Source organism: Rhamphochromis longiceps, linkage group LG22, assembly GCF_057381845.1.
Source record: "Rhamphochromis longiceps isolate RC_006_pf linkage group LG22, R_longiceps_female_GT1.1, whole genome shotgun sequence".
In the NCBI taxonomy this organism is placed as follows: domain Eukaryota; kingdom Metazoa; phylum Chordata; class Actinopteri; order Cichliformes; family Cichlidae; genus Rhamphochromis; species Rhamphochromis longiceps.
In genome coordinates, this window is record NC_140577.1 from 1,669,389 (window position 1) to 1,941,470 (window position 272,082).

At 44.6% G+C, this 272,082-nt stretch overlaps 5 protein-coding genes and 1 long non-coding RNA gene across 8 annotated transcripts; 4 read left to right on the forward strand and 2 right to left on the reverse strand.

Moving 5' to 3' along the window:
* Positions 1-1,328: 1,328 nt before the first annotated feature.
* On the reverse strand, positions 1,329-130,628 carry LOC146643049 (zinc fingers and homeoboxes protein 2-like). Of its 2 annotated transcripts, none has more exons than XM_085395675.1 (5): positions 130,265-130,628; positions 92,482-92,640; positions 19,413-22,692; positions 15,975-16,152; positions 1,329-5,569 (listed from the first exon to the last, which is right to left on the reverse strand). In XM_085395675.1, exons 3-4 carry the CDS (start codon positions 22,352-22,354, stop codon positions 15,978-15,980), a joined length of 3,117 nt encoding a protein of 1,038 aa, XP_085251801.1. In that variant the 5' UTR covers positions 22,355-22,692; positions 92,482-92,640; positions 130,265-130,628; the 3' UTR covers positions 1,329-5,569; positions 15,975-15,977. The 2 variants fall into 2 exon arrangements, with proteins under 2 accessions (XP_085251801.1, XP_085251802.1); XM_085395676.1 differs by lacking the exon at positions 130,265-130,628 and adding an exon at positions 129,994-130,226.
* A 37,183-nt stretch (positions 130,629-167,811) lies between these two features.
* LOC146643050 (uncharacterized) lies at positions 167,812-172,876 on the forward strand. Its single transcript, XM_085395276.1, has 7 exons — positions 167,812-168,021; positions 169,087-169,203; positions 169,768-169,899; positions 169,979-170,082; positions 170,335-170,472; positions 170,949-171,055; positions 171,784-172,876. Exons 1-7 carry the CDS (start codon positions 167,898-167,900, stop codon positions 171,902-171,904), a joined length of 843 nt encoding a protein of 280 aa, XP_085251402.1. The 5' UTR covers positions 167,812-167,897; the 3' UTR covers positions 171,905-172,876.
* A 40,058-nt stretch (positions 172,877-212,934) lies between these two features.
* On the reverse strand, positions 212,935-214,666 carry LOC146643051 (uncharacterized). The gene is made up of 3 exons (XR_014909219.1): positions 213,369-214,666; positions 213,125-213,295; positions 212,935-213,045 (listed from the first exon to the last, which is right to left on the reverse strand). It is a non-coding gene; the product is annotated as an uncharacterized LOC146643051 (long non-coding RNA).
* On the forward strand, positions 213,184-228,881 carry LOC146643052 (CD209 antigen-like protein C). 2 transcript variants are annotated; one of them, XM_085395268.1, is made up of 7 exons: positions 217,275-221,403; positions 221,729-221,845; positions 224,788-224,826; positions 224,907-225,008; positions 225,940-226,079; positions 227,755-227,861; positions 228,590-228,881. In XM_085395268.1, the coding sequence occupies exons 1-7, from the start codon at positions 221,247-221,249 to the stop codon at positions 228,708-228,710; spliced, it is 783 nt and encodes a 260-aa protein (XP_085251394.1). In that variant the 5' UTR covers positions 217,275-221,246; the 3' UTR covers positions 228,711-228,881. The 2 variants fall into 2 exon arrangements, 1 of the variants encoding a protein (XP_085251394.1); XR_014909218.1 differs by lacking the exons at positions 217,275-221,403; positions 221,729-221,845; positions 225,940-226,079; positions 227,755-227,861; positions 228,590-228,881 and adding an exon at positions 213,184-213,315 and having other exon boundaries at positions 224,907-225,001.
* Positions 228,882-232,050: 3,169 nt separating this feature from the next.
* Positions 232,051-240,896, forward strand: LOC146643053 (uncharacterized). The gene is made up of 5 exons (XM_085395275.1): positions 232,051-232,232; positions 232,812-232,922; positions 240,219-240,266; positions 240,389-240,442; positions 240,536-240,896. The coding sequence occupies exons 1-5, from the start codon at positions 232,088-232,090 to the stop codon at positions 240,784-240,786; spliced, it is 609 nt and encodes a 202-aa protein (XP_085251401.1). The 5' UTR covers positions 232,051-232,087; the 3' UTR covers positions 240,787-240,896.
* A 7,247-nt stretch (positions 240,897-248,143) lies between these two features.
* Positions 248,144-266,376, forward strand: LOC146643054 (C-type lectin domain family 10 member A-like). Its single transcript, XM_085396922.1, has 3 exons — positions 248,144-248,505; positions 262,430-262,572; positions 266,323-266,376. The coding sequence occupies exons 1-3, from the start codon at positions 248,346-248,348 to the stop codon at positions 266,374-266,376; spliced, it is 357 nt and encodes a 118-aa protein (XP_085253048.1). The 5' UTR covers positions 248,144-248,345.
* The last annotated feature ends 5,706 nt before the right edge of the window (positions 266,377-272,082 follow it).

Genomic DNA, 272,082 nt, shown 5'->3' on the forward strand with positions numbered 1-272,082 from the left:
TCAGTTATGAAGCAGGGCTGGCCTCAACTCCCCTTAAAAACACAATCAGAGCACCTGGTTTTCCCAAAAGTGATGCTTGGCTTTGTAAAGTCTTTTTTTCTCGGTTGATTACAATTTTTTTGTGCATTTTTTTGCAGGAGCGTTGGAGCACTTATCCCTTCATTTGACTTCTTTTCACACGTGAACCAAGATTTAAAAACACAGCTTGAAAGAATGCAGTGAGTTTGATGATTTGCATACGCAAAACTTCCAGAAACTGGATCTGATTCAACTTGTCGAACAGCGGAAGGTTTCTCTGAAACTAAAGTACTTTTGCAGAAGTCACGTCTTGATTGTCTCACGTCTTAAAATTCCTTCGCTGAGCTTCTGAAGTGAGCTGAAAAAGCAGTCAAATGAAGAAGATATCAGCTCTCTACAGCCTATTTTCTACTTTTTCATTCTTGGTTCACATGTGACAGCGACTTGAATTTCAAAACTGAGGACAGCTGGAGACTGAGGACGGATAAACACCCTTGAAGTTTGCTCGACAACAGAGTCTGGATCAGAGCGCAGATTTGCTCTGATAGCAGGAATGACGTGCTCAAAGTCCAGAGTCTAGTTCAGAAAATCTAGTTCTGCAACTCTGATGCAATATCAATATTTCAGAGGTGGAAATATATCAAAGAAAACCAGAAGACTGCATTGCTCTTTAACTTTTGTGCTTGAAACCGGTAAACAGAAAACAACAGAGCCATCATCAGAGCGAACTTCAGGGAAGGTAAAGGAGTTCAGCCTCGACGTCGTCCCCCCACCCCGCCAACATCTGAACCTCACTGCTCTTCAAAACTTGACTGTCGCTGCATAAAAAGCTTTTTTGAGGAAACCAGGCGCTCGCCACGATACAACGGAGCAAGTTTAAACGAAGGAAGGACGGAGCACACCGGTCGCACTGCGCGCCGCTTTGTGTGGTTTGTTCGTCCCCTCGTTGTGACCAGGGCAGTTTTCCCCAAGTTTACGCTCACAGGAAATGACGATTGCAACATTTAATCGCGATTGTCGATTACGTACATTTACAAGCCACCTGGGTGCTGCACACCGCCACTCGTCAGTGTGCGCTAAAAATAAACTAGCATAAATTTGAGACAAACCTCTTTAAGACCGCTAACCTACAAGCCGTCAGTTAGCTTCAAAGGCTTTTTAAGGCTTATTTTAGAGGTGCTTTAATTTTTTATCTGGATTTTTTATGAATCAAACTGCAAAAGTGAACCATGATTGTTGTGCTAGCTGCAGCAAAATTAAAGTTGCTGCTATTAGCAAGCCAGAATGACATCACCAGTATCGCTGATGTAGCCTTCTCTTATTGGCTAAAAATCAACTGGTGGTCCTGATTTCCATTACAAGCGACTCCATCCTGGTACTTTGGTACTCGTAGTGAACTACATTTAGATTTTTAAATTAACAATTGTAATTAGCACAAGTTCGTGATTTAGCTAACAGCTATTTTGATCCTTGGTTTTAGCATCTTACACATTCACATAAAAACGGGACAAGATCGCTCTTCGTCCCTTTGAAGGTAAAAAGTGCAAATTTATGTGGAAAAGTTGGCCAAAAATATTTTAATCAACAAAATAAAAAAGCTTAATAGAGTTGAAAGTAGACTACAGTAGAACTTGTGGCGTGTCAAACGTCACTGAGGCCAAAGGTTTGCTCGAGGCACCGGTCTGGGATAGCGGAAGCGTTCGAGCAAATTTAGTTCCCACACGATCATGTTTAACTTCTGCAGGACCGCCTTTGCTTTGGTGCCAGTGTGCTCGGTTCCCTCCTCTTTCAACATTCAGACAGTAAACCCACTTTCCTCCCCAAAGCAATTACATTCAATCATTCATCAGAAAAATATTCAATTAAAACTATACACTTGCAAAAATAAAACTCTCTTGGAAGCGTGCTAAGGCTGAGCGTCCACCAGGAGGCGCTCTCCGCCGCGCTGCCAGCACTCCTGTTAGGCCCTGCAGCTGTGCGGCGAGAGCTTCAGTGCTGCTGAACGCTACAAGTTTAAAGAACTGCGAAGACTTCGAGCAAACAAAGAAGCATTTTAACCACCTCGGACGAGCGGTCGGAGCTACCGCCAAACCCCCGACAGCTCGACCGGCCGCCCCGCGGACGGAGTTGGAAACCTCCCCCTGCCGTCGTGTCGTTGAGGCCAGCCCTGGTATGCATTTGTAAATACAGTATTTCAGATATATGTAGTCTTATCATCTTTAAATCTGACCAGGACACTACAGCGGCAGAAGCAATACATAAAGAAGCTCATATTTTGTTTTTTACTATTATTCTTTTTTGTAGGAATGGAACTAGTTTCAACTAATCCTACCAAGCCAACATGTAGTAATGTATCGAATAAAAGGCTATTTATCTTTTTTTTGTCTGTTTTTGTTTATTACAGGTGTGTATGATGGTGTGCAGGACGACAAAGAGAGAGAGGGAGAGAAAAACGAAGGGAAACGGTGAAAAATGAAAGAAAGCGAGGAGAGACGAGAGAGACGGCGAAAAGGAGGAGGGATAGAAACAGAGAGAAAGATCAAAGTATGATTCAGGCAGCGTGAGTCTTGATTGCAGGTTTTTACTGTCGAGTTTGTAAGTTGCGTGATCGTTACCGTTGAATCCTTCTGCGTTTGCCACCGTTTCAAGTCTCTCGACTGTTTTTTTTGTTTTTATACTCAGTTTGTTCCTTATCGGGTTTGAAAACAAAGATCCACGACAGTCACTTGGTCATACAAGCATGTTCGTCGGAACGAGAAGTGCAGATTGGCTTAAGTTTCTTTTTGTTTTTTTCCTTTGCTTTTCTTCAAAAAAAGGGTTCCAGACAGTGGCTACAATAATAATAATATAATAATATAATAATAATAGCACTTGACTTCACTTCAGCACAGTAAAAAAAAGGAAAAAGGTCCAAAGGTGCTTTTTTTTGTCTCCGTTTTGTTTTTTAAATCTGATTTGATGTGAAGCGAAGTCCCCCCTCTTCCTCCCTCCTCTCCCTCCCACCTCTCCTCTCCTCTCAGCGGGGAAGTGGCGGGCGGAAGTCCAGTGCCGGTGAGATGAACAAATGACTGAAGTATTGCCAACTGGTCCGTCTTTTTTTTTCTTCTTTTCCTTGTTTTTCCTTTTTTTGTAGTGGTTCCACTCCGGTTCAGTACAAAACGAGGAGAGAGAGATGGGAAAGAGCAAAAAACCCCACCAAGAACAAAAAAAGGAAAAGTGTTCACGCACACACTGCTGGCACTAGATTTTTTTTTTAAAAGTCCAACAAAAATAAACCAAAAAAAAAAGCCGAGAGAGGTTTTTTTTTTTTAAAGGAAAAAGAAAACCAGGAGGATTTTGGGGGGACGAGTTGCTCCCATTTTACAAAATGTAACAAAATTTTTCCCGCAAAATTTTACAAATCTGTAGCAATACAGGAAAAACAAACAAACAAACAAACAAACATATATATCCTATTTACAACGACACGAAGAAGAACCCTTATGTTATGTGTAGTGAGAATGCAGCAGATCCCAGCTTTGGCACTCGGCGTTTTTGTTCGTTTTTTTTCTTGTTTGTTTGTTTGTTTTAAATCCACCCTGTCGGTCTGTACTGCTGCTGCAGGCACACATTCAGTGCTCCGGTTCGTCTCCACGGCAACACGGGTCACACACAACACCGCCTCGGCCACGTCCGTCAGTCCCGCCTTTAACTCTGTAAAATACGGCGTTTGTGACGCTACAGATGGCCCCGCCCCTCCCTGAGCCTGGTTCTGCTGGAGGTTTCTTCCTGTTAAAAGGAAGTTTTTCCTTCCCGCTGTTGCCAGAGTGCTGCTCACAGGGGTCGTCTGATTGTTGGGGTTCTCTGTAGTATTGTAGGTCTTTACTTTGCAAGGGGACGGTTGGTGCTATATGAATAACACTGAACAGCTTTTTCTACCCTTGGGTCTGTGTGATGTCATAGAAAGGAGACAATCCTGCCCACCTTACTAATTTCCCGCTATAAGGAGCAGCCAATCAGGAGAACTTTCCCTTAAAGGGGAGGAGCTGTAGAGTCCAACAATGAAAACTAAAGTCTTTATAGTTTGTAACAGAGGTGATTCCCCTAAAGCCGTGAGGAAGTGAAGTAACAGGCCATTTGATTGGATAAAAAAAGTTCCTCAAGGTTAAACTCAGGAACATATTTCAGAGGTGTTGTTAATGAAAACGTGAAATGAGAAGGATCCACTGAAGTCTAACAGTTATAAATTTAACATGTATGTTGGAGCTCGATTAACAGAAATGTTTTCTTTTAATTTCTAACATTGGATAAAAAAATTTCCTCGGCACTCAGACTGAGTCACGCAGCGTTCCTTTAGCCGGCGAATCGTTTCTCACGCACCAACCAATCTGAGGAAAATTGAAAACATGAATAAACTCGTCCGCTTGCGCGTGAACAAAGCCTCGTGCGCCGTCACGCCGACCAAAGCAGCTTTTAATACGGTGCTGCTGACAACTCCACACTCCAGTGGAAAAACAACAAAAGGAAGTAAATATAGAAAGTTTCTGTGGCGCTGAAGGACTCGCTCGTCTCACAATGCAGCGCTGAGCCAACGTAAAGGCTGAAAACTGGCAGTTAAAGGCTCCAGCTGCAGCTCGGCAATTCAATAAATACGTTTAACAATCATTTAAAAGAAGAGAAAACACTCTGAATAAAACATTCTGGTGACTTCCTCCGACTTAGGTGGAAAAATAAAGAGTTGCATAATGATGCAGGCGGACGGCTGTGACAAGGACGAAGAACGACTGGAATAAATCCTGATATGCTGCACGAGCGAAATACTAATTGTTCGTTTAATTCACCCAAAGCGTGCGCTGAGGAATTAATAAACGAATCCTACTGAGGTTTGGTTTGAAGGGACACGAGTTGTTTTTTTCAGGCATGTTTGTTGTTGCGGTTCACTTAAACTTGCTTTGTTTTCCAGCTCGTTTGTGGATTTATTCTCGGGGGGAGTGGAAGTGATCCACTTCACTTCTTTGAGGGAATGTTTGAATTTTGTCCCCCTGAAGACAAAACACATTTAAAGGGTCCGACTCTGTTTACGGCACTCTGCAGGACGCCTGTGCGACGGTGTTGTGTTATAATACTACTGTAAAACTGAAAGCAGCAGTTTGAAATCCACTGTAAAGGTGGGGGTGTGGGGTGGGGGGGTTTCAATTATCTTCACAGATCGTGACCCTGAATTTCTCCTCGCGCTCTTCAGATTTCAATTTGGGTGCAGCCCACAGCAAAGCGCAGCAGCGGCTCTGTCGTGTTCAAACTCGTGCTTTTGTGTGCGAGCGTCACATCTACACCGCGGTCGCTCCAGGTTGCTGACGGCGTGACGGAGGAGGATGTTGTGCGTGAGCCGGGATGCGACAATCAAGAGATTAAAAACAAAAACCAAAAAAATCTGAAAACACAAGAACAGGGAAAAAAAAATTAGATAATTGAGAAACTCTTCTTTTGTTGCTCCATTCTTCATGTTTTCTCCTCTTCTGTTTCCAGCAGCAGCGGCGGTGGCGGAGGCGATGGAGGCGAATCTTATTCACACCTGAAATGGACAGAGGAGAGGAGGGGGGAGGAGGGTAAAAAACACATTAAAATCTGTCAAATGTTCGGCGGCACAAATGTCAGTGTCACAAGAACTCGGATGATTCTCGGCAAAAAATGAAAACAAAGCCAAACAAAAAGAGGCAGAGAGCAGCGAGCGCGGGGGATTAAAAAGCAGTCGTTGATCCCGAGTTGGCGTTCCAGGCCGCCCGGTGCCGCCGGGAACTGGGACACGCTGTGAGAGAACAGCGGCAGACCTGAGCGGCCGCGGCGCGCTCGCTTAATCTGTGTAAGAGGAAAACTGTGCCGAAGATTAAACGAGGCCGGCGGTCGCTGTGATTACAAACACAGTTTTGTATCGTGGGACAGAGAGCGGCTCGTCAGCAGCAGGTGACCTGTGGCTAAACTCCCGCCGTCAGGCGGAGCCAGCTGCTGCTCGTCAAACAGTATCGAGTAACTGATCGTCAGCAGGTCTGAGCTGCTCTGTGCAAACGGTTTCAGTCTGCAGGACATTCAGGTGTCGCAGTTTTCACCTGGGTGGACATCCCAGCAAATTCACCCTGCGGTCACTCTACGGGCCTCGGTTAGCAGCTTAAAGGTTAAAGTTCATGACCTTACAGATATGAAAGGACTGAGTAGCTGTGGCTCGTTGCCAGGAGAAAGCCTCTTCACCAGCTGTCAGCACTGATCAGCTGATGATTTGAGCACCTCACAGTCACCGAGTGGACCGTGAGGTGCTCTCCAAAGTCCTCTAGAGTCAAACCCACAGATAAAGCCTGGGCTGACCTGGATCACACAAAAGGTGCTGCAAAGTGCAGCCTGACCGAGAGGCTGGACCTTCACGGAGCTGTGCAAACACGAAACCTCAATAACCTGAAGCAACGCTGTGAAGAAGAGTCCCCGCCGTGCTGTGAGAGACTGAGCCACCGCTTCAGGTCGAGCTACGAGCTGCTGCATCACAGGACCGTACGCAACCAGAGTTCCCACAGTGTCTGATCAGTGTGCTCGCTGTGTTTGTGGAGACTTTAAATAAAGACTGAAAGAACGCGAACATCACTGCGGCTTCCGTTTAAGCTCCTCTGAGCTCGACACAGATTCATCCATCAGGTCTCGAGTCAAAGAGGACAAACTGCTGAATGTCTTCTTCAGCTGCAAACAGCTGCTCAATCAGCTGTTTAATCACAACACCAGCTGACAAGCCACAACAAAACTGTATTACCCTCACATACGCAAACAGCGTGTTACTGAGTCAGGCCCAGAGTCAGGGCCCTCTGAGCTTCACCTAAAAGTTCCTTAAAAAGACACAAACTGACTACAAAAAGATGAAAAACAACCACAAAACACAGGTTAGAGCAGGCTCACAGATGCAGCGACAAAGAGAAAACAAACAACTGCAAAGACACAAAAAAGAGTCAGGCGCTAAGACGAGTACTGCACAGCTGCTACAGAGACACAAGAAACAGCTACAAAGAAACAAACGCGACACAAACGAGACAAAAACATCTGCAGAGACAGACGCTCCACATGTTCTGCACAGAGAACATAACTGAGTGCAGGTTGAACCAGGTTGAACTGTGACTCGAACTCGTCTCCTGTTGCTGGTTGAAGCCGAGGAGCTTTGTTGAGTCCAGGGACAGAAGAAATGACTACAGTGAATTTTACACCCATGACTGTTGAATAAAGACGCGTGTCTGTTTTAATAACTAGCTTGAGAAATAATTGGTGAGTGTCAGTGGTTTAGCTGTAGGAAGCTGCCTCTTTCAAAGACCGCTCAGAACCTTCAGCAGGAAAACGACAGCCTGATGTTCCTCTGAGCGCTCACAGATCCCCAACGTTCAGTGAAACTGGGGAAACTTATCCGCGTGTTCGCGTGTTGCTGCCAGTCCAGAAAACTGCTTTTGTTCAGCACGTCCCTGCAAACACCGCAGCTTACACCGTCTCTAGTGAGCGTCTTCTCCAGATGGAAGATGGCTGTGTTTTGTTAGACACCTGGTATGTTATTAAGCCAGGTAATACCAAGGAGGAGATTGCCTTCTCACAAAACTCTGTGGATGTCATAGCGAAGTCTGAACCCTGAGCTGGTGTTTGAGGCTCGTACTGTTAAACCCACAATGGTGGCAGAAATCACAGTGAAGGTCAGAATCCCCGACAAACACGCTCCTGGTCCGGCTCCTCACCTGACGCTCTGCCGTCAGGCTGACAAACCGCGGACGTGTTAACCAAGAACTGCTGGAGACTAAAACTCATCGATCCCGCCCACCACCTGTTTGACCTGCTGCCCTCTGGACTCCGCCTCAGGTCAATCAGGTCTCACTCCCACAGACTCACAAACAGCTTCTTCCCCTCAGACTGGAAGCTAGCACAGACCCCACCCACACTCGCACTCACTCTTAGCCATGGTCCTGAGTCAGCCTCATCCTTCAGGCCAATCACAGCCTGCAAACGCCACGTCTGACCCGAGCTCCCGTCAGCCTCACAGCAGACACACCTGTGGAATCGCCTTTAACACCCTGCGTCGCCTCGCTCTCAAACTGAGGCTTCGATGCCGCCCGGCGGGGTGACGACAGAGCCCCATCAGCCCGTTACAGGTGACGGGTAAAACTGATTATCCTATTCAAATGGACCAATCAGATGGGACCACAATAGAAAATAACACAGATGTGGTGCAGCATCAGGAGCGCTGTGTAATTAGGAAACTTCAAATCAAGAAATTTTAACTGGAAAAGAAAAAAAACCCTTTTTTTATTAAAAATGACAAAATGGAAATAAATGAATGTTCTTTAAGATTAAGGCGACCCGGGAGTGACTGTGATCGTCTCGCCGCTCGGTGTTTCGCATCATGATGATGACAGCGAGGGAGCAGCTCTGCAGCATGTCAGCAATTAAGGCTTCATCTATAAGGTACGACTGTTGATAAGTTATTACAGGACGCCGCGCTCCACTGATTAAATGAAGCCCGGAGCTGCTGTGATTAGTGAGACAGGACAATGGATGGTGGGCGCACACACACTCCTGCACACACACACGCACACACACACACACACACACACACACACACACACACACACACACACACACACACACACACACACAGATGAGCCGGGGACATCAATTAACGCTGCTGCAGAAATTTGTTTTTGTTCCGTCGGTCGTTACGACTCCCTAATATAATCTGGTTGATGCCATCACTCTTTAGCTCTCTTTATTAGTATCATCCTGCTGATGTGACCTTTGACCCCTAACCTCATGTGTAAAATGGAAAAGGAGGGAGCGCGAGAGCGAAAGCAGCTTTAAACGAGCCGATGTTTGGAGCCCTCGCTCCTCTCCACGTTTGAGACCTGTGAACGCGCCTCGCTTCATTTCATCCTCCCATTCTTCATTTTCTCAGCAGGCATTTGTCCCTTTCATCCCCCGTTTACCTTGGCCTCCTGTCCAACAGACCGGCCTTACGGTTACAGCAGAATGAGAAAGGGAACATATGTTTAATTTCTAGTATGTTTTGCTTAACGCCTGAATGACTTTTTTATTTTGACGAGCGGCGGCTTTGATTAAGCCGAACGATCGCTCTCAGACCAGCACCGGGGGAAAACGGTCGAGTTTATTTCTGCTGCTGTTTCTCCTCTCAAGGTCTCAAATTTGGATTTTATTGACTGGTGTGTGTTAAATTGTGCTTTTCTGTCTGTATTTCTGCTTTTAGATTAATTACAGAATGCAATTTTTTCCTTGTTGCTGTGATATCGACCGTTTTTCACTGGCTGTGATTTGTGGTCTGTTGTCAGAGTATAAACATGCTTCTAATAGTTTATTCAGAGCAGCACCAAATCAATATTTTCATCTGAACAAAGGATTAAATGACTGTGTTTAATCCGAAAGCTGTCATTCGGAGTGGTTTAGCAGCCCACTCTTGTTTTCTATTAACTCTGGAGAGCAGTTTAGTGTCTTTCAGCCTGAAGTTTTGGTTTTCCGTCCACACGCTGAGCTGTTTTTATGTTACTCACGTTACGGCCTGCTCGGCATCAAAGAGGTAAAAATTAGACACAAGCTGGTGGAGAAAAACCAACCAGCAGTGAAAAGGTGGAGAAACTCCCTCCAGGAGTTTGTGGAGAACCCAGAGTCCCGAGTGTCTGACTATAGAGCTTCTACATATGATGTCATCGTTTGTCGTTGTTTAGGTTTGGCCCACGCTCTCTGATGGAAAAGGGTGGAGTGCCCACTCTGGGTGGAGGGGAGTGGAGCAGGCGACTGGCAGACTGATGGAGGCTGTGGTGAAGGTGAAGCTGTCTTTGCTGGTTGAGCTGCCCTCGCACATGGCCACGAGCTCTGGGTCCTGACCACAGGAGTGAGAACGAGGAGGGAAGCGGCCAAAACGAGCTTCACCTGAAGGGAGGCTGGGCTCAGAGCGGAGCCGCCACTCCTCCACGTGGAGGCGAGCCAGTGGAGGCGAGGATGCCTCATGGATGTCTCCCAGGGGAGGAGGTTCAAGCGTGTCCAACCTGGAGGAGACTCCGGACACGCTGGGGAGATGATATCTCGCGGCTGGCTTTGAAGAGGGAGGTGTGTCTGTGCTTAGACACCAGCGGGTACGAAAACAGATGGATGTGATGGATGGGGGTGGGGGTGAGGGGAGCAGTGTTATGGTTAGCTACGGCCCTGAGAACGGGGGAGGGGGGGTGTTGCGCAGCCCTCTCTTTAACGTGGCCTCGGCGATGAAGCTGTTACAGTCGCTGCACGCCGATCGACTCCTGTTGGAGGTTTAATGAGAAAATTCAGTTTCCTGTTGCCATGTTTTAGTCGGCGCCGCATATTTCCCAAAGTTCGAGTGTGACTTCTATCTGGAGCAGGTTTTCCATCAGCTGCGTTTGGTGGATTCCAGCGTTCACCTGCCACGCTCACTCGTCGGAGCGCCAAACTGATTTGGAGAGCAGAACTCGGCCTCCAGCAATAACTGGCGCCAGAGCCGAGCGTCTGGCAGAGCGGGCGAGTCTGCGGCCGCCACCACAAAGTGCCAGGGTTTAGATAGCTGCTCGTGTTAATTTATCATCCCGCGCAGGGTCCAAATCACCAACCCCCCTACCCCCACCCCCCAGCGCCGCTGATGAAGCCACACTCTTCCTGTTTCACTGTTCTGCAGCGGCTGCTGGTGAATGAACTGAGGGAAAAGGACAGTTTGATTTGGGTTTTATCATGTTGGACATCTCATTTCTGTAACCGGCGACCTGTTCTGATGTGAGGGTTGGAGCAGAGGGGTGGAGAGTAGAGATGGCACGATACCACTTTTTTGTCCGATACCGATATCATAAATTTGGATATCTGCTGATACCGATATGAATCCGATATAGTGTTTTTTAATCAACAAAACTGTTTTTTTAAATATCTTGCTGCATTTTGTATAAGTTCATACTCAAGTTTAAAACAACAACTACACTAAAGCTATTCTGTTATACCTGTATGCAAAAAAAAAATGTTTCATAGTTCAGCAATACTGATCAATCTAATAAACTTAGACCTACACCATCCTCCCTATTCTGGTATTTTAAAGAGTACTTAGAATAAATATTAAGCAACCTAACTAATAGGGTTCCAACTCCCAGCAACAACAAAAATAAATAAATAAAAAATAGGGAACCACCCCTCACGCGCCACCTCATGATGCTTAATCGACGTAATCAACCTTAATTTGATGCAGTGTGGAAAAAAAATGCACAGAAATCAATTATTTTTCAAGAAATATTAAATAGATTCAACATCTTTCTTCAACAAAATTGCAGACTGCACAGATGCTACCTTCCCAAAGGAAAAAGTACTATAGCTTACTAGGGTATATATATTAGACTTAATAGTCACTATATACAGTAATTGACTTCTATTCATTTTACATCAAATTAAAACTTTGGGTGTAAGATTTGGATAATTATTTATTAAAAGCTCGACATTTTAAATGAGAATAAGAAAGAAAAGTATGTCTTTGTGCCCCCTTTTCCCTGTTAACGCCCTATCGGCCCCCCTGGCTAAACTTTGCTAGATCCGCCCCTGCACAGTTACCAGCGTCAGCTACGTAGAAAAAGATCCTGGTGTAGAAAGTAATATTAAATAAATTCTAACAACAGCTTATCAAGCTTAAACGTGCTGCTGTTGTTCAGCCGCTGGTTTCCTCTTTCTGGCGCAAAGTGGACCAAAAACAAACGAGAGACACGGACTCCCGACAGAAAAGCTGATCAGCTGATCATCAAGCAGTTTCATGATTGAAGTAGCAGCAAGAAGATGCAGTCGCTTGTTAAGCTTAACACAGGCATGCTTTACAAACATTCAGAGATGGACTTACACACTTGCTTTACTTCTCTCGGGATAACTTTGTCGGAGATGAAATGCCGGGTTGGTAGCGAAGCTCCAAATGCTATCCAGACCACCGACAGGTCCCGCATGCCACAGCCGCTCTATCACGTGATGCATACTGCTCCGACGTGCTAACGTTCTGAGGCGAGTTACGGCGTGTTGCAAGTTTTGTGAGGTGCTTTCGTGATATTTAATGGATCGGATTACATTTTTTATTTTTCTCCGATATCCGATCCAGTAATTTAGGTCAGTATCGGACCGATACCGATACGTAATATCGGATCGGTCCATCTCTAGTGGAGAGAGCAGCTGCAGCAGACTGATGGAGCAAACATCTCCAGCAAACACCTCCAGCAAACACATGCGAGCAGAATCTGTGTCGAGTTTTCAGGTAACCAATCAGAGTGCACCTCGAATCCTGGCGAAGTCTGAACCCTGAGCTGATGTAAACGTCATGTCTATACAGAAGACCCGCTGTAACCGTATGATGTTGGTGGAAAGATGAAAATATTACTGTAGTTAATGTTTTTCTGAGTTATTTGTTTTTTATGTGGTTTTTCATCTTCTTTGACTGCTTTAGTCTCTTCATCATCAACTTCTTTTGGTCTTCTTCTTCTTTGCGTCTTCATTACATCCAGACTTTGAGTAACATGAATGTTATGAAGTTTATACTTTGGAACAGAAGCTTTTAACAGAATGCTGAAGTGTGTGAAAAGCCTTATAACTTCTTCCATCTGAATTTCGGTCACTGGGTCTGAATCATGAAGCCAATAGGCTTTGAACCTGCTTTACTTGTATAGCACGACTTAACCGGCTCAGATCTGTGACCTCAGCAAACACTTTCCGATGAGTTTGCAGTCTCAGTTTCTAGTTTCAAGTCTGTTTGCAGTCAGAAGAAGACTAAAGAGAGGTAGGTGTTAGTGTGTGATTGATAAGTCCATTGGGCCCCTTCATTTGTCGTGGTGGATTCCAGAACATCGAGATGGTAAGACCCAAAGCACTCCACGCTCTGCTGCAGGGTTTTGTGCTAATTAGCACGCTAAACCCATGCATTTTAACCTCTGAGCATGTTAGCATGCCGTTAGCCTGCAAACTCTATAGTAACCATGTGCAGAGAAACTGACTCGTCTTGAGATGCAGTGATAGTGACAGAAGCCTAAAGGTTGATGGTAGCGCTATAACTTCAACTGTGACTGTTTCCAAGCCAAACACCAGAGACCAAACTCACTCCACTGTCTACGGTGCGTGAAGCATCATCTTCTTTAGAAATGTTTAATAATTAATAAGCGAACACGCCGCCTCATATTTGTTACCCAAACACCAGGCAGTGCCCGTGCCTCAGCGCCACATCGTCGGGCACCGACCACAAAGTCGAGCAGGAAGCGTGACGTTTAAGCGTTTGTCAGAACTTCCTGTCTGACGCAGTAGAGGTCAGCAGGTTTTCCTCTGTCACGGTTTATTTTATTGTGTTTTCACCGGAATCCGTCTTTATTAGTGCTGAGCAGAGCGCTGCGACCCGTTTCTCATTCATCTGAGACCAGAGTTTCAGTTTCTGGGCGTCTGATTCAAATACAGCATAAAGCAGAGAGTACGCTGCGTTTCTGAAAGGAAGAATAAGTTTTTACGCTGCTCTGGATCTTTGTGGCTTCTGTAGCGCAGTTGGTCTTCAAAGCTGTGGTGTAATTTATCCCCGGCGCCTCACGTGAACAGTGTTCCTCTGTTATTTTTATGTGGGAAGGAACTACTTTTTCAGATGTCGTATTATTATGTGCACGAGTCACTTAACCTCAGCTTTTTTCCCCTGTGGGATAAATAACGCCTTTTTTTGGACTGAAGCGAGGCAGGTAAAAGGAGCAGAAACCTTTTTCAAATTTCACTGACAGCATTTTATTTCCCACTCCCACACTTATTGTTGGTTTTTTAAAATGCTGCATATTGATTATTGATTCCAGCTGTCAGGAGCTGATTTTGAAGGCACCCGAAAGTGGCGACAGTCTTTCAAAAGTGACACCGTAAGAAGTGGAGTGTCTGCCTCGTTTACAGCCGTTTGTCTTGAGGAAATCATTTGAACCGATTCTATTTTGATAAGCAGAAAGCCGTGTAGAAACATTAAGACTTTCAATCTTCTGTCAGAACAGACAGAGGAGGGAACAACCGGCTCACTCTGTCATCACACTTTGCCCCAGGCGGAGCCTTTTATCTATCAAACTTTACCGCACCGGGGGGTCTGTTGCTATTTTTGGGCCTCCAATAATGTTTTTTTCCCTAAATTTTCCTGAAGTTGGTGTTTGTTGCTGAGCGGTTGTAGCCAAAACTCACACAGCTACACACACAGACGGTGATTGGCTCGAGTGGGTTTGTTTGTAGCCTGGGATCGAGGTGTTGGCTTCAACACTGACAGGCTGGGAGAGGAGGGGAGGGGGGACACGGGGGACCAATGAGGGCCTCGCTGAGTTAAATCAGTTCAGTCTGTAGGTGGTAAAACCTGCAGCCACACATTCAATTCACTTCAATCCATCCATCCATTTTCCTCGCCGCGCGGCCAGCTCCGGTCACCGCGAGGCTGGAGCCAATCCCAGCAGGACACCGAGAGGCGAGGACAGTTTATTCAAATGTGCCAGTTCACAACAATAAACACCTCAAGGGGATTTAAATGGTAAAATAAAGGCGTTATAATATTTATTTATTTATTTTTCCAATGTGAAAAAAATGTGATGGTGCCCTTTGAGTAGCATTTGGTGATGGTGGGGAGGAAGAACTCCCCTTAACAGGAACAAAGACTGAGATGTAAGAGTGAGAGGTGGAACAGATAAGACTCAATGATGTTTCAAAATAAAACAGGAAGTGAGTAGATGCAGGTGAGGGAATAAAGCTCAATAGTGTTTCAAAATAAAACAGGAAGTGAGTAGATGCAGGTGAGGGAATAAAGCTCAATAGTGTTTCAAAATAAAACAGGAAGTGAGTAGATGCAGGTGAAGGAATAAAGCTCAATAGTGTTTCAAAATAAAACAGGAAGTGAGTAGATGCAGGTGAGGGGATAAAGCTCAATAGTGTTTCAAAATAAAACAGGAAGCGAGTAGATGCAGGTGAGGGAATAAAGCTCAATAGTGTTTCAAAATAAAACAGGAAGTGACTAAACAGAGACCCAGAATGACTGTGCTAAGACTAAAGCAAATCTGGCCTCTGATTGTAAAACTTTGATCCAGATGAATTTAAGGTCTCCGTCGAGTTTCATGTAATGAGGTCGACTCTGTAGATTAGAGTGAAGCAGCAGACAGCCTCGGCCAAAAAGCTGAACGTGAGACCTGAAGTGTGTTTTAAAGACAGCCGCAGGAAGGCTTCAGCGAGCACAAACAACAGAAACACACAAGACACAAAAAAAGCACATGTTTTGTAGCTATTTGCGAGGGATGTTCGTGTCCGTGCGGGTTTGTTTGTTGTGGTGGAGATCCTGCCGCTGGACTGCACTGACCTCGAGGCAGCAGCGACGTACAGGGAAAAACATGAAGAAGAAAACTGCCGGAGAGCAAAGACGCAAACATTGCAGAAGTGGAAAAACATTCCACGTTTGTCAACGAAAGTTTGGTTTCTGGAGAAATTCCACCTTTTACACTCACACAGGAGGTAATTTGTGCTTCTCTCGCTATAGAAGAATGGCCAAAATCAGAGATGCACCACTGAAAGATGTGATTCATGCTTCATTTAATTGCTTGAAAGGAGGTCATTTGTCATTTCTGGCATTTTCTAAAATAAGTGATTAATCATTTAACTAAGAAATAGCACTTTTATTGCCAGTGAATGCAATTCAGTTACAGGTTTAATTAAAAAACGCTGCCCTTATAACACGCGCTAAATACTTTCTGCCGTGAATGCACCGTTCAGCGGCCGTCTGCTGTCGCTGAACTCAAACATTTCAGAAATGACTCTGGAGCATTTCAGCAGCATCCTCTGATCGGCGAGCAGGAGCACAAATAAAACACGAAGCATCGATGAAACGAACCTCACAGGCTCAGCGAGGCCCGCGGATCCAAGGACAGCTGCTGACACCGAAACACGCTGAAACTCAAACTCACCGTTTATCCGGTCAGCCTCCCAGACGCGTCCTCCGCCATCTTCTTCTCTCTGTCCACGAGCAGCTCCCGCCCTCGCCTCGAGTCCTCCAGCCAGGTCCCGAACACCTCCCGCACTCCTCCGAGGACGCCCCCGTTCTGTCCCCCGTTCTTCAGCTCCGCCACGCTCTGCTGCCTCAGTCTGTCGGACCGAGAGCGTCACGTTAGATGGAACACATAGCAGGAAATACATTTTAACATTTTAAACAGCGAGAGAGTCGACTGATGTGGGATCACGGACGCTTTAGGAGTTTAACGAGTGCCCACAGAGCTCTGCTGGGGACGCTTTGGTGCAGCCAGCAGTTAAAACCTGTGTTCAGTGTTACTCTTAGTTATCATCTGCACTTCACATCTGAGAAAAACCAACGCAGACATTTTTCAGAATAATTTTCTCTGTAGCCCTGAAGACAGGGCTCCTGTCGCTGTTTTCACCCGTCTCGTTAGAGTCACGTAGTGACGACCAGTCCTATAATGATGCTGTCTGTTCAAGATAAATAAAACAATAAAAAAAGATTAAAAAATAATTAACGGTGAGGTAAAAATGTGAAATTAATGGGAGGGGAAGCATAAATGCCGTCCTGGGCCTAAGATTGTTGAAGGTTTAGATTTTCTCGTCATTAAAAACAGCCTGAAGCTGTTAAAGGAAACTAAGTGTTTTAGTTCCAGTGTCTCAGTGACGAGCAGCCACACGTGAAGCAAACATGAAAGAAAGGTGAAAGTGCGAGCAGCCCACACAAAGAAACTGGACTAAAAATCAGTCGTTTGTCCTTCAGCACCAACAAGAACTGTCAATCAGGTTTTTTGAGATGCCACTGAGGTGATTGTGCACAATCGTATTTAACGCGAGTGGGTCATAAGTGGAGCGTTTTTAATTATAACGAGGAGAAACTAATCACCGCAATAATTTAAAACTGAAGGAGGAAATTCTGTGGAAACAGAGCGAACCCACACATGACGAGCCTCTGTCACAGCCACGGAAACACTGAGACGAGCTGCGCGTTCGTGCTTTAAATCAGGCTTTACATCGGCAAATAAAAGAACGCGATTAACCCCGAACTCCCATCTGAGCGCCGCTGACAGTTTCCTTTATCGCTCTGCATTGTTCGGCTGTACGTCGCACGTCACTCGGCGCGCTTTGTTGCAGAGTTTATGAAATAAACAGCAGCCAGAAGGATTCGAGTGTGCTGTCAGTGCAGGTTCACGCCGTGGTGTTTTCAAAGGCTGAGCCAGAAACCCGGAGCAGGCTCACGGGAAGAATAAAAGGCTTGCCCAAATTATAGTGGAGATATTGGTTTCCAACGTAATGGCTGTGTTATTTGGCCAAACATGTCCCAAGCTCCTTGAAGGAGAGGCAGACTAAATAGAGTCATGTAGATTTGTAGGTTAATGTCCTGAAAACAATGTTAATGTGGCAACTAGAAAACAGCAGCACAAGCCCGCCGAGGGGAAGCGCAAATTTACTTTGGCTGCACAGGTCACCACAAAAGGTGCCAGTGGGTAGAAAACGGTGCTGAAAGTACCAGGGGTGCAGTTCGGTAAACACTGACTGCACGAATTATCGAGGAGAAGCGAAGGAGCGAGGTGGAATTTGGTGACTGGGATATAGGAATAAGATTGACTCGACTCTTTATGAAAAATTATTTTCATTTCCATCATTTCATCTACATAATAAAGGAGGTGGTCACACTGAGAAACGGGGGAATTATAGAGGGCTGTCAGCAGCTGTCAGTGTAGGACTACGTATCCGTGATTTCAGGGCTTAATTTGCTGTTTCTCTGCCAATTGTGGCAAATTATTCAGTCACTTTACATATACTTACGCAGCATTGTAAGAGTCCTTCACTACACGACCTGCTTTTAAAAACATTTCAGTAAAAAAGCAAAAGCAGAAAAACTTCCACATTATATCTTCATCCTGTTCTCACCGAATCAAAGCGCTTCTCAAATGTAAGACTGAAACCTTAAATCACATCTCTGATCGACACACCGGGCTGAGACTGAGCGTCTCCTTCTTTGTGTTTTCACAGACTCGTATTGATGTCTTGATTAACTTGTTGATGCTGAATCATGATAGCCATCACTCCGCTTTAAAACCTTTAAAACCTTCTTGTAGATCAAACGAGGGCAGATAAATGGAGAACGACATGCAGCTTAAATTCCATTAACAGTTTAGTTTTCTTTATTCTGATTGTTTGCTTTATGTAAAAATGTAATCGTAAACATTTCACAGTAATTTTATCTGCCTGCATGACTGGTTAAACAAAGGGTTTCAACATTCATTACACAGGCCTGCAGGCCGGTCTGTAGGGAAGCCACCAACTGGTAAATGTTTACAGACAAGTCTGTGGCTTCCATGCAAATTACAGACAACTGCAGCAACCTGTTAGAGACCAAAACAATTCTAAGGAGGTTTTCAGTGCAGCACTGTGGACCTCTTTGTGACCAATTTGATGCTAGCATATTCCATCAAAGCCTCGCGAATGCTTGCAAAATACACACCTTTCCACTTACGACCAGTGGCTACCAGTGGATTGAAACGTACTATCCGGCAAAACGTGAACCGAAAGTCGTCAAGGGGAAATAAACCATGGACTCTTAGCTGGTAAAGTTTCAACTTTCAAAATTAGTGGTACTTAGACGATACCTCATAAGGTTGACATCCACAGCAAATGAAAATGCTTTTCATAAAAAAATCCTTCCAAAATTTTTAACTTAGGTTTCTGAAAATTTGCCTATTCAGCATGAGGTTAAAATAAAACCCTACCCTAACCATGGATGGGTCTGAATGAAAGGGTGACCGTGGTTCAGGGGGTTGGGAATCGCATCTGTAACCGGAAGGTCGCCGGTTTGATCCCTGGGCTCTCTGTCCTGGTCGTTGTGTCCCTGTTTACCCTACTTGCCTACTGGTGATGGCCAGAGGGGCCGATGGCGCGATATGGCAGCCTGGCTTCTGTCAGTCTGCCCCAGGGCAGCTGTGGCTACAACTGTAGCTGCCTCCACCAGTGTGTGAATGTGAGAGTGAATGAATAGTGGCATTGTAAAGCGCTTTGGGTGCCTTGAAAAGCGCTATAGAAATCCACTCCATTATTATTAATCCATTGTCTGTAGTGGTCCAGGTCTGGAGGTGACTAAGAGGCTAACCGCTAACAACAGATTGCCTTTCAATTATTTATTTGACCTATTTGGCAAACCCAAATGGAACTCTTAAAATATAATTTAAAATAACTTTTAAAAGCAAACATCTTCTCATTTCTGAATCTATGATTGTTTAGCATGTGGCTAAAACCTAGTTAACCCTACCCATAAGGCCATCTCTTGGACTGTATGAGGAAAACCACTTTATATTCTGTGTATTTCTTCTAAACAGAAAACATGTCAAAGTAAAGAACTGTGAATTAAGTACCTGCCAGCAAACTGGTCTTGGAGCTCATCGTGCTGTTGATTGTTGAGGCTGTTGGTGCGCTGGTCCATCAGCCAGCCCATCTCAACCTCCAGCACCTTACTGTTGTTGTTTGTTACGGCTCCTTCCTGACAGCGCTGGATGATGCTGGGTGGAATGTTTTCAGGGGAACACATAGGCAGCCCCTGTCCTCCATTCACGCCATTGTTGTGAAAAAGTTCTGCCAAGTCCATGCTGCCGCTCTGCAGCCGACTATCGGTGAACCAGCGGGCCAGTTCTCCGCGAGCCAGTCCTGTCCGACCCTCCAGCTGGCTGAACTCCTCAGGGGAAGGCCACCGCGTTTGAGCAAAATCGTCCTTGAGGAGCGCCAGGGATCGGCCGTCTGGAGGCACTGAGCAGGAATTCAGATTGGGGACGGAAGGTGCAATGGTGCCAGGAGCAATCATGGACAGGGGGTGTGAAGTTGGTGGAGGGCTTTTAAGGAGGCCTACACCGGTGCTTGGTTTGTGAATCCCATTCAGTTGCAGTGCTTGGTGCTGATGTAGCTGTTTCTCAGTGATGGCACCAATGCCATTGCCGCCCATCCTTTTAGTGCCCATGGAGTTCAGAAGGGCTTGCTCCAGGTTGTCACGAAGCGCGCGGCGCTCTGCAAACCAGCTGTCGATTTCCTGATGAGACAGGCGGGTTATGGCCGACAGATTATCCACGTCGCTGTGTGTAGGAAAGCTGTTCCGCAAGAAGTTCTCCTCCAAGATCTTCAGTTGTTTTGCCGTTTTTCCTTTCATCCTCTCCAGCAAGGGGAACTGGGTCAGCACCGAGGACTTATGTTGAAAATCTGGTTTTGGTACTGCTGGGATGTCCCCACCGTCCAAATGTAAGATTCCATTATTGTGACCAGGAGAGGTCTGATCAAAGGGCCATTTCCCGTCCATTCGAGACGTTCCATTGGCCTCTGGCAGAGGACTGACTACCTTGTCTCCTCTGGGGTAGCTGGCTTTCAGCTCCACTCCTTGCTGCTCTTTTAATTTCTTGCCATCCAAGGAGAACGCTGAAATCTGGGATGGAGCTTTAGCCGGAGCACGGATGGACTGGATAATTGTCGGCCTCCTTACCTGTGAAGTAATGAGCGGAGGGGAGTTCGGCAAATTTAAATCAGAAGCTGGCAAATTGTGAGAACTGGGGTGTTTTTCTTTGGAAGGGACGGGCACGGTACGGGGAATAAGTAAACTGTTTCTGAACGGAGAGACAGAGATCGGTGGGGGGGCAATCATTGGCCTTGTTAACGACTCTGGAAAGACTATGGAGGGCAGAGACACCACCGGCTTTGTTTTGGGATTTCCTGACGCCGAGAGAATCTTCCCTTTGGAAGACAAAGATGATGATGACAACGATGGAGGCGGTGGCATTAAAGGCACAGCAGCGGATGACCTCTTCATCTCTGTGGTAACCAGAGGAACTGCTACAGGTCTTTTCATCTCCACGGGAACAAGAGGTGGAGCCATTGGGAGGCGGCCTTTTGGGGGAGGAGGTGGTGGGGGAGGAGCCATTAGGACCTTGTCTTTAGGGTCACCAGAGTGGGGCGCCACTGCCATGATGGGTCGCTTGGACTCAAACACTGTTGACAGCTGTGTCGGCAGGGGTCGCTTAAGGGAGTGGCTAGAGCCTGCCGGGGAGTTTGTGGTGACTACAGTTAGCCCATTGGGCGCAGTCGTCCGGACGTGACCGAGATGCTCGACTGTCGTGTGGACGATGGGCTGCTGTGAGGCTTTGGCAGACGGCCGAGAGATGGGGCTTGTAGGCAAGACGGTGAACGTGTGATGAGCAGGAGGGATGGAGCCATTAAACATTTTCTTCCTGGCTTCCTCCACCTCTTCTGGGGACCAAGTGATACCTTGCTTCAGCCGCTGGGTAGTGAACCAGACTTTGATCTGTTCCTCCGGGTGCTTGGAGGCAGCTGTAAGCCATGACAGCTCAGCATGCGTTGGGTATGGGAATTTATTAAAGGAGGCGATCAGCGTCAGGTTGTTGTCTAAAGAAGGGTTATATTTGGTGGTGTTCAAGGGAACGGCTATTTTTGGTACAGAGTTAAAGTTGGGTGGACGCTGGAGCATTGGGGTGACATGGGAGAGCCCTTGGACGATGGTGGGTTCAGGGATGATGACTGTTCCGTTGATGTTCACTGCTGTGATTTGGTCCTTCTGGATCAAACCGTCCAGCTGGCTTTTCAGTTCGCTCCCTCCAAAGAGCGTGTGCACACTACCCGGAGATTTCACTGTGGTAGATATGCAAGGTGGAAACACAGAGCTACTGTGGCTTTCACCTTTTTCATTTGTCACGTCGCATTCAGCTGAATTGTCCTTGCCTTCGATTGTCTGCTCTAAGATAGTCTGATTGTTCATTTTTATCCTCTTGAACTTGAAGTTCGTCTCACCTGGGTGCCGGCTCTCGTTGTGCTCTGTGAGCGAGTCAAACTTCTTGGTGTTGAAGTTGCAGACAGCACAGAGGTACAGTGGATTTAGAATGACGTTAGGATGGCTCGAGTCCACGTGTTCTTTGAAGTCATTCAGGTTCTGCGTCGAAAACGGGCAGTATTTGCACTCGTAACCTCTTCCCTGCTTCTTCTGGGACACCGGGTCTGATTCTGGCGCTTCTTTGTCCTTCCCCCCTCTGGCTTCTACATCTTCGATGACAGGGGGGTGATCTTCACATCCAGACTGCTGCTCTTTGTCTAAGTGTTTTGGAAATGCCTTCCGGTCTGGATTATCTCCATTATCCTTCATGAGGTTTTGACTCTTTTTCGCAGATTCAGGTGGTTCATTTTCTCTCACATCTTTGCTTGCCAATATTTCCATGTCCATCACCTCCTCCGGGTCATCTTGTTCATCAGGCAGGTCGCTGATGACCCGGACCATGCAGGGGGTGGAGGACTTTCTACGACTGGACATGATTGCGGCTGCTGCTGCTGCTGGTGATGATGGTGGTGCTGGTGTTGCTGATTGTGTTGACGATATTGTTTTTGGCTGCTGCTGCTGCTGCTGGTGCTGGTCGAGGACGTCAGCGTGTCTGCGTTGGGGGGTCTTTACTGGGGCGGAACGGAGCAGGTGGTTGTGGAAAGTGGTAGGCGGTTGGATGTGGAGTCTCCAGTGTGTGAGAGGGAGGGCGAGAACCGGCTGACGGCGCTGGCCCAGGACCGGTTGTGCAGTGGCGTCTCCCGCTCACTGGCAGTGTCAGCTACCGACCTCGGCGTCATGGGAGGGCATCACAGACAGCAGCGGCGTTCAAGCTGCACGGGGACGAAGACAAAGAGAGAAAACGACACATTAATACTGTTTGTGTTCAGTGAGCTGTGAGGAAGCCACTTAGAAAGGGCTAAAAATCTGAGAAAAACATGTCGGAGAGAGAAAGACGTCACTATAATAATGTTTGTGTCTGATGTTCACTCCAAACAGGATAAACAACAGGGAAAGTGCATGATGGGCAATGAAAGAAAGAGGGGAAAACTAGATAATCTGCACTTTGGTAAACAAGCCTTTTTGATGAAACATCCTTTGTTTGAGGTGAAATCAGCACAGGAACAGGAAAAAAGAGTGGAGAGAATCACTTATAGGGATACAGTTTTAATCAAAAGTTTATCATCTTGGACATGAATGTTTTAGTAATGCTTTCATATTTCACAATTTCTGAGAACTTTTTCTGGAGCTGAATTATTTCACAACCTCTAAGATTATGAGAAAAAGAAACAAACTCAATAATTTAGTGAACAAGTTTTAATTTATTTTAGATTTCCTGAAATAAACACAGGGTGAAAATAATATATACGAGGTCAAGAACATTTATACACCCACTTAGATGTCCTAACCAGCCACGGTCGAGTCTCTGTGCCAACACATAAAGGGAAATCGTTCGACTGACTGATGCACGGCGACATGTGAAAATCTGGGGAGCTTAGATAAGTCAGGGATATCTTGGAGTCGTTTCTAAAGGACTGCATGTTCCAAGATCATCCGTTCAATCCACTGTTTCTTCTCAGGAAGTGCAGCTACTGTGCCAAGGTCTGAAAAACTATCCAAACTTTCACCCTGAGCTGAGAGGGTGAAAGCTGCTCTGGTTGGTCCGAACAGACCTGCCATGAACTGGAAACGGCTCAAACATCAGCGTTACCGCCTGCTGTCCAGATCCCCAGTGGCTAAAATACGGACACCTCGACTAAAGTTTGAAACTGACCGAGTGCACAGTGAAAAATGTCCTCTGAACCAAAGTTTTATGATTGCATGAGGAAAAAAAACGAGTTGTAGGACACACTTGCTCGTTGGTTGAATCATCTTATATTAACTATATAATTGTTGCAGCCAGACCGAGCTAAACCCACAAAGTCAGCACTGCAAACCAGAGACGCTGCCTACCAGCGTCAAACAGCTGTTTATGCTGATGACGGGTGGTTTAAACACACAACAGGTTTCTGGATTTGTCGACCGTAAACAGACTCTATCTAGAACTGTGTAGTCCATAGACTGGACACTAAAGGCCTGACCCTTTTCTAAAGTCAAGTTTTCATCAATAGTTATCCGGAGAGCTGGGAAAGCTGTCACTGTGAATCTGCCAGGGCTAAACTTAAAAACTACCACCACAAAGTCCCAAAGCATGCAGACTGATGAAAGCTTACACAAAGAAAATTAAGTCCAGCCATGGGAAGGACGGGAAAACTTTTATTTTGCTTTTTTGCACATGGAGAACTTGGAACGGTCCATGCTAGTGTTTTCTCTAACATGCATGGATGTAGTCACCTATCGGTTATTAAAGTCCGGTCTTAATGTTTGCCGTGGCCACACACCTGACAGTCAGACGGTAGGCCCGTTAAGTTTTTACTGGAATGGGACAAAAACTTTACGAGGTTAATGTTTGTTCAGCGAGACATGAAACTAGCGCCGGAGACCACAAACTCATCAGGAAAGTGTTACTGAGGCCGCAGATCAAGTGAGCCGAGGGCCACAGGCTAGAGGAGTCGCCCCCTGCGGGCCAAAAGAAAGAACGCAGGTTTATGGCACTATCAGGCCTAGATGTTGATTTTTCCCATACATCTGTAATTCAAACAGGGACTTATTACTTGCTCCTATGGTTACTAGAGAGCGTAATTACTACTCTACTGACCTCTAGATGCTTCTCGCAGGCTCTGCAAGGCTAATAATTTCAAGCATTCCCGTATGAAGAGTACCTATAACCATGTTAGGGAAACAAAGTCAGCCATTTTTACTGCCCACAAGTCATGGCGAAACCCTCTGGAGCAGATCTGATCATTTTGTAACTCCCCATCCAAAGATGGGAGGTTCCAAGCTTAATTAGCGACGTGATATTTTGCGTCTCCTTTCCTGTAATGTCCGAGCCAGGTCTGTCAGGCCTGTTGGCGCTCATCTTAGCATCGCACTGGCTCCGTCGGGTCCGGTCTAATCAGGCCCTGGCAGGCGACAGCGTTTGCTGACAACACCAGAAGGCCAGAAGTTAAAAATAAAGGAAGTCCGGCTGACAACTCGAGACGCCACGCTCGAAAATTATGATGAATCAGAGTGCCACTTAATCAGGACACGCCGTTCCAGGCCAATCACATGTAAATGCGATAAATTGAAGACGTCCACGGCAACTACAAAAGACAAAAAAAAGTCTCCAAACTCCAAACCCCATTAAAAAGACATTAAGCGCCTTTCATAGATTCGGGCAAAGACAACTTCACAGGATAATTACCCTGTAATCATGTAATAAGAGAGACTCAGTGATGAGATCTCCTGACAGCTATCATCCACACAATGGAACGGAGAAAGTGAGGTAAAAACAGACGGGGAGAGAGAGGAAGATAGGTGTGAATAAATACAGAAGAGTGCAATAATAAAAGGAGGACAAAAGGAAAAAAGCAGGTAAATGGGAGGAGAGAGAGGAGAGAGAATGGCGAAGGCGCGCAGAGATAAGGGGAAAAAGAAAGAAGGGAGAGTCTGAAAACTTCCAAGCTAATGAAAGAGAACAGGCACAAAGCAGAAGACGTTTTAACTAGGCCATGGCCTGGCAGACAGAAAGAGAGAGACGGCGGCGAAAGAATGGAGGAGAAGAAGAGCGAGAAAAGAAGGCAGATAAACATAAAGGAGGAGGAGGAGGAGGAGAGGAAAGGGACAACAGAGTGTTTCAGGAGGAAGAAAAAGGGAGACGGGGAAAGATAAGCAGAGAGCAGAGGAACAGAGAGTAAGAGGCACAATCGAAAGCAGATGAAGAGAACGAGAGAGATGAGAGGACGACGAAAACATTTCCATTTGACAGTAAAATTTTAACGGATAATAAAATGAGGTTTTGGTGCACTTTCTATCAGGAAAGTTGAAGCTTTGAAAAGGTGCCCCAATCAGTTGGGGGAAAAACACATTTGCCAGGGAAAAAAATGGGTACTTCAACACTTAATTAGTATTGGGCAAGCTGTTATTTGTCCCATGTGTCACTTAATGCTGGACATATTTCATGCTCTCGCAGCCTTGATCAGCTTCTCATCGCCTGCACGGGAGACACATTTTATAGCTGCAGAGTATCCAGAGCCCGTCTGAATTGTTGCACTGTGCAATGAGACTGAACTAATCCTATGTTATTATAAATCTCATGCATTTACATTGCTGCTTATTGCACGCTTCGGCTAATGGCGTTTCCTCAAACAACGAGCATAAAAACACCGACAATCAATTCATAAAAAAACGACTCGAACCCAAACGTGTCCGACGCGCTCGCCTCGAGGAGTTCAAAATTTCAGTCCCAAACCTCGTTGGAAAGAACCGAACGCACCGCGGGGCGAATAGATGCAATCCAGAGTCCACCTCCTCCCTCCGTCTGCCTCTAAAACCTGCTGCAGCACAGCATGACCCGACCCCGCGCAACCTGATTAGACTGAATATGGTTTTGGACCCAGCCCAACTCAAGTCCCTGGGTCAGGTCTCGGTTACTGGGTAACCACAGGGGCCTGTGAGGACCTGTAGCCTGTAGCGCCCGAGTACCGCAGAGTTCACGAGTTTAAAAAGTTTCACTTGGAAATGATTTAAAAATGACTGATAGGAGTAAAGGGCAGGCCCGTTCTGCTTCTCCCGATTTAAATCTGTGTTGGTGCTCAATTATCAGTGAAGTCTGTGTGAGGACTTCTACTATGGTCATCTCAGCCACAGAAGCCCCACCCACCGTTTAAGAGGGGCGACCAATCAGAAGAATATTAGCTTAATGGACCAAAGCGCTGTACCAGGTCCCAGCGTAAGAGACGTGGCTCAGTCTGAGACTGAAAACACGGAGCTGGAAACGAGCCGAACGCCACATCACCGTTTACTTCCTGCTTCGCCGCGACGCTTCTCTACCAGCCATCTCCGCCCACACATCCACAGTGTTTCCTCTGTGAAAAGAAACCCACACAGGCACGAGGAGAGAGCCTCAGCCGGGACTCAAACCCAGGACCTTCACGCCGTGCGGCACCAATGATGACTGAACCACCGACCCTGCATCTGAAGGGAAGATGCAGTGAAGGATGTAAAAACATAACCATACAAAAGTCTGGCGTGGGGCACGGGAGAGACTCTAAAACAGGGGGTCGAACACGCTGAAGTGTCCGGTTCAGGCCTCGCGGACGTATCTGAGCGTTTCACAGGATCCCAAACTGTAACGTGAGTTTAATGAGGCTGGAGAAACGTTTTTCTACAGACATCTCGTGCCGTTCGTCATCTGTTTGCTAATGAAATACTCATTAAATGAGAAAAATAATCCAACAACCTGTCGTCTGGCTAATTTTAAACCGAGCGTGGCAGCGGTTGTTTTTCACCTGCTTCCAGCTTTTATAAAATCTTGGCTCCGCTTCAGGAGACACATTTATTTACGCTCAACGGGAAAAAATTTGGAATATTTGCATCGTGCATCGTTTTACTGACCCAGCCAGCTCACCCCTGCTTTAAAGGCGAGTTGCACTTACATGTTATTTAATGAGGCTTGATTAAACACTTTGTGTCCATTAAATTAGGATTTTATAGTTTAACGCAGAAATACATCCAGTAACCTTCAAAGAGAGGCTGCAGAAACGCTCTGTTGCTCTTTACACCCACACAAACTGCAACGCTCCAATCTGAGCCACACCCACATTTCCAGACACGGAGGATAACCTGCTGCAGCATCGGTCCGCCCTAACCTGTGAGAGCAAGCAGCTGATCACAGCTTTTAGAGATGCCCAGGTGCGCGTTTACGCTAAAATGGGAGTTAAGCTGCTCTTAAAAGGCACTCCAGGAAACGGTGCACTAATAACCCAATAAAGCAATCAATACGCAGCCCTAATACGGGCCAAATTCTAGCAAATACTTCAATCTCCTTTCAGATCCTCTCTCCTTGTGCGTTTGCTTAAAATACTTGGCCAGAGACCCAGCTGCTGCCAGAGGTGAAGTGGGAAAAGAGGGAGGGAGACGGTAAAGGAGATAAAACAAAAAGAAGAGTGTGGGAGGAGTTGGAGAGAACAGAGCAGGGAGTGCATGTATAGGAAGACGAGTGTGTAGGAGCCAAAAAAACAAAAGAAGGGAAGAAAGCGCGAGTGCTTAGCAGTAAAGAGGTTGAGAGAAAGGACACGAGAGTGTGGGAGGAGAGAGAAATGAGACGGATGGAAGGAGAGAAAAGGGGCGACAGAGAGGGAAAACAGAGCTGGAGAAAACAGATTGGACGAGGGAAAGTAAGAAGTGTAGAGGCAGACGGAGCTGCAGGCCCGAGCTTTTCATCCGAGCAGCGATGGCAGCCTCGCTTCCCGTCGACGAGGAAGAGCGCTGCGGCTGCCAGCTCGCAAAAAAGAAAAAAGAAAAGTAAAAAAAACAGAGCTCAGCAGTGTCATGTTTTGCTGCATCACTGGGTCGGCCTCGAGGACTCCGGGCCAACTTCTGACGAGGGGAGTCATATGCCGCTTGGCTGCGTCCCATTTTATTGGGCTGAGCTCGCCTCCGTGCATGCTTGTAATTACTCGTACAGTATTTGTGTGCAGGGGATTGTTTGGAGCACGGCAGTGCTTCGTAATTATTGAGGAAATAATAAAACTGCAGCAGTGACAACAGTGATTTGCAAATTGCAGGAAGCGGCAAATTGTCCTTTTGAGAGGCAGGTGAGTTTTTCCTCAATCAAAAACAAGCAAACCTTTGTTCCCTCCTTTAATTGGTGCACATTAGAGTATCAATTTTAGACGGAGGCAACAAAGTCTCCCAGGATTCCCTGCGTTTAAACACCACGACACAGAACTCTCCTCTGAAAGTGACACCAAGTAACTCGATCGGTGGGGTGAAGCAGGGTTCGGGGGAAAAAAGATCTGATTTTCACCTCCGCCAAGGGCAAACCGTCAGTCTAACTGCAAACTGTATCCATCCATCTAACTGACTGCATCGCAGCTCGCACGTCGAGGCGGCGAAGGGCGTGCTGGAGAGAAAAGGGTGTCGAGGAAGCCATAAAACAAGTCGGCGAGGAAAGAGAAGATAATGAGGAGATATCTTGGGAAATGAAATGACAAATTAGGAGGACGAAAGGCAGATTGGAAGGAGCCCAGTGTGCTAATAGGAGGGGTTAAAGACGTTTTACTGGAACAAGGGCAAACTGGAGGGGGCGAGGGCTCGTGGGGAGGGAGGCGATGTACATTTTGGCACAGAGGAAGCTCAGCTGCAAACAAACTGAACCGGCAGGCGTCTTGTCATCAGCGGGGATCTAAACTACTGTAGGGCTGGCCTGGCAGCTTGTAATTCATAATGAGACCAAAACAGACTTCGGGGACTCGCTCAGATGACTTTTTCTTCCCCCAAAGCAGCTCTGAAGCCGTTTTTAACACGTGAGCCGACATGAGGATGAGGCACAGAGACGTCTCCAAGTACAGCTCCACTTCACAAACCAAAGATCAACCTCTAATATTTTCAGTTTAGTTGATAAAATCTCTGAGTTTTTAGACAAAAATATATAAAACTTTTCAAAACGACCTCCAGAAACAAAAAGGCTCATTTCTAATGAGATGACAGCATAAAAACACCCAAAAGTTCAGGAGGTGCAACCTGCTGCAGTACATTAAAAACTATAATCTGCTACAGTAATCACGATGCAGTGTGATTGATGAACGAGGAGGCCGGGGTGGATGGATGGTCTCCAAAACATCAAAGTGTGACTCGTGTGCTTCAAAACGAAGCAAAGTGGGAAATGTAAATAACACAGAGTACAGTCTGTGCGGTCATACTTCCTGTTCCACAGCTCCCACAGCTGGAGCACGTGCAGAAAAGCACAACGTTCATGTTTCCTGCAAACTGCGTCTATCGTTCAGCATTACTGAGGCCCTCACAGATGTGACCCTCACACTAACATGAACGGTTACAGGCCGAATCAGGTCACGATGCTTCTGTTTTATTTGCAATAAGAATCTATGAGTCATTTTCTTTTGGACCCTTTGAGAGTTTTCAGGGTTTTATGCTGTAAAGTTACTGTTAGATTCTCTTTACTGGTTTTATTTTGTTTGGAAAGCTGTTGATGGGATAAAACCATCATCAGGAGGTGGAAACGAATCAGAGGAAACACCTCATGTCCTGCTGTGACTGCAGGCCTGAAGTTGTCTGATACCGGTTTCTACGTTTGATCCTGCGCGTAGGTTTCTCCCTCTGATTGTTGATTAATGCGACCATGTGCAGGTCAGCGGGACGGCGGTAGGACAAGCACAACACTTCCAGTTGTTGGTTAAGTGCGATTGTTAGAATGAGGAAAAGGACAGCTCTGATGTGTAATGTAACAACAACAACAACAATCTTTATTTATAGAGCACATTTAAAAGCCTTGGGCATACCAAAGTGCTTTACATAAAACAATAAAAGGTTCAAACATTGATAACGGATAAATAAAAATAACGAGTTATGTTCATAGATAAAAGCTACCAATAAGAATGACTACAGCACATGGGTAATGTAAGAGCTGGTTGCACAGTGGTCAGAGCAATCAGCTTAATTAGGCCACTATTAGCACTGATGCCGACTGATCAGGACATGCCTAACAGATCTGAAACACCTGGCATGCTAATGGTCCCTTTGGGAAGACGCTGCTGCCGGCGCGCTCGCTGTGTTCCCAGGTACGGTGACTAACAGGCAGGCGAGGAACATGCAAATGAGGCGGCTGAAAGAACCACCGGGGACTGAAAGTTTGGAGCTTTAAAGGCGGCGGCGGCGCTCAGAAACTAAAAGCGTCCTGGTTTCAGAGTCCCCGTGACCCTCCTCCCTCAGGCACACAGTCATCATGCAGCACAAAAACCGCCAGCTCTGTGTGTGTGTTTTAACATAAGTGTGTGGACGCTAAATGATTGATCAAAGGATGGCTTTGTGTGGGCACCTCGTGGTGCTAATGCATCATTAACACAGCTGGTAGTATGACCCAGCTCTTCTGAGAGCTGCCAGGCTATTTCCAGCAGCTTTCTCTTAAGCTTATAGAGATCCAAATCTCACTCGTGTTATATAAGAGTTCTGCGAAACATACTGAAAGGACGTCACGACTAGTTTTACCTCAGGTTATTTTAGCTGGCCCCTTTACAGGAGAGGCAATAAAAGATGTTTCACCGCTACTGCAGTCTGCAGGAATTACTGACATGATGAAATTACAGACGGAAAACAGCACTCCCGCCCGAAGGATAATCTGTCCTAACAGGGCTGCGAGTACGTCTGGGTGACACTAACAAAATCAAACACAGGTACCGCCATACTGACAACGGACGGGCGGGCGGCGGGATGGCGGTAAAGCTCAACTGTAATGGCCTGTTTGCACAGGATCTGTCAGCATGCAATGCATTCTGGTACTGTGGCGTTTGGAGAGACAGCACATCCTTATTTGCTTCATTTGAAATCCACTTCGTGTAAATGCGGGCGTGCGGTGCAACGTTACGGGTAAAAACGTATGCCGCGGACGTTCTACCTCTAAAATACAAAGACAACTCCTGTGACTCACCCATCAAGCGTCCAGTGCTGGAAGCGAACATGAACAGGTCACTTTGTTAAATCCTGAACTGTAAAGCTCAGAATTCAAATTTACTAATTTTGTGTTTTCAGACCATGAAAACGTGTAAAGCTGCTGAAACACTGTTAGCCCACAGGTTTCGTCACATCAAGCCTATTAACCAGTGTCCTCGATCCAAACCCAGTTCACTGCGGGGCACTCTGGTTTGCTTTGTATTGTGTAACGTACAGAAAGGCTTAGTTAGGAGTTGGTGATAAAACCAACAATCCCCGGCTCAAAGTGGGCCAGAGCGGCGCCGGAGTCAACCCGCCGAGCTCGCAGCGCCTCTCCCGTTATTCTTCTCAAATGAGCGTTTATTTTTGCTTTGTTACTTTCAGGCCAAAGGTCAAAGTGCGTTATTTATAAAGGTTAGTTTCACGAGCGCACAGAGTACATGTCTGTGCTTTAATGTCGTTTCCCCAACAATAAGCTGAAAGTTCAGAACATCAGCTGCTCGACTCAAAGTGCTGACAAGTTGATAAACCTCTGTCCTTACATCAATATGCATGCCTTTGATTATTCAGAAGAGCCACGCCCACGCACAGCTCCGGATCTGGAATCAATTCTTTTTTAAACTTAGTCTGCAGATGTATATGAACTTTTATCCTGTCAAATCCATTTAACGTTTGTCCAGCTTGTTAAAAGGTTAAAAGGTACAAACGGACCAATCGCATGACCTCATAAAACTGAATAAAGTAAAATTAAGTGAAAATGGCAGCTCTGATTCGAGCGTTTGTGCCGTGTGCCTCAGACTCAAAAGGAGCAGAAAAGCAGCGCTGAGCGCGAGCGCATTTTATTTTGAAAAGAAAGGTCCACGCTTAGAAACACGGCCCAAGGCCAAAAGGCCCGTTAAGCATTAGACAACTTGGAAGCGTTAAATGGAAGCGGAGACTTAATGACCGATGGATCTTATGAGGCAATTTGATGCACTGATGAGAACAGAGCTGTCTTTTCATTGGCAGAGAACCTTGAGTGCAGTTTGGGTTTCGGGTGATTGGCTGGGCGATTGGAACGGCGCTCTCGGTCACGTGACCGCGATGTGCGTGGAGCCGGCCAAACTCTCGTATCGTTGAGCGTCTCAAGGTCGACCTCGAGAGCTCAACACGAATGACATCGATCCATCTATTCATCCCTCCGTCACTGATCTAACGTCTCTTCAGCTGCCAACTCTCTGCCTGACCTGACGTCAGCGGGGCCTCCGCGGTAATTTAATACAACAGAGACGCAATCCACGAGTTTTACTTTCATTTCTGATTCCCGGTGGGAATTCTGGGAAGCATAAGGAGCAGCGTGGGGGACTGTCAACAAATCTAAAACAATCACTGAAGAATAAATGAATTTATTTAAAGGAACAAAAGAAGAACCAGAAGAAGAATCGGCTCGTTAGACCCAGAAAAATATTTAGAAACTTCTTTCTGTAAAAACGTGGAACTGTCGTCATAAACGTTTCCAATCACGGCTCGTTTGTGCTTCAATATTTAAGTTGTTATTTCTACTGGAAGGTTTGACATCATCCATCACATTCGGTCTACCAGGCTTTTTTCCCTCTGCCACGGCGAGGTAATTATCCCCGTGGCGCATGAAAAACAATAAAGAGGTTAATTAACGTCTGTCTATTTCTATTATGATTCATCTGGATAGAAACCAAATCAATTTGGTTCTAGTGGAATTTATTTTCCAGATAGGCAGGTCCAGAAGTTTCTTTAGTGCTTCTGCCTCCGCACGCCATCGCAGCTGATTTTACCCTGACCCATCCAGATGTGACGTTCAGCTTGAACTCGCAGCTGTTTCTACGCGCAGACAGAAAAACCAGCAGAAACCGAACAGGCCGACCGAAGATGTGCGGACCTGAGGCCGTGCGTCTGTGCACGCAGCTCACGCCGCTGAGCTCACGCCTACAGTGCGTGAGCTCCCACGGCTCGCTGATACAGCCGATCTGAACAAAAATCTGATTCCAGCTCAATGAAACCAAATCTGTGGATCCTGTTTGACGTCAGTCTGTCGGAAACCTGCTGTTAGCTGGAGTTCGTTACAAAAAAGTTATTTTTTCACTCAAATTTCCATTAAATATGATTTAAGTGCAGGAGCAGAGAATCCCTTCCAATAAAAAATAAAACCAAAAACAATATTTCTTATGATTTTTTTATACAGAAGGAAAAAAATTGTAATATTTGATTTAAATGATCAGTTTTACTGACGTCTGTTTGCCCCCCCCCCCCTTATATATAACCTTCATGTTTTTCTTCATTTCTAATATTGGCAGTTTTTCTGTGCATTTACATCAATATTATAATAATAGTTCATAATAACATAGTATTATTATAATATCTAATAGACAGATCGATCCACACACACACACACACACACACACACACACACACACACACACACACACACACACACACACACACACACACACAGAAATATTGCACCTTGTCCTGCATGTCTGAGTTATTGTAGTTTCATACGTAGTTCCAGGGTTGGTCATTCTCCAGGTTTTTATTTTGAGGTAACTGGAATAAACTCGCTCCACACTGCAGATTATAAGACTATTACTCAGGCTTGCATATATAAATCTAACAGCAGGTCCTGTATGAATAACAATCATCTGTATCAACAGAATTATTGTCAGTGTCTACACTGATAAATCAATAATTATGACCAAAAAACTACGAAACACAGACTTCTGTATGATGAGTACTTTTACTGTTGGTACTTGAAGTATACTTTGATGTACTACTCCTTCATCTAAGAGTACTTGTTTGTAAAACACTCGACTCTCTGTTGACCTTTCACCTCATTCAAAACGAGACTTCTGAAAATAACTTATTGATTCAGCATGTGGAGTTACAGCCTAGCCCCCAAATGCTGATGGACCTTATGAAAGTGTTGCATTATTAATGCGAGCAGGAAAAGCTGCTGTCAGGAGCTGTTGACACCACAGAGGCTCGTGTGCGAGTGACGCTTCTCCCCCCGACCACAGCCGGGCTTCCTCGCGCTGCATCGGCCGAACTTACGGAATCACTGCTAATTAGGGACGGCTGATGTGCTGCTCTGTGCTCGTCTTAAAAAGCAAAGAAAAGAAGGTGGAGGCGACGATCGGCAGCTACTGAACGAGCGGGAGAAGCAGAGGAAGACAATCGGTTCTGTGGTGAGAAATTTAGAGGCTGTTGCCATTAATTAAGCGTCATTTTCCCCGTTAGCCGCAGAGCCGCAAAGGAAGGATCACCCGGATCGACCCGCACAGCGCCCCTGGGGATTGGACGCCTCTAATATAAATATAAACACCAGTAAATCTGACATTATAAATCTGTTGCCCCGTAATTCCACTCTCACATTAGCTTCATTTCAGCTGCGACTGCCTGACATTTAAATAAATAAAGGCAGACGCCCGACTTATCGCTCCACGCTGACAATATTATACAGGAAAACACACGCCTGTATTCCTGCCACACACACACACACACACACACACACACTGAAACAGAGTTTACAGAGGTCAGAGGTCAAGATCAGCGACAAGCGTGACACCGCTCGGCTGAAGGGAAACGTCGGAAAACTTGAGTTTTAATGAGCGTTGTTTTTGGTGAAATGGCAGATAGTGTACACACACACACACACACACACACACACACACACACACACACACACACACACACACAGCATGAATATCTATGAAGAGCCACACAAATATGCTGATTCACACACATGAAATCCTCGTGACCTCCAGCTGTCAGACTGGACACGCACACACACACAAAGTCACACAAATACCCACCGGCTTCACACGGCCATGGTTTAGTAATGCAGCACACACACACACACACACACACCTGACATTCTATCAATTCTCCCACAGCAAACTGTCGGCCCCCCCGCGACCATGAAATATAAATGAAATACAATTAGCAGCTTTAAAGAACTTCATGAAGGCCAAGGCCTCGGTCCAAACACCCCCCGAAACCCCCAGCAAACACACACACACACACACACACACACACACACACACACACACACACACACACACACACACACACAGTTCAGTGAACTCTGTCAGGAGCTAAATAAATAAATAAATCAACAACAAAATAACTCCGTCCTTGGTTGCAGAGACTCATCGCAAACATCCATCTGAGCCTCCGATAAATAATTAAAGCTCACAATGACTATACGTTTTACACACACACACACACACACACACACACACACTTTTTTCTTTTATTTTGAGGAAAAATAAAAAAGTTTTTTTAACGCCTCAAATTTGAGTTTTCTGCCTCGGAGCACGCCGCTTTGCCCTCGCGAGCGCCCCGCTGTCCTTCCATCCTAAAATTTAATGGATGCAGTGACTCATTACAAAGTGAAGGGGGAGGAAGAGGGGAGGCAGGTAGGGGTGGAGAGGGGGGCAAAAAAAAAAATTAGGAGAGAGATAGAGAGCGCTGTGCTTCATTTCCATGGCGTTACCATAGCAACAGCAGCGCAGGAGAGAGAGGGAGGGAGAGCGAGAGAGAGACGGCGAGGTGCCCTTCTGCCGTCGCAGCGCCTCGCCGCCGAATATTAACCAGGCCTGTACGCTCAGGTGCTAATTAGGAGGAGAGGAGGAAGGGTGGAGGAGGGGTGGGGTGGCGAAGAGGAGGGAGGTCAGGAGGGTGGAGGAGAGCGAGAAAAACAGGAGTGAGAGGAGAGGTCAGGAGGAGGCGACAAGGAGGAGGAGGAGGTGTAGAGAGGAGGTCAAGAGGGGCCAGCGGATGGAGAGGAAGAGGAGGAAAAGAAGGGAGGAGATGAGGAGATAAGGGGGCGAGGAAGTGAATTCTCTTCTTCCGCTTCTCCTTCGGCCGGCCTGTCAGGTTGATCTGTTCTGCTCCGGGAGGTCAGAGGAGGACAAAAGGAGGTGAAACAGGAAAAAACAAGAGAGGAAGAGGAAGATTAAAGGAAGAGAGGGAGCGAGAGAGCGGGAGATGAAAAGGGAGGTTTGCAGAGGTATAGAGAGAGGAAGCGAGTGATGAGAGGAGGCGAGACGGAGGAGGTGTAGAAAGGGAGCGAGCCGGGTCAATAAAACATGCATGAGACAGTCGCTCTGTGTACATCTGTGTGTGTTTAATTAGCATCCGTGTGTGTTCAAGTTGATCCTTTTTAAGATCTGGCCTCATCACGTGTGTCTGTGTGTGCGTCTATACGTTGTGATCTAGTGTGTCTGTGTCGTATTTAACGTCTGGTTTCTCCCCCCATGTCCTCCTGTCACGTGTACATATTTCTGAGCGTACGCGTGCATGAATGTCTCCATATGTGGGCGTGTGTCTTCACGTGCGCGTGTCCTCAGCTAACACGGCGCCGTCTCCATCCAGTCATGAGCTGCTATAAGCCTGAGAGACTCTGAACTCCGACACAGACTTACATTCACTCGTATATAGGTCACTGCAGCCCGTCCATGCCAACAGCGCCGCCGCCGCCTTGCGGCTTCGACTCATTTAACCGCAGATGCCGGCGACAGGAAAAACAAGAAGGAGTGCGCTAAAGGAGGAGGAAAGTCTTAAGGTGTCACAGAGCTGCCTTCACCCTGCGTGTGATGATGGGAGAGATGCAGTGTTTATGCTTCGCGACGGCTCGCACCATAACCCAGAAAACATGGGCAAGTATCACTGAGCCACAAAGTCACAGGTCACGCTGTCACGGCCGCCACATCCCGATGTCATAAACCCGGGAGGTCACGACTTTCGAAACGCACAATCAAGCATTCATTTTGTTCTTTTGTTACTTTTAAAGTCCCAGAAAAAAGACGGAGAGATGACTGTTTGCTGAGTTGGCGGCCGGATCCATGGAGGAAGCATCGCCAACAGCATCATTTTTTTAACCTGTATACGCCCACCAGGGCGACAGCCGTGTCCTCACTGACCAAAGTGGCCAAAACGCCGTCAAAGACTGTACACGTAACACCTTCATGCTTTTAAAACTCGGCCACGTGTCTGAAACCCTGACCCTTGAACTCACAGTTCATGGTCTACCCGTAGCAGCAGGATCCATATGAGCGTCCCCAAAGACTAACCAGTAAACCCTTACAGACACTGAGGCAGGACCACCTTTGTCCACCTCAGACAGGTGAGCTGTACACAAACTTTTTTTGCTATAACATCATCTGGAGTCAATGGGCGTGGCCACTTTGACGGACAAGTGTGTGCCAGCCCGGCGGCGCGTGCTAGCCTTCATCCCACTGATGGGAGTTTTTCTGGTGTTTTTTGTTCAGCAGGTATCAGTGTGTGTGCGTTGCATTTTTACAGTTTTTAGATGCTGATAATTTAGCACGCCACCCTCTCAACCAAGCGAGGTCACCTCCAGCTCCAAAAACCCAACATGGCTTCTGCTGGAACCCCATCGCTGAGGCGTCTCAGAGACACAAACGGGTTGTATATCTAACCGGTTAGACCGTAAAGCATGAATAAGGCCACCCTGTGTGGATGCGACACAGTCGGGCCGGCATCATTACAAACGTATGCACTCGTTCTCCTGTAAGGCGCTTTGGATAAAAGGTTCCACCAAATGGCTGATTTGGCAAGTTAAATCCTTTATGGGGATTTAGTGAAAGGGCTTTCTATTTAAAAAAAAGTAATTTTATTTTTGGACTGCCTTTAATAGGATAAGCTTAGCCATAGGCAGCCCCCGGTTTGTTCTGATGAATAGGAATATTCTTGAGGCGTTTAACCTCCTTTTATTATATAACAGTCATGGGAGCGAGCAGTGAATCTACACAGGGCTGCACAATCGGGTCCATTTATACTTGTAAAACACTGGCATGTGTTGTTTTAAATGCTGTCGGTGTGGAGTTCACACTGTCACAATATTGAGTTCTCGTGACATTTGAAACCAATAATCATGACTGTTAACTGTCACCTCCACGTCTTATTGCACAAACAGAATTTCCTCATTATTCACGCTGCACATTTCTAAACCGCACCAAGCAAACTCGAGAAATATAAAGCCAGAGGCGAGGAGCGCCCTGTTCCCCGAGTCCTGCCTGTAAGGTACACAAACGCTTCCTGCGCCTTCTTATTTATTCTCCTTTAAGGTTAAAGCTTCTTGTTTGAGGTAGCGAGCCGGGCTCTTTCTTTTCCCAATGTTCACACTGATTCCTGATACCGAAGACAACTTTGAAGAACTTTCAAAGGGCACAAAGAAATCTCAGTTTTAATGACACTGGCAAAGTTTTTATTTTAATTGCAAACTGTCTCTTGTGTGGTTGGTACTTTCTTGAAAATTGTGCCAATGTCAAAAACTGTGCCAGCCTCTTCAGAGAGCGGCATGTTGGGAAATCTGCGGGGAGAACAAAGAGAAAAGGTTCTGCCCGTCGCACAAACTGCACTCGGATATTTTCTTAAAATTATGACCAATAATAATTCGTTCTGTTGAAAATGGTTAACGGGCTCTGCAGGGAATCAGAAATCGACAGCCTTTGCAACACCTGTCCACACACTTTTGGCACGAGTGGCTGATCAAAGTTTAGGTTCAAAGTCATCAGCAGGTTAAACGAGGTCAGAGGTCAGCCCTTTTTAGACCTGCAACACGGACCTCCTCCGTGTTGCTTCTGGACACACACGGGGCTCATTTGTGGTGACACCATGATAACTCTATGAAAGAAGGTGTTTATTGTGAGTCTAAGTAAAAAAGGAGTTTATTTCCCAACATGCACTGATGGCTACAGCGGGTGTGAGGAGGTTCGGTGATGTCGATCAGGCTCCACTCCTGTGGGTTCAGACTCGACACTTTCAAGATTAGACTTCAAACTTTGCGATAAAGCTCAGCGTCAGTGCGAGATCAGACCCGGGCTGAGGGACCTCCTCTTTCTTCCCTTTCCCCTCACCTTCCAGCGGGTCACGGCAGATGGCCGGCCCTCCCTGCGCCCACCTCTGCTGGATGTCTCTACCTACTGAGAGGGTGAAGACCTCCATCATACGAACATCTCCAAGGGCTGCTTGTATGTGACGGCCGGACTGTTTCCCCTCTAATTGATAGCCAGTGCCGCCCCCAGCCTCAAATGCCACGAGCCCCACCTGACGCACTGACCAGTCCAACAGTGTTCAGATGTCCACAAACATATGGCCACGGGAGAGGAACCCCCCTCCCCCACCACAGCTGCCCCCCAGGAGGCTTAATTCAGGGGCACAAAGTGGCTTTTTTTGTGGAGTGGAAAGGATTTATAATTACTGAGCGTTTAGGGGCTCCTCTGTGTTCGTCAGTGTGGTTTCCCATCAGCGTCTAACACCATCCATCTGCCTCTCTTTCACGCAGGACTTCCCTCTGCCTCGCTCGCTCAGAGATTACCGTGATATCGCTCGCTGCTTCCTTCCCGCTGTGCACTTGTTCTGCTGCTATTCGAGGAATTCAGTCTTCATCTGCCACCTCTCTCATGGCGCCTCGCCTCGCCTCGCCTCAAATACAAATGTAAATGAAAATAACCGTCCGGCGATGGTACTTCTGAGCATAAAGGCGCTGTTGGGGGTGTGCTGCATTCTTTAGCGCTGGGTTGGGGGATGGAGGGGCTTCCTCCTCTTCCTCTGAATGGGCAGTATGGGACACCTCGCTGAAGAGAATTCCATTAGTGTTGGTTTCTGTGGAGGGTTTTACTGTCACACGGCGCTGACGCCGCCTCAGAGGGCCTTTACGCTCTGCCAAGACAGATTTCTGGAGCCAGGCGTGGAGAGAGCCCGCTCAGGACTCCAGACTCCACAAAAGCACTTCTAATAAACTTTTATCAGTCACAGTGCTTTGAGCAGATTTATTCCTGCACATTTCTCCATTTCCTTTTACGGCTGCTTTTACAGCGGTCTGGACCTCGGGCGGGTCGCTGCTGCCGTGCTCACGGATGAAGAAGAGGAACGAGACGTGAATCGTGTGAATAACTCGGGAACTTTTTATGTTTTGGTTCAAATATTTAGCCCGACAACAGCGCTGATTAATCCTGGACGATTTTAAGAACACACACACACACACACAAACGTATAAAAAGAATCGGACACAGCTGTGAGAGGCCAACAACTCGGGGCTAGAATCAGATTTTCGGGGATAAAATGACGACTTGTGCAGCCCTTTACTTGACGGCTGACCTCCATCTAAGACTTCAGAAGCCTGAATCGAGCGCTGAGGTGGTCGTACTTCTCCCTGCAGTTTCACCGGTTTCAGTTTTAGATGCATTTTCTCATCAGTGCCTCAAAGAGTTTATTTTTAGAGAGAAGGTGATATTTCACGATTTTAAAAGTTATCTTTTCGTCCTTTTGACCTTTCCGCAGTCACAAAAAGCTCCGAATTATTTTGCTAATCAGAGAGATTTGCTGTTTAATTTTCACCTCATCGTTAAGAGCTTGTTTGCCAACTAATCAGCCGCTGCTGTGAGCGGTTATCACTCGTCTGTCATATTTAAGAAGTCTTACAGCTTACAGCAGAGCGCACGGCTGATCCAGACTTCCTGTTCCTATTTTTCCTGACCTGAAACCAGGACGTGGTCAAAGGTCAGAGCTCTGAACATTTATGTCCTCCACGTTAAACAGCAAAGACAAAAAATACTGAATATTTCTGTGATACAGGAAAAAAAAAATCACTTTAACGTTTTAATTATTTATTTTTTTGTACCAAGAAGAAAAAACTGATCGAGTTTGTTTAACTGGAACAACATGTTGATTTATTTCAGGGTTTATCATTTTGTATTTTTCATTAGTTTCACTTGAATTGTTTTGTTTATTTTCTGGATTAAATTTGCTTTTTTAAGATGAAACTAAAACGATTTAATTTCAGTTTGAGCCTTTGTGACTTTCAGTGTTGCTGTTGTTCTGTTTTAAACATTAAAATTAAAAACAACTAAAAACTTATACTTGATACTCAGGTAAGTCCCAAAAGGTCGATTCTGTTCATTGTGGTGTTTTAGTCGAGGAGGCCGTTTACGTGAAAAGGGAAAGACCATCTCTGAATCGAGGAGGGGGGGGGGTCACCATCTGACAATGCTGTGATTGCAGCCGTTCACCAACTCTCTGTGAATGGGACTCATGGTTATTGATCAGTGGTCACGAGAATTTGCATATTAATGATCAAGGAACTGACCTCCCAGCCTATTGTCAGTCAGTGGTGCTGGTGGGAAACCAGCTGAGACTGAAGGAGTCACCTGATGATGACGAAACGTTTCTCCCACTGAAAACGTCCAGAAGGACAGAATCAAACTTTTGGGATTTATTTCATTTATTTATTTCTTTTTACTTTTATTTAAAGTATAATTTGTATTTTTAATTTAGTCACCTAAGACTTCGAGTTTTTAGCAACATGTCTGATATTACCAGAGCAGTTTTAGGACTGAGGCACTGAACTGAAGGTGTGAACGCTCCAGTTAAAACGGAGTCAGGACTGAACCAGGATCAGCACCGAGGACAAGCACGAGTCATGACTGAGCTCCGACTCACGATGAACCCGCCGGTCCTGTGAATTTGTTTGAGCAGGGTTTGCTTGAAGTCCCGCTTTTTGGTCTCCACACAGACATGTTTTCCAAACTCTGCCTGGCCTCAGCCTGCAGACTGCAACACGGCCGAAGGCTCCGAAAACCAACGCCAGGATTTTCTTTTGGTTGGACATCCGGACGGTTTTAACCAGAGCCAAATGAAAGGATAAAACACACAGACTCTTTGCTGGACCACACTTATTTTGGATTATTACAGATTATTTTGGACTAAGACTCATACAAAGCTCCTCTGATAGAGTCTCAGATTAAAACACGGAGCTGGAAAAAAGAGCAGGAGAGGTCATATTTCAGGAAAAAGCCCGATCTTCCTCGCAGCCGAGTTTGCGGATGCGATTGGAAAACCTCTCCACCTGTATTTGCCCAGAAGGATGTAAACGACCTGCAGCCAGGCAGCGGCGGGCAGCACGGGCAGCGACCTGAACTGCAGATAAAAACCTCATTAAAAACAGAAACAGAGGAAAACCCGGAGCCTCGTTGTCAAACTTGTTTCTCAACAGGTTGCAGACGGTGAGTCACCATCTCCCATATTAACTCGCTCGTCGATATCCAATTATTACCTGCGACATTCAGGTATTTCACATTCGATTGGCCGCATGTAAACATATTATCTGGTTGGCAATAACTTGGACAAGCTCTTATCTCACTTATGAGAAACCCGAGAGTGATGCGTGCCTGAGATTAGCCGGGATGCCGAGGCACGCACACACCTTATCTTGTTTACTGTTCGGCTTCTGCAGCCTGCCTAAGCTCTGTTTCCATGGTAATATTAGGATTTTTCCATGCTGAAATATTCTGAATATTGTTTATTCGTGTATGAATCAATCGGATATTGCCGATGCTCTGATTGCATTGATTTCTGGAAAAGCTCTATCCGCCCGTCTCCCTCATTCTATTCTTCCTCCCTGATATTATTTTTACTTTGGAGTCTTATTATTATTAAAAACATGTTCAGCTTGTAGCCAGAATATGCTGCTGCCTCTAATCCTGCTCTCAAAAACATCCAAAGACCGGAGAAAATTCTCCTTCTGCAAGCCCTCATGTTGCACCGGGAGGTCAGAGGTCAGGGTAGGTATTCGGTGCCTTACTGAAGGACTCTTAGGCAAGAAAGGATGCCCGTGTACTCGAGCGCTCCCCTGGAAGAGCCTCTTTCTGCTCCCCACTCAATCCCCAACAACTAACCAGGGGAAATCAAAGTTAAATACAGAAAATGAAAGGCAAATAAATAATCACCGGTGCACTGAGCTGCACCTCCGTGGATCCTATTTTGATTTTAAGGTGGGAGTTGGGAGCGCACAAATAAGATAAAAGAAATGATGGGAGGAGGAGGAAATAACTGCAGAGAGGAGGGAGCGATTAGGAGACAAAGATGGGGGGGCAGGAGGAGGAGGGCCGGGGGAAACGGGGAGGAGCAGGCGAATGAGAAGACAAATTGAGAAACACGAGGTCGGTGACACGGCGCACAGACGTTTGCTCTTTTCCTCTCCGTTTTATCCCCATTACACTTTAATGCACGAGGCGCTCCTCCTGCTCATACCAAACACCTGCCAAGAGGAGGAAACACTCGGGAGCAACGGCACCACGAGGAACTTCCGCCAACCGCTCGTAAACCAGGACGTCGGTGCAGGAAGAGCCGGGTCGGGGCCACGATGGGTGAAATCACCTTTGAACTCCAGGCTCGGAAGCTCGACTCCTTAAATCACATTAAAGACTTCGCTGCACAGAATGTATTCAGTCCACAGACACACAGTGTCACGATCCTGGGTCTTAGGACCCAGTGTTTTGAGTTTTAGTTCATCTTAATGTGTATAGTATGTTAAGCTCATTAGGCCTCCTATGTTCATTTGCTTATTAGTTCCCCCTTGTGTTTCCAACCCATGTTAAGTCTCCCCTGCTCTTCATGTGTTTCATGTCTGTGTCTTACCTTGTCAAGTTCTGGTTGTCATGTCTGCGTCTCATTATGTTTCCTATTTTATTTGGAAGAGATCCTGCGCTTTTATATCATGGTTTATGTTTTGAGTCCTTTGATGTACTGTTTCTTGTTTCCCTGGATCTCAGTTATGGTTATCTTAGGTTTAGCTCTTTGGCTTTGTTATATGGCTTCCCTGTGTTCCATGTTATGTCCACTGTGATGTTTTGTACCACGTCTCCCCAGTTGCTGTTAAGTTTGCGTGTTTTAGAATTCAGTCAGTGTGTTTCCTGTTTTACTTTGAAGGTCCATGCCTCATGTGAGTGTTTCTAGCTTTGCTTGTCTCGTCAGTCCTGATTTCTCCCAGCTGTGCCCTCCTTCTGTGTCATTCCCTCGTTATCCCTCTGTGTATTTAAGCCCTGTGTTTCTCTTTGTCAGTGTCGTAGTCTCCCTCATAGCTGTGTGATTTTTCCCTGTGGCTCCTCGTGCTTTAGTCTCCCCAGTTTAAGTTTAGTACTGTTTTTTGTGTTTCACTTTATGCCAGCATTAAAGCTGTGTTTTTGAGTTTACGTTTCGTCTCCGTGAGTTTGCGTTTGGGTCCTTCTCCTGCCTGCCACACAGCCGAATCATGACACACAGTTAACAACCCCTGTAAGAAACAGCCGGTCTACAGACCAGCGTCTCCTCTGGAAGACCCGACTTTAATAAAAAGGCCGAGGTCAAAGTCGAGTTCCTGCCCCGAGTGGAGGAACGTGGGGTGAGGATTAGGGCGAGCAGGAGCAGGGCGGCGGCTGTACCGGTACAAGTGTCAAAGCAAAGCACCAGATTTATCGGTCTGCCTTCGTCCTTACACTCAGCGACATTCTCGAGCTCTGGGTAATGAGCGAAAGAACGAGATTACGGATACAAGCTGGAGAAATGGGCTTCCTGCAAGGGGGGGCTGGGCTCTCCCTGACAGACCGGCTGAGAGTCCAAATCAGCCAGTTGGGGTGGTCTGTGCATCTGACACGGACGCCTCCTGGGCCAGGTGTTCCAGACACGTCCTACTGGGAGGTCCCAGGGTAAAACCAGGACATCGGATCCAGCAGAGCCACAAAGTTCTCGCAAAAGAGCCGGAGGAGGTCTGGATATCTCTGCTGGAAAATCCGATGTTTCAGGAAATGTAGGAAATAAATGGAAAGTCTGCTACAGTTACATGTCCCTATGTGTCCTTGCTATGAATGTCGCCTCTCTGAGCTGAGTTGACTCACAAAGACGAGGGCCACGCTTCACAGAGTTTCAGAAAAACAACAAGTTTGAGCTTTTGTTTGGAAGACTTTGACAGAGGTGTAAACTTTGTGTGCGTCTTCCATATTTACCTTTTAAATCTGTAATGTGATTGGATTTTATGCCCAGTCTTATTTCTTTACTGCATGCTGTCTGCTTCATTTCCTTTGCTCTCTTCTGTGAATATTGTTGTTTTATTCTTGTTTTAATGGCTAATTTAACATCTGGGCAATGAACAACCATTCCAGACAAGCCATTTGGTTAACACTGGCACATTTACAGTAATGCTGATGGATAGTCAGCATCCCAGACCTTCAACGCGAGCTCATTTTCAGCCAGAAGTAATCATTGCTTTACATGATAAGAAACAAGGAAACAAAATAAGAAGCTGCAAATCGAGTTTTATGCAACAAACTGAAGATTTTTTCTTCTTCTCGAGCATGACTTCAGCTTCGGTACATCGTGTTCTGAGCTCTCGAACACACTGTTTTCGTTTTAGCTGTTCTTCAGAAACATCTTCAGATCACAGCTGGACCTCTGCTCTCAATGTTTCCAAACACGTCATTATAACCAAACCCGGCTCCACCAAATTAGAACCAGAGTCCACAGCCGGTGTGACGGCGATCGCCTAAAAAGTTATATGTAAGTATATAAAACCTGAGTGGGCCCAGCAGGGAGACCTACAGGGTCATTAAAGGGCCAATCTGAGGGGTTTTTACTCCTAACACATGTGCAGAGAGGGCAGGTGAACACATATCAATACACATGACCTCATTTCCTAAGCAGGTGGTGTTAAAAACTCACCTTCTGGCCCGTTCTGCAGTAAAACAAACATGTCTGCGGTCGTATTTTTAACGGCTCCATGAAAAAGGACAAACCTGCGTTAACACATCTTCTAGCGGACTCGGCGGTTTGATGGACACTCTCCGGAAAGACGGTTTCCCACGATTCCCACACCGCGGGCGAACCAGGCTTCGTGGTGGTCCAGCACCTCATTTGACAAACACAAAGTTGTTGTTTTCTCTGTCATTTGTCACCCCCGTGTGCGTTACGTCCTCGCTCGTGGTTTCTGATTAGCGTCTTTGTGCTGATTACAGGCCCCTTTAATGTGCACGCGAACGCAAACGTTGCTCTGCAGCTTTTAATCGCTGATAAGAGTTTGATAACGATCACGCGACTGTGACTCGGCGCTTTGGAACATTTATTTAACGGATGTTTAAGTGACGAAGACGCTTTGAACAGAAACAAAAAGTTGTTTTTTAAAAATCAAACTCCGAGCAGAGTTCACAGCAGATGTGGCGATGAGTCACGGAGGAGATCACGGGTTTCACAGGGAGACAAACAGACTGGCGAGAACGCGTTTAAAACTTTAAATTACACTTTGAGGGGATTTGAAGATCCTTTGCCAGTTTGGAGATTGGACCCCTGCTGCAGAGACGACTCCGTTTCCACTCATTTCAACCTGCAGGGCTGAAAAGTGAAGCTGAACCGCCTCTAATGGCCGCTTGAGGGTGGCTCCAGCGGTGAGTCACTCCTCAGAGTCCCACGTTGAAATGTCCGACTTTACAGCAGAAATGAACCCGTTTACAGCAGAACAGCATGTGTGGAGAAGTTCTGTAGAACTCATCCACTTGGTTACGGGTTGAGCGGCGATTACACGCGAGTCTGCTCAGGTGACATACGCTTTATCATCAGACCGCGAGCGCCACGGTGCGTGCAGCCGTCAGACTTTCCAGTGCGCTAAATACCATCATGGTGCCACTTATTACTCGTTGATTCTTCAAAGTAATGCAGCACGTTCTTTAGTTACTCCCAGGAGGAAAATTATTGTTCTTATGCTGCAGGCTTCAGTCCCACACACCAACACAAATCCCTGTCCTAACCAGGACAGACATGATCTTTCTCTGCATATTTAGCTACGAACGCAAAGCCGAAAAAACAAAAACAAAGATAAGAACCGCCCCGAAGAGACTTCAAAGTGATCGCCACGGTGATTCTACTGTAGAAGCATGGGCAGGTAAAAACGGAGGCTGCAGCCTGGCTGCTCTGGCTGCAGTGCCGGGGTCTGCATACACTCGGCTCCACTCCGAGTTCTTAGCTAGCTTAGCGTTAGCATGATGGCTGTGCTAGCAGTATAAACGCAGCTGTTTCAGTCCTGTTTGCACTTTAGCTTTGTGTTTTCATCCTTTAGTGCAGGGGTCACCAACACGGTGCCCGCGGGCACCAGGTCGCCCGCAAGGACCACATGAGCCGCCCGCGGGCCTGTTCTAAAAATAGCTCACCATAACAACTTACCAGTAAGCTGCATCTATTTTTATTTTTTCTTGCTATTTTTTTTTTAATCATAATTGCATTGGCGTTAATTTGTTAGAGATAATATATAAAAAAAATGTTTATTATTAAATATTAGATCATGATCTAATATTTAGTGCTAGCTGGTCTCCACGGAAACAGTTGCCGTGAAGACCAGCAAAGGCAAAGGTGAGGAGATGAGGAAAACATGGCGGAAAAAAGGAAGAAAACATATAATTTTCACAGTGAATGGGAGGAAGAGTTTTTTTTTTACCACTGTGAAAGATTCATGCGCGTGTCTCATTTGCGGGGCAACTGTGGCAACGGCAAAGCGGCACAACGTGGAGAGACATTTCCGAACGTGTCACACAAGCTACCATGCTAACTACCCAAAGGGCAGCACACTGCGAGCGGAAAAGGCCCGCGAATTAAAGGCAGGTTTGAGCAAACAGCAGTCTTTTTTCACGAGACCGGTGAAAAACTCTCAAAAAGCAACCGAAGCCTCATTTAGAGCTACACATTTCATGATTAAGAAAAAGAAGGCATTTTTAGACGGGGAGTATTTCAAAGAAGCAATGATGATAATTGCAAAAACTGTGCTTAAAGACGAGAAATATGGAAACGATGTAATCTCCACTCTCTCTGATGTCCAGCTGGGGGCAACTACAATTGTTAGAAGAGTGTCGGCTATGTCCGGGAACTTGGCCGATCAGTTGGATCAGGATCTGGCAAAGTGCAGTTGGTTTAGCATCCAGTGTGACGAGTCCGTGGACAGCAGCAGTACAGCACAGCTGATGGTCTTTATCCGGATGGTATTTGATGGTTTCTCCACAAAAGAAGAACTTCTGACACTACTGCCGCTAAAGACAACAACGAAGGGAGTTGACATCTATAACGCGGTGAAGGAGTTTTTCGCGAAGAAAAAGGTACCGTTGGAAAAGCTGGTATCAGTGACTACCGACGGGGCTCCTGCTATGATCGGCCGACATACGGGATTCATCGCTCACTGTAAAGGTGACACAGAGTTCCCAAACTTCATGCATTACCACTGCATCATTCACCAGCAGGCGTTATGCGCAAAGGTGATCGGCTTCGAGCACGTCATGACTCCCGTCGTGAAGATCATAAACAGCATCCGCTCCAGAGCTAAACAGCACAGAACATTCAAGGTGCTATTGGAGGAGCTGTCAGCTGAATATGGTGACCTGCTACTACATACGGAAATCCGATGGCTCAGCAGGGGACGGATTTTGCTTCGTTTTTTGTCACTTTTGGGTGAAATCAAGGAGTTCATGCAATCCAAAGGGGAAGACACATCTCTGCTGGAGGACACTGAGTGGACACTTGACCTTGCGTTTTTAACAGACATTACTGGGAAACTGAACCATTTGAACTGTGAGCTGCAAGGCAAAGGTAAGACTGTTGCTGACATGATAAGTGCTTTAAATGGATTTAAAGCCCAGATGAACATTTTCTCTGTGCATTTACAGAGAAAAAAGGTGCTGCACTTTCCCTCTGTGCAGATGGTGCTGAAAGACAATGCTTCTGCATCTGAGACTTTTGACAAAGTTGCAGAAAAGTACACTCAAGTCATAAACCGACTTGGTCAAGAGTTTGAGAACAGGTTTTGTGACCTTGATCAGCTTGAGCCATGTGTCTCATTTGTTTCCAATCCTTTCATGAATGTGGACACAACATGCATTGCTGAGCAACTAAGTTCAATGTTCAGCTTGGATGCTGGACAGGTGGAAATCGAAACTGGAACATTGCAAAATGACGTCCACCTCAAAGCCTGTCAGGGTGCACCAAACGTTTGGTGCCTTGTTGACACAGAAAAGTACAGTGGTGTGTGCACAGCAGCTATGAAGGTTGCCAGCCTGTTTGGTTCAACCTATCTTTGTGAATCAGCCTTTTCTGACATGAACTTCATCAAGAACAAACACAGAACACGCCTCTCCGATGCACATCTGCAAGACTCACTCAGAGCTGCAGTGTCAAGTTATACCCCAGATTACAACACACTGGTGAACAGCATGCAATGCCAGGTTTCCCACTAACAGACAAAGAAAGCCATATTAGATGTTCTCAGTGGCAACATTACAGTTTCATGTCAAAGTTTAATTTAATTATTGAAAAACAAATGTGTTTGTTAAGTGTAACATGTGACAATTTGCTTTAAAATGCTGCCAATTTGGTGAAAAGTTCTGTAAAATTTGAAAGTTGATTTTTTGTATGTTACATACATACAAAAATCATGTATGTAACAGTGCATGATTGTTAAAATTTGTTAGTGGTAAGTGAAAATGTTGTAGAAGTGATCACTTCAAAATGTAAATACTTGCAGAGATATATAGAAATAAAGCGTTGCATATTGATATTTATGTTTCCTACCTTGTTTCCTAATTGCATTCTTTATAATTATGGTGAAAAAGAATTAACATAATTAGTGTCCGTACATAGATGAATATCATTAATTATTAATGATAACACATAATTAAGTTAAACTGAGGAAATTTGTTATTTGAGAAGTGTGTGTCAAACTGGTAGCCCTTCACATTAATCGGTACCCAAGAAGTAGCTCTCACTTTCAAAAAGGTTGGTGACCCCTGCTTTAGTGCAATAAAAATCAAAGTAATGTCCATGTAGACTGCTCCATGATTTTCCACCTCCACACAAACTGAAATCAGCTGACTGTAGTGAAATGAGGAGGACTCAGGACGACTGAAGAACATTTGTAACGCAAGTAACTGTAACTGTGATTACTGAAGTTAGCGACGTGTTACTATGTCGCACCCAACCACACATACTTCCTAGGCGGATGTCAAAGAAGTTCAACAGGAATGACTCTGCTGGCGTCGAGGATTTAGGCTTAATGTTTGCAGTGTTATAGGTGTGGCCTCTTTGATCGACAGGTGGATACCGATACAAGCCCTGCAACTCAGCTAACTGAAGATGGAACTGCCAGGAAACGATGAAGAGCTTAGAAAAGGCGACCCCCGAAAAAGAAGGAGATCTGACGAACCGCGAGGCTCGCTGTGAGGTTACTGCACCAACAGACCGTCCACCGTACCTGAGAGACGCACCTGCACAGTCTGCTCTTCTGTTTCCAGCAAGCTAACATGGCGGCCGTGACATCCACTCACACTCAGACTGAGAGATAAAATAAACAGCTGTCAGAGACGAGGGAGGAAGGGGAGGAGGGGGGTCTTCAGTTTGCATGATGGCGCATAAACACTTGACTTACATGAAGACAATAACAGCAGCTGATATTTATGCCTTCACATGATGACTGATGATGGTTCCATTTTGTTTTTAACTGATGCTCCAACTTTTCTCCCTCCAAAAAAGTAATATTTTCAGTTTCCACTCGTTCCTCTTGAATTTTTTATGAGCAAATTGACAATGCCTAAAAAATAAAATTGCTGGTAAACAGCACACTTAAAGTCACTCGTTATTATCCGTCTGCTTTCTAAACATCCTGAATCTAAATGAAGTGAAATATTTAAACAGAGAACACCGTGTTTCTCCTCTTTTTGAACGTCGGCACTAAATGGAAAATTCTTTCAGAGCCGTCCATCACGTCTGCAGATTTCTCTGACATCCTGACAAAAAGCGAAACATAATTAAAGTGCATTTGTGGAGTCTCCTGGCGACAGGTCGGCGGGGTTCAGGTTAATGAGGTTAATATTCACTGAGAGTACAGTTTGTTTTCGTGTGTGAGGAAGAGCAGCGAGTACCCGGTGTTCTTCTGCTCCATAATGAGAGCGTTAACCTGCTCTGGAAATGTTTGACTTCCAGGTGTTTGTGCTGATGAGCTCATTCAGGTTCCCGCCGCACGGATGCCGGCGCTCCAGCCGCTCGGGGTTGGAGGTTTGAGAGGGTTTCCTCGCGCGAGCTCTGCAGCTATTTTAATCAAAATAAAGTGATTAGGAATATGCAAATCGAGCCATTTGCTAATTGTCGCAGCCAATCCCTCCCCGTCTGCGGCTCTGAATAAAGCTGAAATTGGGGGGAAAAAATCTCATTGTGGGAGCAGAATAAGCGCCGCCGGTCACGCCGATGCTGGAGGGTCAAAGGTGTCGCGGCGGCCGCGCTCACGCCGAGCGTCCTTGAGCGAGAAGCTGAACTCCGTCTCCGTCCTCCCCGCGGCCCCATCACCTCTGACCGCGGAAAAAAACCCAGGAAACAAAAGGTGGATCATCACGAGTCACATTTCAGATGAAACGGTTTGAAATTTTCTCTGAAGCGCCACAAAAATCTCCCGTACAACGACCCGCTGAGCGTCTTCTAACGCTCGGGCCGCCGCTGAGACGCGGCGACCGACTTTATTTACCGTTTGTGTAATTTTGGCCGAGAGCGGCGGGGAGCACACAGCAGAGGACGGCCCTGAACGGTGGCTGGGTTTAATCACACACACACACTGAGAAACACACACGTGTACACATTAATATGCATGCACAAGCAATGGGAAGCACGCAGGGATGCTCACACACACACACACACACACACACACACACACACACACACACACACACACACACACACACACACACACACACACACACACACACACACGTTAAGCCGCTCACTCTAATAGGCTAAGCTTTACTCCATTTGGTTAAATGTTTTGTTTAAGAAGAGCTACACCAGTGGAAGGAGGGAAGGAGTGAGGAGGAAGAGGAGGGTGGGTGGGTGGGTTGGTGGGGGGTTAATGGTGAGGGACTCTGGGTGGAGGAGAGGAGGAGGAGTAAGGAATTAGGTGAGAGGAGAGAAATAAAAGGAGGGACGGTGTGAAGAGGATTTTGAGAGGGAAATGAAGAAGGGAGGGAGGATGAAGGAATGAAATAAGGACTGAATGGAGAAATTAGGAAAGGGGAAATAAAATAAGCATGGAGGAAAGGTTGGAAAAAAGAGAGGAAGGTGGGAAGCAAGGAAAGGTAGGAAAGGAAAGAAAGGTTTAATGAGAAGCACAAGGAGAAATGAAATAAGGATAAATGGAAGGAAGGAAGAAAGGGTGGGAGGTAGGAAAGAGGATATGATATAGTAATGTGAAAAAGAACGAAGGAAAAGGGGTTAGGGAGGGAATTAGGAATGAAGGAGGAAGGCAAATTAAATAATGTTGGAGGAAGAAAAGAAGGGAAAAAGGTGGGGAAAAGGATTTAGTTGCAAAGGTGTGAAGGAATAAAGGAAAACAGGTTTAATGAGCAAGGTGGGAAGGTGAGGAAGCGACGAGGGCAAAGGGGAATGAAATGGGCATGAAGGAAGCGAAAAAAAGGAAAGAAGGAGGTAATAAACAGGAAGAGAATAAAATGAGTAACAGCTGAGGAAAAGGTAGGTAAGTAAGGATGAAGAGCAGGAAGAGACGATCCAAACGGACGTGAGAAATGGAAAGGAAGACAAGGAAGAAGGAAGTGTGGGATGAAAGGAAGGATGGAAGAAAGGGAGGAAGATGATTTTGTCTAAAGTGAGGAAAGGACGAAAACGGGGTTTATGGAAGAAGGGACACAGCTGCAAAGAAGGAAATAAGGAAGAAGGAGGCGACTGAGGAGACTGAGAGAAAGGAAGGAATCACTTTCAAATGAGGAAAAGAAACGGGATGCAGGGAAAATAAATGAAGAGCAAAGAAAGAGAGAAAAGTGAGGAGGGATGAAGTTGGATATAAATATGACTGAAAGGAGGAAGAAGGCAGGAAGAATCCAAATGAACATAATATATGGAAAAGAGGAGGAAAAGAGAGGGAGACAATGGGATGGAAAAGAGCAAAGGAAAGGAGGCAACAAGGAAGAAAAAAGTAGCGAGGGGAGGAAGAAGAAACAAAGGAAGGAACGAGAGAAAAGAGGGGAAGAAGTTAGAGACGAAGGAGAGAGATGGAGGAATGTAGGGAGGCGAAAGGAAAGGAAGTAAGGAAAGAAGGAAGGAGGTGTGTCACAAGAGAAAAGAGGAGCGAGGGAGGAGACGAGGGATGAGGACGAAGGGATGGAAGGAGGAGAAGTGTTGGGCTGGAAGGCCAAATAATGGAGCAGCTCATCTCATGGTGAATTTGAATGGAGGCTGAATTAATTTAAATCTCATCACGGCCCGCCCTCTAATACCTTATCAGTTCTGCACGGAGACAAGGGACGTAATCGCATTAGACCCGCCACTCTGCTCTACTGCGCTGTGCTGCGCGCGCACACACACACACACACACACACACACGCTACCTGTGCTGGTATGAGCCGCTCTGACACAAACACACATTGCTGTTGTCACGGCGCTGGTGGGTGTGCACGCGACTTCACGCTGTGTGTGCACGTGCATTAAATCCAATACACACACACGGTGTGAAGACATGCCCCGTAAGTACCAACCAGCAGGAAACCATGCATGTAACACACACACACACACACACACACACACACACACACACACACACACACACACACACACACACACACACAAGCAGCTCTATCTTTGCCAGAAGATCCAACAACATCCCCCAAACCTAAACGTTATTCCAGGCTGAATCCTGAAGCCACGTCTGGATCCTCAAACCGCTGCTTTGAGACCAAAATGTCTTCAGTCCACAGATGTCCTCACTGTAAACATGTAAGTCTCCGTCTTTACAGCTACAAACACACACGTTCAATTTTACCTTCACGAGGATCTTTGACTCGCAGAGCTCCTTCACCCTGAGGCAGAGTCTGCACCTGCAAACGGCCCTTTGAGGACAAAATGTCCTGACGCAAAGGTTTAAACTGCTGCTTAGTCCTCAGAAGGACAACTGCTGCAGTTCTGTCTGCGTAAGGACCCCCTGTGGCTCAGAGGCCTAAAAGTCAGGAAGACAGAGATCCAACACAGAAACACACATCATCATGTCATCATGTCTATCTTTCTGAGCACCTCTGACCATCAGACCCCCCGCAGACCTAAACCTGAACTCTGAACCCTCAAACGCACCACAGTGTCCTCACGTTACACAGATGTCCTCACTGCACAGGTTTAAAATTCCATGCAGTTTTCAGAAAGACAGACAAGTACACACACACACACACACAGAAACAAATGTCTCAGACACACACAGCATGCAAATGCACACCCATGGGTGCTACAACACACATTCACCATGGAGACCCACTGACAAATGGGTGTAAAAACAAACACACACACACACACACACACACACACACACACACACACACACACACAGCCCTATGGAGCCGGACTAACAGAGCAGCCTTCCAGTTACCTTCTAGGGGAAAAGGCTCATGGGAAGTTATGCACTCGGCTGTTGACATTGGCTGCGGTGAGACGAGCAGCTTTACAGCGCTGACTCCTCATACTCACGCTGAAATGTACACACACACACACACACACACACACACACACACACACACACACCTCGGCCGTGGCCAAAACCTCACAGTCACATGCACACACCACGTGCGCGCGCGCACACACACACTCCAAACAAGATGGCGGGTGAGTTATAGGGTCCTCACACGAACTCACACTCCAGACAAGATGGCTGGGAAAGTGTGCAAAGGTTTTCCATCATCGTGGATTTCAGGGGCGACTGATAAGAAGAGGACAACTCCACCCAGAGACGCAGATAGCGCTGATTTAAGAGGCGTTTCTTGGCCGCATCGTTTGGCAGATGTGAAACTCCTGCAGCGAGCGTAGAGGACGTGACGCATAGAAGCACGCGGTCACATTTCAGAGTCAGGACGTCCCTTTTAACAACGGTAGCTTCATGTATTTGACAAAAGAGGCACAAAACTGATCAAATATTCAGACACCAGACTGCTCATTAACATAAACAGGAAGTAGGAAACACCCACAAAACGACCTCTGAAGGAGGTTACCCGAATTCGTTTTTGGTCTGGAGGTCCTGCTGGCCTCTCGGTTTCATTTGTAGATATTCTTAATCGATTTGCAGCCTGACTGTATCCACACAGGTATTGGTTTATTACTGCATACAGCCGGATGAATCCCTTAAAGCCGTCTTCTAGGCCTCCAATTCGACCAGGTTGCCCAAAAACTGCCAAAGATATGCGATTCATGCTTTTCTTCCTGCCATTAACGGCTGACTCATTACAGGACAGCCCCCGTCTTATTTTGAAAGTCCGATGGCTGCTAACAACCTCTCAAGCAGGACTAGGTCTAGGCCTCTCCATGGTTGGATGAGCTCCAGCTCCACCCTTTTCCACAGTAATCCTTCCTCCTGCTCTGGAGCTGGAGGGTCATTGTTCCGAACTGACCGAGGCTGCAGAGCAAAGACCTCCATCCGCAGTCCAAGTCGGTGGAGTTGGGGTTGGTGAATGAGTGCGATTATGAAAACCAGCTGATTATAATACTCCGTCTTTCATTCATCATGAAGTACTTCGTAGCTGAAACAGCTGTGGAGACCTTCGTTATTAAAGAAAGCCTCTCATGAAAAGCTCGTTTCTGTTTTCTCATGTGTTCAGGACTTTGAGAGTTTTTCTCGTCTTCTCAGAGATCTGTTGGTCGGTTTGTTTTTCATTCCTGTAGGTAACCAGACAAACATACAGCGATGCTGAAAGCCGACATTGTTTGTGCGATTCCAGCTCCAAACATTTTCGGGTTTTTGGTGTCGGACTCTCAGGATCAACAAACAAAGGCTGGACTTGTATCAATACCGGGCCTTGTATGTTCAAACTCGATGGCCCTCGGTATGTCATACCTGTGTAATCCTATTCTACTCGTGTGCCTGAGGGGAATTTTTGTGGTCTTCTCACAGATCTTGAGTTGCATTTTTGGACCACAGTGGTCGGTTTTGGCGTGTTTGTTTTTCATTCCTGTGGGCGATTGGACAAACATGAAGGGTCGTGACTTCCTCTTGAAGTTTGAAGGCTGAAATTCTTTCAGTGTAATAGATGGTGAGATCAGGTTTTGGTGTTGGACCCGCAGAATGAACAAACAGAGTTTACGTAATATCCATCAGTCAGAGCAGAAGTGTGACGTTTCTTTGTTCTTTGAATCAAACCGAGGGACGGCGTTTTGCCAAAGGTAGAAACACTCGTGCTCCGGTAAAGACCGGCCGGGTTACCACACTTCCTAAACCGTCTTTCAAAGACACAACACGTGGTGACAAATGCACTCTTCACATGAAGCCTTCTCCTGGGTTCATTGATTCTTATACTGAGAAGCAACAGTATGAGGCTTTTGAGTTGGCAGCAACTTAAAACAGCTTCATGGTTCTACTGGAGGTCTCTTCCTGTTAAAGGGAGTTCTTCTTCCCACTATCACCAAGTGGTGTTCACAGGAGAGATTTTCCTTCAATATCACAGTGCCTTGAGACAACTGTAGCTGTGCTATTTGGAAAAAACAAAAACTGACTTCTTCCATTGAAAACAGCCATTTGGTCTCTGAGTTGTAAACAGAGACCCAGACCTCACCACGGGGACGATCCTCAACACGAATGCCGGGTCAGTCAGGAATCGATGTTTGCTTTCTGTTCAGGTTTGGTGGTGCAAGTGGTCAAAACGGGACTTTCACCCAGTAAACATAATATAGAAGTGCAGAGGTGCACGAGGAGACGACCTATAAGCAGAGATAAGCCAAAGTTAGAGCACTTTGCTCTCGCTCTGCAGGCCTACTTGTTGTTCCTAGAGTATTTAAAAGTAGAATGGGAGGCAGAGCCTTCAGTTTTCAGGCCCCTCTTCTGTGGAACCAGCTTCCAGTTTGGATTCAGGAGACAGACACTATCTCTACTTTCAAGATTAGGCTTCAAACTTTCCTTTTTGCTAAAGCATATAGTTAGGGCTGGACCAGGTGACCCTGAATCCTCCCTCAGTTATGCTGCAATAGACGTAGGCTGCCGGGGATTCCCATGATGCACCGGGGGTTTCTTCTTCACTATGTGTTAACAGACCTCTCTGCATTGAATCATATCTGTTATTAACCTCTGTCTCTCTTCCACAGCATGTCTTTATCCTGTCTTCCTTCTCTCACCCCAACCAATCACAGCAGATGGCCCCGCCCCTCCCTGAGCCTGGTTCTGCCGGAGGTTTCTTCCTCAGTTCAGTGGTTGCTAAAAACCCCACCAGCCGGACTAGGTGACGTTGTGGCAGTTCACATTATATTTCCGCTGCCTCTCCACAGAGTCCATCGTCCAAAGGTTGGATGAGCTCCAGCTCCACCCTTTTCCAAAGGAGGTGGAGTTGGGGTTGGTGAATGAGTGTGATTATGAAAACCAGCTGATTATAATACTCCGTCTTTCATTCATCATGAAGTACTTCATAGCTGAAACATGATTATTTTTATCATTATTATTACTTTGATGGATGAATACACAGAACGTTGTGATTGCTAAATAATAAAATCAATGGACGGGGGGACTACAGCACTGTACATACTGTAAATAAACTATAATGCTGAAGCTCAATCACAGATGGTGTCAGAATGGCAAAGTAAAAAAGTAAAACTTTTATCGGACCGATAAGGAATATTCCAAATACTTTTTGCAAATATCAATACGACTGAGAGCAGAGACGGTGACTCTAAGCACTTTAACTAGATTAGCTCCAAAACAACTCTAACAACATGTTTGCAGCACCAAAAGATGCCTAACAGGGGGGTGTACGTCTAAGAGTGGACAGGGAGAAAAGGGAAGGTCACCACAGTTTTTTAACCTTTTTCACAAACTAAATTGTACGGCACAGCTAATTATAATTTGTGAAGAAATGTCACATCAAGCCACGAGGCAGGGTTAGCAAAAAAATTAATGACTGTTAGCCTTGAAGCAAATTATTCTAATGCTGAGGGGAGAAAACAGTGATTTCATTTCTTTATATTGGAGCAAAATCCAAAAGCGAGTCGAGGTCAATCCAGAAATCACCAATTTACCTCTGAAGTTCTTTTTCTGAGCAACTAAATGTGACACGAGTGCAACAGGCAGAGTAAACCTCTCAAACTACCAACTCGAAAAACAACTAACGAGGAAGAAGTCAAAGTTCAGGGAACAAGCTCTGCTCAGACTCTCCGGTAAAGAGGAAACAGCAAACAGGAAGTGATGAGTTTAAGCTCCTGTATTTATTCCCCCTCTCACAGCACATCGTTCCATGCCGGGAACGCGACGCTGGACCTTTAATAACCGATGAAAGATGGGCTACAATGCCAAAGAGCAGCTGAGCCGGAGAATTCCTTCAGATTCCTCGAAGAAGGCAAAGTGTTGGAGGGAAAAAAAGTCCGTCTTCATCAAGAGCAGATGTTCCAGCTTTCTTTTCATTCATGTATTTATTTCCATCGTTTTCTCCAAATAAGAGAGAAACTTTCTGAACAACACACCCTCACATGAAACATGTGGTAATAATACGATTAATGTGCAAATTTACTTTTTGTTATGTTTGAAAATGAAATATGGAAAGGCGGTCCCTTTGTGAACTATGCAGCTCCAAAAAGCCTTTAAGCCTGTTTTAGAGCCTAGTTTTGACTTGGCAGCACAGTTTCTGCTTCTTTTCTTCCTGATTTTGTGTAACGCAGCGGATCAGGTAACACAAGACCTGCGTCCACATATGTGGACATCACATTTTTGGTTATTTAGGCCCAAATACTCAATTTTGCTGTACAAGGGCCTGATATCCACTTACGAGGACATTAACCTGCTGTCGAAATTTTAAACTAATATCCTCATTTTTGGCTCTCACTTTTCTTAGAAACAAAAGTCAGCTAAAACAAAAAAATCTGGTAATTGTTTGTTTTTACATTGATCGGGCAGCAATCAGCCCAAACATCAAAGGGAAATCTAAAATGCTGCTGTGGAAGAGTTCGAGTCTCAGGAGGTTAAAGAGGAGAAACTGTGCTGCCTCTAAAACAAAAGGTGTAGCAACGACAGATAAACAGAAATAAGGAGACCAAAGTCCACAAGCACCTTATCAGATACACGATCCAAAAATACAACCCCCTTTGCGGCAGGCCGAGTGCATGCCCGATTACCATCATTAGCATGAGCCAGCTTCTCCACTCAGGAGGGTTGGAGAGTTTTGGTCCAGCTGAAGGGAGACGAGGAGCTCTTCTTTCTGTCAGTGGTGGGTCACCTGTAGCACTTGTTGGTTTTAGTTCGCAAAACACAGAGATCAATTTTCACACTTTTTAAATCCCTTCCTGTCAGTCAGATCGCCCCCTGCAGACCTGACTTAGACACCAACCACATAAAGCCTGCAGCTCGAGACCTCCACCCATCTGTACCAGCACAGTCCTCTTTCCGGGTGGATTCTCTCATGATATTCTCAGTACGTTTCCAGCCATCTTAAGCACAGATGTTCTACTGCACAATTACATATCTGCAGGGTTGGCCAAGCCGCCCGTCGAGGAAGACTGTCTAATCATGGCGCACAGGTCAAAGCTGAGAAGGGGGCGGGGCTAACAGAAACTACAGCACCCAAACAATCTACTTGGAGACCTTGAAGGAAACTTAAACGACGTGTTGCACAAGAGAGAAAGAAAGTGTTTGGATTAGACGGCCGCCAGTCAGAGCCTTTGATGTGTCATGCTCTCATAATCCCCACCGGCAGCTGCAACAATAAAGTACAGGTGCTGCCAACTTTCCTGGCATACCTGGTGTTGTCTTGCTTTAGGGGAAGACTTTATATACACTAGAGCACGCAGTTATACTGGACCTGACATCAGTGCCACAGAGTTCTCCTCGGCCCTCTGCTCTGACCCAACATCACAGAGGAAAAAAAGATGCTCTCAAAATACTGTTTCACTTGGAATTTGAGTAGTAAATTCCTGTGGCGGCATCATTTAAAACGCATTAGACGGCACATATTTTAAGGATTACCGCACTGGCTCAAGTGTAAATACAAGCTTCCAAGAAAGAGCGGAGAAGAAGGAGGAGGAGGGAAAGCTCACATCTCCAAGCTGGCAGGTGAGGATATTCTGAGGTTGGAAAATTTTCATCAAAACCAGATGAACCTTCGAAGGTGTCGTAGAGCGAGGCCGGCTGCTTGTTTACTGGGCGGAGGGGCGTAAAAACCACCGATTCTTCCTCGAGTCCGCCGAATCCTGTCGAACGGCTCACACGCAGCGAAAACACATGTGCATGACCTAATGAACCAGCCAATAACGAGCGCGTACAAGCTCGTCAAACTGTGGGTTTGCACTGCGGTTTACTCTCCATCCAGAAAAGCTGCTGGCAGCGCTCTGCGCGTTTAAACAGCGGACGCACGTCAGCGCGCCCGATGCGCTCGGATTACAAAACTGTTTCTAGGAAAGCAGCAGTTCGAAACTCACATTTTTCAGGAATAACTACAAGTCACTGACAGTTACTTTACTGTATTTTATTACCAGCGTCCACTCGATGTAATCTGCAGATCAGCCACAAACAAGCGGTTAAAGTTGATGAAAAAAATTTGGCTCTGATGTATCGTTGTATGACCGTTTGGTTCCTTTTAGTTGCCAGAAAATTAAATTCATTTTTGATTTCTTTCCATCCCTGTACCAGCTGATAATAATCCAACATGGAGGAAGTATATTGTAATGAAATCTAAAACGCATAGCTGAAACGATCCAGTTTCCTTAATTAACCATTATCTTCTGCTAATGTGGTTAAATTACTTGTAAAACCTGACTGACATCAAAGACGCCGAACACGCCGAGGCATCCACAGCCCCAAACGTCTGCGTCAGACTGCAGCGTGTGGCTGTGCAGTCTCTATGAACATGGATGCAGCCGTTAGGGCCCGATCGGCTGCTTTGTTTGTTTGGAGATTAGAGGTTTAACTGCCTTCTTTCTGCTGCTGATGTTTACAATTGTATGTTCTGAATGCTGAGAATATTGTCTGACTTTTCCTAATTCTCATCATCTGTTGGTACACACTTCATTCTACATGTAATCGTATTAAATGGTTTTCCACAGCAGATGGGGTTTGAGTGGGAGGTTCTTTTTTTAGTTTGAATGCATTTTTGACATTTTACTATCTGTGCGGTTTGAAAATAAAGCCTCCGTTCGCCGCGGTATGGTTCGCCTCCAACGGAGCTGGACTGATTGATTGGCAAACGAAGAAAACAATCGCACATATTTGATGCCATTTAGTTATTGTGATTCACATTTTGTGAAGGGGACAATGTGCTTTGGTAGGAAAATAACTCCAAGGATGCAGCAGCTCTGTGTGTGAGCGATCAGACGTCACAGCGGAGATCTGAATGAAAAACCGAAGAACCCCGGGTCACACCCTGCTCTGAACTGGACCGTGACTGGATGAACTTCATGTTCAGTGAATCAGACTTAAAACTAACGATGTTAGACTGAGATCCAAGCTATCGCCAGTGATGATCCCACGGATGAGGACCTGCAATCGAGGGATCAAAGACAATAATCACACTAAACGACCCACATTTTTATCACTACTTTATTTTCCTGTTATTTTACTGCACGCCTGGACTCGGGACGTTCCCAGCGACTAATTTCTAAATGAGGAAAAAAGTTGGACGACTTCTACGAGTAAACCTAACAAACACTGAGATATTTTAAAAAGTTACATTTGAGGACTTTTTAATAGACTGCCAAAAACCATTAATGACATTGATCTTCAGTAATGGACGGTACGTTAAATACTGTGAGGCAGCTCACGCTGTGCATTCAGAACACTGCAGCTTATACTGCGAGCAGACATCGCACCTCGAAGCGAAAGGTAGCCACTGTTCAGACAGAGCTCATTACCTCATCTCATCATTCTTTCGCCTTCAAAACTAACTAACGGTAACAGGTTTAACGGAATGATCAGGCCTAGATTAACAGACTTATGCTGATTTTCTATGACGATGTCAGGACTGCAGCGCCACCTGGTGGCAGCGAGCCGCATAGCATAGCATCAATTAAAATGCTAACAGGGATAAACGACGCGTCCAGCACCGATGATTAGAAACGATTGGTTGACTAGTTGCAAACATCTGGCTTCAGTTTGTAGTTTCTTACTTTATTGCTACTTTACACCTTCAGATTCTTAACTTAATCGTCTCATAACACTAACCTTAAAGTTTGGAGAAACTATGAAAGTGGGTTTGAATTCACGATCTGTTTAAATGTTCTCCCCGTGTCTGTGTGGGTTCTCTCCAAAGTCCAAACACATGCAGTTTTGAGGTTAGATCAATTGGTGCATCTAAACTGTCCATAGGTGTCTGTCTGTCTGTGTGAGCCCGGTGACAGGCTGACCTGTCCTGGGTGTGCCCCGCCCTCTACCCTATGGTAGCTGGGCTAGGCTCCAGCCCCCCGGCCACCCTGAACGGAGGAGAATGGATGGATGCGAATATTTTTCATGTGTCAGTGAGAATGATTATTTCACAACTTGGGAGAACAAAAAACAAAAGCCTCCCCAAAACGCCGTGTTCTGTTTGCATAGGGTTAGGGTCGTCACCAACTATGACTTACACCTCGGAGGGTTAGCCGCCATCAGAGGCCACGAAAACAAAAACTGTGAGCGCGCGAGCTATTACCAACACGATCATAATTATGTTTTTTGCCATTATTGAGCAACTCAGACTGAGCGAAATTCAACATAAACTCTGGCTGAAAACACAGAAGCACACATCAGCACACCGGCAGCACGCAGGCAGGTCTAAACCCTGTGAGCCAATCAAGTGTCACTGACACGAGCAACGGCACGGGCGCTCAGGTACACTGACCTTTTCTTGCACTGCTCTCTTTAAACGTGTAGACACTCTGTGGTTAAAGACAAAAAGGTATTTTTAGGAACCGTTTCATTCCACAAAATCCAAACATCCAGCTTAATGAATCTTTTCCAGTTGACACTTCTGACATTTCCCAGACGGAAAGATAAATCAATCACAGAAACCGGGGCCCGACTCTACGGCAGGACTCCGGACTTCAGAGACACGCCTCCTCTCCAAAACCCAGCCCCAAACACACACACACGCACACACTCCTTTCTTTTGTAATAAAGCATCAGTTAATAAGAGATGGATTCTTGTTGGCCGAGCCGGTTGGAGACTGAGGAAGACGCTCTGGCTGCCAAATCAGTGTTTTCACAGCCTGAATCACAGCTTACCACGGATACTGGCCCAGGGAGGAGCGTGCACACACACACACTACACTACACTGGATACTGCAGGAGTGATACATGTGCACATACAGAAACAACCCTCAGATATAAGGAAGCCGTCCTCTTAGAAAGCGTCTACTGTGAAGCATGCATCTCACATAAACACACGAGGACTCCGACCTTCACCCCTGTACCCAACCTCCGCTGAATCTAACCCGAACCACTGGACACTTCGTCTCAGAGGTGGGAGAGCTCATAGATGCACACATACACCAGTCTGTGCTTGCTTACATACTGACGTTCTGTCGCTGGCTCACGTGTCCCCACATATGGCGATTTGTTAAATTACCCTTATGCCCACGGGGTAAGCTGACAGGTTATGTGTGAGTGAAAGTGAGCCTGATCAGCCTTTAGCAACAAAGAAAGTGAGAAGCACGTTTTTGACACACTGCGATGTCGAGCACGCCCTGTCAAGCTTGTTGGCTTTGGACGGGGAAAATATCTGCCTGTGTTTAGGCTGCAGACCCGTTTGGTCACGGTTCAAGCGCAGGAACATGAGTTATTAGATTCTTGTGTGGGTTTAGAAAAGGCTCGTCATTTGGGTCAAATTACACCTCTTCAGCGCAGTAACCAGTGCGCTTAAACGTGACATCGCAGGCTCTCCTACCGTCATTAACATGTGCCGAGTTACGGCTGCGACACAGACGCCAAAGGTCACTTTGCTGCTTTGACAAAGCGCAGTATTGGACGCCGCAGTCGCCCCTTAAAACGGGCGATCTGAAGTTAGGAGGCGCGGCTGAAACGTCCTCGCTGCGATTACCTTGAGCTAAAATTGCTGCATGCGAACACGCACAGAGGTGTGCACGCTGAAACTCAGACAGGACACACAAAAGCACACAAACGCAGACAGTCACCTGCATTTTTTTCTCCTCTCCCCGCTCTGTGCAGTCTCATTCTCACACACACACACACGCACGCACGCACACTCACACACACGCACGCACGCACACTCACACACACGCACACTCACACACACGCACGCACGCACGCACACACACACTCACGCACGCACACACACACTCACGCACGCACGCACACACACACACACACGCACGCACACACGCACGCACACACACACACACTCACACACTCACACACACTCACACACACACACACACACTCACACACACACACACACACACTCACACACACACTAAACTGTTCACATTGAGTGGAGAAGAACAACAGTCGCCATCAGAAGGCCTTCTTCTAGGAGCGAAATATCTCCCTCTCTCTCTCTCCCTTGCTCTCTCAGTCTCCGGCTACCTCTCTCGCCCTCTCTCTCTTTCTCCCCCTCTCAATCACTCCTCCGGTGCAGTTTGGGCTGTTTCCATGGCAACTCGCCGAGTCCCATGGTCGCTGGAGGGAGAGAGCGCTACCCCGCTCGTCCTGCCCAAAAAAAAAAAAAAGGAAAAAAGGAAAAAAATCTGCTAAACACTTTCAAACTGTGGACTTCAATCTGTGTGTGTGTGTGTGTGTGTGTGTGTGTGTGTGTGTGTGTGTGTGTGTGTGTGTGTGTGTGTGTGTGTGTGTGTGTGTCCCAAATGACTGGAGTGGCCACAAAAAAAAGAAAAAACACCAATTTCGGCGTGCGTCTGTCTGAGCCTTTGTCTTTGTGAGACAGAAACACATTCCTCTGAGCCGCCATCACCATTATAGATTATAGATTATAGATCCGCACACCCTCGCGTGCTTTCATCACACACATTATCGTCATTATCGACAGCCGAGCAGATCTAATTCACTTTGATCGATCGTCAGAATATGAAGCGATCGTATCGGCGTTATTAGAGGAGCCGCTCTGAGCTGAGATCTGGCTCTAATTTCACGTTCACGTGTGAATTTGTTTTGTCATCGCCGCTCTGTGTTTCTCTTCGGGGCCCCCGTGACGGTTTCACACCCCGACAACGAGAAGATTCTGGATTTCTTCTTGAAGCGTGCAGATAAATACATTTATCAGGGGGGAAAAAGACGGCCAAAGGCAACGCAATTAAAGAAAATCAAAACTGCGGATCAAGCGCCTCCATAACAGACATGATTTCACACATAATGATCAATATTAAAATGTTAATGAGCACCCGTTACTGTGTCACACACGTCTCTAAAACACGCCGGCATTTTTGTGTTCTCACTCCACGAAGGCACAAGAAAGAAATAAGGACTGTGAGCGATTTCATTTTTATTCATTCATTCGTTCATTCAACAGGCAGCCTGGGAGGAGGAGGAGGAGGGTAGAAGGGTGAAGAAAATGAAGAGGGAGGGAGGAAGGAGATGGAGGAGAGAGATGAAAAAAGGGGGGAAGAGAGAGGAGGATGAGGACGAGGGGGGAATGAAGCTGAAGATTAGGAGAGAGGGAGGAGAAAGGGGAAGAAAAAAGAAAGTGAGGAGAGGAGGAGGGAAAGGATTGAAATGATAAACAGGAAGAAGGTGTGAAAATGGAAAAGGAGGAAAAATGGAGTAAAGGTGGAGCAGAAACAGACTAAAAGCAGGCAGAAGGTGAGAAGAAGATTTTAGGAAATGAGAAGCAGCAGAAATGAAAAGGAAAAAGAGGAAAACACGGAAGATGAAGGATCCGAGGGACGCGAAGGAGAACTGGAGAGGAAGAGGAGGACATGACGAGAAGCTGAAGAACCAGAGGATGAAATAATGACACTGTGGAGGGAAGAAGAGCAGGGAAAGGAAAACATGGAAAACGAATGAAGCAGAAGAAAAAGAAGAAGGGAGGCGAAGACGTGAAGAAAGCAAAAACGACAGGAAACGGAAGAATAAAAATAAAAAAGGGAGAGAGGGGGAAGGAGGACTGCAGATAAACGACAAGGAGAGGAAGAAGGGAAAAGTGAGAAGAGCAGGAAAATGCTGTTGATGAGGAAGCAGAGAAATGACAAGAGCTGGTTAAAGGAAGAAGAACGAAAAAAGAGAAGGTGGACGTGAAGATGAAGATGAGGAAGAAAGAAGAGGAATGTGGAAAAGGAGGAAGGTGAGGATGACCAATAATATGAGAGAGAGGAAGAAAGGGAGGTTAGGAAAAGGAGAGAAATCCCCCCCTCCAACTTTCTCCACTTTCCTCCTCATCTCATCACTTTCCTCCCGCCTTTGTCTCATCATCTTCAGCCATTTACCTCCCTCCCCCCCTCCTCCCTCTTTGATTCGTTTTTCAAAAGCCTACCAAACTCCCGCGTCCTCCCGCAGCGTCTGTTTGTTTGTACATCAATAATTTCTGGTGACAAACGGCGGCCTTTTCATCGCTCACATGCCAACCTGAAGCCTGACACACTCACTTTCTTATTTCTCTTCATTTTCGCATCTCCCTTCCTTTCCCTTTGTGGAGCGAGCGGTCGCGTCGACAGGTAGATGTCAGGCTTTCTTTTTCTGTTGTCTGTCGAGATAAATATTCCTCCTCCTCTTCCTCCTCCTCACAAAAAAATATCAGACAAAGAATAATAAAAAATGAAATAAATAAAAAAATACCTGGACTGCTTCGTGGAAAATTAAAGCAGTAACTTTTTTTATTAGAAAAAAAAATGTTGGTTTGCCAAAAGCTGAAGGTGTCTGAGCCAGGTCATGTGACCGAGGCTGTAGCTTTCTTTGGACGTCAGCGGGAACACACTGTCCAAGGACAAAAGCAAAGTGTGTGCAGTGCGTCTGTGGCTGCTTTGGTGTCACTATGGCTGAACGCGGCGCCAGCACAAACGCTAACTAAAGGAGCCTCGAGTCACGACTGGCCCGTCCATCAGCCCCGACCTCCTCGCTCACTACAGGCTTTCATCTCTGAATTCATTCTGACTGTTAGTGGTCGAGTCCCCGGACTTCGGGTTATATCTGACCCTAACGCTACCCCTACCTGACGGCGAACGGTGTTTTAACCACATCATCTCTGGGACCACCATCGTTGTAGGTCCACAAAGTTCACGTTTACCCAGTTTGGTGCAGATTCTGACCCCTCACCCCCTTCCAAAGGTCACGGCTGAAGGTCATCCCCCGACTTTGGGAGAGCACGTTTCATCAGAGCCTGCGTCCTGTCAAAGGGGGCGTGTCTAAACGGCCTTCATTTCATTTACTTTCAGATCTCACTCTCACTGGTGTAGCGACCGGTTAGCGACAGTCTGGTAACCATCAGTCGTTAGGAATAAATGATTATTAACTGACTGGTCGCATGCATAACCCAATCGGTTGGTGATTGATTGTTGTCGTCAGGTAAAAATGGTTGCAAGCACGTACACAAAGCTCGACCAAGGTCGCCCCCGAAGTGTTTGCAAATGCTCTGAAACAGCTCGTTAACCGATAGTGAAATCGTGAAGAGTGCAACACGCAGTGGAGTGTTTGCGTTGCTCAACAGCACAGCTCAGTGTTAGCTAGTTGACTCAAGTCTGCAGTCCGAGGAGTGTCTTTTGTTTGTTTTTACCAGAGACAGCCAGCAACCATTTCCATATTGGTTGGGGACATTTTTCCCTAGCAACCCATCTCCATGCCTGTGTGACTGAGGATTGGATTTAATTTGCTAAAACATAACGATGTACATGCTTTAAGAGGTTGCGCAGACTAAATCCTGTGCAGTCATTAAATATATATCAGTCATATCACACTTCTACATTCATATAGTTGAGTTCAAGCTCAAAACATCCTCTAAACGTTCATCTCTTTCAGACCTTTAGTGGAAGTTTGTGAAATTTTCCCATGCAGCCCAACAGAGAGTTTATGCTACTTTGCTAACCTTAGCTTGCTTGCTAAGTGTATTGGGAAAACTTTATGAAATATTAAACAGGTAATACAAAGGGAATTAAACTTTATCGTAAAAGCACTAGAAACAAATGTTTACTAATTATTATTAATTGTATACTTTATGTTTTGAATTAGTCTATAAACAAAATAATAGTTCATATCAGAGCCGCTAGTAGCCCAGACACTTTAGCATTATTTGGCTTTGGTCCATTTTCGGCATCGTCTACCTGGCATACGTCTGTGACCATCAGGGACTCTCAATTAGGGCTGGGCGATATGGCCTAAGACCCATATCACGGTATAATTTGAAGCATATGCGGTAACGATGTACATCACGATATATTCTTTTCTTCAGGTCCCAAAGTCAAACGAACACTGCAGCATCACTGAGAGTTAAAAACTGTCTAAATTATTTCATCTTTAATAAAATGATCATCGTTGCTGCTTTACCAGGTGTAACAATTAAGTTTAACATCCAGGCATCCATGAAAACAGAATTTATTAAATTCAACGGAGTTAGAAGTTAGCAGGAAGTTAGCTCGCTAGCTTCCACCTAAACATGATATAGCATGTTCTGACTGAGAGATTTCTGAAAAAATTCAAACGTACAGCTCTGCTATCACTTCCAACATAAATGAAGACAGAAAAATAAACAGCAGTGACATTTGTAGGGTTACTGAAGTTGGGCTAGCTGGTATATAATGATGTGCTACGTGACCGCTAGCAAAACAGCTACATTAGCATAACATTAGCACAGTGAAGCTGGAGGATGAACGCTGGACAAAAGTTAACGTGAGGGTTCCTGATGGTCAGGAACAAATGCAATCGCATGGCAGGATGCTGTAAACGGACCAAACTTCAGTCAGGAGAACAACTGAGATAATCCATCCACAATACGAGGTTAGTCATTATTATACTGCAACTGCGAGAGAATTCAGCATTAATGAATCAATGGTAGGGAAGTGGAGAGAGCGCAGGTTTTGGCTTTCCCCATATTCCAAAAGTGCTTCGTCTCTTTGCCATTACTGCCGCCTGCATAATTTGCAGATGATGTTGTTTGCAGCCGCTGCAATGATTTTAACCAAAATAGGCGCAGCTGGATGACACCATCAACATGCACTATCGCGGTAGAGCGGTATAGTCAAAATCTCTACCGTTGGCCAGTTTATCCCTCATCTGCTCTCTGCTAATGTATTTATATTAGCCTAACCACAGCTCTGTAGCTAGCTGCCAGGCTAACTAACAACTCTCCTAACCCTCTGAACCTCTCTTCTACAACCAACCTGATAAGTTTTTTTTAAACAATATTGAAGTCATGATATCTCATCTTTAGGTGAATACTAGCAAGCTAACTGCCTGCTGCTAACTGCTTTCACAGATGTTATTGTGACATCCGGGAGGACAGCAACACCGGTGCTGAGAAAATACGAATTCTTCTTTGAGTTTGAAAGAAACGTTTGGACCAGGAAATGGTTAATCAGACACAATCAGACCTAAAACGTGGACACAGTCCATCTTGCATATACAGTCTATGCTTTCATGCCACGTGTTTGCTGGGAAGCTGGCAGCGCTGCTAATCTCGGTTTAAAAGTGCCCGTACGCAGCACGGCTTTAGTTGCACCGCAGATCAAATCATATTAAAAATAGCTCTGTACCTCTGAGGTTACACGCAGTAAATACATCAGCTGAGAGTCTGAAGATGTTTCAGGTGACGTGTTTCTCGTGTGGCTGCAGTGCGAGCGACTGCGGACGCACCAGCGTGCAGTTTTGTGGACCCGACGCGAATGCACGTCCCTCCCAGCTGTAATGGTAAAGAAAACAAGTGACATCCATTCAACCTCACCCCCACCAAATATCTGACACACATGCACACACGCACACACAGATTCGGCAGCCAACCAGAGAAAATAGTTTGGCTGCACATCCTGTACTGCTTGTTTAAGCTCCACACTGAGAAACACCAAACTCCCTCTCTCTCTCTCGCTCCGTCTCTTTGTCTCACTGTCTCTTTTTCACCCTATTTTGTTCTCTTTGTCCTTCTTTCTTTCACACACTTTACTTTCTCTCTCACACACACACACACACACACACACACACACACACACACACACACACACACACACACACACACAGCTCTCCATGTGGACAAAGCCTTCATTCAGAGGAGGTTTTGGTCAAGCGGCTCGGCCTGCTGGTGAAACTGAGGAGCTGATCCAGATCTGACCGACTGATTACAACATTTGCAGGATTTGTTTTGGTTTTTTTTAAGCATGGCCTAAATCAGGTGTTAAGCTGGCTGACTGGTTTTTCCGTGTTTGGCTGACTTGTTTTAAAACTGGTTTTTTGGTCATGATGTTTGAGGGATTCTTCTTTTTGGTGTGACTCACTGATCGTCCGTTTTTAAATATGACATTTAAATTTCAGGTTTAAGGTAAGAATGGGCGGAGTCACTGATCTAATTAACGGTTCCACACATGACTGACCCACGCTAAGGTTTAGGTCACCGCTCTCCCACCTGATAATCCTGTTTTCTAAGTCGGTTAGATCTTCCTGGTCACCCGATATGTGTTGACAGATTTTCAGTTTGGCAGATGTATATTTGGAAAATCTTTATCTGTATGAATAGTTTCTTTTTCTTTTACTATCTTTTTAATCCAGGAAATTAAAAACAAACTACTCTGACTGAAGGCCGTCTTTATGCCGATGTCATATTCAGAAAAGCGTTGGTTTCTAACAACGAGCACCAAACCCCAGACAGTTCACACATATTGCCAATTTCCAACCTTTATCCCCATTTTGGCTTTTATAAAGCCAATAAAAGATTAAAATGACAGTTTTCTGGCTTTAAACTGTTTCTAGGCAGAGTTTTCAAACACACGTGGATGATTTGTTGAGTTTACTGACTGATTTCAAAACCAGCAGTGGATTTTCTCCGGTAAGAAGATTGGCGGGCAGATATTAGCGTTTGCTTTCTTCACTTTATCTGCCTGCTTCTTTCACTGCATGGCTGGCTGATTTCTCTGCTGGTTCCTCGTTTCTTTTCCACTTTTTCCAGTCCTTTCATTTTTGGTTTGGCTGACTTTGATGTCTGACTGGTTTATAAGATTTCATGGCGGCTCGTCTCCGTCTGGCAGACCAATATTCAGACTGATGTAGCTAATTGTTAGAATAAAACGGCTTCCTTTGTGCCTTGTTTACCATCGCGGTGAGCGGTTTGAGGCCTGACCGAGTCTTCAGATGACCGACAACGCGCTGCTGGATTTACACACCTCTGGTACGGAGCAGCGGACTCTCTCGCCCATCGAAGGCATTCTGGGGTCTGGCTTCAGGCTGGACTCCACTGATGTCCCAATTTTAGACTTGTTATTAAAGATGACCAGCCCCTCAGCTGTGCACCTCCACTTCTGTAAACTCGGTGGCCTCTTAGGTCCCTGCCAAAAACTCATCCGATGGTATCGGTTCCAAACTATTGCAGATTATTTCGTTCTATCAGCTAAATTCTCTAATAAGCTGACATACTGGTCTGTCCTTTTTATGGCAGCGCAGTGGTGCAGGGACTGACAACCAGCAGGTTAACCTGTCTGTAGGTGCGCGTGTGGATGGGCGTCTGTCTCTCGGGGTTAGCCGTGCGATGGCCTGGCGACCTGCCGGCATCTAACCCGCCGCTCGCCCTATGGCAGCTGGGACGGGCTCCAGCCACCCTGAATGGATGCATTTGTTTTATTTTAATTAGATCTGACCTCGCTTGCTTTTAATTTGTCATTAATAAAGCAGCTCTGGAATTTGTTGTCAAAGGCGATACAGATAAATGCATGAGGATCATAATTCCACTGTTCTCACACGTGGATGCATGAAGCAGCGGTTTGTCCGTCTTGATGAATAATTTGAGGTTTAATTGTATTTGAATTTCACTCCCAGGTTTCCGGATCAGCTGAGCGGTTTTTTAACTGACGGCTGATTTTGAGTAAAATCAGGACATTTTTCACGTTTATTGTGTTGAGCTCCAGTCTGGGGTTATTTTGGGTTTCCCGGGTTTTCAGCTTTAGTGACTGATGATGTTTTTGATTGTCGTGTTTATTTTCCCAACTTTTCTCCTCTCTGATAACCGGAGCTCAGGTTCGACCGGCTGTTTTCCCGCTCTGGTTTCAATCTAACTCTGAGCCACCCGAATCGGACAAACCAGTCATAAGCGTGTTGACGGTTTCTGGAGTTTCCTGTCTGTGACAGACTGCTCCTTGATCTTACCGCCTGGTTCGTGTGTCTGTGATTAAAGTTGGGGGAACTATATGACGCTCGCTGTCGGACTGATAACTGATGCAAGCCGTGGGTAAGTGCGTGCACGCGTGTACGTACAGCTTCGCAGCATGATGCAATCATCTGTGTGTGTCTATAGATCGTTTTCACGCATACATACAGCAGCGTGTGTGTCTGTGTGCATGAGTGTGTGCGCGTGCAGTATGATGCAATAATCATGCAGAGCAGCCAGCAGAAATCAGCTACGTACTCCAATAAACAGATATCCTGGCACGGGGGATGTGTGTGTGTGGGAGAGGGAGTACTGTACTACTGCAAATGTGTGTACTGTTGGTGCGTGAGCGAGTGTGTAAACAAGTGCGAAAGACAAAGACAGTGTGTGTGACTGAGTACTATTACACATGCAAAAAGGAAAGATTTGTAGCAGGAGGCTTGTTAGAGCAGCAGGGGAGACGAATGCATGTATTTGTATGCATGTGTGCGTGTGTGTGCGCACGTGAGTGTGTGTGCGTCCACCAGCTGGTGTTCCACATGTGGACATGTCCTACAGAGCCAGGGACTCCAGCAGAGAGACCAACTCCTACAGTGGATCTATGCTCAGGGAGCGTGTGTGTATGTTGGCAATGTGTACGTGTGTGTGTGAGTTTGTAACGGGCCTGCCAGTTGGTGGGTGTGTTATGAATGTGTTAAGTATGTATGAGTCAGTGTCTTTGTATATGTGTTTTTTCATCCACTCACTATCAATGCAGTGAATCAGAGTTGGAGTAGAATTAACTGTGGACACGAATCAGCGTCGATACCATAAACTGAAGTTATCAATAACATGTTCAGGATAGTCTCAGTGTTGGGGGTCACAGCGTGATTTAATATCAGCACGGAGAATGCAAACGGAGGCCTGCAGTCACAGCGAGGACGCTGTGCTGCAGGTAAACAGGATCAGCAGCCAGAGCCTGACTCCAGCAGCCCACACAGTCAGTATCAGTGTAATCACAATATGATATGCAATCAATAAGAGAGGTAAATATGTGTGACTGTGTTAATATGGCCGCATATAGAGTGAGTCACAGACACTGTGTGCAGGGTTAGTGCCACTGGAGACAGCACATCGTGAACATTTAACTTTCCGTCAGTAACATGAAGGTGACTGTGACGAGTGTGAATACTGCGTACACTCCTGCACTGCATCTGGTGCTGTAGTACTGCAGTACTTCATGCATGAACCAGAGCATTTGTTGTGTAGTATCTGTTATCACGGAGCTGTGGCGCCAACCAATATGCTGCTTAATATTGGCTGCTTGCAAGGTCAGATATTTACCGTGTGTGTGTGTGTGTGTGTGTGTGTGTGTGTGTGTGTGTGTGTGTGTGTGTGTGTGTGTGTGTGTGTGTGTCTAGAGGCAGTGCAGTGGAGGGAAGCTAATCCAGTAAAGTAACAGAGAACTGACAGAGTCAGAGGTCATTATCATTCACACACCGCCGACCAACACACACTCACACACAATCCATGCACAATGCTTAATCTGCAGCACATCCCCCCCACACACACTCACATATCAGATTCTGTTACACTGACACAAACACACACACTTTTGTCTTGCTATTCATGTTGCCGTTTCTTTTCTTGTTGCTTCTTTCTTTCTCGTTTACACACATGTGAGGCATGAAAAAAAAAAAAAACACTTGTTCGCCAATTCTACCCCCGCCCATCTCAACCAAACCAAACCTACAACAACCCACCCACAAACTCAACCACACACACACACCAGATGGGTCTTAATCTCCTGTTGCCATAAACAAACACAAGCCATTCGAAGAAGCAGACAGAGAGACCACTGTGTGTCGGTGTAACTTCTTGTTGTCTAACATCCTGTTAATTCCTGCAACGCCGTCAAACAAAAGTCCTCTGAGTCCCACGCACGCACAAACACACGCACACACAAACACAAACACACAGGCGCTGGCCTTACACAGAGACGAGCAGAAAACAAGCTAATGCAGCACAGATGTAGGGTTGATCGCAGGCCTTTGGGTTCCACGCAGCGCTGTAGTAAATATCAGATATCTGTCAGTGTGGTCATTCTCAACACAAAGCAGGCTGGAAAAACCTCACAGGTTCCTCAGTCGGGACCGATTCGAGTTTTTGAGTCACGCTTTCTGGAAACCACTTGTCGCCCTGGTAGCTGTTGGCTCAGTCCAACAGTTCAGTTTCAGCAACTGCAGCAAAAGGCTGAACTGGCTCTAAAACCCAGAGACCTGACGCTCCAGCCCTCGCCAACGTAGCATCTGCTCGGTTAGCGTTTGTAACTCGGCGGCTTCTTCAGCTGCTGTTTCTGAAACATTAAAGATCCCAGAGACAACAGCCAAGGTCATCGGGCTTTTATGTTCATGCACGCCTCCAAGATAATAAACCCTTCCTGTTCCTGCCATTCTTGAAGATTCAGAGTCACACATGAATAACTTCTGTCCAACCTTTAACAAGTATCAAATGTAAACGGTCTGAAATGGTCTTTTGTTCTTTTAAATAAGTGAACAAAAACAGATCAGCTTCATCGAGCAACCACCTCCCCTGTGATGTGGCGTCCACCTCTGAGGCGATGGTTCTTCCTCCGTGGGTTTTAGCGGTCCAGGTTGGGGAGGACATCTTCTCCTTCACGCTCACCTCTCTCTTCACTGAGCATGAAGGAGAAGCTGTTGATCTGGTGGTTGATTTATGTTCCTGGCATCATCTATGGGCATGAGCTGTGTACAGCGACCAGAAGAATATGGTCAGGGATAAAAACGACAGTAATGAGCTTCCTCCAGAGGTCGTGATCGTTCGCCGTACGTTGCTTTCTAGCTGACAACTGTGTAGTTTAACTCACTGATGCTGATGTCAGTGGTAGAGGTTTTCACATTGACCACTCGCCTCAGAGTTTACATTTATTGATTTTGGGACCGCCCACTTTGCGTCACTAATGGTTATTTCTTCTGTTGTTGCTAACTGGTTGAATTCCATTAATATTTAACAGTCTTGAGCAGACAGGTCCATGCTGGTCGCGTCTTCTTTTTTGAAACACAAACACGGTAAAACTGCTGATCATCCACATTGAAAGGAGGCACCCTGGGCATGTCCAACAGGAGGACACCCTGAGGAACCCATGTTGGAGAGGTGGCTTGGGAACACCTTGGTCCCCCTGGAAGAGCTTGAGGAGGTGCAGAGACAGAGGGAGGTCTGCTGCCACTGCAACCCTAACCGGGTTAATGAGTTGAGAAAGGAGGGAGTCGGATCAGTTTGGAGGTTTCTGAGCGTACGGGCTGGTACCATCCAAAATTTCATGTTGGCTGTTAAGAAAGCCCTGAACTGAGGGGCAGCCAATCAGATGAAAGCTAAAGCTAAAGCAGAGGCTGCCGCGACCAACCTGGACCAGCGTTACCAAAGGTTACCGAACAGGTCGAGTGCACCCACCGACCCAGGAGCAGCCTCTTTATGAAAGACATGCACCCCGCTCGGCTGCGAGTCTTCACGCACCCCGGGGGGAGAATGATTTGGAAAGAATCAAGATGTTACAGAGAAAAACAAGCTCTGGCCTCTCAGAGAAGATTAACAAGTGTAATGCTGCACAGATGTAGGCTCGGTACAACTCCCACTCTCCGCTCTGCTGAGGAAGCTGCTCAGCAAATGTAGCAGCATGTACGTAACATACATACAAACACAGACCTGCGAACCCATTTGCACAACCAGCACGCTGCAGCACCGCACATTAGCACATGTCACCAAATCTGCTCGCCTCCACTTCTGCTACTGATTTACTACATTTCCCAGAAACCTTTCATCAAACACAGAGATGACGTGCATGAACTCCAGCTGAGGGTACAATATAACCTCACGCTGAAGCCATCATTCAAACATTCAAGACTTCAAATGGGTACTACAATACCCATGAACCTCAGCGACCACTGAAATAGAGACAAAGTCAAAATCATAAATGATCAGTTCCTGTGGTCAAAAATTCAAACATATCCTTGACTTCAGCCAACCAACTCTTCAAATCTCAAACTACAGCATGACGACGATCTGCACGTCAGCTCATGAATAACTCCCACAGAGAAGTGGCTTCATCACAACCTCATCATTCAAATAAGGTCAGAAATTAGTCTGAAAAAGTTTTTGCATGTTAAATGTAATATTTATGCAAAGCCCTTACCTGAATAAAGTCACCTAAATGAGATGAACCTAAAGTGTTGAAAGAGCAGTGCAGCTGCAGTCTTTAACCTTTTAAGCACGTGCACGCTCCGATTTGTGCAACTATTTTTAAGGCCCGGTAGAACTGCAAACACATAAGCTAGCACAATATTGTTTTTGCATATGAAACCAGAGGACTTATTTCCATAACATGCACTGAGCTTGGCCCGGGTCGCGGTTTCTTTCCACAAATAGCTTTTTGCAAAAATCGCGTACTGTGCACAATAATATTTATTTTAGTTTTTCCTGCAGTTGATAGAAATGAGTACATCTCAAAAATGAAACTATGAAGACACTCCAAATAAATTTGCTGTGGTTGGAAACTGTTGTGTGCAACTTTTTTGCATTTACAGTTTTGAGGGATAAACCTCTGAAATTTCTGTAACTAGAAATATGTGTAAAAAACAACAACGAATTTTCAATTTTTTTGAAGTTTATTGTCCTTTTTGCCATTTATGTAGTTATTATGGACTTAATGCATACATATTAACAAAATTTGGGACATATCTGTTGTATTGATGTATAGAAATTTGAAAACAACGGCATGTAAAAAATATAAAGATAAGCTCTGGTGGACTTGGTTCTATGGTGGACTTTAGAGGAGAGGGGACACTGCTGTTTCCTGACTGGCTAGCTTGATTAGAAAGTTGCATCCATAAAATATATGAAAGCGTCACGCAGACAAATGAATTTACCGAATTTAATTGACCTAAACCTGTTACACCAACTAACGGTCTGATGTGATGGGTCGGCGTGCAGAATAAGCAGCGATAAGAAGACGCCGTAATGATGGAAGTTAAATCTAGCACTGGTATTCTGCAGTGGATGGGAAGCCTCATTCAGCTGTAAGACATAAAAATGTACCCAACATGCCAACTCGCGCTGCAGCGGGCTGTAAACACGTGGACGTTTAACACAGGAGTCTATGGAGACCGACTCACTTAGATAGACTGCCTCGAGTGGATCCGAGAGGAACTGCAGTTTTATATATTCTGCACGTTTTCCACAGCAGAGACTCAGCATGTGCAGCTCAGTGGAAAAAAAGGGTTGTGCAACAGCGTTCAGGAAAACAAACAGTGGGTCCACGGCCTTCTGTTTCTGCTGTTTTGACCCTCGAGGAGGATTTTTGTGGAAAATTTATGCAGCACTAATGCAAAAGAGACTCTCAGAAATCAAGCTCACAAAGGGGGGAATGAACGAGGGTAATACTGTACAGATGGAGCCACGGTCCAAGTCCCACTTCTCCGAGCTCTCTACGCTGATATTGTTTCATGCTCCGGCAGAAAAACCGAGCGATCAGAGGGGAGTCGAATTCGGTGTCAACACAAACAAGCACCAATCTTCACATGATTACATGAAAGAAAAAACTGCAGTGCAAAGCGCGCTGAAGTGGCGTCAAGAACACACCACACTCATCAGCAGCAGCAGGCAAAAATAGTTTGAGGAGAACTCCACGAGCGCCGAGCCGCTCTGACACGAGACGCATTTCGCTTTCTGTCTCTTTCCTCTCCGTTACACCGCCTCCGTCATCGGGGAATTGCTTGGAGAAATCCTGCACTACAAATGAATTGTTGATATTTTTTATTTGTTAAATCAGAGCATCTCTCCATCCATCACCAACCTCTCTTTGCCCTTATCCCCCGCCCCCGTCTCCAGTCCCGCAGCGGGACCCCTCCGGATTCAAAAAGCCCAATTTAAACGTTTTAAAAAGAGCTGTTTTTAAACACTACTCGGTGCGAAAACACAGAAACACAAAAGCACAAACGTGGTGTCAACAGATGACAGGGTGAGCTGTGCGGGAGTGGCCTGACTTCCCACGTTTGTCTTGTATCACGACTCACAAACAGGAGGAAGCACATTTCACACAGAAGCTGCGAAGCTCATTTGGAGCCGAATCTTCATCGTTTCTGATCAGCAGGCCAACTGGACACGACCGGGCTGCTCCCCGTAACTAACAGTGGCCCAAACCGGCCAATTACAGCCTAAGGCACGAGGAGGACGAGGCGACCGTCTTACAGTCGGGTTTGTGAAGCTTCAAACTGGCAACACACTCTCACTTCATCGCAGCGTGTTGATGTGAATATTTTCTATTTTTTTGTTCTTTTGGTAACAAACTTTCTCTCTTTGTTTTTATTTAATTTAATCGTTAATTATTATTTATCTCGGCTCTCTTCTTCCTGTCTCCGTGGCCCCGCCCCTCCCTGAGCCTGGTTCTGCTGGAAGTTTCTTCCTGTTAAAAGGGAGTTTTTCCTTCCCACTGTCGCCAAAGTGCTGCTCACAGGGAGTCGTCTTATTGTTGGGTTTCTTTGTATCATTGTGGAGTCTTTACCTTACAATATAAAGCTCCTTCAGGGAACTGTTGCTATGAGATGTTATCTACACAGAGAAACCTCTTTAAGTAACCAGGGCCGTCGCCCCCTGCTGGTCATCAGAAAGGACGTAGGCTTCACTTTCCTCAGTTTTCACAACATCTATAACAGTCATACAGCATGAGTGTTTTTATTCCTGGAAATGAGGGTTAATAAAGTCCACTTATGTTTGAGGAGCACAGTTTCCTGTCTTTACATCATCATATATGTTTTTTTTTTAAAAAGGAGAAAGTGCTCGTGCCTCAGAGTTTATAGAGACGTTGAGTCCTGACAGTGTTTGTTTAACCTGCAGGCGATCCTTTCAAGGCTCGTGTACCGCATTCGGTTCCCACAGAAGAAGAAATTCCTGAAGTTTGTAAATTCACCCGTAAAGCTGTGAGAAAATCTATCAAACGGACATGAATTATTCAGCGATGAGAGTGTGCTTCTTCTTTAAATGTGTTCTCACACACACACAAAAAGCATCAGTGCTTCTTCCCCCTTCGTGGCTCACTCGTGGCCCTGGTGACGAAGGCAGAGGGTTAACACTCGGGCCCAAAACGTCGTACACATCCTCGGTTAGTTTGTCACCCACCCATCTATTCTAAAGATATCTCTCCTGCAGTTGTTATGAAAATTGTGAAACCATAAATGGACAGAATCAGAACACACACACACACACACACACACACACACAGCAGGAAATTAAATATTTGGGAACAAAAAGCCCATTTGTGTTCACCAAAGCAGGCAGTAAGCAGATTGTGCTTCTGGATTAATCAGAGTGGACATAAAGAGAGGAGCAGCGTGCAGCTACACGGTGAAAATCAGACGACGAGAATATGTTCGAGTGCGTTAATCTTAAACCCGTAAACCCGGACGTCGGGGATGTATTAGAAGCAGCTGTAGGTGTGAAAGCTGCCGCGCCGCCTCAGCCTGAAAGAGCAGGAGCGCTCGGCTCGGCGTGCAGGTTGGGGAATCCTCCATAATGTTTACCGAGTTTACCGACTTGGCTGACGGCTGTGTTTTCTTATCCTCTAACAGAGAGGGTGATTTGACTGATGCTCGTAACAGATTGCATCACAGCAGGAGACGAACTAAAACGGTTTACGCACCGCAGCTCTCCCTAAACTGTCTAACAGTGGCAGCGCTCCACCTTGTAAATTTGGAATAGCAATTTTAGAAATTTCCCAGCAGTCTATCTCCAATTGGCCTTCACTGGGAGTGCTGTTTGATATCAGTGAAGTATCGCAGCTTTGACTGAGGACCACCTCTGAGGAGCAGAAATGTGATCTCAGCTTTGTGAAACCAAACACTCGCTGCCGTTTTCAAGAAAACACCTGAGCGCATTAAAAGCTTTCATTCATCACCTGCTCGGTGAGCCGAGGTTTCCCTCCCCTCGTTCAGACGTGGCTGCTGCAGCCGCTAACACCCTTCACGCACGTCAGAAACGTGAATGCAGACACGTGACCCGCCGAGGCGTTCCTGCAAACTCAAATTAACACGCGCCGCAAAAAATACGCTGATGTCTCGCCAAAAGAGGCAAGAGCCAAGCTCAAGCTCGCACCTTCTCATGTGATAACAACAGTACATCACTGCTGGTAAGCTAACAACCTGCTGATCACAACTTCCGATGGTGTCACTGGAGCGAGGGGGGTGAAACTTTTACAGGCTGACTTTGGCTTTCACACTCGGGCTTCTCCTGTCAGCAGCCACGAGGAGCTAACGAAGGAGCTCGCTCATCGGGGCGTACCTCACTTTGTACGATTCTGTCATGGCGGTCAGCATTCAGGCGCCTTTCAGCTCGCAGAGGCGGAGCCTGGATATGAGCCTGCAGCACGAGTCTGAAGCAACAAGGAGCCATCGATCCGTTTCACGGTGATTGGCAACAGTTTCATTTGCTAAAGGGGGTCTTTGACAAATCAGCACAAAGGATGGAGAAAGTGCCAATTATCCCAAAACTGTTACCAATGAGTGACATCACGGTCAGTCCCGCTCACTCCATCACGGACGCCCTCTGAAAAGCAAAGCCACCATGCCTTAAATCTGCCAGCAGGGGGCGACTGTTCAGGAACGTCATTCTGTAAATCTTTATTTTAAGAACGAGACAACTTCCCAAAAGTCAGAATTCATCTGGAGGCTCCTCCTCGGCCCCTTTTTACCATAGCAGGTGCATAAATGACAAAATCAATGTCGCGCTTGACTCAGAACAGTGATGACTGACATCACAGATCCTGGGAGTGATGGGCGGTTTTGAGACCAGGCTGATCGCCCCCTGCTGGCCGTTACAGTGCAGCATCTCCTCATCCTTCAACTCCAACTCCGTGGAGCACTCACAGTTTAACGTCTGCAGATTCACTGATCTTGCATCCTGTTGTTTCACTGGGCATGTACGGCGAGGGGGAGGTGACGAGTGGACACGGGCGGCTCATCCAACAACAGGACATTTCCTCTTGTTAAACTTATTCTGCGTTTCTTCTTCCACTTCCAAAATTCACTATCCAAATTTTCAGAAACGATGTTCCAGTTTCTACCAGAATTTCTCGTGAACTCTGACAGACGCATTTAAAAATGGAGTGCTTTGTTGATCGTTAGCAGGATGGCTAAACGCGGGTCGCTCGGGTGCTTCCTTCTCCTGCAATTAGCTTGTTTCCCATCTTCAATTTGAACACAGTGAGCACATTTTCTTCATGCGTAATTGGATTAGTTACCTTTAAAATCTCCATTTCTACTGTCACTTGAGCTTTTAAAAATGTGTAAAATGTGCACCTTGCTGACACCTCCCATGAAAATAAATAAATAAAAAAAATGAAAAAGAAAATCAATTTTGAGATTTTTTGTTGTTTTTGAGGAATACCTCTTGAGTGGCACTTAACAAAATTGAACAAATGTGTTGCGGATGGATGGGTGGGTGGGGGTGTGATTTGGGGGAAGCTGTGAGGCAGATCTACCTTCCAGACTAAAACAGTCTAACACTCATTACTCTGAAAAACACTTGACTTCATCATGGCCTCAATTATGTGCTGCTGGATAAACTCCAACGTTACTGAGCGGCTGCGTCCGATGGGGGTGTGGGTGTGTTCAAAAATAATACGAAAAGCATCCAAAAACTGTGGCAGGAAGCAGAGCGGGAGTCTCTGTGGATGAAACCGTGGCTCTTTGCGTTTCCAGGAGCGCCTCAGAGGCGATCGATGCGTCGGTGACAAAGCGCTCGGCGTACGCGTCGGCCCGTGTGGGCTGTTCGACTTCACCGACGCCCGATCGCCCGGGGCTGGTGACAAAAAGCAAAGTTGCTGTTAGCGTTTCCATCTACCTGTGAAGCATGCTGGGAGAAATTAAGCCTCGCTGACCGTTTTTTTTCCTACAATCGCTGTTTTCACATTAAAACAAAATCACATCGGACAGATGGAGACGCTGGAGCAGCTGGTGAAAGACGAGATGTTCCCAGGAAAAACTCCCAGCAGAAGCCTTCATGATTGCTTTGCTTCCCGTTTTGACTTCCAGCGGCTCCCCCCACCCCCAACATCAACACCAACACCTGTCGAGGAACAGACTGCAGCGATCGACTCGGGTTTACCCTCCAGGAACTGCAGCCCCCTTCTGTAGAAGCAGAGAGTGCTGCAGAGCTTTCTGAAGGTCTTCCAAAGCTGTTCTTTGGACATTGGCTGCTTTTTTCCCCCACACTGTCCAGTCCTTGTGCTTCAGTGCTGACCTATGAACCCTGCAAGCATTAAAAAGCACATGCAAGTTTGCACAGTTCTTATTTTCTTGGTGGTCCAACCTCCGAAGTGTCACAGACTCGTTGGGCAAAATGCTCAATAAGTTTCCCCCGATGCATCCTCAGTGTGTGTTTGCTGAGGTATATAAAAAAAGCATGTGTGTGAATGAGGCAGTACTGTATACGTACCTGTAAGTACTGAACACCTGTGTGAGGTGAGGCTGCTGGACAGGTAAAAATCACAGTCGTTCATATTTGTAACCACAGTTATTTGAAGCGTAACCTAAAAACCAACAACAGGGGAGGTCACTGAGATTTGAATTCAAATGAAACTCACATGAAAGGCGGGGGTGGGCGTGCGATGACCACGGCGTCAGCGGCATTACGTTCTCTTATCACAGCAGGTCAGCCGAGTCACTCGCTGCGCTCTTACACTCCTCGTACCGGCAGCGCGGTGGCATCAGTGCCTCCGCCACACAGCTGGATTTTTTTAACATTCATGTCACTGCATTAAGAATATTTACTCGCAGCTCTACAGATACGACTAAAAACATTTTAATAACCCCCCAAACTGAACCTCAGGACGTCTGAAGCCCCGAAGAGACCTGGGGAAGGACGACCGCGCGTCTGTCCGTGTTTGTGGTTAATGATGAGGTGGCGTTCTCCGCACAGGAGGGAGACTCAGCATCTGTACGGTTAACCAGTGACAGGCGAGCGCATCCTGCCAACGGTAAACTTGGAACTAAACAAGTTAATGTTTCTGTGTTTCTGCGTTAACCAGCCTAGTTTCCAACCCCGCCTCCGGCTGGTTAGAATTTTATGAAACGATACATTAAAGACACAAAAGTACAATAAATACACAATAAAACCAAAGTTTAACCCTTAGGATCAAAGGTGCTGTTTGTGAACACGCACTGTGAGACCAGCGATGGGATGGATCTGAGACGCTCCAGGCCGGGCATTTATAAAGCCACTTTATTAGGTACACCTGTTCAACCGCTCATTACCACAAATATCTAATTGTCCAATCACATGGCAGCAACCTAGAGCTGCTGAAGCTCATGAAAATGATCTAAACCCTTTAATAATTTTAGAACATCTGTCACCAATAAAGGAACGAGTGTATGTAGGTATGACAAGCACGAACAAATCGACGTGTTCGGTCATTAAAAACATTCAGCTTAACTTTTTCTTCACGCACACTTGCAGAAATCCAGGATGCAGAAAACAATCTGCAGAAGAAGAACAGAGGAGGGGGGAGGGGTTGGATGTGATTTCAGATGACACATTTCTCAACTCTGAACACCCACAACCACAAAACATTTCACAGCAGAGGGAGGGAGACGAGCGAGAGAGGAAAAACAACCTAAAAGTTCCCAACGTAACACCGAGACCTCAGAGGAAGCGCAGAAATCGCACGAGCGCCGAGCTAAACAAGTGAATCATCGGCGAGTGAAACGTCTCTGATACGAGCCGCTCGGCGCAGGTGTGTTGGTGGAGAAACGCACAAAAACAAACATATAGGAGAGCGAATAAACGGAGCGTTTTGGCGATGGCGGCGGCTCGGTGAGAGAGGCGAGCAGCAATCTGCCCGGCCACACTGGCTGCCCACACACACCTCCTCCACAGGTGTGTGTGGACTTTTTAGGGTGAGTCACTCTCTCCCACGTAGTCGATACCTCCAGCAGCGGTTGTGGAGATCCCATCAGCCCGCGCGCTCTACCTGCACCGCTCCTCACGCTCCCCCCCCCTCTGCAGCAAACGCCACCATGCAGACTGGCGTGCAGCATTTGGAGGTAACAGATGGCGATTTTATGAACAACAGTATGATCAGAGAGTGACACAACATTAGGGCATCGCATTAATCATGCAGCCTTTGTTTTCCACAATTAATAAACAGACATACCAGGAACGTTCAAACATTTAGACGCCGCTGAACTGATGATGTGATGTGCTGTTAAATATTTTGATCCTTCGCATAATTAAGACTAATGATCTCGCCGACGATCGGCATCAGAACAGCGCCGAGCAATAACCGCGCAGCCATACGTACGTCTCAGCGGTGATAAAGGCCCTTCATTATGAAATTATACAGTGGCTTTTTTTAATGAGGTTTCAGCGCCGGAGGGTCACGAAAACAAGCGAGCAAAGTCTCGGCGCCAGTAAGACGAGGAGGATAAGCCCCCGCCGGATTATCAGGTGCAGAGCCGCCTCTGCAACCCCAGCGCCGTGCCGTTTGGTGGATGCTTTCATTCGAGCTGCTTCACGCCACCTTGGATGCAAATATTTTTAGCCGGGATGACCCGTGCGCAAACTGCACCCGTCACCCTGCCAGTGTTAGCACGGTGCTCCACCCCCCGAGCTTCACACAGCCCATTCAACAAAGCAGAAGGGGCCATGAAAACAAACCTTCCCGAGCACCCGGTGGGGCTGGCTGCGGCCCAGCAAAGCGCTGAAAAAAGCCTGACTGGACAGCAGCCAAGCGCTGGTGAAATTCTGGCTTCAGTTGGTCAGGTTTTCTGCACTAGCAGCTCCTCAGACTGGTGACTGTGATTTGGTGCTGGAGCAGAAATATCTTATGCATATGGAAATGGTGAAAGTTGCTGAGGGCTTCAGAGATGCATATGTTGGAAAAGTCTGAATATTTTAAACGGCGCTGCTGCAGAGAGTGCTCGTGTTTCGTGCGATACGCCAGCCTCTGGAACTGCTGCGAGTCTGGCGGGCGTGAACGTCAGCGACGGTGCTGCTCTGTGCGCACCGGTGATGTTCAGGCACCACCAGGTGAGCCTAAACGAAGCCGAGGCAGCCGTACCAAACCACGCAGTTCCCCTGATGACCCCTGGAGGCTCCGGCAGCGAGTCGGTGCCCACAGTAAGCTGCTGAGGTCGCTGTGATCGACAGGTGACCCCGAGCTGCAGCATCAGGCGATGTGTGATGTCACCCCACAGCGAATCACCTCGCACTGATCTGCACGGTTCTGACTTCAGCAGGGTCAGTGTTCGGGTTTGGTCCGAGCCATATTTTAGGAACCCAGCGGTCAGAGTCAAACCCTCACTGCCGTGAGGCGACGGTGCTGATGCGACCACGCCAAAAACAGCTTCCACGTTCTCAGGTGACGGCGGATGGATTTGAAACAGAGTTCGAACAAACGCCAACTCTCTGTGCACCAGTTCGTGATTGGTCAGAAGAACTCGGACTACAGAGGCACTCCAGGACACATGTGGCCTCCTGCAGAACTTTCAGATCTGTCGTCTCGAGGCAGAGAAGGAAGTCCACTCAGACTACAGAGCGCTCGGCGCAGATTCCCGCCGCACGTGCGCGTTTCAGAGTGACTGGATCACAGCTGCGTGCGGCCAGGCTCGCGGGGATGCTTTGACTTTAAGCAGCTCGGATTTTTAGGTTAGAATAACATAACCCTACATGCGCTGTAACTCAAAGCTGTGTGCCGTTCCCACTGAAAGCGCTCCTTTTATGTCTTTATTTAAATATTTGTTGTCGTCCTGACAGCCGTTTCTGCACTTCGTCACAATTCATGACGCCAGCGACTTCGGTCCTTTCAGAAACGAGCAGGAGGCGAGCGAGGCGACACCGGCGCATGGTTTTAATTCTGCTCGGAGACACAAAACTGTTTCCACTGTTTAACCTTTTTCATGTGAGAATTAAAGAAAGCAGATTTCTGGGAAATTGGAAAGTTGCTGCAGTGCATGCTGGGAGGTGTATATAAATAATATAACAATGTGTCTAAATAACTTAGCGTGACGAGTCCACTGGACGTTCATGTAAACCGAGCTGAAACAAAAACATGGAGTTAATAATGGAAGGAGACTGTGCAGGACAAAGGACGGACGCGTAATCAGCCACAGACGAGCTGCTCTTTCGCAGTTTTTACCCCGAGTGCGAGGACAAGCTGTAAAAGTATAAATAGATCACGTATCCTGGTCGCAGGGATTAGGACTCAGGTGCTGGGACCTCGCAGCAGGGATTTACTGGCTCATCTGCATTTTTTAAATACTTTTGAGCTTGTTGATCATGTGACACGGTTACCGAGCCACCGGCAGCATCTGCAGGTTCGACCGGTCGTCACAGAGCGACGTCACTGAACTGAAAACGTGTCCTGGCGACCGCTCACCGCCAGGTCACATCACGAGCCGAAGTAACGAAGCCGGTTACCCGCTTGAAGGTTTATCGATCGACCAGTAAGTAACGGGAACACGTCCGCGGAGAGACGGCAGCGTTTCTGTGTGAAGCCAGCGACTGTTCACAGCTGGATCGTTAGGACGCCACAGACTGACAGACGCCATCCCTCCATTAAATGAACATTTACATGTGCAGATGATGGCTTCATCCTGTCATCGCGTTAACGGGCTGACGGCGAAGATTAATTATCAACACGCAATTCAAACGGGGTCATCGTTATCGTTTGCATAAGAAGACAAACGAGTTACTGAAGCTCATCAGACCCTGCTGCCCGTGCTCAGAGGTGCTGGGGTCGGCGGCCGCGCCTTCAGGTTGGGTCTGCAGCACGAGTTGCCACGGCGATGCAGCCGGCTGGATGCGGCCAAACGGTGGTTCGTCGTGCAGAGCTGCTCTTCAATTTCAGGTGCTGTCAGGATTGTCGTAGATATCTGGTTTGTGCCACGTGGACTGGACTTTCCCATCATCCTACTCGCTGAGCCTGAATCCGTGTCAGATTTGGACGCAGGCTTCCACAGCCACGCCCCTCGCACACATCACGACTTATCCTGTACCCCGGTGACACCTCTGAGAACCGCCCCGTAGACCCCGGCGGTCCTCCATGACGGCTCCAGATGCGGTGCCCTGAACTCTACGCAGAGCCTTGAGCTTTGTTGAAAACGCTCCCAAATACGTGGCGGCCCAAATTACACCACCGTGTGACGCAGCGGCGGGTCCCTGCAGCAGCTCAGACTACAAAGGAGGTTAAAATGAGAGCGGCGAGGGCACCGGACGCCGCCATGTTTAAACTGTTACAGCATGAACCTGCTGAACCGAGAGTACTGGTTCCAGCTGAGGAGGAGCCACACACACACACACACACACACACACCTGATTGAAAAACCAGCCCGTCGTTCCCTTCGCCCATCCCGACTGTATTTACGGCGTCTCCTCGCTCATCTCGCCGTCCCGCTGCTCTTTTCTCTCGTCTGCATGTGTCAAATCTCCTTCCTCCTCATTTTGTTCTTTCTGCTCTCAAATATCATTTCTTCCCCCTCAAACCTTCTCCTCCTCACTTTTAGACTCCGGAGAGGCGATCCTGCAGAAAACAGGACCTCTGTTTTGAATTTGGGAAATTAAATGTCACATCTTTTCAAAGTGCCCCTCTGACTTTTTCTCTTTCAGTACAAAAAGGTGTCTCGGCCTTCTCGTCCAAAAACATGTCTGCGCTCTCCAGGAGGTGCTCTCCAGTCCTTGTCCATTACTCGCCCCCTCCATCTCCTCTCTTCACCTCTTCCTTTTACACACTCCGCATTATCGGCTGCCTTTACAGTGATTTCCACACGCTGCTTTTAAATCAACACAGCAAATTAAAGCCTGTAAATTATACATGAGCAGAATAAGAAAGCGGGGAATTGATTAGTAAGTGATGCAGGAGAAGAAGAATAAACACGTTTTACAGTGAAATCTCCGGCACGCAGTCAGACCTGCACAGGCTGCAGCGAGGACGAGTAAATGCCTCTCGAGGCCTTGAATTCAGCCAAGATGTGTTTATCGCCCTCCTCTTTCACTTTCTGAAGGACTGAAGGACACCGGAGGGACAATCAGAGCCCAGCGATGTGAGGCTGGGTTTGATTTCTCTTCCCGATGAGCGAGAGGTGACACCAGGAGACGATTTCTGTAAAGAAGCTTTAAAAACGGGGCGAACGCCGAGGACGACGAGCTGTTTCTCACACCGAGGTTGGTTTTTTTCCCAGTAAAGCAAACTCGACTTTCACCTTTTTGTCGCCTCTGAAATATGATTACTTCTGCCGAGTCTTCCTGTATGGAGGACTGGAAACGCCACAAATGAAATGCAAAAAATACAAAATAAGAAAAGAGAGAAATGCAGAAACAGCCGTGTAATTAAATCTAACAGGGACAGAGCACATTAACCCTTTAAAGCCACAATACAACCCAGTCTGCCAGAGCTGATCTTTGTATTTTCACCTGCTGTGGTGCTATTTATGGGAGCATTTCACGTTTCTATACATCCACACAACCGTTACATCACAAACTTTAATGACATGTATGCATTACGTCCATAGTAACTACATAAAAAACAAAAAGTTCAACAAACTACAAAAAAATTGAAAATCAGTTTTTGGTTTTTTTACACATATTTCTACTTACAGAGATTTCAGAGGTTTACCCTGAAACTGTAAATGCAAAAAAGTGGCACACAACAGTTTCCAACCACAGCAAACTCATCTGGAGTGTCTTCATAGTTTCATTTTTCAGATGCACTCATTTCTGTAAACTGCAGGAAAACTAAAATATTATTTTGCACAGTTTCCAAAAAACAGCATTAAAATAAAAGATTTCCAACAGTGCAGTTTGAGCTCAAAGCTGAGAAACTGTACAGAAAGTCAAACATGACAACAGTAAACCTTTGAAAGACCCTGTAGGGGACAAAACTCCATTTCCCACCTAAAGTGATGTCACTTAGAGCTGGGCGATATATCGAGTTTTTAAAACATATCGATATATTTTTATACGAGATATAAGATGTGACAATATCCTTTATATCGATATAGTCTATGTTACGTTATAATTATAGTTGTGGAGCCGCAAGTTTGCCTCTCTTTCGTCCACTTTTGTCTCTACGCAACGTTACTCCGCCTCGCCTTCACTGAAGACAACTCCCCCTCCTACCCCATCGCTTCACGTGCAGGCAGCGACAAGACGGACACGGCAAATCTCCGTTAACGAGTTACTGCGCATCGCCCCATGCGTGGGGCTGGACGGCGTCAACGTGCTAACGAGCTAAACATGCTAACGAGCTAACAGCGCTAACCCTAAAATCCTTTCATTCTCTCAAAAGTTGACAGCGCGCCTTATGTATGAATTCTGGTTGTGCTTGATGGCCGCGAACCGATTTTATGTGGAACACGGCGCTCAGCAATCTGTCAAAAATGTTTGAGTACGACTTTGGTAAGCTATGGAGCTGCACCGCTTGATAGATTGTCGGCGCATTACGGCTACCGAGGAGCTTCGCGGAGTGATACGTACTGTGCATCAACGTAATATTACCTTGTGTGTGTATAAGGACCATAAATGGCACCTGTAAGAGACGTGGTTATGAAGCGGATTTCAAACTCCAGGCTGTCAGTCACGCAGTAAAACTTGGGAACAGAGCTGCTGTGAAATCTGTCTGTCTTTGTTATTACGCTCAGCGTCTTTTAGTTTACATTTTGACTGCACAATTGTGAGCTCTTTGTTTAGCACAAAAACAACATTGTTTTCTTTTATTTATGGAGCATTATTATTTAATGAATGCTCATAATTTAATTTTGAGTAATTTTTCATGTACATCTGTGCTGTATGTTAATAAAAGTGCCTGTGTGACATCTGGGACACAGCTTTGACTAAGAACTCTCTTTTTGTTCTTACTTTATGGCTTAAAAAAAATATCGAGATATATATCTTATATCTCCATCCAGCTAAAAAAATATCGAGATATGAATTTTGGGTCATATCGCCCAGCCCTAATGTCACTTCTGGTTTTCGCAGGTAATGGCGGACATGCAACCCACGCTGACGTTTATTCCAATGTACGAAGTGCAATGAACAGCTGATCGGATCGATAAAGTGCATTTCTGGATTATAATGCTTTTGATGTTGCGATCACTTGTGCAAAGAGCAGTTTGTGGAAGGAAACTGCGACCCGGGATGAGCTGAATGCGCGTTATGCAAGCACAACTCTTCCAAAAACCCCTGTTGCACTAGTTTATGTGGCTGCATTTCTACCGGGCTTTAAAAATAGTTACGTAAATCTTTTAAGATGGACTTAAAACCTTAACCTCAGAGTTCGCCATTGTCCCCGGTAACATCAAAACCAGAGCGCTCAGTGAATTAATGCGACCGCAGGATTGGTGACTCATTTGTGATGTTTCAGGCTGCGGCACATTTTACTACAGATCAACAGTTTCCCACAGAGAGCTGAGCAGCACATCAGCTCCTGACACCAAAGTAAATGATCCACACGTTTGTCCATCCAGTGACAGGAAGATGACTTTAGACTTTATACATTAACTTTTTATAGGCGACGGTTTAGTTCGAGACCTAAAAGATGTTCTCTGTTTTCTATTAACAGTAACTGAACATCAGCGAACAGTTACATTTGAAAAGCTGGAATTAATCTGAGAGGCCGCTGTGAGGAGCTCAAAAACATAAAGACCGGACCATCGTTCTGCACTGGGTCCAAAAAGCTTCTGATTTCTAACTTTAATTTATACAGAGTTAGTGACAGCAGTGGTCAGCTGCTTTAGATGAAACCTGAGCTTCTTCTGGATGCAGAACGTGCTTTTAAATGATACGAGGACACGATCGCATCCCTGGAGACCGCCGTCAAAAGATGGCGTTAAATTTAATGCTGTTGTTAAACTTCAGATTAAAATCAAACTTGACTTGACAGAAACTGGCAAAAAGAAAGAAAAGCAACACGAGATTTCAACACTTCACACAGCTCCGCACCACAGCCCCACAACATTTGGCGAACCTCACTCAGAAAAGGAAAACTCTCACACACTCACACACACACTCTCTGTCTTAATATCTTTGTGGGGACATCTAATTGACATAATGCTTTCCCTAAACCTAACCATGAAAAATGAATGCCTAAGCCTGACCCTTACCCCAAACCGAACTCTGAAACTAAAACCACATTTTGGGTCTTCAAACTTATAGGGAAAAACTCCTCGTCCCCATAAGGACTGTTGGTCCCCGCAAAGATATGTAAACACACACACACACACACACACACACGTTATAAACTAACCAATTAAATTTATATTTGAGGCTGTCCTGTTTAATCAATAAATGTATGCAGTGATCCACAACCGGCTTTGAACCACACCACAAATCAGTGTGAATAATTACAACTGTGCGAGTGTGGAGAGCTGCACGATGACTAAAGTGCAACCCAAACGAAAGAGCAGACGCACCTTCACCAGGTGCACACACGTGAATTTCACACCAAATGTGTTGGAGCCCAATTTACTTTTAAATGAAAGAATATATACAAAGAGTCCGAGACGTCAACCGAACTGGAAACAAGTCCGCGCTGTACTCTCATGCAATGCCAATCTGAACCACAAGGTGGAGCTCACGCTACTATCATCACTGTCACTTCTGTTGGTAGCTATGAGCACAGAGACGCTAACATCAGATGCTTTTTGGTAAACGCTGCAACGCATCTTCAAAACTAACCTCACAAAAACTGGAGAGCGGCTTCTTTCGGTCAGATCAGTGCGCTCCTCAGAAACGCTACGTCTGCTCTAATTACAGCAGAATTAACAGGCGGGTATGAGCGCCCAGCAGGGTAACATGTATACGTGACAGAAAGCACATTTACCATCAGAGAAAGCAGCAACAAATGTGTCCACAAGATCTGTGCAAGAAACAGAGGAAGGAAAGATGATGACCGACCGATATGAAAAAATGGGCAGCAGGCAGTGGTAACGGTACAGTGTGGTCTCAGGGTATGAAATGCATTCTGGGATATGACCTCTGGTAGTGAGCAGTAGTGGGATGGTGACATAAAAAGCTGGTACTCACTGCACTTCCTCTAAAGGGAGGGGCTTCACTGGAGGGGGAGGGGCTCTTCCTGAGGCTCCACCTCCTCCTCCGAACTCTGTCCGTTCTCCTCTCTCTCCTCTTCCTCTTTATCTTCTGGAAGCTCAGGCCAGCAGCACTCTGGGTAATCTCCCGCGGGGTCTGAAAGAGGAGAGAGACGTCAGCCAAGTGTGAGAGAAAACTAAAGATGGATCACATCGAGAGAGTGTGTGTGTGTGTCTGTGTGTGTGTGTGTGTGTGTGTGTCTGTGTGTCTGTGTCTGTGTGTGTGTGTCTGTGTGTGTGTGTCTCTGTGTGTGTGTGTGTGTGTGTGTGTGTCTGTGTGTGTGTGTGTCTGTGTGTGTGTGTGTGTGTGTGTGTGTGTGTGTGTGTCTGTGTGTGTGTGTGTGTGTGTGTGTCTGTGTGTCTGTGTCTGTGTCTGTGTGTGTGTGTGTCTGTGTGTGTGTGTGTGTCTGTGTCTGTGTGTGTGTGTGTGTGTGTGTGTCTGTGTGTCTGTGTCTGTGTGTGTGTGTCTGTGTGTGTGTGTCTGTGTGTGTCTGTGTCTGTGTGTGTGTCTGTGTGTGTGTGTGTGTGTGTGTCTGTGTGTGTGTGTGTGTCTGTGTGTGTGTCTGTGTGTGTGTGTGTCTGTGTGTGTGTGTGTGTGTGTGTGTGTGTCTGTGTGTGTGTGTGTGTGTGTGTGTCTGTGTGTCTGTGTGTCTGTGTCTGTGTGTGTGTGTCTGTGTGTGTCTGTGTGTGTGTGTGTGTGTGTGTCTGTGTGTCTGTGTCTGTGTGTGTGTGTGTCTGTGTGTGTGTCTGTGTGTGTGTGTGTCTGTGTGTGTGTGTGTGTGTGTGTGTGTGTGTCTGTGTGTGTGTGTGTGTGTGTGTGTCTGTGTGTCTGTGTCTGTGTGTGTGTGTCTGTGTGTGTGTGTCTGTGTGTGTGTGTGTCTGTGTCTGTGTGTGTGTGTGTGTCTGTGTCTGTGTGTGTGTGTGTGTGTGTGTGTCTGTGTGTGTGTGTGTGTGGATGGCAGATGCAAACAGATCATGTTGAGGTGTTGATGATTGTGAGTGTGATAGCAGGTGTTCCTGAGTGTTGTGCGACTGTGTTTGTGTGGTCTGAACCCAGCACGGGCCTTAAAAACTGCACCACAACTTGGCCCAATAAAGGAGGCAGTGGGTTACCGTGGTAACATGCCAAAATCGAGAAGGGAGGAAGCAACGGAGTGAGAGCGAGACGGAGAGAGAGGAGCACAGAAAAAATAAATGAAAAAATAAGAATCAGAGGAGAGACCGAGCGGCAACCTGAGCACGGAGAAATGAAGCCAACACAAAGCTGCAGTTCCTCTGACGGCCACCGGAGGCTCCACCAGTCAGTCATGCTGGAACAAACATGTTTACAGCCTGGTATGAAAAACTGTTTACCCCTCTGGCACATCAGTTGAAGTAATGCAAAACTCTGAGTTTCAGGCCGTCTGTGTGCAGGGGGCGGGGCATTCTTTCTTTATTTTTTACAGTATTTCCGAACCCTCATTACTTTCTAAGTGCAGGAGATTTCTATGTGAAGTTTCCTGGGCTGCAAAACACATTTAAGCAACAAAACCTATTTAACAACTGCATCAAGTCGCTCAATCTGGTTTTTGTTCAGCTGGATTTGTTCCAGAGTCAGTCCAATCAGAGTGAATATGGGGGCGCCTTGGGGCGGGGCTACTTTGTTTCTCTTTCCTCGCTCATTATGTTCAGTTTTAATACACAGGATATCTGTGTTTGCCACTAGGGGGCGTCTCTCCCTCCATTAAACATCTGAAATATATAGAAGCAGCAGTGACTGAGGCCACAGGTGATCTACCTTTGCCACACGCTGTCGCAGCTGTGCTGCGCTCTGCAGACGACTGTTCGGCAGGAAAACTCGCAGCTCGTTTAATTTAACGAGGCCGCAGCGTCGCCACGGCGGGGAGGTGGCAGAAACAGTTAACCCCGGCTCAGCAGCGCTCAATCAAATGAGATCAAATGAGACGCCCGGCAGTGCAACGAGGAAGCGGTGCCAGACTTCCTGTCCGGTAGAGGTTCTCCTGAGCTTAATGTAACACAAACGATGGCGTGACTTGGACCACAGAGCCAATCAGCTGTGCCAGGCTGTGCGTGACTACTGAACCCCACAGTTAAGGCCGTTAGCATCCACGCACGAGCACAAGCCAATGACAAGGAACAGGAAGAGGAGACATGAAGGAGGCAATCATCGATCGCTGAAACCCGCCTGCACACGTAAACGCGCTTCATCAGGGTTTGCAGCTTAACAGTGAGCAGTCCTTGGTTTGTTTCAGTGTGTGTGTGTGTGTGTGTGTGTGTGTGTGTGTGTGTGTGTGTGTGTTTGCATTATTTTAGTGCCGTGCTCAGGTTTGCATTAACCACACTGAATCCTCATCTTCAGCCTGAAGGTAAAGCCTGAGTTTGGAGGACGCACAGCAGCTAAAGAGCAGCCAGCCTTCACTACAGGCTGCACTCAGCAGTTTTTCTGCCGCGTGGATCGATGCACTAAAAAAAGCCTTACTCATATAGAAACAAGTTTGTTTTGCAGGGTTCACAGTGTGAAAGCGCTGCTGTAAAGACCTCAGAATCAGCCAGAGTGCCAGCCGCAGTGATGGCGCCCGCAGGTTTGTGAAGCTTTTATTTTAGCATTTTATCCGCTGCCATGTTGGACGAGAGGGTGGAGCAACAAGCTCCTCCATCCATCTCTTTTCTGACACCGAGACGCTCGGGCCTCGAGCTCTTCTGGCGGGACACAGAGGCGTTCCCGAGTCAGGTGACAGTTATGATCTCCTCTGGCATGTCGGGGTCTCCTCCCCGCAGGACGTGGTTGACCGCCATCGCCCGGGAGGCGTCCTAGTCAGATCCCCGAATCACCTCAGCCAACTCCTTCCAGTGTGGAGGAGTGGAGGAGGGGTACTCCGAGCTCCTCCCCCCTCGCTCTGAGGCCGAGCCCGGCGCCTGCTGCTCGTGCAAAGTAACGGAGGAAATACTGCAGTTTCACTCAGCACTGGAGCGCAGCCTCAGCTGCACAGCAAGCTCAGTATTTGGCAGGAAATTGGATACGTGTGTACGAGCACAGAGCGGAGGTTAGCGGAGGTTAGGCCCATCGGAAACTTTGGCCCCAACTCTGCATCACGCCTCGCGTTTAGATCAGCAAAATGAGACTTTGGCTCGACGGCGTTTACGGCAGCCGGCTCGTCGCTCTGCACTCGCGGTGAAACGAGGAGCAGAGGACGAGCGTTCAGGTTCAGCGTACCTGATTTTAAGCGTTATTCGTTTCAGGAGTTTTGACCTTTAGAAACTTTCGTTCCTGCTTTCTGTGCAGCACAAAGTCTGACTCATGTTTAATATAATCATTATTTACTCACAGCCAGCCTGGTCACAGATTAACATCGAAACATTATGAAGCTCCTCTAAGAGGGAATCACCGGCAGCATTTTCCCCGCGATGAGCGCCTGTGTGTAGGTTGCTAAAGCTCTGCGAGTGAGTGGATGAGATCATCAGAGGACTGCAGCGCAGCAGGGAGACACACACACACTCAGAGACAACAACAGGTCTTTTCCACAGAGTCTGGATCCCCCTCAGGACTGACCTCATCCTCCATCCATCACCAACCTGATACGAAGCAGCTCTGGGACCAGTGTGTGTGTGTGTGTGTGTGTGATCATCTCCACTCTTACTGTGTTTATTTGTGCTCTCCTGTACAAATGAATGGGCTGTTTGTGTAACGTGTGCATACATATATGGAAATAGAAGCAAAACAGAGTGCGGCGTGTTGGCCTGAGCTCTCTTACACAAGCTTCCTTATCATTTCCTGAAATCATCTTCGGGAACAGTTCTCCACGCTTTCCAGGAAAAAGGGAGCTGCTGTCAGTCGATACCTTCCAGAAGGTTCTGGTGCGATGCTACTTTTCTCTGTGTTAATAATTCCAGACATTGTAAAAAGAGCTCCGACACCACCGACTGAAATTCAGCCTCAAATCCTGACGGAGCCTCCACCGTGTTTCCCAGATGACTCACACAGATGCTCCATCAGCCCCGTTTCCTCCGATTATCTGTCCTTCTGTAACTTTCATCCCTCAGCCTTTTCTTCCCGTTTCCCTTCCCTACGGTTGGCTTCTTGACAGCCGACCTTCTTCAGACACTGCTTTTGTCCTCCGATTTCTTTAAACTTTTAAGGACACTGAAATATGCCAACATTTCAGCTAACAGCTCTTCAGGAATCAGCCTGTTGGTGCAAAAACACTATTTATTGTCAAACTGTATTATCTTTGGTATTTGTCACAGATTGAACTAAAGAAATGAGAACAAATGATGTGTTTCTGTGACAGGCTGCTGCTAACAAAGTGCCTAAAGATACAATTCTTCTGTTGTGTAGACACAACACCGATTCATCCTTTTCATGCCTGAATGACTCAAATTGCAGAGCTAAGTGAAGGTGATCAGGTACAAAGACCGGAGGGAAAAAGCAGCCCAAGACCAAAGAAAATCTTTGAAAGACCTTCAGAAGGCCGGCTGTGCTGTCTGAGTGACGTGTATGATAATAAAGCACACTGCTCCTCTGCATGCAGCGTCCCAGGTCTCCTGGTGTCTAAGTAAACCGTCGCCCAGGTCATCTGCACGAATGAGCTTGAGCTTGTTGGACCGGAGCCTCCTCAGACTCTTTGCTCTCAAACTCAGTTTCTGAGACTCTGACTCGTGCACACCTACGAGGGCTCTACACCTGCCCGTGTGCACTAACCCTAACCCTTCCACGACACGTTCGGCCGTCCCTGCTCTGTTAATATAAAAGTGTCACCGGGATGAATTCCCCTACACGCTGCACTTCCTGCTGCTGTGGCGTAGCGACTCTCGGATTAATGCCCCGCCGCAGGACGCGGCCTCCGTCTGTTTTGCCGTCCGTACCTCTGTGCCGCCGAGCCGCCTAAAATATATTTAGGCGGCAGCGTTCATCTGGATATTTTGCATATCTTAATTAGTGCTTACAAAACATGCAAATCAGCCGGTCGGCCCCAATTAATTAGCTTTGTGGGCTTTCTCCTGAAGTGGCGGTACTGAGGGGGCGTCTGTCTGTCTGTCTGTCGCTGTTTTTGTCCTAACCTGAATTTAATCAATCGGGTCAATTAAAGCGCAGATTCCTGTTTACAGTAACAGCAGAACAGATCTGAAGGTGCAGGGCTGCTTCCTGTGAAACAATGTCCTCTGATTCGTTTCACACGAGGTTCGTTTCAGCGCCACAGCTCCACTTGTTATTTGTTTTATTAAAACTGAATCACAGTAATTTCTGCAGTGCAAGAAAGATCAGCCGGCTGCAGCGGGAGAGAGGTCCAGGTGTGTGCGGCGAGCACGCCATCAGTGCATGCACAAAAGTAATGTTTGAATTCCACTTTGTCTGCACTCATTTAGCAACATGCCGAGGTCGACCGTACGGCCAGATCCATCCAGCACACAGGACGCGGCTGGATTACAGAGTGCAGCTGACGCTAGCAAGTTAGCATCCGCATGGTAACCCATCACAGACAGACAGGGGGCGCTGCAGCGCCAGCATGTGGTGTGTGGCACCATAACAACTTTTAACTGGCGTTAACATTAAACATCCTCTAGAATAAACTATGAATGATTTGTTTGTGGGGATAGGTTAATTGATTAATCTACATTGACCATAGGAGTGAATATGAGTGCGAATGGTTGTCTGTCCCTGTGTGTTGGCCCTGCGACAGACTGGCGACCTGTCCAGGGTGTACCCCGCCTCTCGCCCTATGACAGCTGGGATAGGCTCCAGCGCCCCCTGCGCCCCTGAAAAGGATAAGCGGATGGATGGATGGGTGATTTGTTTAACTGCTACCCACTTTTTTTGTGGTGCAAACTCTGACCCACCAAGCTGTAGACGACTCTGGGTACCAAACATCCTTTAGCAAAGACACAATTTGTCTTTGGAAGTATTAGCACAGGTGTGATTAAAGCCAGTGAGCTACAGAAAGTTTTCTCCACATGTGCAGTTCTGCGGAGCCTCTTTAAAGTTCAGCTCTGGTTCTGCAGCTCATGCAGGGTGGGAACAGAGACCGCAGCAGGCCGCAGACTGACGGGAGCTGCTCACATGCTCGGAGACCAGGAGTTACATCCAGTAACCGCCCCTTCCCTGTGGCTGCAGAGAGAACAGCACACCCCCACACTTAAACTGCATTTATCTGATGAGTGTCTTTTATACCTGTGTGCAGCCACGTCTGCATAAGCACATGAAAATAAAATGACTGAACATCAGTGACATCACTGCTGTCAGGCCTGCTTCAGTCTCAGCTTCCATCCAGCCTTCGTGATCCTGGTGTTCAGTACCTGCCCGGCACTGAGCAGCGAGCACACAGCCGGAGAGCCGCCGGTGCAGAAAGTGGAACATCTCGCAGCTAAAGATCCGGATATTTTTCCTCAGGAGTTGGTAGCGACCCAAACTGGGAACTCCTCGGCTCAACAACCATGGCCTGATGGCTTCTGGAGGTTACGGGCAACAGGAACAGGAAGCCAAGGCCCCAGCATCAATCCCTGCTGTAAAACAGCACCAAGTGGCCATTAGAGGAACTGCAGCTTCCTGCAAGTTTGGCTGCTTAAACTCGATCCTCGGAGTAACCGGCCGGTTTGCAGAGCAGAGTTTCAGGAAGCACAGAATAACTCTCAGCATGTTCAGGAATCCAAGGAGGATGTTTAATACACGGCCTTATTTTCACGGCGGTGAAACGTCGAGGAGCTCTGACAGGCGTTCTCTTCACCTTGAAATCTGCTCCACCAGTCTGACTGGTGCTTCATCGTGCCAGCAACTCCAGTTTGCTTTTAGAGGGAATTAACTCTGATATACAGCTCTCTGACTTCACCTTTTGTTTTACTTTACTCGGCTAAAAACATCAAATGTGGCAAAAATCTGAAGTTTTAAGGAAGTGAAGAAGAGCTGTGTTTGTTTTTGGCTTAATGACAGCATATTAGTGACACTGTGGGGATTTCCACACAACGACGGTGACACGAGACCTGCTGACAGACAGTAAGCTCAACGTTTCTCAGTGAAATCGGAGCGTTTGTGAACGCGGATTCAAACAGGACTTCATTTATTCGCTGCACTCCTTCCTGCTTTAGCTCTTCCTGAAACACGCCTCCAAAGACTATCTGTCTTTCATCTTCATATCTGTCAAACACCGGGAAGCTCGTCGGAGGAATGCAAACGCCCCACAGCAGACTCGGTTCAGGTTTGTTTAACATGCCTAAAGAGATCTCAGCGATGCGGGCCCGTCACTGGTCTTCATGTTCTCCTGTGTGATGTCGTACAGCTGACAAGTTTGTCTTGAGATTCTGGTATGTCTTGATTTGATTACGTGGCTCCAGTTCTGACATCAGATCATTAGATAAAGCTTGCTGATGTGCTTTTCGCAGACTTTGAGTGTGGAGAAAAGTAGGCAGAGCTTTCACAGCTGCACTGCTCTCCAGGAGTTTTTTTGACGTAGTTTAGGCCGCACAGAATATTTATTTCTATTTCTATTCATTAGCTTTGTTTATGGACACTGATGGAAATATCCCAAAGCAGCCAGTGTTTTTTAACCTGGCATTACTTCAAATCCAGTCCCCTGTTGCTCTCCAGAACCCAACTTTAATATACACATGCTTTGTTTATGCACAACAATACACAAGGAGCTCAGGTTTGGGACATCTTTCAGGTCCAACATCGACCCCCAAACACTCCCAAGTGTCACAAATAAGCATGTTACAGCCTGCTATGAAAAACAGCTTTGGTGCGTACAGGTAAACCCACTCGCCCGTCACAACAGCTGGAAGGGGTTACATTTCTACACCTCTCACTTGTTTGGAGTTGGTGCCTTTTTAACAGAATTAATAGATTTTTAAAAACATGGCTCGTTGTGGATTTTACTAAAAGAGCATCCAAGAAGTTTACAACATCCCCACACAGCGACCGGGAAACTCCCACTCCACCCTCCAGAACCTCGTCCCTGGACTCAGAGTTGCTAACTCCCACCCCAGCTGCCCCAGCTGGAGATCGTTGCTGGATGAAACCAAATGACAAACATCTGTGAAGAGCTGAGATCCTGAGAACACCGAGCCCTCCACCCTCAGCTTCACATCAATTCAATTTTATTTATATAGGTAAAGACCCTGCAGGAGAAACCCCAACAATCAAACGACCTGCTGTGAGCAAGCACTTGGCGACAGTGGGAAGAAAAAATGCCCTTTTAACGGAAAGACACCTCCAGGCTCAGGGAGGTGGGGGGTGAGGGGAGGACGACAAGACAAAGACACGCAGTGGACGAGAGCCGGAGGTTAATAATGACGAACGCAGAGGTGTAAACACACAATCAGGGTCAGCAGAGCCAACGCCCACGAGTCTTCCTTACTGCCCGATCGCTGGGACCAAACATCCACATCAGGGTCGATGCCCACAGACATCCCAGAATCCAAAAAACACATGCAGGAAAGTCCCACGCACCCCAGCTGGTCCAGCATCCAGAGCTGGTCCAGAGTTCCAGGACCAGGACAAAACCGCATCTCCTGAATCGGAGCTTCGCCTAACAGATGGACTCTCCTCTCAGCACGCTGAGGGTTTTTGTTTTTGGACAAACTGAACAATAATGAGTGTATCTTATTAGCTTCATGGGAAGCAGCCAGCTCAGCTCGCGACAGCCACCGTGACTACATCTGCGTCGTACATTATCTGTACCGCATCTGAACGCTGGATTCATCTAAATAAGAGAAATGATCACGAGCTGAATGTGTTCATGTTAAACAACAATGAGGGAAAAGCATCTGTGCTGCGGAGGCGTGCACGTCTCACCCTTTAAAGGCCGTGTGCAGGAAAGCAGCAGCATCATTCATTTCCTTTAAGCGCTCTTTAAAGGCCTTTAACATCCACATTAATCTGTGCACCCTCCCCGGGCGAGCAGCGAGCGTGTACACTCTCGCAGTGAAAGCCGATACGTCACGCGCTCCTCGCCTCCTATTGGTGGGTGCGAACACACCCCCTTCATTTCACTTTCGCTGCTGTATCTCCATATTAACCTTCGTGTAAATGTGACACCTCCCTTTCTTCCCTCCCCTCCGCCTCGTCGGTAATCCGGCGGATTCATCCAGATGGATCGTGGTGTTAAAAAAAACAAAAAGAGCGCCTGACAGTCTCGCTGCTCGTGGTTTTTGTGTGTTTTAGCTAATTAATGTCTCAAGATTAATGTGTTGATGATTAAATGGTGTGAAAACATTACACATTCTGTATTTAAACAGCCACACTCTTTTGCCTCCTTCCAGCGCGTTCATTAATGTCATTTTTTGCAGCAGTGCGAGCCGCTCGGATGTGGGGAAACAAACTGTTAAAATGGTGACAAGTCGCCGGACTTGGAACCAGACTGCGGGGTCGGGTTAGTCTGCAGTCTGGAGGCTTTCGTCGGGTTTTTTCTTGTGAGGGGGAGAGGTATTCGGCTGGAGCCTGGCTCCTCCACTCATCTGCATCTTATTTGAATTTCCTGCTTGCATAATTCCTCGGTTAATGGGGAACTGCTCGGCACCGGCACAGCTGTTTTGCCTTTCCTGCCTGGCAAGACGCCGCTCGCTCAGTGAGGGGAGGAGGGAGGGACGGGAGAGGGGGTGAAGGGGGGGGGAGGAAAAAAATCTTCAAAAAGAAAAAATCTGCAAGTCATGTGGTGCAAAAATACAGTACAAACAACGTGTGATCCCCCGAGGACGGAGGAGGAGGAATTGAGTCAAACACCCACCCACTGCCTGCTTCACCCCCCCCTCGCATGTACATACACACACACACTTTGATAGCACCACACCCCCTTCGCCACAGCCACACTGAGCATGTGCAGTGATGGTGATGAGCCTCTCCTCTTCCTCTCCCACCTCCCCCTCCCGTCCGCCTCCTCACCCAATCCTCAGCTCTGCCATGCTGGTCCTATAATTGGTTAGTAACAGGCTTGGGCAGCACCACCGCGTTGCACCAGTCGGACTTCTACCAGCCGCATTAGCGTGTTTATGCATTCGCAGCCCTATTAGAGGCTGTTTGTTCGCTCATTAGCAAACCTGAGCTGGAGCTTGAACCTTGCCACAGCCGCGTTAATCGCCGAAAGAACGGCCGGCGTGCTGGAATCTGTGGCGGCGACCTGTGGAACAGTTTGTCCTGAGCCCACGAGTATTTAGATCAAGCTCCCACTGTGAGGCCGATGTACAGTTTGTGTGTTTTTGGTGGCCGCCTCAGAGGTTTTAGCCTGGAGAAAAGGAAAATCCCCAGCACGGTTACTCGACTAACACAGATTTAGTCAGAAATAAAATGCAAGGATTTCAGTTTAAAGTCGAACCCAGAGAAACGCTGCCAAACAAAAGCCTGATGCGTGGATTCGATTTATGTGATGTGTTTTTAAAGATGGGGCTTCGTGTCTGCGTTAGACACACACAGGCTGTGTTAAAGAGCTAACAAATTTCCTGCTGCACATTCTGCATTCGTGCATCCATCATGTTGACAGAGCGGTTTTCCTTCTTGTTTTTCGTGTTTGCCGTTTCCCAAAAAGATACTTTTTCTGTTTCAGCCCAAGAAGCATCACCATAAAATTACAACATGTTTCCATCCATCATCTTCCACTTATCCAGTCACACCAGCAGCAGGCTGAGCAGGGTATTCCAAACATCCTTTCTCCCTAGAAACACTTCCCAGCTCCTCCTGGGGAGGACATCTCCAGGCATTCCCAGGACAGATGAGATACATAATCTCACCACTGGGCTCTGGGTCTACCCCAGGGTCTCTTCCCAGTTGGGCGTGCCCAGAAAACCTACAAAGGGAAGCACCCGGGAGGCTTCCTGTGTGGCGGGAAAGCTTCTCCGAGCATCCGCCAGATATCCGAAGTCCTCATCCGTCTTTGAGCCGAGCCATCCTCCAGAGGAAGCTCGTTCAGCCGCTCGCATTCGTGACCTCTACCCTGCATACCCACCACCGACGGGGGCATGCAGGGCAGGCTGACCCCCATCATCGCAGAATAAATGCTTATGTTAAACTTGTATTAAACCATAAACAGCCCAACCCTGCATCAGCACTGTGCAAAAGTCCTGAGTCACCCCTCATTTTTGATGTTTGGTGGAAAATTAGAAATGGGTGCTGTGATTTAAACATCAGAGACACAAACAGAGTTTGTGCACTTCTAACTTTAAAATGAGTATCTGATGTGAGCAGCTCTCTGTCAGCTCTGAGAGGATCTTCAGGAACATTTCTCCAGACTTCCTGAAGCTCTTCTTTGGATGTTTCTGCCTTTTGTTCTGCTCTCTGTCAGGATGCTGAGGCTCTGCGGAGGCCCATCCATGACTGATACACGTGGCTGCAGACTCCTCCCCCTGACGACCTCGTGCATGCTGACCGTGACTTGGACCCATCACTCAATCAGACCTGTTACTCTAGCCAGTGTTGGGTGGGCCAGATGTGGCCGCACTGTCACTGCACACCTGACATCTGGCCGTGAAAGGTGGACGTGCGGCTGTGACATGACATCCTGGTCACATTTCAATCATTTACTGGGTTTTTGGGGATGAACCTGTTAAAGTGACATTTTGATTTACACGTCAGAGTGTGCCGAGTACTGCTGCACTCGTTTTGAAGTGCAGGTTTTAGTGAACCGCTTGTTTGAAAAGTGAAATAATCTGGGGGTGTAGAGTTAAAAAGGAGTGTGCTTACTTATTTATCCCCCCTGTTGCTGCTCATCTGCGCTGCAGGCTATTATCCACGAGCTGCAGAGCACACCAAACACCAAACCACAGCTCTGTGGAAAGCAGACATCAGGTTCTCACGAGGAAGATGATATCTCAGGTTCTGGTGAATTTTCATAATTCTTCCTGGTTGAGCGCAGGCCGCTGGAAAGTGACCAAACAAGATCACACCGCGTACAGTAGGACGATGAGTCTGTGTTGCATGTTTGACAAATCTCTCTGTGATCTGCTTCAAAGCAACTAATAAACCAAACAAACCTTGTTTCAATCAAGAAACACTGCTGTAAGTCTCACAGAGAGGGAACCGAAAGCTCCTCACATCAGTGAAATCCTCCAATCAGGCTTTGGGGATTAGCCTCCAGCAGCCATGAACTGTAATAAATGATGGCTGAGCTGTTGGGAGGAACATCTTCAGACTTCAGATGACCACTTCGGGCTTCACGAGGATGCAGAGGAGCACACGTGACCTCTCCACTCAGAAATCACACACAAAAGAATGTTTTTCTAACCACATTTCCCCATAATAAAAAGGCGATCCGCCGATAGCCGTCTGTACATTTATGGGAATGCTGCAACGAGGAAATGCTAACAGCTAATTCAGCGTGCCGAATTGGCCGATTTGGCAGTTTGCCCAAAGATAAACAAATACAGGCTTTAAAAGTCAGCTGGGTTTACACTGGAGTGATTTACAGGCCGGCTCTAAAGCTGACATTTGAAGCTGCTGTTATTACACATTACACCTCGCTCCTCTTCCAGCCGTTATTCTGGAGACGTGAATGAAAAGCTCGACGCTGACGGGTCTGCTCAACTTTTTATTGTTGCTGCACAATTAAAGCAGGATTCCTGCAGCTGTCCGCACACTTTAATACCGCACGTTGTGTGCGTGCGCCGGTAAGCCTTTTGCACACTTGCACAGACATAATATAATCAATGAAACCTTATTAGATGTTTTTACTGTGTGTGCGTTTCCAGATCAGTCACAGCTGTTGTGTCTGTTTTTATTACTTTCTCAGCAGGTGGGGAAGCCTCTTTTTTTCCTATTCGCTCTTTATTCAGCTCGTCGCCTCTTTGTCCCGTCCTGTTATTAGCTCGGTCGAGCACCGGTCACCTGACATATTGAGTCCTCAGCAACACGAGATTTCTGCTTTCCCCTCACCAATAACTCGAGGGGGATTTCACCGCCGTCCAGATCAGTAATGAAATCTGCGGCGTCTTTGTTATTCAGCTCCACTCATTGTTTTTGGTTTAAAGGCAGAAAGAGCAGATTGAATGTGAGGCGCTCCATCTATCACAGCGTTTGTTAATAATGCAGTAACATCCAAAAACACGGTGATCTGTACCTCCCTAATTAAAATCAGGCTTGCAGATGTTTTCCTGCCCCTAAAGTCCCCCGTTTGTTTTTAAGGTTTGACTTAAAATGCAAGACTTTGCTGGCTTCACTTGATAGTTGGCTGAATATCTGTGGAGGTTTTCTACATATACTTGGCCTCCAGATGTGCTCAGAGTTTTTGCAGATGTTTCCCTGCCCCCTCAAAAATGTCCCATGTTGGGCTTCCTGTACATTTTTATGCCACTTAAAATGCACAAATTTGCCATTTTTCCTACTTTGAATTGATGCAAACACGGGCGCGTCCCGCCGTACTGACGCCGCCAGGTTCCTGCTGACGCATGAACGTGCTATAGCATGATATGAACATTAGTGCAGCGTGTTTACTTTACGACAGCAGCGACACACATGGCTGAAAGCTGCTGGCTCGGCTGTGGAGGAGTCGGCTCCAAAGGCGCGAGCGCCTTCGGTACAGATGGTTCTCCCGTTTATAAGAAAGAAAGTTCCCACAGTACCACGACAGCTTGTTCATGACCGCTTCAAGCACTTTAAATGAAGGCAGCTAGCTGGAAACCTGCAAAACTAATGTTTAGAGGGAAAAGCATTCACCCACACATCAACTTCAGACATCTGTCCTCTTAACTGTGGACTGCAGCCACAATAATGAGGACAAAATGAGGTTTTTTCCACTGGTGGACACGAATGAGCCGATAAAAGTGCAGCTTAGAAAAACTACTCATTCTGCTCAAACTCCATTTTTCATCCTTGGACTACAGAAGCTTTGCACGAGTCAAAGGTCTTCATCTTAAAGACAGCCAGTCCCAGTAACTTTAGCTCCTCCCCCTTTGAGAAAACATCTCTTGATTGGTTGATACCTAAAAACACAACGTTTGAACAACAATCATTCAAGTGGGCGGAGTTTTTTTGCCTGAGATGACCATATTAGGGATATCCCCTCTCGATGACGTCGAGACTGAGTGTTTCGAACAATCTGAAGTCCAAGCTGCTGGCTAACAGACATTAGGACCATTTTAAACGCGCCCTGCGGTGCCTTGTGAGCAGCGACGTGCAACAGTTGTTGTCAGCACCTTAGCTCCTAAATACAGTTCTTGCAGGTTGTGCAACTTTTTTAACCTGGTGTGGTGAGTTGCAGCTGGGCTGAGTATGCGATTGCGGCAGATGGCCGCCCCTCCACGAGATTTTCCTTCCTACTGTCGCCGAGTGCCTGTAGGCAGTCGTCTGACTGTTGGGGCTTTTCTGTACTACAATACAAAACGGTGTGAGGGGGCTGTTGTTGGGATTTGGTGCCACAACAATTCAACTGAACTGAATTGGAATCATCTTGCATGTTAATGATTCAGTACAGAAGCTCAGAGACTCGCAGATTATACAGGAGATGAAAACATTAAACTTCATCCTCGCTATATATAAGAAACAGCAGAGCAGGTCCTGCTTACCATTAAAAAGCTGCTTCTGTTAACCACATCATCACACCTGCACTTGTTCCTCGGGTCTGTCATCTTACCCACTGAGGCTGTTTTGGTGCGAGTTACACATTTAGAGACACGGGCTGCTCTCTTTTGAATATAATGGATCTAAATGGCACTCGCCTTGATGGGGAGGTGCTCGAAGCACCAAAAGCGTGTTTGAAAACCTCAGCAGCAATCTCTCTCTCTCGCTCTAGAAATCATGATGCTGCGACCCAAAATAAATCCACAAACTTGTTGTGAGCAGTTTCATTTGGGAACCATTTTCTTTACAGAACCAGAGCCTCCGACCGACGCGTCTGATAGGTCGATATAATCTTTCTAAACATTAACAGAAGTTCTTTAACTGCTATAGTGTCTGTTTTCATGTATAACATCTATTTAAATCAGAGAAGGCTGTCCTGCCTTTGCAAACAGAGGAAACTGCTGACCTCTGACCTCCTCTCTTGTTGCTTCCTTGCTGCTTCTTCTCCCTTTGCAAACCTCTGAGTCTCTGCATTGTGACATTAAAAAAAGGAAAATCAGCCAAGGTCCCAGATGACACAGCCGACTGACCCGACTTATCTTTATCATCTTCCCCTGTAGGATGAAGCGCAGGCTAATAATAGCAGTGTGAAAACTTGGCCTATAGCCGTACGTTCGGCCTGGTTTCGATGTCGCGCTGCACACGACGCTGCACAAGCCTCACAGTAGCCTCGCTTCCTGCCTCCTATGCTTTAATATATCTTTGTTTATTACAGCGTGTGTGTAATGTGTGTGTGTGTGAGTGTGTGTGTGTGTGTCAGCTTTAATATGGCTGCACAGACGCTAACCGGAGCTAATACAGAACAATGTCCTGAGCTACAGGATAATTATCACACAATGATGTTAAAAATCAGGCAACACTCAACTCGGTGCTGTCGGTAAGGATCACAGTGATGGCACACACACACACACACACACACACACACACACACACACACACACACACACACACAGTTTAACAGCATGAGTGCGCTCTGATAGGCTGGAGAGCAGCAGGGAGTGAGGATGGAAAAGCAACCAATGAGGGTCGAGGATAGGTGGTCAGCCTACAGTGGAGAGCCAATGGAAAGGCATCTGGGGCTCCCAGGAGGCGGGGCGTTTGAGCTCTGCCCTTCTTGTTTTGTGTTTTTGGCTCAAAGTGGGAGCCACATTCCTGCCGTTCCCCCTGCTCCATTCCTGGGCTGGTGGCAGGGTTCAATAGGTGAAGCAGAGAACTGTGGGAAACTCGGGAGGAGGAGCGGGGAGCGCCGTTAGCACAAACATGCATGTCTGCAAACCTCAGGAGGAGGCAGCCGAGCAGAAATCAATGCAGAGAAGAACAGACGACCAACATCAACCTTGGCAAAACTATTAAAGGACGATGAGAATGCGTTTCAGCTCTGCGAGGGCAAGAGGAAATACTCAGATTACAATCACAGGCTGCTCCGCAGGCCTGAGCTTTACTCATTAATGCAGCTGAAACTTCCGCCTTTATAAAAATCAAACAACTCCGACAAAATCTCACTTTTCCTCACGTCCAAACTTTCAGTATCCAGCTTTTTATCGGCCATTAAAAGAAGGTAGCCCTGCAAAAGTAAGAGAAACCTTCACCACCGGGGGCAGCGTTTATCCAGCGTGGTCTGAGACACCGTTATCAGAACTTTAGATATTTCGTTTTAACTCTACCCGTGTCCTGAACACGCTTTGCCTTTTCACAGCCCACCCAGCGACTTGGTTAAATAAAGGTCACCAACTGCTCAACAACAGGTTGCCAAAGACAACTGTTTACTCCTTCAGCGTTTGCCAGACGTGGCAGAAGGCTGTGGTTGCCCATAGTGTGAAGATGTTGACTTGACTGCTCAGCGAGTCGTAGTTAAACCGTGAGAAGCATGTGTAATTCCAGTTTGTGTTTTCCCAGCTTAACTGCAAGTAGTTAGCAAATGTTTGCAGACCAGTCAGTGACCTGCTAGCAACCAAAGCAATCACGACAAGGTTTTATGGTGCTGCGCTCTCTGTATGACCAGCTTCCCCTAGCAACAGCCAGCAACCACTCACAAATCACACGAGGGATACGCATTTTTCCCTAGCGACAGGAGGTTGCTGACCGGTCTGCGGGTCTGTGCGACCGAGGTCCTAACGTCCACCCTCATTAAGATTTTTCACCAGCCTTAAAACTCAGACGAACATTTTAAACAGACCCTGAAACACCAAAGGTTTGAGACTTTGTTTGAAGTCTGCTAGTTTCCCCCTGCAGTCCTCACCTGATGCTCGCTGTGTGATTTTTGTCTATGAAAAATGTTCTCAAAAGTCTCAGCAATCAAAAAACACCGTCACTCACTTTCACACAGCACAACTGCTCAGGTTAACTCTGACTCTAATACATTAATGGGATTTGTACGATAATAATCTTTCATAATGCATTTCATGTAGGTTCAATAAAGAAAATCAGCAGTATTTCTGATTCACGGGGGAAAGAATGTGTTCTCTAAGAAATATGAAAGGTATTCAGCTCGTATCATTAAAGAAAAACCTGAGAGGAACGAGAACATTCAGTCCCCGAATGCGGCTAAACGCTGCTATGTAACCATCGGACACATCGCAGAGCCTTAGATCCAGGACAGAGAGGTCAAAGGTTAAAGTCTGCCTTATTAAACAATCTTGGAAGAGCGAGAGAAATGGAAAGAAAATTGGAAACGGCGGAGCTGAGGAGAGGAAGGATTTTATTTTTACTTCAGGATGGTGGAAAGGAGGAGGAGGAAACTGGAGACGGGTGGATGATTGAGGAGGAACAAGACGAGGACGCGAGGTACTTCTCGAACAGATGAGTTTTCAACCTCCGACACTCAGAGGAAAGTGACTGCGCTCTGGAGTGGGAAGGTCATTTCGGTTTGGAGGAGACAGGTGGCGGAGCGGCAAGCGCTGATGAAAGAAAAGTCAGGTTTAACAGGCCTCGGTCAGACCTTCACTTCCACTTCATCTTTATTTTCTGCACTAATTCAACACCCAGTTTGCAGTCTGATGGCAGGCTGTGAACGGCTAAGCGATCGCTTTGATTTGAACCCCTCCGGCTGATACCAACAGCCAGTTTGAGCACATATTTTGGGCAGATGAAAACACACCGGCCCGCACGTACCGGGAGGATGCAGCACGAGGCCGCTCGTCTCGTTCTTACACATGCCGATCACTGCACGTGTCGGGGTAACACTTTAAATGAGCACAACTTACCATTTTTCTGCAGCTAAATCATCGTTTTATCCACAAAGTGTCAGGAAAGGTTAAAGATTGCCAATTCTAGGGGACTGAGAGGAAATAAGTTTGGCTCTAAAAAAAACCCCTCAAATTATTAACTGATTATAAAAATTGCTGTTCTTTCGGTCCGTCGACTAGTTCACTTCATATTTTAGCGTTTAATATTTTTACTGATTAGCGTTCAAATAATTTTCTTGGTTAAATTAAATCAGAACGTAATGAAAATCCCACCAACAGTTTCCTTCAGTTTGATTTAAATTGTTTTTGTCCAAATTACAATTAGAAAGAAACGAGTCTCTTTTACATCCAAACACAATTTGTTCATGTTTTTCCAACGTTACCTGTAATGCACCAAAGAACAACAGTCACATGAAGGTCCTTTATACTGCAGAGACCCAACGATAACAGGGAGAAACCCCCAACAATCAGATGACCTCTATGAGCAAGAACATGGTGACGGTGGGAAGGAAAAACTCCCTTTGAACAGGAAGAAAGCTCCAGCAGAGCCAGGCTCCTCTGGTGGCCGGATGGGGACGAGGGGACAAAGACACACCTGAGATTCAGAAACCAGGAAACATGTTTACCTTCAAGAATTTTAAGGCGGCCCAGCAGTTGGTTTGGTTTTTTGTTGGTTTTAGTGGATTCGGTTGTTATAATTCGGAGGCTAAAGGTAATACAATATAAACAACCCTTTTCTCTACAGTCTGAATGACACCTGAGGACGCCTCTTCACAAACTCCCTATAAAATTTGTATTTACAATTATGCATCAAACAAATGGCGCCCAACAGCAGAAGTTTTGCCCCTCAAGTCTTCGGCTTTCCACCAAAAACAACGTTTAAGGTAAAAACGAACCAGTTTGGGCTTCTTATCCAGAGTCCAGAGGGAACATCTCCAAAACCCCATCAAATATCGACAACCTTACTTTACACGAGCCAGAGAATAGCAGCCTTGAAACAACGAGTGAGCAAACAATAAGATTACTAAGCCCGGACTCTAAATAAATCCTGGAGCACAGCCTCCATTTTAAAATCACGCCAGCCTCCTCGGTGAATTATAACAGACTCTTCCGGGGACCTCCGGGGTGGAAGAGGTTAACCGAAGGTGTACTCGGTAATTTGGGTTTCGATGCAAATGAGAGACTTGCGCTGAGCAGGAAGTGATGTTCCTACCTGCCAAACTGGCTCGGTTTGATTACATCTGGTAGGTTTCTCTGCTCCGCTGGTGATTCTGGCAGTTTGGCAAGAAACCAGCCACTCAGGGGCCTGCACGCCGTTTGGAAAAAAAAAAAACATTTAAATGAAATTAATTTGGCTAGTAAAAGAGCAAGGAGTGGCTGATGGATTTGGAAAACCATCTGCTGCTGTGACCGGCGAAGAAAGACAGAAGTTCATTTCCTGTCGTGGTGATGAGTCAGGCGGAGAAATGGCAGGATGGTGCAAGCCCTGCACTGCTGCCCGAGCCTATAAATAGTCCCTGTGGTTTATGCCTTGTCTGCACGTCACCAAATCGTGGAATTTTCGACCACATTAAAAGCTGAAGTAGGAAACTGAGAACCAGAGTTTGACTTGCTCTGTGCCCAAGTTTATACCTCCCTGTGTGTCTGTATACAGACTGACAACTGCACACATGCCACAGCGAGGCCGGGAACAAAGGACAGCAAAGGTACAAAATGCCACTTTTGTTTGTGTTGGACGGGCTTTCTGTCCAAGTTTACATTTGGCTTCCTCTCCCATCTTCCCTGTGAGTTTTCCACTGTATATACACCGTCTAATGAAGCAGAATGGAGGAAAAGCAGCCTGTGAGGCAGAGACGCTTTCAAACGCGCCCCATTAGACTAAATTCAACAGTTCTTCAGACGCCGTTTGATGAATCTCGAGAAGACGGCACGCAAACCGCTAAAAATGTCTTTTTAAGCAATTACATTTGGGATGTTTGTCTTTAGACCCGTGCCGCCTGACAAAAGACGAGCCAGCCCTGCTCACTCTTATTTTGAAGCCCCTTCGCTTCCTTTGACTGGCAGAAGTGACAGAGAGGTGCCGTGGAGTAAAACCTGAGCACTTTAATGGCTCTTTACTCAGAAACACACACTCGGGGCGTGCACGGGCTCGGAGATATTAATGTGAATGTTAGGTAGCAAACAGCGGGAGCTCGGCTCTCTGCACAAACCCAGAGACTGTCTGTTCAGATTTCTGTAACAGCCGCTCTGCAGACGGAGAAAGAGGTCACTATGACAAATACCTGCAGTACACTGACCTGCAAACAGCGCGACTCTGCAGGGTGGCAACCAGGAAGAAGAAAAAAGCTCTGTCCAGCTGCTTTCAAACACGGCAAAGCAGAAAGACTCGGCTACAGTTTAAAAAAAGAAAAAGGACTTTACAGATTTTACAGTTCAGGATGGACGATTGATTTCGCCAGTAGACTTTCTGTTGTCAGGAGGATACCTGGTTACTCTGGTAACCTCTGATTACCCACCGGGTCAAGGGTCAGGCTATCAGGACAGCGTTGAAGTGTGGCACAAAAACACAAAGATTCATTAGGCTTGAATGTGGACACAGCTCACACAGTGCTAATACGGGTCTGTGGGCCATTCCACAGGATCCTGGAATACTGACGGTCATCAGATGAGCAGCGCTCGGTGCTCGGACAGGCGTGTGAACGTGCGTGCCTGCTGGTGTTGGTCAGAGGGGCCGATGGCGCGATATGGCAGCCTCGCCTCTGTCAGTCTGTCCCAGGGCAGCTGTGGCTACAGCTGTAGCTGCCTCCACCAGTGTGTGAATGAATAGTGGCATTGTAAAGCGCTTTGGGTGCCTTGAAAAGCGCTATATCAATCCAATCCATTATTAAAACGATCAATAAAATCTTTAAATGAATTCTGAAGTTGACAGGAAGTCAGCGGAGCGAAGGTAAAACTGGAGTGAACGTGTTCACGTTTTCTCGTGTCAGATGCAGAGACGGTGACTGTGGTGAACCCACAATAATCCTGACCTTTCATAATAAGAGCGTGTCCTTCAAAGTCGTAAGATGGATCGTTTTGAGTTTTTACTGTTTATCAAAGGTAAAGAGCCGTCACCAATCACAGCCAATCACAGACCTTCAGCTGGTCGGCGCTGGTCAGGTTTTCTTTTCTTTTAATAAAGAACATTAATATTTAAGCAGTTCTGAGTCTTTAAGGCAGATTATTAAACATTAGGCGACACCAGTCAAAGGTTTGACCTTGTTGTGGTTTCTCTGGAAGCTTAAAGTGGAAACGGAAAACAGCTGCCTTCAGAGTAAAAGGTTTAAGCTTTAAGAAACTCTTATTTTGAAGGTGAATGTTTCTTGTTTGTGCTTTTAAAACGATGACAAGAATTGTGTGCAGTAAATGTGCACACGTCCTCCTTCAGCACATCCAGCTCCTCTGAGGTCTTCCTCTTTCCCTCCTGCCTGGCAGCTCCATGTGTCCACTCTCCGTCCTCTCCACGTGTCCAAACCATCTCAGCCTCGCCTCTCTAACCATGACCCCAAAACTGAGGGGAGGCCTAAGATTGCTTTTTGAAACTAAAGGAGCATTTAGCCCCAGAAACGACGCCAACAGGCAGAAACAAGCCGGCAGTTTAAAGCACTTCTGCGGTGGCTTCACCTTTGAGGCTCACGTAGAGTCTGAAAAGGCCCGAGTACGAGAATCAGAACCCGTTTTCTGACACGATTCAGTCGATTGAAGCTCAGCTAAAGCTTCGCTTGCAAAGGTTCAGTACGCATTCACATCTGGAGCTCCGGCACAAAAGAATCACTCACGCTTTAAGGAGCAGCCCTGGTACCATTCACAAGCCTCGCTCACAAACGCCAATTTAAGCCAAGAAAAATGAAAATTTGAGTATTATGGCACTGAACCCGCTGAAGGCCACAGTCATCTGGTGTAAGCAGCTCCAGTCATTTGAGAGTTCAGCACTTTGCTCAAGGGAAGTCGAGGAATGAAAACCTGCAGTTAATAGTGATCTGAATTGGTTCTAATTTCAGACTCATTTCAGCTCAACATCTCGGCCGCTGAAAGGAAACTCTGGCCTCGTTCGCTCTCTCACACTCGCACACACACTCTACATTCTTCATTTGTATGTTTCCACACGTGCGGGGCATACCAGGACCTGTTTGCTTTACTTCCTGAAGCTTTTCAGCGCGCACGTCCCCTGCCTGTTTCTGTAGATTTGTCCTCTCAGCGGCCGTCCGATCCCGCTCGCATTCGATCCATTTCTGTTGACGGACGGATCTTATCGGGGATCCTGCAGCTCAGGTGTACTCTCATCGATCGCGGCATCGTTTTTCGACTTTGAATCCCCTGATATTATTTTCATCTTTGCAACAACTTTCCTTCCAAAAATGTAGACGGGACAGTTTGCTGAGTGGAGGAACGTCTTCATCGCTGCGTCTGAAATGGATTCTTTCATGTGAGACGAATAAGCCTCCGTCGGGGAGTATCGCATTGAGCGCGTTTCGGTGCGATGGCGGCCTCGGCAGCGGGGTTTGTTGAGAGTTAAGAGTGAGTAATGTCTATTCTGAAGACTCTCCTGATGCTGGGGTACATCAGAGGGCAAAAGTAAAGTAGCTCTACCAATCAGGTTTTAAAAGACAGTGCAGGCTGGATGGATGCATCACCAGCTCTTAAGAGTCGGCGCACATCATCATGGAGCAATCATCGCTTTTTCCCTACTGCTTCTACTGAGAGTCGTTTTCAGGACCGCTGGCTGCTTAAACACGGAGACTATTTCAAAACATATTTGTTGGAAAGAAAAACTATCCAGAGAAAAAGATTTTCACTCCAAGAACATAAAAAACCTTCAACTGCTTCTTTATTTTGTTTTATACCGTCCTTCCAGCTTCACATTATCAGGGTCGCAGGGGGGTGGAGCCTATCACAGTCTAACACAGACCATCATTCACACCTACAGCCAATTAAACCAACATGCGCGTCTCTGGTCTGTGGGAGGGGCTTCAAATACCCCACTCTGGGCCTGAGCCTGGAGTCGCAATAAGCAATTTTTTTAACCTGCTTTTTTAAATCTAAAGAGAATGGCGCCAGCAGAGCCGCGGCGGTTCACACCGTCACACCTCCGGGCTGAGATACGGGCCACGTCATGCATCAATATCCACTCACATCGTTCAGCAGCTCCTCGCTATGACTGCAGCCTTTCCATCGGGAAACTTTACGATTCCCCAAAATGCTTTCACTACGAGCCATTTAAGCAGAAATATTATAGAAATTTTACAAGTAGCGTCCACCTCGACTCTGGTAATACAGACATTATGTCCCACTCCTCCCATTTGCAAACCCACCTGAGCTGCTCTGATTGGTCGGTTGTAGCTCAGAGCAGTTTTCCCTTTGCTGTAATGCTGGAAGTTCGGGGCTCCCGATTTGCAGATTTTCTCAATAAAAGTCTTCAAAGGAGAGCTTTGGTCTCACAGTGCTGCAGCTGTAAACCATTTCCCGTTTACACTGAATCCCACAGGATCCAGATTCCTGTGATTCCTGAGGAGCAAATTCAGTCGGTGCAAACGTCTCCAAAACTGGAACTTTCTTTTTATCGAGTTCATCCTGCAGGACGGCGTGTAAAAGAAACAGCTGTGCCACTCGAGTGAAATGTTTCTGCTGTTATTTAATGGGATAAGAGGGGCTGAGTTATGATATGTAAATAATAATCTTATTACGCTGAGAGCTTCCACATTAAACACCAACACAAAGCAGGCTGAGCTCTGCTGTCTTACCAACTTCAAACAAAAAGGGCTGAATTAATCTAAGAGGCGCAGACCTATCCTCACCAGATTTACTCCTGTTATCAATATTATCACCATTATTATCATCGTCTAGGATTCATTTCTAATTCCCAGCAATTTAGGCCAAAACTCGTCTGGGAAATAAAAGGGGGGAGCAGCATGTTGGGTGCCAGTTGGCCTCCTCCAAACTGGCAGCAAAGACACAACAAAATGCAAATAAATCAAAAGAACACCACAGCTGAACGAGGAACACGTCCCACAGGTAATCAGCCCAGCCAACATTCACTTTCTCTTCTTTTACTTGTTTACCAGGTAATAAAAAGACAAACATTAGGAGGATAATAGTCATAATGCTGCTAATTTATTGTGATATTTTATGGACAAAATGCTTTTTGGATTTATTACAATTAATAATAAAGGAGCTCTGAATAATTAGTGGGGATTAATTCAATAATTACAGAGATTATTTGATTATCTGAAGATGGGACGGAGCTTTGTTTAAAGGGGAAACATCCCGAGTTCTGTCTTTGTTCTGCAGATCTTTGGGTGTCCAACGCTTCTGCAAGTTTTTCATTATTTCATTAGTTATAAAAAACAAACAACAGCCGAACACGGTTTTAGCTGCTGGAGTTTTGGGAAAACATGTTACTACTTCTTCTGCGATCATGACGCGATGCCGGAAGCTTTCGTCCCTGCAATCACTGGGAAATAATGTTAGACCAGAGTTTGATCCTCTTGGCCCGACGACGTTTCACAAGCCTGTAGAAGACCTGGTGATTAATTCCTCTTTACTCCGCCCGCAACGCGTGTCCGAGGAACCGGCAGCTCCAGAAGCACCGCAGACCAGCTTTGCTCTCCATTCATGTGAGATCTTCATTTTCCAACCCTGCCTAAACAACACGCAGCTGCAGAGGTTAACGGTTCGATTCCCGGTCCCACCTCTGCAGACAATGAACGGAATATTTTAAGTAATGCACTATTTTTATGTTCCCCATCCCCAAACACCAGTGAGCGGCCACGTTCTGTCCAGCTTGCACATGTTTAAACAGGAACAACAGTCTGCAGAGCGGCAGTCGTCTGCAGGCACATACGAACTCGCTGATGTTCAGGACCGAGACCCGGCCTGGACGGCACCTGGACCCGCCTCCCTGCATGCAGAGCTACGAGCTCCACGTTCCACCTCAGAGGCGTGCAGACCACTGACGAGGAACCGGTTAATGTTCAGCCCTCCACACCAAGGTGTTCAACTTTAACTGCTTTAACTTTAAACATTATAACCACATGGGAAAGAGGCCGACCCGGGGCCGACACTCAGTGACCTGAAGGTCGACGCTTTGGTTAATAATCCTCCTTTTACTCTGCTCGAGCTAAACGAGTGTGTTGAAAAGCAACACAGATCCTGATACTGAGCTTCAGGCTATGTCCACACTCATGTTTGAAAACACATCGCTTTCTCCCGTCCACGCTGAGACGCCGTTTTCACTCATGGAAAACGCAGCGTTTTGAAAACGCTCTCACAAACGCATAGATTTGGAAACAGTGCTTTCGTGTGGCAGTGTGGACGGCGAAAACAGTTTCTAAAACGATGACGCATGTTTGTCATAATCATGTGACCAATTAAACTAAGATAGCGGATCTTGATCTGCTTTGAATGTTTAAAAGAGAAATAAAGACGGGGGGGGGGGGGCGACAAAGCTGGTGGAGAGCGATGAAGCACAGTCTGAGGCTCAAACTGGGCGATGAAGGAGGTGCACCCCGCCCCAGCATGGTCAGAGTCCATACCTGATAAAGCGGCGTGCCCGCTGTAAGCGTACGTGTCCGAGCATCATCAGCTCTCAGTTTGAGTGAACGCGTCTGAGCAGAGACGCTCGCTCGCCGCCGGCCTGCTGCAGCAGAGTTTTTCACTTTGTTGCAGCAGCGCGAGGCTCAGCTGAGGAGTTGCTGTCAAACAGAAACAGAGACAAAGAGCAGAAAACGGGCCGAGGCCGACTCGCACAAACGGCCTCGCGCCTGGAAAGTTGCTGGCCGCGACTGCCGAGCAGCTGGGAAGATCAGGAAACGCTGGAAACCGTCGCCGCAGCGCAGAAATTCAAAAACAAAGAAAAGCACTGCTGAAGTTCTGCCGAGCAGGGCAGCGCCTCGCTGCGGCACGAGCCCGCGGCCCCCAGGTGCGAGCGCGGGGAAACATATGAATATCAATGAGGCCGGTGATGGAAAAGGGGAAACTGTGCTCAGCGAGCTTTTTCTGGATAAATGTTTGAAACAAGGTTCAAATTAACGATGCAGAGGCAGGGAGGAGGGGAGGGGGGGCCTTCAACAAATCACAGCTCTGGGCTGGGGGGTGGGGTGTGGGGGGAGCTAATCTAAGACGTTTTTTTGTCTGATGAGCCCATCAGTGCTGCTGGTCACTCATGTGTTGAGTAATTGAGAAACGCACACACACTGCAGGCTTTAATGAGAAAATAAGCATTCTTTTCTCCCTTCATGAATAAAAATGACTTCTTGGAGGTTTAAGAAGGAAGAAAGAAGCAAATCTAAATAATATAAGCAGCGGTAACAAACGCACGGCGTCTGTTTTTGAAGTGTTTTCGCTCTAAAAAATGAGATAGCCGAAAACAAAAGTGACACCTACTTTCACCGGATGATTGATGGCATAAAACAGAAACAAATTTGGCGACTTCTTTAAAAAGGCTGTTCAGTAAATTATGTCAAAATGACACACTCGCGCACACTCGGCCCTGCATATATTTCAGATAATGCGCTTCCTCGGAAAGAAGGACCTGCAGCGGTTTGGATAAGATCTCCGGATGAGAAGTTTGATGCAGGTTTGCTCCGCTACAGCTGCAGCCACTTTAACACCAACTCCACCCGCCGGGCCGAGCGTCCGCTCCGCATAATCAGATTCTATCAGTTTTAGCTGTAAACATTAACTCGTGGTGTTGCCACCACGAGTTAATGTAAAGCTACCAAGAACAACAACTTAAAGCCAGAGATCACTGGATGTTTCCAGATGTTCGTTCGGCCCAGATGTTGTTACCGACAGCAGCAGCAGGTGTTCCTGCCAGCGTGGACTCTGATAGGAAGATGAGTGAAAACACCATAAACACACATGTTTAAAAGCTCACCTGTTTGACTAATTAGGGGCGTGGCCAGTTTACTGTCAGGTGGATGTTTTGGGGGTGATTATATTATCAGCCTGTCAGTCAGCGCTCATCAGCAGGTTTAGATTTCTGTGATTATACAGTGGAACCCCAACTTACGAATACCCCATTTCACGAAAAATTAAAGTTACGAAGGCGCTGAACGGCAAGATTTCTGCCCGTGTTACGGCAAAATGCCCGAGTAACGAAATCCACTGGCTCCGATTGGCTGAGCCTACAATGCCCACAATGCTTTCTGAATCATGTGACAACCCTGTAATTGCGCTTCGCTGTTCCAATTGAAGGACGCTTTGTTGTTCTAGTTAGCAATTAGCCTATAGCCTATCGTTCAGCATCGCCTCACTGAAAAGGCGCGATGGGTGCTTCGACTTACGAAAGACCCTCGGGAACGAATTAATTTCGTAAGTTTCCACTGTATTAGCCTTAGCGGCTAACGCTGCTCTGTTGTTAATGTGGCTCCTAAAAGCTAACGCCTGAGAGGCCGAACACCAAAACTGAGGCTTCAAAACATAGATCCTAAAAACCAGTATGTGTGTCGTCCAGTGTTGGTCAAGTTACTTGAAAAAAGTAATCAGTAACTAATTACTGATTACCTCCCCCAAAAAGTAATCCCATTACTTTACTGATTACTTATTTTCAAAAGTAATTAATTACTTAGTTACTTAGTTACTTTTTAAAAACACGATTTACAACCTGAAGAGGTGATAAAGCGATAGATCTTTCAGCCCAATTCTACTTTTTCTGCATAATCCATCATACAAAATGTAATCAAATGGAAAAGTCTCTTTTTAAAACTTGTTTTATCAGTTTTAATCTTTTAACTTTATGAATCAAGCAAAAATTTAATTATATGCAACATTCTCTGACTGGAAGAAATTAGTTTAACATTTAAACCTATTTTCTGCACATTCCACCACATAAAATAAAATATTTTGTGTGTTTACACTCAGTCTTTCAAATAGATGCAAGTAAAACACAGCAGAAAATAAATAAAGTCAAAGACTCAGCGGCCCTGTTGCTCTATTTTCACCTGTAAAGCAGGAGTTGGGTAGGCGGAGGTTTACCCTGGTGCAGGTGTGCTGCGGTCAGTGCAAGGATATGGCAGCTCTGTGAGTTTCCCATTACGTCGTAGCTACTCGGTGCTTGTTGGAAGTTTAGGGTTTTTTTCGCTGTAAAAAGAAGTTTTCTTCCCACGCACAGCGGACACTAATGTTTTTGTCACTTTTTATGGAATCAAACTCAAAGTAAGGTCAGTACTTCCACGCTTTAAACGCTGCACGCTCATACTCTCTCCTGCACTCGATATGTGATCCACTGTTGATCTGCACACAGCTGTTGTCACCAACGGCGCACTCGCTTACGTCACTGTCATGAGACATTCTCGCAAAAGATTCACGGTTTTAGTAACGCAGTAACGCAGCGTTCCTACGGGAAAGTAAAGGTAATCTAATTACCGTTTTTGCAATAGTAATCCCTTACTTTACTCGTTACTTGAAAAAAGTAATCGGATTACAGTAACGCGTTACAAATAACGCGTTACTGCCCATCTCTGGTGTCGTCTAATGCAGGAACACCCTGGGAACCCCTTTAGAGTTATTTTTAGGATATTGAGTCCCTCTGTGCCTGAAATAAGAGACAAGGTGAGAGGTCGGGTCTGTAGGGCAGTCACTGTTGACACAGGGCGTGTTTAACCCCAAACCTCTCAGTCACACTGGGAGGAAAACGGATAATAACGAAATAAATAACTTTGTTTGCACAGTGATCGTCATTTTCATCGAGCGCGACTGGTTGCTCAGATACAAGTTTCACATCTCCTGTGACTGCAGCACAAACGTAGCCGAGCGGGTTTATCTACATCTAAAATACACAACTTTTACTTTGTGCTGTGTTTAAGGAAAGAAAACTAGTTTTGACTCAGGACTCGACAAAACATGATCAGATTAAGCCTGAGATGATTTAATCTAATGAATTCATGGATCTAATGGAGGGAGTACAAGCAGAGAGCCGTCTGCAGCCCTTTAATATTTCCATACTGCAAGCCTTTAGTCTCACTGCACATTGATCTGTGTGTCCAGCAGGACGAAAATAAAGTTTCCTTATCAATAAACTGAAGTCATGCATGTTTGTGAGAGCAGCGTCACGGCGCTGCTAATGCCCGGGCTGGACGGAGCAGTGACCCGATGGCAACTTTCTGATCAGTCAATAGTTCACAGAAGCTCCGCTCCCAGAAAGCGTGTGAACATTTCACTTTGTAATAAACAGTTTCTTTTTTCCTCCGTCACGTGACCTCCCTCAGGAGCCGTTTCAGATGCTGTCGACAGAGCAGTGGGCGGGACCGAGCTGCAGGTCAACATTAAACCGATCGGCCCAGAGGCAGAGCTGCAGCTCCGGCTCAGAAACAAGGCGACACGTTTGTCAGCGATCGGCTCACGCTTCATCGTCGTCGTCACGTGGAGGACGGGGCGCTGTTTATCAGTCACGTGACTCCCCGCCGGGCCGGACCCACGCCAGCTTTCTATACCGCCCATCCTGCTCCAGACACGAGTGAAGTCTGGTTTATTTTCATGTTACATTAATATTAATTACTTACAGGGCTCACAGCTGACAAGCTCGCCGTCTTTTCTCATCTGGAAAAATAAGTCATTTGCATTTCTCCTTCTTCTTTGGTTCTGTCACGTCTCTGCGGTCTGATTTTCTCCCTGCATACATTATTATATTTTTGGGCGAGCGTCATTAGCATGTACAGTAGACCTCAGAAGAACGAGCCCGCTCTGCTTTCTTGGTTTGACCCATTCCAGTTTTTCCATCGCTGATATTTTTGGAGCGAATCTGCTTTTTTGTGCCAGTTTTCAATATCTGAGAATTTGGCCTCGTCCTGCCAAAAACTTCAAACAATTACAAGTATTCAGTGTTTCCCCCAGTTATTCTTGGCAGTGTGGAAAAGCCTGTGAAGCTGCGTGCAGACCGCAGGAAGCTGCGCTGCTATTAATACTCTGTTCGTATACCCACTTCTCAGCACTAAAGACACATCAGTGTTTTTATATTGATTAGTAATCAGACGAGGAAGAGCCTGAGAACAGCCAGTCAGTCACTGCGCTGCCGATGAAGATGCAGGTTGGTGCTAGCACACGTTTCTCCAGGACTTCTTTACCCTCGACCGTCAGACCGGGCTCACTTTATACTGTTTCTGGGTTTTCTCTGACTTTTAAACACGTCTGTTTTTCATGTTTAAAAAACCAAAAACAAACTACTAAATGAGCCACCGGGAGCATCGCAGCAGACGCTGGTAAAAACAAGAGGAAATTTCTATTTTTCGGTGCATAAATGCTTCAGTCTTTACAGATAAACGACTGTTCAGTATTCAAAAATATGATCGTCTCCGGTAACTGCTCATTAGAGATGCACAAATCGTGACATTCTACAACAGAACAGATGTTTAAAATAAAAATTTGGTTGACGCTGTTCACAGTTTGGGTTTTTTTTCTCATTTCTGACACAACAGATAAAAATAAATAAATAAAACACAAAACTGACTTGAACAAATGTCATCTAATCTGCGGGGCGATATTTGCAGATTCATTTGCGGTTTATTGCTGATGTCTGTATCTGCCAAAGATCGAGCCAATATTGTCCAACACACCAGTGAATCCTTAACATCCAGCTGTTCCTCATAACTATTACAGATGTCATCAGTAGGTAAGACTTGGTCGCAAGTTTTTAGATTTGCCAACACAGGCACTCGAATAACGCACCCTCCACCAAAGCCTGTGTGTAATTTCACAGTTTTAAATCAACATATTCAGATCAGCATCTAAACGGCACGTCTTCTTCCTCTGCTGAATCTTCATCGTTCCGCTGAGTGTCCGAAAATTCAGCTTGACGAACTCAGTTTTCTCTGAGTTCGTCAAGCTGAATTTTCTGCTAAAACAGACAAAAGAAGCTGTGCTGATCACATAGCTTTACCGAGGCAGGAGCAGAGGTGCAGGAATGAAAGAGGCAAATAAATAATCAATAGATATATTTTCAGCCCCGTCTGCACCACACAGGTGTCGGAGACAGCTTACATCTCTATGCAGCTTCAGCTCTGAGCTGCCGGTGCAGCTTTACACACTCGACGGGCCTTTTTAAAAGTTATCCTGTAAAATAAAACAGACCTTTTGCACGATGAGTTCATTAGACACATCAGACTTGGTCTGGGTGATATTAAATCAGTAATATCAGGGTTATCCTGGCTCAAACTGGGCCTTTGAGGGGACTATACACATAAGAACAATCAGTATGCGTTTGGTTATAGCGGTAATCAGCGACGAATGAATGAAAGGCGATGAAAGCCCGCTCGAAAAAGTCTGGTTAAAAGTATTTTTATTACAGTCCTGATGATTTTCCTTTGGGGGAAGACCAAAACCAAAGCCTCTGAATATCATCAGTGACTTTGAGCTGAATCATGCAGGATAACCTGCTTCCACTGCTCTGAATCACTGACCACATCTCACTAGTCTTCAGTCATTGAAGAATGCCGGCCGTTTACTCATTGACGAGCGCTGGCCGTCTCTCAGAGGTCGCGCGTTTCAGGCGGGATGAACAATGAGGACGTCACCGTGAAAACAGTGAAAGGAACATTTCCAGAAAAACACAAACGTCAGCGGCGCCGCTGTAAGAAGACCGCCAGAGAAAAACACTCACAAATCAACGTTTTCTTTCATTAGCACCAGAAAAAGACACTTCTCAGCCACTTTACAACATGGACGACGACTCCTAAAAAAAACCTTTATGTAGTCGAGCGACCGGCTTCAACCCAACAAGGTCGTCGCCAGAATGGAAATAAAAGCACCAATTACACACAGCCCTCCACAGAGACAATACACCGGAGGTCAACTCTGTAACAAAGTTGACTCAAAGCATTGTGCCTAAAGGATGTTTTCATTTCTGTGACCAGTCCGCCTTGAGGTTTCCTGGATTCAGCGCAGGTGAAAGTAATTCAGCTCTCACCGGGTCTTTTAATATTTCTTCAATTGCCTTTCAAAAAAAGAAAAGGAAAAAAACTGCCACTAATAAGCGCTACTCTGAGCAGACGGCGCCAAAAGCACCGACTGCAGCGAGAAGTGGATGTGACTGAGACCCGACGGACGGAGCGTGTTTGATCACATGTGGACAAAACACACACCAACTCAACAACAGCACACGGGTGAGAGTCTCGATACAAACACAACAGCGAGTCTGTTCCTGCCGGAGACGCTGAGACCGTGGCTCGTTTTAACGGAACGTAATTAAAATTGTTTTTCTAATTACATCAAAATGCACAAAATGATCAAAACCTTAAAGACATCCGGAAAATTCAAGCAAGAAGTCAAGCGAGCAGCGAGCTCTTTTTCCTCATTGACGTATACGAAATCCGACATCTTTCAGCAACCACAGGAGTCGCCCCCTGCTGGCTGTTTGAAAGTATGCAGGTTTAAGACTCTTTCACGCTGTAATGCAGTTTTTCACATGTTAAAACTTCCTGCCTGGCTACACACTGAAGACTAAATACTGTGGAAATACTGTAGATGTTATTTGAGAGCATGCTCACTGACGTCCCACCAATCCGATCCCAATGTGAGCACACACTTTGAACCCCAGCTGCTGCAGGTAGCTGGTTTGGATTTTGTGTAAAAGCAGTTATTAATTTTAAGTAGTCCACATTTTTCTAATTTTACCGGATCTAACATGTTAGTGTTGGTAGGAAATGCACCTCTGACCAGTTTCTCAGCTACCATTAAACACTAGAGCAGAAGAACAACACACTACCCGATGTTGGATTGGTAAAATGTAAGATAATACAGCGGGGGAGGGATCTTTGAGGAACAGCCAAACTCTTCCCAGCGGTCACGTCGTCTTTCAGATAAATTAGTAACCACTATTTCCCAAAATATTCTGCTCTGAGACAAAAGTGGGGAGCCTGGTTTAAACCTTTGAATACTGAATACGGAACTGCAGGACAAAGGGGACAAAAATTCTTTGGTACCGAAAGCCTTCAGGGCCTCAATTCACCTGTGCATTGGTTCATTCGGAGAGCTCAAACGCCAAACTGCAGTGAAACCTTCAGCCATTGTCTCTGTCTGATTGGTGCCAAGTATTTAGATGACCAGTCATCACCGAGCAGGATTGAATGGAAGCAGGTAAACGGCCCATGTTGAGAGCAGAAGACAGAACACACTAACAGAAAGGACAGCTTCGCTTCTTTTTAGCTTTGCAAACATCTCTACATGTGACTGTTTCACAGAACAGGAAGTCTTAGCACAGACAGCCCAGAAAAAATGGCCACCGTCTCCAGACACTAAATAACCCGACTTTAGTCAGCGAATTTCCAGCTTTATGGGGCAGAGCTGGAAGCCCAAGCACAGCATGACATTTCCTTACATCCTCTGTACCTGTCAGCTGAATATACAGGTATGATCAAGCTGCACCGAGCAATTATCGACCAATGAATCAGCCTGGCTGCTTTGTCAGTTTAGCCCTAATAACTACACAAGCTTCGCCGTCTGCAGGTGATTTACAAGATCAGGAGACGTATAAAGATGTGTTTCCGGAGGGAAAGCAGGTGTAAAAATGGACTTAAGTTGTGAAAATGAGCACCCGCGAGTTCAAAGGTAGGAATTAATGTTTTACTAAAGTAGCAGGTCTGAGCTGAAAAATGACCGTATTTGGCTGAAAGCCTTTCCACAGCTGGAACAAACAGCAGTGGGACTTTTCACACACACAACTTTTAAAAATACATTTCATGGCGAGTAATGAAAGCCTTCACTGCAGCGCACGAATGTTTGCACAGCAGAAAAAAAAGCTGCAAAAAAAATATCACTTTTAATTTCTGTACGAGGGAAAAAAATTACCAAGACATAAAATCCTTGGGCGAGATTTCCGCTTTAGCACCAAGAAATGAGGAATAAAAGATTATTAAAGCAGCGAACAGTGAAAAGAAGGAGCTTCATCTCTGGTCTGGAGTTAAATCTGATCGAATGGGGATCCCGGTGCTCGCGCTCAAACTTCAACCTCTGAAAAGCCTCCAAGTCGACGTGGAACGTGGGTTTGATCCAACAGCAGCAGCAGCAGCAGCGCACATCCAATGCACCCGCTGTGTGTGTGTGTGTGTGTGTGTGTGTGTGTGTGTGTGTGTGTGTGTGTGTGTTTCCCTGTGAAGAGCTCCAGCAGTGAGGCAGGAGTGGACAGTAACACACACACACGCAGTGACTCACAGAAAATCACCCCCACTTCACTCACGCACAACCTGGCATGCTCGTACTCTTTCCCAAACACACACACACACACACACCCTCTTACTATTTCATAAAGCACCCAAACTACAAATGTGTGTGCGCCACAAGAGCAAAAAAAGGAGTGACTGAATGTGTGTGTGTGTGCAGAGATGCAGCTGTCATGCATGCTTTCTGCATGTGTGTGTGTGCATGTGCGTGAAATAAATAGCAGTTTGACAGAGCGACAAAGAGTGCTGCATAGTGTGTGTGTGAGCTGTCACGACTGAATGCCACTGAGGGCAACACACACACACAGACACACACAGAAAGGGGTCCTTTTCTATCGCTACAAATAATGAAAACACACGAGTGGAGCAGCAATTTTCTGCAATAAAAAACCAATGATGTGAGCAGTGCAAACGGTGAAATAAAGCACACTATGGCTGCGTGTGTGTGTGTCTGTGTGTGTGTGTGTGGGGGGGACTGGGGTGACAGGTCAGGTGGCAACAGCAAATCACAGCTGCACTTCCCAGGAAGCGGCAAAATGTGTGTGTCAAAGAGAAAAAGCAGCGTGTCAGGGCAGGAAGAGGAAAAGCGAAAGTGTGTGTGCGCGTGTGTGTGTGAGAGACGCGAGAGTAGTAGTGAGGAAGGGAAAGCGCACCAAAGCTGCGTGCTGTGTGTGCGCCTGTGTGTGTGTTGGCGTTTGTGACAAATAAATAGCAGCCAGAGAGCAAGCGAGCGTGCTCTGATTCGGAGACTGGCAGCATGACTGACTGATCCCTGCATCCATATCATAGGATTAAAAAGCCTGACACGGCGCAGATACAATAGTGGCAAAATATGAGACAAAAAAAGTCGGTCAATGGAAAAGGAAATGTGATTATGAACCAGAACAGGCGAGAGGGAGATAATATTAAAAAAAAGAAAAGGAGAAAAAATCCTGACACACTTTCAGCGGGAGCGCACGGTGCAGCGGCGGGGAGGAGGTGGATTTTAAGGCTGTCACCGGGCAGTATAGAGGAAGGAGGAAGAGGAGGAGCCGCTGCCAAATACGAGCCTCTCCAATGATTTCCAAGAGCCAAGACACACTTCAGTCACACTGTCAGGGATGTGGTGGAGGGTGAAACCTGCCCAAATTCAGTTTACACACCTGTTCGCCTAAGCCTGACAGAAATCTTCCTCCTGTACGTCCTTCAGACTGCAGGGAGTCACATGAGGACAGCAGGGAAAGCTGCAAAACAAACACAACTACGCCTTTTTAGAGATATTTCTCAACTGAAGGGGGGCCATGGGGCGGGGGGAAGGGGGTCACAGGTCAAAATGGCTTTTTGATTTCCAACCACGTCACCGCGTTAGGTCTGAAGCGGCATGCGAGCCGGCTGCATCCAATTATTCATGATTTTATGTAACAGGGCTTGGGGTAGGAAATTAGGTCGGGGAACATCGTGAACACAGGCTGGGCGAACTTGGAGAAGTTTGACTACAAGAAGAAGGAACAGCTGCCACGTCCACGGGCGTACGCGGGACTTTTTTCGAATGGGGGGCACAAAGGAAATAAAAATATTTCACACTCATGTTCAGTCCTGAGCCATGATACAGACATTTATTTTAAAGGAAGAAAACTAGTGTGCAAAGAAGCAAAACCAGTATGAAAAGCCTTAAATTACACTGCAAAATATACTCCCAGTACCTACATACAGACCACTCACTGTGCTGAACGACATGCATCATAATATTAGATCATAATGGTGTGCAGACTTTAATGTTGCAGCTGGATATGATTTTCTGTACCTATATGCTGCTGGGGGTGTTATTCAAAATATTATAGCACCAAATATGAGTAGATTTATATTTTAAAATCTGCAGCAGCCCTCTGAAGCTTTAAAACAAAGCCTAGAGCACAAAGTGCAACACAAGCATCCAAAATATAGCTGTTTGGTTTTATATAAAACCCACCAACAAACATCTTTCTTTAAAAAAAAAATACTTTTAAACAGTATTTTTTAAGTGTGGTTTAATTTTCCCAAGCTTACAATTAATTTTTAATAATCAAACATCCCAATTTTCTGTTAACTAAGGTTAAAAGGGGAACTCTGTGCCTTGATTGCAAGTGCAGTAAATCCTGCAAAGGCTCATTCTGAGATTTTTTTTAAGGAGAAATCGTTAAATAAATTGAAAGTTTATTAAATGTGCACTCAAGTAAAGTATCTGAGTAAATGCACTAAGTTACATTAGACCGCAGGACCTGTGGGGGCGAGGCACTGATATTTGAGGGGGGCTGGTGCCACCCCACGCCCCTCATGTGGATACCCTCCTGGCCGTGTCACATACGGGGCATGCAGGCAGTCCCGGTGAGTAAACGGGCGCTAATAAAGCCGGTTTCCCCGCACGGTCGGGCGGCAGCAGTGACCCAGTCTGTCAGCAAACACACGGCGCTGGATGTAAATACACCGAGCGCGTATTTGCAAAATTATGCAAAAAACGCACACATTTCTGCTTAACCGGAGTAAAAGCAGTTCAATATCAACGCGGATCCTTATAAATGCAGTTTAAAAACACAATTGTGCAAAAAGAACAAACACTGACGGCGTTTCCCGTGGAAAAGCCGAGCGCTGTGGATTCTGGCAGCCTGAAACCAGTAGAAAACCAGTCTGCCATTAACTGGCACGAAGTCAGCGTCTGTCCACCAAACAGGCAACCCGTCCTCGGAACCGGCCGGGCCCAAAAGCCCCTCTTAAACTACTTCAGCCTCACATTTGAACACGTTTAAAGCACCGAGCGGAAAACTGTTTAATACCAAAGTAAACGGCAGTTCGCTTCAACATGCGACCGCCAAACAGTTCGCTCATCGGCGGTGAAAACAGCCCGAAAAGACGATCTAACGGTAAAGACAGTTCGGTGAAAGGCAAGTATAAAGCGGAAAAGCTGGGAAAGTGTCGGTAAAGCAGCGGGAAGCGGCTCTCCACAAACAGGCAGCGTATTTCTGTGCACCCCGCTGACGGAGGCTTCACCTCAGATGACCCAACCAGCCAGACTGGCTGTCTGCTAGCTAGCCCCGTTTGAACCTAACCTACAGCGGGCAACAACAACACTTGAGCCGACTCTTTAACCGCACTGTCATCGGCTCCGCGGAGACCGAGGCGCCGACAAAAAGCGGATTTATCCTCCACTCGGGTCCGCGGAGCAGCGCTGTAACTCCGAGGGGAAGACGGGAGAGAGGAGGGGGAGGCAGCCAAAACAAATGCGTTTCCCGACATGAAAGCACAACATCCAGAGACGGGCAGCCACGTTTCCCGCTGCTGTGTGCGGGGAACGGCTAAAGCTAAAGCTCTTAGCTCCGCCGGGTCGCCCGTCATTAGCAGGGGCTAACTGGCTAACGGCTAGCCCCAATGGCTAATAAATTTATTATGTGCACTTTCACCGGGGGTGGAGGGGGGACGGCAAAAGTTGGCTACTAGAAGAAAAAAAAACAACGCGAACCGGGTGACATTCACTTGTCTCACAACTATCCTCAAATACACCCGGAGAGCAGTCACCCCGCAACTAAAGTTACCTGACAGCCAGGTGTCTAAGTATTTCCATCCCAGCCGGGCTGCCGAGGAGATCCGCGGGGTGAGAGCGCCGTGGTTCCCACTCCGAGAGGCTGTGATGGAGGGGGACGGTCGCTAGCAGCAGCCGCAACAGCAGCAGCCTGGGCAGAGAGAGGGAGCCAGGCGGCTAGTCTGCCTGCAACCAAGCCGCTTTAATAACTTCACTTTTGCGGTCACTTTGGTCAAAATTTATCCCCGCGAGTAAAAAAACGAGAAGTTTCCCTCGTGTCCTACCTGTGTGGAGTCTGTGGCTGCACGGTGCGACAGGCTGGAAGTTGATTATTCCCAGAGATCCAGAGTGGAGCGGTGCGGGGCGCATATAGCTAGCGCTGGGTACAGTAAAGATTGTAGCATAGCTAACCTAAAGACAACAGTAGAGAGGAGAAAAAAAAGCCTGCTCGTTGCTCATAGGGGGGATCGACGACAAAAACCACATGATCTTTTACGTCAGCATATATTTGCATAGGATGCCAAATTTATGTTCGGTGTCCAGGTGACGTGAAAATGTACAGAAAAGTTGGACCGCGACGCTGCCGGACTCTGGCACGGCGGAGAGGCGCGACCACGCGGCGGCCATGCACCCCCCGAGCGTGCCCCCCTCCTGCAGCGGCTCAGCCTCAGCACCCCGGCAGCAGGCAGGCACCACCTATACATCCACACACACGCTCTCTCACACACACTCACACACCTGTGGTCCTCTGCACCGACTTTATTCTCATTTTAATCCACTTTCCTGCACTCTTACCCTCACGCCCGCTCACACACACCATCACCGGACTCGTTCCCGTCTCGTGTGTGACATGTTCGTGATTGTGACACCGTGCAGCTCTGATCTCTGTGAATTCTCCTAAACTCGGAGAAAATGTTGCAAAAGTTCCCTTTCATGAACCCACGACATGTAAATAAAAATGTAAAATCTGAAATAAAAGCGATGTGAGCGGGAACAAAACCCACGGCGCTCGGGTGTTTCTGTGACACCTGTTTGATCCTGGAGCTGACCCGCTCACAGCACCGTGCTCACGTGCGGCTGGAGCATCAGCACCCACCTGTTCAACCTGGGCTCATTTAAAAGGAGTTTCGGTGGGATCAGGAGGGCGAGAGTGCGTGGGAGTGGAAGGAAAAGTTTATCCACGATCACCACACTGCACCGAGCTCGTGCATTTTGATAATGGGCTTGTCGTACCTGATCAGATGCAATAAACGTGCAGACGAACCCTCGCGCTTGTGCGAAAACGTGACGGACAGCGACACCAACAGGCGGGTTTAGGAAGCACACCCTGCCTGCTCCCACCGGTGGTTATGTGTAGGTGAGTTATGCGATCGGTTTATGAGGACTTGGGCGATTTAGTGACCTTTGACCTCTGTGATAATATGTCCAACGTCACCAATCAAACATCCCGAGTGTAAGTTTATGATCGGCTCTGATTCCTGGCTCCTTATCAGTGCTGATAAAACCATTTTAATGCCAAATCTCAGTCTGTTCACTTAAAACAGAAAGAAAGAGCGTGGCCGCTTTTCAGGCTAAAAGAACAAATTATTAATGCGTTCTTATACATAAGGTCAAAGGTCAAGTATAAAAAAGCAGCTGCAGGAGAAACTGAATTCTAACGTCTTTGATGTTCATTTATTTTGTTTATTTAATTTTCAATTTTCATCATTTTCTTGAATTACTCGACCTTTTAATATACAGTATGTTTCTTGTTAATTAGCATTTTTAACAGTTTTATTGTTTTTTTATAATTTAAAAATTATTACACCTTACTTTGCATTTCTCATGAATTGTGCTCATTTAAATGATCAGCCTCTCAGGCCTCTGCAGAGATGACTTTCTATGTTTTATTCAACCCATCCATGCAATTTTATTTTTTTATTTTTCTGGCTATATCTTAATATTAAACATTCATCATATATCAGATCCTCTATTCCTTGTGAATTTCTGTGATTTTATTATATTTTACTTCCATTGTTTAAATATATTTTGGCTTTTTTAGCCTTTATTAGACCACGATAGGGGAGAAAATTCAGGAAAACTGGGAGAAAGACACTAATTAAATGGCCTCAGCGCAGAGTTGAACCCATGACGCTGCTTTATGGCAGATGGACACCTGCACTACCCAGAGAACTGAAACATTTATTAGCTCACATTTTTATCTGTGTTTTAATATCATGAATTAATACAAATTTTGTGTCTTAGTATCAGCTCGTGCCTGTGAATACTGTGGGCACTGATGAATAAATAAAGTTTGATTGATGCGCTGCCCTGCAAAAGGTGGACTCTCTCTTACAGCATGTTTTTTGTTTCAGCTGTATTTCAGTTTATTTCGTTTTTATCACAGCCACCGTCTTAGTAAATATAGATGGTTAATAAGGGAGGAATGTCTGTGTTTGTTTAGCTGAATGCAGTGAAATCTGAGCCCAGGTGACTGTCAGTAAATGCATCGCCCCCGATAGGCCCGGACGTGCACGTCAGCCGGTTTCTTAATTAACCCTGCCCCCGTTCAGTCCTCTCCGGTGAAGGGCTGCAGCTGTCTGCCTGCCGGTCGGGTTGTTATCAAAACTCACATTCCCTGTGCCGTGAAGTACGCTGCTTATTTCGCGGCCCCGCCCCCTTTTCTGCTGTGTTGTTCAGATGCATTTAAGGACGAGCTGCTGGAAATAATAGAGGGCCTTCAGAGCAGGATCGATGCCACAGCCTGCGCCATCTTCTGCAACTGGAAGCTCTCGCCAGCGTCTCCAGAATACACAATCAGGTAATGTTGCCAGGCAAAAGTGCCAGCTCTAACCAATAAGCAGAGTTTTGGTCAACATTGCTTAGCAACAAAAGTTAAAAACTGAACCAGTCAAGGCTCAAAATAGTCTTTAAAATAGTGATCAAGCACCGTCAGTGTCACAAATTTCAGCAGATAAAAAGCTTTGGAGACAAGAATCGTCCGGCTGGAACACCAAATAACAGGACACGTTTGTCTCCTGCTGCGATGGAGCCATTCTCACCGCAGACATTCATTTCACATTTATTAAAGATTACAGCGCTCTTCTTCACCTTCCGGACGCTTAATGTACAGATGTGCCAAAGCCGGACGTGCAGCTGCATCTTTTCCTTCCCTCTGAGTGTCACCGTGGCTCTTCTGCCTCTCAGTTTGTGGATTTGAAGCCAAATTTATTTTCCAGCAATGAAAATTATTCAGTTATTCCATAGAACCCCTCGGCCTCCACCAGGCAGCAAAATGCCAAAAACTGCAGTTCCTCCGATGACCACTGGAGGCCTCAGAGACACAACAGTCCCCACAGAGCCCCATAATGCTAACACTGAATCACTGATTCACAGTGATTGTTTGAGAAGGAAGTTATCAAAGCAAATGTGTGAGGACTCCCAATGGATGTAAACTTCACCCTCTCGCCAAATGTGCTCACCTGTGGCTCTGTAAAACAACACAGCAGCAGCAAAATACTTCAGAGTAACCAACTGGTGATGTCACAGTGGGCACAGCCATCTTTCATATACAGTCTGTGACCCTCCCGTGCCTACAACACGTTTGAAACGGTGACCTTTCACACAGAGAAAAGAGAGAAGTCCGCTTTGGCGACCCACAACTTCCAAAACCAAAAGAGCAAGCGGAGCCGAACAAAACCGCAGGAAGCACCTATTTTTGTTTCAATTCACATCAAGCAGGTGGGCATTTGAATAATGCAGCCACAAAAAACAGGAAAAACTGTGACACACCCTGGGAGAGAATTTGCATATCATTGTGGTCAGAATTAAAATTCATGTAAAAGGAAAAAAAGTCTTTTTAAACGTGTGGATCAGAAATACAAAGGCGTGCTCTCACCAACAGTCACAAAAGTCCAAATAAAACCGAAGCAAACTTTCAAAGCGCACATGAAACGGTGAAAAGTTTTTTTTGTCTCGTGACAGAAGCGCTCACAACCTCTGGACTCTTTCCCGCAATTAATCAAATGAAGCCGACTGAAAAAGAAAAAATAAAGTCATTATTTGGTTCACAGTTCAGTACTCGGTGTGTGTGTGTGAGTGTGTGTGTGAGTGTGAGTGTGAGTGTGTGTGTGTGTGTGTGTGAGTGTGTGTGTGTGTGTGTGTGAGTGTGTGTGTGTCTGTGTGTGTGTGTGTGTGTGTCTGAGTGTGTGTGTGTGTGTGTGTGTGTGTGTGTGTGTGTGTGTGTCTGAGTGTGTGTGTGTGTGTGTGTCTGTGTGTGAGGGCTGTGGATTAAACATCAGGCAGTCAGTTTACTGTACCATAAAAGTGATAGGGCCTAATTACAGGGTTTATATTAATAACTTATGTTGAAGTAATAGGAAACAAACACACTGATATCTCCTGCATGACCAAACACTCACTTAATAGTTTGATTAAAATGTGAAAAACAGCCTGGTGAGAGTGAGGATGGAGGAAATGAGCGTAAATGCTTGCAGACGGCTCTCAGTGTGCCGTTAAAAGGCCGGTTAAGTTTTACAGTGCGAGCGCACACTTAATGCGATCAATAGCAGTGACTCAGCATCGCTTCCACCAGCTGCACCAGCTTTCCTCCAGAAACCTCTGAGACGAGGGTGCTGGAAGGGTTACACAACCTACACACACTCTACAGACAAGTTACTCACACACAATCTACACACGCTATACACATGTTACACACACACATGTGCTACAGACACAGAAACACAGCTCACCGGCTTCGTCTGACATTAAAGGTAGAGTCTGTATCCCAGTCAGACGCAGGCATGGGGCACTTGTTTTTTAAAATGCCAACTGCACAGTGAACAGTTGGACTACAACGTGACACACACACACGCACACGCACGCACGCACGCACGCACACACACACAGTTCATTGATTCCCTGTTTTAAACTCCATGAGTTTGGCAAAGATTGCAGATTATTTTATTAAAAGCTGTTTACAAACCCAGAAGGCCTGCAGTTGTTCACAGATAATGATCATATTCATGAATATATATTATTCTCTCTGTTTTTATTACTTGCTCGGTCTTCGTTAGCTTGTGGTCCCAAGTCTGGATAAATGGGGTGGTTGTGTTGTGTCAGCGAGGGCATCGGGCAGCATGTGGCGTCTGTGGCGACCGCCTGGAGCAGCAGGTGAAAGTGTGGCCACATGAAAAGAAGGTAAGTGGACTTCCTTTGGTTCATAAAGGTGTTTCACTCCATCCAGAGGTTTCCTCAAGTCTAAAACAACTGATGAAGAGTCCCAGGTAACCTCATAGTCATCCTCAGGGTGGTCGACCCTCACTGATCACGTGACACGCGTCACTGCAAACCACACGAGGACGTTCGGGCCGCTCATCGGTCAGATGTTTCTGGGCAGGATGAAGGTGCTGTGCTCTGAGAGCATCGAGAAATGTGTTCATTTCATCCCAGAATGCAAAACATACGAGACTATGAAGGATTTTCAGCTCACATTTGCATCATATACGTGTACGAAACCTAATCAAAGACATTTTATCTTCAATTCAATTTCTACTATCAAACTTTAGAATTTGACCAATTTGTTTTTTTTCCGTCACTCTTCTTCTTCTTCTTCTTCTTCTTCTTTCTTTCTTTCTTTGACTGCACTTCCTTCCTCTGCACATGTCCAAAGCCATCTTAGGCTCTCGAGCTTCGCCTCCAGGGTACCTGAGCTGTTTCAAATGTTGTCTGTAATGTTTCATGGTGATGAGCTTCATGACTGAAGCTGCTGGAGCTTTAACCTGCGAGTGTCTGACGCTGACACACAGCAAACGGGACCATCATGGATCTGTAAATCTGTGGTAATGGTTCCCATGTCTCTGCTCCGGTCCAAGTACCACAGATTTTATCATGAGACAGTAAACGTGAGGCCACGGAGACGTTACTACACATGCACCCTCGCAGGTATGACAGGAAGTATAACAGTGGTGAATATGGAACTGAAAACTACGACTGAAACAGGAGCTCCTGTTGGAATATTTATTCTATCCAAAGACAGGCTGCATGTTATCGTCATTAAAAAGACTAAACTAACTGACTCTATCAGGAACTAATAACAGCTGAACTGAAACGAGTGACACACGGAGTGTGGAGCGGCCCGGCCGGCTCTCAGAGCGTGCTCAGGAAATCATCTATTTGTTTGTGATCATGGAGTCTGCAGGTTTTTCATGCTGTTCTGCACATCTGTGCGATTTGTTTCAATATTTGCAGGAGTCTGTCACACAGAGACACACAACCACACCCACAGGTGATGCAGAGTGACCAGTTACCCACCAGTTTGGACTGTGGGGGGAAGGACGCTGCATTTAAATGAAATCTGAAGATCTGTGATGACTCCAGCACCTCCAGTTTGCGTCTGTGGAGACGAATCGGTGCGTTAGAGGTGGCGTCTGCTTCATGAACTGTGCTGAGGGCCCTCTGTTGGAGTAAAACAGCACCGCAGCCTGTTTAAGGAGAGCGCGGCACACCTGCTCCTCATCACTTGTTGCCGTCCTGCAGTATTTAAGAGAGCGGCTGCTCTACCAGGTTATTATAGCAGTGGAAGCTCACTCGTGTTCCTCAGCCTGTGAGGAAACCTGCTGCACACTCTGAGTTTGTCAGTAAAATCCTTGACTGAGCCTTTGTGTCTGCTTTTCTGAATCCAGCTGTTTGTGTTGTGTTCACGACAGAGGGACGGATGCATGTATTCTAACTAACGAGGGGGCTGTGTCCCCAGCATCCCCCTGAAATCTCTGTCTGTACTTATTGGCTTTCCTACCTGAGCACAGCCAGCCGGTGACTGCGTGACCTGGATGTGGTCGATGGGTACATACTGAGCAGCTTCCTGAACAATTCCCTCGGCATGAAGGCGCTGGCTGAGGCTGAGGGGCCTTTAATATCCACAGCAGCGCTGAAGCCCTGCCACACTGCAGTGCTCGCATCTTCTGCAGAAAGCTGTTCGTCTTCACTGTCAGCTCATTAGTGTTCAGCATGAAAACATGCGACAGCGTTAAAATAAAAGGCTTATTGTTTAGGAAGTTATCATATGTCAGGCAGTTGATGTTTTTATTCAGTTATGGAGCGAGATAAAAAAGCTGGAAGACCACCAACACATCAGGATTCATTCTCAGCATCAACGTCCCTGCAAACACTCTCAGCTGTCTGTCTGTGTTTATCAGACATAAAGCAACCTCCACCAGAGATTACCTTCATAGTTTCCATTAAATCTGTGGAGATTAGGCATAAATCTCACTAATGTTTCAGAGGATGCGTCGCGTGTGGTTTTATCCTCGTGTTTCCAAACTGTGCTGGCAGTGCCTGCTGCCGAGTGTGATATATGGAGGTTAGGAGCTCTGGCTCCGGGCCTGCTCGCTCTGACTTTGCTGACTTTGTGTCTCAGGCAGAAAGTCAAAACCTTTTCAGAGGGACCGGAGCCAAAACGGCTGCAAAACGCTGCTTTACAAAACAGCGAACAACAGCCGCTGCAGCTCCAGATGGAGGCTTTCAAAGTCACCTCCACTCTGAAAAGAACATGTCATCGCCAGCTTGTGTAATTGTGCATTCATGTGGCATTGGAATAATTGGGAAACTGAATTTGTGTCTGGGAAATTTCTCATAAAAAATCTCCAAAACAGAAAAACAAAATCAGCTGCCGACTCAAAAACATGGTGGGTGAATGCAAATACTCAGTTATTAACAAGAAAACTTTGACTAAAAGTACTGCTTTGTAAATTATTATTTTTTTATACTTTCCAAAATGAACAAAATCTATGAACAGAATTTGACTTTATGTCCAACTCACCTGTGCGCTGTACTGAAGAGATATCAGGTGAAGTTAAACTAGGTCTGAGCTGTACTTTTGTGTAATACCACTTTCTACCACAAGGGATTTTTTTAACCTTTAACCTTTATTTAACTGGACAGATTATTACAAACACATTGATATTGATGATGATAGTCTGCAAAAGGTAAAACCTGATGAGGAAATGAGGGACTATCAAAACTATCAAAAGTTAAAGGTGGTCAAATGCTGCCCCCTGGTGGTGATGGGTCTAGTTACATTTTGCAGAGGAAACAAAGTAGCTCTAATGGTGATGTTCCCTGTACTGTCACTCTGACCCGTGAGACTTCAATAAGTGAGCTGTCAGCTTTTACAGATAAAGATGAGAGTAGCAGAGAGGGAACAACAGGGAACTAACAAAGGTAAGGGAACATAAACTACGGTGCTGACTGAGGGCTATGGAGCTTCAGCATGAATCCCATCTAAAAGGAAAACCTTGACCCCACAAACCCTCTAAACCCTGGACCGACCCGGGAACCTTGAAGTCAAGAATCTCAAAGAAACCTTAAACTCACTGAAGACTCAAACTGATAGTTTCAGGTGGTTTTGACTGTATTTATCAGTTATTGAAGCTAACTTTGATAACCTTGCTGCAGACTGGTCTGTGGGTCACACACACACAGGCTGGTTTTACCTTCGTCACGCTGTGCGTGGACGTGCTGCCGATCAGCATCTTGGACATGTCGTCTTCATTAATTAGGAGCCTCATAATTTCTAACAGGAAGTATTTTTGTTGGAAAATCAACACGACAAACATGACTCGATCAATCCCGACACTTTCTCATCTTGCAGGTTGAACAGTATCCACACCGGAGTTTGTCGATGGCGCTGGCACTAAACGCCAGAGCAGAGGAAACCGAAATGAAACAGAAAAGCTGGTTTTTCTCCATCGTGATTTCCACATTTCTGAGCGTGATCTCTGACTGCAGCTGTATTAATGTTTAATGTCAGCGGTTTAATGGCAGCCACCTGGAGAATCTGCATTCATCTCCACGAATTCAGCGCTCACATAACCGAGGGAGCGGGAGCACACATTCATTAACATTTTTGGGGCTGATTTCCCTGAATTTTGGTTACTTCTCGGCTTAATGAGCATCGGTGGAGAAATGTCGCCTGTTCCCCGACTCTGAATGTGAAATATTGAGTTTGCTGTTTGCAGGCTGACGCTGGTTTCCTGCACAATGAGCGCAGCTGATGGACAGTTCACTGGTCTGGTTTTATTTCCCAACAAAGGGAACAAACACTTGACATGTGAGTCATTATTTCACAAAGTGGAATGCTAAACGAGCACGAGTCACTGCAGAACGATATTAGCAAAATAAACAGAGTCTGAAGCATAAAGCTCATTAACACAGAGAACAAAGTGTTGCTGCTCATCGCGCTGTCAGTTCCAGGCTCGTCCCCCTTCCCTGACTGGTCCAGGGTAACCCTTTCCTTCCCGCTCTGCACAGCAGCGAACCCAGACCGTCTTCACGTTTAGAGAAAGCCGACGTTTAAAAAACTGTTTCCACGACTGACGTTTCGCAGCAGTGATACCTCCACCTGCAGCCGCTGTGTGGGTGTCAAAGACAGCGTGAAACCACAGACGGGTGTTGCACTTAATTAGTCGGAGCAGAGCAAGCTGAGAACAAATATGTTTGAGGAAAAAAATGTCTCCGGGGCGAAATCAGCCAGAGCTGAGCTTGAATGAAAGAATGCAAATGAAGTTATTTAAAGGACGGGTTCACATCTTTTCACATCAAAGATGGCTTACCTGCGCGCCCCGTGGGTGAGAGGTTAATCACGTGATGGTGAGTATGACTGCAGGTGTGGATCCGGGCTCGGTTAGCCTGTGATGGACAGGGAGTGCTCCCACGGTTTATCTGCCTCCTGCTCCTCTGCAGTTCCTCTAACAGCCACCTGAGGCCGGTCCACTCTGCATTCACTCCCACGTTAGGATGTCAAACATTACAGTTACACGTTCACATCCTGCTGCTGTTGTTGTCTGCTAGGTTTGGAGTGTTGGTGACCAGTTTTGGTCAAGTTACTTGAAAAAAGTAATCAGTAACTAATTACTGATTACTTCCCCAAAAAAGTAATCCCGTTACTTTACCAATTACTTATTTTCAAAAGTAATTAATTACTTAGTTACTTAGTTACTTTTAAAAACACGATTTACAACCTGAATAGGTGATAAAGCGATAGATCTTTCAGCCCAATTCTACTTTTGCTGCATAATCCATCATACAAAATGTAATCAAATGGAAAAGTCTCTTTTTAACTTGTTTTATTAGTTTTAATCTTTTAACTTTATGCATCAAGCAAAAATTTAATTATCTGCAACATTCTCTGACTGGAAGAAATTAGTTTAACATTTAAACCTATTTTCTGCACATTCCAGCACATAAAATAAAATATTTTTTGTGTTTACACTCACTCTTTGAAATAGATAAGATAAGATAGATAAGATAAGATAACCTTTATTAGTCCCACACGTGGGAAATTTGTTTTGTCACAGCAGGAAGTGGACAGTGCAAAAGTTATGAGGCAAAAATTAGAATACAATAAGAATAAATACAGTACACAACTGTACAGAATAGAATAAAATAAAATAAATATACAATAAGATAAAAATAGAATACAAATACTATATACAACTGAGTAAAAATACAACAATGACAGAAAGGATTATTGCACTTAGTATTATTGCATATGTATGGATGTGTGTGCTTGATCAGTTAAAGTCTTTATTATGGAGTCTGACAGCAGTGGGGAGGAAAGACCTGCGAAATCTCTCCGTCCCACACCGTGGGTGCCGCAGTCTCCCACTGAAGGAGCTGCTCAGTGCTGTCACAGTCTGCTGCATGGGGTGGGAGATGTTGTCCATCAGGGATGACAGCTTAGCCGCCGTTCTCCTGTCACTCACCACCTCCACTGGGTCCAGAGGGCATCCTAGAACAGAGCTGGCCCTTCGGATCACCCTGTTCAGTCTCTTCCTGTCCCCAGCAGAGATGCTGCCGCCCCAGCAGACCACACCATAAAAGATAGCAGAAGCCACCACAGAGTCATAGAATTTCTTCAGGAGTGGGCCCTCCACTCCAAACGACCTGAGTCTCCGCAGCAGGTACAGCCTGCTCTGCCCTTTCCTGTAGAGGGCGTCTGAGTTATGAGTCCAGTCCAGTCTATTGTTCAGATGAACACCAAGGTACCTGTAGCTGTCCACAGCCTCAATGTCCATACCCTGGATGTTCAGTGGTTGCAGTGCAGAATGCTTGTGCCTGCGGAAGTCTACCACCAGTTCCTTGGTTTTACTGGCGTTGATCTGGAGGTAGTTCAGCTGGCACCAGTCCACAAAGTCTTGAGTCAGACCTCTGTACTCCTTGTCGTCCCCATCAGTGATGAGGCCGACTATTGCAGAGTCATCAGAGAACTTCTGCAGGAAGCACTGGGTGGAATTGTGGGAGAAGTCTGCAGTGTAGATGGTGAAGAGGAACGGAGCCAGAACCGTTCCCTGTGGGGCCCCCGTACTGCAGACGACCCTGTCCGACACACAGCCCTGAGTCCTCACATACTGTGGTCGGTCGGTGAGGTAGTCCAGGATCCAGGTAGTGAGGTGATGGTCCACTCCAGAGTTCACCAGCTTGTCCTTTAGAACCGAGGGAAGAATAGTGTTGAAGGCACTGGAGAAATCAAAGAACATGATTCTCACAGTGCTTCCAGCGGTCTCCAGGTGAGCGAGGGAACGATGTAGGAGGTGAATGACGGCATCATCCGCTCCAATGCCAGGCTGGTAGGCAAACTGAAGTGGGTCCAGTGATGAGCTTATTAGGCGCCGAAGCTGAGCCAGGACCAACCGCTCCAGGGTCTTCATCAGGTGGGATGTCAGAGCCACCGGCCTGTAGCTGTTGAGGTCCTTGGGGCGTGAAGTCTTTGGCACTGGTACAACACAGGAGGTTTTCCAGAGCTGTGGGACTCTTCCCAACCTCAGGCTCAGGTTGAAGAGGTGCTCCATCACCCCACACAGTTGGTCCGCGCAGGACCTGACGACCCTCGAGCTGATGCCATCTGGGCCCGCTGCCTTCTTGCCATTAATCCTCCTCAGTTCCCTCCTAACCTGGGTGGTTGAGAGAGACAGACTGGAGCCTTGTGTTGAGTGTGTATTGGATGCTGTTGTTGGGGGTGGGGGGGAGTGAGCAGGGTGAATAGAGGAGGTGTGAAGTGTCTGAGGTGGAGCAGCAGCAGTGGGGGTGGGTGAGTCTGCAGCCGATGTTGTAGACTGCCTCATGGCTGAGTCAAATCTGTTGAAGAAATGATTCAGTTCATTTGCCCACCTCACATCCCTCCCAGGCAGAGAGTTCTGCTCTTTGTGGCCTGAGATGGTTCTGAGGCCTCTCCAGACTTCACCAACGTTGTTTTGTTGAAGCTGGTTCTCCATCTTCTGCCTGTAGCTGTCCTTCCCATTCCTTATCAGTCCCCTCAGCTCTCTCTGCACCCTTTTCAACTCCTCTTTGTATCTGGATTTGAAGGCCCTCCTCTTCTGCTTGAGGACGGTTTTAATTTCTGGGGTAATCCAAGGTTTGTTGTTGGAGAAACACCGTACAGTCCTGGTAGGTACGGTGTTATCCACACAGAAATTAATATAGTCAGTAATGCATGTAGTAAGGCTGTCGATGTCCTCTCCGTGGTCATCACAAATCACCTCCCACACAGTCGACTCAAAACAATCCTTAAGAGCCTCCTCGCTCTCCTCTGACCATCTCTGTACTGTGCGGGTGGCGGGTGGCTCCCTGCGCACTAAGGGCTCATACACAGGGACAAGGTGCACCAGGTTGTGATCAGATCTGCCCAGGGGAGGGAGAGGTGATGAACTGTATGCCTCTTCTGCATTGGCATACAGTAAGTCCAGTGTTTTATTGACTCTGGTTGAGCAGGTCACATACTGGGTGAAGGTGGGCAGTGTGGAGTCCAGTGAGGCATGATTGAAGTCCCCTGATATTATGAGAAGGGCTCTCGGTGATTGTGTTTGCAGTCTGCTGACCACAGAGTGGAGAGTGTCACAGGCTGCATCCACGTTGGCCGAGGGGGGGACATACGCTGTTATCGCGATAACATGCGAGAACTCCCGGGGCAGGTAGTACGGACGCATGCTAACGGCTAACAGCTCAATGTCTCTGCTGCAGAGTTGCTCTTTTACAGTGATGTGCCCAGGGTTACACCATCTGTCATTCACAAAAACTGCCAGTCCCCCTCCTTTCCTCTTACCGCTGTCTCTGGTCCTGTCCGCTCGCAGCAGCTGGAATCCCGGTAGTGTCACGCTTGTGTCCGGAGTTAGCGATGTTAGCCACGACTCCGTTAGCATCATGATGCTACATTGCCGGTACTCCCTCTGTGACCAGGTTAGCGACGTGAGCTCACCCATCTTATTGGGCAAAGATCTTACGTTTCCAATAATTACAGAAGGAAGAGATGGTCGATAACGTCTCCTTCTCGGGCGACGGCGCTCCTTCCCAGCACGACACCCCCGTCTTTTCCTCCTCAGCTCGCTGGGAATATCGGGTCTGTCCGCCGGCAGTACCGCTGCAGGACGCAGCGCTAACAGCTGATCCTTACTGTAAACAAAGGATCTCTGCTCTGGGTCCCCAGACACGGGTGAAAAAAGTAGAAATAAACTGAAAAAAACGACCAGGACTAGCACAAAACGGTAGAACATGGTTGCAGAGTCTAATTACTAATACGTTAGTTATAAAAAAATTACGAGAAAAAAGATAAGAAAGAAAGAAACTCAGATGCAAGTAAAACACAGCAGAAAATAAATAAAGTCAAAGACTCAGCGGTCCTGTTGCTCTATTTTCACCTGTAAAGCAGGAGTGGGGTAGGCGGAGGGTTACCCTGGTGCAGGTGTGCAGCGGTCAGTGGAAGAATCCGCGAGTTTCTCTGTGAGTTTCCCATTACGTCGTAGCTACTCGGTGCTTGTTGGAAGTTTAGGGGTTTTTTCGCTGTAAAAAGAAGTTTTCTTCCCACGCACAGCGGACGCTAATGTTTTTGTCACTTTTTATGGAATCAAACTCAAAGTAAGGTCAGTACTTCCACGCTTTAAACGCTGCACGCTCATACTCTCTCTGCACTCGATATATGATCCACTGTTGATCTGCACACAGCTGTTGTCACGAACGGCGCACTCGCTTACCTCACTGTCGTGAGACATTCTCGCAAAAAATCACGGTTTTAGTAACGCAGTAACGCAGCGTTCCTACGGGAAAGTAACGGTAATCTAATTACCGTTTTTGCAATAGTAATCCCTTACTTTACTCGTTACTTGAAAAAGTAATCGGATTACAGTAACACGTACTGCCCATCTCTGTTGGTGACTCCACTCACCGGGCGCTCAGAGCTCGGCGTGGAACATCATGGCTGAACTGCTGTGGTTACTAATAACATCACAGCAGCTCATCTGAATGTCACACCAGGGGAGAGATGTCATGAGCTGACTTGTTGCAACAACAGTGTCCTGTTACAAATTTAGGGAACTCTTTAGAGCAGGGGTGGGGAGCTCCAGGCCTCGAGGGCCGGTGTCCTGCAGGTTTCAGATGTGTCCTTGATCCATCGCAGCTGATTCAAATGGCTAAATGACCTCCTGAACATGTCCTGAAGTTCTCCAGAGGCCTGGTAATGAACTAATCATCTGATTCAGGTGTGTTGACCCAGGGTGAGATCTAAAACCTGCAGGACACCGGCCCTCGAGGCCTGGAGCTCCTTACCCCTGCTTTAGAGGGATCCTTTCTTTCACAGAGGTTTGTAGAGGCAGACTCCTGGACTTTACACACCTGTGTCAGCAGGACTGACAAGATTAGGGTCCAGATTTAGGAACTGGATTCTGGCGTAAATGGAAGTAGTGCAGCGACGAGATTGTGTGTAAATTGTGGGAACTCTGAGATTTTTGGCCCTGCTGCTTATGCATTTCTGTGAGTTCATTTGTCAACATGGAAAATTTAAGGAGTAGGAGGATAAGGATTTAAAGTACAAAAAGGTTGCAGGCTCAGCCTGTGGTCTGCTGTGATTGTGCCCATGCACTACTTTGCCCTGTTTGAATCTGGCCCTGAGAGCGATGCTTTTATCCGTTTAATGTATCAACAGGATGTTTTTCTACAGCTCTAAACGTCTCCGTCTGCAGCTCCTCCTTCTTTCTCCTCCATATTCTTCCCCTCCACTTCTTCATCTCCACAACCTTCCTCTCCTTCTTCTCCTCCCATACTTTGTTCCGTCTCCTCTTTCCTCTCCTTTTCCTACCACTCCTCGTCTTCCCGCTTCTACTTTTTACCCTCCTCTTTCTTCGCTGTTTACTTCTTTTCTACTCCTCCCCATCTCTTCTTCTACTTATGCTTTTTAAACTTTTTAATGCTTTTTTCCTCCCCCTCCCTCCTTCCTGTTTGAGTCACCTGCCTGACTCTTCCTCGTTCCTCATTAGTAAGTCACCTGCCTCACTCTGGCGCTCTGCGGTCCTCCTTGATGCTTTATTCATCACAAGGAGGAGGACAAGAGCGTTGCGCTGTCTGGACACATTTACATACAAATGAACTGAGGATTCATTATTAATGCGCACGCACACACACACACACACACACACACACACACACACACACACACACACACAGACGATCATCCTCTGTTGCATTGAGTGTCAGTAATTACAAACATCAGAAACTCGGCACAGTATCAGCGATAACTCAGTGTGTGTGTGTTTGTGTTTGTGTGTGTCTGTGTGTGAGAGCAGGCAGCAGTTTATCAGATGTTGTGAGGTTGATCATCCCGACTTGTTTACACTCGGCCCGTCTTGTGAGCTCGGGCTGTGGAGAGATGGAGGCAGGAGTTTTCTGCTCGGCTGCTTCGTCTTTGTTTCCCTCGTTTTTGTGTTTACTCACATTCAGCTCAGAAGCCGAGCTGCTTCACCTGCTGTGCATAATAACACCGAGTCAAAGCTGGGGTTCATTTACACACAATGAGCGTTTGTAAAGCTACAGTACGAGTACACAGAGGTGAAGCCCGAGTGGAGATCTGCGGTGAGATCCTCCCTCCTGCCTTCAGAGCAAAGTCTTCCTCATATTGTATGATTAAAGAAAGCACTTCTTTGATGTGCACATTGGGGGACATGTCCAGGTCAAAGACGAGTCCAGTGTTACTGTAGGCCAAGAGGCTGCCATGTTTCTGAGGTTCTTAGGCTCAAATTCTTGCAATGATCAGAATTTCACCTGAATTTAACTCATTTAAATTACACGTCATACGAGCCTTAATGTCGTTAAGACGTGCCTGTAATTTAACTAATAGATTTGTGTCTGTTATGAGTTTCATCAACTATTATTTGATGAAATCCAGAAGGAAAGAAAGCTGTGAGTTACAAGCCTGAAACAGAGACACAAGCAGAGGTAAGCAGGCACCGTGAGACTGAACACAGGACTGTGTACCCTCACAGGGCTAATAGAAACACAGCTGGGAGGAAGCGAGACACAGGTGAACACAATCAACACAATCACAGGGAGGAAGTAAAACGCACTACGAAGCACAGAAGATCACTCACTAACAAACAAAACAGGAAGTAAGAAACAATGATAAAACAGGCAGACTCGGATGAGAAAGTAAAATTAACACGAGGAAAGACACACAGAGAAAAGACAGAGCTCTCCATGAATGACTGGAGGAGGGGTTTGTGTGTCCTCTTTGTCCTTGGAGCTATTCTGTGGAGAGCAACTGTCCATCGCGCCTTTTGAGTGAATGATAGGCTACAGGCTAATTGCTAACTGCAACAACGTACGTCGTTCAGCGAAGCATAAGTACGAAAGCCAAGGTGTTGTCACATGATTCGGAAGGCATTGTGGGCATTCTGGGCTCAGCCAATCAGAGCCAGTGGATTTTGTTAGCGGGCATTTTGCCGTAACACGGGCAGAAATATTGCCTTCGTAACTTGAATTTTTCGTTAAATGGGGTATTCATGAGTTGGGGTTCTACTGTATGTGTGTGTATATATATATATATATATATATATATTAGGGGTGCAACGATATTCGTATCGATATTGAACCGTTCGATACAGTGCTTTCGGTTCGGTACGCATATATATCGAACAATACAAAATAAATTTGTAATTTATTTTATCAACTTTCCTTCTGACGATGCTGTCTGTGTTGAGCGCTCAGTGGATCTGCACTCGACAGTGCAGCCTAGGCGGAGCAGTCGAGTGCAGATTCAATGAGCGCAGGGCAAGCTAGCGAGACAGAAGTTAAGCTCTCCTTGCAACATGGCAAATTGAACCTCCCCCACCCTCATTCAGATCTGGCGTTTGGAACTATTTTGGTTTTCATGTGACGTATGACCCTGAAGGTAAGCGAGTCATGGACTAAAGTAAAACAGTATGTTGGATGTGCCATGCAATGCTCAATTACATGGGTGGGAACTAGTGTGTTAGCGCAGTTAGCTCGTTAACGTGTTGGCCGTCTAGCCCCACGCACGGGGCGATCCGCGGTAGCTCGTTAACGGAGATTTGCCGTGTTGTGGCGTTAAGGTCATTTCAACGAGATCAACCTGAAAGCACTAGTGGGAACACAACGAATATGACTGCACATTTACGCCGACATCATCCTAGTGCAAAGACAAAAACAACAAGCATGCTACTAACTTTAGCCGAGTCATTTAGACAGCTGTTAGCACATGATTCTCCTTATGCTGCTGAGAATATAGCCCAGAAGAAGCGGATAGTGTAGCTTTTATTTTGGAAAGAGACATTTCTCTGTAATAAACTCTCTTTTCCAAAGATGAGTGATTCCTCAATCAGATACAGGGCTCGCAAAATTTTTCCAGTCGGGCTACCAAAATCTATCTCTTCCCTGCCCGTCCGGCTATCGTAGGAAGGAAAAATATATGTCAATGCTTTTGCATTCTTTCAGAAATGTAGCTGGGTAATTATGTCATTGGCATCGGTGAGCCACTGTCAATATGTGACATATTGAAGTCGCATTTGAATTTGCGCTTGTTTTTTTGCTTTCACTTTGCAATCGTGCGAACTGTGTATAGAGAGCGACAGCACTGATCTGTGAGTGATGATAATTTGTGCACCAATTCCTCTGACATCGTCTTATTAATCGTTAGCTTACTATGCAAACATGACAAGTGAAATCTCCCGCAGCTTAAACATGTGAGAGGTTGATCGCGCAGAGAATCGCTCAGCTTATGTGAGTCCGTGTGTAAAAGCAGCAGGATATGTATTTTAGTTCTGCTGAGCCAAATAAGACAGGTCAGGGTGAAGAAGTGACAGCCAAAGAAAAGCTTACCACAAAACGGAGAAGTTATGACAAATGAGACTATAAGGCAAAAAGAAAGTGCAGCTTTATGGTTTCATGGACAAAATAATTTCTGTGGCTGCGATATGATGAGCTAAATAACCAGGGCTGCACATAAGTGGTGCGCAGGTGCGCATTCGCTGTCAAAATAAAAAATGTGCACAAGATAAGAAGTTGCAACGCGTGTTTGCGTACATAAGATTTTCAGGAGGACAGACATTTGTTTAGAACTCTTAAAGATGTCAAAGAAGCTCCTTTAAGCAATTACTGTGAGGTTCCTCCACCTCCAAAGAAATGTCAGGAGTCCGAACCACAAAAGAAGCACGTATTCTCGGAAAAGTAGTTGCAGGAGGTGAGCTGGCTTCAAACAAATGATGAACGCACAGAGATGTGGTGCGGAATGTGCCGTGAAAATTTAATAAATGACAAATTAAAAAGGCATGAACATTTTTTTTTGTATCGAAAAAATATCGCACCGTGACACCAAAGTATCGAACCGAACCGAACCATGAATTTTGTGTATCGTTGCACCCCTAATATGTATATATATACACACACACACATACATACACACATACATTCCAGCACATAACAGCAGGGTGTAAGATGCTAGCAGGCAGGGCGGGCATACATGGAACGCCATAACCAAGAGGCCGGTGTAGTGTACAGGAACATCTGTGCCGATTATGGCCTGGAAGTCCCGAGGTCAAAATGGGAGACGCCCTCAAGGGTGGTGGAGAATGACCGAGCTAAGATCCTGCTGGACTTAGCTCCTGAGAGGACACAGATAAGTGTCACACAGGAGACTTAGAACACGAAAAATGTATAAAATGTAGTATCGAGGCTAAGCCTACGCTTGAAGCCACTGAGGTGGTTGTCAACAGGGGTGACGCGATGGCACTGGTATGTATGGATTAATTAAACAGTCCAATAACTCCAGCAGTACTTATCTTGTCCTTTTTTGTCTTTATTCCAATATCATCTTAACATAACAGCGCAGCGGTCTCAAGCTGTTTGCCTTCTTACAATTAATGACACACCTGACGCCGATTACGTGCGTCTACCTTAAATACCTTTACATGAACAAAACAGAAAAAGGTGACCTCTAGCGGCCACATAAGGTATTAACCCAAAAATGGCTCCTACATTTTGTTTTAAGAACATCTACTATAGCAATGCTAATATGTTAAGATTTAATTATGAAAAAGAGATGGGAAAATATATAATACTGAGAGGAACAGTTTATGTATGTGGTGGAGATTTTAATGTGATAATGGATCCTAAATTAGACACAAGGAGTAATAACATGAATAAAAACAAAATCAAAAAACGTGTTCAGGATACATGGGAGGAAATGGGACTCTTCGATACATGGAGACAATGACGTACGTAAAGATTAGAGTCACTTGTCCAAATATGAGGCTGTAACATTGGAGTGCCAGAAATTTAAACAAAAAATGGTTTTCCTCATGTAACCGTGTTTTTAAATTAGACACAAGGAGTAATAACATGAATAAAAACAAAATCAAAAAACGTGTTCAGAAATACAATATGGAGGCTGCAGGAATCTTGAATAATGAAAAAGTTGTTACACAAATCCAAACTGAAACACAGAAGTACTTAGGTGAAAGCAACAATGGTGCAGTGATATGGGTAAAATACTTGCAATCTCAAGCAATCTTAAAAAAGAGAGAATAAAAGAATTTATGAATCTTTAAGATGATGTGAAGCCTTTAGAATCAAACCACAGAGCCCAGAAAGAAGATTCACAACATACCTGACCCTGACTCATTGATACTGAAACTAAATTCAATTCAATTTTATTTATATAGCGCCAAATCACAGCATCAGTCACCTCAAGGTGCTTTATATCATAAGGTGGACCCTACAATCATACATACAAAAGAAACACACATTTTACCACTCAGGGCCTCAAGCTGCAAAATTTGTGAGAAGAATATGAAAACACCAGAACCATCAACAAAATCTGAGATCTGAACACAAGTCAATTAATTGACATTATGAACATTTTTAGAGGTTAGTACAGGAACTCGACACACAAACGTCCACCTAAACCAAGAGGAAACACTGGATCTGCCCACCGTAGGTGCACAACAGAATGGACTTATCAGAAATAACACCAACAGAAGTTCAACAAGCAATAAGTGATTGGGTTTCTATCAGACAGCTGGCTGCAATACTTCAGACCACATTTAACTAGATTTAAAATAGGAAACTGTCCCCCCCCCCTAGTGGAGGGAAGCAGTCAGTACCCTACTTCCTAAACCAATAAAGAAACATGTAAAATGACCAGTCGTTATCCAGAGTGTAAGATACATGCCTGTATAATGTCAAACAGGCTTCAATCCTTTGATAGGCACAGACTAACACAAGACAATATAAGGAGAACATTAAAATACAGTGAAATAAAACACCTGCTGCTTTCATCAGTTTAGACACAGAAAAGGAATTTGACAGAGTTAATTGGGAGTTTTTATATTTAATATTAAGAAGATTTGGATTTAATGAAAAGGCAATTCAGTGCATTAAAGCAAATTACAAAAATCCCACTGCTAGACTTAAAATGAATGGAAAAAACATAGAAAGAAAATAGATTCTATCTTTAAACGATGGGCCGGAAAAGTGAACAGACATGTGCTCAGTGATCAAACAGGCAAAATTAAAGGTTCCAAGAATTAAAAAACAAATATGATCCTACAAGTAAAGATCTGTGTAGGTATTTGCAGCTAACGGACTATTAGAAATATACAGACTGAACCGGACAGTATACATCCATCATTACGGTACGTGTACAGGCTTATAAAGATGCTTTACCAAGAGTGATTTTAGTACTTTATGGCTGTATAATGGAATATAAGAAATTTTAAATGTGAAGAAAAGTTAGGAAGGAGGCTATCCCGCTACGCTATGTGGAAAACACACCAAACAACCACCTACTCGCAGAAATGTGGAGAATTTAATCGGAAGAATCTTTTAGATATTTTATAACGCCTCAAATCAAAAGTAAATATCTTAAAAATTTGCAACCTTGCTGGTGTCAGTGTCATCGTGTAAACCCAACCACTCAAATATCTTTTTGAGCTGTATAAAAATACGTCTTTCTGGGATAAGATTCACTCAGCCATCTGGGGCCTATCAGGTTATGGAATACACCTATGTCAGGTGTTATACCTCGGTTATTTGGATGTGTGCAGGTGAAAGATCAATCTGATCAAACTTTTTCTGACAGCTGTAAAGAAACACCAAGAACTGGTTGAACGCAGAGACCTTTGGATACAGAGTTTAGAAAATATCACGGTAACGGAGAAACTGACTTACAAAGTAAAATTAAAAGGGGATTGTTTTAAGAAAGACTGGGACAGATGGCTTGAATACAACGCAAAGGAGGCGAGAAGGTTGAAGAAAAAGGGACAGGACAGCAGAACTGATAACATTATGTTAGACATTAGAAAAGTAGCTGCTGAGTATTTGTATATGTGTGCACGAACATCTCAGCCCCCTCGGGTGTGGGGGCCTAGCTCCCCCCACCGGTTAGTGGTTCTTGGTGTCGGGGGCTGGGCACTCAGGTATGTACTGGCTCACTCCCGCTGGCTGCTTGGCCTGGCGCCCTTGGCTCGGTCTGGCCCCTTCTGGGTGGTGGAGGGGCCTCAGGTCTCTGGGCCCGGGGGCTCGGTCCGCTCTGGCACAGCCAGCTGCCACAGCCCCCTGTGGCTTCTGTACTGTGACCCCCTGTCTGGGGCTCAGCTCTTTCCAGGAGGTTGGCCCCTCCGGTGGTCCTCCTTGGGCTCTGGGGGGCTTCTAGATGTCTGGGCCCTGGATCACCTCCATGCTTGCTTCATGTCCTGGGGGGCAGGGCTATGGCTCCCCACACCCTCTGTCAGGTAGTTACATGGAGAAACCTTTTGAATACAAGCGTGCACACAGGGGTTCTCAGACACACACTGTCTTCCTTATCGTGGGTTGTGGGTCTTGTGTGTTGCTCAGTAACATTCAATATTTATTATTTACTGTGAGTTATGTTTATCTGGCTTGTTGCTGTACCGTGTTGTTCTCTTTTGGCTTGTTTTCTTGCTTTTCTCTCAGCAGGTGATCCAGCGGATTTTTAGTGTCTTTTCTTTCTGTCCCTCTGTTTTTCTTTCCTTTTCTTGTCTGTGTCTTTCCCTTTCCTATCCCCCGGTTATGTCTGTTCCGTAATAACTTCAAAGTAAAACAAATAAATAAATAATGAAGATCAGCCAAGTGGACCGCAATGATCCACTTGGAAAACTAAATCTGTCAGACATTTAATTAATGCCAATTTTTACCTTTAATACTGTTGACACAGAATGATTAATACATTACTAATGTGAATAGGATCCAACTGATGCTGTTCTGTGTATATCACGTGACTGGCCTGTGTCACCCACAGCCACCAAAATGAGACACTCGTGGAGCTTTGACAGGAGGACCAGGAGGTTTTAGTCCAAGCATGAGCTGCTGTGGATCGAGGTTGGATCAGAGTTTGGCCTCTGCAGCATCAACACAAGAAGCCACCATGCTGACAGTCCAGGATGCTGCTGGAGCTGTAATGTGGTGGAGGCAGTTTTATGGGCACACTTTGTGGTCTTTAATACCAACCAATCAGGGTTTGAATGGCGCAGTCCTGGAACCATCAGTGAGGTCTCCTACTGCTGAGTGTCATTACTGACCACATGGATCCTTCATGGCTGCGGTTTGCTGTCTTCTAATGACTGCAGGAGAAACATGACACAGACCGATTTCATAAACCTGACAATGATGCAGACACACACACACACACACACACACACACACACACACACACACACACACACACACACACACACACATACACACACACACACACACATACACACACACACACACACACACACACACACACACACACACACACACATACACACACACACGCAGGCTACAGACTCTTCATTCATGCAGCTGAACCGAGGACTTCCAGCTCTGTGATGCTTCCATCATTTCCTGTTTGTAAAGCAGAGGATGTTAAACTGTCATCCTTTAAATCAGTCACATGTCATGATGTGTGCTGTGTCTCTGCTGACATAACTGTATCTTCATGAAACAGACTCTTTACGAGCTTCAGTCACATGTGTTTAATTTCGCCGTGACGCCACTGAAACCTGCTGTAATGTTATTTACTTTGGCAGATTTTGACCCAAATGTGAGCCTCGTGTGTCAGATTAAAGATTATTCCTCTGTGGTTATAAATATCTCACATGGCATCTCACGTTCATTACATTAACTCCCCTCTTCTCGTCCTGGGAGCTGTCTCTGTGCTTTGGTGCAGAGTTTGATTATAGGAGCATAAATGTTTCCTCACATCCTGAGCTTCAGCTTAGATTTGAATGAAGCTTCTGTCCTTTAGTATCGTTTGTTCGGTAAATCGCTGACATGTTAAAGATCCAAAATGCAGTTGGTGAAATGATCCTGTTTCCTTTCATGCAGAAAGCTGGTTTTTCAGAGGAGCAGGATGAGCTTCATGAGATCTGCTGAATCTCTGAAACATAGACGAGTCAGAGAGTCACAACATGCACATCAGGAAACAAGTGACTTTGAACGTGACATTTTTGTTAATCTGGGGGTTTCAGAAACTGTAGAGTCATCAACAGAGTTTACAGAGAATAGTCTGAAAAAGACAAAATATCCAGTGAGTGTCAGAAGTCTGGGAAAAACTCTCAGTGATGTCAGAGGTCAGAGGAGAACTGCCAAACTCCTTCAAGCAGATAGGAAGGGAACAGGAAGTCCATAATATCGTGTCTGCAGAAGAGCATCTCTGAGTGCACCATGTCTTGAAGCTCGAAGCAGCTTCCTCGACTGTGTGATGCTGTCATGTGACTACGTAACAATTGTTTCCAGAATTAAACAGTTACATGGAGAAACCTTCTGAATACAAGCGTGCCCACGCACACAGGTGTACACACAGGTGTGCACACAGGTGTGCACAGACACCAACTATATCTTCCTTGGCTGTTACCTCAAAGCACACTGTGCTCTGTCGGTCTTGTGTGCTGCACAAGAACATTTAATATTTAGTATTTACTGTTACTTATAATTATCTAGTTATTGCTGTGGTGTTGTGTTTATTGTGTTGTTCTCTTTTTGCTTGTTTCCTTTTTTTTCTTTCAACAGGTGATCCAGTGGATATTTTTTGTGTCTTCTCTCACTGTCCTTCGTCCCCGCTTTCTTCCTTTCTCTCTTTTCTATCCCCCAATCATGTCTGTCCTGTCTATAATAACTTTAAAAATAAATAATAACAACAAAGGTCAATTAAAAGGACCAATACAGCTTCAGACAATAATTCTGATGGCTAAAAAACCAAATGGGACAGACAAAAAATTAAAAAAAAAGAAGAAAAAAAGAAGCAGCAGATTTGTACATTTTAAGCATTTTTATTGAAACATTTTTCTGGACAAAATTAAATCAACAGGTTTAAGTTAAACTTGTTTCTATAAAAACAGATGAACAGAAACACAGACGTCATGATGAGACAGAGTACCGGGCTGTGGTCGACTCCTTTGTCACGTGGTGTGAGCAGAATCATCTGCAGCTCAACGTGGCAAAGACCAAGGAACTGATCGTGGACTTCAGGAAGACCAGGAAACACTTGACCCCTGTTTCAATCCAGGGGGTCAGTGTTGACATTGTGGAGGACTATAAATACCTTGGAGTACACATTGACAATAAACTGGACTGGGCTAAAAACACCACAGCACTTTACAGGAAGGGCCAGAGTCGTCTCTATTTTTTGAGGCGACTGAGGTCCTTCAACATCTGCCAGAAAATGCTGAGGATTTTCTATGAGTCTGTTGTGGCCAGTGCGATCCTCTATGCTGTTGCATGCTGGGGGAGCAGGCTGAGGGTCGCAGATGCCAACAGACTTAATAAACTGATCCGTAAGGCCAGCAATGTTGTGGGGATGGAGCTGGACTCCCTCAAGGGGGTGTCGGAGAGGCGGATGCTGTCCAAGATAAAGACAATGTTGGATAACACCTCCCACCCACTCCATGACATGCTGGTCAGTCACAGGAGCTCGTTCAGTGAGAGACTGAGATTACCCATGATGCACCACTGAACGACACAGGAAATCTTTCCTGCCTGTGGCTCCCTGTACAACGCATCCACTTAACACACTGTTTGCTGCTACAACTACAGCCTTCTTGCACATGTTCTTCCTTTTTCAGCTATTTATTAATAAGTGACCTTTATGTATATATATGCCTGTATATATGGTGCTATTCTTAGTTAGTGTATTGTCTTTGTTAATGGTTGTTTATAATGGAGCACTGTAACGAAAAAGAATTTCCCCCAGAGATCAATAAAGTATTCTGATTCTGATCACCTGTCTTCACATTAATTACAAATTGTTAAATTATATTAAGGTATAAAAACAAGTTTATTGATTGTAAATTTACATGATGTGGTGAAACAGTGATGCTGTGTTTACGTTTGTGTGAGGCGGTTTTTATTTTCTCCGGTTAAAGAGAAATAAATAACAACTTTAATAACATCCACTCACTGGTTTCTCTTAAACACCACTTTCACCACATGATGGCAGCATTAATACAGTGAAGCAGCCGAGCGACGACGACACATCTGCTGCCCAACAGCTCAGTCAGAGGTCAAAGGTCACTGCAGGCGGTGGATGTGCCAAGAAAAAAAAGAAAAACGTGTAAAGATGAATCTATTTTTTCATCTTTCCATTTGTTCTGCACTAAAACTGAAACAAAGAACAAATATCTTGGTCGCACGCTGGAATCTGAAGCTGTAGAGGTAACCATAATCAGCCTGTCAGACGCTGGCTGTCCAAACCCACATGGAAAAGAAATAGAAAAGACTGATGTGGCCTACTTCATATAGTGAATCATATAAGGCTGATATGATTTACTCATGAAAGTGGCCACTTTCATATATTGTTTTAGGAAGTATCCAAAACATAAAAGTTTCATTTATATAATTTTCAAGGGATCTTATATCTGTTTTCACTCTTGTATGTTTTCATACGAGTTTCACACAGACAGATACAAACTTTGTAAGATTTATATCTTTTCCATATGGGAATTCAGGGTCTGCAGCCTTTACGGTCCTCAAAGGCCGCGTACTCAAAGACCGAGAAGGCCGGAAGTGCGAGGCTTGTGAAATGGGACGGTCTCGTTGCGCTGCTCAGGTTGCCTAGCAACCATGATACTAACCGCTGGAAACGTTTCATACAGCTTTGTGTGACAGAAATGAACGAGAACATATTTTGTTCATTTGTTTCTACATGAGCTCTGTGTGATTAGAATAGAATAGAATTCAACTTTGTTGTCATTGCACATGTCACAGGTACAGGGCAACGAAATGCAGTTTGCATCCATCCAGAAGTGCTTTAGCCATGATATAGATATGTAAGTATATTACAGAAATGGGTCTATTATGGTATGTTATAATGTACACGGTATGAAGTATGTTATGAATATGCTATAACAATAAGCAGTGTTGGGAAGGTTACTTTTAAAATGTATTCCATTACAGAATACAGAATACATGCCCCAAAATGTATTCTGTAACGTATTCCGTTACGTTACTTAATGACAGTAACGTATCCTGAATACTTTGGATTACTTAATATATTATCGTGCTTTTTACAACAACATGAATGTACTATTGCTGTGTGATTTATTACTATTACTGAAGGTCCGCGACTCCAAACTGTAGTAAAGGGACCTCTGACTAATACGGCGGGGTCCCTGTCGGCTCGTAGCCGAAAAATAGCTTTACTTTGTTGTGTGGGTCAACTTTTCTTGCGACAGACAGAGAGAGGCGTTGAAAGGCTGCTCCAACGGAACTTATTGTTTTCGGAGGAAAACACGAACACTGTGTACAGTCGAGTCTTAATAGCTTACTTACAACTGGGCTCGTCAGGCTCTCTTCTTGGCTGCAGTGGTTATTATTATATTTACATGCTTCCAGCTCCCGTTTTTCCTCGATGACAACTCGTACCTTTCCACTCCCCTTTTTCTCCCTCCTCGCTCACAGACACATAACGTGTATGGCAGTCCATTCTCCCTGCAGCACGGACTACACTGCCCATGATGCTACATTCTTTAGAGCTATGCTTGTAGCATTCTGCCTGTTAGCTTAGCACAACAACAACGAAAAGGCGCTCTCTCACCCAGGAAACACACAGTCGCAGAGAGAGAGAGAGAGCGTCGCCCTGTAACCATGGCAACCATAACGCTGCCGCCTGGAACAACAGAACGTAGCTGTCAAACAAAACCCAAACAGTCCTGACCCGCGACAATATGAAACAGGAAAGTACCGGAGTGTAATCCATTTATTTCAACAAAGTAACTGTATTCTGAATACCACCTTTTTAAACGGTAACTGTAACGGAATACAGTTACTCATATTTTGTATTTTAAATACGTAACGGCGGTACATGTATTCCGTTACTCCCCAACACTGACTATAAGTATGTACAGGCTATGAACAGGAAATAAATATGAAATAAAAAACTATACAGAAATCTGAGATATACAGTTATACAGAAATGTGAACTATGCAAGTTATAAACAGTTGTAGGATTAAAGATTATCGTATGTACAGGATGATTATTTACACAGAGCTATACAGTAGTGCAGTTAAGATAAGTGAGATATGTGGATTAGTTGAGTATCTGAGGCTGAGACCACAGGACTGTAAAACATGATTGTTGGGCTGAACAGTCACTGTAGCTCTCTTCACGACAACACAGACACAGGTCGGTTCTTTGAAACGGGCGTTTATTACTTGGGCCTTCTCTCCTCAGCTTCACCATCACCAGTACGCCGATACGCCATTACGCCAATACGCCGTGAGAACTGGTCACGAGCGAGCAGTACAAACAATTAGCAACTTTACAGTACACATATTAAGTCCAAACACAAATAAAAAACATTTCTCAAATGACAAATACCTCGTTGGCTGCTTGTCCTGAAAAGAGGTCCTTAAGTCCTTGTATTGCCCTTTCCTTTAGTAAACTTTTAGCTTAAATCGCTTCATGAGAGACATCTGCTCCCTCGCAGTCCATGAAAAGTCTCGTGTGCTCTCGTTAAGGGTATTCTCACGAGACACTAGCTCTCACCTTACACATGTACATTTCAAATAAAGACATTTCAACGCAAACTATATATATTCATGAAATTATGTAACTTAACATTTTAACAGCATTTACACTCCCACCAAAATCACTCATTGACTTAAAATGAGAGATTTTCCTCAATGAAAATTATAAGGAAGTGATGTGTGAGTGTACATTTAAGTGTAGGTCATTTAGCTTTACGTGTGTTTTAGGTGGCCTCAAGTAATGTAACTACTTTGTGAACAGGCCTCTCAAGGAAAACTGATTTAGTGATTGGTTTTCCCTTATCAAAAGTAGTGTCACTGAGCAGAAGCTTTAGCTTTCGCACCTTGCCATCTGCGCTGGGCAGGGCTTCCACAACCCTTGCAAGCTTCCACTGGTTTCTTGGTGCACTGTCATCCTTTAATATTACAATGTCATCTGGTTGCAAGTTTCGTGACAGCTTCTGCCATTTCTGTCGTTGTTGGAGGTTTAGCAGGTATTCTCGTTTCCATCGTTGCCAAAATTCATTGGCCAAAAACTGTACTCTTCTCCACCTTTTGTGCAGATAGAGATCTTCTTTGCAGAATTGTCCAGGGGGTGGCAGAATTACAGATGATTTCATGGTTAGAATGTGGTTGGGAGTGAGGGGTTCCGGACCAGTAGGATCGTGAAGATGCTCGACACTTAGTGGCCTGCTGTTGATTATGGTCATTGTTTCATACAGAAACGTTCTTAGAGTTGTGGTGTCAAGTCTGCTGGCGGACTTGTCGAGCATAGCTATCAGGATGCTTCGGATTGTTCGAATCTGGCGTTCCCAAACTCCTCCCATATGACTAGCTGATGGGACATTCAGCACAAATTCACAACCAAGCGCCCTTGTACGGTCTTGATCCATTCCTTCAAGCAATTCAGAAAGCTCCTTTCTAGCACCAACAAAGTTTGTGCCTCTATCACATCTTAGCTGGCGCACGGGTCCTCGAATAGCTATGAATGATCGAAGTGCATTCATGAATGCGTCTGTTGTCAAATCGTCAAGGGTTTCTATGTGAACTGCTCTAGAACATAGGCAGGTGAATAACAATCCGTATCGTTTCAACTCTCTCCTTCCTTCCTTCACAATAAAGGGGCCAAAACAATCAAGCCCACAATAAGTAAAGGGGGGAGATGTCTCAATTCTCTCTCCTGGTAGATTTGCCATTTGTTGAACCTCAGTTGTTCTTCTGTATCGTCTACATTTTACACACTTGTAAATGTGTGAGGAGACCACACTTCCACATCCTAGGACCCATATTCCGCTTGCGCGCAACTCGTTCATGGTCATGCCCCTTCCTTGATGGTGTATAAGCTCATGATGATGTTTGACCAGCAGAGCTGACACATGAGATTTTTTCGGAAGAATCGCAGGATGCTTTACATCATGGTGTAAGGCTGACTGAGACAGCCGTCCTCCCACCCTAAGAACATTGGTTTCGTCCAGGAAAGCATTCAGCTGGCGTAGCCTGTTGTGCCTGCTCAAAGTGTGTTCCTTCTTGCCTCTTATTTTCTTTATGTCTTCAGCGAAAGCGTCTTCTTGTACGAGTTTGATGATGAAGATCTCTGCTTCTCTTCGTTCTTCAAGATTAGTCGACTCATTAGTTCTCGACTGAAATCCCTTAAACTCTCTGACAAATCTCTTGAGCCTGGCAATGGCTCTCACCACTCTGGACCAGTCAGAAAATTTAGTTAAACGGTTTACCATTGGATTCTGTTCTCTTGCTTTAACTGCATGAACATGTGCTCTCCGAAGTTCAGGATCAGTAGCCTCAACTTCTCCCACCATTCCCACTTCATGTGGGAGATTTTGCTGCCAAAGGAAGTTGGGTCCTTTCAGCCAGCTAGATTCTTTCATTTGAACTGCAGTCAATCCTCTTGAGGCTCCATCAGCTGGGTTGTCTTCAGAGTTGACATGTCGCCATTGTTCAGGTTTTGTGCTAGATCTTATTCGCTGGATGCGGTTGGCCACGAATGTTTGGAACCTTTTAGCATCATTGTTCACATAGCCAAGGACCACCTTTGAGTCAGTCCAGTAATACTCTTGCACATTTTCAATCTCCAGCTCGCCTCTAATGATATCACCAATGCGGACTGAGGTCACAGCTGAAGATAACTCAAGCCTTGGGATGGTTGTTAGTTTGGTAGGGGCTACTCTTGCTTTCCCCAAGACAAGTGAACAACTTATCTGTCCTGTTTCACTCACCGCTCTAAGGTATGAGCATGCACCATACCCTTTGAAGCTTGCATCAGAAAAGTTGTGAAGCTCATATAGTGAGACTTCACCAAAGTTTGATGGAAGGTAGCTTCTTGGAATCTTTAGAACTGCCAAATGAGGCAGATCTTTGAGCCATGACTCCCATTGTGGCTGGATGTGCTCGGGGAGAGGTTCGTCCCAGCTTACCTTGTCTCTACACAGTGTTTGAAGAATCTGTTTGCCGATAAGTAGGAATGGAGCCACGAAACCTAGTGGATCATAGACTGAGGCGACAGTTGAGAGAACGCCTCTCCTTGTCAGTGGGTTTTCTTTTACCACCACCCTGAACTGAAATTCATCCGCCTCAACACACCACTGAACTCCAAGTGCTCGCTCGATATGAAGTTCTCCTAGAGCCATGTTTAGATCTTTGGTCTGAACACATTCTTGTGGTGGAATTGTTGCAATCACACTCTCATCGTTGGATACAAACTTATGTAGCCGTAGATTTCCTGTTTTGCACAGAGCTCTTGATTCCTTTACCAGCCGTATAGCTTCAGCAGTCGACCTTACACTTGTCAGGCCATCATCTACATAGAAGCTTCTTTGGATGAACTTAATGGCTTCTTTGCTGAACTTGCCTTGGCCTTGTGAAGCTAGGTATTTCAGTCCAAAGTTGGAGCAACCGGGGGATGAAGCTGCCCCAAAGAGGTGTACCTTCATCCTGTACACTGAGGGTTCAGAATCCAAATCACCTCCATCCCACCAGAGGAACCTGAGATAATCTTGATGTTCCCTTGCAACGTGGAACTGGTGAAACATTTTTTCGATGTCGCACATTATGGCTATAGGACCCTTTCTAAATCGACACAACACACCAACTAATGTGTTAGTCAGGTCTGGACCTGTCAAGAGATGGTCATTTAGAGAGGTTTCTTGGTAGCGTGCCGAACAATCGAAAACCACACGGATCTTCCCGGGCTTGTGGGGATGGTAGACACCATGGTGCGGTATGTACCATGCTGGCTGGTTGTCTAATTCAGACTGTGGCACCTTCTCAGCATCTCTTCTACTTATGATTTCATTCATGAAATTGACATAGTCCGTGTAATATTGTTCATTTCTCCTCAGTCGACGCTCTAATGAGCTGAGCCTGTGAACTGCACACTGTTTATTGTCTGGAAGATTAGGTTTGTCTGTCTTGAAAGGAAGCGGAAGTTCATAGTGGCCATCTTCCTTCTGTCTTATTCCAGCTTTCACTTTAGACAGAAAGAGGAGGTCCTCCTGAGAAACTGGATTATCATCTGTTGAGTGATCTGTGAAATCTGATTCAAAAGTCTTAATTATGTCAAGTGGGTTGATCTCTTTGACTTGAGTCCTGCACGCAAAGTGCACTTCCTTCTTTAGCTGAACTGATGGATGCACAGTTGGTGTCACTTGTCGTACTATGATTCTATGACTGAATCCTATTGGATCGCTGTTGTCGCTTGCTGAATGTGAGCAACCAACAATGCTCCAGCCCAGATCAGTCCGCTGCGCATATAAGATAAGATAAGATAAGATAGAACTTTATTAATCCCTCGGGTGGGTTCCTCTGGGAAATTCGACTTCCAAAAAGCACAGCAACGACCGAAGTTACAGTTACAGAATTGTTATATATATATATATATATATATATATATATATATATATATATATACACACACACACACACACACACACATATATAAATACAGAGACAAATATAAATAAAATATACAAAGGGGATAAATAGAATAAATAGGAATAAAAAATAAAAATACAAGTGAATTGCACATTTCAAGTATTGAGTCTATTGCACTGTTGACTATTTACAAAAAGTATTGCACAAGGTATTGTACAGTGAGGTGCAGAGGCACTACAGCTTAGTTGTTCCCCCCTCCTTTGTCCTCCTGTTTCCCCTCCCTCTCCCCTCCAGAGAGGAGTTAAACAGTTTGATGGCGTGTGGGACAAAGGAGTTTTTAAGTCTGTTAGTTCTTGTCTTGGGGAGAAGCAACCTGTCACTGAACAGACTCTTCTGATTGTTTATGGCCGTGTGCAGAGGATGCCCAGCATTGTTCATAATGTCCATCAGTTTCTTTAATGTCCTTTTCTCTGCCACTGTCACCAGAGTGTCCAGCTTCATGCCGACCACAGAGCTAGCCCTCCTGATCAGTTTCTCCAGCCTGGATGGATATGGATGATTTTCGTCACCAGACAGGATCTCTCTTGGGAGGAGGGCTCGTTGACAGTTGTAGCCTATAAGAAGGCCTACTTCGCAATCCAACTGTGGTGGAATCTTTTCTGACAGTTGCTCTAGATGTGGCCATTTTAGAGCTGTTTCAGAGGTAGGAATGTGCAGCCTGTTTACTGGAATAAATTCTCTTGTGAAAACAGGTGGTAGTGGAATCCTTTTCTCTGAGTTGTATCCTCTCACTTGTAGACCTGTCATTTTCTGACATGGAATAACTGTCGACTTGGCAGACATTGTGGACAGTTGCAGACTGACATTCTCTCTGTTTGTGTTCAGGCCTTGAGCTACTTCATCTAGTATGAAGGTGGTATCACTCTGTGTGTCTAAGAGTGCATAAACTAGCAGTTCTTGATCTGGCTGCTTAATAGATGACACCCAGACTGGCAAGATAGAAGATGTTCGTGTGCTTAGACCCTCTTGAATAACTCTGTTGGAAGTGGCTGTTGCGGTCCTTTCTGTGGTGTCTGCCTTGTCCTTTGAAATTTCACTTGCATTTAGGTGGATTGGCCTTTGACATTCCTTGAACTTATCGTCATGCAAACATGTTGGGTGTCTCTTTTGGCATTTCTCACACGTGCTTTTGTTATCACATTTTCTTGAGTGATGACCGGTCTTCAAACATCCAAAGCAAAGCTTCTCTGTGTGTACAAACTTAACACGATCCTGAACTGTCTTTTCTGTGAAACTTCGGCATTTGTCTAGGATGTGTCCTGTCCTTTTGCAGAAAACACATGATGTAATACTGCTCTGTGTTGTAGTTGTGGTCAGAGTCTTTGCTTGAACTATTTGGCTTCGTAGATGCCTTGGTTTCTCGCTTTCAACACTCTTAAGTGCTTGTATTGAGGAAATTGGATCGCAAGCAAGATCTGCTTCCTTTGATAGGAAGTCAACAAACACCTTGAATGGTGGGTACTCAGCTTTCACTTGTCTGACTTCCATCACTTTGCGATTCCAGCTGGAAACCAACCAATCTGGCAATTTCAGCAGAATCCTCTGACTCTCAACGCAGTCATTCAAGACCTCCAGCATCTTGACATGAGACATGGCAGCCTCACAGCTCTTGAGAAAGTCTGCAAATTCTCTTAGCTCGCAAGCATCCTTAGAACCTATCTTTGGCCATGCATGCAGCTTGTCTCTGAGTGACTTCCCAATTAGGAATGGGTCTCCGAAACGTTTCTCTAAAAGCTTCCAGGCTGAGTCATATGCTGCTTCTGTGCCCAATAGAAGAAATCCTTCCACGGCCTTCTTTGCTGTGCCACCTAAGTACTTTCTTAGGTAATACAGTTTTTCATTCTTTGGGATGTTCTTCCTTTCTATTAATGTTTCAAAGGACAGTTGCCAGTCTTTGAACTTCAAGGGATCTCCTGTAAACACCCCAGGCTCTGGTGTTGGGAGCCGGTTTGCACTCATAGCTTCTACTAGTGCATTGACCAGATCTAAGCTATTCTGCTCTTGAGGCCTCAACACTGAGGCTGGAGGAGACTGAGGTAGCTGTTGTGGACAAAGAGCTTGACTTGTGACTGCTAGTCATTTAAGATTAGCTAGTAAATAACAATTAGCTAACGTTGGTCATGAGACTAAAGTCATCTCACTGTGTAATGTAAATATAATATGGCCAATATCCAAAAGTTGCTTCTGTTCATCTGGACGTTTTCAGGGGGAGAAACGTTTCGTCATCATCAGGTGACGTCTTCAGTCTCAGCTGACTGCAGGTTTCAATCTTATAAACAGGACATCTGCATAATGACTGAAACCAGCCCACTGAGGGAACAATGGATGGTAATCATGGCCATTGATCGGTGGGTTTTGGTCAGTGGTTGTTGATCAATGGTCATGAGAATTTGCATAATTATGATTAAGGAACCTAACCTAACTTAAGGACCTCCCAGCCCCTTGTTCCTTCAGTGGGCTGGTTTCAGTCATTATGCAAATGTCCTGTTTCTAAGAAAACCTGCAGTCAGCTGAGACTGAAGACGTCACCCGATGATGACGAAACGTTTCCCCCCCTGAAAACGTCCAGATGAACAGAAACAACTTTTGGAGATTTACTTTCCTGGAGGGATGAGCATCAAGACGAAATATGGCCAATATTATAATTATTATATTAATCATTATTAGTTATTACAGCAGTGAACTTGAACTCGTGTCAAACACTGAGCTTCAGTAAAGATTCAAGTTGCAGTTATTTATATTTTCTATCACCTTAACTCTTCACTCAAAGACGAGTACCTTTGACAGTGCATATATAGATGTATTATATATAAGAGACAAATATTGTTCGTTTAATATGTTGGCATTACTAAATTTGGCTCAATGCTTACATATATGTGTAAAAAGAAAATGTGCGAGCTGTGATAACTGTGTCTGATAGAATGAAGAGTCGACTGATATATGAAATATTCCTTTATTGGGTGAGAAAATCAGACCATGTCATAACTGCTGTAAGTCACACAGAATAGATATCAGAGCCTTAAACAGGCTGACGTCTGCTAAATGGGTCAAACTGGGCAGACAGTACACAAACACATACTTTTGACAGTTTAATCTTCGGCCGCTCCGCTTCTGCCGCTTTGTTCTACAAAATTATCCACACCCACCGCCGCGCTATGAATTGTGGGATATGTTGAGCCATGTAGGATAGACAGACCCATCCTTAAAATTCAGGGAAATGAAGGACGCATTTCGAGCAGCCTTTGAATTGGGACAGCCTTCATCTCGTCGCTGTGACGTAATCGGCCTTAAATGAGGCCTTTAAGGCTGCAGGCCCTGAATTGTGTTACAGCTGCTGTGATGACTGCATTTATCCACTTGGAGCTCTGATGATGATGACAGCTTATCACGAGTGTCCTCCCCACAAACCACTGAAACAGCCAGCAGGACGAACATCTGCTGATCTGCTTGTATCTGTGGCCTCTGTGCAGCAGACAGGCTCGGTGTGAGGGCGGTCGGATCGGCTTCACATTTATGCTGATTAAAAACGCTCAGACTTAAAAAATCTCAGTTACTTAAGATGAGAAGCAGGAGCGTAACACAGAGCTCTGGGTCCTGTGCACCAGCAGCCTCTGTGGGCCCCTTCCCTTCCTGACTGCACTAAAACAAAATCGTTCTACAGCAGTGTGATCATCTTGCTGATCAACTGGATGATTTAGAGCTAACAAAGCTAAGTAAACACATCCATCACCACAGAAGTGACTGCCTATAAATGTATTTTAAATCGAGGTATTTCAAAATGCTGTTTCATCTTCCTGAAACACGCCGACTTCCTCAACGTGCCTCTCTTACCTCAGAGCAGTGAAGAAACACTGGCTGTGTCTGATGCAGGGACAGAGAAGACGGCCGTGTTCATGTTCACAGACGGATTCTTCTTCGTTTACACGATGGAGCTTTAACCTGCACGTGTGGACGTCTCGCTGAGACGCTGATTTCTGGAAGTGTTTCTGAGCGCGTGCACAGAATCATATTTTTAATTCAGCTTAAGATTGCAAACATCCACTTTCATTTAATGACATTATGAACTGTAGATGAGACAATCAGTGTTGTGATGTTGTAAAAGAAATATTTGTTTATGAGCTTTAGAAATCAATGCATTCTGTTTGTATTTACATGTGTCCCAGCTGTTCGTGCAGTTATAACTGCAGCTGGAGCTACGGCCGATCTGACATCATCATCACTTTCATGGCATCATATTTGATCAGCATCAGTGGATTTACAAGCGTAGAGACCGGACAGTATGTTAGCATCAGTAGGAAAGAAAAACAGACTGGAAACCTTTAAGCAGTGAGTCAGTGAGTCTGTGCTCACTCTCATACGTCCTCAAAGCTTCTTCATGTAAACAGGAAGCAAAGCTGCATCACTGAGAGCAGCATGAGTACAGAACAACACTCTGTCTACCAGGTACTGTTTCTCAGGTTGGGGAAACCTGCAGTCAGCTGAGACTGAAGAAGGATGATGATGATGATGAAATGTTTCTCCCACTGAACATGTCATCTACCAGTGTTAGCACTGCACAGCTGTCTCAGTCTGTCTTCCTGTGTCTATTTATACTTTTTCCTTCATTTTGTTGCATTTCGTGGATTCTGTTACTTTGAATCTGAAACTTTGTTTTGCTTCAGTTTTGGATTAAATTTGGACTTTAATCAGCCAAATCAACAGCTCACCTATTCTCTATTCTCACGTGGTTCTATCAGGCATCACATGGACTTTCACTTAACCTTGGGCCTTCTGTCCTGAGCTGCAGCTCTGTGAGTAAGACAGGCACGAACATCAGCCAGCGTTTAGTTTGCAACAGTTAATAAAAACCTGGTGCAGCCGTCGTCTCTCAGGATCAGCAGTATTGGGCTGCTTCACTCACTCTGTGATTCAATGACACCGACTTCATTACCTCCAACTCCTCCTTCAGTGCAGAGAGAAACATCTCTGGACCTCTGAGTGATTTTGATACCAGGGATTCGCCCCCTGCTGGCCAATGAAAGAAACGCAGGCACTTCCACTTTGGCTTCACTTTTCAATCACAGAAAATAGATCCATGTTTTACACAGTTGATTCATATTTCTGTTTTCCTCAAAGTATTCACAGCAGTGCAGTGAAAGCATGCAGTTTGTTCTGCATGTTGTATTAAGGAAAGATCACAGAGCGACCAAAATAGCAACGAATACAACTCATAACACGTGAAATAACAACGTCTCGCCTGATGGTGACAGTACTAGAAACACGAGGATCACAGCAGCATCATGATGGACCGACTGAGAGATGATCTAATATGAAGTAACACATCTAATCTTGGACAGTTTAACAGTTTGTTTCTTTAAAGTGCAGCAGAAATAAATCTGTAAGTGACAAAGTGACTTTTCCTTCAATCTGAGCTGTGAACGTGTGTTTGAAAAATGAAGTTCTTCTTGTTCCAATGCTTTAATAGTTGATCTCAGTGACTTTACAAATATAAAAACTGAACTGCGTTCTGCACGGAGGAGTTTGTGGTTTGTCTTTCTTTGCTACTTCCTTGAAGCTTCTTCCTGTACAAAAGCAGGAAGAAGGCTGGCCAGAGTGACAGCAGTGTGCGGACAGGATGTCACTGTAGTACTGCACACCTGTTAGAGTACAGCTTAAACTCCTGCTCAGCGTCTCCATCCTCTCACGATGTCCTCAGATATTTATGCTGAACCAGATCTATCAAAGAAGGTGAGATACAGCAGAAAGGAGGACGGAGCAGAGTGGGAGCAGAGGGAGGTGGATATCTACGAGAGTGCAGATGCAGGAGGAGGTGAGTGAACCGTAATAACATTTCATTTCTGGTTTGTTACAGTTAAGTTTTCACAAACTGCCATCAAACATCAAACTTTTTACCTGACTCGCTGTTTCCTGTGATGTACGATTATTTCCTCTTACTGACTTTGAAACAGACGCTCTGCACAGAAAACAGATTTGGACACTTTAAAGGGACCAAGGAGGCTCTTTTACTCCCTGACTTGTATATTTAAATGTGATATTGTTACATTTTCATTTGTAAAAATAAACAGTGAATCGTGGATAACAGCCCAGATTCAAAGATATCCTGAAGTACACGCTGCTTTACAAACGCGTGAGCAGTGCAGAGAGGAAGGCTGTGGGCGAGCGTTTGGATGCTGTTTCTAACCCAGTTACACAAATATCATCTACCTGGTCCTTTAAATGGAAGCTGCAATATCAGGAAATACATCAGTTCTAAAGCACACGTGTGTCAAATTTTTACCATGAAAATGAGAGAAAAATGCATTTAAAGACATGAGAACATTTCTGAATATGTGTCGTAGATAAAGGCACCAGTGTATGCTGACAGTAGGTTAAAGATACAGTATATTTAACTAATATATGATCTCATCCATAACCCCGTTCTGTTGCTGTAGTCACGTAAAGCGTTTGGACACTTGAGGGTTAAACACAATGCGGATGTCATATTTTGGTGTCTGACTCTTGTGGAGATGAGCTCATGAAACCACAGGTCTATTAAAGACAGAGAGACAGGAAATAACAAACAGCTCTACCACCTGAGCCAGAGCCAGGTGGTAGAGCTGATCAGCTGATAGGAAGGTTGGTGGTTCGATCCCCTCCAGTCTGCATGCCAAATATCCTTGGGCAAGATACTAACCCCAAGTTACCCTCCGATGTGTTCATCGGAGTGTGAATGTAGTTTAGTTTGCACTTGTGTTTAGAAGTGCTTGTATGAGTGGGTGTGAATGGGTGAATGAGGCATGCTGTATCAGCACTTTGAGTACTCTGGGAGAGTAGAAGAGTGCTGTATAAGAATCGGTCCATTTACCAAACCAACATCCACACTGCTTTCTAACAGGACCACAGACTCGGAATCCTCCTTCAGTCCTGAAGGGCTCTTTCAGATGTGCTACACTGGGTCTAAGAGTGCTGTGCCTCCTGATGTTAGCTGGGATCATCATCCTGTCCATATGCTGTAAGATAAGATACAACCTCTGAACTTCTCCTGCAAATGAATGTATGACTGATACTGAATCCCAGCAGCCAACAAACATGCAGCTTCACAACCAGAACGTGTCCTTCTGCCACAGAAAATACAGGAAGTACATGATCACATGGAAACACCTTTGATATGAGGAAGTGTTGAAGCCTCAGAGCAGCTTTGACTGAATGTAAAAAGACATATTTTCAGTGAGAACAGGCACATGTCACATGAGTCAGAATCTATTCTTTCAAAGCATATAGATAACATCTCTGACTGCAGGTGTAGAAATGCTGTTTGACTCTTCACCTTCTTCCTCCACACTGAAGCACAATTATTCTGAATCTTGTCAGTGGTTTTTGTTCACAGTTGATACGTATTTAGCTCATCAGATTTCCTGTAGTTCTAACACCTCCACCCACAGGACATGTTAAAGAACAATGGCTGCAAGTTTCTGACTCTTATTGATATTTGACAAAGCAGAGGAAGAAGATTATTTCTGTTCAACGTTTCACTCATTTTATTTTATTTTATTTTGGTTTCACTGAAATATTTCAGATGCTTTGAACAAGAGTGAAAACAACAAACTTCGAATCAAACATGAAGAAGTTCAGACTAAACACAACAAACTGAACCACGTTTACAATGACACCAAAAAGAATCACACTGAGCTCCAGGATGAACTTCAAGGTAAGCAAACACCAAGTTCTTATATCACAGATATATTTGTAGAACATTTTAACTTAATTTGAATCTTTTTTCTCTAAAGGCACAAAAACCAGCCTGACTCAGTTACAGAGCCGTTATGATGAACTGAGTAAAAACCACAGTCAGTTACAGGAAGAAGTGAAGGAGAAGATAGAAGGTAATAAAGTTTGAATAACTGATAGAAAACATCAGTGTTACACAGTGATAACCTGATTGTGTCTTTGTTTTGAATCCTAAATGTTTGATGCTGTGTAACAGTTTCTCTGTATAAATGTAAGTTTCAGTTCATTATGAATAAGAGAGAAAACCTGAGTTTAAATGAAGCATTTACAGGGAAAATGACAGGAACCAAAGATTCATGTGATACAACAGGACACAAAGTCTGACTTTAAAACATGTGTTTGACTTTAAGAGAAGTGGTGTCCTGATCGATGGACGAGGTTTGGATGCAGCTGCTACTTTAAATCCACTGAGTGGAAAACTTGGTCTGACAGCAGGAGAGCCTGTCAGGATAAAGGAGCTGATCTGGTGATGATAAACAGCAAAGAGGAACAGGTGGGTGTGTTTGTTCATGTCTGTGTGATCTTTGATGGAGCTGACAGTCATCTGTTACTTGTATCTTTGACCTGCTGTCAGTCTGTGACCTGCTTCCTGTCTCCACTCTGATGGATTTCTTGGATTCTCCTTTTTTGTTGCAGACACATTCAAACGTAAAGTTTTTATACATTTGACAAACATTTAATTTACACAGAAATGTTATAAAATGAGAGAAATCCTCATAATCCAGATTATTTTTCTGATTCAATCCAACTGAATCAAATGATTTGTTAACACTGATTCCACTGCAACACTGACTGAGCGACAGGAGGAGCTGATATTCATTGATTCTTTGGCTCTTTCTGATTTCTGCACAATGGAAGAAAAGTTTCATCACAGTTATTCTTCCTTCAGACATGTTCACAAGATGATGTCACTACAACAGAAGTGCTGAATCATGACTGGAGACAATATTTGTGTCTCTTCTCAAACAGGAATTTGTCAGTAAATTTGGAGGATTCTCTTGGATTGGTCTGAGAGCCAAACAGACATCAGGAGGATATAAATGGGAATGGGTGGACGGATCAGCGCTGACAGAAAGGTGAGACATTAGTTTGTTTCTATTCCAGAGTTATTATTTAGAAGTGAAACACTGATGTTTTGGAAGATAGATCAGCAATACATGAGTTGAGCTATTTTCCAACAGCCCCACAAACTGAATGTAAAGAAAAGCAGAAATCCTCCTTTGAATGAACAGCTGTGCTTGAACTCTCTTCATCTGCAGTCTGTGATGACGTTCAGTTACAACAAGTCAGTTTGAAGGAATCAGGATTGAAACATGTTCAAAGCAGCGACCGACACATTTCACTTTGTTCAATTTGTCTTCATGTTTTTGTGCTGTAATGTTTCTTTTCTCACAGAACAAAAAGTGTTTCAGAGAATTCCTGTCTCTTCTTCTTTGGTGTTTGTAAAACTTCAGAACATATGAAGGAAGAAGCTTCAGTAAATATGACCTGATAGACACACATTTCAAAGTGATGTCTGTAAACAGCTGACAAAACAGTTTCAAACAGCAGAAAGTCAGCTCTGACTTCTTTTTATTCTCCATTTTTACAGCAGGAAGATTTCATATTCATCAAAGCTTGAAAGCTGTTTTAGTGTGCATGATGATTCTCAGAGAAAAGTCTAAAGGAGGGAAAGTGGGCGAGAAACCTGGGAAAGAAATACAGCAAATATTGGAAATATTCCAAAAGAGACGCATATTTATATGAATGTGACAATAGTTATGAGTTTAGTCCAGTTTCATATCAGATTTGATCTCTCTGACAGGTTCTTGGCAGAAGGACATGGGAATCCCAGTTATGGTTACTATGGAGTCTGCTGTGACGATGATGGGAAATGGAGAGGGTTATATTATTCTTATTCAACGACCTTCATCTGTGAGAAATGAGTTTGGTGCTTTGATGTAAATGTTTGAATAATCCAACCAAAGACACCTCACTATGAAATGTCCTGCATGAGCCTCAGACTCAGCTTACAGTCTTTACTTGTTCATTCTGCATCATATATTGATTACATATATTGTCCCTCTGTGCTCTGTGCTGTACAGTAAGGTTGGAAGTCATCCACACAAAACCTTGAAGTACTTCATTACTCTGTAGTTCCAGCAAATTGTTCTAATAAAAGTCAAAGTGCAGCTTGTCTTTACTTTGCTTTACTTGGTTTATTCATCAGTCTGTTGGTCCTAAAACTTCAGTAAATGTCTTCTTCAGTTTCTCTCAAACAGCTGAAAGTTGCTGCTTCTTACTTTTAGCTACAAATCAGGAACCAAGAGACTGAAACCAGCACAAATTCAGTTTGTCAAACTTACAACGTGTGAATAAGTTTTAAACAACTTTCCTTCTTCTTCACTTACATCAAAACACAACTTTTCCTTCCTGCTTAGTTTGCAGCGAGCTGCCTGCACAGCGTTAACACACCGAAGGTCAAAGTTCATTTCAGCATGGCAGAAAGGAAAAGTCCAGAAACAACAACCCTCACAGTGGACACGGTTAAAGTCTGTTGATGACTCTGAACGTGACTCGGGTCTTTTTGTAATGTGGGCCTTAGTCGTCTTCATGAATCAGACAGTTTCAGAGCCAGTTTCCATGTGACACACTTCCTGCTTTGGACCCTTTACCTGCAGCCTGTATGTGTCCACATGTGATTGGTGCAAAGCTTTTAACTAATGACCACAGACCCTGGTTGTGTTTCGCTTCAGATGATTTTCAGCATTTCATTGAATTCTAACTGCATCAAAGACATTTCAGCGTTTCAATTCATCAAAATGACTTCAGATCTTGTTGCATGCTGTTAGTTTCTCTGCTGGTAAACTCGAAATAACTGAAGTTCACACTGACGCCATATTTCCTGCATCAGAAACATTCGCTCATTACTAACAATATATATTGTGTGATGACAGCAGCTTCTGAGAAAGCTATTTTTATGTTGCTGCTGCTGAGTTCAAGCTCAGTGTCTGTGCATTATGACAAACATTTCAAATACATTTGTGTCTTTGCTTGTATTGGTGTACAAGTATCTATGTATTAATGCATGTAATGGAAAAGTTTTCCAATTAAATGTAGAAAAGTATTTAAGCTGTCTGTGTTTGTGCTTTATTCTGCTGTTCGTTTCTGACTCGTTCACATTTGTAATTAATCACAACGGCATCAATGAAATCTCAGTAATTAAACTGATAAATCTGAACTTCAGGTCTTGTTGAATTCTGTTTGTTTGACTGTTTCCAACTGGAGACGGTGACAGTGACAGAGCGAACCTCTGCAACGCCGTGACGCCCCGTTAGCTTAGTTCACACCGACGTCATATTTCCTGTGTCACAAACTCTTCTTCTCTCTTCTCATTCTGTGGACTTACAACATGTAGAAACTCATGAAAGCAGCATCTAACAAAGGCATTGATGTGCATGTTGCTGCTGCTGAGTTCAGCCTCAGTGTCTCTGAGATATTCAGACAGGAAATGTTCAGAATGTTCTGGAAGTGTTTTAATGACTTTTTGAAGTCTTTGTTGTGTTCGTGGTTTGTTCTGCTGTTTCTGACTCGTTCACATTTGTCATCAATTAAAACTGCATCAGTGAAAGTTTTGCATTTGAAGCGAACTGAACTTCAGATCTTGTTGGATGCTGTTAGTGCTCATAAATAACTCAGCGTTTCACACATCATGACGTGACAGGAAAACTGTGGCTCTCTTCTGGTTTGACTTCCTGGATATTTTCAGTTCAAAGCTGCCTGACTCAAAGAAACAGGCAGACAGTGACGGACGGTCAAATATCTTCTTAGCTTAAGATGTCGACACAAACTCAAGGTGTCCATGACTCCAGGGTGAAATACAGCAGAGGGACCCATGAGGATGGAAGAGGAAGAGAGCAAATCGAGGTGGAGATGTTAGACGATGGAGAGCAGAACCCTGCTGGTGGATTACAAGAAGCTGGTAAGTAGGAACGAACTAAAAATACAAACTACAGATAATAAAAGGGAGGAAGAAGAAGGAGCTCCAGAGCCCCTCATTAGTGCTCCGTGAATGGACTCTTTGTGTATTTTCTCTGTAGATGAACACACCCAGAGAAAGCTTCCAGCTGTGGACAGCAGCTGTTTCAGAGCGTTTGAAGTGACCCTGGGAGTGCTGTATCTGCTGATTCTGGCTGGAATCTTAACACGCTGTGAGCAACTTTATTTATCATGTTAGATTTGTGATTTTTTAACATTTTAAGGGAAATTATTTGATGTTGTTGACCTGATTCTGTTCACTTCCTGTTCTCTCTTCATGTTACAGTTAGAAACAATCACTCTGCAGAGTTTTCTTATATATGTTACACTACTGCTGAAATATGTTCACTACCTACAGACTGGTTACAAATGTGCTGGGGCCCAGCTAACTGATGAGATCTACACTAAAGTAAATTAACTTAATACAAGGCTGTCGAGGCTATCGAGGCTATCGTGGCTCAAGAGTTAGGAGTTTGCCTTGTAATCGGAAGGTTGCCAGTTCGAGCCCTGGCTTGGACAGTCTTGGTTGTTGTGTCCTTGGGCAAGACACTTCCCTCTGGTGGTCAGAGGGCCTGGTGGCGCTAGTATCCGGCAGCCTCACCTCTGTCAGTGCGCCCCAGGGTGGCTGTGGCTTCAATGTAGCTGCCATCACCAGTGTGCGAATGTGTGTGTGAATGACTGGTTGTGTAAAGCGCTTTGGGGTCCTTAGGGACTAGTAAAGCGCTATACAAATACAGGCCATTTACCATAACCCTTTAACGTTAGTAGGGATGGGTATCGGTTGGGTTTTATCCGATACCAGTACCAAACTGGTACTTTTGAAACCGGTGCTTAAACGGTGCTTAAAGAATGGAGAACACAAAATATGTCCAAAAACCTCTCATGTTTAACTGTTTCCCTCTTTTTCTTTGGTCATCCTTTTTGGCCAGGGTGAAGGGAGTATCTGCCATCAAACAAGAAGACAGCCGCATGTAGCTATGATGATGTTTGCTAGTTCACCTCACATGCATTAATGTAATAACGTGGTTAGCCTACTCAACGTAAATTACACACGAACAACATTAAGCTACTCACGCAGAGAAGAACGGCTGCTGCTGCATCATCATCCTCATCATTCCTGCTACACTGGCAGGGCTAGGGGCCAGGACTCTCCTCTTCGGGTTCTTGGGGGATGTTGCTAACTCCGGGTCCGATAACAGGCACCACACCCGCAGTAGATGTGCACGGTGTGAGCTCTCGCAGCAAGTGTCATGGTCCTGGGTCATTTTGGCCCAGCGTTTTGTGTTTCCTTGAAGTTCATTTTTGTGCTTTGTGTTTATTCTGATTTTGTATTGGTTTAGGGTTGAACCTGTAGTTTGGTGTGTGTATTCAGCCCTACCTGTGTCTGTCCTTGGTGCTCTGTTCATGTCCCCGTGTTGTGTTGTAAATCAGTCTGTGTGTTCCTGCTTTACTTTGAAGGCTCATGTTCTGGATTTCCTATTCTATTTTGAAGGTCTGTGTCTGTTGTCATTGTGTTCAGCTTGTGTCCTCCGGTCCTCATGTGTATTAGGTTCAGCTGTTCTTCCCTCCTGTGTGTGATTACCTGATTACCTTGTGTGTGTATATTTAGTGGGTGTCGGTCTGTGTTCATTGTCGGCTCGTCTGCATTCATCCGTCTACCTCTGCGTTCTATGGTGTTCCTGTCTCTGCGTCTCTCTGCCCCGCACCCCTTTTGTATGGTCTCAGGTTTGTCACTTAGTTTCTCCCAGTTTAGGTTTCCGTTTGTAAAGTACTCATACCTCGTTGCCTGTTTTTGTCACCACCACCTTTGTAAATAAAACATCACTCGTATCATCAGTTTGCTGCATCTTGGGTCCTCCTTTTCCTCCACACCACACGGCTCCCTCCGCCAGCCGTGACAGTACGAGCCGACCAAACATGGACCCAGCAGCATCCGCACCTTCCCAGGAGTTTCGGGAGGAATTAATTGACTCCGTTTCAAGGTTGGTCAACCTATGGCTCGAGCATGAGGGGGAAGAGTGTCTCCGCGCTGTAGAAGCCAGGCTACAGCAGCTCATCTCTGCTCACTCCTGGCTGCTCGGCTCTCTTCACCCGCTCGCACAGGACTTCATTCTTCATGAACTGCACCTTCACCCTCCAGCTGCTACCGCTTCCCAACCCGGCCCGCCGGAGGTTTTGCCCGGCCCGCCGGAGGTTTTGCCCGGCCCGCCGGAGGTTTTGCCCGGCCCGCCGGAGGTTTTGCCCGGGAGGAAGCGACGATCGCGCCGTCAGCGCGTCTCCACACAGCCGGGGAATAGGACTTCGGTACTGCCGGCTGTGGTGAGTGGGAAAGACGCTCCATCTGTTTCGCCAGCTCGTATGACTGTTTATTCCGGGGCTGTGTTTGTTGAGTCAGCTGCCCAGCAGTCGCTAACTCAGTTAGCCGCTCACTCGTCACCTCCATTACAGTCACAGCCAGACCTATTAGACACTATGTTACAGTCCATAGCCCAGTCAATAGCTCAGTTGGTAGAAGACTCATCAGCCTTATTATCAGCTCAGCCGTCATCTTCACCTACTCCTCCGATACTTCAAGTTAAGTCCATCCAACCTGAAAAGAATTATTTTTCACCTGTTCATGTCAAGCAGAGAGACACACCACATAATGCAGTAGTCAGTCCCCAACAGCTGGCCAGTACAGAGACTGTCACGCACTCCAGGGCCTCCCCAGAGGCTGGGTTCCAGCCCCCAGCCGACTCGGGACCCCTGGAGGTTAAGAAGCCAGCTGAGGACTGCACCGGACTGTCGCTGCCTGAGCTGAGTCACTGCTCTGTGCAGCCGCAGTCCGCTTTGTGTTCGCCAGAGGCCCGTGTGCCTGCTGGTTCCGACCTGTCTCTGCCAGAGGCCCGTGTGCCTGCTGGTTCCGTTCTGTCCCTGCCAGAGGTCTCCGTGCCTGCTGGTTCTGTTGCGTCCCTGCCAGAGGCCCGCGTGCCTGCTGGTTCTGTTGCGTTCCTGCCAGAGGCCCGCGTGCCTGCTGGTTCTGTTGCGTTCCTGCCAGAGGCCCGTGTGCCTGCTGGTTCTGTTCTGTGTGTGCCAGGGGCTCCAGTGCCCACTGGGTCTGAGACTGTTTTTGCTGGGGGGCCCGAGGAGCCCGTCCAGCCTTCTGCCTCGTCAGCTGGGGGGCCCGAGGAGCCCGTCCAGCCACCAGCTGCAGTCTCATCACCAGCTGCAGTCTCATCACCCTCGCCTGCTGCGGCCTCAGAGTCTTCGGCCTCGCCTGGTCCGGTTTCAGCATCTGCTTTGGCTTCATCCGGTCCAGCCTCTGCACCCTCATCATCTTCGTCTGGTCCGGCCTCTGCACCCTCATCATCTTCGTCTGGTCCGGCCTCTGCACCCTCATCATCTTCGTCTGGTCCGGCCTCCGTGTCGTCATCCACGCCGCCGCCTGGTCCGGCCTCGGCTCCGCCTTCGTCTGATCCTGCGGTTGCCACACCGCCGTCGGAGCCAGCTCGACCCGTTCTGCCTCGCCTCTGCCGGCCGTTTTCCGGGCCTCTAAGATGGCATCACGGCCTTCGGGGGTGGCCTCCGGAAAGAGTTCGTCGCCGCCGCTGGCATCGCGGCCGTCCTCCGGACCTGCTCGGTGGCCACCACTACCTTCCAAGTGGTCGGCCTCCAGAATTGTTTGCCCGTCGCCGCCGTTGCCGTGTGCACGGTCGGTCCCCAGAACTGTTTGCCCGTCGCCGTGTGCACGGTCGGCCCCCAGAACTGTTTGCCCGTCGCCGCCGTTGCTGTGTGCACGGTCGGCCCCCTGAACTGCCTCCACTCCGCCACCGCTGCCTTCCGCTCGGTCGGCTTTTGGATCTGTGTCAGCCTCCGGGCCGGCCTCCTGAACTGTGTTTTGTCCTTGTGCTCCGGCATGTGTGTTTGTTTTGGACAGGTCACTTGGTTCGCTGGGGCTTGTTTTTGTTCGGTGTTGGTCCCTCCGTCCTGGGCCCCCGCCGCCCGCCCTGGGTTGGTCATCTGTTTTTGTTTTGGGCTGTCTGGAGTCAGCCCTTGGAGGGGGGGTACTGTCATGGTCCTGGGTCATTTTGGCCCAGCGTTTTGTGTTTCCTTGAAGTTCATTTTTGTGCTTTGTGTTTATTCTGATTTTGTATTGGTTTAGGGTTGAACCTGTAGTTTGGTGTGTGTATTCAGCCCTACCTGTGTCTGTCCTTGGTGCTCTGTTCATGTCCCCGTGTTGTGTTGTAAATCAGTCTGTGTGTTCCTGCTTTACTTTGAAGGCTCATGTTCTGGATTTCCTATTCTATTTTGAAGGTCTGTGTCTGTTGTCATTGTGTTCAGCTTGTGTCCTCCGGTCCTCATGTGTATTAGGTTCAGCTGTTCTTCCCTCCTGTGTGTGATTACCTGATTACCTTGTGTGTGTATATTTAGTGGGTGTCGGTCTGTGTTCATTGTCGGCTCGTCTGCATTCATCCGTCTACCTCTGCGTTCTATGGTGTTCCTGTCTCTGCGTCTCTCTGCCCCGCACCCCTTTTGTATGGTCTCAGGTTTGTCACTTAGTTTCTCCCAGTTTAGGTTTCCGTTTGTAAAGTACTCATACCTCGTTGCCTGTTTTTGTCACCACCACCTTTGTAAATAAAACATCACTCGTATCATCAGTTTGCTGCATCTTGGGTCCTCCTTTTCCTCCACACCACACGGCTCCCTCCGCCAGCCGTGACAGCAAGCTATCAAATATGGCGCATTTCTCGGCTTTTAACAAAATGCTATACATTGCCAGGTGTTTCATCGGATTTGAGGTGTTACCTCCTTTGACAGTATCACAGTATCAGCTTAAAGCACTTGTTGCAGGCTGCTGAGTTTGCATCTTTTGCTGTGAAGTACAGCCAGACTTATGACCGCTTCGCTTTGGGCATTTTTAATCTGTAGCTCTGCTCTAAAAGAACCGACGTACCTGAGCGCGCCTACTATCCTCGGAAACGTAAAATGATTGGCTAGAATCCAAAGTGTATGACATCTTAGGAAAAAAAAGCACCAAAAAAAAGCACCGAAATGTGCGCTGCATTTCGTTCTGGTTACTACTGTTTATGTCAGAACTGGTGCCATATTGGCACCGGATACCGGTACCCATCCCTAAACATTAGTGGCTAACCACCAGCAACTAAAGCTGAGGACACACTGGAAAGGATTCACTCGTCACGTATCACTTTGAAGATCACAGCTGGCTCCAGTTTTATGTAACCTAATGTATTTAATACTAAATCATATGTCAGGCTTGATGTGCTCTCATAGGTAGTCGCTTCGATCTCTGTCTCTACCTGGAAGTAGAGAAACATTACTCTTCAGTTCCCATCGTGCTGATTTTGAACATTATGGAATTTCTCCTGATTTTCCAACAAAATTGAAAAACCATATCCCAGAATTCAGAATTCTAGTTTCCAACAATGGATTTACTAAGCAGCTACTTCGTTTTAATATTACTCTTATTACTCTTTCTGGGTCTCAAAATAAACTTTTAACATATTTTCAGGCGATTCAATTCAATTTTATTTATACAGCCCCAAATCACAACAGCAGTCTCCTCAAGGCGCTTTATATTGTACAGTAGATCGTACAATAATACATACAGAGAAAATCCCAACAATCATGTGACCCCCTATGAGCAAGCACTTTGGTAACAGGAAGAAACCTCCGGCAGAACCAGGCTCAGGGAGGGGTGGGGCCATCTGCTGCGACCGGTTGGGGAGAGTATACCTGTGTAAACTTCTAATATCTGAGCCGGCGAGAACAGCAACAACTCCCGGCACATCGTTTTCAGACCCCCGCAGTTTTTCGCTACTCAGGTTAAACATGATATATAAACATGATATATAAGTCACTTAGAAAACTTAAAAATGTTATTGTTTGGCTTTTTCAGTGTTTTATTTGTTTGTGAGTAAATCGGTTTGGCTGACATTAAAGTTATTAGATTAGATTAAACAAAACTTTATTAATCCCTCGGGAGCGTTCCTCTGGGGTTTTCACACAGCTGAATAAACGTCAAACAGAAAACTGATTAAACAGAAGTGTGAGACAGTCAAGAATTTACACCAGCGTCCGGTTACATTTTAGATAGCAAGGAGCAGACAGCTGAGTTTCACTCCACCGAGACAGCGGTGACGTAATTCTGAAGGCTCGACAGTCCAATCTCACAGTCACTCACTTCCGGCCTATCTGGCTTTCGGAGGACCCCGCCCACTTATGCTGGGCATACACTGTGCGACTTTTGGCTCATTTTGAGCCGATTTTTCAGTCGTGCGACCGTTTTGGGGATCAGCCCGAGGTTCAGCCTCGTCGTGTGTCGTGCATCGTGTAGTATACATGGGCTAATGAGAAGCGATTAACACCTCATGACCAGCTCCCGATCATCAATCGTTTGGTCTTAAGAAAATTAAACCTGTTTGAAATCCTGTCAGCCGTTGTGAGAGTGTCACCGCAGCCTCTCACGCTGCACATGTGCAAACACAGAAATGAAAGTGAAAAGACGGAGCAGCATGTGATCTGGACACAAGCGATGGAGGCACAACTTGTAGAACTTTGGCTCATCTGAGCCTTTTCGATGTGGCCTCACAAAATCATGACGACTGCAGCAACTGTGAAAAGAGTTTGATGGACATTGCTGCTCAATCACAGCTGCCTGATCAATGTCTTCCATTAGCAATTTAGAAAAGTTGATGGTGGTGGTGTGTGTGTCTGTGTGAGTGAAAGACAGAAAGGGAGACAGATTTTGTGTTATAAGCTTCATGTTATGGACGCACAGTGTCAGCATCAGCATCAGATCATCGGGCCGTAGAGTGTGAGACCCTGCATCGTGACCTACGAATTTCTAAACTCTGAGAGTCAATTGTACAGTTTGAGCAGAAGCTGAATAACGTGACTGAAAAGAGTCGCACAGTGTTTGCCCAGCTTTGGACCGCGAAAGCCGGGTCCTCAGGTGGATGGAAGCCCCAAACGCAATTTCATTGTTCTTTGACAATGACAATAAATAAATACTTGACTACTTGACTATGCAGCCTCTGAATTTGGACACCCTACGTCCAGATGAACAGTATCAAACTTTGGGGATTTTCTAACTGTACGGAGGGCTTTTTTATAAAGCAAGGTCAATTTCTCAAGGTCAAATCAGAATCAGAATCAGAATACTTTATTGATCCCTGGGGGAAATTATTTTTTGTTACAGTGCTCCATTATAAACCAACATTAAGACAAGACAGACAATATGCTAACTAAGAATAGTACAATATATACATAGTCACTCATAAGTCACTCATAAATAAATAGCTGGAAAAGAAACATGTGTAGCTGTAGCAGCAAACAGTGTGTTAAGTGGATGCGTTGTACAGGGAGATGGCCACAGGCAGGAAAGATTTCCTGTGTCGTTCAGTGGTGCATCATGGGTAATCTCAGTCTCTCACTGAACGAGCTCCTGTGACTGACCAACATGTCATGGAGTGGGTGGGAGGTGTTATCCAACATTGTCTTTATCTTGGACAGCATCCGCCTCTCCGACACCACCTTGAGGGAGTCCAGCTCCATCCCCACAACATTACTGGCCTTACGGATCAGTTTATTAAGTCTGTTGGCATCTGCGACCCTCAGCCTGCTCCCCCAGCATGCAACAGCATAGAGGATCGCACTGGCCACCACAGACTCATAGAAAATCCTCAGCATTTTCTGGCAGATGTTGAAGGACCTCAGTCGCCTCAAAAAATAGCGTCGCCTCTTGCCCTTCCTGTAAAGTGCTGTGGTGTTTTTAGCCCAGTCCAGTTTATTGTCAATGTGTACTCCAAGGTATTTATAGTCCTCCACAATGTCAACACTGACCCCCTGGATTGAAACAGGGGTCAAGTGTTTCCTGGTCTTCCTGAAGTCCACGATCAGTTCCTTGGTCTTTGCCACATTGAGCTGCAGATGATTCTGCTCACACCACGTGACAAAGGAGTCGACCACAGCCCGGTACTCTGTCTCATCATCCCTGCTGATGCATCCAACCACCGCAGAGTCATCAGAAAACTTCTGAAGATGGAGGTCTCTGTGCAGTGGCTGAAGTCTGTGGTGTAGAGGGTGAAGAGGAAGGGGGAGAGGACAGTCCCCTGTGGTGCCCCTGTGTTGCTGATCACCTTGTCAGACACACACTGTGGGAGACGTACATATTGTGGTCTTCCTGTCAGGTAATCAACAATCCAGGACACCAGAGAAGCATCCACCTGCATCGCTGCTAACTTATCACCCAGGAGGGTCGGCCTGATGGTGTTGAAAGCACTGGAAAAGTCAAAAAACATGACCCTCACAGTGCTCGCCGGCTGGTCCAGATGGGTGTAGACACGATTGAGCAGGTAGATGATGGCGTCCTCAGTCGAGACGAGGCTGAGGGGAAGGGCTGAGGATCCCCAGACGAGGCGTCACCCAGTAGCCACCGAGCAGAAGCTAGAGGGGGCTGCACCGGCGTGCCTGACCGGCTCTGCCGGCAGCCAGCTGTGCCAGAGTGAACCGAGCCGCAGGCCCGGAGGCCGGAGGCCCGAGGGCCCCCCGCACCCCGGAGGAGGCCTGACCGAGCAACAGGCCCCAGGCCCCGCCAGGTAGCCATCGGGAGTGAGCCGGTACATACCTGAGTGCCCAGCCCCGGAAACCAAGAACCACCAATGCACCGACCCCTGAGGGCATCAGTCACCGGCAGGGAGTGTGGTGAGGGGAGATAAGCCTTGGAGGGCCTGGGAGTTCCCAGAGAGGTGGAGTCTAAGACCCGACCTGACATATAGACACAGACAAACAGGCACACACAGACACAAACATGCATTCCCACCCTAATGCACACATATACAAACACTCAGGGTGGACGAGGCTAAGCATCAGGCTTTCAAATTAATTAAAAGTCTGTCTGGGTCTTTGGTTGATTAATAGGCTGGTGTGAAAAATTGCTGCCACACCGCCCCCTCGGCCTCTGCTTCGAGGTTTCTGGTAGTTAGAATGACTCGGGGGTGTTGATTCATTTAAACTAACATAATCATCCTGCTGCAACCAGGTTTCTGTAAGGCAGAGTAAATCGATTTGTTGATCAATTATTAAGTCATGTACTAACAGAGACTTGGAGGAGAGAGACCTAATATTTAATAATCCACATTTCACTGTTTTACTCTTTGGTTCAGATGTGGATACTGTATTGTTCTTTCTTTGTGATTTTTTGTTTAAATTGTTTATTGCTGGTTTTTAGTTTTTTTTTTTGTCTGTTTGGGAGCTGACACAATCTCTATGGAGATGGGTTTTTCGGGGGGGTAACAGGAGGAGGGAAGCTGCAGAGAGGCGTGTAACATTGCAACTCTGCTTCCTGGTCCCAAATCTGGATAGCCATGGTCTGGGGCATTTACTAAATTTGTCTATATTTCTAGAAATGGGAGCTGCTCCATCCAAAGTGGAGGACTGGGAACAAGACCAGGTTTCCTCCAGAATCACCAATTACCAGAGTTTGACCCCTGCTGGGTGTTTTGCTGAGTGGGGAAAAACCGTTAGACACAGAAAAGGCTGGTGGTGTACCTGGGTATTCTATTTAGGACTACACTTCCTCCTCACCGTCACCCAGCCATCTTGTTTCCCCAGCTGCTCAGGGCAGTCTGCCGTGGGACAGCTAGTAGGGCCTACGCTACCTGCTGCTGCATCGACTACATGGCCATGTCTAGCTACAGATTTTTCAAGGGTGTGAAGCCGAATCTCCAATTCAAGGATCCTGGCCTCCAGAGCTGCAAATAGGCTACAGTTATTAGAGGTATCATTACTGCTAAAGGAGGTTGAGGAGTAACTAAAATTCTGACATAATGAGCAGGAAAGTGCAGCAGGGACGGGTGAAGAGGCCATGCTGGTAGCGAGTTGGCTACGAGCTAAGCTACGCTAAACAGTAAAGATACAGTGAGTGAATACTGTAAATATAATTAGTGAGTGAACACAGAGTGTACTGTTGATGAAGCACACCCTCTGACGACTTATCTGAAATAAGTTGTCATCTATAAATTGTTAATGAAATTGGCTATGCAGATAAGCTACACAAAAACACAAGTATGTGTTATAACAGGAACAGGAAGTGATACTCAGAGAGGGCGAACACCAAGTGAAGGACAACCCAGAGGAACCTTCCGTGGTTCTTGATTTAAGTGGTTGTAATTTTTTTTCCTATTCATTACACATGTCCCAAAATTTAGTACATGAAGAATAAACCAATTTCAGGAAAAGAATAAATTTGAGATGTGTTAATTTAGCAGTTGCATTCAAAGGAGCTTGCAAAGAAAAGCGTCTGGACTTCTTTAAGTTGCTTGAAGACGTTTCACCTCTCATTTGAGAAGCTTCTTCAGTTCTAAGGTCAAATGGTGGAGAGTCCCAGATATAAACCTAGTGGGAGTTTCCCCCCACAGAGGGACAAAAGGACCCCTGATGATCCTCTAATCGCCTGAGCCAAGGTGGGAAACTGGGTGTGGGTCCCAATCAGCCAGGGTTTCAGGTGAGCTCATTGTGAAACCTGGCCCCACCTTATCATGCGAATTCCTGAGGTCAGATGGCCCAGGATGTGAGTGGGCGTTAAGGCGTCTGGGAAGGATCTCAAAACTGGATTATAGATGGCAGAGAGTTGGTGTCGTAAACCCCCACCTCTGTTCAAAGATGGTCGCTCACAGTGGACATAGATGACTTCATTCACTCCTCTTTCAAACCATCTGTCCTCTCTGTCCAAAATGTGAACATTGGCATCCTCAAAAGAGTGTCCTTTATCCTTAAGATGCAGATGGACTGCTGAGTCTTGTCCTGTGGAGGTGGCTCTTCTGTGTTGTGCCATGCGCTTGTGAAGTGGCTGTTTGGTCTCTCCAATGTAGAGGTCTGGGCATTCCTCGCTGCACTGTACAGCATACACCACATTGTTAAGTTTGTGTTTTGGCGTTTTGTCTTTCGGGTGAACCAGTTTTTGTCTGAGCGTGTTGCTGGGTCTGAAATGCACCGGGATGTCATGCTTGGAGAAAACCCTCCTGAGTTTCTCTGATACACCGGCTACATAGGGGATGACAATGTTGTTGCGTCTGTCCTTCTTATCCTCCCTCGCTGGTGTCTGTTCTTCTTTTCTGTGCCTCTTTGCTGACTTTAAGAACGCCCATTTAGGATAGCCGCACGTTTTGAGTGCTTCCTTTACATGCGTGTGTTCGTTCTTTTTTCCTTCAAGCTTAGAGGGAACCTGTTTGGCCCGGTGGTGTAGGGTCCTAATTACTCCAAGTTTGTGTTCCAGAGGGTGATGGGAGTCAAACCTCAGACCTTAGAACTGAAGAAGCTTCTCGGATGAGAGGTGAAACGTCTTCAAGTAACTTAAAGAAGTCCAGACGCTTTTTCTTTGCAAGCTCCTTTGACTACGATGACCTGGATGACTGAGAACCTTCACAGACACTTAGCAGTTGCATGATTTTTAACTTGTAAAATGGTCAAAATCACAGACTTGTTTGTTCTAGAGGTCATTCTGTGTTTGTGGTTAGAAACATCCACACTGATTTCTAACAGGACCACAGACTCAGAATCCTCCTTCACTCCAGAAGGGCTCTTTCAGATGTGCTACACTGGGTCGAAGAGTGCTGTGCCTCCTCAAAAACACCGGCGGTGTCATGAGCAGGCAGCGGCTGATCTTTTTGTTTTGTTTAGTTTTTTTTTCAAGACCGAGGCACGATGCGTACCACCTACAATAAACAATTTCTAATCAGAATCAGTGAAAAGAGCACAATTTCCATGACTAATCTGCCGACAGAGAAACTTTGGAGTCTGGGTTTGTTAACTCCCCCACCGCCCACCGAGGCAGCGAGGCGCTTTGCACGTAAACGAAAGCGAGGAAAGCGTGTCGGTGCTAGCGCTAGGCTAAAGGCTAACCTGTTCCGCCGGGCACTTCCATCCATCCCGCTCTCCAGCGTTCACTCCCTGGACAGTTAAATCGATTATCTTTTGTTACAGCCCTAGCAGGGCCTCTCTCCTCCTGAAGGTGCCTGTGTGGGCGTGTCACACTACCTCTTCTGCCTGAGGTGCCACCTTTCCCTTTTACACAGCTGACTCACGTCAGTAATTAAGGAGATTTAAGCCCAGGGAAAGGTGAGCCCTGGGCCAGAGTGCCAGTAGAGTGGTTACAGCTAGTGAGCTGTGTTATTGTGGTTTGCAGCTAGTGAGCTGCTCTCTTTCTTTTTGACTTACGTTTTACTTTATTGACCAACGCCTGAGTTTTGTTTGTTTTCTTAAATGGTGATAGCGGCTTGTCCGTCTCTTTTAGTTAGTATAAATTGAAACTTTAATAAAACTCTTTAATTTAACCCTTTTGCCTCCTTTACTCCTTTTTCTGGCCCGGTCACTTTTGTTACTTCCCCCCTCCCCGCCTAGACCCCTCAGGGGAACGTAACACTTTGGCTCCAGCATTCGACCCAGCACAAAGTTAAGAACTTTTGTGTTTTCATCCTCACGGATACCTGGTTTCCTGAGGAGCTGAACAAGTTATACGCATGGTTTGATGCACTGAACAAACCACAGGCAAAGAAAGCCATGCCCACCACCACCGACCATACCATCTCTCTGCCTGCAGCTGACCTGAGGAGAACTTTCACCAAGGTCAACCCACGGAAAGTTGCTGGACCAGACAACATCCCAGGTTGCGTGCTGAGAGACTGCGCTGATGAGCTGGTCGATGTCTTCACAGACATTTTCAATTCATCTCTGAGCCAGATGATTGTCCCAGCATGCTTTAAGTCCACCACCATTATCCCGGTGCCAAAGAAATCCTCAGCATCCTGCCTGAATTTTATCGCCCTGACCCTCATCATCATGAAGTGCTTCGAGAGACTTGTCATGGCACATGTGAAAAGCAACCTCCCCTGCTCACTGGATCCACTGCAGTTTGCATACTGGCCGAACAGGTCGACCGAGGATACTATTTCCACTCCACTTCACCTCTCCTTCTCCCACCGGGACAAGAAAGACACCTATGTCAGAATGGTGTTCATGGACTTGAGCTCAGCATTCAGCACCATTATTCCCCAAAAAATGTTTGACAAACTCAGCAAGTTGGGACTGAGCAGCTCTCTCTGCTACTGGATACTAGATTTCCTGTCAGAGAGGCCTCAGTCCGTCCGAATCGGCAACAACACCTCCAGCACCATCAGACTGAGCACAGGAGCTCCTCAGGGCTGTGTTCTCAGCCCACTGTTGTTCACGCTACTGACACACGATTGCACCGCCCTACACAGCTCCAACCAATCATCAAGTTTGATGATGACACAACCGTGGTTGGACTCATCAGCAGGAAGTGTTGAAGTGTTGAAGCCTCAGAGCAGCTTTGACTGAATGTAAAAAGACATATTTTCAGTGAGAACAGGCACATGTCACATGAGTCAGAATCTATTCTTTCAAAGCATATAGATAACATCTCTGACTACAGGTGTAGAAATGCTGTTTGACTCTTCACCTTCTTCCTCCACACTGAAGCACAATTATTCTGAATCTTGTCAGTGGTTTTTGTTCACAGTTGATACGTATTTAGCTCATCAGATTTCCTGTAGTTCTAACACCTCCACCCACAGGACATGTTAAAGAGCAATGGCTGCAAGTTTCTGACTCTTATTGATATTTGACAAAGCAGAGGAAGAAGATTATTTCTGTTCAATGTTTCACTCATTTTATTTTATTTTATTTTGGTTTCACTAAAATATTTCAGATGCTTTGAACAAGAGTGAAAACAAAAGACTTCATGCTAAATGTGACAAACTGAACCACGTTTACAATGACACCAAAAAGAATCACACTGAGCTCCAGGATGAACTTCAAGGTAAGCAAACACCAAGTTCTTATATCACAGATATATTTGTAGAACATTTTAACTTAATTTGAATCTTTTTTCCTCTAAAGACACAAAAACCAGCCTGACTCAGTTACAGAGCCGTTATGATGAACTGAGTAAAAACCACAGTCAGTTACAGGAAGAAGTGAAGAAGCTGAAGGAGAAGATAGAAGGTAATAAAGTTTGAATAACTGATAGAAAACATCAGTGTTACACAGTGATAACCTGATTGTGTCTTTGTTTTGAATCCTACATGTTTGATGCTGTGTAACAGTTTCTCTGTATAAATGTAAGTTTCAGTTCATTATGAATAAGAGAGAAAACCTGAGTTTAAATGAAGCATTTACAGGGAAAATGACAGGAACCAAAGATTAATGTGATACAACAGGACACAAAGTCTGACTTTAAAACATGTGTTTGACTTTAAGAGAAGTGTCCTGGAGGATGGATGAGATTTGGAAGCAGCTGTTACTTTAAATCCACTGAGTGGAAAACTTGGTCTGACAGCAGGAGAGCCTGTCAGGATAAAGGAGCTGATCTGGTGATGATAAACAGCAAAGAGGAACAGGTGGGTGTGTTTGTTCATGTCTGTGTGATCTTTGATGGAGCTGACAGTCATCTGTTACTTGTGTCTTTGACCTGCTGTCAGTCTATGACCTGCTTCCTGTCTCCACTCTGATGGATTTCTTGGATTCTCCTTTTTTGTTGCAGACACATTCAAACGTAAAGTTTTTATACATTTGACAAACATTTAATTTACACAGAAATGTTATAAAATGAGAGAAATCCTCATAATCCAGATTATTTTTCTGATTCAATCCAACTGAATCAAATGATTTGTTAACACTGATTCCACTGCAACACTGACTGAGCTACAGGAGGAGCTGATATTCATTGATTCTTTGGCTCTTTCTGATTTCTGCACAATGGAAGAAAAGTTTCATCACAGTTATTCTTCCTTCAGACATGTTCACAAGATGATGTCACTACAACAGAAGTGCTGAATTATGACTGGAGACAATATTTGTGTCTCTTCTCAAACAGGAATTTATCAGTAAATTTGGAGGACACTCTTGGATTGGTCTGGAAGCCAAACAGACATCAGGAGGATATAAATGGGAATGGGTGGACGGATCAGCGCTGACAGAAACGTGAGACATTAGTTTGTTTCTATTCCAGAGTTATTATTTAGAAGTGAAACACTGATGTTTTGGAAGATAGATCAGCAATACATGAGTTGAGCTATTTTCCAACAGCCCCACAAACTGAATGTAAAGAAAAGCAGAAATCCTCCTTTGAATGAACAGCTGTGCTTGAACTCTCTTCATCTGCAGTCTGTGATGACGTTCAGTTACAACAAGTCAGTTTGAAGGAATCAGGATTGAAACATGTTCAAAGCAGCGACCGACACATTTCACTTTGTTCAATTTGTCTTCATGTTTTTGTGCTGTAATGTTTCTTTTCTCACAGAACAAAAAGTGTTTCAGAGAATTCCTGTCTCTTCTTCTTTGGTGTTTGTAAAACTTCAGAACATATGAAGGAAGAAGCTTCAGTAAATATGACCTGATAGACACACATTTCAAAGTGATGTCTGTAAACAGCTGACAAAACAGTTTCAAACAGCAGAAAGTCAGCTCTGACTTCTTTTTATTCTCCATTTTTACAGCAGGAAGATTTCATATTCATCAAAGCTTGAAAGCTGTTTTAGTGTGCATGATGATTCTCAGAGAAAAGTCTAAAGGAGGGAAAGTGGGCGAGAAACCTGGGAAAGAAATACAGCAAATATTGGAAATATTCCAAAAGAGACGCATATTTATATGAATGTGACAATAGTTATGAGTTTAGTCCAGTTTCATATCAGATTTGATCTCTCTGACAGGTTCTTGGCAGAAGGACATGGGAATCCCAGTTATGGTTACTATGGAGCCTGCTGTGACGGTGATGGGAAATGGAGAGGGTTATATTATTCTTATTCAACGACCTTCATCTGTGAGAAATGAGTTTGGTGCTTTGATGTAAATGTTTGAATAATCCAACCAAAGACACCTCACTATGAAATGTCCTGCATGAGCCTCAGACTCAGCTTACAGTCTTTACTTGTTCATTCTGCATCATATATTGATTACATATATTGTCCCTCTGTGCTCTGTGCTGTACAGTAAGGTTGGAAGTCATCCACACAAAACCTTGAAGTACTTCATTACTCTGTAGTTCCAGCAAATTGTTCTAATAAAAGTCAAAGTGCAGCTTGTCTTTACTTTGCTTTACTTGGTTTATTCATCAGTCTGTTGGTCCTAAAACTACAGTAAATGTCTTCTTCAGTTTCTCTCAAACAGCTGAAAGTAGCTGCTTCTTTTTATAGTTAAAAAATAGGAACTTTAAAAGAGATTGAAATGCAGAAAAAGCATGTTCGGCAAATCTAAATTTAATTCTTTATTAAATTTAGATTTAATATTGCATTCAATATGGAAGTTGTTTTTCAATTTTTTTGTAAGATGGATATGGAAGCCAAATATTTCGCATGAGGTTTTTTGTCTTGATGACTTTGTATAGTTGTTGTTGTACTGCAGCATTAGGTCAGACCACAAGTGTGTTGTTCTTTTACAATAAACAGCAAAAGTCAGAAAGTGTGTTTGGATTGACAACAACTGTGATGACACATTATAACCTGTTATTAAAGTTCTGCCCCTGCTTTGATCAAATGTGGGTTACTGCTGGTTAGTTAGTGTGACTTCATACAAACCTGTGTGTTACACCAGTGGAAGAAGCTTTTCCTTCATCAGTCTTCTTGTTTCTTACTATAGGGCTGAACAGCTACACTAACACTCTCTGGCTCTATGCTGCCCCCCTGTGGTCACAGTTGTAGTCAGTGTTGGTATGAAATGTTTGAAAGCTTCAGCACCACAGACAGCTACAGGCAGCTCCACCCTCTCTGTACTATGTCTTTCTTAGATGTGAATAAGAAAATAAAAACAGTGGAAGAAAACTATAAAAGGTCTATTCAAATATGAAATAGACTCAGCGGTCTGCAGCATCAGAAGTGACACAAACAGGTGCTGAGATGAAGTGAACATAGAGCAGCTTCATTATTTTTCAGACTAGTGGATTTTCAATAATACATACAAATATTTAGATGTTTATTTCACTACATGTTCACCACACACACACACACACACACACACACACACACACACACACACACACACACACACACACATATACACATATATATACATTAGTGGTGCAGCGGATCACGGTTGATCCATAATCCGAACTGATCCCACTCCACGGTTCGGCACGCACGTGATCCAAAGATTTGAAAAAGAAGGAAAAAAACTTTGTGTATGATGTGCGTTGTCAGTCTGTCTGGACCCACACCAATTCACATACTAACAGATCGAGACCGAGGACGCTATAACCAAAGGTGAGCTCTGGCCCAGGGCTCACCTTTCCCTGGGCTTAAATCTCCTTAATTACTGACATGAGTCAGCTGTGTAAAAGGGAAAGGTGGCACCTCAGGCAGAAGAGGTAGTGTGACACGCCCACACAGGCACCTTCAGGAAGAGAGAGGCCCTGCTAGGGCCGTAACAAAAGATAATCGATTTAACTGTCCAGGGAGTGAACGCTGGAGAGCGGGATGGATGGAAGTGCCCGGCGGAGAATGGTGTGCATCAAACAACCTGGCACTTAACACCATCAAGACGAAGGAACTCATCCTGGACTTCAGGTGGAACAGAAGTGCCCCTGCCCCCCTGCATATCAACAGAGAATGTATCGTGTGAGTGGAGTCCTTCAAATTCCTTGGCGTCCACATCTCTGCAGACCTCTCCTGGGCAGCTAACACCAGGGCCCTAGTCAAGGAAGCCCAGCAGCGGCCACTCTTCCTAAGGGAGCTCAGGACGGAGCAACTAAACACCCCGTGTTTGGTGACCTACAGATCCACCATCGAGAGCCTGCTGACCTATGCAGTGACAGTGTGGCACGCCAGCTGCACGGAGGCAAACAAGACATCTTTTCAACCTAATGCCCTCTATAGATCCATAAGGGCCACAACAAACAAACTCAGGGATTCTTCTTCCCCCAAAGCCATCACCATACTCAACACAAACTTGTACAAAAGTAATCTGCTCTGAAATATCATCACTTCTCTGCCTGTCTGTCTGTCTCTGTGTCAGCACTGTACTGTGTATTTATATTTATAGTAAGTGTATAGTTAAATTATTGTATAGTTTTTATGATATGCTATAACCCCTAACCCCTAGGTTAACCCTTTGCTTTGCCTTCTGACAATAGGTCACAACATGGTCAAAGGTCACACATTAGTACAGCAAATAGTATAGTTTTTTGTGATAACCTTATGATATACATGTGAATAATACTTGACCTAACTACATCAAATATATGGGTTAATTGCATTATAAACACTCCAGTGTAGGTTAATAGCAATATTAACAACAGCTCCCCAAAAATGAAGCCAAAACGTCTCTATCGCCCCCTGGTGACTGGCTGCTGTATAGGTCATAAACCCCGCCTCCTCCCTCTTAGCGGATGGGACTGGGGTCAGACTAAAATTAATTAATTCTCCACAGATAATATTTTCCAGAGATTCTTTTTTTTGTTATCAATAGTTCTCATTACGCCGATTTATGTCCAACGGTCTCCTTTCCCATAAGTTTGATTCTACTTCCTACCACAGTGATGTTAAATTGGGGTGTAACGTCATCATAACAGCTTTGACTGGCAGCTGCAGTCACGGAGAAACTTGCGTATCTCTGTTCGGGAATAGCAGATAGAGCGTAAGCTCTGAAAGGCGGGCCAGCGTTCATGCTACGAAAACATGACCGACTGTTTTAACCTGACAGCCCGAGGTGTTCTTCAGTAAACTGGACTACCGACAGAAGGACCCGAGGCCCCGCTGCACGTTTTCGGTAAGTTAAACGTGTTTGTAAGCTAATCTGTAACTACCGTCCTTAGCTAGCTCCTGAGACCTAGCTAGCTAAGATGAGCACTTAGCTATTTGGAAACTTGTTTTGCAAAGTTCGTTTAGCTAATCTGTGCAGGTGAATGAATTTACCCTGACTAAAGAAATCAAGACGGGCTGCTCAGTCACCGTTACTGTACTTTTATTACAAGTGTTTTACTGTAAAAGCAACAGGCTGCATCCTGCTTCAGCTCCTGTGCAGAGCTGATTATTAAATATGTGCAAACAACAGCATGTTTTCAGTCTCCACATGTGTAAAGACAGTAACACCATTTTTTAAGCTTGTATTTCAGTACCTCCTCATTAATCTGTAACGATGGATTAAACTGTAGAACTGAAAAAATGTAAGAGAAGAGCTTCAGATCCTGAGTGTGTGGGACAGAGAAGGATCAGCTTTATTTCAGATTTGAGAGTAGGGCTGGGCGATATATCGAGTTTTTTTTTAAATATCGATATATTTTCATACAAGATATAAGATGTGACAATATCCTTTTTTATCGATATAGTCTATGTTACATTATAATTATACTTGTGGAGCCTTAAGTTTGCCTCCCTTCCGTCCACTTTTGTCTCTACGCAAGGTTACTCGGCCTCGCCTCTCCTTCACTGAACACGACTCTCCCTCCCCCATAGCTTCACCTGCAGGCAACTACAAGATGAACACGGCAAATATCGAGCTACCGCGGATCGCCCAGTGTTGCCAACTCCTCAGTAAGGAAAATCGCTGTCCTAAAAGTCGCTAGAAGTCGCTAAATGAAGTCATCGCCTAATTTGCATAACTGGTCATGCTAATGTAATTGTAACCTATGTTGTTGGAGAGAGAAATAACATCGTGGAAGAGACATAAAGTGAGTAAAAAACGTCCTAAATGCATTTAGAGTTTATTTAGAGCTACAAATTACATTTCTTTTAGCAATTATTGCTTTTTTTAATGCCACAATTCCAACCCTGCTCCTTTACCCGGGCTTGGACCGGCAAAAGTGACCCGAAATAGGCACTCTGGTGGAGTTACTTTGTGTGTGTGTTTATAAGTAGTTTTAAACCTTGTGATCCACAAAACAACATAAGAGTAAAAGAAGAACTGACTGCGTTACAGCACCCGCTGCTTTTTGAGAGTAAAAGCGATACGCGCTTTCACGTCTTTTTTAGCGACTTTATTTTAGAAAAAAGTTGCTAAGGGGTCTGAAAACTCGCTAAATATAGCGACAAAGTCGCTAAGTTGGCAACACTGGGATCGCCCCGTGTGTGGGGCTGGACGGCGTCAATGTGTTAGCGAGCTAACCGCGCTAACGAGCTAACCGTACTAACGACATGCAGGGGCTGCATGGCCTAAAATCCTTTCATTTTCAGCAAACCTTATGTATGAATTCTGGTTGTGCTTACTGACCGCGAACCGATTTTATGTGGTACACGGCGCTCAGCAATCTGTCAAAAAATTTTTAGTAAGGCAAGGCAAGCCAAGTTTATTTGTATAGCACAATTCAACAACAAGGTGATTCAAAGTGCTTTGCAGAGACATTAGAAACAAGAACAAATAAAAAGCATGATTTTAAATTGATTAAAACTAACTAGCTTACTAACAAACAAACAAACAAAACAGTATATAAAATCAAAAATCAAAACAGATAAAATCAGAACAATAGATAAAATCAGTAGTTAAAATGTAAGTTTTGAAATTTAAGCTTAAAAGTGCAGATTTGGTGCTTTATTCAAATGCAGCTGAGAACAGGTGAGTCTTCAACCTGGATTTAAATAAACTGAGTGTTTCAGCTGATCTGAGGCTTTCTGGGAGTTTGTTCCAGATATAAGGAGCATAAAAGCTGAATGCAGCTTCTCCGTGTCTGGTTCTGACTCTGGGAACTGATAAAAGACCGGATCCAGATGACCTGAGGGATCTGGAAGGTTCATACTGGGTTAGGAGGTCACTGATGTATTTTGTAGGGGTGCAACAATATTCGTATCGATATTGAACCGTTCGATACAGTGCTTTCGGTTCGGTACGCATATGTATCGAACAATACAAAATTTTTAATTTATTTTATCAACTTTCCTTCTGACGATGCTGTCTGTGTTGAGCGCTCAGTGAATCTGCATTCGACTACTCCGCCTAGGCTCGACAGTGCAGCCTAGGCGGAGTAGTCGAACGCAGATTCACTGAGCGCTCAACACAGACAGCATCGTCAGAAGGAAGAGCGCAGGGCAAGCTAGCGAGACAGAAGTTAAGCTCTCCTTGCAACATGGACCTCCCCCACCCTCATTCAGATCTGGCGTTTGGAATTATTTTGGTTTTCATGTGACGTATGACCCTGAAGGTAAGCGAGTCATGCACTAAAGTAAAACAGTATGTTGGATGTGCCATGCAATGCTCAATTACATGGGTGGGAACTAGTGTGTTAGCGCAGTTAGCTCGTTAACGTGTTGGCCGTCTAGCCCCATGCACGGGGCGATCGGCGGTAGCTCGTTAACGGAGATTTGCCGTGTTGTGGCGTTAAGGTCATTTCAACGAGATTAACCTGAAAGCACTAGTGGGAACACAACGAATATGACTGCACATTTACGCCGACATCATCCTAGTGCAAAGACAAGTGGAAGCAGAAAAAAAACAAGCAAGCATGCTACTAACTTTAGCCGAGTCATTTAGACAGCTGTTAGCACATGATTCTCCTTATATGTTTAATATGCTGCTGAGAATATAGCCCAGAAGAAGCGGATAGTATAGCTTTTATTTTGGAAAGAGACATTTCTCTGTAATAAACTCTCTTTTCCAAAGATGAGTGATTCCTCAATCAGATATAGGGCTCGCAAAATCGCTAGCCCGACGTCCCGGGGCTAGCGATCTTTTCAGTCGGGCTACCAAAATCTATCTCTGCCCTGCCCGTCGGGCTATTGTAGGAAGGAAAAATATATGTCAATGCTTTTGCATTCTTTCAGAAATGTAGCTGGGTAATTATGTCATTGGCATCGGTGAGCCACTGTCAATATGTGACATATTGAAATCGCGTTTGAATTTGCGCTTGTTTTTTTGCTTTCACTTTGCAATGACAGCACTGATCTGTGAGTGATGATAATTTGTGCACCAATTCCTCTGACATCGTCTTATTAATTGGTAGCTTACTATGCAAACATGACAAGTGAAATCTCCCGCAGCAAGCTTAAACATGTGAGAGGTTGATCGCGCAGAGAATCGCTGAGCTTATGTGAGTGTGTGTAAAAGCAGCAGGATATATATTTGACTACGATGACCTTCACAGACAGATATATATTTTAGTTCTGCTGAGCCAAATAAGACAGGTCAGGGTGAAGAAGTGACAGCCAAAGAAAAGCTTACCACAAAACGGAGAAGTTATGACAAATCAGACTATAAGGCAAAAAGAAAGTGCAGCTTTATGGTTTCATGGACAAAAGAATTTCTGTGGCTGCAATATGACGAGCTAAATAACCAGGGCTGCACATAAGTGGTCCGCAGGTGCGCATTCGCTGTCAAAATAAAAAACATGCACAAGGGTTAGGGTTAAATTTAAAAACTGTACTTTTGAGTTAAAATATATATTTATAATTTTAATAAATGACAAATTAAAAAGGCATGAACATTTTTTTTGTATCGAAAAAATATCGAACCATGACACCAAAGTATCGAACCGAACCGAACCGTGAATTTTGTGTATCGTTGCACCCCTAGTATTTTGGTCCTAAACCATTCAGAGCTTTATAGACCAGCATCAGGACTTTAAAGTCTATCCTCTGACGGACAGGCAGCCAGTGTAAAGACCTCAGAGCTGGACTGATGTGGTCCACTTTTTTGGTCTTAGTGACAACAACAACAACAACAATCTTTATTTATAGAGCACATTTAAAAGCCTTGGGCATACCAAAGTGCTTTACATAAAACAATAAAAGGTTCAAACATTGATAACGGATAAATAAAAATAACGAGTTATGTTCATAGATAAAAGCTACCAATAAGAATGACTACAGCACATGGTAATAGCAAGATAAAAGCTGTACCACCATAATAAAAGACACCAATAGAAAGATAAGAGGGAATTAATACAAGAGGTCAATAGGTCACAGCAACCAAACAAACAAACCAGCAATTAAAAGGTGGAGAAGGCAAGTTTAAAAAGATATGTTTTAAGCTGAGATTTAAAAGAATGAATAGAATCAGATGCCCGGATGCCAATCGGGAGATTGTTCCACAGCACAGGTGCGACAAGAGCAAACGATCGATCACCTCTAGTCTTAAGTCGAGATCTGGGCTGAGCCAGCAGTAACTGTGACGATGACCTTAAAGCCCTAGCAGGAGCATAAGGGTTTAAAAGGTCCTTAAGGTAGCTGGGTGCAGTGTTGTTAGTAATTTTAAAAGTAAACAACAAAAATTTAAATTGAATACGATATTTGACAGGCAACCAGTGCAGATCGGCAAGGACAGGAGTAATGTGGGCAAACTTGCTGGTTTTAGTTAGAATGCGAGCTGCAGCATTCTGAACTGTCTGTAATCTCTGTAAAAGGGAAGAGTGGAGACCACAATAAAGTGAATTACAATAGTCTAGCCTCGACGTTACAAAGGCGTGGATGAGCTTTTCGAGATCTTTATGCGGGATATAGCGCCTAGCCTTAGAGATAAGACGAAGCTGCTAAAAACTAGATCTGACAACAGCAGACACTTGTTTGTCAAGTGAAAAGGAGCTGTCAAATAAGACACCCAGATTCCTGACAGTATCAGAGAGAGAACAACTAAGAAAACCAAAGGCATCCCGGAGTTTGGCACGAAGGGCGTTACTACCAAAAATCATAATCTCGGGTTTCTTCTCATTAAGGATAAGAGAATTCGACAACAACCACTTCTTGGCCTCAGACATGCATTCTCGGAGGCTATTCAGAGACAGAGCAAGATCGTCGTTTAGCTCAAAATAGAGCTGGATATCATCTGCATAATAGTGATAAGCAATATGGTATTTCTCAAAGATGGCACTTAAGGGAAGCAAGTATAATGAGAAAAGGGTAGGGCCCAGCACAGATCCCTGGGGGACACCACAGCAAACAGGTACAGCCGAGGAAGAGGATGTAGCCAGATGTACCGTAGAGAGCCGATTGGAGAGATAGGATTTAAACCAATCCAGGGCAGCGCCCTTGATGCCTACAGTGTGCTCAAGTCTCGCTAATAAGATATTATGGTCAACCATGTCAAATGCCGATGATAGATCCAAAAGCACTAAGACTGAGGGGCGTCCGTTGTCAGCCATTAGTAGGAGATCATTGAAAACACGAAGCAATGCTGATTCTGTGCTGTGATGTTGTTTGAAGGCCGATTGAAATTTATCATTTATATTATTCTCATCAAGGTAGGTCTGCAGTTGGAGCAGAACCACCTTCTCAAGTATTTTAGCCAGAAAGGGAAGCTTAGAAATTGGCCTAAAAGTGGCAAAATCACTAAGCTCAAGGTTCCTTTTTTTTAGAACAGGTTGGATTATGGCATGCTTGAGAGCTGAAGGTACATAGCCAGAAAGCAAGGAGAAGTTCAATATGGACAATAAACAAGGTCCAATTACACTGAAACAATCCTTAACAATACGGGATGGGAGAGCATCATGTACACAGTTAGTGTTGTTCAATTTATCAATTAGACGCTTCAGAGTGGAGAGAGAAACGGGTTCGAATTGATAAAAAGTGGCCGAACAATCAGGGGTAGACATACAATCAGTCACCAGAGGAAGAGTAGATCTAAGGGATAAAACTTTATCTAAAAAATAGTTTGAGAATTTTCCACAAAGACCCGGGGAAGACAGCAGTGGCATAGAGGGACGGGGGTTCACCACAGAGTTAAAAATTTTAAATAGAATTCGTGGATTATCACCATTAGTGGAAATAATTTTAGAGAGAAAAGCCGCTTTAGCCGTTCTGGCAGCAGTTTGGAACTTCGAGCGGCTAATACGTAAAATATCATAAGAAGACTGAAGTCTATCACTCCTCCACTTCCTCTCATCACGCCGACATATACGTCGAAGGGCACAAACAGAATCATTTAACCAGCATTGTGAGAAAGTTCTAGGGCGTTTCATTTTGATGGGTGCAACAATGTTAAGAATCGAGGAACAGGTGGTTAAAAGAGTATTAGTAGAGTTCTCAAGTGTGTGTGGGGAAGAACAATCCAGCATACTAAATGGGGAGTTAACAAAAGACGTAATAAAGTTGACCACAGTATTGGCATTAATAGTGCGCGTAGGATAAAGAGGAGAGTTTAGGTATTGTCCAGTATCACCCAGGTCTACATCGAAAATGACCGGGGAATGATCAGAGAGACCAGTATTCCTGATTTCCTTAATGCAAATGTCCACATTGAATGAAAAAACCAAATCAAGGGTGTGGCCTTGAACATGGGTAGGCTCATTCACCCACTGAATAAGATTAAAGGAATCAGTCAGCACAAGAAAATCTTTAGCCAATTGGTCATTCATACAGCAAACATGAATGTTAAAATCTCCAGAAACAATAACAGCATCATATTTAAAAAGAACGGATCCCAAAAAATCAGCAAATTCAGAGATAAACATCTTATGATATTTAGGCGGGCGATAAACCACGACACACAAAGTGGTCCGAGAGCCCGTCAGTTCCAATAGCTGAACTTCAAAACTGGAATAGGTTGGAGAGGATAGCAGCCGTGCATCATGTTTATTTTTGAAAACCGAGGCTAAGCCACCACCTCTACCAGTTAGCCTAGGTGAGCTAAAGAAGGCACAGTCAGGAGGTAGAAGCTCAGAGAAGGGGATGAACTCACCCGGAGAAGTCCAGGTCTCCGTTAGAAATAGGACATCCAGTCCCGAGGTGAGAAAAAAGTCATTTAGGAGGAAGGCCTTATTTGAAAGAGACCTGACATTAAATAAGGCCAACCGAATCCGGGGGGCCAGGACCTTAGTAGTAGCCCGTCGCAAGGAGCAAAGGTTGTTATGTTGAACACCGCGGCCAGGCGGTGTTATCCAAAATCGGGCAGAGTGGTAAGCCACTGGGCGAGCAGGGTAGGTTTGAAGGCCGACGGAGCAAATCCAACGGTGGGTTAGCAGTCTAGCCGCAGAGTGGCTGCTGAGATAGTGGAAGAAACGGGATAGCTCACGGCCTGTAGAAGGGAAGTCCATAGCCATGGCTCTGATATAAGCCTTAACGCGGACACGGACGCCGCTCCTCCTACCTCCTGGGTTTTAATTGCACCTTAGAACACACATGCATCAACACTACAATGAGCGGGTGGAGGGAGGCTTGGAGTCTTCTCTCACCCCCATTCTCTGCGGCCTACTGGAGCGGGGGGGCTAGGAGGAGTGGGCCGTCCGACTGCGGTCTGGGGCCTCCCTGCTGCTGCGGAGTCGGGGCGGTCTGCCTCTCCCCACCGCAGGGAAAAGGGTAACACCACCTGGGTCTGGGTGCAGTTCCCCCCTCCAGGGGCAAGGGTACCTAGACCCGGTTAGTAGAGTACGCTTGGGGAGTGTGATCGTCCCTTTATGTCTGTCTCCACGTCGGTTGAGTGTGAAGTACATATGAGAGCATGAGGGTGGGAATGGATGTTTGTATCTGTGTGTGCCTGTATGTCTGTGTCTATATGTCAGGTTGGGTATCAGACGCCACCTCTCTGGGGACATCTCGGGCCCTCCAAGGTTTGGAGGCCTATCTCCACCCACCACCACTTCCCCTGCCGGTGGCGGACTCCCTCAGGTGTCGGTGCGTTGGTGGTTCTTTGTATCTGGGGGTGGGCGTCCGGGTACACACCGGCTCACTCCTTGGCGGCTGCTTATTGGGGCTCGCTCGGGCCACTTTGGAGGTGGGGTGCCCCCGGCCTCTCGGCCTGGGGCTCGGTCACTCAGGCACAGCTGGCTGCCGGCGGAGCTCACGGGCGCGTCACTGCAACTCCCCCTGGCTTCTGCTCCGCGGCTGCTGAATGAGCTCTCATCTGGGACTCTCCTTAGCTCTTACTGGGACAGTGGCGCGGCTGCCCCTCTGTTGGTCTTCCTTGGTCTCTTGTGTTCTGGGGGCCTCTGGATGTCTGGAGTTTTGATCTCCTCCATACCTGCTTGATACCATAGAGGACAGGGCTGTGGCTCCCCACACTCTCTAGCAGATCATTACATGGAGAAACCTTTGGAATGCAAGCATGCTGATCCACACAGGTATGCACACAGGTGTACACATGGGTATTCACAGATGCGGACTACAGCTTTCTTGGCTGCTGCCTCAAAGCACACTGTGCGCTGTCTATCTTGCGTGCTGCACAATATCGTTCACTATTTAGTAACTATTGATATCTATGACTAGCTAGTTTATTGTGATGGTGCTTTTTTTTTTTTTTATTATTATGTTGCTCTTTGTTGTTTGCTGTCTCCCCTGTTTTTTTTGTTTTTCTTTCTCTCCATACAGGTGACCCAGGAGTTTTGTTTTTTTTTCTTTTTTTTTTTCTCTCTTCCCCCCCTTCTCACCGTCTCTTCTCCCCTTTGGTTTTCTTTCTTCCTCTCCCCCTCTTTCTTTCATTCTTTCCCCCTGTCCTATTAATTAAAAAAAAAAAAAAAAAAAAAAGTAGTAGCCCGTCGCAAGGAGCAAAGGTTGTTATGTTGAACACCGCGGCCAGGCGGTGTTATCCAAAATCGGGCAGAGTGGTAAGCCACTGGGCGAGCAGGGTAGGTTTGAAGGCCGACGGAGCAAATCCAACGGTGGGTTAGCAGTCTAGCCGCAGAGTGGCTGCTGAGATAGTGGAAGAAACGGGATAGCTCACGGCCTGTAGAAGGGAAGTCCATAGCCATGGCTCTGATATAAGCCTTAACGCGGACACGGACGCCGCTCCTCCTACCCCGTTTCCTGAGGCGTTTCCTACGGAGCATGGGAAGAGGAGGATAGGTCACATAGGTAGGGGAGACAGGCATCAGGGGGATAGCGGCACCGGCTGTAACGCAGTCAGGTCGTTGAGAACAGGAAAACCGAAGATTCAGGAGCGTGTCTCTGTCATAAGTTATTAGTGTACAATCACCTAGAGAACATAAAACCAAAGATAAAACAACGAGAAGTACAACGCCAAGGCGAAGACGTGGTCGGAGACGGTCAGCCATGCACACCGGCGCCATCTTGCTTCCACTGTACATACGGTAAAGTGGAAGCAAGTGAGGACTCGAGCAGCAGAGTTCTGAATGAGCTGTAGTTGTCTGACTGATTTTTTTTTTAGGTAGACCTGTAAAGATGCTGTTACAGTAATCAAGCCTACTAAAGATGAATGCATGGACTAGTTTTTCCAGGTCCTGTTGAGACATCAGATCTTTTATCCTTGATATATTCTTGAGGTGATAGTAAGCTGATTTTGTTATTGTCTTAATGTGTTTTTCTAAGTTTAGGTCTGCATCCATCACTACACCCAAATTTCTCGCCTGGTTTGTGGTTTTTAGATGTATAGATTGAAGTTCTCTGGTGACCTGTAATCGTTTTTCTTTGGCGCCAAAGACTATTACCTCAGTTTTGTTTTTGTGTAGCTGGAGAAAATTGTGGCACAACCAGTCATTAATTTCCTCAATGCATTTACCAAGAGCCTGTACAGGGCCTCGGTCTCCTGGTGACATTGTGATATATATTTGTGTGTCATCTGCATAGCTGTGGTAGTTTATTTTGTTGTTCTTTATAATCTGTGCCAGTGGGAGCATGTAAATGTTAAACAGAAGGGGTCCCAAGATGGAACCTTGGGGAACTCCACATGTGATACTTGTCTGCTCAGATGTGAAGTTACCCATTGATACAAAATATTTCCTGTTTTCTAAGTATGTTTTGAACCAGTTTAGTACAGTTCCTGAAAGACCTGCCCAGTTCTCCAGTCGTTTGAGTAATATGTTGTGGTCTACTGTATCAAATGCTGCACTGAGATCCAGTAAAACTAAGGCTGACATTTTTCCACTGTCTGTATTCAGACGTTTGTCATTGAACACTTTGGTCAGCACTTTGGTAGTACGACTTTGCTAAGCTACAGAGCTGCCCCGCTTGATGGATTGTCGGAGCATTACAGCTACCGTAGTCAGGAGCCTCGCGGAGTGATACGTACTGTGCTTCAACGTAATATTACAGTATTGTGTGTGTGTGTGTGTATAAGGACCATAAATGGCACCTGTAAGAGACGTGGTTACGAAGCGGATTTCAAACTCCAGGCTGTCAGTCACGCAGTAGAAGTTCGGAACAGTGCAGCTATGAAATCTGTCTCTTTGTTGTTGTGCTCAGCATCTTTTAGTTTACATTTTGACTGCACAATTGTGAGCTTTTTGCTATGCACAAAAACAACATAGTTTTCTTTTATTTATGGAGCATTATTATTTAATAAATGCTGATAATTTATTTTTGAGTAATGTCTTCATGTACATCTATGCTGTATGTTAAGTGCCTGTGTGACATCTGGGACACAGCTTTGGCTAACAGGGCTCTAGACTAATGGGGGCACTCAAATTTTTCAACTGCATCGCTTAACACCGCAGTTTTATATGTGCACTTTTTTTTGGGGGGGGGGAAGTTGAAATCCATACAGACAATATTCATTTCTAAATGATTAACTAACAATCTTGTTCTTAAAGTACTTTGTCAATATTGTAGAAAATGTTAATCATCATCTCGGCCTCCTCTGATGACCTGTTTGCTGTTGCATGCTGCTGAAAGGCAGTGGGGAGAGGGGACACTTGGGCAGTGCATTTATTGCAGCATATAATGTGTTTTCTGGATACACTGTGCTTTTTCAGCATTCAAAGATTGATGGCTCCGTGTCAGAGCTGGCTATGAATTTCAGACAGATCAGGCCTTAACTTAACAAAAAAGTTATCAATAGTTCTTTTCATCTTTTCTTATTACCCACAGCTACATCCACTTCTGTCAGGCCTAGGCTGCTCACTACGGCTGGGTATCATCACTGATCTCTATAATCCATTCGATTCCGGTTCTCAAAGTCCTGATTCGATTCAATTTAGCCTCAGACAGTCAGAAATTTTATAATTCTGATCATTTATCAGTACTGACACATGTGAGACTTCATCAGAATTGTGAACATCACAGCAGATCGCTTTGTGTCAAAGTAACTGAGAATAAAACACAGAAAAACATGAAGGAGATTGAAAGTTTAAATTTCTTCAGTATTGAACAGCAGAAAATAGTCTTTCTTGTCCAAGGTCATTTAAGGGGAAAAAAAAAAAGAAAAGAAAAAGACAGCGGCTGACAGCGCTGTAAACAACAGTAGACTGGTGGGTAATAAGTGAATGAATAATGCAGAAAACAGATTAGAGACGGGAAACTGTTCTTGAAGTACAGAGAGAGAGAGAGAGAGAGCTAGCTGTGCATGAAGTGTGATTTTTATCATGGTGGAAGCAAAACAGCAAAACTCAGAAGGAATTCATGACGATGTTCATCAAATGTGAAGCGTAGTTTGCTGCTTCTTTTGCTGCTGGCTCGCCGAATTTTGGTTGCACAGCTTCTATTTTAAACACTTGATGTACTCAGCTGCATGAAGAGCACGTTTGAGTTTCTCTGACACAATTAAATAAAACCTGATGAAGGTCAAAGGTCGCCACTTGTATGTTGAACTACAAACTTGTCATCTGGAATTCTTTCACAATTTTTTGCAGATAGTGTGTTATTTATCATAAAGTGATTCAGAGTTATTCATACCAGAGTAACCAGAGAGGATCATATATTTTTAAATATATAACTTTCTACAGGACTGAATATAATATCTTTATGTAAAAGTCTGGAGCCTCTGGGGAGTATCCGAGTATTTATAACATTACACAAACCAAGGGTCTCATCACAGTCTTCATGAAATGCTGGGTTTATCCATCTTCTGAGGCGGGCCTGCAGAGGAGCTCTGAAGATTTCCCTGTGAGGGAGCTGCTGGTGACGATGATGAGTCCTGCTTGATCAGTATGATGAGCTTCAGTGTTCCTGTTTCTTAAATGAAGCCTCTCTCAGTGGATCAACAGAACTTGTTGATCAGAAACAGAAAGTGTTTGCTGTTGATATAATATGGACTCTATTATTAAATGAAAAGAACAAATCACACTACACTACTGAAACATTCTGCTGATGCTTTTAAAGTTTCCATGTTACCAGGCTGTAGAGGGCTCTGAAAATGTAAACAGTTTTAGATCCATTACACTCACAGTCTTATGTTAAAATCTCAAAGGACAGCGTTATATTTTTGATATTAACAGTAACTCTTGGCCTCCTTGGAGTGTGTAGCTGATCTCATCGCTGTCTAAGAATGTATAATAAGACCTAAGGAGTGCTGAATCCTTCAATAATACAGACTATTAGAGTAACAGGTGTGTAGCATCGCTAACACAGCTAGCAACAAGCCCCCAACACATTGCGTATGCTAGCGGCTAATCTAGCAAACAAATTAACAGTGGTTTTAGATGTTGATAAGCTGTGTGTCTTTTTCATAACAGTGACGTGGTTGCATTTACCTTAATTAAACGAGTCGTCAGTCGCGGTAAACCAGCTAAAAACTGGAGCAGCCGGGCTACGTAAAAAGTGTAGGGGGGTGTGTTTGCGGTCACGTCCAGCGGGTGTGTGGGCGGGAGCATTACACAGTCGCTCCACCTCAAGTCACTACTGCGCAGACTCTGCCTCCAAAAATGCAAGATGGCAGCCTCCACAAGCAGGATATTTTGGCTTCATTTTTGCACAATGGGAGGAGGCGGTGTCGCTTCGTCCATGTTTTCTATAGTCATTGGTTTATAGTATGTGTGTGTACATGGCAGTAATTTTATTATGTTGTTTTCTGTATCTCTGTTACCATGTTACTATTTTTAAGTTTCATGAATGTGCTGCATGAAAAACGTTTAGTGTGTGTGTGTGTGTGTGTGTGTGTGTGTGTGTGTGTGTGTGTGTGTGTGTGTGTGTGTGAAACACCCTGTGCCTAAAACTATGTGAAAGTTACCGTATATATGTTCAGTGCAGATAGACATATACTGCATATAGTTATATATGTCATACAAAAATCCACCACAGCATGGAACAAAATACACCCACATGTAACAGTAATAGCTAAAAATGTAGCAAAAGAAACCATAACAGACAAAACAAAACCTTTCCATTGCCCAAATACTGATGTCATCCACCCCTCCAGAGGATTGTCAATTTCAGAATGCTCATGCATTGCTTTGGATAATGTTTGGAGGCCTTCCAGGGCTGTGGTTACAGAGCCGTCTGCGGCCATATTGTTGGGAATGAAAGTGCAACACATACCTCCAAACATTACACAAACACACCCTTTTTCCGTCAAGAGCCAGTCTATTCTGAACTGCCATGAGTGATGAGGGACCCAGCTGTTCGGCCAATCCCTCCATCGCATCCCGAGTCAGATTGGCCAACCTCAGAACATTGTAATGGACGTAATTAATTTGTTCAACATTCTTATTTTTAGTCACTGGGAAAAGAGCATTATAGGCATGTTTTTAAACCCTGCTGCAACCTGATCTAGTAATTTTGTGATGGTGGGCTGAGTGGCAGGCAGGAAAAAGCACCCAAAATGCAGGACTCTCAAAACAGGACTGGAACTCCAAATGCAGCTTTATTGCGGGCAAAACTTACTCGTGAAATAAAACTCAGAAAAGAGTCACTGGAGGACTGGACATAACGAACACACAGCATGTTGAGGGTACAACACGACAGAGAGCACAGGAAAACACAGGGCTTACATACACAGGGGAGTAATCAGGGAATGAGAAACAGGAGGGAGACACAGCTTGGAGAAATTAGGCTAACGAGACGGGAGAAGTAAAACTGAACACATTGACATGAGACATGAACTTTCAAAGTAAAACAGGAAACAAGAAGCAATTTACTAAGACACAGACTTGACAGAGAGACAGAATTGACAGAAAATATGAACTGTAATACAAAATCAGATCAGCCCAACTCAAGAATCAGAACATAAATCATAATCTAGAAAAACACCAAAATACAAGACAGAGAAAGCTGGGTCAAAATGACCCAGAACCGTGACAGATGTATGATCACTCAGGACTCACCTAGGGACCCTATGGCATCTATATATGTTGGAGACTCAACAGATAAATCAAACGAGGAAGTGGACCTTTTAAACAGCACATGGCGTCTACGCCGAGCGGTAAGCTGTCGTACCCTGTCTCCTGAGACTCTCACCCTCTTTTCACCCACAAGTATCAGCGGCGCTCCTAGGCGCACCATGCAACACAACTCAATGTTCCTCTGGTAATTCTAGCATATAGTCTGTATTCCCCACAATAATAATAGAAACCCGATCCGGCCCAGGGGTCAATATAAGTTCCATTTTCCCAAGAGGAATTAGCTTCTTGCAACCAAATCTGTGTGTGTGTATATGTGTGTATGCAGCATTTTGCATATCAGCATAAACACTTGTTAGCACCAGCGTGTGCATATGTATTCGTGCGTGCATCACTTTTAACTGAGTCAGCGTGTAGGTGTTCATCACTTTCCTGTTCTGGTGTCTTGGGTAAACCACAGTCTGAAGCGTGCCCTGGGGTCCTGCCCTCCTCCTTTTCAGTCTGTTTGCGACCACTGCTACTGCTGCTCACAGTGCTGTCCACCCTGGTTCTGACTCCAATTGGGGCAGTCCTTTCTTCAGTGTCCATGCTCGCCGCAGGTGAAACCTACATCATTGCTCCTTCTGTCTCTGCCACGCCCTTTTCCTGTGCTGCCCAATCCTCCGTGTTGGTCTGTCACCGCCCTGTACAGTGTTAATGCAAAGTTATGGAGGTCAGCATTCTGTTGCTAGACCTCACTTTTCATTGGAGCTTGATGGGCGTGTCGTCACAGCTCTGTCAGCTGAGGTCTTCTGGGGATCTCCTCCTGTCTAGTGAAGCGGGCCTTGGGTTTAGTGCCCTCTGTCTCTGCTGGGTGAGGCGCCCCTCCTGCAGCTCAGTTGGGATTTTCAGGTTGTTGTTGTGGGTCAAGCTGCTGCAGAGGTTAGTCAGGGTCACGTCGAAGAGGGTAGAGGGGAGAGCAGGAGTCCAGGTCAGCTTTGGCTTCCAGGGCTTGCAGAGCAGCCTGTAATGGGGCATAAGTAGAAGAACAGACAGGGGTGGACAAACAGGAAAATGATGCACTATCTGGTGTATTATACCGAGAGTGGAGAAGCGCCGGCCCAGGCTCTGTGTCAGCTCTCTCTCCCTCCCCTCTTTCCTCCTTCTCTCCTATCTCACTTTTAGGCGTTTCTTTAGGCGGTTCTTCTGAAGTTGCTTCCCCCCCCCCACTGCCTCTTCTATCCACATCGTCAGATACCTTTTTTAAAAATATAATCATCTCATCTTTTCTCTAATCTAATTCAACTAATTTCCATATCAATTTATAACTCACTCATGTTGGTCAGTCAGCGGAAAACATCCCACATTTTTACTATCTTAACAACTAAATTATCTGATCATTGGTTGGTCATACCAGTCTCTTTTACAAAAGTCACATTGTTGTCCTGCAACCTGGAGAGTTATCTGTCAGCAGTAAACAAATCTAACATTTAATAACAAGTGTTCAGTTTCCCTGCTTTAGTATTGCTGAGAGATATTGACGTGTTCTTAAGTGTAAGGTGATCTTCATTGCATGTGTGTGCGTTAGTTGGCAGGTTAATAGTATGTGTTCAGTGGAACTACTCTCCCCTTGCTCGTTTTTTTTCCCCCAAAAAATGCATCTCCTTAAAAGGTGCCTTTCTTTTGTTCAATAACACTTTTGATCCGTCTATCCACATTTTAACACGTCTCTTTCATCACTCATTCTACTCACATCAGCTGAGTTCCTTCAGGCTGCCACACACACTCTTCACATCACTGCATTCCTCAGCATAATGATTCATAATGATTTTACTTAATGATACTATTTTTCCCCCTTTCTATTTTTCAGCATTTCTTTTACTTCCCTTTTTGCCTCTTCACCCTGTGTTTTAGGCACTTTTCCCCGTGCAGTCACGCAGACTTCCTCCCCTAACTTGTCTTCCACCCAGAGCCAATCTCCACTTCCTCTCTCGCCTTCATGGCCGACTGCCTTTTCCTCTCCAAGAATGTGACATGATGCCTGTCAAATTCTACTCGACACACACACAGCTGCGGAGATCAACCATGCCAATCTAATCTGCCTCTTTTTCTCAACGCAGCTGCTATTAAACAACACAAAATAATTCACTCGCCTGTGGGACGGGTCACAACATATCGGGCTCTTAAAATCCTTTTAATTTAAACAGTCACCGTAAGTTTTACACTGTTTGGCAAGCAGACATCAACCTGTGGTTATTAACAAACGACTCTTGCTCTGTGCTATTCTAGAATGGTTTGAGGGTTCTCAATTCTCAGGTTATAAACCTAGACCTGCAGACGCCGCTGGTCTGACACTACATCCAGATGCCAGGCCCCTGTAGCTGGTGCAGCCGAAGATAGCGTAGGCCCTGCCAGCTGTTCCCCGGCAGACCCCAAGCAGCTGGGGAAAGAGGGCGGCTGGGCGACGGTGTGGAGGAAGTGTAGTCTTAAACAGAAGCCCCAGGTACACCACCAACCCGTTCATGTGTCTAACCGTTTTTCCCCACTCGGCGACACACCCACTGGGGGTCAAACTCTGGTAATTGGTGTTTCTGTTCTCAGACATGTGAAGCTAGAGACACCGGCAACCATAGTCAGTTGTCTTCCAGGGGCCAGAGCAGGCGACATTGAAGGAAATTTAAAACTGCTGACTAAAGGTAAACGTAAATACAGTAAAATCATAATTCACGTCGGCAGTAATGACACCCGGTTACGCCAATCGGAGGTCACTAAAATCAATATCGAATCGGTGTGTAACTTTGCACAACAATGTGGGACTCTGTAGCTTTCTCTGGTCCCCTCCCCAATCAGACCAGCAGTGACATGTTTAGCCGCATGTTCTCCTTAAATTGCTGGCTGTCTGAGTGGTGTCCCAGAAACGATGTGGGCTTCATAAAAAATTGGCAAACCTTCTGGAGGAAACCTGGTCTTGTTAGGAGAGACAGCATCCATCCCACTTTGGATGGAGCAGCTCTCATTTCTAGAAATATGGACAAATTTATTAAACCCCCCAAAATATGACTATCCAGAGTTGGGACCAGGAAGCAGAGTTGCAGTCTTACACGCCTCTCTGCAGCTTCTCTCCTCCTGCTACCCCCCCAAAAACCCATCTCCATAGAGATTGTGTCAGCTCCCAAACAGACAAAAAACAAACTAAAAACCAGCAACAAACAACTTAAACATAAACAATCACAAAGAAAGAACAATACAGTATCCACATCTGAACCAAAGAGTAAAACAGTGAAATGTGGATTATTAAATATTAGGTCTCTCTTCTCCAAGTCTCTGTACATGACTGAATAATTGATCAACAAATTGATTTACTCTGCCTTACAGAAACCTGGTTGCAGCAGGATGATTATGTTAGTTTAAATGAATCAACACCCCGAGTCATTCTAACTACCAGAAACCTCGAAGCACAGGCCGAGGGGGCGGTGTGGCAGCAATTTTTCACACCAGCCTATTAATCAACCAAAGACCCAGACAGACTTTTAATTCATTTGAAAGCCTGATGCTTCGCCTCGTCCACCCCAGCTGTGAAACTCAGAAACCAGTCTTACTTGTTATCATCTATCGTCCACCTGGGCCTTACACAGAGTTTCTGTCTGATTTCTCAGACTTTATATCTGATTTAGTTCTGAGCTCAGATAAAATAATTATTGTGGGTGATTTTAACATCCATGTAGATGCTAAAAATGACAGCCTCAACATGGCATTTAATCTGTTATTAGACTCAATTGGCTTCTCTCAAAATGTAAAAGAACCCACCCACCACTTTAATCACACTCTAGATCTTGTTTTAACATATGGCATAGAAACGGAACATTTAACAGTGTTTCCTGAAAACCCTCTGCTGTCTGATCATTTCCTGATAACATTTACATTTACAATAATTGATTACACAGCGGTGGAGAGTAGACTTTATCACAGTAGATGTCTTTCTGAAAGCGCTGTAACTAAGTTTAAGAATATAATCCACCCACTGTTATCATCTTGAATGCCCTGTACCAACACAGAGCAGAGCAGCTATCTGAACGCTACCCCAACAGAGGTCGATTATCGTGTTAATAATTTCACCTCCTCACTACGTACGACTCTGGATACTGTAGCTCCTGTGAAAACTAAGGTCTCTAATCAGAAGTACCTGACTCTGTGGTATAATTCTCAAACACGTAGCCTAAAGCAGATGACTCGTTTGCTGCTTTATAAGAAAGCCCTCCGCAAAGCCAGAACATATTACTGATCGTCATTTTAATCTTAAATATGATCAACCTATCTCTAATAATCAGCTATGTACCACAGGCCTTCAAGCTGGCTGTAGTTAAACCTTTACTCAAAAAGCATCTCTAGACCCAGCAGTCTTAGCTAATTATAGGCCAATCTCCAACCTTCCTTTCATATCAAACATCCTTGAAAGAGTAGTTGTCAAACAGCTAACAGATCATCTGCAGAGGAATGGCTTATTTGAAGAGTTTCAGTCAGGTTTCAGAGCTCATCACAGCACAGAAACAGCTTTAGTGAAGGTTACAAATGATCTTCTTATGGCCTCTGACAGTGGACTCATCTCTGTGCTTGTCCTGCTAGACCTCAGTGCAGCGTTCGATACTGTCGACCATAATATCCTATTAGAGCGATTAGAACATGCTGTAGGTATTACAGGTACTGTGCTGCAGTGGTTTGTATCATATCTATCTAATAGACTCCAGTTTGTGCATGTAAATGGAGAGTCCTCTTCACACACTGAGGTTAGTTATGGAGTTCCACAGGGTTCAGTGCTAGGACCAATTCTGTTTACATTATACATGCTTCCCTTAGGCAGCATCATTAGAAGACATAGCATAAATTATCACTGCTATGCAGATGACACCCAGCTCTATCTATCCACGAAGCCAGATAACACACACCAATTAGTTAACCAATTAACAATTAACTAATTGCATTAGTTAAATTGTCTTACATACCTAAAGACCTGGATGGCCGCTAACTTTCTGCTTCTTAATTCAGATCAAACTGAGGTTATTGTACTCGGCCCTGAAAATCTTAGAAATATGGTATTTCGAAAGTTTTAAGAGACATCGTTGACTGGAAAAGTTCTCCGCCAGTTTCTTCATCCCACAGGGATTCTGTTAGGCTATGCCCATTGTGGACCTGCATAATGCCAGCAAGGACAGGAATCCTAAAGTAAGCATCCAAATACTCTTCTTCCTTCTAAATTGGTGCAATTGAGGATGATTTTCTTGATAGGGTATGGCATGAAAAGGTCAAAAGAAGACTTGATGTGTTGTGCATGAGTAACTGCCAAGCGTGTAGGTCCTAGGGTCATCCAAATCACATTGGCAGCCATGAGGGGGGGGGGTTCATTTCTTGAGCAGGAAGACTATTCAGTTTTTGCCTTGTTTTGACATCCATACAGTGTTATTTGCAAGCTGCTGAGAGTCTGGCCCTATAGCTGGGTGCTCACAGGCTCATCCTGAGGCTCTCTGACTCTTCCAATATCAACTGTAACACAGTCTGAACAGAGAATCACTTTGCCATCTTGATCAGTTGTGGTATGGAACCACAATGACAGAGATATTTGTAGTTTCATGCCTCCAAGATTCGTTCCTGCAAGACAGAGGGTGAAATGTGCGGGAATGTGGGTGCAGACAGTGTTGGTTGCTCCAATTTTGCAGCAATGTTGTAACTAGGGATGGGTATCGTTTAGGTTTTATCCGATACCGGTGCCAAATCGGTACTTTTGAAACGGTGCCGGTGCTCAAATGGTGCTCAAACCGGTGCTTAAAGAATGGAGAACACAAAATTGGTCCAAAAACCTCTCATGCTCAGCTGTTTTTTGTAAAAAGATAACAATGTTAGCCTTTTCTGCAGCTATGGGGCATATATGGTATCACTCTTGGCTGGAAGCTGTCACGGCTCAACGGCACGAGGGAACAGGGATGGACACAGGCGCAGAAACCAACCCGGAAGCGAGGTGACAGAAAACAAATGATTTATTTCCGCCCACAGGTAAACAAAGGTGAAACACAAAGCGACGCCACCACACTAGTGGCGCGTAGGATTCGTCGGTGATAATGAGGGCGACCTAGACACCTCTAGGAGACGGCTGAACAGCGGGGACAGCGGGGAGGTAGAAACAGGACTAGGTAGGGGCCGGGGGCACTGGAACAAGAGGAGATCACGATCAGAGGGATCCAGCAGACAACCAATAATCCTCCGCAGTTGAATTGAATTGCCTTACTTGGTTTCAGATGGAGGGGACAGGTGGAGCGGAAAACCCGGAAGCGGTCGAGGCGTGGGGAGGCAGGCAGGTGAGCGGTGGGCCGGCAGGCCACGTTGTGTAAGCAGCTGGCGGCCCAGGTCCAGGAGGACGGGAGCGAGGGGAACAAGATCTCCACTCCGGGTGCTATCGCTGAGGACAAGAAAAGACAGGTCAGTCATCACACGGCGTTAAGACAAGGTTTAGGATGCTCCACTGAACTAACATGGGAATAGCAGATACTCAGGCGATGAGTGGTTGAGAGCGCAGGTCTGATATACCGCTGGCACGATTGCTCACAGGTGGTCAGCCAGGGAGGGGCAACCGGACTCCGCCTAAAGGAGGAGGAGCCGCTGTCTGAGACCTGCAGGTGCCCAACCAGACCATGACAGAAGCAGTGCTTAAACAATGGAAAAAACACAAACTTTGTCCAAAAACCTCTCATGTTTAACTGTTTTCCACTTTTTCTTTGGTCATTTTAGCCTTTTTGTCCAGGGTGAAGGGAGTATCTGCCATCAAACAGGAAGACAGCCGCATGTAGCTATGATGAGGTTTGCTAGTTCACCTTACATGCATTAATGTAATAACGTGGTTAGCCTACTCAACGTAAATTACACACGAACAACATTAAGCTCCTCACGCAGAGAAGAACGGCTGCTGCTGCATCATCATCCGTCATCATTTCTGCTACACTGGCAGGGCTAGGGGCCAGGACTCTCCTCTTCGTGTTTTTGGGGGATGTTGCATAACAGGCAACCCACCCGCAGTAGATGCGCTCGGTGTGAGGTCTCGCAGCAAGCTATCAAATACGGCGCATTTCTGGGCTTTTAAAAAAAACGCTATGCGTCGCCAGGTGTTTCATCGGATTTGAGGTGTTACCTCCTTTGACAGTATCACAGTATCAGCTTAAAGCACTTGTTGCTGTTGAGTTTGCATATTTTGCTGTGAAGTACAGCCAGACTTTTGACCGCTTCGCCTTGGACATTTTTAATCTGTAGCTCTGCGCTAACAGAACGTACGTACCTGGGCCCGCCTACTATTCTCGGAAACGTAAAATGATTGGCTAGAAGTGTATCACAGCTCAGGGAAAAAAAGCACCGAAATAAAGCACCGAAATGTGCGCTGCTTTTCGGTCTGGTTACTACCGTTTATGTCAGAACCGGTGCCATCATGGCACCGGACACCGGTACCCATCCCTAGTTGTAACCTTGTGTGGGAACAGCACTGATGGGTCACACCTGGGTCAATTCACATGCTTTTCTCTCTCTCTCACACTCACACACACAGATCATTTTCACTAGCCACGGGTCCAGTGGACCTGAAGACCCTGTATGTGGTGCAAATGTGAAAGGGACGGGAGGTCAATGTGAATGTTTTCTGAGTTATGTTCCTCACTGAAAATGAGTCACAGCCAATTAATCTTAATTTGAGAAAATAATTATTTCTATAATTTTTCTTAAGCTAAAAACTGAAAACGGTTCATGTGGACCCAAAGCCCTTATAAGGGGTAAGTCAGACAGCTTTGAAGAGAAAATGCAGAGGAAGTAAAACTAGAAGAGAGACACAGTTCTTCTGACACGTCACAATGTGTGAAACTGTGAGTTATGTACAAATGAAAACAGCATTCAACAAGATCTGAAGTTCAGTTTCATGAATTTAAAACACTGAAATTAAACTGAGACATTATAATAACATAAAAATATAAATGACAGAAACAGTTCATTAAAATACCTCCAGAAAGTTTCTATTTTTAATATTGTCTATAATATCACAGAGATAATAAGGGTTAACTCAGCAGTTGCAATATGTACATAATAACATGGCCTTGTTGTCATGTGTGGCTGTGTGGCAGGATGTAGGACCTGAACGCAAGACTCAAACATGGGAAGTTAACTGAAAACGGCAGCTTTATTCCTGGAAATAATTCTACACTTTTGCAGAAAACCAAACCGAAATAAAGGAACTAGAAATGAGAAACTCAAACCAAAAAACAAAGGAACTAAGAAACTAAGAAACTACATTGGGAAACAGAGTGCTAGCAAATTACTAGGAGCATGGAGGTAACACACAGCAAAGAGGGTGTACACTGAAAAAAAGAATATGTTGGATTTACTTAATTCAGTAGTGGCCAGTATTTGCAGACAGATGTTTTGCATGGGCAGTTATTCATAGGGCTGCTCAATTAATCGAATTTTAATCACGATGACGATCTGGGCTTTCAACTATCATTAAAAATGACTGAGCCGATTATTAGCCCCTCCCTCATGCTTTACTCTCGCACTGCTCCGTGTGGCAAATCCAGCGCACCTCTCTGCATTTCGAACAAGCGTCACAACAATTAAGAGCAGCGGTCCCCAACCCCCGGGCCTCGGACCGGTACTGGTCCGTGAGTCGTTTGGTACCGGGCCGCGAGAGTAGAGGCTCAGGTGTGAAATGTATGGTTTTCAGGGTTTTTATTGGTTTTCAGCGTTATTTTGTTATCGTTTTTATCGTTAACTCTGTTTTCCTGGGTCTTTTGACGTGTGTTATGAATAAATCTTCATTTTTTCGGTACCGGTACTGGTTTTATTTTGTTGCATTTATCCGCAACACCTTAAAGGCCGGTCCGTGAAAATACTGTCGGGCATAAACCGTCCGTGGCGCAAAAAAGGTTGGAGACCGCTGATTAAGAGGACCCGAGAGAAGCTCGGAAAGCTAAGCAGAAGTTATTTGGAGAGGAGAGTGACTGCCGTTGGTTGAAAAGAGAGGTAAAAAAACTTCAGTGGTGTTGCACACTATTTTATATTATTTTTTTAAAGTCATTATTCAATACATTGTTATTGTTAACCCTTTAAAGCCGGTCAGAGCAGCACGCTCTGTTTTGTGTAACTATTTTTAAATCCCTGTAGAACCAGAACCGTGTAAGCTAGCGCAATAATTTGTTTTGCATATGAAACCGGAGGAGTTGTACTTACATCTGATGCCATCAGCTTGTCCTCGGTCACGGTTTCCTTCCACATAAAGCTTTGCAAAAACTGCATAAAAAGCACTTGCAGGAACAAAAACATAATATTCCAGAAACACGCTTTGCCAATCCGATCAGCTGTTCCTAACACTTCCCACAGTGAAACAGACGTCAGCGCGAACGATCGCATGTCCGCCATTTCCTGCCCGAAACCGGAAGTGACGTCATTTTCGCAGAAAATGTAGTTTTTTACTTGTAGGCCGTAAAAGCCTTTCCTTGTCATGTTTGACTTTTCTGAATAGTTTCTGGGATGCTTAGAACTCGAATTGCACTGCTGGAAATAGTTTATTTTGATGCTGTTTTCTTTGCAAATTTGCATCATAGGATTGTTTTTTCGTTTTTCCTGCAGTATATAAAAATTGCTCCAAATCTCCAAAATAAAACTATGAAGACACTCAAAATAAATTTCCTGTTGTTGTAAACTATTGTTTGCAACTTTTTTGTATTTAAAGTTTTGAGGGATAACCCTCTTAAATTTCTCCAAGTAGAAATATATGTAAAAAAACCCAAAACGATTTTAAATTTTTTACTATGTTTACTATGGACTTAATGCATACATATTATTAAAATATGGGCTATAACAGTTGTATAGCAACTTGAAATGCTCCCACAAATGGCACTACAACATGTAAAAAAAAAAATACAAGCTCTGGCGGACTTGGTTCTATAGTAGGTCTTAAAGGGTTAAATAAATATCGTCAAATAATCGAGATCTCAATTTGAGTGAAAATAATCGTGATTATCATTTTTGCCATAATCGAGCAGCCCTAGTTATTCATATTCTATAAACCTGGGCATTTTCTGTTGATAAAATGTGATTGAAACATGTTTAGATGAAGTAAGTTGAGCTCTTGGAATATGTTAACCTTCAAAATTTTCTTTATTCCAACACTATTCAATAACCTTTAACCCAATACTACTTTTTCACTTAAATACTACATGTTATCTTCATATTACATAATGTTCAACAAAATCTAGAGTCTGGTTAGCATACATTTTCAATTGGTTTACTATAACTTCCACTCCATCCATCCTCTTATCATTTTCAGGGTTGGGGGGGGGGGGGGGGGAGGAGGGTGGGACCTATCACAGATGTGATAGGAATAGAGGCAGGGCTATCACATTTGCACTCACATTCACACATAGTTTAGAATCTTCAGTTAACCTAACCCTAATAACTACATGACTTCAAATGTGGAAGGACTCCTGAGTACCAAGAGAGAATCCAGGGGATTTGAACCCAGGACCTTTTTGCTGGAAGGAAACAACGTTAACTACGGCACCACCTTGCTGTCAACCCAGACTTACCAAAATTAGGAAAGCTACGATTACAAGGCTTGATGCAGAATTTTCATTACGTTTTTGTCCTTGACAGGTTGAACCAAATATAAACAGCAAACACATGTGGTGTGTGTATAGTTGTCTGCCTCTTATAATTCCAGTGATTTTCCTTTGGAAAATCCCGTGTGACCTTGTAAATTTCGTGAGTCCAGGCAACCAACCACTCTTGCAGGATTGTATAATGTCATCTCAATAAGAACAAATAACTAAATATGGGAGGCACAGGAGCAAACCCTAAGAACTCAAAATCACAAAACACTGAAGGACTTAGAGAGCTAGAAAATGCAAAAGACTAAACCATGAAAAAAAACCAGACTAAAATCACAGAATAGAAAATAATCAAAACATAAACATTGAATACCCAGACTCAGGACCATGATATTTGTTAGACGCTGCCTTCTACAAACTGTAAGTACATCGAAGCAGCAGAGAGAAGAAGTGTTTGTGACACAGGAAATATGTCAGAGTGAACTATTTATTCATCTTTATTTTTACCAGCACAGAAACTAACAGGGCAGCGTGGTGCTGCAGTGGTGAGCACCATCACTTCTCAGAAAGAGAGTTCCTGTTTTGGGTGGAGTCTTTCTGTGTGGAGGCTCATGGTCCTGGTCTGTGAGCCAGCGTTTGTGTTTGACGTCTGATTCTGGTTCATTTCATGTTCTGAGGTGAAGTTTTGGTCATGATTGTTGTGTCTCTGTTTGTGTCCCAGGTCTTAGTTTGTTATCTAGCCTCAGGTTTTGTGTTATCATCCCCCCTCTGTGTCCCCGCCCTCTTCCTGTGTTAGTATCTCTCTGTGAAGTCAGTCTTGTCTCCATGTTGATTGGCCTGTTCCCCAGTCGTGTCTCTGTTTCTCTCACTAGTTCTCTCTTGTCTCTTGTCCTGTGTGCATCTTGTTCGGTTTTGCTTCCCAGTCTCATTAGTTAGATTATGTTCAGCTGTGTTCGCATCTATGGCCTTTTGCCTCGTTCGCCCTAGTGTATGTTTATTGTCTGCATTTTTCCTTGTGTTCTTTGTTGTGTTGCGGAGTAACGGAGTACATGTACCAGTGTTGCATATTTAAAATACAAAATATGAGTAACTGTATTCCGTTACAGTTTCCCTTGAAGAAAGTGATATTCAGAGTACAGTTGCTTTGTTGAAATAAATGGATAACATGGCGGCCTTTTCCTGTTTCATATGTTATGCTATGCCCTCTCTATTTTTTGGTAATTCCACGCCGGTGTAAACCCAAACAAAAGACGTATTAGCAGGCTCTAATCCCTGGGCCTCAATCTTGCGGCCCGCATAATGAAGTGATGAAATATTTGTAACAATTATTATTAAAAAATGATTTAATATGAAGGCATAGCTCTAAAGAATGCAGCCTCATGGGCAGTGTACTCCGTGCTGCAGGGAGAATGGACTGCCATTAGTGGTGTGCGATACTACATATTTTGGTATCGATCCAATACCAAGTAAATATGGGCCAGTATTGCTGATATCGAAAATAAGGTGGATGCTCTTTGAATTGCTAAATCTCAATAAATTTTCATGACCTCAAGTGTTTTTTGTGATGTTGCGTTTTTTTTATTATTAAATAGTTAAAACCCAGGACTGTGCTCTGCTTGTGTTGTTGTTTTTGGTGGTAAAGTGTACGGCTGGCAGTGGGAGAACTGCAGACATTGAATGTAGTGTTACAGCAACCGTGTGATTATTGTAAGGGTGGGACCTCCCAAGCTGGAGACAGAGGTCGAGGTGTGTGGGGGTCCTACCACGCCCGAGGGTGGCATGCTGAGGTGAGGGCTCGGGGAACCACCTCGTCACCAGCGCCGCTTGATGCGTGCGTGATCGCCAGAGTGGACACTTCCCTGGGTCGGAGCATGGGGCGCCGATCGTTCGGGTCACTTCTCTCGCCTGTTTGCGGAGTGGAGAGTAGGTTTGGTCGGGGCTCACAGCCTTGGTGGTTTATAGTTACCAATTTTTATTTATTTATTTCCTTTTTTTTTTCTTTTAGAAAGATCTTACATAAAAAGTGTGCAAAAAACAGTAAAAAATTAAAACAAACAAGTACTGTTGAGAAACTATAATACAGAAATTACAATTAAAATTCTCAACAACAAAAATAACAACTGGTGAAAATATAAATAATATGTAAACAACTTAACAACCCCCAAAGCGTCTTAAGTCACGTCACGTCACGGCGCAACATCTAAACACAAGAGGGGGGAGGGGGAGCAAAGTGTGCCTGCTGTGCGCTGACACAGGAGCAGCGAGTCCAGTGACCCGGCTGTTTCGTCTTTGCTGGAACCGCAGCATAGAAAACAAGAGCGGAACTTTACCCTCCTGTTATGTTGGTGTCCAGGAACACCAATTATGTTCCTGGGTCAATTTGACCCGGGACATGTTTACTCGTCTAAAAGTGTCAGAAACACTGGCATTGATTATTTTACAATTTTCTTGTATAATTTTAATTTTTTTTCGTTTTCTGTAGTTATGCAGATGGGGATAGGTTAATTGGATAATCCAAATTGCCATTAGGTGTGAATGTGTGAGTGAATGTGAGTGCGAATGGTTGTCTGTCTCTGTGTGTTGGCCCTGCGACAAACTGCCGACCTGTCCAGGGTCTACCCCGCCTCTCGCCCTACGACAGCTGGGATAGGCTCCAGCGCCCCCTGCGACCCTGAAAAGGATAAGCGGAAGTGAATGGATGGATGGATGGATGGAAGATAATTAATTAACATGCATGACTGAATAACTGAGCTGCTGGAATACACGGGCTGAGAGATCAGACTGGGAATTTGAGCTTGTGATGTGGAGTAGCTGAGAGAGGCAAGTATAAACTGATTTGAAATATACTGTGCCTGGATTTATTGTTAACTGGAGAAAATTCCAGGCACACTTAGATGACTGTTAAATAGCGAGAGAAAAAAGAATGACAGCCAGAGACAACTGAAATTGGATTTTACCCTGGCAATACTCTTCTGCAAACATTAAAGACACATGGAAGCCCAGGGATGGATGAATTTGTTTGCGCTGCTGTACGTGGCATGAATGCTGATTGGCCTGGAGAAGGCCAGGAAAAGGTCATTGGACTAGACCAGTGATAACACAAACAGCTTGACAGTGTGGGAAAGTGGAAGTGATACAGCTTAGATTTAGTCAGCAGCGCCTGGCAGTGGACAGATGTGAGGCCATAGATCTTCCTTACTGAACTTGTGCATAAGTTTCATTTTGATGTTAATTTACGAGCTAAAAAATGATCGTATACTTTAAAAACAACTTGGTAACTTTAGTCACATGAAATCTTAAACAGTTTAACAGTTTGTTTTCTATCAGGAAATAGAAAAACGTATTACTGACAAAGAGACATTTCCTGCTTTGTGCACATGAGGTGCACATGTGTGAGCATGACGTATGTGTGTTTTTTTTTCACCACAAGCTCACCTTTTGTTAAACAAAGAAAATGCATTTATTCCTGTTTCATGCAAATGTTTTCACATGTTTCTGAGGGGCTTTGCAAATATAAATACCATGAAATGTTCCATTTGTGTGTTCAAGCACACTCGAGGTTTTTATGCAATCAAATGAAAGTGTTGGTCTGTGGTCCTTTGCATGATGTCACTTCCTCAGAGTTTCTTCCTGTCTGAAAGCAGACAGAAGGCTGGACAAGAACAGTACAGCATAGCACCATATATACAAGGGTTAGTACTGCATAACTGTTAAAGTATAGTTTAAACTCTGTAAGTGCAGCTTCTGCTCAGCTGTCTCAGTCCTCTCACGATGTCCTCAGATATTTATGCTGAACCAGATCTATCAAAGAAGGTGAGATACAGCAGAAAGGAGGACGGAGTAGAGTGGGAGCAGAGGGAGGTGGATACCTACGAGAGTACAGATGAGATCAGAGATAGTTATGATCATTTTCAGTCGCAGGAAGGAGGTAAGTCAATTATACAAATAAATGTACTTCCAGTTTGTTACAGTCAGCTTTTAATGCCAAATAACTGCAGCTCATCAAACATCTGTTTCTCCATTTGCTGTATGAACCTTTGTAGTTTACGTTTTTTTCCCACGTTGGTTTGTAGAGCTCTGTGAACAGCAAATTGATTCAGGCACTTTAGTTACAGTGCAGATGTTATATTTCCTTGTTTTTTGGCAACCGACCCTTTTATGAAGCTAAGCTGATACAACCACAACCACAGGTCTATTAAACACAGAGTGACAGGAAATAAGCACAGACCAACATCCACACTGCTTTCTAACAGGACCACAGACTCTGAATCCTCCTTCAGTCCTGAAGGGCTCTTTCAGATGTGCTACACTGGGTCTAAGAGTGCTGTGCCTCCTGATGTTAGCTGGGATCATCATCCTGTCCATATGCTGTAAGATAAGATACAACCTCTGAACTTCTCCTGCAAATGAATGTATGACTGATACTGAATCCCAGCAGCCAACAAACATGCAGCTTCACAACCAGAACGTGTCCTTCTGCCACAGCAAATACAGGAAGTACCTGATCACATGGAAACACCTTTGATATGAGGAAGTGTTGAAGCCTCAGAGCAGCTTTGACTGAATGTAAAAAGACATATTTTCAGTGAGAACAGGCACATGTCACATGAGTCAGAATCTATTCTTTCAAAGCATGTAGGGCTTTGGAGTTGACGTCACGCCGCAATGCATTGTGGGAGCGCGGCACCATTTTCGGGGTCTACGAATCAAAACAAACACACTGTTGGAACGACGATTACAAGATGCTTAAAAGCAGCTCAAAAGAGAACGGACTGTATAGAGACCGATTGCGTCCAGAGGCGAAGCAGCGGTACTTGCAGAAAAGAGCCTGCATTGGAAATGTGGACCCGTATGAAATACGGCAGTGGAGTAGAAACCCTGGAGACCAACCGCTACTGACGTAGCCTGACATAGTTCATACCTTATCTGTGGAGTCAGCGCGTACAAGTCGTCATTCAAACAAAGGTAAGTCAGCTCGAGTACTGCGAGTGAAATGCGTTAGATTTTCCTGCAAACATTCACATTAGTGCAGCATAAATTCATTCATGAGGGGAAATTACAGTGAGAACATGTGGAGGCTGTTAGAGGGATAACATAGTGAGTTCAGTGCATTTATGAGACATTGTCCTGAAGGATTTAGTTATTCTTTATGGTTAAAGAAATTGCAATGATTTATTCATATTTATTATAAATAATCCTAATTATACATCTTGCTTCCATATTTGTATCTTGTGTCACTAAAATACATTTTATTTTAGTTTTATACATTGATCAATGACCTGCAGAATCTCATATCATATTAAGTGATTCATAACTGTCAATTTATGCTTTCTCCATCTCTACAGTGATGGCATCCTTGCATTACATACTTTAGGTTCATTTTCTGCAGGCAGGTTTCTGACAGAGAACAGGCAGATTTACACTATAACCTGCAGCGATGGACACATAAAGAAATGAAAAATGACATGTATGTGCTAACTTTCTAAACACTTTGTTACATTTATGATAAAGTAGATTAAACACATTTGTGTCGGCCTTGGCTCATAGTTCTTGTCTTTAAATGAACTTTGTCTGTGTGTGTTTCAGGTCCTGCACTCTCAAAGACTGAATGAACCAGCATTGCAGCCATGGGTCACTGTGAGCATCACAGGGAAGGTTGAAGCCGCCCACTGCACCTGTAAGGCCGGAGTCACGGAGACCTGCACCCACGTCGCTGCTCTTCTGTTTAAAGTAGAAGCAACAGTGTTGATCTGTGGCACAAGGACTGTTACAGATGAACCTGCATACTGGGTTTTGCTGGGTAATATGACCAAGATACAGCCAGAGGTTGGCCATAAGATGGACTTCTCCTCTTCAGCTGCCCAAAAAAGGCTCTTGATCAAAACATAAACAGACCATCTGTAGTGACGGGGAAAAGGAGCCTCAAAACAGAAAAATCCCACCTGCTACTGTGGAGGAGTCGTCACTGCTATAATGCCATCATGTTTTATCTAGGGGTCTAGATTTATGCCTGTAGTGCACTGCTGTGTAAATAATTTGCATTTACTGAATATGTACTGACTGAGTCCCGCTGTTCAAAAGTTGAATAAAGAAACAAACTAATTTTTGCCTCTTTTTTTTTTTTTTAATTAAAACCACTTTATAGAACATCACATTACATGTAGAATCCATGTCATTTACAGTTTACAAATGACAAAATGTTTACACAAAATCATGACAGTGTTTACATGATATCACCCACTACTAACATTACTTTATTTACTGTATCTTTTGAAAAAATACAGCTGTTTATACAGCAAAAGACTAAAGAATATTTAACAGGAGCAGGTTTCATTTTTCCCTGGTTTTATTATCACACTGTTCACCAAACGCAGCAAACCTTCACCATCTTATCCTGAAGGGTCACCTCTTCACCCTCACATGGAAGAAGTAATCTGATTGGCATGGTGGTATGTTTGAAGCAGGTTCCTTGTGTAGCGCTGGAACTCAGTCACGATGTTTCATCCATTTCATTGGCTGGTTTGCTGCAATAATGCCAAATAATTAGCAACTCTATAAATAGAAGGTAGTTCTGCAAAATCACTCAGTAGGATGTTTGTTCTAATTTGCTATGACCTCAGAGCGCATCAAAAATAAAACTAATAGGCTATAAAGAGTGATATGACCATATTTAGAACTTACCAGATTTAGAACCAACAGATATTTGGAGATGGAAGAGAACTGGATATCAGCTCACGGCTGCTATCCAGGCTACACGCCTTCGTTTGGTAACATCGACACACGAGCTGCTTCATGTTGCTTCCAGGTTGGGAAAGAATGAAAAGATAAACCATTTTCAAGCTTATTCTCTTGCCGGTTGTGCGATTGAACATTGCAGCGGACCACACAGCAAGAACGAACTGTTGTGTGTGACTACTTTTTCGCTTGCGCTTTGTTTAGACCCCCAAAATGGCGGATCGGGACAAAATCCTTTCCACGCCCACCCCCGTGACATCACGTTCCAAAGCCCTACATAACATCTCTGACTACAGGTGTAGAAATGCTGTTTGACTCTTCACCTTCTTCCTCCACACTGAAGCACAATTATTCTGAATCTTGTCAGTGGTTTTTGTTCACAGTTGATACGTATTTAGCTCATCAGATTTCCTGTAGTTCTAACACCTCCACCCACAGGACATGTTAAAGAGCAATGGCTGCAAGTTTCTGACTCTTATTGATATTTGACAAAGCAGAGGAAGAAGATTATTTCTGTTCAACGTTTCACTCATTTTATTTTATTTTATTTTATTTTGGTTTCACTGAAATATTTCAGATGCTTTGAACAAGAGTGAGCTGCAGGATGAACTTCAAGGTAAGCAAACACCAAGTTCTTATATCACAGATATATTTGTAGAACATTTTAACTTAATTTGAATCTGTTTTACTCTAAAGGCACAAAAACCAGCCTGACTCAGTTACAGAGCCGTTATGATGAACTGAGTAAAAACCACAGTCAGCTACAGGAAGAAGTGAAGAAGCTGAAGAAGATAGAAGGTAATAAAGTTTGAATAACTGATAGAAAACATCAGTGTTACACAGTGATAACCTGATTGTGTCTTTGTTTTGAATCCTACATGTTTGATGCTGTGTAACAGTTTCTCTGTATAAATGTAAGTTTATGAATAAGAGAGAAAACCTGAGTTTAATAATAGTAAAAATAATAAACTAAGTGCTGCACATAAGATAACAAGTCATGAAAAGTTTTTTCTTTTTAAAAAGACAATATAAAACAGGCAAAAATTAACCAAAAGCAGTTCTGAGTTTTTTTAAAATCAACTACTGAGTCCACAGTTGTTAATGTTTGGGGGAGAGAGTTCCACAGCTGAGGGGACACAGTGGCAAAAGCTCTACCACCCTGTGCCTCACCCTCTTAATATTTTTCATAGCAAGTAAGCCCTGATCAGATGACCCTAGGGACCTTCTGGGGACATAGTGCTGTAGCAGATCAGAGATTTAGGCTGGTGCCAGTCCATGCACAGCTCTGTATGTCAAGATCAGGATCTTAAAATGGCCTCTAAATTCAACAGGAAGTCAGTGTAACCGAGCAACAGTGTCACATGTGAATACTAGGAAGGTTTTGTCAAACGTCTGTCTGCAGCGTTTTGCACAACCTGCAGACTGTCCACAGAACCTTTGCTTAGACACATAAACAGCGAGTTACATTAGTCCAACCGTGAAGAAATGCATGCATAACAATCTCCAGCTCAGAGCCACATTTCTTAAATGATTAAAAACAAGACCAAACCAGAGATTTCAATGACCATCCAACGCGAGAGTCGAGTCAAAAGTGACACCTAAATTCCTGATAGAGGATTTAATATAAACAGACAAATGAAGCATTTACAGGGAAAATGACAGGGACCAAAGATTAATGTGATACAACAGGACACAAAATCTGTCTTTAAAACATGTGTTTGACTTTAAGAGAAGTGTCCTGATCGATGGATGAGATTTGGAAGCAGCTGTTACTTTAAATCCACTGAGAACAAAACTTGGTCTGACAGCAGGAGAGACTGTCAGGAGAAAGGAGCTGATCTGGTGATGATAACCAGCAAAGAGGAACAGGTGGGTGTGTTTGTTCATGTCTGTGTGATCTTTGATGGAGTTGACAGTGATCTGTTACTTGTGTTTTTGACCTGCTGTCAGTCTGTGACCTGCTTCCTGTCTCCACTCTGATGGATTTCTTGGATTCTCCATTTTTGTTACAGACACTCAGAATCAGAATCAGAATACTTTATTGATCCCTGGGGGAAATTCTTTTTTGTTACAGTGCTCCATTTTAAACCAACATTAAGACAAGACAGACAATACGCTAACTAAGAATAGTACAATATATACATATATATACATACATACATACATACATACATACATAAGTCACTTATAAATAAATATTTACATATTTCACATTCAAATGTAAAGTTTTTGCACATTTGACAAATTCGAAGCAAAAATTTAAATTACACAGAAATTGTATAAAATCAGAGCAATCTTCATAATCCAGATTTTTTTTTCTGATTACTATATTTTCCACACTATAAGGCGCACTTAAAATCCCTTCATTTTCTGCAAAATCGACAGTCCGCCTTATGTATGAATTCTGGTTGTGCTCACTGACCTCGAACCAATTTTATGTGGTACACGGCGCACAGAAATCTGTCAAAAAATGTTTTAGTGTGACTTTGGTAAGCTATGAAGGCGCACTGTTTGATGGATTGTTGGAGCATTACGGCTGCCGTAGTCAGGAGCCTCACGGAGTAATCTGGGTCCAAAACTCCGTCGTCTTCAGGTCCCAAAGTCAAACAAACACTGTGGCATCACTGAGAGTTAAAAAGTGTCTAAATTCTTTCATCTTTAATAAAATGATCAGCGTTGCTGCTTTACCAGGTGCAACAATTAAGTTTAACATCCAGGCATCCATGAAAACAGAATTTATTACATTTAACAGAGTTAGAAGTTAGCAGGGAGTTAGCTCACTAGTTTCCACCTAAACATGATATAGCATGTTCTGACTGAGAGATTTCTGAAATAATTCAAACGTACAGCTCTGCTATCACTTCCAACATAAATGAAGACAGAAAACTAAACAGCAGTGACGTTTGTAGGGTTACTGAAGTTGGGCTAGCTGGTATATAATGATGTGCTACGTGATCGCTAGCAAAACAGCTACGTTAGCATAACATTAGCACAGTGAAGCTGGAGGATGAACGCTGGACAAAAGTTAACGTGAAGGTTCCTGATGGTTAGGGACAAATGCAATTACATGGGAGGATGATGTAAACGGAACAAACTGCAGTCAGGAGAACAACTGAGATAATCCATCCACAATACCAGGTTAGTCATTAACATACTGCAACAACATGGGAACAGAGCAGCTGCAGAGAATTCAGCATTAATGAATCAATGGTAGGGAAGTGGAGGAAGCAAGAAGAATAAGTTGAGTAAAATATGACTTATCTGTTTTGTTTTCACCTTATAATCTGGTGCGCCTTATGGTGTGAAAAATACGGTAAATCCAACTGAATCAAATGATTTGTTAACACTGATTCCACTGCAACACTGACTGAGCTACAGGAGGAGCTGATATTCATTGATTCTTTGGCTCTTTCTGATTTCTGCACAATGGAAGAAAAGTTTCATCACAGTTATTCTTCCTTCAGACATGTTCACAAGATGCTGTCACTACAACAGAAGTGCTGAATTATGACTGGAGACAATATTTGTGTCTCTTCTCAAACAGGAATTTGTCAGTAATTTCAGAGGACACTCTTGGATTGGTCTGAGATCCAAACAGACATCAGGAGGATATAAATGGGAATGGGTGGACGGATCAGCGCTGACAGAAAGGTGAGACTTTAGTTTGTTTCTATTCCAGAGTTATTATTTAGAAGTGAAACACTGATGTTTTGGAAGATAGATCAGCAATACATGAGTTGAGCTATTTTCCAACAGCCCCACAAACTGAATGTAAAGAAAAGCAGAAATCCTCCTTTGAATGAACAGCTGTGCTTGAACTCTCTTCATCTGCAGTCTGTGATGACGTTCAGTTACAACAAGTCAGTTTGAAGGAATCAGGATTGAAACATGTTCAAAGCAGCGACCGACACATTTCACTTTGTTCAATTTGTCTTCATGTTTTTGTGCTGTAATGTTTCTTTTCTCACAGAACAAAAAGTGTTTCAGAGAATTCCTGTCTCTTCTTCTTTGGTGTTTGTAAAACTTCAGAACATATGAAGGAAGAAGCTTCAGTAAATATGACCTGATAGACACACATTTCAAAGTGATGTCTGTAAACAGCTGACAAAACAGTTTCAAACAGCAGAAAGTCAGCTCTGACTTCTTTTTATTCTCCATTTTTACAGCAGGAAGATTTCATATTCATCAAAGCTTGAAAGCTGTTTTAGTGTGCATGATGATTCTCAGAGAAAAGTCTAAAGGAGGGAAAGTGGGCGAGAAACCTGGGAAAGAAATACAGCAAATATTGGAAATATTCCAAAAGAGACGCATATTTATATGAATGTGACAATAGTTATGAGTTTAGTCCAGTTTCATATCAGATTTGATCTCTCTGACAGGTTCTGGGCAGAAGGATGGTCAGATCCTTATTCTGGATACCGTGGAGTCTGCTGTGACAATAATAGGAAATGGACGGGGTCATATGATCATGAATCAAAGACCTTCATCTGTGAGAGATGAGTTTGGTGCTTTGATGTAAATGTTTGAATAATCCAACCAAAGACACCTCACTATGAAATGTCCTGCATGAGCCTCAGACTCAGCTTACAGTCTTTACTTGTTCATTCTGCATCATATATTGATTACATATATTGTCCCTCTGTGCTCTGTGCTGTACAGTAAGGTTGGAAGTCATCCACACAAAAAGTACTTCATTACTCTGTAGTTCCAGCAAATTGTTCTAATAAAAGTCAAAGTGCAGCTTGTCTTTACTTTGGTTTACTTGGTTTATTCATCAGCCTGTTGGTCCTAAAACTACAGTAAATGTCTTCTTCAGTTTCTCTCAAACGGCTGAAAGTAGCTGCTTCTTTTTATAGTTACAAATTAGGAACTTTAAAACAGATTGAAATGCAGAAAAAGCATGTTCGGCAAATTTCAATTGTGTGAATTAGTGAAGAATATTGATTTCTGATGCAATAGTAAAGTAATCATGTTGAAATCTGGGCCTACACCCTCATGTAATACCACTTTGAACCACAAGATGGTACAGTAAGGCAGCATCTAGTCTGAACTGAGCTCTAATTTGTACTGTTGCTTTTGCACTACAGCAAACTCTGGTTGTGTGCTGCCCGAACAGTTTTATGTAATATTGGCATGAAATATTAATACTGACAGGAATGGAAGCAATGTCAGATTTAAAAAGCCTGAACTCTTAAATGTACCCCTACATTTAAAATAGATAAATAATACAATAAAAATGGCAATTAACATAAATGGTATTTTGTTGAGTCAAGTCTGTGTCTTAGATCAGTGGTTCTCAAACTTTTCACAATAAATACCCCCTCGTAAAATATGGCTCTTGAAGTACCACCCTTATGACCGACATTAAAGTACAGTAGTGTAGGTCTATTTAACACCTTATACTGTTTACACCAGACAATTGTATTTCTCATAAGAGTGTTATTTATTTTAACTGTGATAAACAGGATGTGACAACTCATAATGATAACAACTGTACTGCATTAAAACATTCACAGCAGGTGGGATGTCCGGTCTTTAGGTGATGACCTATGAACCCTGCTACTGGGTTCAAACTACTCTGAATTCATCAAGGCTTTTTTTTTTTAACAGATTTTAATGCTTTGTATCTTGTTTAATTTAATCTGAACAAGCCCCTAAAAACAATCAGTGATCACTGTTGGCCTCTCTCGGTTTTTATTACCACTGTTCATTTTAAAGCTCGGTTTTTAAAACTACAGCCGAGCCCATGTAGCAGTGTATTGATGACTAACCTCGTATTATGGATGGAAGTTTGGTCCGTTTACAGCATCCTGCCATGTCATTGCATTTGTCCCTAACCATCAGTTACTGAGTGGAAAAAGTTGGCGTTCATCCTGAACACGGTATCTTATTTAATCTTAAACATTTGGAGACTTCCCACATACCACTAGAGGGAGCCCATGTATGGCCAGTGGTACATGTACAACAGTTTGAGCACCACTGTCTTAGATGATACAATGAATATACTGGGCATGTATCTGTTACTTTATGATGTGGGTGTAGTGATTTTTTGTCAATAATCTAAATCTAAACTCTTGATCAAATACAAAATGCACTAATGTAAAGGAATGTACACAGAAAAGGTTAATCAGCAGCTTATCTAGGTTCAGATCGCAGAGGGGTCACTTCTTTCAGGTGACACAGAGGTGATACCAAGCCAGCTCAGGATTTCGGTTACATCCACACTAGCCCGGATAGATTTAAAAATGGCGTTTTTCTCTGAAAATGCTCCGCGTCCACACCAGCGTTTTCAGTGTTTTCACAGAGTTGTGCGTCCATATTGAAACGGCCCAAAACACTTACGTTCCAGTCCTGTGCATGTGTGAGACACAAGAAGATTCAAACTGCCTCATTTCTGTCTGCCATTTACTTACCCTCCGGCTCTTTGAAACATCATGGCCACCAATCTATGAAGGAAGCTAATTTCTGCCACATATATGCACAGTCTCACTCTTTCCGGCTGTTTGCTGAGCTCCAGTTCAAATCACTCCTCATTCATGAGCAAAGTGACATTCAGTGCCTTTCAGCTCAATGTCGGCGAGTAGAGATTCGTCCACCAGAGCCTCCACCCAGTCAACATGGCTCCAAACAAGATTTCTGTGTTATTAACAACAATAAAAAAATCTAAATTGATAAACCTCCTTTTAGTTTCGCTTTTGTCTTAAATGTACTCTCAGTAAAAGGTCTCCTAATCACAATGTAAAGCAGATTTGAAGCTAGCCCCTCTTTGTCTTTGTGGTTTGCTCTGCTGCTGCTTCCTGTTTGGTTAAACATTGTTTCTGAGGCAACATTTATTAAACACCACTTGACCCAGAAAAACACTGAGCGAAACCCTTTTTTCTTGCCCCTCGAGATGACTGGAAAAAGTTTTTAGGTTTTACAGAGAAATACAGCAGAGTGGTCCTCAATGACAAAAAGCATCCTTGTGTGTGGTTACAAGAAACTGACAGCAGGAAGCATCAAACATTAAACAATAACAAAAACAGGCTTATTCAAAGTATTAGTGATCATTTTAATATGTTAAAACCTAACAAAAAAAAAAGAGTGGCGGGAAGCATGGTTGTCATGGTTTATGCTGCAGGAGGTCTTCTACGTTTAGTGCAGGTAGAAGTTCATAAAAACAAGGAAGTCTGTCTATAAATTGATGATCAAGTATTACAGAGATCCCCAACTTAAGTCCTCAACTTAATAAAATTGCTATTACTGTATTTTTCAGACTATAAGGCGCATCAAGTGAAACCAAACAGGCCTACCTTTATCTATATGATCACGCACTGTCACACTGTTTGATTTGATGTAAAAGCTCGAGTAGGAAAAGTGCCATATGACCTCTGGTTTTTGTGAAGAAAGTGAAATTTTTCAAACTGCATGAGGAAGTAAACACCAATGGCATGAAACACAGATTTAAAATGAGTTGAGGGCATTCTTCAGTTGGCCACTAGCTGAAAGAATCTCCTTTGTCTCACTGAAGCTCTGTTAGACATGTGAGGTGTTCCCGTGTTGGAAAAACTCTGAAATTGGTGTGCTTCTGTCTATTCACAGTATGTACTAATTCAAGACAAAGGTATTCTTGTTTGTACATGTATGTATTTCTGTTAGTTTCAAAGTTCCGTGTTGCAACAGCCAGTAAAAATGACAGAAAATGTTTGTTTGTTTTTTATTTGACATGTGCTCTCACTCAAAGGTCTGCGAACCACATTGTAAAGTACCAATGAAGTTAGCCTCTCTGTGTTTGTGGTTTGGTCTGCTGCTACTTCCTGTTACATGCTGATGATTAAAACCTGCCTGACTGACAGAAACAGACAGTGAAAGCTGCTCAAATACTTTCACCCACCAAGATGTCTGCAGACAGTCAGACTGCAGCCGATTTTAGAGTGAAATACAGCAGAAGGATCGACAGTGATGGACGAGAGCAAGAGCACAGTGAGGTTGAGATGCTAGATGATGGAGAACAACATCCTGATGTTGGGCTGCAGGCAGCTGGTAAGCAGGAAATAAATAAACTATTGTACTATTGCAAGGTCTTGACCTCACAAAACAAAGTGCCTTGAGCCAACTGTTGTTGCGATTCTGCGCTATATAAATAAAACTGAATATGAGGGAATTTAAGTTGGTTTAATATGTTTAAAAACTGTTCAGTCGTCAAAAAATTACAGAAAAGGAGGGAAGTTCCACAAGACTCTTATCTGACAGATCCGAGGCAAAGGTAGAAATATTAAAAACAAGGAAGTCTTCTTAGACACTGTGTGGTGCAAGTGAAACCACAGGAAACAACTCGAGAGTGGTCTTCATGTCTACAGAGCTAATTGTATTTTTAAGCTTATTTTCGACCATACTGACAGATATACTGGCCTTTTTCTGGCCCACATGCTCTAAGAATCACCTAGAAATATTTCTCCTTCTCAAACACTGTTTCTCTGTTTTCTATATGTTAAATATTCTCCTGTAAATATGACACTAACACGATGAACTTGTTCAGCTCATTCTCAAGATGAGTGCAGTCTGATTACGACGTATTAATTAAAATAATACAATAATTAAATCTCAATTTTGTCTCTGTAGAATTAAACATCCAGATGAAGCTTTTAGCTGTGAAAAGAAGATGGTTCAGAGCTTTTGAAGTGAATCTTGGGCTGCTGTATCTTTTGATTCTGTCTGGAATCACCACACGATGTGAGTAATTTTATTAAAATATAGCCTGGTGGATGTAATATTTTACAGATTAGATGTTGATGTAGACTTGCTTTTGTTTGGCTCCTATTCTTATTCATATTTTAGTTAGAAACAGTCACCTGGGTGATATTTGACACTACTGGTCAAATATGACCAGTAGTGTTTTATTGTTTATTTATTATTGTTTTCTTTTCTTTTTATTGTTTTTAAATAGAAAGGTCTGCAAGAAGAAGAATGAAAAGGAAAGTTTTCAGCCTTCATTAGTAAAGTAATCAATGCTGATCCCAAATGTAACTTTATTTAAGGCATATGTGATGAAAGCTATGACACAGTTTCTCTATAAGGCAAAACAGTGTTGCCCTTTAAAAAGCATTTCCTGGTTTGTATGCACCGTGAGAGTGAGGTGTGAATGTGTTTTTCCTCTCTCTCTTTAAGAGCTCCTCTTTGGTTGAACAATGAAAAATAATTTATTCTTGCCTCGCAAATTGTTTGATAGTCTAATGGGCTTTACAAATATAAAGAAAAGGGAATTCTCCGTCTAGCGTTCAGCACACTGGAGGTTATCACTCATATTAATCACATTCATTTATAGGCCTGTGTTTCTTTGCATGCTGTCACTTCCTCAAAGCCATTTCCTGTCTGAAACAGATAAGAAACAGAAAGCCAGCACAGATCCAAAAACTGCAGTTCCTTTAATGACCACTAAAGGCTGATTCTGAAAGCGAGTCAGTCCCCACAGACTACCATGTTATGATGAGCACCTTTCCAGCATTAAAAGCATGTTTCCATTCAGGACAAAATGAGTTTTGGTCTCTGAGATTAGTTTCCCTCTTAGTATTTAGTATTTAGTATTTATTTATTTATTGTCATTGTCAAGAACAATGAAATTGCGTTTGGGGCTTCCATACAACCCCAAAAAAAGAAGAAAATAATAAATACCCCTTAAAACCCAAGTGTACATATTTAACCCAGTGTGACTCCAATGCAATAAGACAATCCTTAGCAATAATGTTCGTAGAAATTCAGACAAAGACCTGAGAAACATGACAAAATACAACAATGCAACCCATTCAATATTATTGTACTGTGAGATATGATATCAGATATGATAGTTATCTATTTAAGAAAGAGGGGGGGGGGGGGGCAGGAGGGGGAAGAGAATAAAGATATGATGCACCAATGCAGACCAGTTCATTGCTATTAAGAAGTTGGATATGGTTATTGTCCGTGAGAGGGGGGCAGAGAGTTCAGGAGCCTCACAGCCTGTGGATACAGGCTGTTGGCCAGTCTGGATGTTCTGGCCTGTATAGACCTGTACCTTCTCCCTGAGGGCAGCAGATGGAAAAGGTGGCGCGCAGGGTGATGTTGGTCCCGCAGGATACTGTGCACCCTCCTCAGACAGCGAGTGGGGAAGATATTACTGATCTCTGGCAGACTTGTTCCAATAATTCTGCCAGCTTCTTTCACCACCCGCTGGAGTGCTTGCTGATCGGCCTTGGTGCAGCTGGGGAACCACACTAGAAATCCATACGTCAGAACGCTGCTGATGGCACAGTTGTAGAAGTTCAACATCAGAGATCTGGGAATGTGTGCGCTCCGCAGTCTCCTCAGGTAGTAGAGGCGCTGTTGGGCCTTCCGTACAACTGAGGTGATATGGTTGCCCCAGGACAGGTCCTCGGTCACAGTTACCCCCAAGAATTTAAAACTGCTCACCCTCTCCACCGCCTCACTGCCAATGAAGAGAGGCAGATGGTTGTTATGACCCCTCTTCCGGAAATCTACAATGATCTCCTTGGTCTTTTTGGTGTTTAAGACCAAGTTATTGTCGTGGCACCATGACTCTAGTTGTTGCACCTCTGTCCTATAGTTTGTCTCATCATTGTTGGATATAAGTCCGAGCACTGTAGTGTCATCTGCAAACTTAACAATGAGATTGGACGCGCAGGAGGAAATACAGTCATGGGTGAAGAGAGTGTATAGCAGAGGGCTCAGAACACACCCCTGAGGGGCACCGGTGTTGACCACAAGGGTGGAAGAGGTGTTCTTACCCACTCTGACACTCTGTCTACGGTTAGTGAGGAAGTCCACAATCCAGTTGCACAGAGAGGAGTTAAGTCCCAGTTGGTGGAGTTTGGGACGGAGTTTGTATGGCCGGATGGTATTAAAAGCCGAGCTGTAGTCTACAAAGAGGAGCCGTGCATAGGTGTTCCTGTGTTCCAAGTGCTTCAGTAATGTGTGCAGCACTGTGGCGATCGCATCCTCGGTTGACCGGTTCTCCCTGTATGCAAACTGGTGCGAGTCCAGGGATGGTGGAAAAGCAGCTCTGATGTGTTTAATGACCAGTCTCTCCAGGCATTTGGCGGGAATGGGGGTGAGTGCCACAGGTCTGAAATTGTTCAGACATGTGACATTTGACTGTTTTGGGATGGGAACGATGGTTGCTGCTTTGAAACAGGATGGTACCAGTGAACAGGACAACGAGGTGTTATATATAGAGGTGAAGACGTCCGCCAGGTCTGCAGCACAGTCTTTTAGCACCCGGCCCAGCACTCCATCTGGCCCGGCCGCCTTCCTGGTGTTAATGCTCCGGAACACACGCCTCAGCTCATGAGTGCTCAGGACCGGAGCAGGGTCGGTTGAGGGGAGAGGGGACAGGACAGGGTCGGTGTTCTCCCTGTCAAAACGGGCATAAAAGAGATTTAGATCCTCAGCCAGAGTAGAACTGTCGGCTGAGGGTGATGGTGTTCTTCTTTTGTAGTCCGTGATAGCCCTGATGCCCTCCCAGACCTGCCTTGGGTTTGTGTTGTTCTCAAACCTGGCCTCGATACGCCTCCTGTGCTGCTGCTTGGCAGTCTTGATGCCTCTTCTCAGGTTGGCCCTGGCAGCACTGTATGCCTCCTGGTCCCCGGATTTGAAAGCGTTGTTCCTCGTTCGAATAAGTTGTTGAACTCCGTGTGTCATCCAGGGTGGATTATTAGGGAACACACGGAATCGTTTCCAAGTTGTTACATTGTCCACACAGAAACAGATGTAGTCCAAGACAGTGGAGGTGTAACTGTCCAATGCGACACGATTGTCAGTGTCCTGCACCTTGAATACATCCCAGTCTGTGCAGTGGAAACAGTCCTGAAGCATCGGAATAGCATCCTGCGGCCATGTTCTCACGGTTTTGGTTGTAATCCCAGTGCTCTTGATCTTTTGTGTGTATATTGGGTGTAGCAGAAGGGAGAGATGGTCTGACAGACCCAGGTGGGGATAAGCCTGGGCTCTGTACGCATTCGCCATGTTGGTGTACACCTGGTCCAACGTTCTATCTCCTCTGGTAGCACACTTCACATTACGGTGGAAATTGTGAAGTACAGATTTCAGGTCCGCGTGGTTAAAATCCCCAGCCGCAATAAAGACACTGTCCGGGTGTGCTACCAGGCTGTTATTGATGCTGCTGCTCAATTGTGCTAACGCTAGCTTAGCATTAGCATCTGGTGGAATGTAAACAGCGCAGATGTAAACGGCAGAAAATTCCCGAGGGAGATAGAATGGACGGCACTTTAACACCAACAGTTCTACCTCTGTACTGCACAGTCTTTCCGTTACCGTGACGTTCGTGCACCAAAGGTTGTTAATATAGATGCACAGCCCCCCGCCAGTCTTCTTACCCGAGTCCGCAGACCTGTCGGCTCGATAGGCGGTGCGGCCTGCTAGATCGATAGCCGCATCGGGAATGGCGCTGTCCAGCCAGGTTTCAGTGAAAATCATGCACGAACAGTTATTAAAAGTCCGTCGAGTGGCGATCTGCAGTCGTATTTCATCCAGTTTGTAACGGATTGAACGGGCGTTGGAGAGGAATATGATCGGGAGTGGTGGTTTAAACGGACTAGTCTTTAGCCGTGCCCACAGGCCTCCCCGCTTGCCTCTCTTCTGCCTCCGCTCGCAACGTCTCCTCCTGCGGCTTGCTGTTGCGGGTAGCCCCGGGGGTTGCTTAACGATCTCCGGGGGGATGAGATACTCGGATGTTAGTTGAAGATCTCCACGGCTTAGTTGTAGTAGATCATCTCTGTTGTATTGAAGTAACCCCAGACTGTGTGAAATAATACACAGTACCACCAAAAGTGCAAAAGTGTAGGAGCTCCGGGCCGCTGCGTCTGTGCGCGCCGCCATCTTGGTTTGACTGATAAATGGCTTTTAGTGGATTCTATTTAAATGCATTTTAAATAGAATTCTCTGATCAGTAATATGAGCTGCTGTGTGGTACAGCCTGACCAACAAGTTTGTTTTGCTGACTGAGCTTCTAGTATTTCATGAGTCTCTTACTTAGCATTGAATGCACTGATTGATTGAGCGGTTAAGAGATGGCCCAGTGTGTGTGACGAGTTATCTACTGCTCTCTCTGTTGTTAGTCCTGTGCATCTTTCATCATGTCAGCTTATTAGTAATCTATGATTGCCAAGCTCTCTCCTCCCTTCATCCGTCTACCGCAAAATTTCTGCACTGCCATCAAGAAAGACTTGATTTCTTACCCCTGCTCTTGGCTGGAGTACCAGCTTACCTTTGCCAAGAACCACAACCATCTCGCTGGAGAAGGCGCCACTGATGTCGTGGCGAGCGGCTGGTGAGGGTCCTAGACTTTTTACATCTTGGTGTTCCCTGGACCCTGTTGGACCCGGTCCCCTTCACCTGGTGTCAACCTTGGGTATCTGCGGCATCATGCACAGATTTCACCTACTTCTCCCACTGCTGCTTCTACAGACGTGGTGCCCATTAGAATAGGTCTGGTGAATTTAAGGTCCATCGTGAATAAAACTTTTATCCTTAAGGAATGTTTCATGTCCCAGAGTTTGGACCTTCTCAGCGTTACTTAAACACAGACCTCTCCGGGTAAGTCCAGTGTTTTTTCAGAATTATTACCCCACTGTCACTCATACTTTAATACCCTGAGGTCCTTGGGTCATGGAGGAGTTTTGCCGACTGTTTTCTGCAGCTTTGAACCGAGCCTTTTACGAGTTGAGCCTCTTCCGTCCGCTGCTGTGCACAGCGATCTATTGGTCACCAAAGTATACAACAAAGATTTTTTGTGGGAATTTTCAGACTTCTTGGATGAAATTATGTCAAAATATGAGCAAGTTTTAATTGTTAGGCGGAGTTAAAATTCACATGTGCTACTCTGGAAAGCCTCTGGTAAAAGACTTCTTAGACTTATTGGACTCCTTTGGCCTCACTCAGTTGGTGAACGGCCCGACCCATGAATGTACCCACACACTGGATCTTGCTTTATCTTAAGGTTTACCCATTTCTAATTTATTCAAACTCTTTGCTCTTGCTCGGTGCTGACATGTTTTTACTCTTCAACGGCTGCTCATGTCTCCACTGTTTTTAATAATTTAGACTTGCAGCCCTCTGTGTCTTCCAGCACTGAGGAGCTTTCCCTGTAATTTAATTCCTTGTGCCGTACGCCATAATACTGTTGTAAATTCTGTGGCTCCAATTAAAACCAGGCGATCAAAGCCCAGATCAGACCCTTGGTTAAGTGATCATACCCGTGCCATCAGATGGGAGTGCAGGAGAAATGAAAGTTGAAGATGGACAAACTGCAAGTCTCTTCTGAGACTGAGAGCTGGTGTTGTTTTCAAAGAGCTGTGGAAACTGCAAGAGCAAAACATTTTTCCGACATCATTGCTGCTAACGCTCACAACCCCCTTGTCCTTTATAATACATTAACACTGCTTTTAATGCCCACGTCCCTCTGAAAGCTTACAGAGAACTCTGATAATTTTGTTAACACCGGAGCTTGTATTTCTCTTGCCTCCCATCATCGGTCCATCTTGCTCCCCTGCCTGGCTGTCTTTGATCACTTAGAGCTTATTTCCCTTTCCTCTCTTGAGAAACTGGTTACCAGTATGAAACCAACTGTGATGTCGTTCCTTCACATCTTCTTAAGGTTGTTACTACTGTTGGTCTTTTTATCCTTAATGTCATTAAGGGTAATTTGACCTCCAGCCATTTTAAACATGCTGTGGTGCAACCCGTGTTGAAGAAACCTGACATTGACCCTTCTGCTTTGTCTAACTTTGGCTTTTTTTCCCCAAAATCTTGGGAAAGATCGTTTACACCCAGCTGAAGGCCTTCCTGGATGAATGTAAAATTTTGGAAGAGTTCCACTTTGGATTTAAAACAAACCACAGCAGTGAATCTGCTCTTTTAAGGGTTTTTAATAACATATTTTTAGCAATGTTTTCTGGGAACAGAGTTTTCCTTGTCTTTTAAATTTACAGCTGATGACCATAACATTCTCATCTCCAGACTGGAGCAGTGGGTTCAGTTCTGCAATGGTTTAGGTCTGACCTCTCTGACAGGAGTTTCTGTGTCATGATGGACGATCTTACCTCTGGTTCCGCTGCCCTTCCCTGGGGGTTCCTCAGGGTTCCATTCATTGTCCTCTACTGTTCTCTCTGTATTTGAGGCCACTTGGTGCTAGTTTTAGAAAGCATTGTGTTTCATTTATATGCTAATGCCTGTCAAGTCTATTTCCCTTTCAAACACAGTGGTTCTCTTCAGCCTCTCCTTGATTATCTCAATGACATCAGGGGGTGGATTGCACTGAATTTTCTTAATTTTAATGAAAAAAAGGCAGAGGTCATGCTTTTTAACTCCAGTGCCTCCAGCTGTATCCCTGCCTTTGACCTTTCCTCTTTGGCCCCACAGGAAAAATCCAGAATCACCAATTTAGTTGTGAAAATGGAAAGCAGCCTAAAACCTGACTGGCATGTCAATGCTGTGGTTAAGTCCTCCATCTTTCAGTTGAGACGGCTGTAAAGATTAAGCCATCCTGTCTAGATGCCACCTAGAGACAATGCTGCATGATTTTAACAAGAACAAGAGCACATAACCATGGTTTTAGTGTACCTTCACTGGTTCACCGTTCAGTTTTAAATCCATTTTAACATTCCTTTATTTCTTTTTAAGCCTCTTAATGGTTTTAATAGTCTGTATGTGTGCATGATTGTGGAGGTGGAGTGAATGTTCTTGTTGTTCCTTCAAACTCTTCACTCAACACGGTGATTCTGTGATTATCTCAACAAAGCAGACAGGCAGCAGCATCTGCTGCAGACTGATGCAGGTGCAGCCACACTATGTTAGACAGTGATGTCTATCATTGTGCCGGCTAGTTAGTTCACTTGGTGCATTGAGCAGCATGCAGCTCAGCATGTGTTAGTTCCATTCATGTGATGGGAATAATAAAAACTTCATTGATAAAATGCTTTAAACTTTAAATCAGTTTCCTGTTTTGTTTCTAACCAGATATTTTAGTCACTTTGGAAAAAGAGCATCTCCAGGCTAATTGTTCAAGTAAGAAATATTTCAAAACAAATATAAATAAATATTCATGAACTAACTTTGCAGTCATTTTTCCTTTTTTATTCCTGTTTTATTTTTATTTTATTATAATTATGTTTGTTCTCAACATGCAGCAAAAATAATTCAACTACAGCAAGAAATCAAGTTGCTAAAGGAGAAGATCAAAGGTAACAAGCTGTTCAAAACTAAAAATCTTTATTACACAACAAAAACTATGAGCAGTAAATAAATACCGCCTTTAAAACGTGTTTGACTTTAAGAGAAGTGTCCCGATCGATGGACGAGATTTGGAAGCAGCTGTTACTTTAAATCCACTGAGGCAAAGCACTGGCAAGAGAGCAGGAGAGCCTGTCAGGAGAAAGGAGCTGATCTGGTGATGATAAACAGCAAAGAGGAACAGGTGGGTGTGTTTGTTCATGTCTGTGTGATCTTTGATGGAGCTGACAGTCATCTGTTACTTGTGTCTTTGACCTGCTGTCAGTCTGTGACCTGCTTCCTGTCTCCACTCTGATGGATTTCTTTGGTTCTCCTTTTATGTTAGAGACATTCACATTCAAATGCAAAGTTTTTACACAATTTTGAAGCAAAAATTTAAATTACACAGAAATGTTCCAAAATAAAAGCAATCCTCATAATCCTGGCTAAGTTTCTTATTTAAAAAAACCAAATAAAATATAATATTAACAGTGATCCCACTGCAACAGTAACTGAGCTTCAAATTCAAATTTAATTTGTCACACACACAACCATACACAGTACGGCATGTGGTGAAATGCTTATTGCTGTGCAATGCCCGACCATTAAATGACAACAAGAATTGACAGTCAGATTTACAGATTACTACAAAATTTAAAGATTTTAAGTTAGGAATTCACAGTAAAAGAATGTGCAAATAATGATTTACGAAAGAAATTATGAATAAAAATAAAAAATAAATTATAAGAAGTGTGCAAATAAACAGAGTGCTGTGGTGATGTATTGTGTGTGAGAGAGTCCAGTCCTACACCTGGTTCAGGGCCCGAATAGCCTGGGAGAAGAAGCTCTTCTTCATTCTCTCTGTTTTGGCCTTAAGGGAGCAGAAGTGCTTCTTAGACCTCAACTCAAAGAGTCCATTGTTGGGATGGGAGAGGTCCATCATAATCTTCCTGGCTTTGGTCTTTCCCCGCTTGGTGTAGATGGACAGCAGGTCAGGAAGCTCTGATTGAATGATGTGTTCGGCTGAGCGCACCACCCTTTGCAGATCTCGTCTGTCCTGCTTGGTGCTGTTCCCAAACCAGGTGCAGATGTTTGACGTCAGGACGCTCTCGATGGTGCAGGAGTAAAAGTTCTTGAGCACCTTCAGTGGCAGATGGAAGTCTCTAAGTCTTCTGGGGAAAAAGAGATGCTGGCATTAACACCAGAGTGTTAATGTGACAGGACGATGACGGGTCCCAAGTGATGTGGACACCCAGGTACCGGAAGCTATCCACTCTCTCCACTGGTGTGCCACTGATGATCTCATCATCTGCTTTGTAGTGATGATGAAAGCGTTATCTTCACTGGCGCACTCTGTGCGCACGCAATTTGTTGTTTTAATTGCTGCAGCGTCGAAGCGTGCATAAAATGTGTTCAGCTCAACAGCCAGTGAAACATCGGCATTCATCATAGCATAGCATCTTTATTTATAGCAGCGCTTTACATCCAACAATGTTGGCCAAAGTGCTACAAATAGAAAACAAAGAGAAAACAGTTTAAATTACATATAGAATATCTTAAAAAAGCAATATAATTAATAAGAAACATATTAAGAGACATCAACAAGTCATCATTGAAGAAGCTGGTTGTTTATAGTCCATTATTGTCTGCAGTCTCTGGTGTAGCTGTGACTCTAGTTTCCTGTAGCTCTGCTCTGCCTTTCTGATCGCGCTGCTCATGTTTTAAGACACAGCTTGTATTGGTCCATATTACCAGCGACGAGCCTGTCTTTGTAGACAGCGGTGCGTGATTGCAGATGTTTTTATCCACCCACGGCTTCTGGTTGGGAAATGTTTGAATGATAGATCCCAAAACCGCTTCTGTAAACATGTTGATGAAACATGTCCCAGTCTGCGTCATCCAGAGCGTCATCCAGAGCGTCCTGCAGCACGGCCACTGAGTGGTCTGTCCAGTGTGCGAACTCCCCCCTGATTGGTGCTTGCTGCTTTAGCCTTTGTTTGTAAAAAGGCATAAGGAAGATGGGGGCATGGTCTGATTTTCCAAATGCCGGCAGAGGCTGAGCTTTGTAGCAGTCCTTGAACGGAGTGTAGCAGTGATCTAATGTCCTACTGTCCCTGGTAGGGCAGTTGATGTGAGTTGATGTACACAGCATCCTGGTGAAGTGCTTGTTGTTGTGTGAGAGTCCATGTCCGTGTGATGCGGAATATGAAATGTGCAGGCAATGACCACAGGGAATTCCCGAGGGAGATAGAAAGGGCGACATTTAATGATCAAAAGTTCCAGATTGGGCGAGCAAAAGCGTGTGAGTGGGGAAATTCTTTGGGTATTTTTCATTTCTGCACAATGGAAGAACTGAAAAATTTCATCACATTTATTCTTCCTTCTGACATATTCACAAGATGATGTCACTACAACAGAAGTGCTGAATTATGACTGGAGCAAATATTTGTGTCTCTTCCCAAATAGATATTTATCAATGAACTGAACATGAGAGGAGAGTCCTGGACTGGTCTGACAGGCAAACAGACATCAGGAGGATATGAATGGGAATGGGTGGACGGATCAGCGCTGACAGAAAGGTGAGACATTAGTTTGTTTCTATTCCAGAGTTATTATTTAGAAGTGAAACATGGATGTTTTGGAAGATAGATCAGCAATACATGAGCTGAGCTATTTTCCAACAGCCCCACAAACTGAATGTAAAGAAAAGCAGAAATCCTCCTTTGAATGAACAGCTGTGCTTGAACTCTCTTCATCTGCAGTCTGTGATGACGTTCAGTTACAACAAGTCAGTTTGAAGGAATCAGGATTGAAAAAAGTTTACTCCAGTTTAATATCATATTTTATTTCTCTGACAGGTTGTGGGCACCAGCACAGCAGAGTACGAGTTATGATTCCTATGGAGTCTGCTGTGATGATAAAGGGAACTTGAAACAGGCAGTTGAACATTATGTTGGTTACAGCTCGAAGACCTTCATCTGTGAGAAATGAGTTTGGTGCTTTGATGTAAATGTTTGAATAATCCAACCAAAGACACCTCACTATGAAATGTCCTGCATGAGCCTCAGACTCAGCTTACAGTCTTTACTTGTTCATTCTGCATCATATATTGATTACATATATTGTCCCTCTGTGCTCTGTGCTGTACAGTAAGGTTGGAAGTCATCCACACAAAACCTTGAAGTACTTCATTACTCTGTAGTTCCAGCAAATTGTTCTAATAAAAGTCAAAGTGCAGCTTGTCTTTACTTTGCTTTACTTGGTTTATTCATCAGTCTGTTGGTCCTAAAACTTCAGTAAATGTCTTCTTCAGTTTCTCTGAAACAGCTGAAAGTTGCTGCTTCTTACTTTTAGCTACAAATGGGGGATTTTGACAGGAGATTGAAATGAAGAAGAAAAGCAGATTTAACAAATTTCAAATGTGCGAATAACTTATCAATTCTCTTTTATGCTGCATTTGTAAAGTAAGGATAGAGAAGTTGGGGCTAAATGGGATGTTGAATTGTTGACTCCAGGAAACAGAGTTTATGTAGCTGAATGTAACCAGGTTCTTTCTCTCAATGTATTTTATTTGTCCAACTTTAACCTGACATTGTCAGAGCTAAATGTATTAAAGGACTCCTGTTATTCATGTTTTTGATCTGCTGTGTGCTTTATTTCCTGACTTCATTCTGATGAATCATTTCTAAATATGGATCTATTTTTGTACTCTGAATTTTAATGTTTTTCCTTTTGTTTTCTAGATTATTGTGTACTAGCAATCCACAAATGTCTCATTTCTAAAGCAAGAAGAAAGATATAAGAATGATATATATTCTGATCTAATATTAGAAGCCTTGAATAGGTAGAGGAGGATACAGAGGCAGGCTCATCTTCTTCAGTCCACAGTGCCAAGAGGGAGACAGGTGAGGTGTGGCTGACCACAGTGATGAAGAGGGGCTCGTCTGTGGCTGCAGCGTTCTTCTTCCAAGTTACTCCTCCGAGTAAGTTTTCCTCAGATGATCTTCCAGGTCTTTTATGGGCAAGAGGCACCAGCTCTTCTCTTTGAAAAAAAATTCCCTTAACAAAGTAGTATGGGCTGCTTCAGAAAAGGGTCCTTGTCCGTTCTTTCTTCTTATGTTGTCGTCTGAGGTGTTCTGCTCTTCGCAGCTTACTAAGTTGTTGCTTTATTTCCTCCTGCAGGGCAGTAAGTCCCTCCCTTTCTGTCTCATTGGCCCTTCTCCACTGTTTCCTCAGTTGTCTTCTCTCTTTCACTAATCTGTCAATTTCCCGCCGTCTCCTGGACTTTAACTGGTTTAAATGGCCTTTCTGCTGTCTCTGAGTCTTGTTTTTTACACCAAACACAATATTACATGTATAATGTGCACTAACAAAACTGCTAAAAATAACAACAACTCAGACATAATGTACAGGACATATACTGTTTATCTATTAATTAAATTTTGCATTTTCTAACCAGCCTGTACGCTCATGTAATACCACTTTGTACCACAAGAGGCTGCAGTGAGCCAGCATCTAGTCTGCACTGAGCTCACATTTGTATAGTTGTTGTTGCAGTACAGCATTAGGTCAGACCACAAGTGTATTGTTCTTTTACAACAAACAGCAACAATCACTTCATACAAACCTGTGTGTTACACCAGTAGAAGAAGCTTTTCCTTCATCAGTCTTCTTGTTTCTTACTATAGGGGTGAACAGCTACACTAACACTCTCTGGCTCCATGCTGCCCCCCTGTGGTGACAGTTTGATTTAATGTTTGTGTGAAATGTTAAAAGATACATGTGAAAGGAAAAGGAGCAGTTTGACATTTAAGAAGCTGGAGCTATAGTTATTGTTTAAAATCTTTCAAATTTTCAGCACCACAGACAGTGAGAAGCAGGTCTGCACTCTGTATCATATCTTTATTCGATGTGGATGTGGATATGGGAGAACAAAACTATACAACCTTGGGTTAGGGTAAAGTCTACAGCACAGTTGTTGTCCCTGTATAATGTAGTAGTGAGGATTTGTGGACATGTTAACCACATGGGGTAGCTCAGGTAGTAGAGCGGGTCACCTACTCACCGGAAGGTCGGTGGTTTGATCCCAGGCTGCCTCCTGGCTGCATATCAAATATCCGTGGGCAAGATACTAACCCCATGTTTGCCTACTGGTGGTGGTCAGAGAGCCCGGTGGCGCCAGTATCCAGCAGCCTCACCTCTGTCAGTGCGCTCCGGGGCAGCTGTGGCTACAATGTAGCTGCCATCACCAGTATGTGTGTGAATGGATGGTTGACTGATTGTAGTGTAAAGCACTTTGGGGTCCTTAGGGACTAAGTAAAGCACTATACAAATACAGGCCATTTACATGATGCTCACTTTTCTGCTATTTTGGACATATGGCAATCATTGCGACAATGTAGGATCAAGTCAGTGAGAATGTCAGTACTGCTGTATGAACATCTGACAATGAATATTCCCTCACTGGTTTTGAGTGGTTACTGGAAGATGATGGCAATTGCTAGCAAAATGATTGGTGAAGTCCGCGTCACAGAGGTGCACAAAGAGCTGACCGCTTGGGTGAAAAGTTACACAAAACTCTGGTTCTGCGCTGCTGAGCTCCACTAAGATCTTTGTGAAGAAGGACAAAGTTCTGGTGGCCCACAGAGTTGTGCAGCCTCAGAAAGTCTTCTTAAGGTGAGGTGTTTTGGCTGGGGCACTTCAGATAGTGCCCAAGCCAAAGTCTTGACAGGAATAAAGCCTCATCCACCAGCATTCCAGTAGCTCCTGAGCTTAATATTCCTTCCCCCTGCTTCTGTACCAAGCCATGCAGGCAATTGTGATGATGAAAAAAGAAGACAGTCCTAAATTGTGCGTGGATTATAGGCAAACCATTAAAGAGGTTTATCCCACCATGCATACAAGGAATGGATGCTTGGTAAGGGATGTTGTCTACTGCCAAGCAAGTAGACCACATGTTAAGTATAATATACTTAACATTGATATTTTGCAGATAGACCACCAGAACCCACAAAGGAGCTGTATTTTGTATCCAGAAGGGACTTTTTGAGTGGGATGTGATTTTTTTTTGGACTGTTGTTAAATCTCAGTTCTTTGGGCTGAAGGAAGAACAACACTCGGTGTATAAATGCTCAATCAACAGTCTCTTTATTCCATACAATTCTCATTATTCCATGCAACACTTTTGAGCATTAACCATCCGGAGGGGAGATGTGGACATGATGGTATCCACCAGATCTCGAAGTGCCTGAGCGTTTCTCACATTCCTATAGCTTCAGCCCCCCTCCAAACTAAGCATTCACATTCTTTCTCTCTTACAGCGCCTACGTGACGGCCTTGGCTTCCTGTTTTATCTCCTCCTGATGAGATGGGGCAGAAAACCTCTACGGTATGCTCTGTTCTCTTCTAATCAGACAAATAAGGCCATGATTCTCTGAAAATAGTATTTCTTATAACTCAGCAGTATCATGCATCATAAACAATATCATTCATTCACCATAAATCAGCAGTCTAATGTAATACAAATCAGTTTAATAAATGTAGTCGTTTTCCTTTAAGTCAGGAGAATAATGCAAACTAAAGCTACATAATAATTTCACAATCTTTAATTAGGGGTATAACGTGGCATAAGATATTATAATAATCTCACACTGTAGAACTGTGATTTCCAAGTAATATACCTACCTGGAAAAGCCACCAAAATCCAGATGCACTCTCCAGAAGGCCCTTCATTACTTCATGTCAATCATCGGCTCCAGATCCCAACTTCAGCATCAGCCAGCTCCAGCATTAAGGTATGCAGTGCAACCAAGTGGCTCACCCTACCAACTTAACTCCTCCAGGGCACCCTCTAGTGGTGGTTGTGGAGTCTGACACTACCAGTGTACACCAGTGTGTGGCGGGGGCGTGGTATGCCGTTCCCATACAAAGAATTGCAGTCAACCTGATGTGCATTATTGATGTCATAATAGCCTGTGTCATCTGATTCACAGCACACCTAAAATCTGAATTAGACTCTGCCAACAGGAATCAATCTTATTAACGTTATGACATCTCTCTGGGGAGTTAGCTCACACCAGGTTACCACCAAAAGTGGAAGCAGTAATGTGAATAAATGTTTTTCTTTAACAGAACTTAACAAAAGACTTCTAACTACACCCGCTGACTGCACAATTCCTGCTGTCTGTAACGACTCAGTTTCAAATGCTGAGTAGGAAATTAGTTGCTGTGTGCCTCATGAAGAAGGAAGTGGTTTCTGTGATCAGCTCTTTGACGCATTCAAGCCACAAAGTCTCTGATCAGATGTGAGACAGGAACATTAAAAGCATTAAACTTTATTAAGTTTATTTGTAGCTCATAAGGCCACATTAGTCTGTTGTGTCACGTATCTGCAAGTTTCAGATCACACAACAGCAAAAGAGAATAAACTACAGCATTTTTAAACACCATTTAGCAATTTTGCTTTATTTATTATTGATATTCATGACACTAATCATCATTTGACTCAAATATAAAAACAGCAGCCGTGTCTTTTTATCTATAAAACAACAGCAAGTCTGACATCTTCAGTGACCAGTCTGAAGTCTGCAAACATGCTCATGCTGCAGCACATCACAGACCATATCATCACATCTGTGAGACTGTGGTACACAAAGCCTTAAAGTCAGGAAAAATGGCAAGGCCTTTCCAAATAAGAAATAAATAATTTATTACATTCTATAATCCTTACAATATTTAACTGACAGAGAGTAAGTGAGCGTCTATAAATACATAATAGTAGTGCATATGTTTTGCGGGTGTGTTTGTGTTTGTGGTTAGCTGCTACTTCCTTCATGCTCATCTCTTGAAACAGCTGCGTGACAGAGGCGGAAGCAGATGGTTGAGGCTTTTAGTTCTCCCAAAATGTCCACAGGTACTCAAGTTGCAACACATGTGAGATATAGCAAAGGAGACCGAGTGGATGGTGAAGAGAAAAGCCAAGTGGAGATTCAAGAACATGAAGACTACTCCATCAGTCCTGGGTTACAGGAAAATGGTAAGCACTGGAAATTTTGTGGTGCAGCAATGAATGCTGACTTTCACATTCAACACCTAAAATAGCTTAATTAGCTTAAGATGCTTTTGAAATTTTTTATGTTAATATGATTATGAAGTCTCCTTTGAAACCTTATTTAGAGATAAAGTATCTGAATTTCAGGAGTGAGACCACACCTCCAAACACGCTCCTTCTGGTTCTTATCTCTATATGATCCCCCAATTCTAGAGCTGTTCATTCTCATTTTCATGTGAACACAGTTTGCTCTCGTCCGTTCTCGTGTGAACACCTTTGGAGAAAGTCTTTAACACAGCTTATTTTACAAGAGTAACATAATTTTACCCATCCTTCCATTTTCTTGCAATCACCTTCTCATTAGTGGTGGGACAATCAATCCAAATATCGATTGTATCGATACTAAGTCAGTGTTGGTATCAGATCGATACTGGCCTAGTGAGATCGATTCTTTACTTTAAGTTCTGCTCTTGTTTCCAATGCTGTGCTTTCGGCAAAGACGAAACAGCCAAGTCGCCGGACTCGCCGCTCCTGGGACAGCGCCAGAGATGGGGGTTGTTCAGTTGTTTACATGATAATTATATTTTCACCTGTTGTTTTTGTTGTTGAGAATTTTAATTGTAATTTTTGTATTATAGTTTCTCAACAGTAGGCCTACTCATTTAAATTTTTTTTTACTGGTTTTGGTGCACTTTTATTTTTAGAAAGAAATACTAAACGAAACCATCACGGCAGACCCAATGGCATTTTCATGCTTCGCAGCATCATTTACTCTTACAAAAATCACACGGTTGCTGTAACATTACATTCAACGGCTGCAGCCCTCCTGCTGCCAGCTGTACACATCACCACCAACAACAACTTTGTCCTAATTATGTCCTGGGTTTTAACTCTTTAATAACACTATTTAATAATAAAATTAAATATGTCAGTGCGCCCCAGGGTGGCTGTGGCTACAATGTAGCTTGCCATCACCAGTGTGTGAATGTGTGTGTGAATGGGTGGATGACTGGATATGTAAAGCGCTTTGGGGTCCTTAGGGACTAGTAAAGCACTATATAAATACAGGCCATTTACCAGGCCATTTATTAGCAATTCATTGAGTGTCAACCTTTTTTATTTAAAAGTATCGGTATCGGTTTGACACCAAAATATGCAGTATCGCACACCACCACTTCTTTTCTGTCAGCACATCAGACAACGAGCTACACAAGAAACTGAATACCATATGAACTTACTAGCAGCTTTCTCACTGGCCAACAATCTGGTCTGCTATGTTTATCCAACCAGTCGTCTCTCTGCTAAATCCAGTTATGAAGTAACCACATCCATGCAATTCAGCAAGATCACCCACCAGCAAAGCTCATAGCAGTTGCTTTGAAACAAGGCCACAGACCGGGAGAGTTAGCGGAAAAGCCAACGGACACCAGCGCCGGACCCAGAAGCCACAACGTACCCATGCTTCTGTAAAGTCTCCTGAATATCCTTCCATTAAGGATTCAGACTGGACCAGCTACAACTGCTTCCATTCACCAGCATTCTAACTTTCAAGGGTTCTTAACCACACAAATCTAAATGTCAATCCAAAGTCTTCTTACTTGCAAAAGCAAAAATTGCAGCTCCAACAGCAAAAGCTACTGCATACCTTGTAGCTCCACCCACCCATCAGCGCCAGCTAGCAAGCTCAGTTCTGTGCAACTGCCTCCTAACACCATTTAATAACTGGAAATCATTTGCTAGTTCCATGCTCTGCTGGTCCTCCATTGCTGTTTATCTCTGCTAGTCATGGGATGCCAGTTTTAATGTATAAAGCGCCTTGAGGCAACTTTTGTTGTGATTTGGCACTATATAAATAAAATTGAATTGAATGTTTTCCATCCCTCATTCTGCAAAGTGCAGTTCTCCTCTGATCAGTCTCTCAGTTTAACCAGCCCTTCAGAAACTCCCCACCCTCTGTTCATTTCAGAAATCGGCACATTAGTTATCACTACCTTACCCAAAGTAAATTAACCAGCTAGGCACCCCCTCTCAATTTCTACTCAAAGACAAACTCACATAAGCTTTCACGAGCCATCAAGCCATTACCTCAAGTCTTAAAATCCTGGCATGCGTCACTGCTCTCTGTCAGAGCTTCAGTTAAGAGTCATGCCACGTCGCTATCTGATCAAGGGTTCCCCTCATTAAGGTCTTATATTGTCCGAAATTTCCTTTGATCTCTTCTTACGCCATTCCTGCAGAATTTTACGACTTCCTCCACTCCACTATATGGAATCCTTGTGTTAGGGGCTGGTCTCCGTGTCTGAGTAAGACTCATCAGCACGGTCGATGAGTCTTACGAACAAAGCTCTGATACAAGGCACACAACAGCACCCATACGTTGCTAATATAGCAGGGAAAACAGACAAAGAAATCATAATTGACATAATAAAACCTTTCCCTTGCCCAAAGACAGAGGTCATCCATGCTTCCAGTGGGTTGTCAACTCCTGAATGGTCATGCATTGTGGTGGACAGCGTCTTCAGGCCTTCCAGAACTCTGATCACAGAGCCATCGGGTGCTGTGTTATTAGGAATAAAAGTACAGCACTCCCTTTTTCTCCCAGCAACATGTCCAAAGCATTTCTATTTTGCACTGCCATTAAAGATGTTGGACCCGACTGCAATAGTCTCTGCAATGCCTTCCTCCACCTGTGGTGAATGTCGGTACTGCGGATGCCATATTGGAATGTCAGATTTGAGTTCAAAGGTCACAGGGGAGCAGGTGGTTAAGCCAACATCAGTAGGCCCCTGTGACCACAATGTGTCAGGAAACTGTGAGAGGCCTTTAACGACCTCTGGATGATCTGTCAGTTCCCTGCCATGTGTCCTGGAATGGGATGATGTTCCAACATAGTATCATCTGTGTGAGATGTTGAAATTCTATAGGTTTTAGTACTTGGGGAGAAGGAGACATCAGGAATCTGTGTAGGTTGCCAATCAGTTGCTCGTGACGCTACGCGTATCATGGGACTGAAGTCCTTTGCTTGGTGTCCAGAATGAACCACTAGAGACACATGAGGCACAGACTCGTGACCCATTTGGAACCAGCTTTCTTGTTCTTCCGCCAAGTGGACCAGGGCTGCTACCCCCTGCGGTCCAACATAAATATCCCTGGTAGAGACCTTCCATACCTTCCCCTCCAGGAATTCATGGAACAGGTCTTCATACCACTCAGTAATTTCGCGGTCATAAAAGAGCGTCACGTGGTATGGGTCGATGGGCGGAGCATACATGTCCAGGGCCATAATCCAGGGCCGCCAGAGCTGGAAGTGTGCCAAGATGCCATCAGAGGTTGTCAGATGGGCTCAGTAGATTTCTGCTGTGCGGTCAATGTCCTCAGACAGCAGCCACTGTCCTCTCGTGCCTGTGGCCACACAAGGAAGCGGTGTGCCATCTCTCAAAGTCACTGTTAAACCGTCAGGCCCACACATGATCACAGCTCTCAGTTTGATGAGCAGGTCTCGCCCCATCAGGTTCACAGGCACTTGCGCTGAAATGACATATGGATGAGCCACTGCTTGCTTTCCAATTTCAGTCTTTAAAGGAATTACCTGCCTTTCCCCCTTCTCCCCGGCCTCCCTGTGGAGTGTGTCACTGCTGCCAGTCCGAGCTGTACCAGTCAACCTCCCAGATCGGCATTTGAGGTCTTCGTCCAGGGATCATGTGTGGGTTTGGAGCCTGATGGAATGGACCACCCCTTCCTCCCTGAGGTGGGCCCATATGCTGCTGTATTTGTGGCTGCTGTGGACAGTCTCTCGACCAGTGCCCAGGCTGATAACACATCAAACAGACACCTCTAGGCCCATGACCCGCTCCAGGCGCACCCCTTCCATAGCCCGGGGCACCGGTGGGCAGCCTTGAACTACCATTACCTTAGGCGAGCCAGTTGATTTGTTCTCTTTCTTTCTCTCACTTACCTTCTGTCTCGCTTCTCCCCAGTTGAGCTTAAGAAATTGTTCCTGAAGCTCCTTTAGGTCCACTTTCTTCTTATCTTTCTCTTATTAATGCTTCCCCAAATAATGCACCAGGTGTCTCTCCCAGCAATTTGCATCTGCCCCTTCTAAGTCAGGGTAATCTAAGATTTTTTCTCTTGCCTTTTCTGGTACCCCCTCTAGCATAGTCTTTCTAAACGATACCTGGGGTCGGATATTTTTGACGCATGGAATTCCCAATCTGCTCCTGCATTTGAAAAAAAAAGGGTGTGGAGTCTGGTCTGGTAGTGAAAGCTGCCAGTATTTCTTCCAGTGCAGTAACTGTAATGCACCGGCCAGCTATGGCTCGGAAATCCCCTACCCCATATGGTATCTTCTTTCACCCCCTGCTGCAACCACTAGGGGCATTTCTAATGCAGATGCAGGGAGCATCGCGTGTCACTCTTCACTCCAACTTGGTCACACACACCGATTATTTCCTTCCACATTTCCCGTATTTTACCATCCTTACCTGTTGGGTGTCCTCAATGCATCACCTAGTTTCTCTTTTTGCTTCTCAATTGTCTTCCATTGAATTTCTTCCTCTGTTGAACTTCTCACTCCTCTAATAATCTCCCCTCGTTCAGCAATTATTTTTTAACTGACCTGGAATTCCCTCTACTTACCACCAGATGTCGCCGTCCTTGTTGCTCCTCCTTCATCTCGCCTATGAGTCCGCCCCCTTAGGCAGTCTCCTTCACAGCTCGCTTTGAGGCACTTCCTCCTCTGCCGATTCAGGACAATGCCCTAAATCAGCACACAGAGTGGGTGCGGTCCGCTCTTTTAGACCTCAACCACACCAGAACAATGGACCCACAATCTTCAGATCACGGCACAAATTACTTAAACTGCAGCACGGTGTCTAACCGCGGTTTCTCTTTTTCCCAAAACACAATCAAATTATACACCCCAATAAACTCACAATTTACAACAATTAGTTGGCCTCCCGTCACAATTTCCACACACACCACAAAAACACAATCTTAAACTCAAATCTCTTAGTTTCTGCACTTACTCCCAAACTTCTCTCGAGACCCCGACTCTAACGGGGATTTTCCGACACCACAAACACACTTTAGACTCCAATTCCTTTATTACTTCAATTTACTCCTGAACCTCTGTCGGGGTGCCGAATCTTTTTTTTTTTATTTTTTTTTATTTTTATTTTTTTTATTTATTTATTTTTTTTGGAAGTGACATCAGAAACAGCAGCATGTGACATCACGTGATGGCGGAGCTTCAGTTCATCCTTTGTCATCCTTTTTTTTTTTTTTTTTTTTGTAATAGGACAGGGGGAAAGAATGAAAGAAAGAGGGGGAGAGGAAGAAAGAAAACCAAAGGGGAGAAGAGACGGTGAGAAGGGGGGGAAGAGAGAAAAAAAAAAAAAAAAAAAAAAAACTCCTGGGTCACCTGTATGGAGAGAAAGAAAAACAAAAAAAACAGGGGAGACAGCAAACAACAAAGAGCAACATAATAATAAAATTTAAAAAAAAGCACCATCACAATAAACTAGCTAGTCATAGATATCAATAGTTACTAAATAATAAACGATATTGTGCAGCACGCAAGATAGACAGCGCACAGTGTGCTTTGAGGCAGCAGCCAAGAAAGCTGTAGTCCGCATCTGTGAATACCCATGTGTACACCTGTGTGCATACCTGTGTGGATCAGCATGCTTGCATTCCAAAGGTTTCTCCATGTAATGATCTGCTAGAGAGTGTGGGGAGCCACAGCCCTGTCCTCTATGGTATCAAGCAGGTATGGAGGAGATCAAAACTCCAGACATCCAGAGGCCCCCAGAACACAAGAGACCAAGGAAGACCCACAGAGGGGCAGCCGCTCCACTGTCCCAGTAAGAGCTGAGGAGAGTCCCAGATGAGGGCTCATTCAGCAGCCGCGGAGCAGAAGCCAGGGGGAGTTGCAGTGACGCGCCCGTGAGCTCCGCCGGCAGCCAGCTGTGCCTGAGTGACCGAGCCCCAGGCCGAGAGGCCGGGGGCACCCCACCTCCAAAGTGGCCCGAGCGAGCCCCAATAAGCGGCCGCCAAGGAGTGAGCCGGTGTGTACCCGGACGCCCACCCCCAGATACAAAGAACCACCAACGCACCGATACCTGAGGGAGTCCGCCACCGGCAGGGTGCCGAATCTAACAGCAATTGCACACACTCTTCACGGCCCTCTAGTTGCAGCAGACACTCCGGTTCAACCCAGCACAGAATTTAACTGGCCCAAGCAACCAGTCCTGCGTTTATGCAGACTTGAGTCCGTAACGGGGACTCTAACCCCGACTTAGTTATTTTAAGGGTTTCAGTCTGAAGGTTACCAACCTAGTCCTCCCGTCCCACAGGTCTCGCCCTCGCATCCAAGAGCCTGTGGAGCAGCCAAGCCCAGAACACACACGCGGCCTTTAGCCGGTGACAAGGCCTCTAACCCCAGTTTTCTTACAGTAGGCTAAACATCAACCTGAAATTCTTGACAAACGTCTCCTGCTGTAACGGACTAAGACAAACTTTTAACCACCTATTTATTCTACTGAGTGAATTTACACTGGGATACGCTCAACTTAGCAAACAGATAATTTAGCATTCATCCAATAGGCACACTTCGAATAAACAGGTGGTGCTTACCTTTTCAGATGAGTTAGGCGGCTCTCTGTTCGCTTCGTTTGCGCGATCTCAGAGCAAAAATGTCCCAGGTTTCGGCATCAAAACTGTTACCTCTAAACAGTTTCACCCCAGTTCTTAGATTCCTCAGGCCTCCAGAGACAACACCAGCACTAAGTAGTCAATTCACAACACTTTTATTTATCCACACTCATTGATACAGCTTCTAGAAGGGAGATGTACAGGACCCTAGAATTCATCAGCAGATCTCAACTCCTTTGCTGTTGCACACAGTTTTATAGACGTGACCCCCATTTTAAGCCCTATACGATGTGCCATAAAACTAAATACTGTGTTTGTACGTTGTGTGTGTGCGAGTACGTGTGCACGTACCTGTGTGTAAGTGCATGTGTATATATGTGTATGTACCTCTGCGTACGGAACTTCTTGTGGATCATAAAAGTGCATTTCCCTTCCAGACCAAAGTTATCCAGTTTCAAACACTGTACTGACACCCACACCCAGGTATCTCCTTCGGAATTTCCACTCAGCCAGTGTTGCCAACTCCTCAGTAAGGAAAATCGCTATTGGTTGTCCTAAAAGTCGCTAGAAGTCGCTAAATGACGTCATTGCCTAATTTGCATAATTGGTCATGCTAATGTAATTGTAACCTATGTTGTTGGAGAGAGAAATAACATTGTGGAAGAGACATAAAGTGAGTAAAAACGTCCTAAATGCATTTAGAGTTTATTTAGAGCTACAAATTAAATTTATTTTAGTAATTATTGTTTTTTTTAATGTCACAATTCCAACCCTGCTCCTTTACCCGGGCTTGGACCGGCAAAAGTGACCCGAAATAGGCGCTCTGGTGGAGTTACTTTGTGTGTGTGTTTATAAGTAGTTTTAAACCTTGTGATCCACAAAACAGCATAAGAGTAAAAGAAGAACTGACTGCGTTACAGCACCTGCTGCTTGTTGAGAGTAAAAGCGATACGCGCCTTCACGTCTTTTTTTAGCGACTTTCTTTAGAAAAAAAGTCGCTAAGGGGTCTGAAAACTCGCTAAATATAGCGACAAAGTCGCTAAGTTGGCAACACTGTACTCAGCTTTAGCTTCTTTTTGTCTTATTTTCACAGCTCAAGGTGGGGGAGGGTCTCCTACAAGTCTACGCCTACGTTTATGACACATTTAGGCCTATATTACATCCAGGGCAGTGTCAGTGTCTCTACTATACTTCTATGTCCTAAAATAAGCTACAAACATCTTCTCCTTCTCTTGTTCGCTCTCCCTGTCTCTTGTGTTAAGCTTGCGAGTCCAAGTTCATGTCTCTCCATGTTTTAAAAGTCTTGTTTCTATGTTCATTGTGCTTAGTTTTACTTTTCCTTGTGGTGTCATGATCATTTGGGTCAGGTGTGTCTCCCCAGGTGTTTCCACTTCCCTCATTACCCTGCTGTGTATTTAAGTCCTCTGTCTCCCTCTGTTCATTGTGGGTTTGTCTGTTTCCCTCTCCCCATGTCAGGTCAGATTCCAGGTACTGCTTGATTCTGTTTGCAGTTTTACACTCGTACTCCTGCTCAGAATCATGTTCATGTCTCGTTTTTAATTGTTTGTAATTAGATACTGATTACTTTTTTCAAGTAACTTGACCAACACTGATTACTGCAGAGGTCTTTGACCTTTGTGCCCCACAGTTATTACTGCTTCTAGGGAATGCCTTCTTTGGCAGTGTTGGTCAAGTTACTTGAAAAAACTAATCAGTAACTAATTACTGATTACATCCCCCAAAAAGTAATCCTGTTACTTTACTGATTACTTATTTTCAAAAGTAATTAATTACTTAGTTACTTAGTTACTTTTCAAAAACACGATTTACAACCTGAATAGGTGATGAAGCGATAGATCTTTAAGCCCAATTCTACTTTTTCTGCATAATCCATCATACAAAATGTAATCAAATGGAAAAGTCTCTTTTTAAAACTTGTTTTAAAAGTTAAAAGTTTTAATCTTTTAAAAAAATTAATTATATGCAACATTCTCTGACTTGAAGAAATTAGTTTAACATTTAAACCTATTTTCTGCACATTCCAGCTCATAAAATAAAATATTTTTTGTGTTTACACTCAGTCTTTCAAATAGATGCAAGTAAAACACAGCAGAAAATAAATAAAGTCAAAGACTCAGCGGTCCTGTTGCTCTATTTTCACCTGTAAAGCAGGAGTGAGGTAGGCGGAGGGTTACCCTGGTGCAGGTGTGCCGCGGTCAGTGGAAGAATCCGCGAGTTTCTCTGTGAGTTTCCCATTACGTCGTAGCTACTCGGTGCTTGTTGGAAGTTTAGGGGTTTTTTTGCTGTAAAAAGAAGTTTTCTTCCCACGCACAGCGGACACTAATGTTTTTGTCACTTTTTATGGAATCAAACTCAAAGTAAGGTCAGTACTTCCACGCTTTAAACGCTGCACGCTCATACTCTCTCCTGCACTCGATATATGATCCATTGTTGATCTGCACACAGCTGTTGTCACGAACGTCGCACTCGCTTACGTCACTGTTATGAGACATTCTCGCAAAGAAATCACGGTTTTAGTAACGCAGTAACGCAGCTTGCTTACGGAAAAGCAACGGTAATCGAATTACCGTTTTTGCAATAGTAATCCCTTACTTTACTCGTTACTTGAAAAAAGTAATCGGATTACTGTCGGATTATTGGGTATCTGCCAGGCCCCTTCAAGGCTTTCCCCAAACTGCAGCGTAATTTATGTGTAAACCTTTTATCTGTTAAAAATGCTGTCAAACCTAAAATGAGGATGTGGGCCCATCAAGTGTGTGTGATACGGAACCACTTGGACCCAAATGTTGCTCTTCTTACTGATTAAATGAAAAAAGTCACTTTTGGCTGCTACTTTAATCACAAGGAGCTGCCACAGCTGATTGCTGTTCATCTTTGATGTGTCTACTCATAGGAATATAAATAGTGTGGTGAGATAATAGATACAATTATCTATTATCTCACTTGGTAATAGATAATGCATTTTGTCTCTACAGGTCAACACACTCGAATGAACCGTTCATCTGCCAAAAGGAGCCATTCCAGAGTCATCGCAGCAGCTCTGGGAGCTTGTTTTGTCTTGACGTTGACTGTAATTGTCAGTCGTGGTGAGGCTTAACTGTTTTCTATAAAGACCAAAGTCCAACACTTGTGTTTTTGTGTTGTTCACCTTATATATTTGGAAGAATAATTTGGCATTTCATTAACAGCTCAACCCCCCCATGTTTTTTCACATTTAGCGCTTATTACTTTTCAAAATGTTCTGCTAGAGGTACAGTGCTGAAATTTAAATGACAAAATGAAACATTTGTAACACTATTTTGTTCAAGATATTCAAACGACCTGGTGATTACCATTTCCCAGTATAGACAATAACAGGGACAGGAAAAAAAAATATTCAAAACGTACATTTGTGTGAACGGACAGACACAAAATCAACTTTTTAAACTTTAAGAACTGTAATTTTAAGGTTGATCTGCCTGTTATTTACTGTTTTCCTCAGGTATCTCAGCAACCTTGCAGTCAGAGCAGACCAGTACTTTACATAGCCATCTTACAACGGAAACTACAACCGAGAAAGGCTTGTTTACCTTCATTTTTAACAATCAGATGTTGAAGTATACCTATAAGCAGTTGTTGAGGCTTCAAACCGCTCAGCGAGTTTGTGTGTTCGTTCAGTTACATAAAAAAGTTTGAGGGAACATTGGCTGTAAGCTCTTTTTTCTATGAAGACCAAAAGAGATTTTACAGTATACACTTTGCATGCCATTTTGATGATCACTATATGTAATGTAAGGACATATGCTTTCCTGGCTTTTCAATGCATTTTCATAATAAATGAATAACATATGTATAATATATATATTATAATATAATTTATAATAATATATAAATTTTAAGTCACCTGCAGACAACCAAAGTACAATTTCAATTCTTTTTTCAGCAACTGTAAACAAGATGACAGCACAAAGTAGAACAAAGAAAGTTTTAAAAGGTAATTATAATTTTTTTTGTTATAATCAGTTTTAACATTTAAATGTTTAACTAATTATATTTTTGATGAGGACTGAAATAGGTTTTACAGTTTATGCTTTGCATGCTATTTTGATGATCAGTATATGTAATGTAAGATTATTTATTTTATATTGACCTGTGTTTTCCCGGCTTTTCAATGCACTTTCATAATGAATGAATAATGTTAAGTCGCCGACAGAAAACCTGAGTACAATTTCAATGCTCTTTTTCAGAAAATGCAAATAAGATGACAACACCAAGTACAACAGAGAAAGGTTAGGAAGCTCTTTTTTACCTAAAGTTTTAACAATCAAATACTTAACTACAGAGATAAGCTGCTTGGTGAAGTGTAATCACAAAGGTATTGGAGGTTATGTATTGCATGCCACTGTATGTTTATTAGTGTTTCCTGTCTCTTTGGGGTTTCTTTTGGTGTGTGTGTGTGTGTGTGTGTGTGGGGGGGGGGGGGGGGGGGGGGGGGGGGGGGTAGCGAACAACATTAAGTCGTCCACAGAAAACTCAAGAACAACTTCCACTTCTTTTCCAGAGAGTGTAAACAAGATGACAACACAAAGTACAACTGAAAAAGGTTTAGAAGCTCATTCATTTAAATTTCTTAAGCAATCACTTTTAAGAATGAAATGTTTAGCTGTAATTGTAATTTTATGATGAAAAATGAAAGAGGTGTTTATGTTTTCCAGGCTATTTTGATAATCATTATATGCAATGCAAGGATATTAATTTGGTACTGATCAACATTTTCTTTGGTTTAGTGCATTTTAGTAAATTTTAAGTCACCAGAAGACAACCAAAGTACAATTTTCATTATTTTTTTCAGCAACTGTAAACAAGATGACAGCACAAAGTACAACAAAGAAAGTTCAAAAAGGTAATTTTTTTTGTTATAATCAGTTTTAACATTTAAATGTTTAACTAAGTCACTCCGCAGAGTACAATTTCAATGCTCTTTTTCAGAAAATGCAAATAAGATGACAATACCAAGTACAACAGAGAAAGGTTAGGAAGCTCTTTTTTACCTAAAGTTTTAACAATCAAATACTTAACTACAGAGATAAGCTGTTTGGGGAAGTGTAATCACAAAGGTATTGGAGGTTATGTATTGCATGCCACTGTATGTTTATTAGTGTTTCCTGTCTCTTTGGGGTTTGGTGCGTGTGTGTGTGTTTAAAAGAGCCTACATTTTTAACATTTAAATGTTTAAATACAATTATATTTTTGATGAGGAGGGAAATAGATTTTACAGTTTATGCTTTGCATGACATTTGGATGATCAATTTATGTTTATTTAGGGATATTTATTTGACGTTTATCTGCATTTTCTTTGGTTTTAATTTTAACAAATGTTATATCACCAGCAGACAACCAAAGTACAATTTCCATTCTTTTTCCAGCAAATGTAATGACGACGACAACAAAAAGTACAACAAAGAAAGGTTTGGAAATACATTTATTTATTCATTTAGACAGTCAGTTTTAAGAATCAAATGTTTAAAACTAGTTTTATTTTTATTTATTTTTTAAATCCAGTCCTGTCTGGCAGCTTTTGAAATTAGAATTATGAGTTGAATGCACTGTTGTGCTAAACACGTTCTCTATAGACTCTTCTTGTTCAGGTGTTTCTTTTATCTGTTTATTTATAAATTTCTATTCATGTTATTTCGCCTATTACATTATATGTGCTATAGTATGTCAAGGCAGTAAAAAAGGGGGTATAGAGGAAGATTTAAAGACCAATAGTACAAATATAAAGGCACAATGCTTTGCCAAATGCCACACTTGTAAGAAATACAAGCTTACTGCCGCTACAACACCAAAATTCAAAAATGGACAGTTATATAAATCAGTGACACTTGTGGTGTGTGTGTGTGTGTGTGTGTGTGTGTGTGTGTGTGTGTGTGTGTGTGTGTGACAGAGAGAGAGCAATTAACTTCAATTAATTTCAATTTGGTAAATGTTAAATCTCAAGACAAGACTTTTTTTAATGAAGTTTTTGAAGTTACTTTGTGTCATTATCATGTGTTTGATTTTGTGCTCCTGTAGAAGAAAATATGAGTTTTAGTATATTTATTCTAACTGAGACATTGGTTACTTCCATCCATCCATCTTCATCCGCTTTATCCGAGGCCGGGTCGCGGGGCAGCAGCCTAAGCAAAGAGGCCCAGACCTCCCTCTCCCCAGCCACCTCCTCCATGTGTCATTATCCATCAATTTTAAAACTGAAATGTTTAACTACAGTTTAAATTTTTATAATAATATAATTATTTACACAATTTAAGAATATTTATTTGATGTTTACCTGTGTTTTATTTGATATTTAATGATTTAAATTAAATGATGATTAAATGATTTTTAATATATGTCAAATAACCAATAACCCATTTAGAGTTTCTATTCTTTTTTTAGCAACTCTAAAAAAGATGACAACACAAAGTACAACAAAGAAAGGTTTGGAAACTCATGTATCTATTTGTTTAAAAAAATCACTTAACAATCAACAGTTTAAAATGGATGTTTAATTTCTTTGATGAAGACTGAAAGAGGTTTTACGGTTTCTGCTTTACACAAGATTTTGACCATCAATTTATGTAAATCAGCAATATTTACTTGATTTGTATATGTGTTATCTTTGGTTTTCAATACATTTCAGTTTATGTTAAATGGACTAAGAAGATGATGACGACACGAAGTGCAACTCAGAAAGGTTTAGAAATGTCTTTTTTTTAAAACAGTGACTTTTAACAATGATATTTTAAAATATAATTTGACTGAAAGAGAGTTTAAAGTGTATGATTAGTGCAGTTTTGACAATCGATTTATGTAATTTAAGTATATTTACTTGATGTTAACCTGTAGCTTCTTTGGTATCCGATGCATTTTAAAAAATGGTCAGTCCCCAACAGATAACAAAAACACAGCTTCTATTTCTTGTGTAAATTTCAAGAAAATGACAAAACAAAGTAAAACAAAAGAGGATCAGAGACTGATTGAAAGTTTTATTTTAATAATCAGCTAAAGTAATCAATTTTTAACTGTAGTTGTAATTTTTTGATAAAGAAGGATCAAAGATGACAACACAAAGTACAGCTGAGAAAGATTTTCTCTCATTCTGTCTTTTTTGTATCTTTGGCTCTGAAGACATTTTTAATTGAACCTTTCTAAGTTACACGAGACTGCAGTAAAATTTATTTTCATCGTGAAACTAAATGATATACAACCCTTGCAGGATATAGCTGTCCTGTAGGATGGCTGAGGGCAGGATCCAAATGTTACTATGAATTACATGACAGGAGAAGTTCGCAGGAGAATGAATCATACTGCCAGAGAAGAGGAGGAAGTCTAATTGTCGTAAATAGTAGAGAAAAACAGGTAGGTGTGTTTACACTTCTCAATTGAAATGTGACCAAATATTGCTTTTTAAATGCGTCATTTGTTGAGTGTTACCGCATCTGTGCTTTCAACCAGATACAGAATCTTTAACTACCAAGGAAGCAGGTTAGCACAAGCAGCAACTGGTTAATCAAAGGAACAAAACTTAGAACAGAATTTCAGATATACTTAAATATGCTTAAATGATCATTTATGCATATTTGTCTTTTTTTTCGGGGGGGGTTCAAGATGACGCCAATGTGTATGGCTTGCCATCTGTTCCTCCAAATCTGTTTTAATGGTATTATTCTGCTGTGACGTCGACTCCCTGCTGGTCTGTGATCGCTAAGTTTTACTTAAACTTCGGCTATCTCCCAATACTCTGGTGTGTAGACTGGAAAATGCACACAAAATACTGTTCCTACTCACCTGCTCCATGTACCTGTGCAATCTCCCCGGAAGCGAGGTCACCGTCGCGGCAAACAGAGTGGGAGATTGGTGAAGCTGAAGGCCTGTTGAGCGTTTGGTTCTGCTGTTTCTTCTGGTGCTCCTAGCGTTGCCTGCCGCCCCCCTTTTCCCTGGCATCTTCATAAGCCATCCTATGCATGTCTGGTGCCACTTGCTGGCTCTGAGATGTTCCCACACCCCCTCCCATCATACCTGTCCACGGCAGTGCAGAGCGAATCTGCAAAACCTGCCGTATGTTTAATGAGCAGAAGTCTGGTTACTGTTCAACTCCGGCCAAATTTGGCCTGGTAAGACTTTCATCCTTAAGGAATATTTTTTGTTACCCTACTTGGACTTTCTCTGCCTAACTGAGACGTGGACAACTGCTGGTGATTCCAACGCCTTTGCAGAACTTTAGCCTTCAGACTGCTGCTATTTTAATGTCCCACGCAGATCTGGTCGAGGTGGAGGAGTAGCTACCATCTTCAGAAATCGCTACAGGTGTAAACAGGTTTCATTGGAAATTTATTTTCCACTTATTAACTGTTGCTATTTGAAATAGCCTATTCTCCCCCTGTACTGTGCACAATAATATACAGGGCCCCAAAATACAGTAAGGGCTGTATAAAGGAATTTGCTGCATTTCTAACTGAAGTCACGATAAAATATGACTCCTTTCTTATTGTCGGGGATTTTAATATTCATGTGTGCTGTCCAGAAAAGCCCATGGTTAAAGACTTTTTGAATCTTACTGATTCTTTTAATTTAGTTCGATGTGTGTCTGCATCCACACAACAGTGTGGCCACGCTCTCGATCTGGTTTTAGCGCACTCACTGCCTGTTTTAAGTCTCTGACCTGTTTTCTCTGATCATATGCTGGTTCTGTTTTACATCTCGTTATCTATAAATGAATTCAGGGGGCATGTCCCTGCTCAGCCATCTCGTTTGTTAAATTTCTCTCCATCTTCTATAATCAATTCTCCATTCCCGAGACACTCCAAAACGTAGAGGAACTCAGTTCTTGGTTTCATACCACTTGTCAGACTGCCTTGGATATTGTTGCCCCTCTAAAAATCAGGCATCCTAAGACCAAGTTTGGACCCTGGTTGAACAATGAAACCTGTGCTGCGAGGCGTGAATGTCATAGGGCTGAGCGGAGATGGAAAAAAGATAACTTACAGGTCTCTTTACAAAATTTAAGCGAGCGCTGGGCCTTATATCAGTACACAGTAAAAGAAACAAAGAGGAAAGGCTTTGCTAACATTATTTTGGTAAATTATCAGAAACCACATACAATGTTTAACTCAATTGAGACTATTTTATGCCCTCCTTCTTCTCTCAGTTTTGAGCCTTCACTTCTTTATGAACAACTTAGTTTTGGCTAGGGTATGGATTATTTTGCCCACATCTGACCAATTTGTCTTTCAACAGTTTGAGTCGGTTATTGTTGCTCAGCTACAGGAGGTGGTGGATCATCTAAAGCCCGTAGGCTCACCTCACGATGCTATCCCTCCCCATTTTCTGAAAAACGTTCTTTCTACCATATGTTCAACTATTGTAACCATTTTAAATAGCAGCCTTACCTCAGGTGTGGTTCCAAAGAATTTCAAAGATACAATTTCTTCTTAAGAAACCTGGGCTAGATACAAACGCTGAAAACTTCAGACCAATATCTAAGCTGCCCTTTTTATCTAAATTCTTGGAAAAAATAGTATATAACCAATTGATATATAACCATACTTGAATGCACAAAATATTCAGGAGATTTTCCTATCTGGTTTTAAAGCAATGCATAGCACTGAATCAGCACTTTTAAGAGTTTGTAATGATATATTTTAATTTGATTCTGGTGAAAGTGTCATTCTTATTTTACTCGATTTAACTGCTGAATTTGACACTGTAGACGATGAAATTTTAATCTGTGTGTGTGTCCGTATAACAGGTGTGGCTCTGAAATGGTCTTATTTAACAGATCGAACCTTTTCAGTTCGCTTAGGAAACTGAGTCCTCCCGTGCTCCGCTGTCTCATGGAGTACCACAGGGTTCCATTCTGGGCTCTATCCTGTTTTCGCTTTGTTTACTTCCCTTGGGCTCAATTTTTAGGAGACACGGGCTCTCTTTTCACTGTTATGCAGATGACTGTCAGATTTATGTTCCTCTTAAAAAGACAAATGGGTCGTCTGTAAATCGCTTGCAAACATGTCTGGAGGACGTCAAGTCGTGGTTGGCCCTAAACTTTCTTTGCTTTAATGATTCTAAAACTGAAGTAATGATGCTTAGACCTGCCTCCATTGGTGTTCTGTGTGTTGATTTGCAAACCCTGAAATCATTTTGTAAACCAGAGATTGTAAATCTAGGTTTTAAAATGGATCCTGAACTTAAGCTTGAAGGCCAGATTAGGTCGGCTGTAAGGTCTAGTTTCTTTCATCTGAGGCAGCTGGCCAAAATTAAGCACGTTCTTGCGCCACAGCAATTTGAAACAGTAATCCATGCCTTTGTAACCATTCGGCTGGATTACTGTAATTCTCTTTATTATGGGGTGAGTCGATCTTCTGCTTTTCTGCAGCTAGTCCAGAATGCTGCTGCACGTCTTTTAACTGCCACTCGTAGATGCGAGTATATGACCCCAGTTTTATATTCACTTCATTGGCTGCCTGTGTATGTTAGGATCCATTTTAAGCTGCTTTTTATTTTTTAAATCTTTGTCCAATGCTGCCGCTCTGTACCTCTCTGAGCTTCTTCATCCATACATACCGTCCAGGTCCCTCAGGTCGGCAGACCAGCTCCTCCTGAGTGTGCCTGTAATCGTAAGCTCAGAGGGGATTGTGTGTTTGTGGTGTCAGCACTAAAATTGTGGAATGAGTTGCATTTACATGTTAGACGGGCACCTTCCTTATCGCTTTTTAAATCATGTCTTAAAACATATTTATTTACCCCGGCTTTCAGCACAGCAGGATTTTTTGATGTCTCTTAATCTGTTCGTTATTAATTATATATATTTTTAATTTTAAGGTATTCTATATGTAATTTAAACTGTTTTCTCTTTGTTTCATATTTGTAGCACTTTGGCCAACATTGTTGGATGTACAGTGCTTTATAAATAGAATAAAGAAAGATCTTTCTTTAATTGCTAGCTCCAATTCCCAGGAAACAAAGTCAAACTCTAAACGTGTACTGTTTGCATTCTTGCTCTTCACTTTATTAAAGAAATAACTTATTTAACTAATTTCTATTTTTTTTTCACTGTATAAAATATACCTTTACAAAGTATGGCAACTCTTCCATGTTTTTGTCTCTGTGTAGAGAATACTTCATGGGGAAACAACTGAGGAAGTTCAGCAGTGCGGGCTCCAATGACAAAATGCAAGTATGGCTTATCCTTCCATCTCAAATGTGAATGGGATTTTGCACTGCACACTAATCTGCCATAACATTAAAACCACTGACAGGCATACTAGTGGTGCCCATCACAATAGGACACGCAGAGTGGTTCCAGCTCACCAGAATCTCGTTAAAAAGGTGCTGTACTGTGTTTAGCAGCTGGTGCTTGGTGGTGTGCAGAATCATTTTAATGATAACAAAATAGATCTGATTTAATAAGTTTATGTTTGTGTTCATATACTAAGAAGCACTTAAATGAAAACTGCTACGATGAGAAAGATAATCTAGTAGGCACAAACATTTTCTGGTAGAGAATTAGATTAAAGCAGAATTCTATAAAGACTTCTGCATAATTCTGTTACCAACATTATATGGAATGTTGCAGGAAAATAAGGAAATGGCAGACTACCACCAAATATGTATTCTTTCAACATTAGTCTCTGGCTAAAACCAGGCAAGTACTGTGTTTCCTACCAGCTACCGTCCAGTATCTCTTTTTAATGTTGACCTTAATGTAATCTGCAAAGCTCTCTCATAAAGATTAGAGACAGACACTATCTCTACTTTCAAGATTAGGCTTCAAACTTTCCTTTTTGCTAAAGCATATAGTTAGGGCTGGACCAGGTGACCCTGAATCCTCCCTTAGTTATGCTGCAATAGACGTAGGCTGCCGGGGATTCCCATGATGCACTGGGTGTTTCTTCTTCAGTCACCTTTCTCACTCACTATGTGTTAACAGACCTCTCTGCATTGAATCGTACTGGTTATTAATCTCTGTCTCTCTTCCACAGCATGTCTTTATCCTGTCTTCTTCCACTCACCCCAGCCAGTCACAGCAGATGGCTCCGCCCCTCCCTGAGCCTGGTTCTGTTTTCTTCCTGTTAAACGGGATTTTTCCTTCCCACTCTCAACAAATTGCTTGCTTACAGTGGGTCATTTCATTGTTGGGGTTTTCTGTGTTTTCTTTGTATTATTGTAGAGTCTTTATCCTAAAATGTAAAATGCCTTGAGCTGTTGTTGTGATTTGGTTCTCTATGAATAAAACCGAATTGAACTGAATTGAATTGTTTTTGAGGGGGGTCCTTGCTGGCAGACATAGGTTACTGACGTGGTACACTGCTCCCGGCTCGATCTGGGGTGCGTTGGGGACTTGGCCTTATGGGGCACTCTGTCTCTGGCTTTTTTGGTTCTGGCTTTGCCTGAGGGGCGTGTGTCTTCGCTGGTGTATCGCCAGGGTTGTGGGCTGGTACATGCATGAATCTCAGCATCATCGACTAAAATTCATATGAACTTCTGCTACACTTGATGTAACTTAACTTGACCATGAAACCACAACAACTGCGTTCCAGTCACACCCTGTTCCTTACTTTAAATCACAAAGCATCACGACTTATACGTAGGGATGGGAATCGATTTGAGAACTGGTTCCCACTGTTTCTTTTTTTTTTTTTGGCCTGTCCCGTTTGGCTCTTTTGCCATCAGAATTGTTGTCTAAAGGCAAAGAAAGATGCCCAACGGATTTACTTTACCAAATTGACCATCCCAGCCTTGCCATAATGGTCCATTTGATTCACCTTTTATTGTTTATTTTATTTTCACTTACTGAATACGGGACAGACTTGACTGGGGGAAAGAAGGGGAGAAAGAAAGAGGGAAAGAGAAACAGCTGAGAAGAGGGACGGGGGAGAAGGGCAAAAGACAAAAACCAACAGAACGGGCAGAGAAAAAAATGCATATATCAATCACCTGGATCACCTGCTGAGAAAGAAAAAAGAGAACAAGAGTAATAGAATAAACAACATCACAATGATATATGGGAATATGACAGTAAATACTAAATGTTAAACATTATTGTGCAGCACATAAGATCAACAGAACACAGTGTGCTTTGAGGTAGGAGCCAAAAAGGGTGTAGTTTGTGGGTGTGATCACCCGTGTGTACACCTGTGAGCATGGACGCGCTTGTTTTTTTTTTAAAAGGTTCCTTCATGTAATGATCTGCTAGAGGGTGTGGGGGGGCCACAGCCCCGTCCTCCAGGGCATGAAGCAGGTATGGAGGAGATCAAAACTCCAGACATCCAGAGGCCCCCAGAACACAAGAGACCAAGGAAGACCAACAGAGGGGCAGCCACTGTCCCAGAAAGAGCTGAGGAGAGTCCCAGATGAGGGCTCACTCAGCAGCCGCGGAGCAGAAGCCAGGGGGAGTTGCAGTGACGCGCCCGTGAGCTCCGCCGGCAGCCAGCTGTGCCGAGTTCCCACTGTTTCAATTGTTTGCCATTTTTACAAACGATTCCCTTATCGATTCCAGTCGTCTCAAATGACATCACCACGTTGCGGAGCGTCATTTACCTGGCAGGAAACACGGCGCCTATGCGGCACAAACACTCAAAAGTTTGGTTATACTTTACGAGAACAGATGACAACAGGGCAACTTGCAGTACTTGCAAAGTAGATATTTCATTTAAGGGAGGAAACACTACGAATATGCAAAAGCATTTGCTCACAAAACAGACGATGACCTTAAATGAATGTCGTGTTTTTAATTCCGCTCTGGACTCGTGAATCTCAACCCAGCAGCAGCGGTAACGTTTGCACGTCCTCTCCCGTTAATGCGGCAGGTAAATAATCAACTAACAGTGCATATTATGTTAGCGCGGTCTGCCTTATTACAAACCTGCCATTACTGTGCATTTAGGTGACCATGATGAGACAGACAGAGTCTGGCTCAGATGCTGGCAGTTCTCGCTGCAGTCTACCGGCAGCGTCTCCTTTCAGACCAGGATAGACGAATGTCACCGAGCAGTGACTCAGTTTGTGGTCAAAGGCTTGCACCTATTTGCAGTGGCGTGTCTAGAAAATTTTTGTTGGGGGGGCCAGGTAGGGGCACAGATTTGGAGAAGGGTGGCAGATTTAATTGGCAGATAATGTTTAAAAAAATTCTACCAACCCTTAACCATAATTCAATAATCCTATAAACCTAATAACCAAATGCACTTTTAACTCTTATTAGAATGAGATTTTAACCACTACGGTGCAAAGTTTTTAGATACTGCGTTGCTAAAGTACAAGAGATACAATCAGTGCTTTGTCAGTGTTTACTCAGCATTCAAGGACATCAATATTTGCATAGTATTTTTACTGACATATAGTGCACATATGTTTTGGGCAAAAACATTTTTGAAAATTAAAATACGAACATTTGTAACAAACAATTGACAAATTAGCCAATGCAAAACTTTATCTGCCTGTTAAAAAAAGAAGATAATCTTCTCACAAACTGGTGTTTGATTTTGAAACAGGAAAAACAAATGAAAAGACTAACATTTGAATAAAACCTGAAAGCAAGTAAATACTTTCTATGCTGCCTTATGGTAAACTTTGGTAATATTGATAAAGAACAGCACTGGCTGATGATGAAATACAGTCAGCTGGCATGGTGACACTGCCAGTATTAACCTGCAGGGCTGGACTGGGACAAAAAAATTGGGCATTTTTACTACAGACCGACCCACCAGGTAGTAAAGCCATAAAGACTTTGACTGAAAACAAACCCTGTTGTGACAGTGATGTACAGTCTTTTTGGTATATGTATGATTTCTATACATTTTACGTCAGATAAAAACTTTGGTTGTAAGATTTAGATAATTATTTAATAAAAGCTAGATATTTTAAATGAGAATAAGAAAGAAAAGTATTTCTTTGTGCCTTTCCCTGTTAATGCCCTACATGCCCCCCTGGCAAAACTTTGCTAGACCCGCCCCTGCACAGTTACCAGCTGTCAGCTACATAAAAAAGGATCCTGGTGTTATTTGTCTCTCAGAAACAGTTCATAACTTCAACTCATTCATGTGACCTAAAAGGTAAACCTGTTTCTCCATCACCTGTTCAGCTCTGATGGTTCAGTAAGGACATCTCCTGGTTTCATCTTCATGTTTCCCTCTCACCACATATCCAAACCGACATCATGACCAGCAGCTTTACAGCTGTGGCTCCAGCAAACATCAGCTGATACTAGAAATTAATATTAAATAAATTCTAACAACAGCTGATCAAGCTTAAACGTGCTGCTGTTGTTTAGCGCGACATCCGCTGGTTTCCTGTTTCTGGCGCAAAGTGAGCGACAAACAAGAGAGAAAAGCCGATCAGCTGATCATTGATCAGTTTCATGATTGAAGTAGCAACAGGAGAGAGAGGGGGAGAGAATGAGAGAAGAAGAGGCAGCTGTGCAGCATAAAGACAGAATAAATCCAGCTTTGTGTCTTTTTTCCATTCTAGCTAAAGTTCGGGACAAACTGCGTCTCTTCTCAGCTCAATACGAAACGTGTAATATTTTCTCTGAATGAGGGACCATTCCATTTTTTTAAGGAGCCGTTGGCAACTCTACTAACCTTATGAATAAAATAAAGTTCACTATCAGTAACATCATAGCACCCACCCAGCTGTATAAAAACTCCGTCAAACTGGCTAGAACGCAGTATGAGTTATTGCAACTGACAGTAAAAAGTCAGCAACATGAAAATAAACTCCACCTAAACTTGGTTTATATCTGACCCAGATAGACTGCAGGTCATAACTTCTTACCTGAAGTTCAGTTCACCTGACACTCGGACTGGCGGCTGCTTCGGGGCTCTCCTCCTGCCTCCCCTTCCCTCATCCACCTGTTGCCTCTGTGGAAGCCCCGTCATAGCCACCACCAAACAACGGAGTTATTTCTACACATCGACCTGCATCTGGCCAATCCACCACCTCTCATTGTTCATGCCATTACAAAAAAAATAAAAAATAAGTCACCGGGCATATGCCCGGTATGCCCGATGGCCAGTCCAGCGATGTTAACCTGCAACCAAATCTGCAGCTCCATACAGCAATGTTACGACTTAGATTATATCTTATAACTCATAACTCTTATGTTAGCTGCCCTCAGTAGCATACTGTCAGGGGTTGACATTAGTTCAAACACAGATAAGAGAAATGAGACAACTGCAGACCGACTCAGAGAGTAATTAGTAAACGTGCGCACGGGTGTGAATGTCTCTGAGAAGACACACACACTGAGCGCAGGCTTGGTTCTTTATTTATAGTGAAAGTAAGTTACATAGTACTTCCTCTTTTAACTGTAAAGGGAGAGGTCAGGCATTATCTCAGCTTATCTGACCTTGCACACATACTGAAAATAACAATGCAGAAGTATATCATGCTTATCTGACATCACACACTAAGGTAAGGAATGCATTATGTTCTCTTTAACAATAAGCTTGGTTATGTGAAAATATATGAACACACAAAATATAAGGCATACTTGGTTAGAATATAAGGCACACTTGATTATATTGTATTATAGAGATTTGGTTATAATGTATAATGTAGAAAATCTCTAACACATACTGTCTGAAATATTCCACGGCTGCAATAATTCTTTAAGTGTTATTTTTTTCCTTGGTATTCTGATTTCACCGAAGTTTACTAAACTCAACAAACTTGATATTACTTACCGGGACATTTATTCTGTCCTCATTTTCTTTCACCGAAAAATTGTTTCCTGCAGTGCCATCTTTCGCGCTTGGCTCTCCTACCTTTGCTAACGTGATGCGCATAGCGCAGAAGCCGATGCTGCATTCACTTACACTCGGATATCTGAGCGTCACCGTGAAAACATAATCGGACATTTGATATTTGATTGAA

Coding starts and splice junctions, on each gene's coding strand:
- LOC146643052 (XM_085395268.1), top strand. CDS start 221,247: ATGTCCTCAGATATTTATGCTGAACCAGATCTATCAAAGAAGGTGAGA. Junction 221,404..221,728: donor TTTTCAGTCGCAGGAAGGAG/GTAAGTCAATTA, acceptor GCTTTCTAACAG/GACCACAGACTCTGAATCCT. Junction 226,080..227,754: donor TAACCAGCAAAGAGGAACAG/GTGGGTGTGTTT, acceptor CTTCTCAAACAG/GAATTTGTCAGTAATTTCAG.
- LOC146643053 (XM_085395275.1), top strand. CDS start 232,088: ATGTCTGCAGACAGTCAGACTGCAGCCGATTTTAGAGTGAAATACAGC. Junction 232,233..232,811: donor TGTTGGGCTGCAGGCAGCTG/GTAAGCAGGAAA, acceptor TTGTCTCTGTAG/AATTAAACATCCAGATGAAG. Junction 240,267..240,388: donor TCTCCAGGCTAATTGTTCAA/GTAAGAAATATT, acceptor CTCAACATGCAG/CAAAAATAATTCAACTACAG.
- LOC146643050 (XM_085395276.1), top strand. CDS start 167,898: ATGTCCTCAGATATTTATGCTGAACCAGATCTATCAAAGAAGGTGAGA. Junction 168,022..169,086: donor GAGTGCAGATGCAGGAGGAG/GTGAGTGAACCG, acceptor GCTTTCTAACAG/GACCACAGACTCGGAATCCT. Junction 170,473..170,948: donor TAAACAGCAAAGAGGAACAG/GTGGGTGTGTTT, acceptor CTTCTCAAACAG/GAATTTGTCAGTAAATTTGG.
- LOC146643049 (XM_085395675.1), bottom strand. CDS start 22,354: ATGTCCAGTCGTAGAAAGTCCTCCACCCCCTGCATGGTCCGGGTCATC. Junction 16,153..19,412: donor CAAGACCAGTTTGCTGGCAG/GTACTTAATTCA, acceptor TCGGTCCGACAG/ACTGAGGCAGCAGAGCGTGG.
- LOC146643054 (XM_085396922.1), top strand. CDS start 248,346: ATGGTTGAGGCTTTTAGTTCTCCCAAAATGTCCACAGGTACTCAAGTT. Junction 248,506..262,429: donor TCCTGGGTTACAGGAAAATG/GTAAGCACTGGA, acceptor CAACCCTTGCAG/GATATAGCTGTCCTGTAGGA. Junction 262,573..266,322: donor TAAATAGTAGAGAAAAACAG/GTAGGTGTGTTT, acceptor GTCTCTGTGTAG/AGAATACTTCATGGGGAAAC.